This window comes from Thamnophis sirtalis, unplaced genomic scaffold, assembly GCF_051295495.1.
Source record: "Thamnophis sirtalis isolate CommonGarterSnake01/CBP01778 unplaced genomic scaffold, rThaSir2_p1.2 scaffold_3, whole genome shotgun sequence".
Taxonomy (NCBI): Eukaryota; Metazoa; Chordata; class Lepidosauria; order Squamata; family Natricidae; genus Thamnophis; species Thamnophis sirtalis.
Genome location: NW_028261383.1, coordinates 103,844,317 through 104,104,090, shown reverse-complemented (window position 1 = coordinate 104,104,090; position 259,774 = coordinate 103,844,317). Strand labels below are relative to the sequence as shown.

Genomic DNA, 259,774 nt, shown 5'->3' with positions numbered 1-259,774 from the left:
GGGAAAGTAAAGTCCCTGCAGGTAATGTTTCTATACAGTATGCACCCTCCTGCTCCCTGAATACAATGCCTTTCCCCAGTAACTAAATTTCAGAGTCCTGCTGAGCTGACATATTGTGGTTCTTAGGCATGGAATGTGATCAGCAACTCTTCTCAATCAATATATTAGATGAGAACAAGAAAAAGGGAGACAGCACTAAAAAAGAAAAATCTATTTCTTACATGCTGCTTTGGAACCACAAGTATGGATGGGAGGGAGGAAGGGAGGGAAAGAGGAAGGGCCACATAAGCCCCAAATGATATGTAAATATTGCAGCCTCTGGTGAAAGCAAGTATGAAGCAGTATTTGAGATGCTGTACTCTTGAATTCCCAGGTTCAATTAGGAGTGTATCTAGTGTAAGCATATTTATGTATTTATTTATTTATTTACTTATTATTTTGTTTGACTCAAGGCAATTACCCTCTTATTTGCCTCACAACCATCATCCTGGAAGGGCCCTTGGGCTGAGAGTGAGGGACCAATCCAGATGGTTTTCCTGCCTAAAGGTGGTCTAGAACTCATGGTATAGTAATGTGTAGAATCTTGGAATGTTCAGTAGACATGTTCCATGCCATTACATGTGCAACATTGCTTACAGTTCAGGGCAGAGCCAGTCTTTTTTTTTTAATTTATGGTTCATCTCACAGTCAACCAGATGTTCAGACTGGTTTTGACATTTTTGTCTAGCTACTGAGTCCTTGCCAAGTACTTGGGATAGACAAATGTCAATCTTTGATGGTGTTGGAAGTATTGTCACAGGATTTAAGCTGTTCTGAGTAAACTTTCCCTTTGCAGTTAACTGATGATGAATTTATCAATGCCGATAGTGTTCAAGTGGTGCTCCAATTGTTTTGGGATTGTGCTCAACCTGCCTATTGGTACTACCTTGGCTTGCTTTTACAGTCCTTCTATTTGTAGTTCTTTGTATGTTGTTAACTTTTCCAGTTCTTTCTCTTGTATTATGCTGTCTCCAAGTACTACCATGTTCACTATCCAGACTTTATTATCTTTCTTATCAATAATTGTTAAGTAATTACCTTTTTTGTGCACATTATGTGGTTTAATGATTGTTATTGTATTCATCTTGAGCAAAAAACAAGATGGCATCTCCTCTGTATTCCACATGGAGGTGACAGTTGAATTAACCATTGCCACTTTGCAGCAGTTGGACCAGCAAGCTAAAGATCAGGTGGCATAAACACTTTCTTTCTTTCTTTCTTTCTTTCTTTCTTTCTTTCTTTCTTTCTTTCTTTCTTTCTTTCTTTCAGACTACAGTATGCAGAATCTACCACCTGACATTAGACATAATCTCATTTCATGTAATGGAAGAACTAGCCCTTAGTTAAAGTGAGGACTGGTTCTAGAAATAGAAAGGGAACTGTTTTAAGTTGAGTAATGACACTATTTCCTGTAGTGTCTACTGCCCAGTCATCCACTCATAGCACAGTTTCCCCATCCTTTGTTCCCAAGCAATCAAGTTTGACCAACTATTCTCCTAGGCGCTGCTTGGAGTGTCCAAGCACAGGCTAACATTAAACTGAGTTTAATATTTTTGTAGCTGCGCCTCCTACTCTCCTGAGAGGCTCAGTTTCAAAAAAACTCAGTCACCTACGGGACACATTTTGGGGAGATCCAGCCCTTGTGCAGCAATCTGGTTCCCATAGTCAGTGTAGTGTAGCTCCTAGAATTTTTTTTTTACTGTGGTTAGTTAGCTTAGACCTTCTGTTTTCCCCTTTAATTTCTCCTCCGTTCTAATTCGGCTTTTCGTTCACTTTAAAATCAGCCGTTTGGCGCGAGGCAGGCTTCCTGGAGTGAGGCTGCCTTTCTCTAGTGTAAAGGCTCCTGGTTGCCGTGGGGAGGCTCGTTAGCTGCTGCTAACGAGCCCAGGGGATGGATAAGGAGGTAGGGTCCCCAGCACAGAGCATTAAGCTCTCCAGCTTCCCCGGTGTCGCTCCAGGTGTGCGAGCGAGTGACTTGCGACGGCCATTTTGAATCCAATTTGGTGCGCTTTTTCTCTGAGGCTCTGACCATTACCGCACTGCCTGTCCTCACTCACAGATCGTCGCAGAGAGCACTTAATGCAAGGGTCTAGGTTTGTGTTGCCAGGCAGGCTCTCCTCTCCCCTGTTCCAAGCGGCTGCGGGGGGGGGGGGGTTTCCTGGCTTCAATCCGGCCATTCTCCCTTCCTAAAGCTCAGATCTGCAGGCTTCCTGCCTTTCCTCAGCCAGGGCCATTATTCCAGCTCCACCTGCTCAAAGCCTTCAATTACCATCTGGCCTGGCTCGCATCTTCTCTCCAGGAGGTTGCCTTTCTGAGCCATTTCTGCAGCTGTTAATCTTCTGAGACAGACGATGGAGCAACAGGTGGAAGAACAAGCTGGGCCCACCTCTTCCAAATGCAGCAGGCCCAATCCTGCTGCCAAAGGTGATGGGGTGGGGTGTCCAACTAAGGGAAAGCGCCTCAGAGTCAGCAAGGCCTCTAAGATGAGAAACTTGCTGAAAGACGCCAGAAGGCACTTGGAAAGCAATTTCAGAAGGCCCAGGCTGCTCAGCAGCAACAACAGGGAGGCCCCAATTCCAGGGATGTTGAGGCAGGGCCTTCCCTTCTCACTTCCCAGCCCGAGGCCTCCCTCTCCTTGCCACCTGAGGAGGACTTTGGGTTCTCTCCCAATCCTTCTAGGGCCTCCATGGGATCCCCCTAACATTCCTTGGTTGAGGATTCCCTTGATGATGGTGACTCCCTTGCTGGAGAGGAATCCTTGGCTCCCTCTGAAGCTGAGCTAGTTCTGCCTCAGGCCCAGGAGCCCCAGTTGTCCAAGTCCATGCAGGATGTGGTGGCATGTGCAATCTCTCAGGGTATTTCAGATGGGATCCAGCAGTTGGCCACTAAATTACCCTTTGGCACTGCAATTGCCTCCCCTGCTCCCAGGGACCCTGGCAGTTCCAACAAGCCTTGTAGCAATAGCAGTAGACTTATATACCGCTTCATAGGCCTATCAGGCCTCTCTAAGCGGTTTACAGAGAGTCAGCATATTGCCCCCAACAATCTGGGTCCTCATTTTACCCACCTCGGAAGGATGGAAGGCTGAGTCAACCCTGAGCCGGTGAGATTTGAACCGCTGACCTGCTGATCTAGCAGTAGCCTGCAGTGCTGCATTTAACCACTGCGCCACCTTGGCTCTATTGAGTGAGTGTGCCACTCACTCTCAGGAGCCCCCGGTTAGGGAGGCTTCCCCGGCCCCTACTGGGATCAGTGAGGTATCCGATGGGGAGGAGGTGGAGCAAGACGCTCCGGACCTCTCAGGAGATGAGAATTCCACCCCCGAGGCACCTGCCTCTTCGGGTCTTTTCAACCCCTCCATGTTTAGGGCTATCCTAACCAAGGCTAGGGCGGCGGCACCCCAAATGGGTTTGCCGGTGCCAGCTGAGAAGATGCCTTTGGCTCAGGGTACCAAGGACATCATTGGGCCCCAAGACCCAGGTGCAGGGCTTTTCAAGGAGGCTTCCCCTCCTCTGGATCTGGTCCCAGCTCCTCAGCTGTTTTTAGACATCATTCAGCGTCAATGGGCCCAGCCAGGCACCATGGCCAATCCTAGTGGTACGGACAAGAAGCTCTATTACATGGAGGCCCCTCTGGAGGAGTTACTTAAGCTTCCCCAGGTAGATGACCCCATTGTCTCCCTCACATCTAATTCTGCCCTTCCGGCTGATTTACTGGAGGGCTTAAAGATGGAAGACAAGAGGGCAGAGTTGGTCTCCCATAAGACCCACCAGGCCATGGCATGGGCCATGAAGGCTTTGGCGTCCTCCTTATATTTTGGTGGAGTGGCTCTGTTCTGGTTACGTAAGTTGTTGGGCAGCCTCCCTGCGGGGCGATACCAGAGCTAGGTAGGACATTAATAAAATCATAGCGGCCATTGAATATTCTGCCGATGCCTCCCTTGCTGCCACCAGGTTCGCTTCTAGAGCACTGGCCTCCAACGTAACTTCACACTGTCTGCTATGGCTTTGCCATTAGCAGGTGGATGTGAAAGCCAAGTGAAAACTAGCTTCCGCTCCGTTTAAGGAAGGAAAATTGTTCGGAGAGGCCTTGGACCCCTTTCTAATGGAGTCCAAGGACAAGCGCAAGGTTTTGACCCCTGTCACCAAGAAGCCGGACCTCAAGGGGCAGCCCTTTTGCCGCAATTCCTTTCGAAGCCCTGAGCCTTCCACCTCCTGGGGGGGGGGGGAAACAATCGGTCCTACCCTCAGTCCCAGGACCGCTCCCAGGACAAATCATCCTTCAGAGATAGGAGCAGACAGCAGGGCTTCCACAAACCATTCCGCGGGGGGTATTCCAACCATCCCTTCCAGAAGTCGAAGTGACCATCAGCGGGATCTCCCATTGGCGGCCATCTCCAGCTTTACGCCAACCAGTGGGAGGAGACCATGACAGACACCTGGATTCTGAACACGGTCCATCACGGCTTGACCCTGGAATTCCTTTCCTTCCCTCCAAGGACCTTTGTCCGTTGCGCCACTCCCAGGTCAGCTCACAAGTTCCAGCTCATGAGGGCGGAGATAGATCACTTGTTAGAGATAGTGGCTATAGAGAAGGTTCCCGAAGGCCAGGAGGGCAGGGGTTTCTACTCCATCCTGTTTCTGGTTCCCAAATCCTCCGGGGGGGGGGGGGGTAAAGGCAATACTGAACCTCAAGAAACTCAACAAGCATCTGGCATACAAGCACTTCAAGATGCAGTCCCTTCAGACCATCCTGGGCTGCGTCAGACAGGACGACCTTTTGACCTCGATAGATCTGAAGGAGGTGTATCTGCATGTTCCAATCCATCCAGCGCATCGCAAGTTCCTGAGGTTCCAGTTTGCCAACCAGCACTTCCAGTACAGGGCCCTCCCCTTCAGGCTATCATTGGCCCCTCGGACCTTTACCAAGCTGCTAGCCGCCATCACTGCGCATCTATGGTCTATCCCAGTAAGACTGGAGTGCTACCTGGACGACATCCTCATACACTCATCATCCAGGGGGCAGGCCCAGAGAGACCTGGACACCACCATCCGAGTCCTCCAACTACACGGGTTCTCGCCTCTCCAAGAGCCATCTGACCCCCACCTACAGAATTCAACACCTCGGCATGGTGATCGATTCCAGGGACTGTAAGATCTTCATCACACAGGAGAGAATAGACAGCATCAGGTCTCTGGTGAGGTCCATCTGGTCGGCGGGGTCAGCATCGGTAGTTTCCCTCTCCCAGGTTCTGGGGAAACTCGTGTTGTGCATCTCAGTGGTTCCATGTGCATGACTGCATACACAAGAGCTCTAGTGGTTTCTGCTGCCACTCCAGAGGCGCAAGGCCAGCAACTCCAAGAGGAGAGTGCATCTACCTCCAAAGGTTCTAGGATCCCTCAGGTGGTGGCAGATGGACACTCTTCTGAAGGACTGCTGCTTCAAGGAACCAGAGCGCCTGCTCATAATGATGGACGCCAGCCTCTTTGGCTGGGGCACTCACCTCCAGACTCAGGTGGTTCAGGGCCGGTGGTCGCATGCACAGCTCACCCACAACATCAACTGGCTGGAGCTCTGGGCCGCCAGACTAGCCATGTGCCATTTCTGCGATAAGATCGAGGGCCATGATGTGCTGATCCTAACAGACAACATCACCACAAAGGCGCATATCAACCATCAGGAGGGCACACGGTCTTTGGCCCTGATATCAGAAGCAGAGGCACTAGGCTGAGGGCAGAAATGTTCCTGAACTCCCTCCGGACAGACCACATTTCAGGGCAGGACAACGTGAGGGCAGACTGGTTGAGGACCACCATCCAGAGCTCAGAATGGCATCTTCATCCAGCCTTATTCCACCAGCTGGCGCGAAGTTTCGGCCGGCCGCAGGTCGACTTGTTCGTGACTCGAGCCAACACCCAGCTTCCCCGGTACTGCACCAGGTTCCGTTGCCCTGGGGCGGAAGGGACGGACGCTCTTCGGTCACCATGGCCACCAGGACTCTTCTACGTGTTTCCGCCTCTTCCTCTGATTCCCCTCGTGGTCAGGAAGATCCTGTCAGAGAGAGCGGAAGTGCTGCTTGTAATGCCCCACTGGCCCATGAGGTTCTGGTTCGCCAATCTGGTCAGTTTGTCTGTCAGTCCACTTTGGCGCATACCTCAGGATCAGATCTCGCTCAGCCAGGGGTCCGTTCTTCATCCAGAACTCCAGTGGCTGCAGCTGGCCATCTGTCACTTCAGGAGGACATCCTGAGACTCAGTAAGTTCTCCGACAAAGTCATCCGTACTATCCAGGCCTCCAGGTGTTAGAATCTATGAGGCTACTTGGACTTCCTTCTCTCGCTTGTGCGACACTCATCAGATTGTGGCCTCTTCTGCCACCATTCCGCAGATCCTGGACTTCCTGCAGGAGGGTTTGGACAAAGGCCTCGTCCCTAACACCCTCAGGCATCAGACTGTGGCTCTGTCCACCATCCTGTCCACGGACTCAATTGCCATTTACCAGACACCTGCAGGTCCGTGGCTTTCTCAAGGGAGCTACCAATGTCTGTCCTCCTGTCATCCACAGGTACCCAACCTTGGACTTGTCGGTCGTGCTACAAGCTCTGTCCGCACCTCCCTTTGAACCGCTTCGAACCGTTGGTCTCCGACATCTGCCTTAAAACAGCCTTCCTGGTTGCCATCACCTTGGCCCACAGGATATCCGAGATGGCCGCCCTCTCGGTCAGGGGTGACCTTTGCATTGTGCATTCGGACAAAGTAATCCTCAGATTGGACCCGGCCTTTGTGCGTTTTCCATAGGTCACAGGAAATTGTTCTCCCAGACTTTTGTCCAGGCCCCAGACATCCAAGAGAGCAGCAGTGGCATAAGCTTGATGGCCGTCGAGCGGTCTGTATTTACATGAAATGGACAGCTTCCTTCCGCAAATTGGAGGGATTCTTCATATTTTTCCAACCAGTCTCTATGGGCAGGAAAGTCACCTCCTCCACCATAGGACGATGGATACGTGTTTGCATCAAGATAGCCTATGAACAGCAGGTGAGGCTGGTCCCTCCTCTTATCACAGCACACTCAACAAGGAGCTCTGCAACTTCGGCTGCATGGGCTATGCAAGCATCCATTGAGGAGATATGTCAAACCGCTACATGGTCCAGTCCATCTCCATTCATCAAGAATTACAGACTCCATGTCTTTGCCTCCGCTGAAGCATCCTTTGGGAGAAGAATTCTGCAGCAGGTCATTGCGACTCCCGCAGGCTTGGGCAATTCTTCTTCCCTCCCCAGGATGGCATAGCTTTGGCATGTCCTGTGCTTGGACATTCCAAGCAGTGTCTAGGAGAATGACCGTTGGCTTGCCTGAATGGTTGTTGTCTAGTCTCTGCGGGAGTGTCCAACCCCGCCAGAATAAGTGCCTGCGGCGTTCTGTACTCCAGTGGGGGACATTCTGCATCTCCATCTACAACCTTTTTGGACTCTTTTTCGTTTTTTGAAACTGAGCCTCTCAGGAGAGCAGGAGGCGGAGCTACAAAAATATTAAACTCAGTCCTTGGGCAGCAAGCTGATGTTAACCCGTGCTTAGACACTCCCACAGCGCCTAGAGAACGACCATTCAGGTAAGCCAACGGTCATTCTCTTTTTAGAAATATTCAACCTTGCTTGTGGGCCAAACATTTAGATATAGTAATTCAAGAATGGTATTCAAATCTTGTCTTACATTTTTTTAATCATATGCACAAAAGGAAGTAATTATTACAGTAAAAGCAATGTACATTGCTGCTTTCTTCCATATAAAAGCATTCATTTGGATTGTTAAAATATTTACTTTTATTGCAGATATTACATTTTGTTATAGCCTCTCCTCTCCCCTTTTTGCTTTGCTACTCTCTTATTTGGTTTTTCATATTTATTTCTATCATTGCCTGGAAGCTAATTATACAGTGCTTTCATAAGGTATTTAGTGCTGTTAGGGCACAATCAGAATTTTGACTTCTGGCTTAATTTTGCACTGTCTCTCCCTCCCACAGACACTCACACAAGGAACACTTCACTTTGCATGTATTAGCTCTAAGGGACAGATGATTGCACATACCGCTTACTATTGATTGTTCTTTAAAGTTTTCCAAGACATCTCTTTGATTTCTCTGTTTCTCATCATTGAATAGAACTATAAATAAAATGTAGACCCATAAACATAGAGAGAGCTGGTCCTTCTGTAGAGATCAAATTTTCTAGCTGTTGGTATACAGCCAGAAGCTCAAAGCTTGCTGCTTGTTAGCATATAAAAGCACACGGTAATCATACTTTCTCATATGCGTGGAATGCTGTGCCAATAACTGCAGGAAAAATGGCTGTTGAATAGTCTGTAAAGCTGAATATAGGGTATGCAGAGCTAAACTGAAGCAGCAAAGAACAAGGCTTTTACCAACTAGTAGCTGTCTGTCTGTCGGCCAGACAATCCTTTCATCTTTCAGACTCCATTCTTGTGTTTTAATCCATGCAAAGTAGTAAGGTTTTTTTCCTAAAGGAGTTAATGACTGAAATGAAATCATCTTTAATTTGTAGGAATGAAACCACCTTTAATTCGTATTCATTTGCTTATCCCAAGCAAATAAAATTAAGTCAGCACTGACAGTGTAGGCTCCTTAATAATTTAATTTGTCAATATGCAACTGTCCTGAACAATAGCCGATGTAAGCAATTGAAGCTAGCTTGCCCCCCCCTCTCCACCGAGATACTTATCAGACAATATGATACTGATGTACATAAAGGATTATATTATTAAAAAAGATATACTTCTGTATACTGTGCTTGAAGTTCTTTACTGAAATGTTTTATGGTCCTAGTACAATAGTATTCTTTGTCACCAGCCATTTTAAGACTGTCTATGGTTGTTTCTTTGAAGTTTTATGGACTCAGGTTTTTACTCTTTAGCAGTATTTTAAATGACATTTGGTGCCAATAAAGTAACACAGTAATCAAAGGATCTTAGGGGTTCTGTAATTCTACTTCTGTACAATTGTGGTGAACACACATAACTCATATATTAAGACAGTAGGCCTAACCCACATCATTCATGCAATGAACACAGAATAAAAGTGTATGAAGATAGATACCCAGGTTTTAAACAAGCATAGTAAAACAACTCGGAATTTTATTTTTAGAAAGTCTTCATAATAAACAAAAATATGCCCATGTAGTATTTAATGTTTTATGGCCCTTTTTACTTGATGAATTCAGGACAGGTAATAGAATTTCAGATAATCTTCAATTCTGGACATAACCATGGAACCAGTTTTTTTAAGTTGACTAACTTTACTAAACCAAGGTTAGTACCATCATAGTTTCTCTCTGCTTTCTCTCTGCTATTGCAAGATATGCCAGCTATTATCAGTTCAATCTCCTGATAAGCTACAGTCAACTTTAGCTTCCAATTCTTCAGTGACACCAAAGTAGTTCTCAGTAAATTATAAGATTACTGGAAAAAGAATGAGGCACTTTCTAAAATACCCATGATACCCATGAAATTGTTCTTCATTGTATATTATTTGTTGAATGGGCAAAGTGCTGATATGATTCCACAAGGAAGAAATTGAGTTTATTTGGCCCATAGTGAGTTAGTCTGTGAGATCCCCTAGTTATTGCTTTAATGGAGCTTTGACAAATTATTATGGATTTTTTTTTTGGCTAGGTACTGCCCAGTGTGGATGGATTAAGGAAATGTGTGAATATTTTTGAATGAATCAACAGCAGCAGCGTCTCCTGATCTTTTTTGACTTGTAGATGAAGTCTTTACTTGCAATCACTATGTTGTATTCTTGCAATCGTTCCTTGCTGGGTTCATATCTTGCATTAAATCATGATTTAACTTTTGGTTGGATTCATGCAACATGTTAAACCAACATTAAACAAATCCAGTTACTGTTTAGTATAGTATCTAATCTTTGTCCCTCCTGCTTTCCATTTGTAAGTCTGCTGTTTTTAGTCATGGTTCCTTCCATTCTTTGGAATTCTTAAATCCATTAAGGAAGAAAAGATAAAATTCTAGGAGGCTCCTTTTGATTACTAGTGTTCAAGCCCTCCATCTGGAAACTTCAACACAAAAAAACCTTGCTAAAACAGCCTTCTTATAAATATTATCACATTATGAAGATATGTCAGGTCCCTACCCAGTGACCAATCTATTCAAGTTACTAAAAGATATAACAACATTAACATTGCACAAATTTGACAAGGTTTTCATATAGTGTATCTTTCAGTGACCTAAATGTTGTCTTTCTGCCATAGGCAGAAAGTCAGAATGGAAGCAATATATGCATTTAATTATATTGAAATATCTAGAGAAAGCATTCAACAAGTTTCAGTTCCAGCAATGAATAAAGAGCAGCTGCTGATTAGAAATGGACCTTTCGTATTCTGAACAATAGAAAAAAGACCAGAAATGTAATATCACCAACATAATTAATTTATATTAGTTGTAAAGAGTTGTAACCCAGCAAGCAAAACTATCTGGTTGTGTATAACCTCAGAGTTTCATGATTGCTTGGGATAGTAAAGTCAAAAATTTTGTTGATGATGTTGATGAGATGGTGACTAGAAGCAGTTTCTCACCTGGCTTATATATTTGGAAACTATAATAAATGTGAATGTATTCTAAAATCCATCTTGATTCCCCTGAATTTCAGTTACAAAACCCTATTTTGTTAATGCCAATTATGTATATTGGTCAATTATATTAGAGAGATAAACTCTTTTTGAGCCAGGCTCATGTACTGGTTAAAAGCACCAGGCTAGAAACTGGGAAACTGTAAATTGTACTTCTGTCTTAGACCCACAGCCAGCTGCATGATTTTGGACCAGTCATTCTCTCTCAGCCCAAAAATCTTCAAAAAACAACATGTAGAATAAGTCAAGGGCACAAAAAAGCCTTTATTAGCATAACTTGCTGGACAAAGAAATCCATATCACAGATACATTTCATTTCTAGTGTCAAATCCCATTGATGTGCCTTGGGGGTAAGAATTCAAACTTGACAACAAAACAAGTTTTGAAGTCTGGATGTTATCTCACCATGTAGAATATGACCTGTTTTACTGGCTTCCAACTGATTTCTAGGTTCCAGTGTCTCATATTTATCAATACCTTATTTTTTTCTCTTAAAATAGGAAGGAATAATCTGTAGGATTAATAAATCTTATCTCTAAACTCACTTTGATGGTCATAGATACAGAATGATAATGTGGTTTTTTTTAAAAAAAACATATCAGAAAACTTTAGTCACAGTCAAGAGACATTTTTCTAATTCAGAGATCATAGAGTCAGTTCTATGGAGCAAATCCAGATTGCAAACATCAATTACTTTTTGTAACATGTTTAAATAGTCGAGGAAACCTTGTAAACTTGAGGAAAATACTCCCAAAGGAAATGTCCCCAATTATTGAGTTTAATCACTTCAACTTTTACATTAAAGTAAGCATGTGAAAATGTTGCAAAAAAATGATTGTTGGCACGAGTATGTATAGTTTTTTTTAACAGATAAAAACGGGGAGCATTTCCCAGTAATCTAATAAAATAAATGATATTTGACAGTCATTGATGTTTTGGGAGATGTATGAATCCTTCCACAGAGTTGCCACAGGTATCATAGATGAGAAATACACTCCTTGGAAATAAGGACAGCCAATGCTATAAGAACAATGGTAAGACAGCATATAAACATCCTATACTACAACTTTAAATCATCTGTGCCGCAAGACTCAAGGGTTACTACATTGTCCCCTCACCCATTTCGCTTCTGTTTATTATCTGCCTCACCCCTCTTGTCACTTGCCATCCTGCGACAGTAAAACAGCAGGTAGGCAAATCAGAAGAAGAAAATCATTTGAGGCAATAGGAACTTAAATGGGTGTAAATGTCTTCTGACAACACTACTGGCAGAACTGACCGCTGAGATTTCTTACGGCATTTTTTAAATGCCAAGTGCAAAATGGATTCACTAACAGACCTACTTTCTAACTAGACTCTACCTTTCTGGAGCAGATACTCTACACATAGTGTTCAAATCGGTAACAAATTGCCTTCTTTATTTAAAAAATAGCATTACACTGGCATGAACTCAGGCTGGGAAGAAGATAGTACATATCATGAACTTTTTCTTAGTTTAATCTATATACTTACTGCATTCCCCAGACATGCATTAACCATGGCTAAAACCCTCATCCAGTATTATTATTTATTTACTATATAGCATATTGCACAAGGACCAGCAATATATATTAACATTTCACCTAGATTACTAGAACACAATAATATATAAATGTTAAAAAAATGTATGTTCAAACATCAAAGTCTAGGCACAGAATCATATTTTTTTTAAAATCACATACTGGAGTGGTATATACCCTCAGCTTACAGCTGGTCACAATATGATCTACAATTTGACGTGGGACCCCACAGTTACACTGAGGGGAGGATATGCCCCATTTGCACTGTGCAAATCCTCTCCAGAATTGTCCATTGTTGCCGTATTTTTCAGAGTATAACACAAACCTTTTTCCCTCAAAAAAGAGGCTGAAAATCTGGGTGCGTCTTATATACTGAATATAGCAATTTTTGCCCCCTGAAACCCCGTCCCTTCACCCAAATGGCCCTGCATAGCCTTTAGGAGGCTTCCAGAGTGCTCCTGGGGACTGGGGAGGGTCATTTTTTGCACACTGTTGCCCCCCCCTCCAGCCCTCAGGAGCACTCTATAAGCCTCCTAAAGGCTATGCATGCCCTCTTTTTTTGACAAAAAAACGGGCCCATTTTCGCAAAAACACCAGGCCTTTTTAATTCATTTTGGGGGGAGCTCCCCCCAGGAGCCTCCTAAAGGCTATTCATGCCCCATTTCTGTGAGAAACGGGCCGTATTTGGGAGGTCTGCAGAGTACAAAAACTTTTTTTTTAATTGTCTCTTCAAAATCTTGGTGTGTCTTATACTCTGGTGCATCTTATACTCCGAAAAATATGGTAGTTAAAAGCTGGCACCTTTTTTATGGGGCCATTTATATATCTACCTGTGTCTGGGCATTCAGCAACCCATTTGGCTTTCCATTAGAAATTGATTAAAAATATTGGACACGTGCAAATACCAGTAGGGGATTCCTGGATTTGAGTCTTCTGGCTGATAAATGAGAAAGGTCAGCATGCACTGATAGGAGAGAGTTGTTCACAATTTTTCTGTATTTTCTCACCAGCTATATGAAGGCAAGTTGCCTTCATATGGCTCAGAACAGGAAGCCAGCAAGTTGAAAAGGTTTTAATATGCATCCACTTATAATTCTCATGGTGTCCTTGAATCTGGCGTCTAACTTACTAGAGCGATGGTGGCGCAGTGGTTAGAGTGCCACTTTGAGCAGGGTAACTCACTGTTCATTCCCAGAGTTCGATTCTGAACAGCTGAAGGTTGATTCAGCTTTCCATCCTTCCAAGGTCAGTAAAATGAGGGCCCAGATTGTTGGGGGCAATATGCTGACTCACTAAACCACTTAGAGAGAGCTGTACAGAACTATGGTGGTAAAGAACTAAAGAAAGTTGTATATAAGTCTAAGTGCTATTGCTATTGCTAGTATGGCAGATGCTACAGCCACTGTATTCTGCTGCAGAATAGACCAACCCTCAGGCTGATGACCGGAGGGGAGCAGCTAAAACTCCCCATTTAGTTCCACATAATTTATTGAGTTATTCCTAGTATTGATTTTTGCCATTGTATTCTTTAGATATATCTTATAGGAGAGAGTGCAGTCCAATCAGAGATGGTATTCAGCCGGTTCTCTCCAGTTCAGCTGCGAGAGACTCCGCCCACCTGCCCCAACGTAATGTGCGAGCACTGCACATGCACAAAAGGCAGTGGGCAGACGTGGCACATGCAAGCTCAAATTTGCAAACCAGTAGGAAAGGTAAGTGAATCCCACCCAGAGGTGGGTTCCTACCGGTATGGTACAGTCCGGGCAAATAGGTAGTAACTCCAGCAGACATGTGACCATACCGGTACTATCCTCAGTGGCAGAGCCATCTTAGTTTTCTGTTCTGCACATGCGCAGAACAATCTTCATGGAAAAATGTAATTTTTCCCTTTTTTACTCCCCCCTAGTAAAAAAAGAAAAACCTACAGCAAAAACTTCATGCAGTATTAACAAGAATAGAAAAGGGGGCTGCTGTGTATTGCTTAATAGACTGCTAAATTGGCAAAATGGGCTGCATAATTGGCCATGCCCAACCAGTCGCATTCCCACCCGGTCACTGCCAAGCTATGCCAACAAAATAAGCCACGCCCACAGAACCAGTAGTAAAAAAAATTGAAACCCATCACTAATCCCACTGCTGAGTCCAATGTTACTCCAAGGTACTTGGGATGGGGATTATAAGGGAGTAAGTTATTAAGTAGACTTTCCGATTTCTTATGCTAATTTGTTGTTAAGGTGGAAGGATGTACTTACTGTAGTTATACTCATCCAGCAAATATGCACTAGAAAATATGGCCAATCATAGTCGGCCATAATTTGATTTTCTTTCTGCTATTTTTTAATGTTGTTAATAAATCTTTCCTCTGGCAATGCTTCCAACAGTTTTTTTTTTCAACTTCCTCATCTGGCTTAGGCATTTTTTAAAAATCATGTTCATACAGTTGCAAAGTAGAGATGATCTAGTTAGTTTTCAAATTCAGCCAGAGTTCACTCTATGTTGCTGTTAGATACCAGAAACATTGTTAATGGTTTACACCAAGGTCCTCTGTTCCGGCGGAAACAGAGATTCAATCTGATTGGTCGAAAGGTCTGACAGCTCCAGTGGTGGGTTTCAAAAAAATTTGGAACCTCTTCTGTAGGTATGGCCTGCTTTCCGGGTCCACTGGTGAAACCTCTTCTAACTGGTTCAGTAGATTTGACGAACCGCTTCTACCGAATAGGTGCGAACTGGTAGGAACCCACCTCTGGACAGCTCCCTATAAAAGGGCTGCTGTCAGACTGAACCTTTGCTGGATTGTACAATGTTGACTTGTACTAATAAAGAACTGTTTGTTACTCTGAAGCCTGAGTGTGCCTTCGTTCACCCGATATAACACTGGCGACGAAGATGGGATTGGAAGGCAACTAGGCAGACAAAAGAGCATGACAATCCAGCAAGTCAATCCAGCTCAGAGCATGGTGTGGCATTGAGCAACCATCTTTGAGCGGCAAATTCAAAGTTCTCGGGAACACGTACGCCCCACCGACTCCGTACAACGTACGCCCCACCGACTCCGTACAACCCAGACACCGAACACTGGGAATCCTACATGACAGTGACTCTGCGGCAGATGCTCTATGGCGGTCGCTCTATGGCGGTCGCTCTATGGCGGACGCGGCGCTGGAACTTTAAAGTCCTGCTGCTGCGTCCACCATAGAGCGGGATGCGGCAGCAGGGCTTTAAAGTGGCAGCAGGGCCCCGGCGGCAGGGCTTTAAAGTCCCGGGGCCCCATCCCGCTCTATGGCGGACGCGGCGGCAGGGCCTTAAAGCCCTGTCACCAGGGCCTGAGCGGCCATGACTCCGCCCTGCCCAGCCAGCCAGCCCACCCAGACCATTCCTCCCCCGGTGCAGCAAGCTCCAGTGGGCTGGATGCGGGTGCGAGGGGCCTGGCAAAAGAAAGCAAGCACCAGCCCACCCCCGCTGTCTCCAACAGGCCAGGTGTCTTGCGTTTATGGTGGACATAAATGCGAGACGCCTTACCTTTTGGACACAGCAGTGAGAACGTCCCTGCCGCTGCCGTGCTCTTCCGCCTTGCCCCCTCGCCTCCTCTGACCCCACCACTGTGAAGAAAGAAACACACACACACACAAATTCCTCACAATAAAAAATTACAAATTAAATTACAATAATTTTGAATTCCCCCCTCCCTCTGTCTGATCCACATACCTTTTCCAGCTGTGGATTTCAACTCTCCTCTTCTCGCCCGCCATGATGAAAATGTAAAAAATTAAATGAAAAATCAACTTACTTAGGCACAATTTGCTGCTCCCAGTTCAGGAGGCAGGAGAATCACGTGCCTCCTTTACATAAGGATTTTTTTGCCTTTTAACCCTTGCTTAACTCTGAGCAAGGTTTAAAAGGCAAAAAATTCCTTATGCAAAGGAGGCCCATAGTTCTCTTGCCTCCCCCTGCAGTTAGCACTAAGCAGAGTCACTGTGACTCTGGAGTCTGGAAGCAACTACTTTAGCCTTTTTAATTATTTTAATTATTCTTTTCTTTTCCTCATGACACTGGTGAGGCCCCACTTCCCCTGCCTCCCCTGATTGCATGTCCTTGCTATATGATGAGGTTCAATTGCTTCGTTGAAGCCAACAATCTCATGGACCTTTCTGAAGGTAGGAAAAAGAATATGCTCCTGAGCTACTGCGGACCAGAGGTGTTCGAGACGGCGAAGGATTTGTCCAAGCCAACGCCACTCCAATCGGTCACTTGGTTGGTTCTACAACAGACACTGAGGACAAACTATGCTCCCAGACCATCTAAATACGTCCGGAGGCATGAATTCAACATCCGTAACCAAAAAGAAGGGGAATCCATCAACGAATACATTGTGGCGCTCATATAGGTCACAGCATACTGTGAGTTTAGAGATCTTGATGAACTACTACTTGACCACATCATATGCGGTGTTAGGGACATTGGCCTGCAGAGGAGGTTATTAGCAAAAACTAATCTTACTCTCCAAATTGCCCTAGACAAAGCCAGGGCTACTGAGTCTTCATTTAAATCCATGGAAACCCTGCAGCTCCAAAATAGTCCAAAGAGTGCGCGGAAGAGTACAGAGGTGCATCGTGAGGCCACAGAGCCTGAAGGCTCGGAGAGCAAAGATGACAGCTACCGCATGCACAGTGATCACACCAAGTGATCGCATTGCAGTGTAGAAACTGCTGTCAGTGGACATGTTTTTGGTCCAATATAGCCAGACTCTTCCACTTGTCCTAACGTGCGATGTTTCCCAGTTTGGTGTAGGAGCTGTCCTCAACCACCGCATGCCCAATGGAACTGAGGCGCCCACCACCTACTCAAGAACATTGCCTGCTGCCGAGCGGAACTACAGCCAACTGGACTGTGAGGCTCTGGCTGCAGTCGCCGGCGTGAAACAGTTCCATGAGTACATCTACGGCCGTGACTTTGAACTTATCACAGACCACAAACCATTGCTGGGATTTCTGGCTGGAAACTGGCCTACCTCCGCTTCTTTGTCACAGTGAATGACCAGATGGACAATCTTCCTCACGGCCTACAGTTATCGCCCCGTCCATCGACCTGGCTCTACCTTAGGGGCATGCTAACCCCTTGAGTTGATGCCCACTGCCTGAACTGCTTTCAGATCCTACCCCCAAGATGCCAGTCCTCCTCATTGACTGTCTTGAGGCTGGTCCTGTCTCGTCTTGTGATGTTGCCCACCACTCAGCAAGACTCTACATTCCGACAAGTTTTGAACTGGGTGTGGAGGGGGTGGCCCAAGGGGCCTGTGGAGTCTGAATTTAAAATGTTTTACTGCAAATGTGATGAACTGTCAGTAATGAATGGTTGTTTACTGTGGGGGGACCGGGTCATTGTTCCACCCAAACTGCACATTGCAGTATTAGAGGCCTTGCACGTAGGGCATCCTGGAATTGTCAGGATGAAATCTTTGGCCAGGAGTTAACTGTGGTGGCCTAACATGGACAGGGAGATAGAAGAATGGGTGGCTAGCTGCACACCGTGCCAGGAGTCCAGACCAGCTCCCCCAGAGGTGCCCACTAAGGAGTGGGAGCGACCTCAAGCACCATGGTCTAGGGTGCACATGGATTTTGCTGGCCCTGTTCATGGCCAGACCATTATGGTAGTTGTGGACACCTACTCGAAATGGCTAGAAGTAGTCCTCATGACTTCTACCACGGCAGAAGCAGTCATCAAGGCACTACAGAGACTTTTCTCCACTCATGGCCTGCCCGATGTTTTGGTCTCTGACAACGGGCCCCAATTTACAGCCATTCAAGACTTATTTAGCAGAACAGGGAATCAGACATGTCCTGGTCGCTCCATTCCATCCGGCTTCCAATGGTCAGACGGAGAGAATGGTGAGATCTGCAAAAGAAGCCCTATCCAGGATGGGCCCGGGAAATTGGCAAACTCGGGTTGATCAATTCCTCATACAGCACATCATGCCAAGTGCTACCACTGGTAGAAGCCCTTCCAAGCTTTTAATGGGTCGCTGGCTAAGGTCCCACTTACACCAGCTACACCCAAACTACTCTGCCGCATCGCCCCCATATTTGATCGGCAAAATAAGAAACTTTAGCATAGGGGATCAAGTTTATGCCCACAACTATGCTGGGGGAACTCTTTGGATTCCTGCCACAGTAATAGGCATCACCGGGCCTCGCTCTTACCTATTAGAGCTCAAGGATGGTCGAAATTGGAGATGGCACATTAACCAACTCTGTGGCCACATCTCCAACTCCAGTCTTAGGCAACCAGAGGTAACTACTGCATGAGTTAGCCAAAGCCCTACACAAAAGGAGCATGGATTTACTCCTTCCAGAGATAACTCAATCCCTAAGGTACCGGAGCACTTATCTGTAAGTGTTGCAAGCCCACAGCAAGTTCCAAGTGAACCAGCTCCAGAAACTCCAGCCACGGCCTGTGAGAAGTTCCAGGAGCTTCCACCAGGCGAGTCACCAGAAAGCCCGCTTACCTGCGTGACTACGTCACAAGTTGGTTGAGCGCATCTAAGAGGGGAGGTGTGTTAGATACCAGAAACATTAGTAATGGTTTACACCAAGGTCCTCTGTTCCGGCGGGAACAGAGATTCAATCTGATTGGTCAAAGGGTCTGACAGCTCCCTATAAAAGGGCTGCTGTCAGATTGAACCTTCGCTGGATTGTACAATGTTGACTTGTACTAATAAAGAACTGTTTGTTACTCTGAAGCCAGCATATGCCTTCATTCACCTGATCTAACAGTTGATATTTGAACAGGATGGGCAAAAGGGATGGGGACAAGGCTCATCCCTCCTCCAGACCCTTGATTTTTCAAAAGAATTCTTTCAATTTTCTGTAGGAGGTGAAAACAAATTTAAATTTGTAAAGATGCTGCTATGGGTCAACACTAGTTCTACAGAGGACTAATGACTCTATAAACAAACAAATATATCAACAGGATAACTATATTGCAAAGTTTTGATTGCTTAATACCAGTAAGTTAAACCACAATATAGGTTGATGCTTGAATATCAGCATTGATGCTGGAGTTCACTCCTATCCATATAATATGGATCTTATGTTTCCGATCGGTTCTTATAAGGCTGCAGTGTTGTGAGTGATGCAGTCTTTATGTTGTTACCTAAGTATTCATATAGACTGGTCTCACATATTATAGTAAACGACAATGTGGTTTGCTTGGTTTTGACTTAACAAGTTATATCAATCCAATCATTGCCATTTTTAAACCATGTTTTATTTCTTAGTACAATATGCAAATGCATGCTATTGTAATTATTCTAAACACCTTGATCCAATGAACAAAGCATGCTGTGAAAACCAAATCAGATCTGAAACAGCCCGAAGGTGGCTTTTGGATTCCATATACTTATATGTTAAATAAAGTTGGCTTCCATTAATACGTTGTTTTTAATGTTTTAAGTGTGATTATTTAACTTACCAAAATCTATTTATTTATTTGTCTTATTTATGTGGCAGCTCATCTCACAAACAGGTCACTGTGGGCAGATACAGCAAAACTAAAAACATATACAAACAAGTATTAAAGTTAATATTTAAAAATGTAAATTATAAAAGGCACAAAACTAAAAGAAAAGTATTAGGTGAAGAGGAGATATTAATTACATTGGAGCTATCTCAGAATTTAACCAATCCCTTGGGGTTCCCAGACCTCATGCCATAACCAGGTCTCCAGGGAGTTTCAGAAATTTAAAAGATCTGAAGCAAACCTTGCTTCTAGAGGTAAGAATGTTCCAGAAAGTGTGAGTCACCCCAGGAAAAACATACCCACCTAGGAGTCAGCAAGTAAAGCTCTCTTGCCAGTGGGACCTATACAGAGGTGGGTTCCTACCAGTTTGCACCTATTCCGTAGGACCGGTTTGTCAAATCTACCAAACCGGTTAGAAGAGGTTCCACCAGTGGACCCAGAAAGCAGGCCACACCTACAGAAGAGGTTCCAAAAATGTTTGAAACCCACCACTGTTCCTTGGATATGATTATTCTACGCTATCATGCTCATATTTATAAAACTCAGTGTCTCTGTGAAAGGTAAGGATGACTACTGCATTTCTGGTGCAATCAGAACATTGCATGTGTTGAAGTTGTTTTAACACAAACCAGAGATGCCTTTTAAAAAACAAGTTTACATCATATTCTTATGCATGCCAGTGCAGTGTGAGAGGTAATTTAAGGTGATTCTGGCAAGTGTCGTCGGCATCTTTATATGCGGTCACATGGACAGCAAGCTACTCCCATCTGGTCACATGGGCGGCAAGCCACTCCCACAAAGTAGGTTCGAACAATTTTTGAAATCCACCACTGGACCTATAGCATGTCCTGCCTGTGGATCTGGTGGGATGGGCAGATGTAATGTGTAAAACAAAATAAAAAGCCAAACTGTATACAATAGTCCTTGACTTACAACAGTTCATTTAGTGACTGTTCTAAATTGCAATGGCACTGAATAAAGTGACTTATGGCCGTTTTTCATACTTGCGACCTCCCCATGATGATGTCATCAAAATTCAGATGCTTAGCAGATGCATATTTACGATGGTTGCAGAGACCCAGGGTCATGTGATCCCCTTTTACAAACGTCCAACAATCAAAGTCAATAGCAATAGCACTTAGACTTATATACCACTTCATACTTCTTCACAGCCCTCTCTAGCGGGTTTACAGAGTCAGCATATTGCCACCAACAATCTGACTCCTCATTTTATCCATCTCAGAAGGATAGAAGGCTGAGTCAATCTTGACCTTGCTGAAATTCAATCTGCCGAACTGCAGCTAGCAGTCAGCTGAAGTAGCCTGCAGTGGTGTACTCTAACCACTGCGCCACTTGGGCTCAATGGAGAAACAAGCTTCACTTAACAATTGTGTTACTAACTTAAAAACTGCAGTGATTCACTGAACAACTGTGGCAAGGAAGGTTGTAAAATGGGATAAAATTCACTAACAACTGTCTCTTTCAGCAACATAAATTTTAGGCTCAATTGTGGTAATAAGTCAAGGATTGCATGAAATGTTTTTTTAAAGAATCTGGATGAGTAAAATGGAGAAAATTGGGAAAAGGGTTTCATTACTCACCACCCAAAGTTCATGTTACTTCCAAGAGCAAAGATTTCCACTGGCACCAGAGGATCACTGGTGGGATTAAAAAAAAAAATACTACCGGTTCTGTGGACGTAGCTTTGTGGGCGTGATGTGGCTTTGTGGGCACAGCATGGCTTTGGGAGTGTGGCAGGGGAAGGATACTATAAAATCTCCATTCCCTCCCCACTTCAGGGGAAGGTTACTGCAAAATGCCCATTCCCTCCTGATCAGCTGGGACTCGGGAGGCAGAGAGTAGATGCGGCGGGGCCAGTCAGAGGCGGTATTTATCAGTTCTCCGAACTACTCAAAATTTCCACTACCAGATCTCCAGAACTGGTCAGAACCTGCTGAATACCACCTATGCAGAGGATCCCCTTTCTTTTTTTAATCATCTTGTTCTATAGTGAATCACATTTTCTAGAAAATGCAAAGTTTTCACCCTAATTTGAGTTCATCTATCTAAATGTTCCTAGCGCGTGGAAGTTAGAATAGAGATGTCAGTGAAGAGATACAGAAACAGTAGTGATTACTGCATGTAGAATTGTACAATGAACTTTTTAATTAGCTGCTTGCCACATCTCATTGAAATGTGAGCAACAAAAGTACCATGAGATTATTCTTACAGTCGTCTTTTTATAGCTCACAAAAATGTTCAGATTGACTTTAGGGACTTTCTAAAATAGAGAATTTTCATGGCCTTCCATTTTAAATTAACTACCTATCAAAATAATGGTAGGGAATAATTGCAATATCCAGAGAAAGTTCTGCACTTGACTTGAGGCGACAGTGCCAGTTTAAAAAATTAAAGAAGGAAAGTGCTGTAAAGATGTTTATCTCCTGCCTTTGTGAAAACGCCAAGCTGCTTCCAGGCATATCTGAAAATAAAAGGATAATGAATTTTTAACTATGAATACCTTTGACACAGATCTCAGATATTTCTGAGTCCAGTAATCTTTCTTGTGATGAGTGACTCCAGCACCATAATCCTGGGAAGACCATAAGGCATCCTGATTCAGGTGTTGCCTGGCCTTTTGGGTGTTACAGAAAATGTTCAGATCATCTTGCTTGGCTATAATTTTATATGGTTGTGACTCATGGATCATAACTAGACCAATTTTCAAGAGCTTTACAGCCAGCTGTTGTGGTGTGATCTAGGCTCAGGGACACTGGGTATAAAGTTAACAATTTGAAATGTAACAGGGAAAGTCTGCCAGCGTCCTTTCAAAATAATAAAGTTCAGAGACCACCTCATGTCACTAGGCCACTGGTCAGGAGAAATCGGTAGAGTTTATCTCTACCCTTAGCCTACCAAAGCCTGAATGTACAACACAGAAAAAGGAACCAATGAAAACCACTTAAGCAGGAGACACCCCCAAATGCTATGTAAACTCCACAGCTTTGGTTTCAGATTTCAGACATCACTGATACTTGTGAAGTTGATGTTGTAATAACAGATGACATGTGATGAAAGGCAGAAATGTTTAGTGGCCTCTTCAAAATTATAACATCCGTACTTTAAACGTCCATCATAATCCAATTTTTAATTCATTATCATTTTGCTAAAGATTTGATATACTCTGGTTTTGCTAAAACAAAACAAACAAAAGCAAGTTCTTCTTCACATACCTGAAAAACCTCATTAATAAACAATTCCGCTGGTCTAAATTTTATTTATCTCAAGTTTGCTTGCAAGTACTAATTACAGGACTGCCCTACTTTCCTTTGGGGGAAAGGATTAGCCACTGCTGGATACTTATTCATTCTTTATATTATTCCCGGATCTTAAACAGCATGTAACTGGATTTATTAGAATATAAAATAACATGATGGAAATCGGGCAACTGGGCAACTGGGCACATATTGTGGAGCCAGGATAATGATTTTCTGATAATTGATAGATCACTGTAGTTGCAATACAACCCTTCACTTCGGCATAGGGAAGGCAGTGGCCACATCTGAGAACTAGAAATATATCAAATTAAGTTTACTTTAGTATATGAATTTTGCAGTCACTGAGGGTCTGAACATTTTTTTCTCAGCTGCTGAAGTCATTGTAAATGGAAAACTGTAAAAAAAACACAGAAGTCATAGCAGTGCACTCAAAATTTTTGAATTGGAGTGAGTTTGCAGGAAATGAGTGTCCAGATTAAATTTTCAGCACGTTAAGTAGAGTTCCTAAGAAAAAGTCATTCCACGCATTTGTTTCAAACCACGTGAAGGCAAATGAAAGCGAGAGAGAAAAATTGGCTCAGGAAGTTTTATGACTTATCTGTGAAATTAAGAAAATAAATAGCTAAAATTAATCAAATAAATTCATAATTAAAACATTTTGCAGTAAAGCTAGCTATTAACTCTGAGATATGCCTATATGTGCCATATTTGCAATAACACAGCATTAGAACTTTAATTCTGTAATAGCAATTCAGTTCAAACTGGTTTACATAATTGAAATTTAAGAGGAAGAATCAAAATGTTTCTAGAGGTTCTACTTGGATCACAAATAGAGGTCTATCTATGATTTGAAAACTTCTTGCATGGGGTCCTCTTAAAGTAGATATGGTCGTTTAAGAGCCAGTCAGGAAGTTCCAGAAAAACCATTTAGTCTAAACTTCAAGCTCAAAGGGTTTAATATATTTAGACACAACCTTGTCTGCCCTTGGAAACAGACCACGGTCAGGCGCTTGGTACTTGAATAGTAGACTGCCAGGGAATTCTAGGACTGTAGGCTAGATTGAGAAGTAATTGCCAGGTTCCCCTTGGCAGGCTAAAACTTGACTGAAGCTTCCTTGGAAGCTCAACAAAGCTCAGCTGTGAATGAATTTTCACTATAACATCAGAAATGGAGCCATTTCTAGCAGTTGAATGTCTGTGAAGCTATTTTCCCACCTTATTAATCTCTTGGGCATAATTTTGGTGATTTCTCTGTCCTCTTAACCACAGCCAAATGGAGATCCAACTTTATGCCTCCTATGGTCTATGCTAAGAAGTCTTTGCTTATTAACATTCTCCAAATTTCTTGGCTGGCCTTTTTTTTTTATTAGCTTCCATGAGGTATCGTGTTTAATTATTATGAAAATAACCCAGGGCATTGCCTATACCAAAGGGGCCTGGGCTTTCTCTATTAATCCTATGCATAAATGTAGAAGACAGGGATGGGAATCCAATTCCCTATGGGGCTCATAAAGGATTGACACTGATCTTTGAGTTTTTTTACATTTTTGGAAAAGTGTTCATTCCCAGCCAGATCCAAGATAAACAACACAAACATATTTGTGTTATTTTGTTTTTCAGAAGAGTTCATAGAAGGGGATAGTAGAAAGGATTACTAATTGCAGCACAAGAGAAACATGAGTGGGTCCATCGCTACCTTCTTGTAACTTTAGTCCCAAAATGAGACGAATCAAATACTCTTTCCCCAACCCATCCCCATGATTTGTTAGTATAGCTAGATTCCTCTTGTTTTGCTGTGTGCAATATTTTAGGGTTATAAATGTATTTGACTCCATAGCAATAGCAATAGCAGTTAGACTTATATACCGCTTCATAGGGCTTCCAGCCCTCTCTAAGCAGTTTACAGAGTCAGCATATTGCCCCCAACAACAATCCGGGTCCTCATTTTACCCACCTGGGAAGGATGGAAGGCTGAGTCAACCCTGAGCCGGTGAGATTAGAACAGCCGAACTGCAAAACTGCAGTCAGCTGAAATAGCCTGCAGTGCTGCATTTAACCACTGCGCCACCTCGGCTCCATGCTTTGTAGTTTCCCTTATCTCAGATGCAATCAGGAGGTTTATGTTACTTCTAATTAAGGGGAGACTTGCGGCTTCGTCTGGAGAATCTGTAGTGTCCTTGTCTCACTCTGAAAGCACCAATCCTTTTCATTTCTCCTTTCTATCTCTCCCCTAATCCTCCTCTAAAGTGACTTGAAGGAGATCTAGGTAGATAGGGCTGGAAAGCTATTTACTTTTAAGTGACCAAGCATAGCCACATCCCAGAGTATCTTACCCAAACATTCAGTTGGTCAGTCTCTCAACCTTCAAATGAACTCTGATTATTCTGCTGCACGTTACCACCGCAGGCTATTACACTCAGCTTACGTTGCTTGTCATATTGTATTGATGTCATTGTGCTACAGTGTTAAATGTGCTGCCATGCAATATTTGATGCTGCTGCCGTATCTTTTCCTCGCCTAACCCTGGTCCCTTGGCTTCTTAGGCAATCAGTTTACTTAGCCATCTGCTCTTAATGGCTAATACAATTCTCTTCTGGCACTGTGTACATGCTATTTTTACAAATTTTGTTCTTTTACAATAGGTGTGCATTTGACTCTATCACAGAGTTTGTTTTGCTTTGATATATGGTATGTGATTCCAGTGCAAAAGCTTTGGCATGAAGAAAGAACTGGCCGTTTCAATGGTCCCACAAGTATCTATATTATCCTTAAGTTTCAAGAACAATACAGATCAAGCCTGATTAATGCAAAACTTGACCAAAGAAGTGATGTGACTCTTTGAAGTCAGCAAGTCCTAAGACAGATGATTGATACATCTCATACAATATTGTCTACCCTGATTCATATTAGTCCACTGAGATTTCCACACAAAGTTTTTTAGGTAGCATTCATCCACTCTATAAACCATAATATGTTATGTTTGGATTGGAGTTAATGTATTCTGTGAACCTAGCCATATAATGCGCCATAATGTTTTATGATTGAATCCAGAGTACAAAGTGTTTGTGGCTACAGCAAACTGAATTACATTATATGAATCCAGCCTAGAAAAAGGATTTCATAAAGCAATTTTTCAAAAGGAATTTCAGAGGGAAAGGTGGTATACTACTTGGGAAGAAGGGGTCATGAAGTCTGAACAAAAATGAAACCTACAGAGAGACATACTTCTGATCCTTTTCTGGGACAGATGATTGAACAGATTGTTTATTCTAAAGGATGCCCCCCCCCCTACTGTCATTACACTGACCATACCAGAAAGCAACTGTATACTCTAGAGTGGGAATCTAATTGAGACTAAAACTTCTGTTCTTATTTCATTTGGCTGGGCGATGTTCTGTGTCTACTTTCCCATCAGATTGCCTTCCTAGTTTCAGTAAGCTCCCTGATGAGATAGTTGTGCAGTGTTTAAGGTAAGTAACTGGAGCAAACTGATCTGTTTTGGGAAGATTTTGCTTATGCTGTACAAGGTAATTTTGTTTGCATGTAATTAGGACAATTTGGAGTGAAAACCCTAATTGCTATCGGCCAGTTTCAATTTACTGAAGACCTTCAAGATTAGTGCAACATATAGATTGCAATGTTTGAGAGAGAAACACTGAGTCTTTCATATTTAATTTATTCATTCTTCCCATCTGGAGTTTACATTCTCTGTACTTAATATACATGCATGCATGCAATACCCACACACACACACACACACACACACACACACTTTATGAAACAGTTCTGGTAATTCAAAAATGGGGCAAGGGGCACTTGTTTTCTCACGTTATATCTTTGTCCATGGGACAATGAGCCATCATTCTCCTTTTATCTTTGAACATACAAATCCAGAAATCTAAATTCAAATTGCAATGCTCCAGCCCTGGTCCTTGCACAAGGCTACTAATGAGATTTTTTCCCCCCAGTAATTTTATATTGCAGGCTGTTGAACTGATCACATGAGGCCCCAAAACATTTAATGAATTCCAAAGTCAACACAACTCCAAAATACTCAACACTTTATCAGACTTCAAAACTTAATGTTTCCATGCCAGGGTCTTGGCTTCATGACTTATATATTAATTGCTCTGTATCAAGATCCCCACTGAATACTTTATAAACATTAACTAATCAGAGTAATAAAAATATCATCGCTATTCCTTCTTAGTGCATGTTTAGCTTTGCATTCTCAGTGCAGGTGGGCACAGCAGGAGATGGGTCATGCATATATCTATTTGTAGGACACGTTAAGTGTAAGAAAACAACTTTTAGTCATGCTCAACAACAGTGCTTTGGGTCCTGCAGAGATATTATTTGGGTTTTCCCTTGTCCTTTGAATAGAACAAATTAGATTTGTTGCTTTGGATTATCACCTGAGAATGTGATTTAAAGTGAGTGAAAGAAACTAGTTTCTTTCAATCTAAACTCAGCTCTTGGTAACTTTATGAACAAATTTATGTGGCTTTCTTGATAAGAATGTATATGGTTTGCTTTGGGTTTTTCCCCAGTTAACTTTGAGTCCCAGAGGTGCTTTTTCAAGAGGCAACTGGACTTTCTGCTTTTTCTTTGAAGATGTTTTGCTTCTCATCTAAGAAGCTTCTGAAGAAACGTCTTCAAAGAAAAACCAGAAAGTCCAGTTGCCTTTTGAAAAAGCACCTTTGGGACAACCATGACCTGGATGACTGAGAATCTCCATAGATATTTAACTTTGGGTATTATTCCCAAGAGGTTTCCTCTCTACATTTCAACCAGGACCAGTCTAGCTTAAACATCAAGGTCAAAATAGACCAGGTGCTGCCATCTGTTAACACATCTTTTTTATCTTTTCCCCCCACCCTGGATTTAGGTAAGTGAAAGCCAAACCCAATCATCATCAGTCTATTTTGTAAGACATCATTAATTTTCCTTAATGGCAAAGGTGAGGAACAAGAAGCAAATGACATAAACGGCCATAAGCACTTACTCCATTTTCTACTTCTTTCCAGTCTCGGACTTAGTTCCTCCTGGAAGTGATTACAAGCAGATGCTTGCCAGTAAAATGAATTCTCATCATCATTATTTCTTTACATTTCCTATAATTTCTAATAAAGTATGTGTTCTTATTGATTATGTGTAAGCTTATGTGATTTTGTCTAAGACTGGTCTAGAATATTCAATCACTCACAGACTCTAGGCTGTCAAGACTTCTATTGCATCTTCTGTTTGACCTGGAATAGAGATGCAATTGATATTATGGGTGAATGAATAATCTGTTTTCTTTTCTCAAACTATTAAATTTCAACAAAAGCGAAAAAGAAAACTCAGTAGCAAATGCAGACTATATTGGAGAAACATAATTAAAGATGAAAATTTACAGAAAGTACCAATATATTCTACTATTTTATCTCAAATTAAATGTTTACACCAGCAATTATATCAACTGTGAGAGAAATAGCCTAAATTAAAATAAGTAAAGCAGAAAAACTTCAAATTGGCAAATAAATTAGGAAATGGTTGTTATATAAACTGAGAAAGGAAAAAAAGGAAATGATATTTAAGATTGAGGAAGACGATACTGTTTTAACAGATAATGCCAGTATCCAGAAATCCTTCCATGACTTTTTCTCAAATTTATATAAGAGGCAGGAAAAGATCCCCTAGAAAAGATAATGAATATTTAAAATTTACCAAAGCTTTCATAATCTCAGAAACAAACTATGAATAAGCCTATAGCATCTCTTGACATATCAGAGGCCATAAAAATTAAAATAGGAAAGCAACTGGTCTTTGATGTGCAACCAAATTATAAGCATTTTGAAGACCAAAATTTATATCCACTTAAAAGCACAATGAATGCTATTTTGCAAGGATTCGCTATATCAGAAAGAGGCTTAATGTTGCTTTATTACCAAAGGAAGGGCAAGATTTAATTTCAGCTAAGAATTACATACCTATTTCATTGTTGAATAATGATTATAAAATGTTTATCACAATATTGGCTGATAGATAAAAGAAAATTTTACAGGACTTTATTTATTTATTGGACATTGAGAAAACTTTTGATCACATGAATTGATCTTTTATGTTTAAAGTTTTGGAAAATATGCACTTCGAGGAAAATTCTATTCAATGAATCAAACCGATGTATACACCCCAGAAGGCACATATTATTGTCAAGGGAAATTTAAATAAACTATGTGAGATACAGAAGGGAATAAGACAAGGATGTCCTCTGGGCCTAAAAATTTTAAAAAGAGACTTGCAAACTAAGGTTTTTTTTTTTTTTTACTGATGATTTAGTTTTGGTTTTATTGGAGCCATGGAATGGTACTGAAGATTTAATAAAGAAACCTATTAATGCTTTCATGTAGATTTTGAAACATACAGGTGAGATGACCAATTACAGGCTCACCTTGCATTGAAATGTTCAAGGGCTCACACTCTTCAGTTGGTATTGATGGAATTTCCCAATTGGGTATGACAAAAGCTATTGTAAAGCAATTGCTTCAATCACCAATATTTGCGATGATACCATGGTTGATAGTACTGAATGCTGCTGAAAGATCTGCCTCTTTCATGTGATCCCATTGCAAGATAGTCACAAAAGCATGAGTTCAGACAGGAAGGAATCCAAATAATTTGTTTCCTTGAACACACTGCTAACTATCCTGCCTAAAAATGGTAGGTTGAAAACAAGTTGATAATTTATTAAGACAACTAATCACAGGATGGTTTCTTGAGGAGATTGCAAACTACTAGTTCCTCCAAGACTCACTGGCAGAATTAATCCCACAACATACGTCCTGCAACCAGATTGTCTTTCCCTCTCTATCAGCCAAGAGGTGCAAGAAACTAATTTACAAGTGTCCAAATTCATTCCCAAAAGGACCCTATCCACTTCTTCAGATTTGAAGCAGATATTTAGGAGAATTGCTTTCAATCCATGCTCAGCTCAGAATTATTAAAAAGCCGCCAGTGATGGTCCCCCATTCTAATGCATCTCCTAATGTCTGTGTCTATAGCCAAGGTTTAAGATCTCATTGCACAGTTAAAACTGGTAAAGTTCCTGGAGGTGATTTCATCCTTCCAGAGTTGCTAAGAGAAAATAAAAATCAGTGGGCTCCAATGCTGCTCTATTTACCTATATTAAGAGCACAGCACATTTTTCATGTGAGTAGAATGAGACCATAGCAATCCCTTCTCTATAAGAACAAACGTAACCCTTACAATTACAGACCTATTACCTTGCTTAGCACAATAAGCAAGATATATGCAAAATATGTTTATTTAAAACTGTTGGGTTGGGTCCAAAGTGAACATATCCTTCCAGAAGACATTATCAGGGAGGATTTAGAAAGGATCAGTCAGCCTTAGACCACTGTCTGGCCCCGTACCATTTAACTGAAAAATACACTTTTCCACCCAAAGTCACCCTTTCTGCAGTGTTTGTGGACTTCAAATCAGCCTTTGATTTGATTCCAAAAAGGAAGGTATCACAAAAACTGCAGGGCTCCTCAATGGCCATGTTTTAGTCGAGTTTAAGTTATACCATATATTTGTTAGGTGTGTGGAAGACTACACATGAAATTCCAATTAAAGTGATTTATGACTACTCAAGCCTATACACAGGAATCTACTCAACTAACAGTTAACACTATTTTGGTGCTAGAAAAGAGCCAATGGAATTTAAGAAAAGTTGGATTTAGCCCATTTGTGACTAAGAACAATTTTTGACTCGATGCTGATTCCTTTTTTTACTCTAGCTCCAGGTTCTGTCACTCCTCCTACCATACTGGACATATTGTAAGCCATCCAGAATCTTTCTGGAATTGGGCAACATTTTAAAAAATTAATAAAATACAGGCCATTAAACTATTGATATAATCCATGCAATTCTTATGGGAGAAAGAAATCTAATTTCTTGTATATTTCTTGATAATGTTACATCTACCGTAACACTGGATTCTTTCTGCCATTTCTGTGTCAAAATCTTCATTAGGATGGAAAGTGCCCAGGCTAGGTATATTTTTACAGGGAGCTATGTGAGAATGAAAGAGCAGTACTATTTACTGCCTGGGTGTAAAAAGGCCAGTATTCCTATTAAAATATCCTATGGCATTCTTATTATCACATTATCTGAAGGCACATGTTCATATGGATACATTTCTCTCACTGACTCCATTTACTGTACTCTGTATAATTCACAGGGAACAATACAGGATTAGTAGACACCGTCTAGGTAAGTTTCCAGCTTTAAGAACATTAAAGTGTTCAATGTCATTTTTTCCCCAGAAATAGCTACATAAATACAGATCTAAGATGCAAACATCCATACAACCGTTAGATGACATCAAGTATTCAGATTTTTCTGTATCATTTACTGGCATCTAATGCTTATCGGGAGTTTTGCAGTCCAGATTTAGCAGCTTACCACTCTATACATCACCCAACCAGGAACACAAAAAAGCTATTGTTCAGTCTTATCATGCCCTAACTTCATTGTTTTGTCTTTTGTTACAGGGATACCATGCATGTTTAATCAGATGGCAAAATATTTAATTCATATGTTCATATAATCACCCTGAAAAACTTATAAAGTGTCTTAACATTGCAAGTTGTTTCCTTATTATATCTTTTGTTCCTTCTTTCTCTCTGTATGTGTGTGCATATCTAAATCAGCAATACGATACATAATTAGGTATGTTTCCTTAGCACATTTTGAAGATAGGTTAATCCTAATTAGAGGTATTGCATGATTAATATTTTGATTGTTACACAATTCATTTGGAGAACTATATAATTAACATTAATAGCACTAAAGCACCATGGCCATATTATTAGTCCTATTGAACATTTCTGTCATTCAGTTAAAATAGTTTTCAGTTGGAGATGAGCTCCTCTTACATAAAATTATTTCACTAATGGAAGGTTCAAAGAAACCTTGCTTTTTCAAGATTTCTGCAGGATTTGGTTATGGTAATGTTTGTCAACCTTAGTCATTTACAGATGTGTAAATTCTTAGAATATCACTGGCTGGGTGGGGTATCTTGGCAGTTGAAATCAGCACCTCTTAAAATGGCTGGCATTGAGAAGCACTGGTCTAAGATGTGGAAATTGTTTTCAATTTTGGTTCAAATACCTGCTTAGGCAGAACATATCTGAATAATAATACCTTCTATGCCATGCATTCGCTAATTCTTTCCCTCAGTTTTCCATTAGCAGAACAGACATTTAAGTAACCTTGATTATCTCAGTTAAGCAATGGAGAATTTCATGTAGGAATAGATGCTAGTTCTACAAGTACAATTTCAAACTAGTATACACTTTTACTGCATGTTTCTCTGCTTGAGCCACTTGTATGTAGCTACTGGTGTGAACCTAATCTCCCTGTTTTTCTATTTTGCAGGATCTGAACTGGATTTAGTTGAACCAAGTTACCTAAAGAACTGTCTTGTCCCAATTATATTGTCCCATCCCACCTGATCAGGCAGGGAAGATATGTTGCAGATCTCACTTTGCCTTCTCTGCCAGTGCCCCCCCCCATTCTTTGGAATACCTTACCTCCAGAGGTGAAATGACCCCCCCCCCTTCTTTTGGCCTTCAGAAAGAGTGTTAAGACCTGGCATTGGCATGGGAGTTGAAGATTGGTAGGCATCCCTGGGGATGGTTGATGTCATGAGAGTGTTTGCTCCACCTGTTTAACTTTTAAGAGCTGAGGTGGCGCAGTGGTTAGGGTGTAATACTGCAGGCCACTTCAGCTGACTGTTATCTGCAGTTCAACGGTTCTAATCTCACCGGCTCAAGGTTGACTCAGCCTTCCATCCTTCCGAGGTGGGTGAAATGAGGATCCAGACTGTGGGGGCAATATGCTGACTCTGTAAACCGCTTAGAGAGGGCTGAAAGCCCTATGAAGCGGTATATAAGTCTAACTGCTATTGCTATTGCTATTAATACTGTAACCCTATCTTTTAATTCTGCTTTTAATTCTGCTCTTTTTCATACTTTTATCTTTTTTTGACAAGTTTTTATTGTAAACCATCTAAAGACACGTATCACATTCCTACACTTAGGCAGTATAGGAATGTGATAAATAAATAAATAATAATTCACTGGCGTTATGAAATAAAAAATAATATTATTTCAAGAATATATTGAGTTACAGGTAGTCCTCAACAGTTCACTTAGTGACTGTTCAAAGTTGCAACCGCATTGAAAAAAGTGACTTACGATCATCTTTCACACTTACGACCTTTGTAGCAGGCCCATGATCATGTGATCAAAATTCAGATCCTTGGCAATTGGTTCATACTTACGACTGTTGCTGTGCCCCAGGGTCATGTGATCACCTTTTGCAACCTTTTCGCAAGCAAAACTAATAAGGAAGCCAGATTCACTTAACAACCATGTTACTAACTTATCAACTGCAACGGTTCACTTAATAACTGTGACAAGAAAGGTTATAAAATGGGGCAAAACTCACTTAACAAATGTCTCGCTTAAGAACAGAAATGTTGGTCTCAATTGTGGTCATAAGTCAAGAACTACCTGCAGTAGACTACATTCAAAATTGATCGTTGTGGAATGTAGTGGTACAGCTTCCCTTAAGTGTTGAGACAACTATTTTTTTTTCTTTTATTTAAATATAAATGTCTTAGAGAATGGTTTTTTGCCTGCTGGCAGATGAATATGAAAAATGAACAGAATCCAACTTTTATTTTACCTTGAAGCTGATAAGATATTACTACTAAGCACCTGCTTTTTAACTCATTCAAATTGATCAGTGGGAGTTCTCAAAAGGTGTTGTATTAAACTGTAAGGGCTTCATACAAAATGGAGTCTTCAGTTTGGAGAAATATGGTCTGAATTGTGCTTACAATGATATATGAAACACACTGTATGCTGACAAATCAAATAGCTATAGCTCATCACTTTCCATAGGTATCTGCTGCCAAGAGACAACAATGACACTTTTGCATTGTTATGAATAGCTATTTTTTTCTCTTCTCTGAGTATGAGAATTCCTGCCCTCTGGGTGACCAGCAAAAACTGGCCTATCCAGCAGCTCTGTCTATTAAGCCCTTTGCAATCTATCATGCACTCCCAAGAATTCCTTCTCATTTATTTAAAATGAATACATCATGCTTGGATAATTGGTTTCCTGCTTAAAGTGCTTCTTAGCAACAGCAGTTGCTGCAGTTTCCAGGCACAGCTGCAGGAATGTCATTTGAATGCCATGGCTGGCCAGAAGGAGCAATGGCAATACAGATTTGAGGTCCTTTTCCACACTTGCAGTTGAAATCACCACCATGGCAAGACAGTGTGAAAAGAAGGTTGCCTTATTTTGGTGCAGCAATACTAAATTACTTTTGCTGGCTGTTGCCACCTGTGGGCGCATTCTGAGGTGTGGTCAAAGCTTCTTCCCCTTGGTGTTGGTCATCTTCTTTCTGGTGATTATTCTTTCATGTAGGGCCAAGTATCTAGTCTATCCCACTTCCATTTTTCCCATTCATGGGTGTTAAATTGGCATCTCACAGGCCAGCTGTGTCACATGCAGGCCACGGCCACCCCAGGTCTGCGAAGGTGGAAAACAGCATGAAATATCATGTGACGGCAATGTGACCCAGCACGTTTGACATTCGTCATATAGTCTGCTTCATGAACATTGTAAGGGGTTGTAAGGAATCAGGGTGGGTAGAGAGCAGGTGCATTTTTGCAATTTAAAAATAGGATGCAGAGCTGCACAAATCCAGATCGATGACAAAGGAAGGAAGATCACAACTGGTCTAGTGTGATATATTTTCTAATCTGTGGACCAATGAACATTGCCCCTACAACCTTTCTTCCCTGTAGCACATTTGTCTTTTTCAGCGAGCATGATGGAACAATGCTTGATCAGGGCTTCTTAGTTCAGCTTCTGCTTTGGTTGTGGATGGGGTTGCATTGTCCCAGACAGACCCAGTGTGCAATCAGGAGATTCTTCTGGACTTTGACTCATGCTGAAGGAGCAGGTAGTAGTTATGGCTAGGAGGGCCAATGAACAACTGCATATTGTGCCAGTTAGGCTCATTTCTGGATCGACTATTACCCATGTCCTAGTCATTATTCATTTAGACTATTATAATGTACTCTATAATGTATTGTCAAGTGGTCTTGCCTTGAACAGTATCTGGAAGTTTTATTGCTTCAAAACACAGTAGCCCATAGCAAGCCCCAATATGCCCATGTGTCACCTCTGTTGCAGAAGCTGCATTTCGGGGCTGCATTATTTGTAGGACCATCTCTCCACTGTTACATCTTCCCATTTTCTAAGGGAAGGCATGTTACAGGTCCCATCTATTGAGAAAATAAACATTGGTGAGACCAAGGAAAAGGGTCTTCTCTGTAGTGGCTCCCTTCCTATGGAACATCAGTCCCCTGGAATAGCATTGGCCTCCACCATGTTACTTTTCAAAAAGGGCCTTGGAATTATGAAGACATGGTACTGGCATTAGTCTTGGGGATGCAACCAACCAAGTGGCTTCTTGGGTTGTGTTTGTTACTGCTTCAATGGAGAGCAGGTGGGGAAATTTGGAAGTTTTAAATTGTGGCTTTCCATTGCTGTATACTGCTTTGAGTCACTCTGTGTGAGTTGGGTGGCCGTATAAGTTTGTTGAATAGATAATAAATACTTGTCTCCCACCCCCACCCCATTCAATTTTTCTTTACTGCAGAAGAAATTGACAGGGTGAGGGGAGAGTTGAATTGACACCTTATTGTTAGTGATATAACAATGCCAAAAAGAGCCCAAGGACACTGAAGTACTGTAATTATAAAAGCAGTTGAAGTGTACTCTGATTAAAATAAAGGGACAGAACTGGATCATAGGGAAACAAATGTCATATTTGTCAGTAGAGCACAAAATGCTGATTTTAATTAGATGAATCTGGGGCTTTCGGTGTGGGCTTTCTGAGCTCTTGCATAGCAGAATTCATGCACATTTGTTCATAAAACCTGGATTTCCCTATAGATAAAATGAGGTCAATTTGGTGTAGCATTAAGGGCCTGTTCTCTGCCAATGGATGGAAATGAGGTTGAAGTAACATTGCTCAGGCAATCTTTGTGATTACATGATTAGTTGTGTGGTCATGCATGTACTGCTGAGTGCATCCGTAGGTGAAGTTGTTACTAAAGTTATGGTCCAATCAGAACATCTACTTTTGAGTATTGGTCTCAATGCCCCCCCCCCACTATTCAGATCTCCATTGTTGGATGGTAGAACAGAGTAAGTTTTCCAGAAGATAAAATCCTTGTTCCTTTGAATATATGAAAAGAAACAGGGTTCAAGAAGAGCTTTGGTATAACTGATGTTGGGACAAGAAGGAGAAACTCCCTTGCAATGTGGCCATATCTCAGTTGAATTCCAATGAAAAATGAAAAATACTCCACTTTGAGTATCCATAAACAATCTAATTTTGTGTCCCTACTGTAAGCAGTTTCATAGGATCATTATGCTGTCCTCAGAAGATCTTCAAGCAATGCAAACATAGACTCATTATGTTTCTTCTGCCCATCTATGGAATCAACCCAAAGCAGAGATTTAATTGAGGGACTTGAAGATGACTTTTGTAGACAGTGGGTGGGAATTATTCTAAAACAAAGGCATAGACTTAAATTGCTACTGTTGTGCAAATCCTGCAGTTCAGTGGTGGGTTTCTATTATTTTTACTACCGATTTGCTTGTAGACACACTTGTGCGCATGCACGACACTTTTGCGCATGTGCAGAAGCGTCCAGGTGCGTGGGTTGAGCCTCCTGCTGCTGCTACTACCAGTTCACCCAATCCGGGCAGAACCAGCAGCAATCTACCTCTGCTGCAAATGTGCTTTCTCGACTCTCTTGAGCTCTACACAAATTAGGTTTGATTGTTGGTGATCTATTTATGTCTATCAAATAACATACAATGTATGAACTGACTTGCCTTGATGTATATGTACATTTGTGTCATCTGCTTTGCTGCTGGCAGTTGTTTGCCATACATGAAAAAAAAGGCCAGCTACCATTTTGTGTGGTTGCAGTTATGTTTTGAAGAATACCTCAGATGCTCAGATATACTCTTAGCTGCTAAACAAATCAAGTTTAACCTTTTTTAAGGCTACCTTCGTTTGGTTCCTCTAAAGCTGTCACTGTTTGCTGTTGACAGTAGCTATAATATTGCTACCAGCAGCTTATATTTATAATTCTGAAGAGCAAGCCATTCCTTGTAACTCTTGATAAGAGTGTTCCCCACAAAGGAAAGAGTTCAACCAGAGTTGACAGTCTGTTTTTTCCCCCCCTAACCAATGTTTCTATTTTACATTTATTATGTCAGTTCAATTTGTTCCATTGCTCAGTGGTAGCATGAACAAGTTCGTGAAAATAATTGACCACTGATTTTGCTACTTATTATAAGAATTCCTTCCACCACAGAGAATCAATATCTTTCACTTTTCCCCATCTCCATTCCTTGCCAAAGGTTCACAAATGATAATGCTCCCTCCCTACACTTGAATACATATAATAGCATTGGCTCTTTTTGTCATTTCTTTTTCCAATGGATTCTTCAATAACACTGCAAGAGATATCTGGCAACCACACTCAGCTGACCAGGACTCAATACAACAAAGACTTCTGCCACACAAAAGCAAGGACAAAACAACCAACCGATCTCTCTTTTGCTTGCATCATTCTCTTTCGCATGTAATAGACACCATCAGATATGGTGACACATCAGATGTCTTAAAATCAACTTTCCAAGCTAGCAGATTGGGGGGAAAGTATGCAGTGCTTCAGTTGTCAGGGTAAGCCATCAGATTCTAGGCTGTGATTTCACAAAGCCTCCTTACCCACCTCCCAAAATAACAATGCCCACAGCTGCACAGAGGTTTGCTTTAAAAGTGCTGAAATGGGCCACCTTACTATTCAAGAGCCCACAGGATACTATCTCATCTCGGACTACGCATCTTTTGAGTAGATCTAGGTAAAAGTTTCTTCAGAACTTGGAAAGAAATCTTGCTGACCCACATTGTCTTCTTCCTTCTATCCAAAGCCCCACAGAGCAGATCTGGAATCAGAATGCTGAGTTTACGATAGATGGGTGAACTTTCCTCCTATTCCTTTATTAAATGGAAGAACCCAGCTTTCACATACTTGAAAATTGGTCCATTCTAGTCTGGGAGTTTTATGAAGCTTGCTTCTCTAAGCTTTTGAGTTTTACTGTAAATGGACACAGCTAGGAGGGAAGTGCTAAGTCTACATTACAAAAAACAAAACGAAGTCTAGGGTTGCCTCCTCCTTTCTCCTGTATATCCTTGAGCATCCTCCTATTAGAAAAATTAAATTGGGGCTTGACGGCAAGACACATTGTGGTGCTAATGTAGAAGAAACATAACAGCATCTCCATTGCAATTGCAATTACCTCCTCAAATGTGCAGGACCAACTAGCAGATAGAAAAAGCTATGGGAAAACAAATCTAGGGAATCCAAGCTGGATGTCCATCCAATGTAATGACAGAGTGACATATGGGCACTTTCTCCTACCCCTTCCATGAAGCAGAAGCAGCCATCAAACACACTGGGAAGCAACCTTTTAGGTTAGGAAAGAGAACTACTCCGTTAGCTGAGCAGAGAGAAAGTCATCAACTTTTGGCTCCTTTCCTTGAACTGTTTCATTCCAAATGCGTCATTGTAAAATCTTTGTAACTAAGAACTAGTGCCTGCATTTGCTTTTATCATCTTCCTTCCAAGCTTTGGGGGTTGTATCTTATCTTTGATCTTTTTCACTACCTTGAGAACTCTCTTTTTAGCTGAAAAGAGAGAAACCTTTATTATAATAAATAAATAAAGAACACTTGCCGCAGTGTAACACAAAATGAAAGTTCAAAAGGAAATTATAATAATAATGTTAATGCTAATACGTACTGGTTGAAACAAAAGAGTATTCTTTGTTGCTTGCCATTCTGGGGGAGAAAGAATGCAAGAAAGTTCAATTGCACAAGAAAAACTCTGCTTCTGGTCCTATAGATTAATAATAGGGATATTTTTTTTCTTCTTCGATTCAATCATGTCAAATTCTTGCAGGCTGCCTGGAGACGCCCTTGCAGTTTTCTTGGCAAGCTTTTTCAGAAGTGGTTTGCCATCTTCCTAGTGCTGAGAGAGAGAGGGAGGTCAAGGTCACCCAACTGGCTTTGTGCCTAAGCGGAACCAGAACTCATGGTCTTTCAGTATTTAGCCCAGTGCCTTAACCACTACACCAAACTGGCTCTCAGTAATAATATATGCACATATAAATACATATTAATAAATAATTTTGTAGATAATGGACAATAATTTATTTATTGCTCTTTGAGTAGGTTTGCATTATACATCACCCCAAGAAGACCTATGACAATCCTGCTAAGAGAAAGGGCATTTTCAAACTTTGTACCATAGTCTTAATATTTCTAGCATTTGTAGGTTACTGTCAAATGAAGCATTTTCCATAAAGCAGGACAATCCTACGCACATTAATGTAGAAGTGAATCCCAATTCATGAAGACTTTTTGCTATGTATAGGATTGCAGAATTATCTTGGCTGAAGAGAAACTTGACCTGAAAATCTTTTTGTCACAGTATTCTCCTCTTCTTCTTTCTCCTCCTTCTCCCCCTCCTCCTCTTCCTCACTACCATGTTTCCCTGAAAATAAGACAGGGTCTTATTTTCTTTTTAGCCCCAAAATAAGCACTTGGCCTTATTTTCGAGGAGATCTTATTATTTTTGAGGTGCAGGAGGCAGAGAGCGTGGTCACCCATGGCTGCTGTTGTGTTGCAATATTTTTCAGGGAGGGCTTATTTTCAGGAGAGGACTTATTTTATCACATGCGCTCAAAATCCCGATTATTTGGGAGGTCTTGTTTTCGAGAAAACGGGATATTATACAGCATTTATTTCAGTTCAACCCAGTTTATGACATTAATGCACAACTTGGTCCTTTCCAGATGTATTCTGATTACAGGTTCCAAAATTCCCAACCAATTTATCCCAATTTATCCCAATTTATCCCATAAAATCTATCCCAAACCCTGTACATTTAGAAGAGTACTGGTAAGACATGACTGGTATCTGCCATTTTGCATGTGTTTCTTGTCTGCCTGCCTGCATACCTGCCCAGCCTCCCTCGTTTCCCTGAAAGACAAACATGTTTGTGCCTAATCCAGGATCCATTTGGAAAAGTCCATGGCACTCTTGGTATTAGTTACATAATATTATTAGAATTTGTACTTAATAGACTATAATTACCAAATACTCATGTAGTACATTCTGAAATCATCTACAGAACCCTTCCCCATTGTCAAGGAAGGTATTTGGGAGATTGGTTAGGCAATAAACGGAAACAAACTACATGTTCTTATCCAGGATAGTTTAATTGGCTAATACCAAGAGGCAACGCCTCATTTCATGGCAACCATCCAATGCAAGCAGCGTTAAAACTACAGCACAGGTTTGAAAATATGTGACATTTCAACCCAAATGTCTGTTGCACTGATCTTAGGCAGATCTCCTAAGGTTGTACAACTACCTCATGCTGAGTGGAAGTGTTCTGCCTGAATATAAGAAATGACATAAGTTCTCTCCCTAAATAAATTCTACTTTCCTCTCCTGGTAAATGGCTTTTCCAATTGATTTTAGTGATTTTCCTGCCTTTGATATGTGAACTCAGCAGACAATTGAGCTCTTCTGAAGTCACTCTCTGTTGTCTGCTGTTCTCCTGCTGCACATTCTTCATTCAGCTTATTATGGATTTTGGGGTGCAAAGGCAATTCTGATTTTTACAAGTCTGTGTTACATCGAAACAGTCTTGCACAATAGCAAACGCAGCCTCTTATCACTGCAATTTCTAACAGAGTTCTTGAAATGTCTCTTTTCCTCACCACATCAAAAAGTGCTTTTCTACGCTGCGCTTTGATAACATTGTGTTCGGGTCTCACGTGAATATATACATTGCAACATTCACCAAGGCACCTTGTTACCTATAATAAGCCCAGAGTAAACAGCCTTGACCAAAACTTTGCTACTGTAAGGCTTTTTACTGAATCTCTCTTGCTTTGCTATGATTGCTAACAAATGGAGCAGAGGAAGGGGCTGTCAGAGGTCAGTGTTATCCAGGACTTGACAAGGCCTTCAAAATAGTCCTTTAACCCTGACACCTCTTTCTGCTTTTATTGTTGGTCATCGCATCTATATTTGTGCATCTCATCTATATTTGTGCATATGAACAGCAAAGAAAATGATCAGTAGCTTCTACTTAATACCTTTTACCTCCTCAGCACTAAACCAAACAGAGCAGGGGGGAAACATAAAGCAACCGGCATTGATATTGGCAAGAATCATGGAGGATTCATGCTACAGAATCCCCCCAAATGGAATTTATAGTGGCAAATGCAGGTCTTTAGTCTCTACTTGCCTTAACATTAATGGAAGGTTTCCAATTCCTCTTAAACAACTACAGCACTCTTGAACTAGTTGTCTTATTGAAGTGCACAGCATAGGAATCTGCTATTATATTCTTTGAGCATAGGTGGAACGGAACAATTCATTCATCACTGAAAGTGGTTTTTTTCCACACCTCCACACTTAGAAATGTATACCTTGCTAACAAATTGTGTAGGAAAAAAGATTTTGTTATGAAAAAGAACTTGCTAAAATATGTATATTGGAGAAAAAAGTATACATACACATGTCTATGGAGATTCTCAGTTATCCAGGTCCTGGTTGTCCCAAAGGTTCTTTTTCAAGAGGCAACTGGACTTTCTGGTTTTAAAACCAGAAAGTCCAGTTGCCTCTTGAAAAAGAACCTTTGAGATATACATACATAGGAGAACCGTCCCACCTCCCAAACCCCACCCTATCAAAAATAAAACCACAAATCAAAGCAAAACCAGAATGTAGCAAATATTTACAAAGAAAAATGAATATATCCAAGAAAGCACTACACCAATTCATCAAAACTTAATTCTCTGGTTATGCGTACGGAACCACAGAGAAGTGCAACAGATACTTATACTTGTATTCCTTTCCTTCTCTTTCCTTCATATTTTCTGCTCAATGCTGACTATATGATGACTCCCCAGAGCCTTTTGTAAGTCTATTGACTTGCAATGGCAAGAAATCTGTTCTCAGGATGTTGTCTCAGGTATCATTTAAAATGTTGAAGAAGAGCTGCTCCAATAACTTCTCTGTACTTAAAAAAGGTGTACTTGTTGAATTACTGGCTATCAAATAATCTTTTAAGCTATAGGATCCATATCTGAAGACATTCATAATTTCAAGAGGTCAAAATAACAATAGACTTCTAAAATTGCTAGATATGGCTGTTAGTTGGACTTCAGTTGGAGCCCTTATACAACGCTGCTTTTTTGTGTCTTCTTGAGAGGGAAGCATGTTGAAGACTTCTACTGAGTAGTAGCCATCTTTTCAAATAGGTTCCAAAATATTCCAGTGTATTTTTTCCCCCAGTGTGGATATCCTCTCAAAGTAGAGATTTCAGTTCCCAGAATTTTCCGTAAGCTTTGCTGTTGTTGGAAACTTTAGTAGTTGAAGCCAAAACATGTGGCAAATGTCCAGGTTAAGTCAGTCTGTCTGCAAGTACCTTCTTTATATTATCCACTCCCTGTGTTTTAAGGTGCCATGTTGTCTGCCAGAAAACTCTTGAATAAAAGGGTAGAAAAATAATAAAGTATGCCATTCTCAAAGTACTCTTTTCTGATATAAAAATATGCTTATTGTGGAAAATTGGTAAAGTGAACATTAAATAAAGGCAACTTCAATCATTGGAAGCACAATCTAAAGCTAACCTAAGAGACTGAAATGTGAAACCTAGCAACGTTCATGTCTCAGCTTTGGAATCATCTCATTGTAGCTCTAGTTGCAATTCAAATCCATTCGATGGAGGTGGGGTGAGTTGTATTTTGATTTGGATATCACCAATGTCTGTAAACTTCCTATATATATATATATATATATATATATATATATATATATATATATATATATATATATATATATATATATATATATATATATATATATATATATATATATATATATATATATATATATATATATATATATATATATATCTTGAAATAGATCTGTACTAGTCTCCCTTTATTTATTTATCAGCACAAATATAACAAATGTAACAAAAAGGCAACAGTAAAAAATATTGGGTTTCTGTCTGGATGGTCCCTTGTGACGAGCCGAAGGACAGAGAATGGAAGTAGTGATCTTCCTCCCATATTTGGGCATACCAGGGGTTGTGATTTTAAATATATACCTTTCACCCTGGCTTGGCTGATAAGGTGTCGAGCTCTGTAGCTCAGTGGTTAACACATCTGCCTAAGAGGCAATACAGCACAGGCTCGATTCCCAGTAAGGGTATGGCTAGCTGATGAGAGCTAAATAGCTTGAAATAGATCTATACTAGTCTCCCTTTATTTATTTATCAGCACAAATATAATATAACATACATACATACATACATACACACACACACACACACACACACACACACACACACACACATACACATACAGATTTAAAAATCTACTGATTGTCCATAGTTCATGTAATGGCAATACCCCCACCCCCACCCCAGGTCATGTACAGGAAGAGCAAATAAGTCTCTATTTCTAACTCTCTTTCCTTCTCCGGCCTTAGAAAGGACAAATTCCAGGACCACTGAGATTTGGCTATGAGCCAAAAGCTGGCACGTGGTAATCAGTCAATGTTGGGTTCCAAAGCAGCAAAGCACTAGAGATAAGTAAACAGGCAAACTGAGACAGAGGTTAAGATGAAAGCTCAGCCAGAGAAAATGAGCAGTGGGTTTAAACAGTGTCTATATAGCACAGACAAGATCATTACACAGAGCAGGAGGTGGACATGCAATGCCTGTGTATGTCTTGTGACATGGGGATTGATCCTGGGTCCATTGACTGGGTACTTTAGAAATCACCTCTGCAATAAAGGTTGGAGCCATTACAGAGTTTTGGCATACAGAGGAAACCAAAGACTAATGGTGCTAGGTTTCCCCACCACACTCCGTTTGATACTTTTCTGAAAAAGTACTCTCTCCCAGGCAAATGTTATAAACTTTTATCACAAAATCTAGGTTCAATGACTAATATGAGGATGTGGGCATTTTGTCAAAGCAAATGACTGCACTTGTGTGTCGGTGTATGTATGACTAGATGAGAGAGAGGGAGGGGCAGAGTGGGAGGGAGGGAGTTCATAAATTTGTGTTTGGGGTTAAGTCAATTTAAGTAAATAGGTAATTATTAACAGGGTTTATATTTGATAAACTAAATGGCCTCTTTCAATCTTATGATTCTAGATTGATTGATTGATTGCTCTCCATTCTTTCCTCCTAGAGTTCATGATGATGACAATAAAATGCCATTTTTTCCCTCGCAGTTATAATTGTGATATAGGTTGGTCTGGGGTATATTGGGTGGCTCAAAACAGCCATGTGGGTTTCTACCATTGAGAGTGGATTTGAATTTGGCACCCCCTTGTTCTTGCCTAACACTTTAACCATCACTCCATAGTGGAAGCAAGGGCCTTAAAGTTGGTTTTGTCCTTGGCCTGGGGACCATAGGAAATTTTTGGGGGTTAGTTGTGAAGTCGTGTCCAACCCATCACGACTCCATGGACGACGTTCCTCCAGGCCTTCCTGTCCTCTACCATCCTCTGGAGTCCATTTAAGCTCACACCTACTGCTTCAGTGATGCCATCCAGCCCCCTCATTCTTTGTTGTCCCCGTCTTCTTTTGCCCTCAATCTTTCCCAGCATTAGGCTCTCTTCTCCAGGAAGTCCTTCTTTCTCATTAGGTGGCCAAAGTATTTGAGTTTCATCTTCAGGATACTAGAGAGTAGAGAGACTGTGAAATGGTTATACTGCTTTCACATTTTGGAATGTACTATCCTGGGCTTTTGTTTTGTTTATAGTTATTAACTGTTTCCAGTTGTATTTTAATAGTTTTATTTTAATTGTTTGGTTTTTGTTATTTTAGCTATGCACCCAGAATATGTGAAATGAATGGCTTTGGATTCAGTAGTATCTCTATTCTGCTTCTTGATTATCACCATCTGAAAAATTTGCCAGGGATAGATTTACACTTATGTAAACGGAGTTTAGACTGAATAAATAAGGTCTCTTGAGCAAAGCCATCTCCTAAGAGTAGAACTCTGTCATGGCAGAAGGTATTTTCCATTTCATCTAAGTCCGCGTAAGTGATCTCTGCTGAGTTTAAGTTTATTGCCTGTAAGTAGTCCACTAATATAATAGAAAAGGTCTCTCACCAAGTATTTTTTCTTACATACTTTATTAATTTTTCACATTCCATATCTTATTTAGATATTCCCATTCTAACTGTTTGCTCTTCAATCTGGCAACAATCCACACTGATAGAATCCTGGAGTTGCAAGGCTTCTTCTAGGCTATTAAATCCAACTTGTTGCTCAGGGGAAGAATCCAAATTACACTGTACCAGCCTTCCTTGAAAGACTTCCATTGAAGACTACCTCTCTAGGTAATTGGTTCTGATTGGGTACATTTTGGGTCAAATCATCTTCCTGTTGTATATATCTTTTACTCTACATTTAGTTCTCTGGAATGAGGGAAAACGGGTCTTGACTTTCTTGTTTGTAACACCTATTTGAAGATTATTATCATAGTCACACCTTTCCCCTAAAATCATATTCAGGCTTCATGTATCCAGCTCTTCTCTTCATAGGACTCATAGTTCCTAGACCATTGATCATCCTTATTTCCAAATATGTTCACAGTTTGCTGCCTAGAAGTGGAGGTAGGATCTAATCCAAGTAGAATAATATTGAACCAGGGGTGAGTTGCTGCTGGCATTACTGCTGATTCAACGTGCAAAACATTTTCCGGGCACGAGCGCATTTGCACCTAAAAAGGTCTGTGCATACGTACAATGTTAGAAAAGGGGAAAAATTAATTTTTTACAATGAAGATTGTTCTGTGCATGCATTCCACCAATCAAGATGGCGGCCCCACCGATAGAACCAGTTTTAGAAGTGTGGCAGGCCGAGTTACTACCTACTCGGCTGAACTGGTCCAAACCAGTAGGAACCCACCTCTCCATTGAATGATCTTCCTGTAACCTGGAAATTGGCGGTTTGGGGAATTCTGAAAGTTGAAGACTACACATTTTAAAAGCAAAAGTGAAGTATTCTGTAGCTTAGAATGGAAGGAGAGAAAAGAAAAATTATCTAAGAATCTGAAGCAAGAATCATGTTTGTGTTGTCAAATATTAGGTCTTCATTTACCTCCAGTATGATCTGCTATCTTTTGTAAATGCTATAAGCATGCAATGAATATTTAATGTTTTTATCCAAAAGAAAAAAAATCTAAGCATTTAGCAAGCAACCATGGCAAGCCATCACAATCTAGTATGCAAGTTGTCACCACATAAGTGTACCACCTGAGTGGGGCTCCAGCTGCAAGTAAAAAAGAGAGGGGATACCATATCAACAATACAGGTCCTAAAACTTTATGCATGAACACTTTGCTGTTGTATCATGACACAGCAAGTCTTCACATAATTAGAATTATATTTAATAATTTTTGAACATTAAAAAATGTTTGGGAATAGCTAAATGGCATTCTACACAAGGGCACCTTGTGTGTCATTAGTGGCCCTCAAGCATTGAAGTAAATCATTGATAACTAGAATTTGCAGCAGTAGATAACCAATTCAGTATAATACATTTAGTAGAGGGCATTTCCTGCTGAAACACAGTTATTTTAGCACTGTAATGTTTTTGATTGTGAACTTTGCACAATTTTACACATAGTTTATACAATATTCATAGGAAAGAAATTCAATCAGACTGCATTTTTTTTCTGTAACTCTTTGTGGGATTGTCAAATTCCGTTGATTTTTTAAACCAAATACCCACATTTTGAACCTTCAGAAATATTACTAGTGCTGTATAACAGAGAAAATATCAGAAGTTAGCTTCCAAGCAATCTCATTTTGCCATTCAACACAAAACTGCATGAGTGGGTGAGCACAGTGGGTTAGGGTGGAATTGTGGATGACTCATTCAAGTGCAGTGTTTTGTTCCAGAAACAGCATCACTGCAGTATGTGGCCACGTCTGTATAATAATCCATGCTTCTCCTTGTTGATGCTACACCAGGTTATCAAAATGTTAAGATAATTCCACACCTAATTCACATGGAAAATTGCCAGGCACATAGACAAGAACATTTCTACAAGCAAACAAAAGTCCTGACGCAGAAATGTTATGAAGTCATATGTTGAAATGCGAATGTTTCCATAGTTTTGATTTATTACATTACCTTTACAACTGTTTACTATGAAAAAAGCAAAAAGCAAAATAAGATTATTCTTGAATAAAGAAAACTGTGCTCATCCAGAATCTAAAAACAGAAAGTATAATGGGTCTCTCCTTTTTCTTTTTTCTTTTCAGTTTCTCAAAGATGGCAGTGGGAAGGGGATTAGATAAAATATAGGATAAACTGTCATCCTTAATTGAAATATGACCCTAATCCAGAACACCAATTTTTATATAAGATATTTTTTTTTTCATTTTGTAATTATTATTTTTCCTATGGGGTTTGAAAAACAAGAAAATTCAAGGAACACAGATAATTTATACAGAGACATGTGGATTTTTTAATTTAATTCTCCTAAGAATTAAATTCTTGCACAAATCTCTTCAGCTCAAATCAGCAAAACTCAACCTGTTCGCTTTGGACAGATTGTGCCTATCATGAATATTTCATATAGTCAAATATATAACAATTCGGTCATAAGGATTAACACTTCGGGGATCCAAGATCAGCACATTAAGGATCATATACAAAGTATATTTCATGCTGCGATTTCAAGTAATGGAATTCCTCCAGCAAGACACTCCTGTTAGTAAAACACTGACAGAGTTTTAAAAATGTTGATGAAGTGAAAGATGTTGAGCTTCTCCCATATTCTCCCAGCAGCCATGGCTTTCTCTACATGATATTATTTTCCACATCATAACGTTAACCATGTCTTAAGAACAGGATGCAAACACTGAAATGTTGCTGAACTTCAGAACACTGATAAACTAGTGTTAGAAAGAGCTTTAGATAGATAGATAGATAGATAGATAGATAGATAGATAGATAGGTAGGTAGGTAGGTAGGTAGGTAGGTAGGTAGGTAGGTAGGTAGGTAGGTAGATAGATAGATAGATAGATAGATAGATAGATAGATAGATAGATGATATATAGGTAGGTAGGTAGGTAGGTAGGTAGGTAGGTAGGTAGGTAGGTAGGTAGCTGATAGACAGGCAGGCAGGCAGACAGACTTTTTTTAGAATGCATTTGTTTGTTTACAGGAACTTATTCATTCCATTTAAGTAGTTGTGAAAAAAGCAAATGGGATGTCATTGCCTCTAAATTCCTTTATTTTCACCTTCTTAAAGATAACCCAGCAATTATTGGAAGACTGCTTCCTCAGTGCCTTTCCAGCTTCATGCTGCTTGCTTTGTACCAGCTGGAATTTCCAAATTATTTTCAAAGACAACTCCAAATAATGTGTATTCCACTGTTATAATCATAAACAAATGATTTTGGGGGGTAAACTTTGAAGATGAAAAGCCAAGGAGACTTGAACAGTCATTAAGAAAAGGCTATCACTGAAGAATCCAGCAGTACCTGAAAATCTGGAATAATTTTCTTATTTTCAATAAATAAGTTGCTATAGTGCTTAGCTGGAGAACAAAGTAGCTTGTTGGCTCAACAGGATCCATTGTCAAGAACTAGTGGAAGACCTTTGATTTCCTTTGACTCCTCAGGAAAATTATCAAAACCCTTCTCCAGTGCAAAGGTTGTCTAAAATTGTTATCCTGAAGAAGCTGTTAAATCCCATTATAAGAAAAGGCTCAGTTGACATTTTATCCCATTCCAAATGTCCATTCAAAAATAATTCAATGAGTGCACAATGTTCATTGGATATGAAATTGTGTGTGTGAGAGAGAGAGAGAGAGACAGACAGACAGAGGGAGACAGAGAAGACAGAGAGAGAGAAAGAGAGAGAACCTACTAATTAAGAAGTCCATATATAGCAAGTATTGTTCTGCAGTGACTGCAATATTTGAGTCCCCATTTGGCCATGAAGCTCCCCAGATGAGATTCAGATAATTTTTCCCTCACACCAGCCTACTTGTTGCAAATTTAAAATGAGGGCTGATCCTATATGTGTATGCCATTTTGAACTCTTCAAAGAAAAAGTGGAATTTTCACTTTGACACTTTAATCCCCAACACACATTCTGCCTTAAATCCCCAGAGTTTGCAAGAGAAATGACATGTCAAGTAGAAGGTAAAACATGGTAGACATTAGGCAGCTGTTTTCACAATCTTTCCTCTTTCTTCTTCTTGATGATCATCATGTCATCATGATACTTTTTTGTTATGTATCTCCACAATCATATTCAAAATCGATGGAGAATTGTAACATACACTTAGTAACAACAACGTTGCTTCTGAGAGTGAAATTTACCACATTTTTAAAAAAAATACAAAGCAGGACAAATCTCATTCCAATTGTATGAGCAAGTTAAAGCTACTGATGGAACTAATACTGAAAATTTCTGGCAGCCATCAGAAAAGTCAGTACCACGGTCTGACTTGATGAAGTTCTCTTAACAAAGAGCTGTTGGAAGAAATGTCCTTAATGGACCATTGACAAAGGGTGGGGAAAGCTGAGATTCTGCCTCTTTTGAGTTTCTACTTCTCTTTTTAGGGGACATATTCTACCTTTTTAATATTTCCTAGAATATTTCATTCTTCTACGAGAGGGATTGGTGCTAACTTCCTACAAAGCCCTGGTTCCTGTTTAAGACTAAGCCACCATATCATTCCTTCGGTTTAGGCTTAGTGTCACCAAGTCTGTTCAACAAACCATGATTTTAAAATTAAGTATAAATAAAACCAAGAAGTATGATAATAGATTATCTTAATCTGGAACTTTCCTGCCCTCCGTAAATAACCACCAGAGATTTAGGGACATTCAGAAAGTCACTATGTGTTGTTCAAAACATGCAGGAGACTCATGCAAATATGTTTTCAATTTCTTTGTAGAGCCCACAACCAAGGGCAGGCAGAAATCTTTTAGATGTAAGTTAAAGCATTTGTGTTGTTCTTAGTGTGTTTGCACACAGAAAAATAGAGTTTCTTTTACTAGATTGTTCAGGGCTTGCTCGGTTTAATGAAATTTCATTGCCTGCACGCACAGATGTTATTCTTTCAGATGGTAGGTTGGGACCAACCTGAAGCTTGTACATAAGCACAGATGAACATTCTCTTCTCTGCTGAGAAGCTACATGGCTCTTATTATTTATAACAAAGCCTTGGAACCTTGCGATGGCTTCTCATTAGCCTTCTGCTTTTTCCAGATTATTTTACCCCGGAGTCAATGAAGCTATTGCAGATGCATTTTTAAAAAGGCCTGGCAAATAGCAAGTGGGCTAAGAATCAGTTAATATTAAACCTTGCAAAAAGGCTGATTATAAGGCTTGGTTTTTATTTCTTGGTTTTATGTTTGCAGTCCCAATTTTAGCTAGAGAACCCAACAAAGAACTTTAGATATGCTCACTAGCGATGTTCAGCGGACTTGCATGTTGAATGGCACAGCAACTTGACAGATTACTACCTGGTTATGACTCTGCTTAATTTTCAAAAGACATTTGCTTTGTGACAAAGAGAAGGACTGCTGTTATTTCAAAAGTGCCATTTATTAAAGTATAATTTATATTCTGTACTGTACTTCAAATCTGCCACAAATATAGGGCACTCACTGAGGAGTGAGCTGGACCCTTTATTGTGCATGCTACATGTCATGCTGCTTTAGACATTACATGAGAGAAAATCAGAACTGATACTTAGTATCCAAGTTACAAATCTGAACCATTCTTTTTAGCTTAGCAAGGTAATGAGCAGCACGTTACTTCTGATAGCATGCTGCTCTACTTAAGTGTCAAAGCAACCAAATAGAGAAAGGGCCATTACAGGGCTACAAGGTAAGTTTTTACATAAAAATAAGTCCAATATATAATAATACAAAAGCTGAATCCAAGTGTAACTCCACTATGTCTTACCAGTGTTATCCATCTGTGAATTATTTGTGCACTAGGGTGTTAAAATGGAACTCAAACTCATTCCTTCAACACTATCAGACTATTTACTAAGTCTGCACTACTATTAATCTTCTCATTGTTCCTATCACTCATCTCCTCCCACTTATGACTGTACGACTGTAACTTTGTTGCTTGCATCCTTACAGTTTATATTGATTGTTTCCTAATATGATTTGATTGCTTATTTGTACTCTATGACTATCATTAAGAGTTGTACCTTATGATTCTTGACAAATGTATCTTTTCTTTTATGTACACTGAGAGCATATGCACCAAAGACAAATTCCCTGTATGTCTTATCACACTTGGCCAATAAAGAATTCAATTATATTCTATTCTTTCTATTCAATGCAAAATACTGGAAACTTTTATTACAAAATCTTGGATTCCACAATAGAGGAATGTCGATCTTGAACAAAATCAATTTATAAAGGAGAATATTTGTCGCTCAGGATTGAAATGAGGGGTCCTTAGTGCTCTCTGAGCTTGCTTGTATTCTAGTGGATGTTTTACCTATCACTACTAGCACTGATGATGTACCTAGTTTGGTAATGAAAGGTCTGCAGGAAAACAAATAAGCTCACAGAGCATCAAGGACCCCACAAAGTCAACTTATACATGATATACTTGAAGTAGCTTCAATATTATTTGTAGCTAGGAAAAATGAAAACTCGGCTCCTGATTAGGATTGCAGTCTAAATCAACTTTGGATCAGTGCTAGTGCATTGTTTTAACATATTCAGCAAAACATAATCCTTCCATTATTCTTTAATGTTACTTCCTTCCATTGCAATTCCAACAAAAATGAATACACCCATCCATCAAAATGTCAGTTTTGCAATTCAAATTGTTCCACATGACAGCTGTATTAATATGGTACGCCATCTGTGTAGTGTATACTATTTTTCCAGTACTAAAAACATAAGAATTTCACAGATCAATTACTTCAGTGTGGTTTATTTGGGGCTGCCTTTGAAGACTACCTGAAAATGGCAATTCATTTAGAGTGCAACAGCCTGTTTACTGGATGGGGAAAGCCAACAGTGCTATAGAACAGAGGGTGGGTGAGCACTGCATTGGTTACCAATAGGCTTCCAAGGACAATTTCAAGTACCCTGCATATTAGTGGTTAAGGCACCAGCCTTGAAAGCAGGAGATTGTGAGATCCTTAGTCATAAAAGCCAGTCTCTGAGTCTAACTCATCTTGTACTAGGGAATGCTGGGTTTTTGTGTTATGAAAGACTTTGTCTCCAAATGTCTGAATACTTCTCTCCCTTTCCATATTCTTGGAGGTGGTCAAATCCATATGGATGATACTCATTCCTGTGGTGTTCTGTTGTGGAGCTTATTTTATTTTTTCCTGTGTTTTCTATATTTCTAAACCTCTTCAAGTTGGCCGGAGTCAGTAGTTTAGAGATATTTTATTTATTTATTTGCTTATTACTACATTAGTATGCCACTGAATCATTGTGAGTTGTGGCAGCTTCCAACCATAAAAAATACAATAAAGCATCCACAATAGTGTTATAAATATACACACATATGTACGTAAATGAATTTAGCCCACAATCCCTATAATGCCAAAGCGCTAAGGCAGCTCATAAAGCAAAATGCTACAATAATAGTAACAGTTAAAATAAATCATAATAAAACATAATAATCATGATGAACAATCACATCCCCAAATCCTCCATAGGATAGTTCAGCTTTTGTTAGCTTCCAGGAAGGCTGTTACCAAGGGAACCATTTAAGATATACAGGGAAACTTGCTAAAGTATAGACTTCATGGTTGAAAAATATTTTTTAGCTTAGCTACCCTCACTGATAAAAAAGGAGACCGCTACCATTTCTACTCAAAGGGTAGGTTGGAATTTGCACTGTTTCGAGTAAGCAGCTTTGCAAGTACCTTGGTTTTAAGCCACAACAATCAAACCACACATTTTGAATTGCACCTAGAAATCTAATGTGAAGCCACAAAATATGTGTAATGTGATGGTAGCAATCAGTGCCATACAGCAAGGGAGCAGTTGAATTTTGCACTAGCTGCAGTTTTCACTGGCCTTCAAAAGCAAACCCATATAGACCATGGTAATAGAAATCTACCTGTGTGGGAATAAGGGCATGAGTCACTATTGTCTTACTTCAGAAAAACCCATAATTTGTACATTAGTTAAACCCAATCAAAAATTGTGCTATCTGCTGACTTTCTTAACTTAGGGGAGGAAGGTGATGGACCTTGGGGGCCATCAATACTTTCCACTGAAGGCAAAAAAAATCCAGCATAAAGAAATGTGCAAATTAAAAAAATATTGCACCATCAATCTGGCCATCCAAAGGCTTCTGAGAAGTCAAGAAGCAAGATCTGAGCAAGGGCACCATCCCCAGTACATATCCCTACAGCTTATCTCAAGAGCCCTTCTGTGTTGTTGTTGTTTTAAAGTAAAATATAATGCTATAGCTACCAATTATTGACTAACTTACTTAATTTGTCTCATTCCCTTTTAAAATCAGAAACAACAGGTCTCGTTTCTGCCTGCATCCAAAGAGGAACACAGGTTGTTGGGCAGATGGCCCAGTTTTCTAGTGGTTCTGGCTGGCATGCATGTGCCACGTGAGAATTGCTTTGAACAGTTTTGGAACTCCATTACCAGTGAGCTTATATATAGTTTTTGTCATTTTGAGTGATAGTATCCAATAGTATTCATCAAACTGTCTATTAACCTTAATTTGTTTCATAGTTTGTCTACTGGGGAAATACATAAGGTTCTTGAATCTCTTTGTCTTACCTCTTATATTCTGAATCCCTTCCCAGTTTCAGTTATGAGGGTTTCAAAGGACTCCATTTTATTAATAACCATTGTTTCTTTCCTGGAGGCAAGTTTTCTAAATTCCACAATAGAACATGAATGGCAAGGATCTCACTTAGAAGTCATCTATGGAGCTGTCAGCTGATATAGAATATTTCATATTACACCAACTTGGTGAACAAGGTGATGATGCTGTTTAGAATTGAATTTGGTCTCTTTTTACACCTTAGAAAAGGCTAAAAACCTATATTTTCACTCAGGCATTTTGTCTTTATTGGCTCCATTTTATGGTTTTAATATTTCTAATTTTCAACGATGGCCTCATGGTGGTTTTTTATTACATTACAGCAAGTCATGCAGAGCTACCAGAGAATGGGGGGAGTGTAGATACGTTTTTCTAAATAAATGAAAGTTGGCAGCCATCATTGCATCCTGTTTGGTGAATTCTACCAGTTTAGTATGCATCCAGCAAAAAATAGTTCTACATATAAATATACATTTGTATGTAGCACAACGTGGGCAGGGATTTGCTCTTTTTCTTTGCTTGCTATTGTGGAATTTAGATTAAAAGAAAAACAAGCAAACAATTTTAGGGATCCTTATTATAGTCAGAGTGACTAATCACAGGTCTGCAACTAAAAAGCTGTTTGATTATTTTCATCTAATTTCCATGTATTTTGGTGTGCTGAAAACAAATAAAATATTGAAAAAACTCCTAGATGTCATAATTTGCCGCAACATGCAAAATTGTCTTCAAATTTATCATTTTTTAAAATTTTTGGTATTTTTTATATTATGGGTTTTTAACCAAATTTAAAGTCCAAATTACTATTAATTAATTCACATAAGTGCATTTAAGATATAAAATCCCCCCCCCCCAAAAAAACCCTTAAAGGGTTTGTCCGAGTTATGTAAAAAAAATATAGCACTGTAAATCTGATGGTCAGCAATATATACTTAAGCTAAGCAAGTTTTAAGTCTGTGCTTCTAATGGTAGAAGGGGTTAATCTTTCCTGAAGAATCCAGTGGGAGGGAGACATAGGGCAGATAGCAGAATCTCCGGTCAGTGTAGGGGGCGTGGACAGCACTGTGACGTCTCATGTACAAAAATGGAGCTGCTCTCTCCTGCATGCCACACTTGTACACGAATCATCATCAGGTTCTTGGTTCTAGGCTGTTCACACTTTTTCATCGCAATTTATGTTAGCTTGTCATTCTTCAACCATTATTATGGCTCCGCGAAAGTGTATTAATTTGCCAGACAGTTTCTGTTTCATCTGTGTGAATATACAATGTTGAAGCAACAGCAGAATATTACAGACTTTGCGAAAAAAAGTATACTTTGCATACTTTGGACTAAAAATTGGAAATCAAGATAAAGTTTGGGTGCCTCATAAAGTGTGCAAATGATGTGTTGAGGACCTCTGAAACTGGTTCAAGGGTAAGAAAAAATCTTTCCATTATGGGATTTCTATGTTATGGCGAGAGCAAAAGAACCATAGTGATGACTGTTACTTTTGTTCATGTGATGTGAAAGGGTTTAATTCCAAATGGAAGCATTCTATTTCATACCCCAATCTTTACTCAGCAATTCATCCCATCCCCCATGGCACAGATATACCAGTACCCAAGCCCCCTGCTACCTTGGAAGAGATACCTAGCTCCGATGAAGGTGAAGTCATACCTGAACCAGATGACGAATTGCGTTCTGACTTTGAAGATGATACAAGACCAAAATTGTTTTCTCAGACTTGAATCTTCCCAAAGATGCTGCTGAGTTACTCAGACCAAGACTGAAAAGCAGGAGTTTATTGTCGCCAGGAGTGTCATCTTCATGGTTCAGACATCGTGAAAAGGAGTTCGTTCCTTACTTCGCCCAGGAAGACAAGTTGGTTTATTGCATCGATGTCAAAGGTCTGATGGGTCAATTTAAAATCCAATATGATTCAGAGCAATGGCGTCTTTTTATAGATTCTTCAAAAGAAGTCTCAAGGCAGTTTTACTCCACAATGGTTTTTACGCTTCCATACCTGTAGATCATTCCGTACACTTGAAGGAAACCTACAAGAACTTGGAATTGGTTCTTCACTTAAATATGAAGACCATGGTTGGCAAGTGTGTGGGGACTTGAAAGTCTTGTGCATACTGCTCGGGCAACAAGCTGGGTGTACCAAATACCCTTGTTTTCTGTGTCTATGGGACAGTCGAGACCAACAAAATCACCGGACCAAGAAGAGTTGGCAGCCGAGGGTGGTAACAGTCGGTGAAAAAAATTTCCTCCGAGAAACTTTGGTACCTTCTCATAAAGTTATTCTACCACCTCTCCACATAAAATTGGGATTGAAGCAGTTCGTAAAATCACTTCCAAGAGATGGAGAATGCTTCAAATACTTGGTCACCAAGTTTCCAAACCTGTCGGAGGCAAAATTGAAGGAAGGTGAGTTCGTCGGACCAGACATTAGAAGGCTTATAGTTGATCAAGAGTTTGTCACTACCATGACGGATCCTAAAAAAGAAGGGTGGATTGCATTTAAAGAAGTTGTACAGAATTTTTTTAGGCAATAACAAAGATGCTCACTACAAAAAGATTGTCAGAAGAATGCTTAAAGCATTTCAAGCTTTAGGTTGCCTGATGAGTTTGAAAGTGCATTTCCCCCCAGTCCCACCTTGACTACTTTCCTGAAAATTTGGGAGCTGTGCGTGAGGAACAAGGTGAATGATTCCACCAAGACATTAAAGAGATGGAAAGGCGATACCAGGGAAAATGGAGCATTACAATGATGGCAGACTACTGTTGGATGCTTCAGAGAGACATTCCAGATGCTACTCACAAGTGTAAATGTACCAAGAGGAGCCTCACAAGGAAGAAGAATCGAGTTTAGTGTGTGTAGGTGAGCTCATTTCAGTTCAAAAAAGAATTTTCATGAAAATATTGTAATAAAACTTTAATTTTATGTCTATTTCCATTTATTTTGAGGTATTGCCTTATTTAACATAGTTACCTAAATTGTCAGGAAACATGATGACCTCTGACAAAATGGAGGTCATTTTCGGATTCAGTGCCCCAAAAAACATAAAGATTATGTGGAATAATCAAAACAGCTCTTGAAAAAAAATTTTTTGCAGACCTGTGATTAATTCCTAGTTTATTTTTCTATTTCCATGATTCCTTGGCCTAGTAAGAAAAAGCTGCCTTTCCTTTGGCTGGCTTTCCTCAGTTCTTCGATCGTTCTTAAAGTTGGTGTGTGTGGCTTAAAATTTACAGGCTTTTTTCTCCTCCTATTTTTAGGATCTGGAATTAAAACAGCAACTAAAGCTGTCATGTTGTCAATCTCCTGGGAGGCAAAGAAAGGTTGTTTACTACAGGATATTATTCTGGGGCTTTGTCCAGTCCACTTTTAGATGACATAGTTGATGAGGTGTCTATCTTTTCCCTGGTGAGAATGAAGAATTCACTCTAGGCATTTTCAAGTAAAGCTTCCCTTATATTATTTCTGCAGCATCAGCTTTGAAGAGGTATTATTAAAGCCTCCTCTTGTGTTAAAAAGCTATTTTTCTATCAAATCTTCCAAGCGAAGTTTATCTTCCCTACCAGCTGGCCAAAAAAGATGATTTTGGAATTAAGGAAGTGAGGTCCTCCTGCCATTTTTCTTGCTCTTTCGCTTAATTTCCAATTTGGGATGCGTTCTTGGTTCCTGTAATCAAGCCCCAAATGGCATTGCTCAGGAGTTCTTTCCATAACTCAACATGCCTGCTTTTGTCCAGGCCTTGTATATTCTGAAGTTCTAGGAATGTTCAAAGGCTTGGTAGCAATTGGCTTGTTTTGCAGGATTTATGGCATCTGACTGCAAAATGTGATGAGCGCTCTGCAGATAACAAGCCAATATTGAACTGCTGTCCTCCCTCCCCTTCCTCAAGTGGAAAAGGCATCTCTCGCAAATAGAACAATTTGGGCCTACGCAGCAGCTTGCAATGCCTTTATTTCACAATAGAAAATAAGCCTATATAGTAAATCAATCCCAAAAGAAGCAAATATGATCAGCTTTAAAATGGATACAACAATAAGAGAAACCAAGAACACAAAAACCTGGGCCAGGCTTAATTGCCTTCTCCCATGCAGAAGGAACTTGCCCTTGGAATTTGATCATCAGCCAGCAAACCAAGGGTAGTGGGGAGATTTTTAAACCATACTTATTTAGTTATTGATTTGATAGCCTGCATGTCTCAAAACAGTTTGGGCAGGTTGCAAAAAGTTAAAATAGTGTAAACCAACAATAGCACCAGCACTAGCACTAAGATTTATATACTGCTTCACAGTGCTTTTACACCCCTCTCTAAGCAGTTTACAGTGTCAGCATATTGACCCCAACTACCTGGGTCCTCATTTTACCGACCTTTGAAAATGGAAGGCAAAGTCAACCTTGTGAGTGAGATTCGAACTGACGGCAGTCAGCAGAATTATCCTGCAAGTACTGAGTTCTAACCCCTCACCACAGTTCTTGATTAATACTACAAGAGTTTTCAAAATGATAAAAAAACAATAATAAAAGGCAACAGTATTAAATTAACCTCTTTTTATCTGTGATGCCCCAAAACCTTAGAACTGACAGTCTGGTGAAATAACTGTCCTGAAAGATCTTCTAAAAATATGAGAGAGGAAAATTGATAGAGATATGAGGGGGTGGGAGGGATGGTGTTAGAATTTCCCAAGCATGGGGATACAGAGACCTTTACAGTCCCTTCCTTCGGACAAGTACATCATGACTGGGACAGAGTATTCTTGCTCTATCATCAGCCAGAAAAAATATTCACCTATCAGGAAAAAGTGTCAAACGCCATTACAGAAGGTATGTGAAGCAGGGAAGACATCTTGGCTGCACACATGTAGCTGCATGCATGTCTCAGGTTCATTTTGCTACTCCTTGAGACCCCAAAATATTGTTACCAAAAATTAGTAGCAAATTTCACACAGTCTATCTAAAATACTGTATTTTTTTGGAGTATAAGATGCACCAAGATTTTGAAGAGGCAAATTTTTTAAAAAAGTTTTTGCACTCTGCAAACCTCCCCAAAACTGCCCATTTTTCACAAAAATGGGCCTGTTTTTTTTCACAAAAGGGCATGCATAGCCTTTAGGAGGCTTATAGAGTGTTCCTGGGGGCTGGGGGCGGGAGACAAAAATGAGCAAAAAACGACCGGTTTTTCACTCAGTTTTGCCCTCCTCGGCCCCCAGGAGCACTCTGGAAGCCTCCTAAAGGCTATATATGCATGGCTATTTTTGCAAAGGGGCTTGGGGAGGCCAGATTTTCACCCTCTTTTTTGAGGGAAAAAGGTATGTCTTATACTCCAAAAAATACGGTAGTTACAAGCGTGTTTTATGCTTGGAACAACCATCTCATGGTCCACAGATCTCAGGTGGCTTCTTAATTTCTTAGCTCACCACTGAAATCATCTGGGGATATGAGTGGCTATATACATGTGTTTCATCAATAAACAATAAGAAATATGTTTAATATTGATTGATTTATTTGAACAATATATGCAACTGCTGATCTCACAAAACTGACTTTAGATGGTATCCAGAGCATTAAAAAAAAAAAGAAATAACAGCAATATGATATATAAAACAACATTCCAAAACACTGATCCAAAATAGTGGTGGTAATATTTATTTCCTAATTTTCTTTCTTTCCCAAGCAGCTAGCTCTGTCTGATTTGCTTCTATGCTGGTTATATGTTTAATCTTAACTGTAGATATCCCCAATCCTGATTTCCTCTTACTTTTGGCCATTGCTCTTCAATTTGGGGTGGGGAGAATGACTCCATACATTTAGAGAAATTAGAGATGAAGGGATTCCCAAGAAGGGAGAGGGAAGAACTCAAGGGCAGCTTTTCCCACCTGCAGTGGGTTCTTTCAAAGACCCATGGATCAATTTGGACTTTCAAGTCAAACACAATAGCATCCTTTATTTTTTAAGGCCAAGACTGGAAACCTAAAGAGGATTCGGTCTCTTTACCCTAAAGAGGATATTCATGGCTCAGTTTGGTTTGATGAATTATAAACTGACTACAGTGAGATCATTGGAGATCAGATGGAACGGATAGTGTAAGAGAAGACAAGCATTTCCTGAAGTATCAGCAGAAGCCACTGGTTTGTTCTGTCATCTTATGTAATAGGATGCCATCCTGCAACAGCAGCAGTTCAAATTATCCCATGCAGGAAGTCAAACCCTAAGAATGTAATGCTTTATTGCTAGAAAAAGAAAAAGAAAAAAGAAAGAAAAGAAAGCAGGGGAGGAAAGAGATAATGTATTACCTTTCAAAAGGAAGTACAGTTAGAGTGCATGTTAGAGCCATAACTGCTAGCTATGAAATACTGGCCGGGTTGTAATAGCAGAAAAGAAACTCTAGCAAGGAAATTTTCACTCAGCTGGGAGAATTAACTGGCATTTATTCCAGGATAATTCTCTATTGCCTTGTCTTAGATACTGGATTGTTGTTTATCATGCATTCAGATGTTTATTGGTGGCTAGACATGTGCTAGTTTCTAAAGCATTTTAAATAAAAAAGAACATTAAGGGCTCCATATGAAGGCTATAACAAGACAGACTTACTTGAAAACCATAATCTATTTCCCCAGAACAAGATTTTATTTCTCTCCCCTGACTCAAACCCCTGATTTTTAATTATCTATTATAGGTAGCCCTCATTAAGCGACCACAACTGAAACCAGCAACTTGGTTGTTAAGTAAAGAGGTTGCTAAATGGAACTGTCTTTGTGCTTATGGTTTTATTTCAGCTTTCTTTTGCATTATAGATCTGCAAAGGTCATAAAAGCGAAGACTGGCTTTAAAAAGTTTCTTTTTTATCATTGCTGTAAATCCAAACATTCATTAAGCGAAGACCATCTGTGCTTAAATTACAAGGGAAACCATGGCTCTAGCCAAATTGAACTACTTGCAAATGCATAAACTCAATAATAATTTCAGAGTATTCATTTGTACTTAATCTAAGACATATTCGTGCAGAGCTTTGAAAATACTCAGCTGATTTCTTTTTTTAAAAAAAATGAGCTGCATCAATTTGTATCCACTGAATCTATACATTAGGAAAAGCCATTCTGCTGAAATGTGAGAAAGTGATTCACTCCCCCATTTATGGATTCTCTTCCGCACCCTCAGCATCTTTGGAAAATCTGCAACAGTGTAAGAATTCCCCCAAAACAATGTCTTTCAAATACTTTGGAATTGCAACTCGTTGCTTACTGGGAAAGAGGAGAGTTAGAGAGGAGCCATGGTGGAGCAGTGGTTAGAAAGCAGCATTGCTGGCTTATTCTGCCAACTGCCAGCAGTTCGTTTCTCACTGGCTCAAGGTTGACTCACCCTTCCATTCTTCCAAGGTCAGTAAAATAGGAGCCAGTTTGTTAGGGGCAATATGCTGACTCTGCCAACCACTTTGAAAGGGCTGTAAAGCACTATGAAGTGGTATATAAATCTGAGTGCTATTGCTATGCTGACTGTGTACGCTGCCATAAAATATTATGAAGCGGTATGTAAATCTAAGTGCTATTGCTATAGCCCAGGAACTTAGAGGACTCCAACCTGGGGAATATTGTTCTAGAACCAGTTTCCTAATACAAATTTGGACTGATAGGTTTGGGAGACTCAAGCAGAAAGTTTATTTATTTAGTTATTACTCAAATTCATATACCTCACATCTCACCAAAAGTTACTCTAGGTGGCACAGAACAATAGATACAAAGCCAAGATATAAAAACAGCAAATGGAAAATATGAAGGTGCCAAATTGAGAAAGGCTATTCTAAGGCCAACTTGCCCTAGACTGCAATGAAAGTCTTTTGTATTTTAAAAAAAATGTATCAAGGATTTTTCTTTTAAAAAAACAAAGCTTAAAAATCAATACAAACTAATATAAAGTAAGAAAATGAAAAGAAAAAGAAAGAACTCAGAGAAAACTAAATGCAAAAAGAAAAAGGAGAAAAATAGAAAAGAAAAAAAACAGAGAGAAGCATTCAATATTCTTTTCAGCAGTTAATAGTATAATTATAAGTTAAGCTCTTATTCTATAGTTATAACATAGCTCACTTTTTTATCTAATCGTGTCTATAAAAATAATAAATCGTAGTTTAATTTTTTCTGGTGCATTTGAAATATGGAGCCAGAAAAACGGCTATTCAAGAGAATATACCTACTTTTCAGAAAGACATAGATCCTTTTCAAAAACAGACATCATTTGGACTTCAAAGAACATTGCTACTAAGGTTTCTAAGGTAGAGATATTAACAAAGACATTTTTGGATCATAATCCTGTAAATTTGGATTATAAAAGAAAATCTAATTCTGTTAGATGGAGTCTAAATGAAATGTTGCTATAGAAAGAAGCAATTGTGGAGAATTGTAAAAAGAAATAAAAGATTTTTTTAAAAAAATAATTTAGTTAAGGAACTTATTTAGGAGTGATTTGGGATACAACTAAAGCTTTTAGTAGAATTATTTTATATAATATGATAGTGATCTTACAAAGAAGAGAAAGTACAAGTATTTGAATGAAATAAGGAGAAAAGAAAAACTAAAGAATTTTTCTAAGATTATAAAAAAAATATTTACACAACAATTACAATGATGTTTATTAATGCCAATAATTAGACAAAGGGAAATAAAATAAAAATGAATTATGTAAAGCAAAAAAATGAGTTTGCAAATAAAGGAGAGAAGTGCCTAGATATAAATTACAAAAAGAAAAAGAAAATAACATGATATTGGAATTACAAGGGGATATATTGTATTAATGGATAATACAGCCATACAAAAGCATTTCATCAATAGTATTCCATTTAAATAATTGATATTTATATAAATTAAATGATATTTCTCTACAGAAAATAGTTGAATATTTAAAGATACAAAATTTATTGAAGGTTACAGAGGAACAGAGAAAGATTATGAATAAACTTAAAACAAGGGATGTTTCTGAAGCTATAAAAAGATTAAATAGAAAAGAGGTCTGGACTGAGGATTATCAGATTGTTAATGTAAATATTTTGAGGATAAATTTTTACAACCTTTACAAAAAATGATGAATTATGTACTACAGGGAGGAAAGATGCTGGAGAATTGACAAAAGGGCAATATAATATTAACACCCAATAATGAACAAGATTTAACTTTGCCTAATAAGAAGCTATTATAGGCCAACATCATTATTAAATACCACAACTTATTCACTGCAATTCTATCTGATATTGAAAATAATTCTGCAAGAATTTATTCATGAGGAACAAGATGGGTTTTTATTTAAAGGACAATATTAGAGAAGTGTTGGACACTTTGGATTATTTGGAGCAACAAAATGAAAAACAACCCATGTTGATTTTCTTAGAAGCAGAGAAAGCCTTTGACAATTTGAATGGACTTTCTTGTTCAAGGTTTTAGAAGGCATGAATTTTGGAGAAAATTTATAAAATGGGTAACATTAATCTACATCTCACAGAAAGCACAAAGAATTGTTAATGAAGCTCTCATAAAATTAAATACAAAAAACAACAACATAGGCATGCCCACTGTCCTTCCTCTTGTTTATGTTGGTTCTTGAAATACTGAATAGAGATATTAGATAAGATGAGACAATTGTGGCAATAAAGATTACAAGAGAGACATAAATTAAGTTTGAGTTGACTTGAGGTTGGTTCTGGAAGATCCTTTAAAGGGAATTGAATTATTAATGGACATATTAAAAATGTGGTGATTATTAGGTTTCAAGATTAATAAAAAGAAGATGAAGGTGTTAACAAAATATGTGAAAATAGAAGATCAAAAAGAATTGATGGATAAAACAGGATTTAAGATTTGAGAAACAGGTAAAATATGTTGGCATCAATGTGACATCAATATGAATTTAAAATAACATTTGATAAGTCATGGAATAAAGTTAAAAGGCACATTAAGATTTGAAAAATTATAATTGTCTTTGTTGAGAAAAATTTCTGTGATAAAAGTGAATCTCTTGCCTAGAATGATAGTGGGGTGATTTTTTGTTTGTTTCACACAATACCTGTTTTGACAACTGAACCACTATTTAAATATTGACAAAAGGATATATCTAAATTTGTATGGCAGGGGGGAAAACACAATTTAAATATAAGAGTCAAGGGAAAGAAGAGCATTAGGTTTACCTGAAATTGTTTTTTGCAGCTTGCTGCTTAGTTTGGAAGAAAAAGTGACTGTTGCTGAAAAGGCTTTTTTCATTTGTCAGGTAATTTAGCATGACCTGGGATTTGGGTGACGTGAATATTTATGGTACGATAGAGTCAAAGTTAATGTGGATTTTTAAAAATGTTATGTTAGACATGCTATGGTGAGAACATGAATAGATACAAATCCAGGTTGTTCCCCAAAATATCTTTGTTGATTTAGGCACAAGAAGCATTTTATAAAGGAGAAATATTAGACAAATGCAAAGGGTTAACTTATCGCAAGATACTAGAATTTTGTCAAGAGGAATGTAAAATAAAATCAAGAAAAGAGCTGGTGTCAGAGGGATATACTTGCCAATTGTTCATCTACAATTATTAGAAAGTAGATAAAATAATTTATGGTTTTGAACATTGTGAAACTAAATTTGAAATAGATTGTGTAAAAAATGATGAACATATGTATAATTGCTGTGATCAGGCATGGAATCCTATTTTCTTCACTACCGGTTCGGTAGCGGAAGCACACACTTCTGGGCATGCGCAGGACCTTCTGCGCATGTGTGATGATGTCACCTTGGCTGCCACTACCGGTTTGGCCGAAACAGTGCAAACTGGCAGAATACCACCTCTGGCCATGATGTATAAACTTTTACTAAAATCTGAAACAGAAGAAGTGAAAGAGCCACCAACAGAGTGGCTAAAAACTTTGGTTATAATATAAGCACCCAAAGACCTGAAAATAGAAAGAACGACCATGACAAAAGAAGGCAAAGGCAATGCCAAAGGTAACAGTAATCACAAAAGAACTGGAGCATCAGCATTGACAAAATCACTATCAGTCAATTGCAAAAGGCAACTTTACTGAGAACAGCTTACATCCTATGACGATACTTCTAATACCATCAAACATCAATATCTGCCTATTCCAGGTCCTTGGGAAGGACTCTATAGATGGATAAAAATGCCAAATCCAGTCTAAACATCTGGCTGATTGTGCAATAAACAACAACAATAATAACAATATGCTTAATTTACTTGTGTGGCTGTGTGCAACCATTGGGCTACCTCCTTTTCATATGTGGAGATGCTTTCTATAATGAGCAAGTTAACATATCTGAAGCAGATTTAATATTATCCGCAGAGAGAAGTTTCATTATTTCCTTTAATTACACTCAGATTTGCATTATTTTCAGCTGTTACTAAAAAAAGCTTATGTTCGTGATATTGATTGTTTGAATAAATCCATATCAAATGAATAATAAATAAATTATAACGCAGAATTAGTTTCTCAAAGACTGTAAATAAAGGAAGATTGTTTAATCAAACAATGATCTAAGATTTTAATACTCCAGCTTTCTTTCCCTAGCAGATGTAAGAACAGCAACAAAAACTTAATTCAATGGACAATCCAACAATTCATACAGCTGTTTCAGTAACATAAACAGTATCATTTTTAAAATTAGTAACTTTAACAAAACTCCATACTATTATAGTGTTCAAATGGTAAAGTTGTGTAAACAACAAATTGATTAGGCGAAAGGAAGAAGCGAAAGAGAGTGTCTTATTCTTATGCTCAAACTTCAAGTGGTATTTTCACATGTGACGCTAAAAATGTATTCCATTCTTCTACATGTAACTTTTAACTGTGATTGATGTAATAACAGAGATAGTGGGTTTTGAACAGATGCACATTCTAGCCAGAATGGGATTTTTTAAAATCAAATTTAAATCTTTGCCAATAAATAATAAAGAGGTAAATAAAGCAAATATTCTTCACACATATACTCTGCAGCTAGAGGCAGAAAGGATTTAATTCTGGGCATTCTGCTAGTTTGTGCATAATTGGGTCTAGATGTATAGTTGGTGAGCTGTCATATCTGAATATATGGCTGTAGAGTTATGATTACAGAGAAGTTATTGACTTAGAGAAGTTATTGACTTAAGAGGTGGAAAACCCAATTTATAAATCATGTGACTATGGAACATGACATTTGACTACACATGCTGACACTCAAACAGAGATAAGATAGCAAGTGATGTTCTCCTTTCCAACATTATTTTACTACTTTAAAACCTTGTTCCTTTTTCTGTTGCAGAAGGCCTTAAATAAAATGTGGCTAATACAAAGAATATACCATAGATTGTGTTAAAATTACCCCAAAGATGCACTATCATAAGTAATGCATGGTCCTGCAAATTTTGTTTGTAACAATGGCCCTCTCTGGACTTGATTGGCACTTTTACTTGTTCTTTTTTTATTAATTTAAATAATTTATAACTTGTTCAGGCTTAGGTTTTTCCAGACAATGATTTCTTGCTTTCATTTATTGTTTAATAAAGCCCAATATTGTCTCATTGATTCTGCATAAAGTTGAACTCTCTTTTACTCCAACTCTAACTCTAGGCTTATGCCCACATTCTCCTAATTGTGACACAAATAGATCCTTGCAAATGGTTTTATACAACATCTCTTGGTCACTGCCTTTTTCACATTCTCAGTCCATACCAGAGCCAATTTAAACTTTTCTTTAGCTACTCTAAGGGTTAAAGTATAGGTATCTTCCCTCTTCTCCTCAGGTTTGGCTGTGAATCTGATCTATCATGCTTCCATCAACAATACAGTTGATAACACAATAGGGAGTTGGAATCTGCATGGTCCCTATTGGCCACTTGAGGCTATTGGAGGCAGGTGTTTCTTCTCCAGGAGTTGTTCAGTCTTCTCCGGCCATTTTGATTTTAGGTGCACAAAAGACAGGAAGTGGGAAAATCATGATGAAGCTCTTTCAGGGCATTTTGGGGGAGATCTTTCTTAGTTGGAGATAAGGGGATTGAAAGCAGTATTCTCCTTATCTCATTGTGTGCTGAATCCCAGTGTGGAATTCCAAGCAATCACCAACATATCTGATCACTGAGAGTGAGGGAAGGATTGTTTAGGATGTTTGCTTAAGTTGTGCAGGCTTCTTTTTCTAGCAAGCCATTCCTCTACCTTGCCTTCCTCCTGCTTGAATTTTTGTAGCGTCCCTGATGTGCAAAATCCTCTTGATGCCTTGTCTGAAAGTGGATCTTTATTCAGGGGAATCATATCAGAATGCTACTCTTTTGCTGTGACTTTCTCTTCATATCTGCTCTTTGGCTTTTGTATTCTCCTTGTGAGATTCTTGCATACACAGTCTTTCCAGTTGGCCTTTCCTGGTTTTCCATTTTCCACAGATGACACTCCTGATAAATAGTCCCTTCTTTTCTTTCAAAAGCGCCCCAGACTTTTGTTCAGAAATAACCTAACAGGTTGCCTATGTGAAGCACCCCTGTGTTTTCAACCTCTTATACAGGTAGCTTGCTAGGTAAGTAAGCACATGATTCAAAATGCCCACTCACATTCCCCCTGTCTCTTACCCAGGCATTTCTCCTTTTCTTGCTATCTTTCAAAGCAAAGTGCTATGTAACCAAAGCCTCTTTCACGTGGGCCTTCCCAAATTCTCTGGTTAAGATTGGGTGGGACCTCATTCAGTTCTGGAGATGTGATTTTCCATCAACATTAGGCAGAGTAGGAAAGGACGTGTGTGTTAACAGTTAACCAACCTATCAATATTGAGAATAATTCCCCCAATTTTCCAAAACAAAGCCTCCAACCCCACCCATTCCAAGAATGCTGACATGTCACCACCCCACTGCTATGACCCATGCTTTACTCCCTAAAATTAATTTGTCAATTAAACATTCAACTTGGCAGATAAAAAATAAACTGTTCCTGATTTAAAATAGGATAGTTTTAAGACACTTCAGCTTTCAAGTACTTCTACTGGATAATCAGCAGCTTGCCAAACTATTCTCTTTTCTTTCTTCAGGGCAAGCTATCATGCATACCTGCCTTTCTTAGGCTAAATGGAATCTTAGGCCTGTATGAAGAAATGCAAAAAGAATGTTTAAACACTCTGCTTGCACACACTCACTCACTCACACACACACACACACACAAGCACTGACACCCTTTTCATTCCTGTGAGATTCATCTCTTCCTGGTGTCAATACAATCTCTTGCAACCTGAGGCAAAAGGCGCCTTATTGAATCAAGCCACCCACAGTCTTTTTTCCAATAGTGCATCAAGCTGTTTTAAAACACACACTCTCTCTTTCTCTCTCTTTTTAATATTGTGCTTCACACATCAAGCTTTTGAATCTCCACAATGAGTCTATATCTGGGCAACAGCTAAAGGGAAGAGAACTAATGAATTGGCATCAATCAGAGCTTCCAGCTGCAGTATCTAAGTTGCCACAGAAATTATTCACTTCTTGCCGAGTTGAGAAATAATTTCCCATTAATAGCCAAAACTTAGCCACTGAATCTAAATGACTTCTATGAAATAAGGCTGGGAAACAGCTGATCAATTTTGGACTCAGGGCACAAACTAATTATGTAGTCAAACCAAGCCCAAATAACCATTTGGTAGGGTTCTCCCGCCCCCCACCTCAAGGTAGCTTGGAAGCCACTGTTCAAAACCAGAGATGCAGCCTCCAATTTTATCTAATGGGTTCAAAGTAAGATTATGGCAGATAATCATGCTGCTTCTCTGTCTCATGCACACATGCATGCATGCGCTCTTGTTCCTGAGCATGTTCCCAAAAAGAGAAGAGTTGATTTTCATTCCAATACGTAGAAGGGACAAAATCTGGCTAACAAAGCTTGAAGCCTCTGAATCCCAGGCAAGGTCTCCCTGCAAGCAAGAAGTCCTAACTTGCCTTTAACAAGCTTTTGCTGGATACACATATGGGAAAAGTAATAAACATATATAAATAAAATACAAACTCTTTACCAGGAGTTTGCTATTAAGCTTGCATTAATTAGCTCCTGTGCCAGTCTCAGTCTTTAAATTGAGACTAGAATTTGAGGAGTGTTGATGTATTTAGTATGGGCAACATTATGGATGCTCTTCATGCTGATTATTATGTCTGAGCAAAGAAACTTAAACGAAAAATATCTTACTTGTGGCAAGAGAGTATTGTACTTCTATCTCTGTCAGAGTAGGGTCTATTTTCATGCTTGCCATCCTGGCCCAACTCTGAACTGTCAGTGGATGCACACAAGCCAGTTGGGCCACTGGTTTTCCGAGAAGCTGGTGTGGGCCAAGTGCTCAAGGTCAGATCTGGATCTGCATTATGCCAATACAAATTTGCAGTCAGCAGATTTCCACTGCAGGGGTTGGGGGGAAGAGAGGAGGGAATGCATGGAGAAACAAGCCTTTGGTCTTGTTTTGCCTGATGGAGGAAGATAAACAAGAAAAGTGAACACATAGGTCATTTATCTGTTTGTACTTTTCCGTAAGGACTCTGGAAACACAAAAACCCTTTCAAGTTGCCAGCAAAAAAGCATGCAGGAGAAGCAGAGGCAGCAGCAGTGAGAGAAACGGTCAGCATTTTCCAAGTAGAAACCGACAGCTGCTGTGACGAGCAGAAGGATGAGCACTCGGTGAAACCTTATGACAGCAGAAATTGAGGTCAAAAAGGAGCTGGCTGGCTTCGCTTTGATTCCCTGTTTGCTACCATAAAAAGAAAGAAAGGAAAAGAAAAAAAAAGAAACCACAGCACAGATTGTTGCCATTTAGTCACAGGAAGCAAGGACGGTTGGGAGTGGATGATTAGGACATACGCATGAAGAAATGTATTCACTGCGCATCTTGACGGAGGGGGGTGGAAACACTGTAGTTCCATGGTAGAAACTGAGTTGAATGGCAGAAGCAGAACAAGCAAGAAGTGGTTAAGCTGGGTGGGGAAACTTTCATCAGAAAGTCCACTTTTTTACTTTCTGACTTTTTAACATGATGGGCTAGATTTTTTTTTAATTGTGCTTTTGAAAAAGATTCATAAACAGGGCTTGAATGTCAAATACTTATTAAGGATGAAAGGCAAAGCCTCATCTGAAGCCACAGGCCTAAAGTGGCTACCTTCGTCAGGTGCATCTAAGTACGGCCACCTGGGTAGCAAAAATCTGGGTGACCACTAGATGGCAACAAAGAGCTGCAGATTTGGCAGCCTTACATCTAAGAAGGAATTAAGATGGAATAATCAACAATCCTGGTTTCGGGTAAAGACTTTGGATTGTTCACAAGTGTGACGTGTGATTTGATACTCTCTGATTACTCAGGCATGGCAGAGGAAGGCAAAAAAAGAATTAGAAAGCCTGCTGGTGGGAGGGAGCAGCATTCCAAGCTTCATTTTGCTGTCAGCAACCAGAACCCTTCCAAAGATTTCAGAATTGGTCATAGATGGAAGAGCAGAAATGTTGATGGCCTGATAAATATGTTCAGATTCTGCTGCTGCCAGGATTTCTTGCATTTGAAGAAAGCCCCAATATCTTTGTCCAGCTTCTGTTTAGCCCCAATAGCAAAGCAATAGCAGTTAGACTTATATACTGTTTCATAGGGCTTTCAGCCCTCTCTAAGCGGTTTACAGAGTCAGCATATCACCCCCACAGTCTGGGTCCTCATTTCACCCAGCTCGGAAGGATGGAAGGCTGAGTCAACCTTGAGCCGATGAGATTAGAACCGCTGAACTGCAGATAACAGTCAGCTGAAGTGGCCTGCAGTACTGCACCCTAACCACTGCGCCACCTCGGCCCCAGTCTCAGTCTCAATCTAACTATGTTAACTATTTTTTCCCTGACCCTAGCTCCCTTGCAGAGGTGGTATTCAGGAGGTTCTGACCAGTTCTGGAGAACCGGTAGCAGAAATTTTAAGTAGTTCAGAGAACCGGTAAATACCACCTCTGACTGGCCCCACCTCCATCTATTCTCTGCCTCCCGAGTCCCAGCTGATCGGGAGGAAATGGGGATTTTGCAGTAACCTTCCCCTGCCATGTCTACCAAGCCATGCTCACAGAACCAGTAGTAAAAAGTTTTGAATCCCACCACTGCTCCCATGTCTCTTGAAGCATCTTTTTGCCCAAAGTATCACAACAGGATATTATTTTTATTTTCTAGATGTCCTGGGAAAGCATCTCTCTGTTAATGCACATGCATACACAACTTATCAGTTTGCATCAGATGATTCAATGCTTTGTACTTACATCAGATGTTGGAACGCAAAGATGGAAAGATGAAGCTTGCTTTGTGATGTCACCACACATGCTATACATCATTACACTGATGGCATCTCACATTGCTGCAGATGTCTGTGTGCCTAGTCAGTTCTTCAAGTCTGGACAGATCTCACAGGCTCGACTGATCATTGGATCTGCTTGCCTCTAACATGGATTCCCAATCTAGTTAATTTTTTTTTTGGGGGGGGGGGGAAATCTATAAGGTTTTCCTGGTTTCTAATATACCCCTGTAATTTTTAGTAGCAATTTTAATAGTTGATTCCTGTTTGTTCTCTTTTCTGTTTTTTGGAGGGAGGGGTCCTTGATGCTCTCTGAGCATGCTTGTTTTCTTGTAGACGTTTCATTACCCTAACTAGGTAACATCATCAATGCTAGTGCATAGGTGCGATGATGTTAACTAGTTAGGGTAATGAAACATTTGCAAAAAAAGAAAGAAAAAAAACAGCAAGCTTAGAGCGTACCAAGGATCCCTCATTTCAATACTGAGCTATAAATATTCTCCTTTATTGCTTCCCCCCCCCTGCCCCATGAAGCTGCAATATGGCTATAATTCTGATACATAGTCTTTTATTGCCCTAGATGGTTTGATCTGGTACAAGAGTCCTTCATATCTTCACAGAACAGTGAAATATAAAAGGAAACTTGATTCCCACCCCACCTCCCATTCCAGGAATGTCTGTAGCTTCCTTCAGTGATTTAGGGAGAAGGTCCTAGGGCAATTCTTTCAGTAGCCCAAAGCACTTGTCTCTCATGCTGATACTGGCTGGAATTGCAAGTTTGGCTTAAGAAATTGTTATCCAGATTTCAAGCTTTAACAATGATACTTCTAAGATGCTCCATCCAGATAGCAATTACAGCATTCCCCAATTGATGGATCCCGTGATTGTTTATTTCTCTCACCAATCTCTTTCCTTTTGTTGAATAAATTTGTGAAGAGAACGGAGGTGCAGGCAGTACTTGCTCGTGATGGGAATTCTACCAGATCATGGGGTGGAGTAGGAGAAAATTCACTATTTTTCTTATCACTTAAGCCAGAAAGTTGACATTAAGTATTGGTCAATTTCACCCCAGCCTTTGCTGCCAGTCTATAGGAATGTCTTTGGAACCCTTGTTAGGAGAGCTACCACAAGTCAAGCTGTTATTGGATTCTACTGGAAGGCAGATTCATACTTAGAAAAAAAAGTAGAATTATTTTGTTCTGTCTCTTTATGATTGTGAGAGTTCGCTTGCTTTCTTGCTGCACAGTACTGACCTGCACAAACATATTCTCACCCTCACACAAGCGTGCACATACATATGCACACGGAGAATCCTTTCCTTTCCAACCCCTTCTTCTTGCAGTCCCTACCCAACCCCCGCAACCAGCTACCCAATCTTCCTGCCCCTTTATTGTTTCCCTGCTTTTAAGTTACATCCAGGCAATTTTAAAAGTAAAGGGGTTACGGGGGAGAGGAAGGAAAATGCATTGTTTCACTGGCTCATCAGTTGACTGGTTAAAAATAACCAAAACAGAAACTCCATCGTTTCATTGGTTCACCAATTGCATGATGCAAAGTAGAGGAGAACATTATGTGTTCCTGTCTTCAGAACTGCTAAGGAGACTGTCATCCTGGGGCAAGTACTCTGCTTCACCTTTTAAAACTAACATAGAAACTTATCCGACGCATCTATGAAAAGTCATTTTGCAAAAATTGTTTGATATTTTCTGTACTTATTTGGATGGGGGAAAAAAAACCTGATTCAACAAGGAAAAACAAAAATATTTGAATTCACCTAAGAAGCATATATTCAAGGAACTTGGAAGCTATGAGACCGCACATGCTCTTACTGTTTTCTTGCTTGCGAGAACCAATAAGAATGCTCTGCAGGCCTTCAGATTAGAACTAGGACTACGTGAGGAAAATAACAGGACACTGCTTTATTAGGGCCAGATACACTATTACTTAGAAGTGAGTAAGCCTGCAACATTGTCAAGCTGGATGTTGAACAAAGGAGGAAGTGGGAAGGATATGGAAAGAGAGAAATGGACATTGCCAGACATGATGGAAAACCCCAAGTCTGCAATTAAAAATAACTGTACGATGAAATGGAAGACTTTTGACAGACTTGCTTAGGATGATCGTTCCTGGCATCCAAAAACCTTAAGTTGTGAGTTGTTCTGCTAAAAACATACGCCTCCACCTCTAAATACAGCCATTGAGTGCCAAAAGCTTTACTCCCTTCATTTGCTCTTTCCATTCCAGTTATTTCCTTTCCACCCCAATCCCACTTTATTTATGTATTTATTTGATTTATATAGCCACCCATATCACATATGTGACTCTAAGCGGCTTACAATAAAATAGATAATACAGATAAAATACACAACATAAAAAAAAAATACGGAGCAGCCAAGTATCCTAAAAACAGCCATTGCCAAAGCCATTGATTGGACTCCATTACACACCTGGGGGCTGAAGCACAAAATAAAGTTTTGAGGGAGGTCTTACAAAAGGCCAGCACAATTGGGGCCAATCTGATCTCATGAAATAATGTTCTACAGAGCAGGTGCCATGGCAGAAAGCCTCTTCTTTTGGGCCCCATCAGGTGACATTCCTTAGCCAATGGGACCCAAAGCATGGCCCTCCTGCCAGACTACAGATAGGATGAGTAGAAACAACTGAGGAGAGTGTCGATGGAGATTCTCAGTCATCCAGGTCATGACTGTCCCAAATGTGCTTTTTCAAGAGGCAACTGGATTTTCTGGTTTTTCCTTGAAGACATTTTGCTTCTCATCCAAGAAGCTTCTTCAGCTTCTCCAGAGAAGCAAAACACCTTCAAAAAAACCCAGAAAGTCCAGTTGCCTCTTGAAAAAAGCACCTTTGAGATAACTGAAATTACAACAGAAGAAATTACAATAACAAACAAAGAATGCTGTTCTGCTCATCAAACTTTAGGAATTTAGGAAAGCATGTAGCTATATTCAGGTGAGGAGATGTAGTTGTGTCCAGGCACTTGATTGTTCAGTCAAGGATCCCAAGTGAGGGTAGTGTGGAGGACACCTTGCCCACAGGGGCTACCTAAATGGTAGGAACTCACCTTAGCCCTACATCTGAGACAGGTTTGGATTTGTAAAATAATCTGCCCCTTTCTATGCATGTATTTGCCGCTCTCTTCCCATGTACATCACTTTTGAGTGGGGTCTATGACAATTCACAACAGCCAACTCACCACAGCCAACTTGCTGGACCAACTCACCGCAGGACAACTCATCATAGCCAACTCACTGCAGGACAAGGATTACACTAAAATCAAATAAATAGTGGAATAGAATCACGAAAGAAATGTTGCAAAAGAAGGGTCAAAATGAAAAGTGAATGGCAAAAGTTAAAATAATTTTTATTTACTTTAAATTATTAAATAGAATTGTTAAAATTGTCCCGTGGCAACTTGTCCCATGGCGAGTTGGCCACGGCAAGTTGGCCACAGCAAGTTGTCCCATTCCGTTTGGAATTATCCCTTAGTGTCTGGCTTCTTGCTTCAGTTCCACCTCATCATTTGCATCAATGCATAGGCAAGCCTAGCAAAGGTGTATGCAGAACAGAAGCAGCAGGTGCAGAAGGAAAGCAGCTGGTAGAGCAGCCGGAAATGGGAGCTGGCAGAGGAAAAAGGTAGATAACTGAGGCTAGGTGCCCAGAAGCTCTACCTCCATACTCTTGAGGGAACAGATCTGAACTCTTGTACAAGGTTCTAACAAGGGTAAGTAGCATGATAAATGTATTGGTTCTACTCAAGGCAGCACTTTTCAGTGACTATGGCAATAAATGCCTGCAACTACCTTTTCAAGAAGTGAAATCTATCTCTTCTTCTTTAAAGACAAAACCATGCAAATATCAATGGCTTTTTAAAACTGTCTCCTAGCTATATAGTTTCCAGCAGTGGGGGGTTCCTACCATTTTGGACTGGTTTGGCAGAACCGGTAGCAGTTTGGCAGCCTGGGTTGCTGGAACCAGCAGTGACCCAGGCCTGCCACGCCCCCAAACCAGTTCTCTGGGCAGTGCTGTAGACGCTGCCATCTTGTCTTTCGCTTCTGCGCATGCGCAGAACAATTTTTTGCACTGTGCATGTGCACACTCACAATGCGCCCACAAGGAAACCAACAGTAGTGCCTGCCGGAACCCACCCCTGGTTTCCAGGCTAATAGAGCAGGTTACTCCAACCTGATACCTTCAAGATGAATAAACATCAGCACCTGAGTTTATAGTTAGGAAATGGGAATTAAATGGGAATCCAATCTTTCTTAAGGATGTCATATTGAGGGGGGGAAAGGTTGGTTGATACTGAATTAGAAAATGAAGATCCACTATTGCAGCCTCTGATATAGTTCCTCTCTATTTCATTTTTTTCTCTCCAGAAGGAAGCTAGTCTAGTGTAGTGTGATTCAGAGCAAGGGTGATCAGTTAAAGCAAGCAGTGATTCATCAGAGGGAATACCAAAAGTCTGAGTTAATCGATCACAGAACTGTTCGATCCTTGATACACAAGGAGCAAAATGATACTGTCAATATAAATCATATGGATTGCAGAGAGGACTTTTTTTTTTCCAAAAAATATTCTGAATGTCACAAGAAAAAGAAAACTACTTCTGATTTTTTTTAATCATCTTTCCATTCACACACTGTGCAACCCACTCAGACTGGCTTTGCACCTACCAGTCCCCTGGCAACCACCTGTCTTAAAGACTCAGTCAGTTATTTTTCTGGCTCTGAGCCATTTCATCAGAAAGCAAAGCAAAGCTGGACATTTTATTTCACAGCATTGGGCTTGTTCCTGTTGGATTTATTCTCGCATCATCGTGCCTCCCAAATTGTGGGCACAAGCAAATCCTTGCTCAGCTTTCATTATAGCACAAGGCATTTCAGGCCATCTGATCTTAATCCTTTTAATCAGTAGTTAGTTGGTTTCACAATGTAGTTCAAGAGGAAAAAAGACAGGCTGCCTTGATTTTCTCTACTTGCAGAAACAGCATCTATCCGGCTCTTATCTCACTCTACTGCCCAGCTTCTGGACTCATGCAGCCATTGCAATTCCTCCCACACCCATCCCGAGGCTCTGTGTTGCAATCTACAACCATGGTCGGAACTGCTGTAAAAAGCACCTGGCCCCAGAACATCCCCAATCCTCCAGCATCCCAGCTAGCAGAAGTTTTTCAGGCTTAAATCTGTAGGAAGCTTTAGAATCAGGGGACAGAATCAATCTTTCTTTCTTTCTTCTCACTTTCTCTTTTCCTTCCTTCCTTCTTCCTTCCTTCTGTTGGAAGAAATGTCCATATGGGTTCAGTTTAGAGGTGGTATTCAGCTGTTTTGGACCAGTTATTGCGTACCAGTAGTGGAAATTTGGTGTAGTTTGGAGAACCGGCAAATAACATCTCTGGCTGGCCCTGCCCTCCTGCCACCATCATTCCCTGTCCTATATTCCCTTGTTTTTTAGCTTTATTCCCTGGTTCATGCAGCTGAGCAGATTGCTGCACCTCAGCAGAGCTTTAAAAAAGCAGCTCAGCTCACTAGCGCTAACACCAACAGCGGTCTTTGAGTGCTGTGTGCATGCACAAAGCACTCTCTCATAGAACCTGTAGGAAAATATTTGGAATCCCACCACTGGTTCAATTTCGAGTGAAGAGAAAGGCACTGGAAACATGGAGACTTCTTGAAAGGATGGTTTAATGGAGCAGAACCAGTAAGCACATGGTTCTGGTGCAGTTGAACACATGGAGTGGAGAGGGAGATATATTTAAACCCTCTCTTGGCCCTTGCAAGGAATGTATCCTATTGCTTGTCAGACTCCCAGGGCGCTATGCAGGGGTCCAGTTAACCTTGTAGGCTGTCTGTATCTCAGGCTTGGTTGAATCTTGCTGGGTGATGATGTAATGAAGAGGCTTGTGTTCTAAAAGTGTGTTGGGCAATTCCTATTATGGCTTAATGGATTTGTCTTAGTTTGGATCTTGAGTGAGGGCTAATCCTGTCACCCTGGAGCTGAAGGCCTTTTTGTCTTGTAGATAGGATGGCCCAGTCTTTCTGGGGCTATTAATAAAGGTGGGAGGCTCCTTTCCAAGAGCATGTTTCTCCTTTTCTCATCCAGGGAGGTATAATATTCTTCCTTTTTAATATTTCCTAGAATATTTCATTCTTCTAGGAGAGGGGTGGGTGCTAACTTTCTACACTTCCTTCCTAACAATACAAAACAATATAAAAAGAGCAAACAAATGCAATGAATAAAAACAGGACAGTACAAACCTATATAAAATCATAAAACAAAATACATAGCTTATGGTTGAAGACAGGTTTCAAATTGCCTTGTGAGAGATTGGGAAAAGGAAACAGAGTAAAAGTTGTGTCATGTGGAAGCAGCCTTATTCCCTCTACAGACGAATTCAGTGCACCTCAAAAGATTACTATGGGAGGACCATAAATGGACTCCTATTAGTGAGCAGCCAAATAACAACAAACAAACCTGGTTCTAAATATTGAGTGGTTAAGTATAGCTGGATATTAATAGAGGCTTCCTGATTTTTCTGTCACTCAGCTCTTCCATCAAATCTGGAACTGTTGTGGTAATGAATTGACTCAGAGGCACCGGACACCCCAACAGCTGCAGAATGGTGAGCTCATTGCTAGAAACAAATGGCTTTGCATAAACATTAGACACGTTTAGAGAAAACCTTTTAAGAATTGAATTGTAGATGCATATATCTAATTTTACACTCCTAGGGAAACACACTGATGCTTGAAGTGTTGTTGGCTATTTGCTGCTGCAACAGAATACACCTTTTGCTAAAAAGATTGTGGGGTGGAACCATCCAAGGAACTTCCATGACTGATTCATTGATGTCTTCAAAGATATAGACAAAACCCTGCAATAGCTAGATCTGAAGTGTATCACTATTCAAGGATAGCAAAGGCTAAAAGGGACATGAATGGACTCTGCAATAGCAATATCGCAAATAGTTTACCAATGTGGTGTATCCTCCAAGCTAGATTGGGTGGTGCGGTCCCTATACATACAGAGGACACCAAGTTAAGCCAGAAGTAAATGCTATTCCACACTGACAAATCAGCCATCAATAGATACATAGACATTAATATCTATAGACTGTGCAAAAGAGACCAGCCTAAAAGAGAACAAAAGGACTCCAGCACCTCTCCACCAGTAATCAATACCCAGATCAGCACAGGTTAACTCCAAGGTTAACTTCAGACCAACAATCAAGAAAGCAATACTCCAATCAAGAAACTGCGAAAGAGCCATCAGTAAACAGCCCAACCAAAGGATCTCTAAGATCACCTCCACCCAGACAGACAGGCAAGACACCAGGAAATAAACTGACAGCAAACAGCACTCCTTACTAGCACTGATGAGGTTACCTAGTTAGGATAATTTGATTTGATTTGATTTGATTGCACTTATATGCCGCCCTATTCCCAGAGGGACTCCGGGCAGCTCACAATCCAAAGGTAGGGGATACAGACAAGAGGAAAAACAACAAACAAGCAACGACAGAAAGAATTTAAAAACAATCAACAGCCACACAATTCGAGCAGGGACGGGAACTCGTCAGCCCCAGGCCTGACGGAACAGCCAGGTTTTAAGGCTTTGCGGAAAGCCTGAAGGGTGGTGAGGGTCCGAATCTCCATGGGGAGCTCATTCCAGAGAGCCGGAGCAGCCACAGAGAAGGCCCTCCTCTGGGTGGTAGCCAATCGGCATTGGCCGGTAGATGGAATTCGGAGGAGGCCTAGTCGGTGGGATCTAATAGGTCTGTTGGAGGTAATTGGCATAATGAAACGTCTGCAAGAAAAACAAGCAAATTCAGAGAGCACCAAAGATCCCTCATTCCAGAAGATGCCTGGCATCCATTCTCTTGGGCTTCTGGATGAGTTTAACATTTCTCCTGTAATAACAGTAGGTACATTTTTCAGTCCCAGGGGTCATATTTTATCTACATGGCTCCAACGCTTTAAACTTTTAAACAATGCTATCTTCTTGCATTTCTCCCTGCAGTGTACAGAACAGAGGTGAAAGAAAGGTGAATAGAGGAGGTGTTATGCGTTTGGTACAGTAGTTGCTCAGTTAGATAGATTTATTCCACTTGCTTCAAGATGCCATTTGCTGGCACTAGCTTAGAGTGAGGCACAAACAATGTCCTGGAGGGAGGGTGGGGAGGCCACAACTGAAAAAACGCCCTCAGGCTGACATGCCAACAAGTCAAAACTGGATGGGCTACTAGCTTATTGTACTCCTTCCCAACTTCTGGGAATGCCTTTCATTTCAGCTCCACCTCTTCATTCTTTCTCTTGCTTTTTATTTCAGGGAGTTTTCCAAGATCAACAGAGTCTGCATGACCTATGCAGTCCATACAGATGTCCAAATATCTGATCAAGAAGTACTGTGCCTACATTTTGACCATTTAATGAACATTTGCTCAAAAGGCTTGTGGCAGAGAGAACCTGCAGCTATCCAAAACCTTACGAATGACAGTCGTTTAGTTTGGGGGATGGGAACAGACTCAAAAAAGAGACACGGTTACTTCTGTAACCAAGCTTTTTATTACAAACTTTCTACAAAAGCGTTAACCTAAACTTGAGGTTCCAGATGTATTTGTTCTTAGACAAGTCTTCATGCATTTAAAATGTCCAGAGCTCTATTTTCTTACCCTTAATTGCACTAATTTTTTTAAAATAATAATTGTGTTTAAGATTATATTATTCTAATAAAAATACTACAAAGTGTAAAAAATAAAATTAAAAAGTATAAAGAAAAACCCAAAATGTGAAAAAGGTTCCCATTCATTCCAGCAAGTATAAAGAACTCAAACACCTTATTACCAAATACAATAAATAATGTATTCATTCCATATCTCAACTCATTCTCTGTAAACAAATCTTTAAAACGTTAATTGTTGTCGTCAACATCATCATCATTTTAGCCATTGTCTATCCACTACAGAATGAAGGCCTCTTCCACATGTTTCCAACTAATACGGTCTTGAGCTTTCTTTTGCCAATTGGCCCTGCAATACTTGCTGATGCAGCTGATCCATCTTTCATCAAGTGGGATCCATTCTATGATTCCTTGATTCAGCTGCCCTCATTTTTTCTTGCTATGTGACCTGCCATTTCCATTTCAAGTCTTCACTCTTTGATGATATAGTATACTTTTGGTTGTTCTCTAATCCATGTGCAGGTCTTTCTATCTTGTCTTCTAATGCTGAACATGTATCTTTCCATAGCTCTTTGTGCCACTCGTAGCTTTTGTATCAATAGTGAGGTTAGCATCCATGTTTCACTGGCATCTGTTAGATCAGTTAGCAGACACTAATCAAAAACTTTTCTTTTCGGGCATAGGGAGAGATTGTTGTTGAAAATTACATTCAATTTGCCAGATGTCGGCCAACCACATTTAACATACCGTTCAATTTCCTTTATTGTATTGAATTTTATTGTATATTCCATTGAGATCCATTGGCCAAGGTATATGTAGTGGTCTACTAGGTATAGTTCTTCTTCAGATATGCAAAAGTCCATTAAAGGTTACTAGAAATAATATATCTATCGTAAATTTGATCTAATAAACCCATGTTTTTATAACTCCATTTAGTCTATTATTAACAGCAGAGATCTTTATTATTAACTTCCGATGAGATGAGATGAGATGAGATGAAAAGAGAAGAGAAGAGAACTTTTATTCTCATTTTTTTACACACTGGCCCACATTAAAAATGAAATTTAGTTGCCAGGTCTCAAGTGAAAGTGTATAACTACACAAACACATACATACACACCCATGCTATATACATACATAAATATACATCTGCACCATACACATACATACATATAATCACTATCCATTTTGAATATATAGTGGAAAGAAGAAACTTGAGAATTCATAAGGTTGATGCTATATGGAACAAAACTGTTATTAAGTTCAGATGTTCTGCTTTAGATACCATGAAATTTCCTCCCAGAAGATATCAAGGAAAACAGGTTGTGAAGAGAATGTGTAGTGTCCCAGACAATCCGGCAAACTTTGCTCAAGCATTGCTTATGTGCAATGTCCTGGATAGAAGGAAGTGAATTACCAATGCTCTTTTCTGTCATCCTCACCACTCTTTGCACCACATTTCTGTCTGAAGCAGTAATGCTTCCAAACCAGACAATAATGCACATGACAGGATGCTCTTGATCGCCCCTCTATAGAAAATGGCAAAGACGGGGAAGGAACTTTTCTCAAGCAACACCGAAAAATGCAGGGGTTGCTGTGCCCACTTTCCCAATGTCTTACTGTTGAAGGACCAAGCTAGCCTACTTGTTAGCTGTACACCCAGAAATTTGATACTGCTAACCACCTCCACAGGTAAATTATTAATACATAGAGGTGTGTGGCTGTGCCTGTGCCATTTTCTGAGTCCATTCTTCATAAATATCGCTAAATGCATCATTGTTACCATATTTTTCCGAGTATAAGACACACCTTTTTCCCTCAAAAAAGAGGCTGAAAATCTGGGTGCATCTTATACACCGAATACAGCATTTTCTGCCTCCTGAAGCCCCACCCCTTCACCAAAGTGGCATACCCTTATGGACGCTTTCAGAGAGCTCCTGCGGGCTGAGGAGGGCAGAAATGAGCAAAAAACAGGCTGTTTTTTGCCCCCCCCCCCCCTCCAACCCTCAGCAGCACTCTATAAGCCTCCATAAGGCTAAGCGTGCAATTTTTTTGACAAAAAACAGCCCCATTTTTGCGGAAAATGGGGCTTTTTTGCTCATTTTTGCCCCCTTATCCCCCCAGCAGCACTCTGCAAGCCCCCACACTCCTGAGGCTATTTATGCCCTTTTTTTAAAAAAATGGGCCCGTTTTCACAAAAAACTGTTTTGGGAAGATTTGCAGAGTGCAAAAACTTTTTTTTCCTTTTCGAAAGCTTTTTAACTGATTGATGTGAATTACATTAATTAAGTGCTGTGCCAGCAGAAACAAAGTTTTAGGTGTTGCAGATTGTCAGTGATTTCCTTCTCCAGCACATGGATAAATACACCTGGGAACATCTACCTATCTACCTACTCTCTCTCTCACTCTCCCACTACCTATCTACTGTATTTTTATCTCTCTCTCCCCACACCTCTATCTACCTATGTACCTAACTAGTCTCTCTCTCCCTACCTATCTACTGTAACTCTCTCTCTCTCCCTATCCCTCTATCCCTCTACCTACCTACTTACCTATGCTCTCTCTCCCTACCTACCTACTGTATTTCTCTATCTCGCTATCTCTCTCTATTTCTCTCCTTCCCTCTCCCTTTACCTACCTACCTACCTACCTACCTACCTACCTACCTACATAACTACTCTCTCTCTATCTCCCTACCTACCTACTGTATTTCTATCTCTTTCTCTCCCTCTCCATCCCTCTATCTACCTACCTACTTTTTAAAAAAAATTGCCTCTTCAAAACCTTGGTGCGTCTTATACCCCGGTGCATCTTATACTCCGAAAAATACGGTAAATGTTTTTCTCCATTCTGCATTATCAAATTGAGTTTAAATATTCTTCCCCTTAAATGTAATCTTTCTTCTTTCTGATGCCCTCTAGTGTCCAACCTCCAAAGTCCTATCTTATTATGTTTTTTTAATATGCAAGAAAGCATGAAGAGTTTCTCACAGAAAGGTTCTTATATTTAATTTGAGAATGTTATTAAAACAATATGGATCCTTAATCCATTTATAACTTTCTAAAATGCTTTGATTGTTAATTCCCCCCTCAAAAAAAATCCCTGAAACTTTATTTAAAACTTCTTTTGTAAAGGGCTTGAAGGAAACTCAAGTGGGTACCATTAAACTCGCCATTCCAGAGGTCCTCAATATTTAAAAAGCAATAAAATATTAATGCCAAAGTGATTAAGAAATGAGGATTGGCTGACCTTTTATCCTTAGATTAGAGAACAATTACGATTATGATCTTTGAAATAATCCCTCGACTCCCAGCCATTCAACTCATAAGCAGAGAGCAAAAATATTGGTTTTTCCAATCAACTCACAAGTAACTGCTTTATGTGTGGGCAATCTTACAATCTATCCTTTCTTTGGAAGATTTCACCGGCCTGAATCTTACATTCAACTGTGTAATATACTCTCTACTTCTTCAGTGATATCTTCCGTTTGTCATGTCCTCATCAAAAGTTTCTTTTCTCTTAACTTCTTAATGATATGGTTTATTTTCTTATAGTTCTTTAATTTTTATGTCAAAGTTTGGTCTTATCCTTTACATTGTCTTAGCCTGAAGCTTCTATTGTCAGTTTTCCAATTCTCCAAAATTAAGAAACAGAAATAAAAGGTTCGATTAACTGCTTTTAATTCTTGCAGGCCTGGAAACATCGGCACATAGCAACCAAAACAAAGGCAGCAATAACTGTTGCTGCTTTCCCACCAATTTAACCCTGCCACCTGCACATGCCTACCCCATCCATGTGGCTGTTGCATTTCTTGAGAGGTCTGGAATCTTTCTGTTGGGCCTAGTTCTTTCTTCTGATGCCAGCCTTCTCTCCAGCTGATTGTCAGCCGGCTGCTTCTTTGTCTTCAACCTCCCATGCTCTGAGTCTACTGTTTTTCATTATCGCTGTAAGCCTCCCCCTCCCCAAATGGCAACTGTGAGATGGTCTGCCGGAGGCTTACCGTTTCGAGGGTTGACATCTATTTTCAGCAATAGTCTTACTTTACTGCTTATCCATCTATCGTTTCATTCTGTTTATTTCCTGTCCACTAAAGTCCCAGGTCCCTTGCATGTATAGTCCACCACAGGAGTCTATTACTGGATGACACTCTGGGAAAATTGTGACAATACCAATTTCCCAGCACTCGAGGCCTTTCTAAACATTTGGCTCCCTTTTCTGAATGGCAACACTCTGGGTCACAGTCCTTGAGAGTTAGCATTTTGAGCCATCCAGAAAATTGGTATTGTGCATCTGCTGATATTCCTCAACACACACACACACACACACACACACACACAAACATACACACACGCACACACAGCCTCATTCTGAACACCATATTCTTTGACTGTATCCTCCTTTTGCTCCACATACTCACCTGCCTGCAATCCTCCCTGTGCCAATTCAGACTGTACTGCAGCCAACACCCCCTTTTTAAAATGAATAATCGTAATCTTCAAGGGTGGGGTCCTCGAAAGTGAAATTGGGAAGGAGGGACATGGACATTTCTGCTTTTTTCTTTCACATATCTTTCTGGGCATCCTTCACTATTGTCCATATTGCCTAGTAAAGGGATCAGCAACCTTAAACACTCAAAGAGCCACAAAGGTCCTTACAGAAAGCCCCCCCCCCCAGTTCAATTCTGGAGCCGATTTCCCCACCATAGAGTCTCCTCCTAGCACGACATCCTTTTTCCTCTACGTGTCCTAACCAAAAGCCCTAACCCTATCAATTGTGGAGCTGACCAGAGACAGGGAGCCACAGCAGAGGGATGAAAGAGCCACATGCGGCTCCAGAGCCACTAAATGCTGACCTCTGGCCTAGGGCTTTTGAAATGTGATGCTTATCCACATCTGGTTTTTTTTAGCCTCTTCATTATACGCTACATTCAGTAGCAACATCTGCATCAGGTGTTGATGGAGCTAAGCATATAGATATTTAGATAACAGTGAAATATTTAATCCAGCAAGTAGATTCTCTGTTCTTATCAACAAGATGCAGGAGTGAGACTCAGTTGGATTCTTGATGGCTGAATTTTATAATAGTGAAATGCTGAGCAAGCATGTTGTTTTCAGTCAGAGTGATACTATTGCAAACATTAAAAATAAATACACAATAATGCAATTTTTCTTAATCTACGCCAATCCTGATACCAGTAAAATCAACAAATAGATTTGGGTTATAAAATGTATCTTTTCTTCTATCTCCCACTCTGAGTCACAAGATATCTATCTGGTTGCCTTTTCTAGAGGAAGCAAAAAAAAAATATCACTCCACAGATTCCATTCACGTCGTTAAAATTAACTCTCAAGGTCCTTGTTACAATGCACTTCTCCTTTTACACAGTTCAAACAAGAGGTTGGTTTGCTTACAATGTAAACAAGCAGGGGAAGCATGCTCTTCAACGGCCCTGTGAGCCTTATTCATAAGATTTCGTTTACACCCTACTCTGTACACAGACTAGGAGCCACAACCTTTCATGTGAATATGGGAAAGCTACAAAAATCACTCCCAAGGCAAGCTGCCTTTTAAGAATAATTATTCTTCTTAGAATAATTAGGGCTATGCACATTTTGAAAGTGATTTGGAAGAATGGCTTTGTACCTCCAGTAAGCCCAGTTTCTTTCTACTATTCGTTATAACAGACCTGCCTGTTTTCAAACTTCTGCCCTTTCTCCCGAAAAGAAGATGTTGCTATTTTAATGAACCAAATAGCAGCAAGTCTGCTGTTATAGTGCAACTTGCAAAGCACAGAGGCAGTGACGTGCGGTGAGGTTTATGGCTGGTGGGGTACTGACACTCTACTTTTGCTGGGGTAGGATGGATTTAAAGTGACAGCATTTCCCCCCCCTTGCAAAATACGTTTTCCCATTCTTTTTCTTCTCCCTCCCCCTCCTTCCTCCCTCTCTCCCTCCCTCTCCCCTCTCAAACACACACACACACACACACACAGAAGGTGGATTGGACTATCTCTCCTACCCCCTTCCCTCTCTCACTCAAACAAACTCTCTCTCAAACAAGTACACACACACACACACACACACACACACACACAAAGTTGGATTGGAGGGAGTCAGGGAGACCACAGGAGGAGGCAGGAAGCCAGTCAAAGAGCCATACTGGAGCACACACACTTTCCCCCAGCCCCGGAAGGATCCAGACCAGCTTCACTGATTACAAGTTTGAAAAGACAATGTGGCTCTGCCTGCAATCAAACTACACTTGGGGAGGGAGAGCACTTCCCTCCAGCCTTTGCCCAAAGCCCCGCACCAGGAGGATGAAATTGAATTCCTCCCCCTCCCTCCGACCCACACGTACCTTTTCCAGCTCTTTCAGAGAGGATTTCAACTCTGCTCTTGCCTGTCATCATGAAAAGAAAAAAATGTAAAAGGAAAAAGGTGAGAGCTGAGGTCAGGCTGAGCTCGTTGCTGCCAGAGACACCATGGATGACTCTGCTTAGTGCTTAACTGTTTAAAAAAAAGCTTCTTGCCTTTTTCCTTTTACATTTTTTTTCTTTTCATGATGACAGTGGTGAGGCTCTGCCTCCCCTGCCTCCCCTCTGCACGTCACTGCACCTAGATTCCTTTTTAAACTGATAAAAATCATTCAACAAACAGCAGGAAAATGCTGCGCTTGTGCATAATCCAAATATCTCTTCAAAATTATTTTTGAAATGGCCCAGCCCTAGTAGACCTTTCTGGAGAACTAGAATCGTGTGGCTATGTGTGCATGTGATTTTGTTTCCACTGTTACTATAGTGCTAACCAAAATCCAGAGTCCAAATAATAGTTTGACCATAGCCTAGGAAGATTTAAGTTCAAATCTCAACTTGATCATTAAATGGGTAGGGACTATTCACTACAGGTGAAAAAAGTGACAAGGCCATTTTTCACAATTACAACCTTTGCAGCATCCCCATGATCATGTGATCAACCAGTGACGTGCGGTCAGCTTTACCCCCGGTGAGGCTGTTTTTAGACTTGTGGACTTCAACTCCCAGAATTCCACAGCCAGGCATGCTCAGTTCCGATTTAAAGTGACAGCATTTTTCCCCCTTGCAAAATAAGTTTTCCCGTTCTTTTTCTTCTCCCTCCCCCTCCTTCCTCCCTCTCTCCCTCCCTCCCCCTCTCTCAAACGGACACATGCACACAGAGAACTTTGATCCTTCTCTCATTCACTCACTCTCAAACACAAACACAGAAGTTGGATTGGATATATTTTCCAAAAGCTTGAAAGCAGCTCCTTTGCCATACCCCCCCCCTTTCCCTGTTGCCTTCCGATCAAACTTTTTGAATTCCTCCCCCCTCCCCACACACGTACCTTTTCCAGATGTTTCAGAGACAATTTCAACTCTGCTTTTCCCTGCCCCGCCCTTTCCTCTTGAAAAGCCAGAGCTCTGAAGTCAGACTGAGCTAGTTGCTCCCAGAAAACTCTAAAAAGCCTCTAAAAATGCCCTCTACATGAGGTGAGAGAATACTTGCCTCATTTGCATAATAAATTCTTCACTTGTTAACCCTTGCTTAACTCTTAAAAGGCGAAAAAATCCTTATGCAAAAGAGGCCCCTAGTTCTCTGGCCTTCTCCTAGTTAATACTGAGAGCAGACACCAAGCCACTGTGACTTGAAATCTGGTAGCAACTACCCTGGCTTTAATTATTTTAAGAAAATTATTTAAAATTCCTTCCTTTCCCTGAGGAGACTGGTGAGGCCCCGCCTCCCTTGCCTCTAGTGACTGCACGTCCCTGTGATCAACATTCAGACGCAATTAAACAATTAAAATTGTTCTGCACATGCACGGAAGCAGAAAACAAGATGGCTAGTTTCAGATGAAAAAATATCTTCTATGGACTAGAGAGGGATGGTTTTGCATGCAACCTAGCTCCTGCACATGAGCAAATGAAGTATCACTCACTCACCTGCCACTTGCATGGCCCAATACCTAACAGGCCGCAGCCTGGAACAGGTCTGCAGTCCATGATTGGAAACCCCTGCTCTACATCATAAGACTATTAAGACACTTTGTGCTTTACAAATTCTTTAAAACATGAAAGCAAGATCTTAAATATGACAAGAAAGAGAAAGAAGGGTCGGGATGGCAGAATAACCAGGGGTGAGTGGATTCACCCAGGTTTGGGAGATCCCGTAGCTAATGTTATGGTTGGTTTGGAGTACCTCCAAATCCCATCCCTGGCTGGCGACACCCACACTGACCCACATCTCCAACCCCACCCCTCCTCTCCCATGAGTCTCCACAGGGCCCATTTTGGATGTGAGGTAAGTGCAGGGCCCACGTGGAGGCTTGGGGAGGGGGAAAATGGGCTCTGGGAAGGCCTCTGGAGCCTGAGGGAGGCAGTTTTCGCCCTCCCAAAAGCTTGACGAAAGCCTCTGGAGCCAGGGGAAGGTGAAAATGGTCCCCCTGCCATGGTGCAGGAGGTGACTAAGCCATGTCCACCATGGCCATGCCCACCCAGCAACTGGGCAGAGAACCCGTTGCTGAAATTTTTGAAGCCTACCCTTGGGAATAGCCAATAAAAGAAAGTATTCTGGGTAAAATGTGGCTGCAGTCATCCCCACCAAAGCCTTGGGTGAAGAACCAGGTCTCCAAGACTCTTTGAAATACCAGTAGGGTTGGGACTGTTCAGACCTCCTAAAAAAAGAAAATCATTGATCAGCTACCAAAATGTGTTGCTTCAGAAAGACAAGGACATTTCTAAACCACTACAAGGCCTTCCTCATTTCTGTATTACAAATTGTGGAAATCCCATTTCTTATTCACATATTATCAAGTTCCCAATTTGCAAGTTTTGCTTTAAGAGTTTTTTCCCCCTCCCCAGGAAACTCTTCAACTTCAAGTGACTTCCTAGAGCCCTTTATTGCCAAATGTCAGCCTAGATGCCACTAGACGCAGTGGTGAAATTCATTTTTTTTTACTACAAGTTCTGTGAGCGTGGCTTAGTGCGCATGGCAGGGGAAGGGTACTGCAAAATCCCCATTCCCTCTTTACTCTGGGGTCTCTTATATGCCGGTTGTCCGAACTACTCAAAATTTCACTACCGGTTCTCCGGAACCTGCTGAATTTCACCCAGGCCCAAAGTTTTTTCTCTCTCTTTCTCTATTCATCTGCCTCTTCAATAAATGAGAAAAGTGATGAATAATGTGGCTGCAAGGAACAAAGTTTTCCAGGGAAGGGAGAAACAGAAACATGCAGATGTTTCAATGCCTGAAGGTGTGAAAAACAATTTAGTGAGCGTCAATAGTCCTTGAAACTGGTTCTGCAAGCCCAGATGTAACCAATGCAAATCAGGAAGGGGAAAATAGCCAAGAATGGTGCCAATGCTAAAGGGAAGTTGCAGATACATACCATTTTTTTTTTGTTTTTAAAATCTGGTTTGTTTTGTTTGTATTAAACCAGTGACCTAGACACATAATAAGATGGAAACGCAGCCATACAGTACATGCAAATCTGTGAGACTCAAAATAAGATGAAAGACTTCCTGAATCAAGCTTGGTTCTTGGTAACTATCCTTGTCGTTCTTTCGGCAACAATTTGATAATTTACCCCTGTCTCTTTTCAAGATTTTTTTCTTTAATTTTCCTGGTTTAAACTACAGCTCTTGGTTTTCCTACTGATCACTTCTCTGAGTAATTATCAGCTCTGACCCTGCTTGATAGAGTCACTTAGACAATGAGATGGGTAGTGTATACATTTGATGAATAAATAAATGGGCAACCTTTTTGTACATTCCCATAAAACCCTACCATCAGCTAGGGTCCTACATTTGGTGGGTCCCAAAAGATGTGGATTATTTTTTATGGCACATGAGCATCTTTCTCCCTGAAATTAGGCTAGTTGCATCCCTTTTGCTATCCCCAAAGGCCCCCCAAAACCTGGTTCTGTTAGCAGGCTTGGTGTTCCCAGGGAACTGGAGACTTGCTTAGATGGCTCCATTATTAAGGAGGCTATTCTCATCTTCCCTCTGTCTATGGTTTGTATCTTTGGTTTTTATGATATTTATTATAGTAACGTGAATTGTTATATTTTATATCTGTTATTTTAAAATTTCTTGTCTTGATTGTTGTGCAACTTCCCAGCATAGCTTTTGGTGAGATGAGTGGTATATAAACTGGATCAATTAATATATAAAATAAATAAATAGCATTTTGTGCACACAGGACATCTGGTGGGGGTAGGCGTCTCCATCAGTGGTGGGTTGCCAAATTTTTTGCTACTGGTTTGGGCATGCTCCTGTGCATGCTCTTGCCTGTATTCCTACCTGCACTCCTGCCCATTCGTAATGCTTCTGTCCACCCGCTATTGCTACTACCAGTTCGCCCAATCCGGGCTGAACCAGGAGCAACCCACCTCTGGTCTCCATGCAGAAATACATGTATTTTGGATGGTTGGGTGGGTAGAATACAACAGTGCTGTGTTCTGAATCCAAAGGTCCCAGGCCAAAATGTTTTAGGAAAGTGCCAAGGACATTAGTGGCAGGATGTAAGTTGTTTTTACCACTTGAAATCACTCTAGAATGTCTTACTGATTTTCCAGATTTAGTTTCATAGAAAAACAAGTTGTGTTATTTTTGTTGTTGTTGTTCTTCCCTGCCTACTTACAGCCCATCTACAACAGTTCAGCAGAACTTTTCACATGCAATGGCTTGATCCGGATTCAAACGTGAGCCTGTTTTCCCCTGTATACACACATACACACAGCACTTCTGCTTAGCTTGTGAAGACCAGCCTAGTTACTTACATGCTGCCCCCTGCAGTAGACTGCAATCATATATTTGGAAGTAGCACAAAACAGTGTGCAACCATATGGCATTCTTGGCACGTGAGCCGGGTCTGTGTATGTGGGCTTTGGAGCCATTATGTTCTTTTATGGTGGTATTTTTTTTCTTCCACAGAGACGACGTATGTACAAGAGAAAATGGCATGCATGTTCAGGAAGCAACTTCAACAGAAGGATTTGGGAGTTTTGAGTGGGTTATAACCAGGGAATCTCAGAATAAAATGCTGTTTTAGAATATCTCCTGGGCAGTGTTCTACAGCAACTATGCTCCCTTTTAGAGTATTCCAATATTGCCATCCCTGTTTTCTGTTTTCTTTTCTAACATTGAATAGTCCACTGCTAGCATAGAGTAATTCCTACTTTCCTTCTTGCAAATCATGGAGTTTCCCCAGCTATGCTATGTAGTTCCTCAGGTTAGTTGGGGAGTGACTTGCTTTAATTTCATGTCTATTTGCATTCAGTGATTCAATGTTCTGTTAACAAAGAATTGGTGTTAGATCTCAATGACTAATATAGCACTCAAGCAAGATTATATTTATTATTACTATTATTATTACAACAACAATAACAACAACAACAACAATAAATGTATGACACTCACAGACACCAGAGTTGGATTTGGATACTAGCGGAAGCAGCTTTTTAAAAGGCTTAAGCAAAAGTTCATCCCGTTCCACGGGAAGGTGATATTGGTGCTCTCAAATCCATTTGAAAACAATTGAGCCAATCAAAGGCCCCTTTGATATGTGTACACACTCTGTAGTTGTTCATATTTGATCAAGCTGAGTGACAGATAAATTAGTACAGCTCTGAATGCCAGATGCAGGTGAAAATCAAAGTCACTGTGGCTATTCAAGGTCACAGTAGAATAACGTTAATGGTGACTCTTGTGGCCTTTTGAACAGCCGCAGCGCAGAATGAGATGCAGCAATTCAGCCTAATCTCCACCACTTCCCCTGATGGATGGGAGGCTCCTTAACACCAGAGGAAGGTTATTGGCATTTGCTTACCATGCTTAGATGCTTTTAGCTATGGCCAGCTGGCAATAAAACCATTATTTTAACAACAAGGTTAACCGTTGTTAAAATAATGCTGGATGAGATGGATCCCCGGATTCAGCAAGGCTTTTTTTATGCTGTAATTGCAACAAAGAAGAACAATAACTGAGTTCGTTTCAAGTCTCCCAAGTAGCCCATAATAGATAAAAAGGCCAGGACAAAGCAAGAGTCCATCATACCTCTTTGCTGCAAAGGCTCAACTTATTTCGTAGGAGCTTTTTGTAAGCACATAACTTGTCATCATAAAGCAAAGAGTACGTCCAGAACTCCCCGTTTTGTTAGAAAATGGTTTGCAAAGATAACTGTTAATAGAGCCGAGTCACTGTAATGTTCTTATGGAACCATCAGTGAAAGCAATAGCATTTATATCGATTCTTTCAAGCATTAAATGGTTTTGAGTAAAATGCTGGCACTTTTCAAAAGCACATATGAAATATAAAGAAAAGCTTTTTAAAAAATATAAATCAATGCATCCCTAACAAAGATATGTTATATTATGATTCCATAATTCCCAAGCACCGTTGGACTGGTTGCATTCCAATATATTTAGAGGTCATCATATTGAAGAAGGTGGGTCAATAGGATCTACTGCCTTTTACTCAAAGAATAACCACCGCCACCCCAACCAAAACAGTCGCACAATCGTTTGAACCAGTATAACTGGACCACTTTTGGGGTAGAAATATGAGCAAGATTCATTTCAGCTTGCTTCAGCCAGGTCCAGTCTGGGGTTTTGGGGGGATCTAGGAATACATGTTATTTTGAATTTTGAAGGTGGTGACCATTTGACTGGCAGACGAGCTGGTGCCCAGCCGTCTTGAAAGAGGCTGTAGTATACTCCCTACCAAAAACACCTTCCCTGAATGTGGTCATTTGGACAAATACCAGCCTCCAAAGAAAGTAGTGGAGAGGAAAATTCGGGATATTTTAAAAGCATTAGATTATCTGAATGCCTTTGATACAGAAATAGCTCTGCTTGATCAATGGCAGAACCTGAATACGGAGAGTGTGCTCTTTCATGTAATATGTCTGTATTACTACCCTGTTTCCCCCCAAATAAGACCTCCCTGGATAATAAGCCCAATCAGGCTTTTGAGCGCATGTGCTAAAATAAGACCTCTCCTGAAAATCAGCCCTCCCCGAAAATATTACTTTGTTGTTTGACAACTTATGCACTGGAGACCAATTCCCTGTGTGTCCCATCACACTTGACCAATAAAGTATTCTATTCTGTTCTGTTTTGTTGTTCTGTTCTACTCTAACTACCTTTTGATAGTGCTGATTGTAGTATGCTTCTGGACCACTTATAAAGGTTAGGCTTAGAGGCACTGGTTTAAAGTAGATCTACTCTTTCAGTGCATGTGCTGTAGAAAACAGAGGTGGGAGAGGATAAAAGAATGACTCATTGTGGCTTCCCTGTGGAGTAGCTCTCTCTTCCTTTTCAATATCTACATGAAGCCAGTGGGAGAGGCTTCACCAGGCAGTTCAAGGTGAGCTGTTATCAATATGTTATACATACATACATACATACATACATACATACATACATACATACATACATCCGAAGTGAGTTGCAATTCCCGGCACTACTGGTTTGCTTGAGCACGTGCGCGTGCGACACTTATATGCAGAAGCACCCGGGCGGGCAAGCAAAGCCTCCTGCCGTCTCCACTACCGGTTCATCTGATCCAGCTGAACCTGGAGCAACCCACCTCTGACATACATTTACAACCCATGTTTAAAATGGAGACATGCAGCAGTATCTGGTATCTAAAGGTAGGATGGTATGAAATTGAATCCATGCAAAATGGTGGTGCTATTTGTCCAGAAGCAATCCAGCTTCCTGACTGCTCCACTATAACTCTGGATGAAGCATTTTCTTGAAGTAGTACATCCATAATTTGGGGGATTCTCTTAAACATAAGGCTATTTCTGGATTGGGAGTAAATTCTGTGGCTAGGATTTGCTCACCTTCAGTTAGTAAGACAATTGTGGCCCTGCCAAATTCCTTGACAGTGGCTTTATCAACTCCAAGATAGACTCCTGCAATACAGTCTTGGCTCTGAAGACTACCCAGAAGCTGCAATTGGTACAAAACGCAGAACTCCAGCAATGATAGGCAAGAATTGTCATAATTATCGAACCCTGGTGATATATGTAGGCTCTGTAGAGTTCTAATGGATTTTGGATTACAATTGAAGCTGTTGGTTAATACGTATGAAATCCTGCACAACTTGATACACAAGGAAATTTAAAAAATCTGTCCAGTATATGCATCACAAATCTAATTGTGGAGGTTGTGAAATGTAAAATTCAGAGTGAAAGGACCAGGAGACAATGTTGTTGCTGTTTTTTTGTCTCTGCTCCATCAGTATGGACAGCCAGCCTCTTCCCAAGGATCTGGGTGGCACCCTCCCTGAGTGGTTTTTAGGCAAGCAGTAAATGAAATGTTTTGCAAAGGTTTTGATTTATAATCTTAATTATAATTTACAATGCAACTGGGATTTGGTCATCAGGAAGAGTGGTTTATTAAATGATTATTTTGTGTTATGTTAACTCATTTTATGATCTATGGATGTAATGTATATTGCTGGGTGTCCATATGGAGTCATATATAAAAATCATAATTGAAATAAATAAAAATAAAATGTAGCTGAAGGGGCATTGCACATGAGTCCAACATCTGTTTCCTACCATCCCAGAAGACAGGATACAATGGGTTTAAGTTACATAAAGAGAGATAAAGAGAGATTCCAGCTGAATGTCAGGAAAAATGAAACAGCAAGACCATTTTCACAGTGGAATTGTCTGTCTGTGGAATGCTTTCATTTGCTTTCTTACACAAAACATGAGGGATTAAGTGATTCTTCTGATTCCACAGTACATCGATTCCATCATTCAAGAAATGTACATGTCAAAGAGGAGAGTAGGTGGGATAATTTCTAGTGAGCCTAAGAAATAATACAGTCCAACTGTATTCTAGCTGAAGGCCACAACAGCATCTGGGAGCAGGTGGAAATGAATGCTGGATGAATATTAATATGGATGGCTGAAGATTGGAGATAGATATAGGCTGTAGTTGAGCCAAGATTTTATATTTTTATATACATATAAAGTACACACACACAAACACACACAGAGACATTATTTCGTTTCGATGATTTACAGGCTCTATGCTTTAAATATCTCCCTGACCATTCTCTTTTTTTTTATTTGTTTATAATATAAAATACAAAAAATATGAAAACATATAATAGCTAAAATATGGAAGGGGAAGGGAAGAGGGCAGTAAAGAAGGGAAAAAGAAAGAAAAGGCATTGACTTCTTTTATGTTCCCATTTCACTCATGCAAAAGACACCGGCTGAATGCTAAACAGTTTTTATTAACAGACCAACTAGGCACAACAACAAGAACAACTCCCCGTCTGACAGCTATTTATACAGGAGCTGTCAGATGGGAACCAATCGGAGGGCTGTGATTGGCCAACCAGCCGGCAGGCGCATCACAGCCAATCAGAACACTTCCTGAAGATCTTGACAGGCGCTGGTCGTAACTCTAAGGATTGTGCACTCGTTCCCCCTGGACTGTGCACGCGTAATCCTGCAAGTATGCAGGCTGATGACACATGTGCAACGAGCGTCTCATTCTGGGTGTGTCCATTGAAGGAGTAGGAGTGTCGTCTTCAGCTGGAGTATGAACAGATGGTTTGGTGTCTACAGGGAACTCCGTACTCACAGCCAGGCCTGGTTCTCCAGGTAAGTTTTCCACCGAGATCGCAACGTAAACTGCTCTCTCGGGATCGATTGGTGATAAACAGTCCCGCCGGTAGTTGGCGCCAAGGGTTTCGGTGGAAGCTAGGCCAGACTGCAGGCCTGGGGCATCCTCCAACAGGCGGCAGCACAGTTGATTCACATGTCGCTGCCACTGTTGTCCATCACTCAGGTGGACCCTGTAGGAACAGGGCCTGGTTACTTGAGTTATGCAACCTGGCAGAAAATTCTGTGCATAAACCCCCTCCTCCACAGTAAAAATCCTGGGGAGGTCAGTTTGCAGCAGAATGGTGACCTCGTAGGATTGGTAAAGCCTATCAAGTGTTGTACAAAGACGGCGACCCATCAGAACTTCAGCAGGGTTTTTCCTGGTGATGGACATGATGTTGTATGTTGTGCTAAGAGGTATGTGGCTACTCTGGTGGGCCAGGGAGTGTCTCCTATCTGGCTTAAGGCCTCTTTAGCTGATCGGACTGCCCATTCAGCTAGGATGTTAGTAACTGGGTGGTACGATGCTACCAGCGCATGCCTGATGCCCAAACTGGCTAGGCACGATTGGAACGTAGCAGAGGAGAACTGAGGCCCATTGTCAGACACCAATGTGTCCAGCAGGCCATGTGTAGAGAATAACCAGTTAAGCATTTTTATTGTTCAGTCAGATGTGATGCTATGGATGGAAAAAAGTTCACCCATTTGGAGAGTGCGTCCACAATTACTAGAATGGTTTGGCCAGCAATAGGACCCATGAAATCAACATGGATCCAGCTCCAAGGGGCAATAGGGATGTCCCAATCTCTGACAGGAGTGGTGGGGGGTGCCAGGCGGAATTGCTGACAAGACTGACATCGTTGTACCCAGTGTGTTATGTCCGCATCCATGTTAGGCCACCAGGCATAGCTATGGCCTAATGATTTGATGTGCACTATGCCTGGATGGCTGTCATGGAGATGGGCTAGAACAGAGAGCCGTAGCCCAATGGGAACGACAACTCTGCATCCCCATAAAAGGCAGCCCTGCATCACGGACAGTTCTTCTCGCTGGCGGAAGTAGGGGAGGAACTCTGGAGCTGACACATTAGGTGGCCAACCCCTTCTAACCCAATCCAGTACACGTCCTCCAGCATGAGGACGGCATCCTTCAATGAGTACTGGGCAATGTCAGTAGCTGATACCAGCAGGTCCAGGTCCTCAATCAAGAGGACAGGATGAGAGGGAGCTGGATCTGTAACGAAAATGGGCAGAGGGCAGCGGCTCAAAGCATCCACGTGGCCCATGTTTTTCCCTGAGTGATGGACTAGGGAATATGTGTAGGCTGACAGGAATTCTGCCCAGCGAGACATTCGTGGGGCGTAGGCCGATCCCCAGCAAGGATCTCTAACAGTCTGCTTTATGGTCCATCACTAAACAGAAGGTGTGGCCATATAAACAGATTGTGAAAACGTTTTACTCCCGCAATGGCTGCTAGTGCCTCTTTATCAAGTTGACTGTAATTACGTTCAGTCTTTGATAAAGTGCGGGAGTAATATGCAATAGGAGCTTCTAGGCCATTGGGGTAGGCATGGCTAAGCACTGCCCCAATGCTGAAAGAAGCATCACAGGCTAGAAGCAGGGGAAGTCGCTCTTCATACTGGACGAGCACGGCGGATGACGTCAGTAATTTTTTGACTGCCGCGAATGCATGCACTTCGTGGCCAGTCCATTTCCAATGGGCTGAGCTGTCTAATAAACGATGAAAGGGTTCAGCCACTGAAGCCTTATGAGGGATAAAACTAGAGTAAAAGTTAAGAAGGCTAGGAAGGCTTGAAGTTCAACCTTATTGGTCGGCGTAGGGGCTGAGTTAATGGCCTCTACTTTTGCTGGGGTAGGATAGATGCCAGATTGGTCTATCAGATAGCCTAGGAATTCTACAGAGGAAACCCCCAGCCGGCACTTTGAACGCTTCAGCTTGAGTCCTGCATCACGGAACCTTTTGAAAACTGCCCTCAGTTTTCCGATGAGTCCTGATTGATGGTGGCAGAGATCAGGATATCATCAAAATAAGGGATTACTCCTGGAAGTCCATGGAGCAATTGCTCCATGAGACTCTGGAACAAACCGGGGCTACACTGACTCCAAACTGGAGTCGGTGGCATTTAAAAGCGCCCCGGTGTGTCACAATAGTTTGCACAGCCGCAGCTTCGTCATCCACAGGCAATTGTTGGTAGGCCTGTGCCAAGTCTAACATGGCGAAGACCTTGCCCTGCCCCAATGAATGTAGCATATGTTGGACAACTGGCACTGGGGAGGGATGAGACTGTAAGGCCCTATTCAATGTTGACTTGTAGTTGGCACAAATTCTTATAGAGCCATCTGCTTTAAGAGGAATTACAAAGGGCGTCTCCCACTTTGCATTATCCACTGGCTCAAGGATCCCTTGGGCTAACAATTTGTCTGTTTCTGCATCTACTTTTCCCCTCAATGCAAAGGGAACCCTGCGCACCTTAAGCTGAATGGGAGTTACGCTGAGGTCTAGTTTGAGAGAAATTGGTGTGCCCCTATACTTACCCAGTGAGTTGTTGAACACATTGGCGAACTCCTGGGTTAGTACTTCGAACTCATTTCACTGGGAGGTGGAATGAATACCAGAGATGCTTGGGACCACTCAAGGCCCAGTAGCAACACCAGAGACTTGGCCACTACAATGAGTGGCAAATGGTCTTGGAACTGGCCATAACGGACAGCGAAGCAGCTGCAACCCACAACAGGAATAGGGTTGCCTTGATATCCCTCAAATGGTACAGGCATGATGACAGCTGGTTGCATTTTAGGCCAGGAAGGATTTTCCGTAACGTGTCCCAAGACACAATATACTTCACAGATCCAGTGTCCAGTTCCATAATACAGGGTTGCCCCTCAATAAAGATCTTGAGACCAAGAGGAGGAGCCAACGTCGCTATGAGATAGACATGTGATCTCAATGCTCTGAGATTGCTGCCAAAACTTTTATCTCTGGGTGGTCCAATCGGACCTAAACCGTCCCGTAGAGACAGCAAATGGGAAGAATATGTTCTGCTGATTGTAGGTACACCGCAAAGTCCCTGATCGACCCAGGAGAACCTCTTCTAGCTGGTGATGAAAGCACAGCCCCTAGGCTGATGAAGTTGGGATGGCTCCGAATGGAAGGAAATGGAAAGAGAAAGTGTTTACAGCTGGTGAGGAATTTTTTACCGTTTTAAAAGAGACTGCCTACAAAAAACTTAAAATTAATTTAAATCTGAGAACAGAAGAAATAAGCGGTGGAATTAAGCTTTGAATGGTTTTGGTCAGTGTGTTATCTTAAATGCTATTTTTATGGATGGAATTTATGCAAGCCTTTTAAAATGAATGAAGTTTTCTTCTTCTATCTTTTTTTTAATTATTATTTTTGCAACCTAAGGACTAAAACTCTCCTTCCTCATTACTACGTGTGTTTTCCTCTTTTTCTCCTCTATTTTACTCAAGAATTTGATTTTTATTTTTTTAACTTGGAATATAAAGAAAAAAAGAAAAGAAGGAAACAAAAAGAATTCTAACAACAAAGTTAGTGCTGCTACTTGGAGGCTGGAGGCTTGTGTATTGGAAACAAAGCACTTTCACTTTCCTCACTGAACAGTCTGGCTTGGCAATTCAAAGTCTCAGTTTGTTTATAGAGAGTAATAAGAACCAACGGACAAATTGTTTATACAGGTGTCCTTTTGAACTATATCTCTAACCAGAGAAAGTGAAAAGAAGATTTTACTGTGAATTTATGTTTAACTTTGTTAAAATCCTTCAAGCCAGAGCAGCAGTATTTGCCAGCTGGAAATTATCGCACAATTTCAACAGCAGAAAGAAGTTTTAAGTTTGCATAATGTTTGAAATTCAAAAATTGTCAAACATATTTGAGAGGACAGAGAAGAAGTTGGAAAATCTAGAGCATCTAACAGTAAAATATGATGAAGAAGTTGGAGATGTTTATCAAGTGGAAAAAGTGGAGGTTAGAGTCCTAAAAACCGAAGAGAAAAATGACCACAAAGAAATCAAATCCACTGATATCTATGGTGATGGGTTGGTGTCTGGAAGTGGAAAGAGTGGAATATGGAAAAAGGAATTAAATGGAGGGGAACTCTACCCCAGATGGTAAGATATAGAAGAAGAAAAAACAAAATAATTTATGGATTTAAAGAAAGAAATTTTATTAGCATCATCATTGATAACACCATTGACAATTAAAGATAAGCTGATCAGGGAAACAGAAGAAGGGCACCAAAATTACATGAGAGACTCAAAAAGCAATGAGTTGCAAAGAGGAGTCCATATAAATTTGATTAAGGAGATAATTAGAGGACTGATACCACAAATGGCAGAAGACATGAGATTGTTTTGCTACTGGAAAGACACAGGTTGATAGATGAAAGTATATAATCAAAAACTACTTAAATTTAGTAAAATTTAGTGACAATAGTTATGGTTCATAAACAACTGATAATGATAATAATGTATGCATATGTATTGGTATGAAAAGTGGTAATTGGATATGAATATTGAATGGTACTTATGAAGGGAAGATTAGAAATTATTTGGTGATATATAAAACTTAATAAAAAAGAACTAAGTTGAATTTAACTAAGTTTTGATTATTGTGGGGGGAAATGCTATGATAATGGATAGAGTTAAATGAAGGAGGGATAATGATAACAATGTATATATATGTATGGGTACAACATAAGGAAATTGGATGTAAATTGTAAACAGTGATTTGGAAAGGAGGATTGGAAATTTTTGTTACTAAATATTATTGATGTTAATAATAGGATAGGCCATAAGGATACAGTGTTATTGGAGGATATTAGAAATAACAAATGAAATGCCAGTATGTGGTCAGGTTTTAAATCTTGGTACATTTTATGATGAAGGACATTTAAACAATTATAGTCAAATGAAAATGGAGGTATGATGATGGTAACATGTATAAAAATATCTGATTTAAAATACTTAATACGAATTTTGTGATGACAGTGGAAGAGATGCACGAAAGCCTTTTGTAACCAACTGATACATCTTCTACAGTATATAAAGAAGTAGGATTCTTTGTATTGTGTTTGTTTGAAAATTTAAAATAAAAAAAATAAAAAAATAAAGATCTTGAAGTAAATCTTGGTGCGACCCCCTTTGTTAACTGAAGCGGAACTAACAGCCCATTCATCAGGAGAGGTAGCGTTGTCTAAGACAGCAAAGCAATCATCGCGGTATCGGGGGCCCTTAGTGATATAGCAGTGGAATAATGTGTTGTCACCTGAGGACTGATTATCGGGCAACCTCGCTCGGCACATGGATGCTAAATGTCTCTACTTGCCACATTAGTGGCATACTGCGGATTTAAATTTGAAATTGGAATGGAGGTGCTTGCCTCCGCAGCTTAAGCAGCCTTTCCAGCCCCGTGTCGCATTGAAACCCCTCTTTTCGGCATGCCTGAGGCAATCGACATCATCGTCCTCCTCATCTCCCTTCTGATGGTGAACTGAGGAGGCATTAACGGGAGGTGCCATGGCTTGCTGAAAACGTTGAATCTCAGAAATAGATTTTTCAGCCATCTCACTGGCATGAGCTTCATCCACAGCAAGCTTTAAAGTGAGTTCTGATCTGGCTAGAAGTCTGTGCTGAAGGCGCAAATCACGGACACTGGCAATAAATGCTCAAGTAGTGCCTCATCCAAATCTACGAACTCACAGTGGATGGCAGTGGCTCGTAGTGGGGCAATGTATTGGCTAACAGACTCACCATCAGCTGGCAAAAAGTATGCCGGTGGGCAAAGCTTGACAGCATAGGGGCATAATGCCCTTTCAGTTTGGACAGTAACATGTCCCAGGGAATGGCATGGACAGACGTCGGGGCAGCCAAAGCATGAGCAGTGGCAAACATTTCTGGTCCGCAGTAACTGAGAAACAAGCCCCTTTTTCTGTCAGGAAGAAGCTCTGAGAGATCATTTGCCTGAAGGAAGCAGTTGAAACGCTCAAGAAAAGCTTCCCACAATTCTTTTTTCTAGGTGAAATTCAGTAAACGCATTAACGGCAGCCATGGCTGGTCTCCGCAGTGGGTTCGGGAACACACTCTTTGTTGCCAGTTTTATGTTCCCATTTCACTCATGCACAGGATACCGGCTGAATGCTAAACAGTTTTTATTAACGGACCAACTAGGCACAACAACAAGAACAACTCCCTGTCTGACAGCTACTGTATTTATACAGGAGCTGTTAGACAGGGAACCAATTGGAGGGCTGTGATTCTCCCACCAGCCAGCAGGCGCATCGCAGCCAATCAGAACACTTCACGAATATCTTGACAGACGCCGGTCATAATTCCAAGGACTCTGCACCTTCCAACTCCCTTTGGTGCAGCAAAATAAGATAGTAACATCCAACCTCACCTTTTAATTTCACATAGTAGTATGAACTAGCCATTTCTATATCAGCAAGTGTATCTAATCCCAAAATCCAAGTTTCATTTTTATCATTCTCAATCTATATTAATGGAAATTATAAATGCTTTTGCCTTTTAAAAGCAAACTTCTCTCATGAGGTTTTGTACATATTCTAGTTGTGCTGGCCAACACAACACATGTGAATGGGACTTCATAACTTATGATTCAATGTGGAATCATCTATTCAATAATCTACATAGGTCAAGAATGAATATATGCGCTAAATTTGTCATTGCTGCATATTCTCCAAGTTTATGTTCTCAGTCTGATGTTATCGCTAATGTATCTCTTTTCCAGTGTTGTGCTAAATTTATCCTTGTCTCCATGAACGTGTGTCTGAATAAATTGCGATGGTTTTTATTAATATGTCAAATTAGTTCAGATATTATTGAATGGTGGTGTGCATTTTCTTTTTTGTACTTTTAAGGTTTTTTTTTTACATGTCCATCACATATGATAGAATATTGCATCTGTCTCAAGGCATTTCCAGCATTAATTAATATATTAGTTGCCTATCCTAGCAATTAACAATGGAATAGAGCAATTATAAAACATTTCATATCATTTTTTCTGAAGTTATAGCTTGGGATATAGGTTTGTTTCTTCATATCGTTGTGATGTGTTGTCTTTCCTCAACATTTTGCATCTATTTTATCATACAGTTTTTGATTTGTTCTGTTTCTATATCATATCTAAATAACAGTTTATGCACACACCCTAAAGAATTATCTTGGTTCAGTATGGACATTTCAAATCTTCATATTTCATAGCAGCTTTTTTTTCATTTTTGAGGTTGTTAGTTTTTATTCTTCCAAAAATCTGCAGGTACATTAAATCATGGAACATTTCAGTCTTTGCCAATTTATTCTTGCTTTGTCTTCTGTCTAATCATGGCATTGAGTGCATCATATCTGTATATATAATTTATTTTGTCTTACTATAGTTATCTTCAGCATAAAAAGCATTTAAAAGAGAGACTAGTGAAATTGTCAGACTGATTATTTTTATTGCAAGTTTTCATAATTTTACAGAGTTTTGTCTTTAATAAGTATGTTTACGTTTTTGTCTTCTTTCATGTCCTTGTGCCATAAATGTCTATGAAGACGATTAGGTAGGCCACTTTCTTCCATTGTTGACATTCTATTATTTAGAGACCTTATCCATTCTGTTAGCCATAGCAGACAGCATCTTCTACAACATAGTTTGATGTTTGGAACAGTGGTGGGATTCAAAAAATTTTTAATACTGGTTCTGTGGGCGTGGCTTGATGGGCATGGCAGGGGAAGGATACTGTAAAATCTCCATTCACTCCCCATTACAGAAGGTTACTGCAAAATCTCCATTTTCTCCTGGGACTTAGGAGGCAAAGAATAGATGGGGGCAGGGCCAATCAAAGGTGGTATTTATCGGTTCTCCGAACTACTCAAAATTTCCGTTACCGGTTCTCCAGAACTGGTCAGAACCTGCTGAATACCACTTCTGGTTTGGAAGGGTAAGATCATACCCACCTTGTAAAATTCTTGTAAAATTTTGAATCTGATTATAAGTTTCTTTCACGCCAAATAAATTTATTAAAAGTTTTTTTGCCATTCTTATAAGTCTATTTTCAGAATTGGTGCCATTCAAAACAAGGAGTTTATTCTACATCTACAACATTCATGCTAATCACACATTATCCTAATCAAGAAAACCTTTACGTTTTTCTGCCTCTCAAGTTTTTTTAAAATTTCTTTCCATAGTTTGATATAATTATTTTTGATATGTTTCTTGATTGTTTCATGTCGAACATAAAGCAAAGTATTTCACTAAATGTGCTATTTGGCAGGAATTCCTTCTTGCGTTATGAATACTGTAGTTATTTTTGTTTTTTTTTAACATTGATTTTGTATCCAGAGGGTTCTCTGAAGCCTTGGATCTTTTTCCTTGACACTCTTATTGCACATCATGTTTGTATGATGAGTAATAGAAGTAGCCCTTGAGTTAGGTTCATAATTGAGCCCAAAATTGCTAAGTAAGACAATTGTTAAGTGAATTTTGCTCCTATTTTACAACCTTTCTTGTCACAGTTGTTAAGTGAATCACTGCAGTTGTTAACTTAGTAACATGGTTGTTAAGTGACTCTGGCTTCCCACTGACTTGTCAGAAGTTCACAAAAGGTGATCACATGACCCTGGGATCCTGCAGCTGTCATAAATATTAGCCATTTGCCAATTTTGATCACATGACCCTGGGGAAGCAGCAATGGTCATAAGTGTGAAAAAATGGTTTTAAGTCACGTTTTTTTCAGTATTTTTGTAACCTTGAATGATCACTAAATGAATTGCTGTTAAGAACTACCTGTACCGTGTCATCTCCATAATATTTAACTTGTATTGTTCTCCAGGGACTTTGAAGGCAGTTATTCATTGGTCACCTCACACTTTTTTTTGCCAGTATTTCTGTGGCCAAAATAATAGTAGGGGTGAGAATGGGTACCTTTGCCTAGAAAATCTACAAAAAAGTGCCCCATTGGCTACAATCCTATCCAATTCATAACAGAAGCTTGACCAAATTTAATCTTATTTGCTGCTGAATTTTAAGAGAAGAGATATCCAAACAATTACCTTCCTTTTTCTGCCCCTTTTCTTTCCACAAAAAGAAATCCTATGCAGAAGAAAAAAAAATAGGGTAGTTACATAATATTTTTGGCTCAGTGTCTCGTCGCTCGGGATTCTTCCAGGAGAGGCAAGAAATGGGAACAAGCAGACTAGGTCACAAGATTGGATGTCCAGGGATTGGATTTCATTTTATAGTAGATCACAGGCTTTTTAGAGATCCAGCTGACATCTCCTAGTCCAATTTGCAGACTCCTAAGGAAACATGTGAGCAACATCCCTCCTGGTTCTGTAAATTATAAATGCAGATGGGGAAACATGTTCCCCAATATTTTTAAAAAAATTATCTAAAGAACTTTTCAACAGAAAGTTAAAGTCAATGATGGTACCTAATCTTCTTACTTTGATGTACCAGACACCTAAATGAAAAAGTAGTTATCTTCACATATTTGCCATGTTTAACTGGGGTCACTGATGCTTGTACAAAGAACAGTAACAGATGCAAGATCTTGAGCCTGGGAATATCCAGTGCTGTAGCTTTTTTAGATGATACAAAAATATCTAGAACAATGCACAAGTACTTTTAAAATATTTATTTAGAGCTAATGTCTTTTTTAAACCAGCTCTGAGATGCTTTTTTTAAAAAAATATGGGGGTACATTTTTAAAAGGAGGAAATGTATAAATATTCAAACATGTTCAGTCATTATAATTCATATAATTATAGACACAGTCAACTATAAAATGCAATCAGATTATTAGCAAAAAGGCAGATGTTTATTTAGAATATACATTAACCACACCTCATCAATAATGTATTATAAAGTCATTCTAGGTGTGTGTATTAGAATCATAGAACTGGAAGGGAGTCATCTAGGACAGGGGTGGGGAAAGATGCCCCTTTTATGACTTGTGGTCTTCAACTCCCAGAATTCCTGAGCCAGCCATGCTTTTTTGGCTGGCTCAGGAATTGTGGGAGTTGAAGTCTACAAGTCATAAAGGGACCATTGTTCTCCACCTCTGATAGGTCATCCCCTCTTCTATACAGGATCTCCAACAGGCTATTTAACATGTGACCATCCAGTCTCTGTCTAAAGACCTCTATCAACAGAAAAATGGATATTTCATGTGTCAGGTTATTTGGGAATGGAAGAAGATGATGGGCTTTTGCAAAAGCATGTAGTAATGAAAACTAAGTGCTTAGATTTATCTCCAGTGAGCCAGCCCATCTAGAAATTTTCTTATATAGTCCCCAAAGCAAAGATATACCATTGGCCAACATCTTACCATTTTTATAGTTCAGGAATGTTGAAATAATTTCAAATAAAATAAATGAAATAAGTTTTTGTTTATGTATCAAACTTATTTTATTACTGAGTACTGGGAGTTGTAAAGTTATACTGTAAGTATCTATACTGTTCTTCCCACTCTGTTCCCCTCTCTCATTTTTATGTTCATTTGCTTATTTGAAGAAGCAAAATATACAACTGTGACTACCTTCTAAAGGGACATCATGTTCTCTTTCAGAGTAATACTTTGAAGGACGTCTTGAAGAGAAGTATTTAAGTGCAAAATTTTCCTCAGCAATGAGCCTTGAGCTGGAGATCATGCTATCCTGCTCATAGATCCTTCCTTAAAAGGCCACATCATTTTTATTTTATTCAGGTAGAACTCCTCGCCCCCAATACTTGGAGAACCATAAGTGGACTGTCTACCCATTTTATAGCAGGTGGACCTTGAGGCAGAAAGCACCAAAATTCAAGAATAAAAGAAAAGAGTCATGGTGGCACAGTGGTTAGAGTGCAGTATTGCAAGCTATCTCTGGTCATTGCCAGGAGTTTGATCCTGAGGGACTCAAGGTTGACTCAGCTTTCCAGCCTTCCAAGCTCGGTAAAATGAGGACCCAAATTGTTGGGGACAAAATGTTGACACTGTAAACAGCCCAGAGAGTTCTGTAAAGCACTAAAGAGTAGTATATAAGTGTTATTGCTATTGCTATAAAAAGTGGTGAGAAAAGAACTTTGCGCAGATTTGGAAAGTGTATTCCTACATTAAAGATGGATGAATGGACAAACAGGCAGCTATGATAGATTGAAAAAATGCACACACTCACCCCAATGTTTGGGAGAGAAGCCATTAAGTTTCTGGAAGCTATCTGTTTATCCGTGGGGGAAAAAATCACAATTGTTCTAGAAGAAACTAGAAATCTCTCTTCTCTACCTCCCTGCCACCTCTTAACTGATAACTAGAGCTCAAATAAGTGGCCATGTCGGTGGAGTTTGCTGATGGCCAGATTACTAAATGGCTGCTGCTGCTGCTGCTGCTGAAGTCTACAATGTGCTAGAGAAGGAGCTGGCATATTTGAGACTAGACCTTAATCAGTTTTCTAAACAACACAAAAGACATAAATTTGGGACGAGAACAATGTGAGACAGACAGTAGGAGAATAGAATTGTTTGGGAACTGACAGAAAAAAAACAAAGTTAGCTGAGAGATAAAGATGGAGTTTACTTCCAGTGACTCAACCATCTGGAATCTTCAAGAGAGAACACAAGGGATCTTAGACAGAGTGATCAAGAAGGCTAAGAAAAGATTGCATCAAGAGACCATGAAAGTGAAAGAAGTAAGTATGTATGTATGTATGTATGTATGTATGTATGTATGTATGTATGTATGTATGTATGTTTGTGTTCGTGTCTGTCTGCCTGCCTGCCCGCCCGCCCGCCCGCCCGCCGGCCTGCCTGCCTACCTACCTACCTACCTACCTACCTACCTACCTACCTACCTACCTACCTACAGCATTTAAAGGAGCAGAGGCAGAAATAAAAGTGGAGGCTACATGTTATTTGGACTCTGTCTACCAAGGTAAGAGAAAACCTACAAACTCTGTAAATAAATACAGGCATTTAGGAAACTAGGGGATAGATTGTTAAGTATAAAAGCGGCATTAAGACTTAAATGCGACACGTATCTCTAAAGCAACCATTACAATTCTACAAGAGTGAGACCTATTACTACTTGCCTCTTGTCCCTGGCTGAACCCAGAAAAACTCTGCCCTTTGTACTGCCAAGGGAAAACTAACACACCCAGAAGAAGAAAAAGTGGGTTCTAAAACAGCCTTCTCTCTGATATAGCAGTTTCTATGTGTGGTGAATTTGCTACCACTTCAGTGCTGCTACTATTAAACATGATCCATGCCAGCATTTGTCCTGGGAAATGTCACAATCAAGAAACAGGCTTTAAAGCTTCATGTCTTGGTTGTAGGAACTCAGAAAAGGGACACTTTTTGTCATAAAATCAGCTGTGGGTGCCTTCACACTGAAACAAGGGAAGTTTGTGTGGTTATTTAACTCATTATTCTCCAGGGTTTTTTTTTTTGTCTACTTATCATCACTTTCTCTCACTACTGCAAAGTTAATTGGTTTGCTTTTATATCTCACACAGAAAAGCAGTTATGTGTGATTGGAAGCAGGCTATAATACAGTGATGGCTAACCTTTTTGCCATCGAGTGCCAAAAGTGGGAGTTGCGCAGATGGTGGTGGTCATACACGCATGTGCCCACATCCATAATTCTATGTGTACGCCCCTGCGCATGCACGCAATCCCTTTGCTCCCCTCACGTCTGGCACGTGATGGCATAGTGGACCCATTTTTGCCCTCCCCAGGTTCCAGACTCTTTCTAGGAACCTTGGGGGAGTGAAAAAGGCCTTCCTCACTCCCTGGAGACCCATCGGAGGCCAAAAACAGCCTGTTTTCTGACTTCTGGTGGAGCCAGAGGGCCTGAAAATCAGCTGGCCGACATGCGCGTGCATGCCAGAGCTGAGCTCATGTGCCCACCGATATGGCTCCATGTGCCACCTGGGGCACGCATGCCATAGGTTCACCATCATGGCTATAATAACTGAGAAGACACCACTGGACGGGTTCTTACTATTCAGTTCAGTGGTGGGTTTCCAATTTTTTTACTACCAGTTCGCTCATGCGTGTGTGCATGTGTGTGTGTATGTGTGTGTGTGTGCATGCACAGAAGCTTCTGCACATGCGCAGGAGTGTTTGGGCAGGTGGGTGGAGCCTCCCGCTGCCGGACTGCCGGTTTGCGCGATCCAAAAGCAACCCATTTCTGATTCAGTTTTTACTTCAATCTTTGCTTTCTTTCTTGGGAGAAAGAAAGGCAGGAGGAAGAAAAAATTAGGGAACAAAATTCAGGGAAAGAAATAATTGTATTCTAAGCCAGGGGTAAGGTGAGAAGTTGGCCAAGGCAATAGTTTCATCAAATGGACTAGACTGGAAAGGAAGTTATGAACTTGGAGGGTTGCCCCATTCAGATTTAAATACACATTTTCGATCTATCCATTGATCAGCTGCAGGTCGTCCCATTTGTTTTTTAACACTTTGGCACCACAATTGAGCAGTGTGACTTCTGAGGACTCCGAAGTTCACAGCATGGGAGCCTGCAAGTTTTGCTTAGCCTTGCTCTGTGCTTTGAATCTTTGTGCTCCCAAAAGCTGGTGGAGATAAGGAAGAACAGTTTTTTGTGTTCCTTCAAGTGTTGCATAGTTAAAAGAAACTAGGCCCAGGCCTACTACTTAGGGGAGAGTGCTGGAGAAGAGTTTAAATGGGACAGATACTCAAGGTAGCAGGGAGAATAGTGCTAGAGCCCATGTGTTTAGTCATTCTGATACCTGCTTGCCTTCCCATCCTTAATCCCTGGGAGAAGACCTGGCAATTCCCCCAAAGAATTTCTATCTGGGACCATCTGATCTGATGGAAATGGAGGCTTCCCGTCTTCTGTGTCTTTCTGGAGACAGCCTGATCAAGAGGTAGTATTAGCCAGCAGCTTCTGCCTACGCAAATGTGCTCAATTATGCAGCACTAACAGCTTTGTCATTCTAACCCCTCCAAAGCTCTGTGAACTTTTTTCTTTTAATATTAACTGTGTGTTGGTGTGCAGCCTGATACACAATCTCTGTGGCCTCTCGGGGCATAATAAGAACAACGAAAGGGGAGCTCTTCCTTCCTAAGCATTTGTGCAAATGGGAGAGGATTTAATGGTCGATTTTTAGCCTTTAACCAGATCAAAGGTTTAATGTGCAGAAGAGCTGGAAAAACACAAAGCCACTCCCTGAGAGCAAAGGGTATTTAATAAGCCACTTTGATTCTTCCAATGCCTTACAAAGCCAAATCCAGCACTAGCCATGCCCTAAACATAAATGTAAAGGTTCCCCTCTCACATGTGTGCTAGTTGTTCCCAACTCTAGGGGGCTGTACTCATCTCCATTTCAAAGCCAAAGAGCCAGCATTATCCAAAGTTGTCTCCATGATCATGTGGCCGGCATGACTAAATGCCAAAGGCGCACAGAATACTGTTACTGTCCCACCAAAGGTGGTTCCTTTTTTCCCCCTTGCATTTTTACATACTTTCAAACTGCTAGGTTGGCAGAAGCTGGGACAAGTAACAGGAGCTCACTCCATTACGCGGTGCTAGGGATTTGAACCACCAAACTGCCAACCTTTCTGATCGACAAGCTCAGCATCTTAGCCTCTGGGCCACCGCACCATAGACCAAGATATATATATAAGAAGTACAAATAAGAATTCACTATTTTGTTGCATATCAACCAAGGTGGCGCAGTGGTTAAAAGCAGCACTGCAGGCTACTGCTAGATCAGCAGGTCAGCGGTTCAAATCTCACCGGCTCAGGGTTGACTCAGCCTTCCATCCTTCCGAGGTGGGTAAAATGAGGACCCAGATTGTTGTTGGGGGCAATATGCTGACTCTCTGTAAACCGCTTAGAGAGGCCTGAAAGGCCTATGAAGCGGTATATAAGTCTACTGCTATTGCTATTGCTATTGCTAGCCTAATTTATCTCTGTCCCACCACCCACTACAATGTATTTTGTTGCAGTTCTCCATTTCCCCCTCCCCATGCAGTGTGGATATCTGAAATAGCATATTTTTGGCTAGTTAAGGACTTCCGAGCTGAACATTTAATATTAAGTCACCTGAAAGGAGAAGCCTTTTCAAATCTCTGGGATAAGATGGCCAACAAAAAATGTATGTTTCAAAATGTTTCTTGGAGTGGTAAGGCCCTCTGGGAAGCTTCAAGATGAATGAAACAAACACAGTAGATGGATTGCCAGGCCCATAAAGCATGACTATGCCGTGGTTCAAAATTTGAGATGTCCAACCAGGTGGTGCTTGAAATACCTGCCATCCAAACTATATTCCAAAAGTTCGTGGAACTGAGTCCATGGAAGCCACTGGAAAAATACTTGCTTTGTTTTCTGGTCCCCTTGAGAAGCCTTGAGCCACCAGTCCAATCCATAATTTAGCTGAGGATTATGGAATGGTAGATAAGCAATGCATCGCCACACAGAAACAGGATTGAGCCAATCCATACTCTTTATAGGAAAGAACAGTTTTATATGAATGAACAGCTGCATCAGCCTCACAGGAGATGCTTAGCAGCTAGCTTGCTTATACCACTGCATGTCTCAGTTTTAACTTCTAAGCTCTGCCATAGCTTGGATCTCAGAACCAGCTAATCACTTTCCTTTTTTTTTTTTAACCCTGCTTATTACTCAAGTTGCCCTGGAATGAATGTGTTGCCTGATCCTTGCCCAAGATATAGCAGTGAAGCCAAGCGAGGAACGGAAGATCCTCAGATGGCCTGTCTGCTCGAAGTTACTTTTGGCTACCTTTCAACACTGTGCTTTGGCTTCAGATAAATGTTGTTATCATGAAGTCCATTGCACTATGCTACACTCTGAAAAATCAAAACAACCAAATTGATTCAGGAGCATTTGTTTCAGATCCAAAGTTCAAATGCATGGTTGGAACTAACCTAAAAAAAACACCCAGCCATTGGGGGATTCTAGTAGAATTGGATTTGCTGATTGATGCTTCTGACTGTGCAGTCTGCAAATAGTGGCATAAAATTGGCCACCTAAGCTACTCAGGTAGCTTAAAGAATAAAGTGACAGGCTAAGAACCAAGCTAAGAGAGTGGGGCTTTCTGTTCTGTTGCAATCTCCATGTAAACCTTGGGACGAGTTGTGTCCCTCTTATTATAGGTCTCTGCTTTCCTGACATTTAAGACTGTTTCCAAATATAGGATTTGGGGATGGGGGCAGTGTTGAGCTGCTGCCAGTTTGCACTGGTTTGGGTGAGCTGGTAGTTTTGATGATCAGCTGGCCCTGCTCACCTGTGACCACCCTATCCTGTCCTTTCTGTCTCAGCTGATTTGTGTGGCACAGCTGATTTCCACACCTCCGCTGTTTTACTTACCGGGCCTGTCTTAGAAGGTGTGCAGCTGAACTTCAAATTGCTGTATTTTGAACACTGCGGGCAAGCCTATTAGGTGTGCAAGCACATAAAGCGCACAATCACCAAACTGGTTGTTAAACTGGTTGCAACCCACCACTGGATGGGAGTCAACAGTACCAGTGCTTTGGGGTCCTGGGGAATTATAACCCTCATGGGCCATCAATAGAGTCTTCCCTCGTCTTTTCTCTTTGGATCCTCTCTGCCCCACAATCATCTATTTCATCTATTCATAGGTGATTAGAAAAGACAGATGAAGAAAGAAGTGAGGGATGAAGAGGATATGGCCATGAGCTTCCCAATGGGATATGGACCTCAGCAAGAATTTTGTTCTAGCAAATTCTGATCCTGTTTCTTGAGATCATCTTTGGAAGATCATTTACAGGCCTACTTTGACATGGCTGAAGATTAGAAAAAGATTTAGGGAATATTTCTTTCTTTTTGGTAACTTGATGAAATAATTGTACAGGCCATTGTATTGTTTTAACATGTGAGTTTTATATTGTATCTTGAGTTTTGCATTTTACACTCCCTCATCCGTGAAATATTCTAACAAACAAAACAAAGGAATGCAATCTCAACCGAGCTGCCACAAATAAAAAATCGCTTACGGGTGCCTCTTCCTTGAGAAATTTGCCTCTCTAATTTTATACTCTAATACTAATTCCAACTATGGAAGAAATTGTAACATAAGAATATCTAGATCAGGCATGTCCGACCCCCAACCCATGGGCCACATACCATCCTGCACAGCTAATTATATGGTGCTATAAGATAATAAAAATTATTTCAAAAATAAGGAAAGTTTGTTATTTATCTACATTAACTTTATAAGCTTTACATGTTGTCGAAGACAATTCCTCTTCATTCAATGTGGCCCAGGCAAGCCAAAATTTTGGACACCCATGATCCAGATCAGTGTTTCTCAACCTTGGCAATTTTAAGATGTGTGGACTTCAACTCCCAGAATTCCGCAGCTAGCACAGGAATTCAAAGTCCCCACACATCTTAAAGTTGCCAAGGTTGAAAAACGCTGATCTAGAGCATTGCTGCTAACCACCTTCTTTGGGGAAACTCTTGAAGTCTTTTGAAAGCACGAGATGATTGAACTGTACTATTGCTGCTAATCACTATTGTGTTGACTATCATGTTAAAATGGCTGCCTCATTTTTTTAGGATGTTTATTTCTCATTTGATTACTATCCCTGGGAATCTTGCATGTGGAGTTTAGTGGCTTAAAGTTCAAGAAGGATCTAAATGCTTCTTTCTGCAGAATTGTTACGAAAGCAAAAGGAATATCTTTATTTGATATAGATATATATTATGATTCACTCCTATTAGAAAATGTCTTATAATGGTTATTATATGGTTTTATTGCAATATTAGTTTACAATATGTTCCTTTTTATTGCTTTGCCTGTAGTGCATTTACAGTATGTATCAGCTGACACGATTATGATTACTACAGTTAATAATAAATAGCTGACGAGAATGGGCAGCCTCTCAGATTGCCCTCTGATCAACTGGGTTCTCCTAAGATTGAAGAAGGAAATGATAAGAATAAAAGTTAATTTTGATTATGAATTGTAAGAAGAAGCCCATGATCAAAGTACTGCTGTGCCCTCCTGTCCTCAGTTCCATGGAGCCTAACAGATTAATATAGCTGGAGTGGTGAAAATTATTGTCCTGGGAGTCAGTTGTGCATGAAGCGCTCCTCAGAATCCTCTTCCAGCAAGAGAGAAGGTTTTGAAAATGTTGCTAGAAGTGAGCCTGGATAGGATATGTACCCACCATAGGCATATGCAGAGCTCCCACCTATCTCTTCAAAATAAATTGAGCCCCATAGGGGTGAAAAGACCTCTCCTGGACAAGGCCCCACCTTGTCCATATCTCTAAACAGAAGCTCTGAAGTACATGGCATTGCCTCCTGCACATTGTAACTGCTACATGGAATTCTAAGCCAAAGTGGGGCATTATATAGAGCCGAGGTGGCGCAATGGTTAGGGTGCAGTACTGCCGGCCACTTCAGCTGACTGTTATCTGCAGTTCAGTGGTTCTAATCTCACCGGCTCAAGGTTGACTCAGCCTTCCATCCTTCCAAGGTGGTAAAATGAGGACCCAGACTGTGTGGGTGATATGCTGACTCTGTAAACCGCTTAGAGAGGGCTGAAAGCCCTATGAAGCGGTAGATAAGTCTAACTGCTATTGCTATTGCTATATATGCAGGAAACTGGTGCTACATTCTGGATGGTTGAGCTTCTGGGTGTGTCTGCCTGTCTCCTTCTCTCTCATACAAACACACACATGTACAGTTAGACACAAATATTCTACTATTGCCAATGTGATTTTCTGGACCACTGTGGAACCAAGGGTTGAACAAGTTCAATATACGGACTACTGTTAAAGGTAGGAAACGTAGTTTTTCTTCTTAAAACTGTTTTCCATGCTGAAGTCTGATTTCTATTTCTATTTGGCAATGCAACCAGGTAGTTTTAGGTTGGTTTGGTTTGCTTTGCTTTGTATAACCACCCATCTAACACGCAGGCCTTCTTCAATGGTGAATTGCCTAGCAAACCTTTCTCTCCTCTCTCATAGTCCCTTCTATATGTTTCTGTATTCCAGAGGCAATTCAGAAAACAAAAAACTATTTGCCAATCCTAATGAAGCCCCAATAATTGAAAACTATTCTGAGCATGTGCCACTTTGTCTTTTAAAACTCTCATAAATCACGGAACCATCTAGATTGCAGGAATAAAAAAAGAATTTGCTTCCACAGCCTTGCGGCTAAACATGCTTACTTTTGTTGTAGAAAAAGATCTCCTCCTTTGAAAGCAAAGCTAATAACATGAGCAAGCTGGGACTGTGGGAATTGAGACCAATCTATCTGAAAGGCACCACTTGGGGAAGGCTGATTTGTCAAATATGCCTGGGAACTCCAGCCTGCATCAGACAAGAAATAGTAATGATGTATAATTTTGTTGGGGGAAACTATTTGTAAGGTGAAGATATAAATCTCTTTTAAAAAAAAACCAAACACTAAATATGCATATATTGGATCAGAGCCAGACAAAAAGGTACACGTAAAAGTGAAATGATACGAAAAAAAGAAAAAAGCCATGAACCTGAAAAAGAATTGTAATCACAAATAAGAACTTCTCTTGCCTTTTGTGAATTGGATATGCTGTCTGCATTCAGCTTAATGGATGTGAACCAGTGGTGAAATTCATTTTTTTTTACTACCGGTTCTGTGGGCGTGGCTTGGTGGGAGTGGCAGGGGAAGGATACTGCAAAATCTCCATTCCCACCCCACTCTGGGGTCAGCCACAGGCGGTATTTGCCTGTTTTCCAAACTACTCAAAATTTCGCTAACGGTTCTCCAGAATCTGTCAGAACCTGCCGAATTTCACCCCTGATGTGAATATCAAACTTCCTGTAAGAAGCTGGGTACTGGGTCTTTCCAAAGGGGAGTTCTAGGCATTCTGTTGGCTCTTTTAACCTAATTGCAAGAAACTTCAAATTTTGAATTAAATAGCTAAAAAAAGAAGCCATTTTCCCACTTACATGTTTCCTGATCTTCCTTGAAAAGTTCAGAGATTTCAGAGTCCAGGAGACAAATTGCACCATGGGGAATTAGTCTTTATTAAAAGCAAAGGACTTAAGAAAGAGTCACATGCAGCTTGCATCCACTAAATCTAAAAATTGAACGTTTCTTGCTTCCACCATATTTTAAGAAGACCAATGTTGTTGTTATAATTAGTTGCCACTGTATTTCTAACATTATCTCCACTTGTATCTCATCCATTCACCCAGGAAATCAATATTCTTTGCAGATTCAATATATGGAAATATGCTGCTTCAAGAAAGAACCTGTCACACAGTTGTGCCATGATGTACTTGACCCTCGAGCTCATTTATAAAGGCATTAGGGGAAAAATCCCAGCTGTTGACCTAACTATTCCTCTGTATCTCTCAAGAAAACATCTGCTGAAGGAATATTCCTATGTGACACCACCAAGGTCAGGATTTCCGCTCTTACTCAAGCTGTAACTAGTGAACAGGGATGGCAAGACAGAAGGGAGGACATCAGATAAAAAGGTCTATTCCCCCCCCCCCACTATTATTGTGAAGTGGTATAATAAGCCTTAGTTCTACAAATAGTCCCAAACTTATGATCACAACTGGAATCAGAATTTCCACTGCTAAGCAAACAAGATAGCAGTTAATGAGTCACAACCAATTTTATGAACTTTTTGCCATGGTTGTTGAGCAAGTCACTGCAATTAAGTGAGTCATGCCATCATTAAGTGAATCCAGCTTTGCCCATTGGCTTTGCTTGTCTGACACGAACTGGGAAGGTCCCAAATGGTTATCACATGACCCCAGGATGCTACAACCAGCATAGAAGATTGGTTATACAATACAACATAAACACATGCACAGTTGCCACGTGTCCAAATTTTGATTACATGACACCATGGAGATGCTACAATGCTCGTAAGTGTGAGGTCTGGTTGGAGTCACTTTTTCAGTGGCATTGTAACTTCAAGCAGTCACTAAACAAATTGTTGTAAGTTGAGGACTCCCTGCATTAGGGTTAGATTTTTATGCAAGACACACAACTAAATAGATTGGCTCCCCTGATTCAGTAATCTTAGGCATCTGTGATAATAACAAAATGATGACATGTGCAACATCATACAACGCCCCCCCTTTCATACCTGCATTGCAATATTGCACACAGGCATGTAAGGGGCAAAATTGCAATCCTGCAGCACACATATTGCCACTTGTCCATCTGTCCTGTCTCCCCCCGCCACCATCTTCATGGTGATAGTACTGCTTTCAACAGAAATGATATCTGGTGGTTTCATATCACCTATTAACCCAAAAGATAATGTGATTGATTTGGATTTAGCCTTGCAAAATGTATGAACCAAGGACTGATGCTTTCCACAGCATGATTTAGGATTTGACATAATGTATGAGTCCAGCTGTCTGTCCCTCAGTCAGTCAGTATAGTTTATTTGCAGCAATCATGATGTGTGACTCCAATCTGTACAGGTAGTCCTCGACTTACAACAATTCATTTAGTGGCCGTTCAACATTACAAGAGCAGTAAAAAAAAGTGACTTGTGATCATTTTTCACACTTAAGATCATAGCAGCATCCTCAAAATTTGGATGCTTGGCAACTGACTCACATTGATGATGCTTGCAATGTCCTGCGGTCATGTCATCACTTTTTGTAACCTCCTTCTGGCAAGCAAAATCAGCGGGGAAGCCTAACTTAACTTAAGAGTCATGGTGGCGCAGTGGTTAGAGTGCAGTAGAGTGCAGTACTGCAGGCTACTTCACTTAACTGCTAGCTGCAGTTCAGCAGTTCAAAGCTCACCGGCTCAAGGTTGACTCAGCCTTCCATCCTTCTGAGGTGGGTGAAATGAGGACCCAGATTGCTGGGGAAAATATGTTCAGAGGGCTGTAAACCACTGTGAAGCAGTATATAAGTCTAAGTGCTATTGCTATTAACAACTGTAGTGATTCACGTAACAACTGTGGCAAGAAAGTTTGGGTGAAACTCACTCAATTAATGTCTCACGTAACAGAAACTTTGGGCTCAATTGCGGTCATAAGTTGAGGACTACCTATATAACTTTTTATTTGCTCCTAGACTGGTCTCTCAGACTGCACTCTGAGAGCCGAGGTGGCGCAGTGGTTAAATGCAGCACTGCAGGCTACTTCAGCTGACTGCAGTTCTGCAGTTCGGCTGTTCAAATCTCACCGGCTCAGGGTTGACTCAGCCTTCCATCCTTCCGAGGTGGGTAAAATGAGAACCCGGATTGTTGTTGGGGGCAATAGGCTGACTCTGTAAACCGCTTAGAGAGGGCTGAAAGCCCTATGAAGTGGTATATAAGTCTAACTGCTATTCTTTACTTATTGTTGTCTTCTGAATTAATTCAATTAAAGCAATAACGTTGGGTATGAGCAGCAAAACTGACATATGTTGGAAAGAGAGAATCGCTACAAGCGAGGGTTTGTCCTCTTTTGCCCAGCCAGCTACCAGCTGCCTCATTCAGTATGAGGTGTAGCCATCCATACAGTTTTCAGGGAGAGTTTAAAATATGCAAAGTCTTGTTCAAATGACGAATGTCCTGCTCTAGCAGTTGGAGTCTGGGAAGACACTGAAGGTCATTCCAAATACCTTAAAAGAACTACCTGCCTTTTCATGTGCTTCTACTCTGACTCAGCCACCATCTGCCGCTCTGCTTCAGGGCACACAATGTCTTGGGGCAGCTCTGCCTTCCAAAGCAAGCAGAGAAGGCATCGTCTTGAGTCCAGTAGAAATAAAGGGGAACTTGAAGAATTATTGCAAAAAAAAAAGAAAAGAAATAAAAATCCCTTCCTTTACGAGAGAATAATTAGGATGGAGTACAAGCAATAACATGCAGACTGCTGCAATCTCTACCTCATTTCTTTTTTTTATATAAAGAAAAAAAATCCAACCTGATTATATTTTCAAAGGGGTGCAGAATAACAAAGTCATTTTACATTCTAATATTGTATCTTTTCCTTCATGGATCAGATGGCACTCTTTTTTCTGGTAAATTAACACTTCGAACATATGTTTAATAAGTTGCTTATTTCCCTTTATCAACAACACAGTGATTTTTTTTTTAAAAAAGGGAGAAGAAAAATGGGGACAGTTATAACCTGACTGCTTGCTCTGCCATCTATTACAGTCCAAAATACGGATGGGCTGCAATGTGCCAGCTTTTGCCCTCATTCCTCGGAAGCTAAACCTGCATGTTTCTGTAGATATGTCAGCATTAACACTTCCTGATAATAATAATCCACAATCATTATCACCTCAAGCTCAACATCTGCTTGAAAAGAGAGACCCCCTACTGATAATAGCTAATATGGGTAGAAATGAATAAAAAAAATGGAAGACACCTTTTTACAATTATTTTTTTATGAATCATCATATTCCTGCCTTGTTTGCAGTGAAAAAAAATCAGTGATTGGACACAATGTTTTGTTATTTTGCCCAAAAAGGCTCCTCCATGTTGAGATGCTCCATATGTGGTGGACCTCCCCCGACCAGCAATTTCTTAACAGTAATCATTCTCTGAAACCCTGAAAGTTGAAGTCTACCCATCTGAACAACAACACAGCTTAAGGGAAAAAATGTTTTAATTATGTTGCTCTAAATGTATAATGTATACATTTGTATAAAGAGGGACGTGGTGGATCAATGGCTAAGACACTGAGCTTGTCAATCAGAAAGGTTGGCCGTTTGGTGATTTGAATCCGTAGCGCTGCGTAACAGAATGAGCTTCCGTTACTTGTCCCAGCTTCTGCCAACCTAGCAGTTCGAAAGCATGTAAAAAGGCAAGTAGAAAAATAGAGACCACTTTGGTGGGAAGCTAACAGCGTCCGTGTACCTTCGGCGTTTAGTCATGCTGGCCACATACCACAGAGACTTCTTCGGATAGCGCTGGCTCTTCAGCTTTGAAACGGAGATGAGTACTGCCCCCTAGAGTCGGGAACAACTAGCATATATGTGTGAGGGGAATCTTTACCTTTACCTTAAATGTATAATAGCAATAGTAATAGCACTTAGACTTACATACATACCGCTTTACAGTGCTTCACAACCCTCTCTGAGGGATGTGGTGAATCAGTGGCTAAGATGCTAAGCTTGTCAATCAAAAGCTCGGCAGTTAAGCTGTTCAAATCCCTAGCACCACATAATGGAGTGAGCTCCTGTTACTTGTCCCAGCTTGTAGAAAAACTTTAGTGGGAAGATAACAGAGCTCCATGCACCTTCGGCGTTTAGTCATGCCTGCCACATGACCATGGATACATCTTCGGACAGCACTGGCTCTTTGGCTTAGAAACAGAGATGAACACCACCCCTAGAGCCAGAAAGGACTAGCACATATGTGTGGGAGGAAATTTTACCTTTACCTTACAGCCCTCTCTAAGTGGTTTTACAGAATCAGCATACTGTTCCCAACAATCTGTCTCCTCATTTTACGTACCTCAGAAGAATGGAAAGCTGAGTCAGCCTTGAAGCTGGTGTGGCTTGAACTGACAAATTGCAGTCAGCCAGCAGTCAGCAGAAGTAGCCTGCAGTACTGCACTCTAACCACTGCGCCACTGTGACTCATAAAAGCCAGTTCCTGTAGGATTCATGTGTCTGAATCCTTTGCCTTTGCTATAGGAGCATTCCGTTTGACAATGCTGATATTATCCCCAGTCAAACGCGATATGTTGGCAGGAGCATTCTCCTTTTGGAGATCTACATAGAAACCTCAGCAATCACATGAGCTCTGGAAAATGCCACAGCAAGGTGACCTCCCATGCCCAGAATTCTTCTCTTATCTATCCTGTAATGCCAGCTTGATAAATGAGTTTTTTTTAAAAAAAAAAAAATAATAATCTCACTCTGCTTTTCCTTCAGTCTGGACCTTGAAATTCTTTAATATTGTATTTTAATGCTTGGTTGATTATTGTCTTCAAAATAATCCTTTTTGCACAAAATGTCTTTGCAATGGTTTATTTTCCATGTTTCCTAGAAAAATCAAGCATATCTATTTGGAAACAAATGAATGACTGCTGGGAGAGATCCTACTCACCTCCTGGCATGTTTTTTTTTTTTTAAAGCAGCCCAGAAGACAAAAATCAACTGACCTATTCATCTGGCAAGATTTAATAGTAAGAAAGATCTGGGAAGCATCTGGATCACCCTAGGAGAGATGGGGGAGCATTATTATGGCAGCATGTCTCCAGGAGGGTAGCAGAGCATAAAACCAATTTCACACTTTATTAACCAATTCAGGTGCCAATTGCTCAAATCCTGAAAACAGTAATATCTTCCTTCCATCCCACATCTTTCCTCATTGTGGTCAGCTTTTAAAAGAACCTTTCTCTGAGTAACATCACTATGCACATGTTCTCAGATCATCACACAAGCTTGGTCACAAGGATCCCTCTCGCCAACTGGCAGCCCATTATGGCCCTCATATCTCACCCAACTTTTAAGAGATAAGACTGACAAATGAGGGAAAGTATCATTATATTGTCTTTTTTCTTCTTCTTACCTATATATAGTTTAGGTGGTCCAAATACTGTCCTGACTCCAATTCCCATTTTTAAAGGTAGTACCCAGAATTTAGTTTTTAGTGGAATGAAATGCTGAAATTTGTTTTATCTCCCAGTACAAAAGTAAAAAAAAAAAGTATTAAGAGAAGTTGTTTTCTGAAAGAAATGTCTTAATGCGTATGAAATTAGATCTGCTTTACATCCATTCTTGTCAGTCGCAAAGAATCAGTACATATGTTAAGTTACAGTACAAAAGATTTATTCAAGCCTATATATTTCTATATCTATACCTATATCTATATCTATATCAATATCTAAAGGGACATGGTGGCTCAGTGGCTAAGACCCTGAACTTGTCGATCAGAAAGGTTGGCAGTTCGGCAATTCGAATCTCTAGTGCTATGTAATGGAGTGAGCTCCCATTACTTGTCCCAGCTTCTGCCAACCTAGCAGTTCGAAAGCATGTAAACATGCAAGTAGAAAAATAGGGACCAATTTTGGTGGGAAGGTAATAGTGTTCCATGTGCCTTCAATGGTTAGTCCTACTGGCCACATGACCCCAAAGACATCTTCAAACAGCGCCAGCTTTTTGGCTTAGAAACAGAGATGAGCACCACCCCCTTGAGTCGGAAACAACTAGCACATATGTGCGATGGGAACCTTTACCTTTTCCTTTTTATATCTAGTCAACTAATGGTCAACATGAAATCGGTACTAGATAAAGAAATTCAAGGAGGGCTGGACTTGGATCATTTGTGACAACAAAAGGATTCTAAACTGATGTCATGTTTAACTCCACACACAGACAGAGCTCTGCCTGCTCTTCTCGTACCCCTTAGTAATATTGCCTCCAATTTAAATGAAGACATCATTGGCTTCATTATGGTTCAGAAACTATTCCTTTGACAATCTTCCACTGGCATTTCTGAAGAAGCAATGCCTGAAGCTGGAGCAGCTCAGTGATGTAGCCTGAAGCTTTGCACAGAGTCTCTGAGACAACACTCTTCATTCCTTGGAATTAAGGTGCTTCTTTGAATTAGTCACCCTTTTACCTGATTCAAAGGAGTTCTCTGAAAATAAGAGGTGCTATTTGTACAGGGCTTCAATTGGCCATTTCATGTGTCACAAAAAAATAACATATTAGTAAAAAAAAAAAAACTCACAGCATTTTATTCTCCATAAAATGTCAGGGCAAGTAGAGTGAGGAAGAGATAAACAGTTCCCCAGGGGTTCCCCAGCCATGGAAGGCTTTTTTGGGGAAGAGATGTTACATTATCCTTATACTTTTCCTTCCTCAAGGGCATGAAAACATGGTTTTGACAATGGAGTTGGGGACCTGCCAGAGCCAGTGCAATGGCTCTGCTGAGTTTTTACATTGGTTCGTCCTTGTTTTCAAATTGTTGTACTGGATTTTTTTTCTTGTTTTTATTTGCATTTTAACTGTTTGTAAGATGTTTAAAGTTGTATTTGTGTAATAAATAAATGTGAAAAAGTGATCTTATTTCGTCCAAACCTATTACTCCTCCTACTCCTCCTCCTCCTCCTTCTCCTCCTCCTCCTCCTCCTCCTCCTCCTCATCATCATCATCATCATCATCATCATCATCATCATCATCATCATCGTAATTCCTTTAAAAATCAATAAGTGCTTATCTTCACCCTCTTAGACCATAATGCTGAGATTGGACAGACTACTTACCAATGATAGTTCTATATCATCTCTAATTTTCACAATATTGTCTATTTTCCCCAGGTATTTGACCAGGATTTTATAGTGAGGCTGTTTTTAGGAGATCATATGTGTTGATATTTCTGTTGCCCCCTCCTATGACATGTTCTTTTGGGGGATATGTCAGTGTTTTTAGTTTTAACTTGTACTTGTTTATCATCAAGAGTCACACATTGAATGGATGGCTGTCTAATTCAAAATAAACAAAAAAGTTACCATGGAATAGATAAAATGAATGTACAATTTTCTACCATCTCCAAAGCCTGTAAAGGCTTTCTATATCACAAATCTCTCAAATATACCATTTTTATATTGTATAGTTTTGATCCTAGCAGAAAAAACAATTGAGCCTGAGATTCCCACCTACTCCTGTCCCTGAACAAAGCAACCTCCACTTCATACTGTTCCTTCCTACACAATGAAATATTGGAAAGAAATTGTAATGGCTGTCCATCAGCATAACTATAGTAACTGTTAATACAACAAAATGGAGCCAAAATTGCTATGGTTCAGAAGTCAGTCTATGAAAGGTAATAGTTAGAAAGGAGGCTGAATCTGGCAAGGAACTAGGGACAAGAAAAACTATAATCTCCCATATCCTAAAGGGAGAGATAGCGGGCAGCTGCTTGTAATGTCTCAGTCTAAGTCAGCATTTCTCAACCTTGGCGGTTTTCAGCCACTGCTGACTGGGGAATTCTGGGAATTGAAGTTTACACATTTGAAAGCAGCCAAATGTGCTTTGACAAATGTGATCTAAACCTGCAAAATTATAGAGCAGTAGCCTCCAACCTTTTGGGCACCAGGGACTGGTTCCAGGAAGACAGGTTTTTCTGCAGACCAGAGGGGGCATTGTTTTGCATGCTGGTTGCATCCCACAAATGGTGCTTCACTTGTTTGACCAGCCAGTTTCTGGTCTGTGCTGGTCCGTGGACCAGAGGTTGGGGATCTTGCTATAGAGAGATATAATAGGAAGGCCAGCAGAAACCAGACAGCACTCATAGGCACCTGCCAGAGGTGATATTCAGCAGGTTCTGACCAGTTCTGGACAGTCGGTAGTGGAAATTTTGAGTAGTTAGGAGAATCGGTAAATACCACCTCTGACTGGCCCCACCCACATCTATTATCTGCCTCCTGAGTCTCAGCTGATCAGGAGGAAATGGGGATTTTCCCGTATCCATCCCCTGCCATGCTCACCAAGCCACACCCACCAAACCATGCCATGCCTACAGAACCGGTAGTAAAAAAAATTGAATCCCACCATTGGCACCCATCCTTTCCTGCCCCAAAGTTACCTCTCACCCACACCCATAGATATAGAAGCAACATACAGAGTACAGGTATGCAAATATCCAGATTAATCCCTCAAAAGAAACAGGAATAGACCCAAACCGTCATAACATATTATTCTGCTACATCGAAGAAAACAGGGATGCCTGCTATGACCATAGCTGGTGAGAGGTTGGGAAGCCATGCCCTGTGCACTTTTTCTACTTCATTTTAAAACCATAATTCAGAGTTCTCTTACATTGGGAAGGCTTCATCTAGCCAGACTGCCTCCCAGCTATTAGCCGTGTTTTATTCTGATTACCTCAGCTCTGCTTCCCAATGCTATAAATCATGGAAAACAGATGTGAAAACCTAGTGTATACATCAGCAATGCCTAGAAATAGAGTCTGGAGAATAAACCACTTTTTATTTGGAAAAAAAAAATCAGGGAGAGCCTGGTGGCGGTTTTCTGCCTAACAAATTTTTATTAAAAGGCTTAAGTTTTTATGACCTGCGGCAACCAAAATCCTTCTGATGTTTTGCTACCTTAGACTAACAGGTCTATTCTACCAGGTCTATTCAAAAGATCCCCTGACTTAGATCAAAGCTTCAGTGATATTTCCCTTTCATGTGGGTCTATAAAATAGTTGCCTGCTTCTAGGTGTTTGGTACGGAAGATACAGATGCAGAGGGCATTTCCATCAGGCAAAGTGTCTGGCCAGAGACAGTGGCCTAGCTTGACACTGAGGCCAAGTGTGTTTCGTTTTCATATCAAGGCATTGCTTTGAAGCAAAGAATGTTCCAGTGATTGGAGATCAGGTGCAGGGGTGGGTTTCTCACCCCGTTCCAACCGGTTCGGTTGGAACGGGGCCGGCGGTGTCCTCGTGCATGCACGCGGTGCACGCACGCAGTGCGATGCTCCAGCTGCTCCTGGAGGATCACGCAGGCGCTGTATGCGTCCTGCGCATGCGTGGAAGCGCAGAACTCATCAAAGCCGGGTAAGGACCACGGGCGGGCACGCCCTTCGCCATTCCCGGAAGTTACTTACTTCCGGGTTCGCTGACCAACCGGTTTGCAGGGACTGCCGCGAACCGGTTGAAACCCACTAGGGGCTCCGGGAAGCTATGGACAGATGTAACTAAGCAATCTTAACGCAGACACCAGAAATCTTCCTTGTGGGATGGCCTGTTTTCTCATCTCCCCTCAGTCCAAATCACTCCAAATCTCATTAAATTAACAATACTCGCAGAATTTGTATGCTTTCATTCCTAAACCATCTAAGCATTTAATAAAAATACCCAATGTGTTTTATTAATTGGGGAGCATAGAGAAAGTACAGAGATGTCACTTTATAATCTTAGAAAATCCATTGACCAACCTTCTTCCTATGGATTGTGTTTGTTTGTGTGTATCTATATCTATCATCTACCAGAAGAAGGGGGAGGACAGGGAGAAGGAGAAGATGGAGAAAAAGAAGGAAAGGAAAAAGGAGAAGGTGGGGGGAGAAGGAGGAGGAGGAGGAAAAAGAGAAGAACAGTGGCAATATGGGCAATTCATAGTAGCTTTGCTTATATGTTGTAAAAGAATATTTTGGACTGGGTCCTATTGGAGACTTCCAGGCTGACACCACCCTTATGCTTAGCATGAAATTAAGGAGTTTTCTTTCTGGCCTGAGAAAACAAAACAGTACATATCACCTTGGAAAAAAGATACGGTCCAGTAGATATTACCAATGGTTTCTGCTTTCTTGAATATACTTGAAATTTCTACTTGTTGACTGAATTACGTAGGACAATGTTCTTTCTCCTTCCCCCAGTGATTCTACAAACTGAGCCTTCTTACAATCGAGCTGCTGTGCAAATAGGCACAAACAATTCAATGGAAAAAAAGAGAGAGGTTTGCTCAGCATGGTGATATTTAATGTTTGAAGTCACATCTGTGTACATATGTTTATAGAAGATATGTTTGCTATGGCTCTTGAAAAAGGTAAAGTTTTACAGTTCCCACTTTCCAAGTCCCCTCTTTCTGATTCTCATTACTTCCTTAATTTTTGTCAGCATGGAAATGTGTCCCCACCATGCGTTTCATTGATGGATGCCCTGTCACCCAACTAAGCCGGCCCTGATTATTTATTCATCAGATGCCTTACAGTCCACCTGAGAACCTGTTTGTTCACTTTTCTGATGATCACCCGAGAGTTAGATAGTTAAATCCAAGTGGTGTCATTGGCCTTTTCTTATTTCTCTTCTAAAGGTTACATTTATCTATACTTTCAAGCTTTCTACATAATTTAGAAAAAGTTCTTCATTTTGCTTGGATCATACATTCAGTGTATTTGAATTTTCCCAAAGTGCTTTTCTATTCACCACCAAGAGGACTCAATTACTTTTACACACCCTAGTCCTTTTCTTAGTCTATAATATAATGAGCCTGGAGGAAAATTCGCATGTATAGATGTAAATGTGTGATCATCTTCTGGACCAGAGCAAAGACGTTAGCACAGATATGTGAACGTGTCCGGCTTCAATATATCATTGGCACAAAGTATTGCTACTGTTAAAATTCTGCATTAAATGCTACTTGAGAATTTATCTCTAGGGAGTAACTTCCAAATAGAATACAAAGATAAATTGGCTACAGCATATAAAGTGATTGAAAGCAGAGGAGGAAAAGTTCTTGGTAAATGTATCAGCCTACTTAGAAGGTTTATCAAAAATAAATTGGACTACGTTCCTTCTAAAGGGCATTCTTCAGTGCCAAATTAGACCTCCTTACTTTTGTTGGTTTCAATAGCTGAAAGTACATTTCCCTCTGTGGTGCCAATGCATTTCCATGTTACATGGATTGATGGGTCTCCAAAGGTTCGTGTGAAAGGGAAAATCACAGTATATCTCCCTTTATAGAAGTAACTTTTTAAATGCCTGAGCGGGTGGCAAAACAATTTGTACACCCTCCATCCATCCATTCACATTTATTACTTGAGGATTATATCAGATAGCATCTCACCCATACACAGATATATCCATACACAAATACATTCTCAAATATTGTGACATTCATTTTTTTTCTGCCCAAGGACTTGGAACAACATGGAGGAAGTATTATCAATTTTTAATTTACAATAACCCTTCAGAACTGGTTATAGGAAGAGATATCCTATATTCTCCTGGTACAAATCCTGTTGCTCAATCTAGCACAGCAATAATCAAGAGTGATAAAAGCTGGAGTCCAACAACATAAAAGCCTGTGATAAGATGAGTGATCTAAAGTCACCTAGAAAGATACATGTTGAACAAGGATCATTTTTGGATGGACACACATAAAATGTAAGGTCGACTTGTTCAAGAAGATAAGAATAGAATATGTGCTTCCATTAACCTTTCATGTAGGGAATTTCCCTGTCAAGACTTGAACCCAGTCTCCGCTGTCACTTCTGCAACCTAATTACTGCGCCAGACTGACTCTGCTACTTGCTGTTCTGATCTTCAGGAGAGATGACTGTGGCTGGACCTACACCCAATCATAAGCAGAGGAAGGAGAAGGAAAAGGGAAGTGGTTTACAAACCAGTGAGCAATGCTGAATTAATGTGTTGCCTGGCCAAGGGCCAGAACACCAGTATTTGTTGTCTGTAGTCAGTGTGCAGGGCTTCTCTTGCATCCCAAATGTCATTTTTAGGGCAGCCTGCATGAACAGAAAGCACTTCATTGCAGTATTTTCTATGACCTGATCTAGCATGGGAATGGAGTTGCCAGATCATCCAACTATCGCTATGTTGGAATGTCCTGACGATCCTAGAAAGCCCATCTGCCTCCAACCTTTCTCTCTTCACTGCTCTCATATCTTGCTGGGCAAGCTTGATGTCTTGCTTGCCAGAGAGAAGGGGGTAAAGGGGTTGATGGATTAACTGGGAGGAGAGGGGAAAAGGAGCAAAGGTCTTGGGATCTAGACAATTCTCCCTTTATGGACAATCAGAAGGGCTGACGGGGGTCTCCAGGATAAATCCTTGCTTGGTACATAATTATCATGATTACCTTAATTTTCAGTTACATATCCTGTTTATCGGTCATTTATCCCATCCATCCCAAATGTTTATGTCTGTCTTCGGATTTAAATTAAGTTTTTAAACAACACTTTTGTCCCTGTTCATACAGCCCTTCTCATTGATGTGGGACCATTTTGAAAAGGCAGCAACAGTGTTCTTTCTTCTTTTTTTCTTTAATCTTGTGTGCCACCCAGAAGCTTGAAATTCAGCTTTCTGGGATTTCCCAGGCCTCTATCATCAAGTGAAGCAATGACATTTCCCCCAGCCAGTCTCTTGACCTTTCCTCTCTCTTGAAGGACAAGTCTATTGCTCCCCATAGCCTACCCCATAACCTCCAATCAAGTCTACTCTTTACAGATGGAGGTGGATATCCACGTTGCCACCAGGGTCACTCAATTGTCCCTACAAAGCATTTTGAGGTCCAGCAGCTATCATCTTTGCATTTGTTAGCTTTGAAACTCTGGGAAGCACTGAGAACATTGAACCATTCCTTCTGAAATGGTATGTGGGAATAACCTTGAGGGAGAAAGGGGAAAGATGCTGCTCAGGGAATGATCAGATAAAAGAGGGGAAAGGCCACAAAAGTTCAATGAGCAAAAAAAGAGAGGCAAAACTATAAAAGGATCTGCCTTATATAAGACTGTCAAATGTGAGGGCAACGGATTTGTATTTTCAGACTGGCAAAGTTCTATTTATGTAGCCTTACAATAAAGTAGACTTAGCTCATCTAACAGTTGTATTTCCTGTCAGGTTTACCTGGAAGGGTTGACATGCTTTAAAGGAGCAATATGTTCTTAAAAGGCAATCGATTTCTGGCCTGCCTTGAATTATCATCCACCGGCCATTTGGTGCTCTTCATGAAACAGGACAGATGCTGAAAGAAGGGCCATCAAGGTTGCCAATGCACTATCCCTCTTTTGCACCTAAAAGAAATAGAAACATTTCAGGATGATGCCTCAGCAGTTGAACCTCTCTAGGGATGGGGGAAGAGGCTGACTTGAGATCAGGAATACAGAGTGAACATTAATCAAGGGTACTCACCAAAGAGAAAATGGACCTCCCACAAGAATGAGACATAGCATTGCAAAGTAAACACCAGCTTTGCTTCTGTTTCAGATAAACTGCAGCGAGAACTGAAGGAGGAAATAATCTTCATCCTTCAAAACCAGCCAGCATTTTAAGGCTGTGCTGCCATCAGTGCTGATGTAAACTCCCCAGTTTGTATCTATAGAATAGAAAAGATCTTGCTTTATTTTTTCTACCTATGCAAGGGTCCTCTTTGTAGACTTCAGCTCGGCATTCAATACCTTCATTCCAAATATTCTTCTAACTAAGCTAAATCAGCTAGCTGAACCTAATCACAGTTGTAAATGAATCATAAGCTTCCTAACAGACAAGAAGCAGCAGGTGAAGCTAGGCAAAATCACATCAGATACCTGTACAATTAGCATAGGGCCCCCCACAGGGCTGTGTACTTTCTCCACTTCTCTCTATACACCAATGACTGCATATCAAAAACTTCCTCAATTAAAATACTGAAGTTTTCAGATGATATAACAGTGATTGGTTTCATTTGAGACAACAATGAATCTGCAAACAGACGGGAGGTTGAACAACTAGCCTTGTGGTGCAACTGGAACAATCTTGAGCAAAAAACACTCAAAACTATAGAAATGGTGGTAGATTTTAGGAGAAACCCTACTACCACCTCTTATAATACTAGACAACACAGTATCAACAATACAGGCCTTTAAGTTTCTTGGTTCTGTCATATCTCAAGACTTAAAATGGACACCTAACATCAAAAATGTCATCAAAAAAGCACAACCAAAAATGTTCTTTCTGCGCCAACTCAGAAAGTTCAAACTGCCCAAAGAGCTGCTGATTCAGTCCTACAGAGGAATAATTGAGTCTTATCATCTGCACCTCTGTAACTGTCTGGTTTGGCTCTGCAACCAAACAAGACAGACACAGACTTCAATGGATAATTAGAACTGCAGAAAAAAACAATTACTACCAATTTGCCTTCCATTGATGACCTGTATACTGCACGAGTCAAAAAGAGGGCTGTGAAAATATCTACAGACCCCTCACATCCTGGACATAAATTGTTTCAACTTCTACCCTCAAAATGACGCTATAGGGCATTGCACACCAGAACAATTAGACACAAGGATAACTTTTCTCCCATGCCATCACTCTGCTATACAACTAATTCCCACAACACTGTTAAACTATTTTAGTAAGGGTGTATTACTATTATTCTTCTCATCTTTTTCTATTTCCTACCTTCTTTTATACTTATGACTATAATCTTGTTGCTTGTATCTTTATGATTTATATTGTTTTATTTAGTTTCCTAGCGTGATTTATGTTGATTGCTTATTTAGTATCCTATAACTATCACTAAGTGTTGTATCTTATGATTTATGATTTATGATGAATGTATTTTTATGATGACTATGATCATGAGTTATTACTTATAGTTTTTATGTACACTGAGAGCTTATGCACCGAAGACAAATTCCTTGTATGTCCAATCACACTCGGTCAATAAGAATTCTATTCTATTCTATATAACAAAATCTTTTATTCAGTCCTAAAGTTTTAGTTTATCTTCCTACTTTACATTATAGGGCCAGACAGGCTCAGTTACACTGTCAGAGTGACTGCTTTCCCTTCTCTGTGCAATTTCTTCCAGCCATCGGTACAAGTCAAAATATGAATGCTGTGTAGTAGACATAAGAGTTACTGTTAAGACAGCAAGTTCCAGCTCATATCTCTGCTTCAGCAGGTGTGGGATTTAGTGCTTCCCTCTGCTGGTGGACATTGGGTATAGCATAGTGCATAATGGGAAGGAAAGAGTAAGAAATAACTGCAAGTATCAAGTATAACTTAGATATGGATAATAGTTTCAAGAGCAGACATACAGTTGGGGTTATTGCTATTTCTGTTTCTTGGGAAGGACTTTGATTGTAGATGGTCAGAAGGAATCCCACAGCACTTTTTCCAACTACCCAGTTTATTAAAAAGCAGTTTTTCTGAGCTGCAGTTCACTTCATCAGAGGCATCCACAGTATACTATTCATGGCTCTCCTGCAACAATGATTTGTAGTTGGTATAAAATGTGGCAGGTGATTCTTTGGTGTGAAATGGGCATGGAGTGGGCCCAGCAGGAGGATTACACCCAGCTTATTATTGATAGCAAAACTGAGTAAATATTTAACACCTTCTTTGTTTTTTTAATTAATACTGTTTGATGGCAGACATGAACTTTCCCATAATTGTTTAAACTAAAACAAAATAGCTTAGAGCTCATCACATTAATGATAGAATTAAAATTATTCAACTGAGGCCTAAAATAGAGTTGTTTTTTAAAAAAAAAAACAGTTTAATGGACCTTGAAGCCATCTTTTGCAAAAGCTGCTGACGGTTTTGAAAATTTCCATAGGCATCCTGTCCAAAACATTCCAAATTCTTATAATTTTGGAAGAAGGACTCAAAGAGCTGAACAAAATCTCTCGTCTCCATAAGCATCACATATTTACTCCTTGCAGAATTAACTCAAGTGTATAGGACGAGAGACAAAGGAAGAGATGCAACCGTAGGTGATATTCACTTACCTTCCCTATCGGTTCACAAATGTGAGCGCACATGCTTTTGGCAAAAAAAAAAAAAAAAAGGCCTAAATAAGATGCTGTAGAGCCAGGGCAGGTAGGCGGGGCCACCTGTGATTTTGGGAGAACAGTTGGAACCGGTAAAATGCAACCTCTGGATGCAACATAATATGGCCTGGATGTGGATTCTATGGCCCCCATATGGCATGCGAACAAAACACTGAAAATACAGAAGGGAGAAAAGAAGAGTTGGTTTTATTCTGATACTGCTTATGCCTTTTCAAGTTTCCAGTGAGAAAGTGCTGCATTATAACAATCATGACAAGCCCATTCAGTTTGCATAGCCTGGAGAAGCAGTGGCATTAACCTCTGAATTAATCTCTCCTTCGTCTCATTAACTTTAACTAAACATGGCCACCCCAGCTCAGTAAAGAAAATCCACCGGGGAAAGCAGGCATCTGCTGAGACTAGTGTATTCAGGAGGATGCAAACACACAGGCACTCTGGAAGGTCTTCACATTTTGAATTCTGAATACACGCAGGGTTCTGATTATGGACTACAAGAGAACATGCACACCAGTGCTATTTAACCCACCCGGCTTCCTGCCTCTATAGTATTGCTCCAGCAGGCATGGATTGAACTCAACTGTGTGTAGGAGAAAAGCATTTGTACTGTATATGCATGCTGGCTTTCATGTGAGTTAATAGTACAGGAGAAAAACATTGTTGAACAATGTTGGGAGAAGTGAGGCATATCCAGAGATGCTGTGGGGTTAGTACGCTTGATATTATAATGCCAGAATATGACATAATGAGCATCAGTAGCATCATGCAAAGATTAATCCTTGTAGCATAACAAACAGCCAGAGCAAATCATTCCTTTAAAGGCTGCGGTATCTGGATATATTTAGCTGCATTGATTTGAGCCCACCATACCTGAGGTTATTACCCAGATCACTAGTTGGCTAAGCAATATCTAGTCAGACTTGACTCCTGATAATTGGATGGACAAACACTATCTCAACCTATCTCCGACAGGAACCAATAAGCCTAAAAAGGCCAGTCTATAATTTCTTTGACTACCCCAACTTCTCATCTGCTTCTATCACCTACTGAAAATATGTGAATTTATACTTGATGAAGGTTTCCTGTAATCAGGGGTGGGATTGGAAAATTTTAGCAACCAGCTCTCTGCCTAGTTGCTGGGTGGACGTGGCCATGGGGGCATGGCCAACTCAGCCTCCTCAGGAGGAATTGTCACCCTCCCTAGGCTCTGGAGGCTTTCATGAGGGTGAAAAGGCCTCCCCCAGGCTCCGGAGGCCCTCCGGTAACTGGACTTCCGGACCTTCCAGTAGGCCTGTTTCTCACCCTCCCAGAGCCTCTGTGTGGGCCCTGTACTTACCTGGCATGATGAACAGGCTACGTGGAGACTCCTGGGAAGGGAGGGGCAAGGAGGGCTGGGAGGGAAGGGGAAGGAGGGCTGGGCCAGCTGGTCCTTGCAACAACCGGTTTGGTGAACTGGATGCAAAATTAGCATCCGGTTCGCCCGAACCAGTCCGGACTGGCTGAATCTCACCCCTGCCTGTAATCATTATTTATTTGGCCCAGGATTAATTGCTTGGATCTTGCAGTCTATAATACATTTAGTAACTGCCCCCAGATCTACAGTGCAAAGTTTTCTGCTTCCTTTCTTCATTTTAGTTTTTAGCTTTTAGTTCTCACATTGAAAGACCAGCAAGGTCAAGAAATAGAAATAGTTGGGATTTCAGAATTTGTTCAATAATACTATAATCTTGAAAGTCTGTTTCTGTTTACCACACTTATACCAAATGAAATAAGAATGTGGGAGATAGTTTAAATATATTTCTCATGTTTTCTTCATTTCTAGGGCTGAGTAACCTTTCTTGAAACTGCTTCTGAACAATTCATTCATCTATTCCCCCTTTCCAGGGCCAGGATTAATCTGCATCACCATGGTTTCTGCTTCTGTGATGAAGCTATTGCTTTTGAAATACCATAGTCTTCATCATTTTCTCTAAATCTGATTTAAAATGATCACTTCCCCTTTCCTCAGAGTTAGCTAATTGATTTTATTAACTATTTGTTATCAAACTTATACCCTGCCTTGATGGTTCAGCAGCAGAGGTGGGTTCCTACCAGTTCACACCTATTCGGTAGAACCGGTTCGTCAAATCTACCGAACCGGTTAGAAGAGGTTCCACCAGTGGACCCGGAAAGCAGGCCACACCTACAGAAGAGGTTCCAAAAAATTTTGAAACCCACCACTGTTCAGCAGTTAAAGGTGCTGAGCTTGTGAGCTGGAAAGTTGACGGCCTAGGTTTAAGACCTGAGCACTGCGCGATGGGGTGAGCTCCCATTCCTTGCTCCAGCTCCTGCCAACCTAGCAGTTCTAAAACATGCAAATGTGAGTACATGAATTGGAAGGTTACTGTGTTCTGTGCTCCTTGGTATATAATCATGATGGCCACATGACTATAGAAAGAGTCTTCAGACAATGGTGGCTGCCTTGGCTAAGAAATGGAGATGAGCACTGCCCCCTAGACAGGGGAAGCCTTTACCGCTATGTTTACCACTAGAGCCAAGGTGGTGCAGTGGTTAGAGTGCAGTAGAGTGCCATACTGCAGTCTACTTCACTTAACTGCTAGCTGCAGTTCAGCAGTTCAAAGCTCACTGGCTCAAGGTTGACTCAGTCTTCCATCCTTCCGAGGTGGGTAAAATGAGGAGACAGATTGTTGGGGGCAATAGGCTGACTCTGTAAAACCATTTAGAGAGGGCTGTAAAGCACTGTGAAGCGGTATATAAGTTTAAGTACTATTACCTTTTTGTATCCACCAAGGATTCCAATTTGTTTCCAATCTTTATCTAGTCTATTGTTTTTAGCTTTTCTGTGTTGCCTGTAAGTTCATTGAGAATTGTTTCATGACACTATCTTTGACCTCATAATACATAATATTAACCCAGTGTGCATTTTCCATTTTTATAATATGCTTTTCTAATTTTTCTGATTTTGTCTAACAAAATGACATTTTCTCCATATCTCAAGCTCTTAATATTTTAGCCTTCTGTTTTGATTCCAGCTGTGACTGCCATTTTGATAATATAGTCATGGTATAAGTCATGGATAGTCAACCTTTTTATACCTACCGCCCACTTTTGTATCTCTGTTAGTAGTAAAATTTTCTAACCACCCACCGGTTCCACAGTAATGGTGATTTATAAAGTGGGGAAGTAAATTTACTTTATAAAATTTATAAAGCAGAGTTATTGCAAACTCTTACCACCCCCCATGAAAGCTGGAAGGCTCAGTAGTGGGTGGTAGGGACCAGGTTGACTACCACTGGTATAAGTTAACAATATGACAATAAATCAACAGTAATTGCCTTTGTTTCACTCTGGGTTCTATTCTGAATCAATCTGTTTCTCCAAATTACTTATGTACTTACAATAGCTTCTTCTCCATTGTCAAAGATCCTCAGTAGAATAGTCAAATGTTTTGGAACATCCATTAGCTTAACAAATTCCATGTTCTGCCTTTGCTATAATCCATAAATGACATTCTCTTGCTCTTTCCATCTTATGTTAGCTATCTGATCTTATGTTCCTTTGCCTCTGTCTGTTTCTTTGGCATTTCTTTCTCAATCCGAAGCTGTTCTTGTTTGTAAAATCTTAAGCAACATTGGCTTGTATGGAGAATTAGTGGGACGGGCCTATAATTTTGTGTTCTCTCTTGTTTAGTAATGTATTCTTTACAGATTTGTTTCCCCCTATCTCTCAGTTAATCTTGTTCCTTATTTGTTCAGTTAGAATTGTTGCTACTTTTGCTGCCTCTTTTCCCACAACTTTCAGCGAATATTTCATCTCTACGTGGTACTTAATTTTTTTGAAAGCTGATCTATTGCCTTTTATATTTCACTTCCTAATGGAATCATTTTTAGAACATATTCTGTCTCAGCAAACCCTTCTGTTTTCTCAAATTTGCCTTGCAAAAGGTTTCAGTATATTCAGTTGAATTTTCTTGTAATCTTATTTGCCTCACTAGATTGTTCCTATGATTACCCTTAAATATGTCTATCTTAGCTGAAAATTTTCCTATTATATTTCTGATCTTATATAAATGCCTTTCATTTTTCCCTCTATTTTCAGTCATTCTTTCCTTGTCTGAAATCAGAAGTCTGCATTTAGTCTTCTTCATGTCCAAGAATTTCAACTTCTGACTGTCAGAATTTCTGAGCTTACTGCATGAGCCTGACAAAAAGATGTTAGTGATTTAAGAGTCAAATTACAAACTCACTGCTTTAATTATTCAATATGTTAAGGCAGCAACATCTTTTTTTCCAGGACAAAAGACAGAAGCCTGGGGGGGGGGGGGATGTGTGCTATGAAGAACAAAAGAGGTTTGGCTCATCCAAGGTCTTGAGAACTTATTCTGAATCATTTTCATTGTATTCTCAGTTCTAATAATTAGTCTTGACCTCTGGTTTTGTTTTTTTAAGGCGCTTTTCCTTTCTACATTTTCCAATTCTCATTGATTCCATCCCTGACCTGAAATAGAATACATTTAGAGGCAGTCCACTGAGAAGGGCATTCAAGCAGACTCCTCAAAATAGATAAAAGCAAAGATGAACCGAAGGCCAGAACATATATTGTTATTTGCTATAGGACAGGTGAAGAAAATGGCTTCCTCGTAATTTCCCTTCATTCTGTACGGTACCTCAGGTTGAACTAAGAAGCATTTCTCAGCAATTTGCCCACCGTGACGGTTGCTTTTATTATTGAAAATGTTTGTGGGGGGGGGGCAAACATATTATTGGTAGAAAGAGAAATGGAACCGCCATTACCGTGCTCTTGCCCCCAACAACCTACTACGAAATTCTTGTATGTAGGAAAATTCAGAATGGCTGCCACTGTTACAGTTACTATGGGGCAGAAAAGGCCTTGCCATTGGAGAAGTCTAATAGCAATAGCAGTAGACTTATATACCGCTTCATAGGCCTTTCAGGCCTCTCTAAGCGGTTTACAGAGAGTCAGCATATTGCCCCCAACAATCTGGGTCCTCATTTTACCCACCTCGGAAGGATGGAAGGCTGAGTCAACCCTGAGCCGGTGAGATTTGAACTGCTGACCTGCTGATCTAGCAGTAGCCTGCAGTGCTGCATTTAACCACTGCGCCACCTTGCAGCAAGCGAAGCGCCAGAAGACTTTGCTAGGAACAAAGTGTTCCCTCAGAACTACATTTTGGGGGGGAAAACAGAGAAAAGATACAAAAAGCATCTTCTACTGTCTTATTTGGGGTGGAATCAGGCTTTACACTACAAACCTATTACATGTCTAGTCGTGTGAATTGTTGATGATTGAGCAATGGGATTTACTTCCAAGGAACCAAGCTGAAGAAATCACAGCAATGAGTCAGAGCAGCAGCAGCAGCAGCAGCACAGAAGGAAGGAGCAGTGCAGCCATTTTATGAAACCGTTTCTATTCAAACTGCCTGAGTCTTCCTGGCTCTTCAGAGTTACTATTGTACGCCTTGCTAGCTTTTGTCCTTCCCCTCACTCAGCAACAGAGCATGAGTTCCGGCAATCAGAGAAGAGCAATATGGGCCAGCATTATTGTCATATCCGTAGCAGCAGTTTCCTTGTCCGTTGCTTGCAGTGTAGTGAAGGATCAGATGCCGAAGGACCCATTCAACCATGAAATGCTGCTTGCCTTCCCTTAAGAGGCTGCAGAGGCCTGGCATTTGCTGCAGAGCCGTGAGGGAAGACTGAGAATCTCTCTTGGAGGGCATGTGGCTTTCACCCCCTCAGCCTTTTTTTCCCCTTACAAAAGTGTTCCTGAAAAAAATATTCATGTTCCTGAAAAAAATATTCCACCATGAAGCACCTCTACTGGATTGTACGTGAAAGCTTTTGGCTCGGGGCTATTTTCTCCTCATACCTGATCAAGGCAAAGATTTGAATTCCTTTTAGCACATCATACTCCATCACGGTCCAACGTTCCAGCTATGATTTGGGAAATTTGCCAGAGGTGGGATTCACTTACCTTCCCTACTGGTTTGCAAATGTGAGCATGCTTGCATCGCTTGCATGTACCTCTTCTGTGCATGAGCACCATCTTCTGCGCATGCACAATGCTCATGCATTATGTCAGGGCGGATGGGCGGAGCCTCCTGCAGCCGCTGCTACCGGATCGCCCAAACCGGAGAGAACCGGCTGAATACCACCTCTGGAATCTGCCTAAAAGCCCAGTTGGATGGAACTTACTGGTAGAACACCAGAACAACTCTGTGGTTGTTTATTTCATATTGTTTAAACCAGCAGAAATTAGAAACCCCTAAAGTATGTGTCAGAAACGAATCTCTTCCCACATACTTGTCTCTAATGAACCTCGTGGCCTGTATTGTTGTGCGTTGCTCTGAGCAACAGTTCAGCTCATCAGGAAGCCCCTTCCCCTCCCCGCTTGCCAGAGGTGTTATTGCTCACAAATCCTCTGTCTTATTTTGCCTTACCAAATTCACAAGTGTCCCTAAACATGTGCAGGAAAAATCAAGAAATAAAATGGCATGCATGTGTTCGGCAATGCATAGCTGGCATCCCAGTGAAGGCTGTGAGAAGCAGTTAAATTGGTTGGCCTTGCCGTTGTCAGTTTCCATATGCACAAACCACCCCTCTGTTGTCTTTGCTACAATAAACTAATTAACTTCTAAGGTGCCAGGGTATTCTCTGTCCTCTAAAGGCACACACTCAAAGTGAATTCTTGACAACTAAATCTTGGTGTTTGGGTTGGAAAGAAAACAGCTATGACCAAAGCTTCAAGAAAAGCATCCAAAAGCAGCTTTTAAAACAAAGTAGCTCAGATGAATAAATCAAAGGTGCTTCATGAGTTCATTTCTGGGACTTCTTGAATGTCAAGCAGTAGGAAGGGCCTTGAGACTATGCAGAGGTGTATTTCCTAGACTAGATTCCCTGAAAACACCAGAAAGGGTTTTTGCAACCTGTGTAGAAGCCTTTTCTGGTTCCCAGCTTACCAGAGAAAGCTCCAGAAACAATACAATAACCTCAACACAAAGACTGACAAAAGAGTTCAGGACATCTAATATAACTACAAGGGATTCAGTGGTGGGATTCAAATTGTTTTTACTATTGGTTCTGTGGGCGTGGCTTGGCGGGCATGGTGTGGCTTAGTGAGCATGGCTTGGTGGGCATTGGCAGGGGAAGGATACTGTAAAATCCCCATTTCCTCCTGATCAGTTGGGATTCAGGAGGCAGAGAATAGATGGGGGCGGGGCCAGTCAGAGATGGTATTTACCAGTTCTCTAAACTACTCAAAATTTCTGCTACCAGTTCTCCAGAACTGGTCAGAACCTCCTGAATACCACCTCTGAAGGGATTCCTGAAGCAAAATAAAAAAGGTTGGGAAGCTGCAGAACTTAGTGTAGTTTTTATGTTGTGGATTCTTCCAGTTAAGAAAGGTTTGCTACTAGCATCCTTATAAACGAAAAGACATTATTCAGGATAGAAAAGACAAACTCTGAGAAACATGGCACAATTACTTTAAAAAAAAAAATCCATCAACCATTCTTTTGTCATGATCTAATTTGAGGATTTCTATATATAAAGGATTCTCCCTCTCTTCCTTTTTAAATATATTAGTAAAACTAATGCAAACTAAACCAGAAGAAAAAAATAATAATTGAATAACAGTTCTGAAAGTGCAGAAAAATATACAAGGGAAATAAAATGGTAATAATGACAATAATAAAAGGCTTCCAACTTTCATCACAGCCAGCGTAAGCTAATCTAATACTTATAATTATACAATAACATAATATTTTTTGTCCAACTCTTCTCCCTATAGCCTAACTTTTATCCTAGGTCAACAGGAAGTCCATTAGGAGTCACCAAAAATCTCAAACAAATAATTTATCCCTGGTCAAATAGACCAACTTTATATTCCTTCTTTTTACAATAGTGCATCTTTATTTTGATTTGATTTTGATTTGATTTGATTTGATTTTTTTCCTCTTTCCCATCAAACTCACATTAAAAAACATTTTGCCACAAAAGATACATTTTTGTATAGAATTCATCTAAAATGTGAGACTTCGTTCATTTTCTTTAAAGGTGAAAACAGCATTACAAACATTTACAGATACACACATCAGAGGAACAGCTTGATCTGATCAGAATTGTAGTTCAGAAAAAGAGGAATTTGAATCAATCTGCTTAACAATGTTCCTTGGGCAGAATTGTTCCCTATCTTTTGCATCTCTTTAGCTGACTGTCTTGTTTTTCACTAGGCCTATGGAAACATCTCTCAATTAGTATCAAGTTCAAATAAATTCCCTGGCTGTTTCTTTGAAGGAAATAAGAGTTCCCAGCTGACTAACAGAGAGAACTGCTGACGACTGTGAATATCTATGGAGCATTTCTAGCCTGAAATAAGTCTAGAGTGCTGGAAACAGAGCAATTAGAGTGTACCTGTCTTAGCTCTGACCTTGGACCCTAATAGGAGGGAACGGGACAGGAGGAAGGTTCCCTGTAATGAAAGCCACACCAGATTCTAAGTGTGAAGCCAGAGATTTTCATCCTTGTCCTAGCATCCATGACTTACATGAACCAGCTGGTTCAGGCTCTGTCCAAGCACTGTTCATTAGCTCCAAATTACAAATACAACATGTTCCATTAAGACCGCCAGAGCATTCCTGACTGAAGGGTATGTCCTTGCCATGCTATTTAAAGGCATGCATACTACCCTTTATTTGTCCATATATGTTGGTTGAAAGAGACTTGAGCCTTGCACTTAGCTCAGAGAAGACAAGAATTGGCCACTCAGAAGGGGAAACCTCTATCCTTGACCCTATCTTTATCCTCCTTCCTATCACCGTTTCCAAACTGTTGAGAAATATATAGCATTGCATAGCTGAATTAGCATCGTATTCAAAGATGAAGCCACCAAAATGTATGGACTGCCACACTTTTGAGTCCCAGTGCCATGCCACTTAAAATACTGTGGAGCCTACTGCTGCTCTCCTAAATTATCTTCAAACCATTCCCAACTGCCGCGATGTCTTTTCTCGGTCTCCCAGGTTGGAGTCAAGACAGCTGCTAGCTGATGAAGTAGCTTGAACTTTTCCAGATGGCTTTATCTCTCTTTCAGCAGCCTTCTTCCAGTTGGTGCATCACTTGCCGCTCAATACTGAAGAAGGGAAATCAGACCTAACCTGACTGAGGAGTGACATTTTTCAAAGTAAAGATTGGCAGTCCCCTGCCCGAGAAAATAGTTTTTGAAAGAGTGGGTTAGATTAGATGATTGCTAGCTTGTTCCCTGGTTTCTCATCAAAAGGTTCCCCGTCAGTTCCCCTCTCAGTGTGACTTATGCTTTCAAAAGCATCCATATTTTTCCTAGCATGTAGCCTCTGATTGATCTGGTTTCCCATAACTATCTTGAGACCTGGTGGTTAGTGGAATAATAAATCTCTGCTCGGTCTATATCACTTCGGTCCAGAGGATGATATTTACATGGCTGCATGAGTCTCGCACAAAAACGAATAATCTTGTAATAGAAAAATGCAATCAAGCAGGAATAAAATCAGGCTGTGCAACCATTTTCTTCCTAACATGCTGGCTTCCTGGTGTAACTGCTTTGTTTTTTAGGGTGGAATATTCTGCCACCTGCCTTCCCACTTGCAACGTAAAATAGTATGGGATAGACACAAATGACACCCCCCCCCCCAGTGTGAGCATCTTTATGGCTTACACAGATTCAAGTCATGGGTATTTATCATTTTGATCATTCTAGTTACTTTGTCCTTAATATTGGTGCTCAGAAAGTATTAAATTCCCAAAGTGTTGGCTAGACATTCTTGAATCTGTGGTTCAAAGCTTCTGGAGGACACTAGCTTGGGGATGACTGCTTATGTAGCCCTAAGCCAACGTCAACTGAAACATGTAACGTGATGTGATAGTAGAAAAAGCAGCTGTGTGTGTGTGTGTGTGTGTACGTGCATATGCGTGCGTGCAGGTGCATGCAAGAGATCTGGATGTAAATGGTCTGTAATGACAAATGGACACAATAACTTAAACCCTTTCTTAGCTGCCTCTATATTGAAACAAATATGAGATTCTGGTGTCACTTACACTTTGGCAGGCCTACCGTTGACTGCTGCAGGCCTCAAAATTGCACATGCCTATCAAACCAGGGCCCAAGTATCTTTTTGACATTGGGAGCAGTAGACTTATCCTTGAAACTGGCGTATAATATCAAGTATGTCACAAATGACAACTCATCATTCAGGCTGGCAGTTGAAATGGCCAGGGTGTCCTGATTTGAATCTTGCTATGGTATAAAGCCTCCTCGATTGGCATTTGCATCTCAAAAGGGAACTGGACCCTTCCTTGTTATGATACTGTCTAAAGGCAGCTCAGGACAATCCATTTCTTATATGTAGATTCAGCATGGTCAACGCGGTGATACACAACTTTGGCAGATATTTTCGGTGATGAGAATTCCCTACGCATGGAAGAGAACGGGGCATGCAACCAATTCTACACTCACCCATGCCTAGTCATCTTTACATGAAAATATCTACCCTGTAGCGCCTCATATGCACTTCCTGTGTTTCATAACCCTCCCACCTCATCCCTCCGAAAGTACTAGTTCCTCTGCCACTATCCTGAAACTTGGGACTACAACTCCCAGAATCATGCTGTCTGAGGATGATGGGAACTAGATAAGATGGTAAGATGATATGAGAAAAGAAAAAGAGAGAAGATGAGATGAAGGGAAGAGTTTATTGTCACTTTTCTCTGTGCATAATGGAACACATTAAAATAAAATTCTGATGCCCACTCTCAAAGGAACACACACATACACATCCATACATGTGCATACACACATACATATACTAGATATGCATGTGTGTGTGTGTGTGTGTGTATATATATATATATATATATATATATATATATGTATGTATGTATGTATGTATGTATGTATGTATGTATGCATGCATGCACGCACGCACACACACACACACACATACGCACACACATACATATATACTCTGTGTGTGTGTATGTATGAATATGTGTGTGTAGATGGATGGAGAGAGAGACAGAGAGAGAGATATGTACACACACACACACACACAGACACACACACACACACGAACTGTAGTCCAATCCATGTAGAGGGCATAAAATCATGAAAGGTATGATTGTATCTTCAGTCTTCCAATGTAAACAAATAAGATACCATTGTAAACTGTTCAAACTATTCTGAAAAGCAATGTACTAGAACGATTAGTCATGAAGGCCAGCAATGGGAAACAAGGCAGTAAATATTAACTGTTGCTTTTAATGCCAACAATCTAGTCCTTTCTCTTCGAAACATAAAGGGATAGATTGCCAGCTCCAATGTTGCCTGGTATGCTTAAGAGACAAATGGGGGAAGTAAGCCATCTGGTGGTAAAAGAGCTGCGTAACAACAGAAAGTAAGAAGAGACATAATCAGACAAGAAACATGCGCTGACACCAGAACAGTTTGAAAAGCATCTTTAAGCAGAGAATCAATACTGTTTATTTCTTTCACAGTTAATGTAATGCAAATATACCATTGTTATAAATATAAAGAACCTAAAATTTCTGGTCTCATTCTTTTTAGTGTTCAATTTTTGGACCTTAAGACAATGTTCACAACAGTTCAGACAGTTAGTTTTGATGGTAAATGATTCTAACACTACCATAGGAAGTTTCCACAGATTACAAGATCTATACAAGGCCATTTCTCGGCCATTTCTCACCCATGTAAGCACATCAACTATAATGTACAAGTTATATTGTCACAACAGGTTATTAACTCTAAAGTTGAGAATTGGCCCAAACAACGTTACTTGTTGCATAGTTGACAAACAAAGCAGCAGCTATTTAGAAGATTTAAATACTACAATATTTAAAGGAAAAGAGGAAAGGGGCTTCTTGACCTTTATACCAAAACCTCTCACATTATGAAGACTCTACTGCAACTGCATTGGGATGTACAACGACAAAATCAAGATACAGATGAGTTGTGTTACGATTCAGTTAAAACATAATGTTGCCCATTCATTTTATTCTCCATCTCACGTAAAATGTTGTATATCAAAGAGTAAACCCATGCATTTTTCAGGAGCCACACTTGAAGCGATCTAGTTGCATTTTTAAACACCGCAAACTGTCTTATCACTTGCACCCAGAAGCATTAAAACTTTAATATTTCACATCATCCTGAGCCTTCAGATCAGTTTATGCATTCGTTTTCTATGCTGATTCCAAAAGTAATTTGATGTGATTACAGGTGTACGTGGATGTGGGAAGATAAGCACAGTCTCTGATGGAGGGCAGTGAAAAATTGCATTATGCCTCATGTTAATCTCACAGGCGCAAGTCCCCTTTATTGTACATTCTGATTTCACTGGAAATCGATCTCTGGAGCTACATTTCTTCTCCTTATTTTTAGAGCGTCATTTTTGAAGGGAAAGAGAGTATTTTAATAAGGAAGTATTCCTTGCAAATAAGTTTCTGTATAGTAATTAGGGCATGTCAAATTTTTCAACTTTCATGGATGTCGCATGCATGGATGTGCGCGCACTCAAATTTGCAAACCAGTAGGAGAGTAAGGGAATACCACCCCTGACCACAATGGCCCTTTCATGCTCAATCAATAGAGAGATGTATGAAGCTGGTCACAGAGGCAGCAAGAGAGTGTATACACATGAGAAATGTGAGGGTTATATCAGAGGCCAAGAAACATGGAGGCTGATGCCAAAGAAGAAATCCACACAAGACTTGATGAAACTCGCTTAAACATTTTTGTAACTCAGATAACCACTTTCTGCTGTTAGTTTATGATTGTATGGATTATTTTTTGCTTAGCTAGATAAGATTCATGCAGAAAAAAAAACCTTTAATTTTTGTAGCACAAGGAGTAATTTTGAGAAAATAAAAGTAACAGTATTTTGGGGGTATTTGATCAGACATGCATTTACCATATCAAGCTAAATGTTGTACAATTGCAAAAATAGCAGCATATTTGAATTCTTGGAGTAAAAACACATATTTTTTAGAACCCCTAATTTAAAAAATGCAAAAAATAATTTTCACATTATTAAGACTGATTATATTACTGAAGAGAACAACTGGGTTTACAGCAGTACTCTGGGAGTTCTACTATAGGTCATTGGGAAATGCTGAGCTGGTTTCTTTAGCTGTTTCTTCACTATTATAAAACCAAAAGGACATTATAACAGTGAAAGAAGAATGGGGCTTCAACTGACCTATGGCTCACAGCAGTGGTTGGTTTCAATTTTTTTTTAGAACCTCTTCTGTAAGTGTGGCCTGCTTTGTGGGAGTGGCTTGCCAGCCATGTGTCCAGGTGGGAGTGGCTTGGCAGTCATGTGACCGAGTGGGAGTGGCTTGGCAGTCATGTGACTGGGTGGGCATGGCCAACTTGTAAAATGTGGTGAAACTCACTTAACAACGCTCTTGCTTAGCAACCAAAATGTTGGCTCAGAAACTCTGGCATTTGAAGCATGCAAGCCTTAAAGCTGTCAAGTTACAAGACCCTTGCACCCCTAATCCTTTAGAAAAAAAAACCCAGGGGTGTTCAAACTTGTCAGCTTTAAGACTTGTGGACTTCAACTCCCAGAATTCCTCCTCTCACTCCTCATCTTGATGATGTGCGGACGGGCGGGAGGAGGGAGCTGGAACTAGTTCTAAACAGCACTGTAGATTTGTGGAACCTCTTCTATAGAAGAGGCTAGAACTGGCAGGAACCCACCCCTGGCTCACAGCTTCTTTGTCACGATGGGTTGCTAACTGATTGAGATGGGTATTCTGGAATTAGTTAGGAAGAGACACATTCCCCTTCTAAGCCCTTGTTGCACTAAGCACAATTACACGTATGTGTCCTTCGGAAATCTTTGGTTTGAGACCATGTATTGATCAAATACATCAAATCTCATTTAGCAACAATTCATAGTTATGATGGTACTGTAAAAGTAGCTTTCCGACATTTACAGGTTTGTAAAGCAAAGGAAAGCTGAATTAAGATTGTAAGCACAGTTGTGGGTTCACTTAGCAAACACTTCACATAATACTGAGTTGTGGGTCCCAAATGAGATCACTGAATGAGGACTATTTGTAATGCTGAAGGTGCAGTAATTATCCTAGATTACCACAGGAACCCTTCTTTTCCAATATTTGGAAGATTCCTTGTCAGCTTTAGATCAAGAAATACCATCACAATTATAAGTAGCTTATGTACCTACATTCCTTCATATATATATATTTTCAATAAATATGGCACAGATTCATTCTGATTTTCTGAAACTGAAACTCACAATATTCCAGAGGACTCCTAGCCTCATTGTCAGCCTCTTTGCCCATTGAATGTCATGAAAGAAAAAGGAAAAAAGAGGCAATGAAAACATAGCTGACTTCTAAACCAAGCATCTCTTAACAGTTGCATTTACTGAGCTGGAAATGGCCAAACCCATCCAGGTGGTCGCGGGGGTAACATGGCCAGGTGGTTGGAAGGCACGTAGCCCTTCTGTCCATTCACTTCCACTAAGAACCATTCGTTGCTTCCCTTTTTATCATGGGGTTCCAGCACAGTCACTGATTGGCCTGCTTGCAGACTGACTTCCTGGTTGCTCCTGGCTGTGAAGGGATAAGCAGCACTTACCTAAGAAAAACACAGAAACACAGAAACAAAAACACAGTTTTAATACTGGATATGATATGATTTTGATCATTACATTACAGGATAAGATACCAAAAAATTACAGAAACATGGACAGCTCAGTCCTATCCAGATAGCCAAAGCAACTTTTTGGGGGTGCCTTTCTGCAAACATCCTGAAGAAGTAGAAATTTATTCTGAAATTTATGACAAGTAGCCACGCCCAGAACAGGTATCTAAATTTGTGGCGTTATACAGGACACAAATGAGCTACTAGTCCAAAGACACAAGAACATCTGATTGTCAATTGTCAGCCTGCAGACAATGGTACGTTTGAAGCTGGTGAGGCAGAAATCTCTCATTTTTAGAACCAGAAAAAACCATACTGTAAATAAGAGAGAAGAAGCAGAATCTTTCAAAGCCAAGAGAAAGAGAGAAAGAGCCAGAATTTAAACCTTGAGACTTAACATATATAAAGAGCCCAGTTCCTCCAGAGCGTTGTTAGATGAATTTTCTTGCCTGTATGGCTTCCTAATGTTCTGCAGAATGTGGACTTACAGTATGTAACCTGGTTGAATTTGTGTGGTGAATGCTGAGCAGTAAGAGGCATGAATGAAAAGAAAACAAGTGGAAGTAGTGATAGGCATATAGAATTGTGAATTATTCAACTCAGTTCTGGATACTAGGCAAGCTCACAGCAAACCTAAAATAAATGTCCAGACTGTTTGAGCCTTGGAATGCAGTTTGTGTCAGCCCCGGAGACATTTTTCTCCTGGCATCTTCAGGGCTGCCACAGCGGAGGCTGGTTGAGCTGTGGGAACAGGAGGGGGGGAGTAGAGATAGCAAAGGGATTGTAACCAAAATAAAATTCCTTCCTCCGAGAACCAGGACGTTCCCACCAGGTGCAAGAAGGCAGGATGTGAGGCCAGATGAACTTTGGACTGCGACCCAATTGGGCCATGTAATGGACTACATGGGCAGGGGGAGGAAAAATGTACTTTTAACTCAGGGGTAACCCAAAAGAGTCGGGTTTCCCCAGATGTGCCAGTATGATTTGTTGGATTTTGGATTCAGCAGCATTGGGTGATGATATTATGTATGCCCAGACCAAGCTCCCTTGCATGCTTATATGGCTGCATACTAACACTATCTTGGTGCTGCCAATCACAAAATTAGAGCTGGATTTCTTGCTCATGAATGGCCCTTATTGCTGCTCATTCTCCTGCTTCACCTCATACTCCTCTTCTGAGCCTCTTACCTTTTAAATGAGCTATTGTAACTATGGACCTAGTCCTTTCTCAGCCCCTGGACTGAAATTCAAAAGCAGTTCATCTGAGTCCAGAGGACAGACATTCATAAAATGGGAGTGAGCTTCTCCCAATACAATAGGATTAACTTTTAGGAAAAGAACCTTATTGCATTCTGATTTGGTGGCACTGGGTGATGACTCATTACTGTTACAAAATTGTACGATAGTTTCCTTCACTGCTCAATGTTCCCAGAACCAGTCTCTTGAAGATGCAGTTCCTATAACAGTCTCTGCAATGCACTGCGATTATTTATGTTGTTTGGGGGAGTGCCAATTTGCCTACAACACTATAGCCTTAACAGCACTAGCTGCCAGGATGACTACAATTGCTCTATACTCATATGGATGGACCAATTACAGTGATGGCAAAGTCCACTGTAGTAAGTGTGTTCACCATAAAGGTTGCTGGTATACTAGTTGCTGAGCTGCTCTGCAAGTTCTTGGATTTCATCTTGATGTCTTGTGGCAGTTGCTGGAATTCTCGAGCTTTTTATTCTTGGATGACTTTGACCTTCATATCTTGGGAGATGAGTCTTTGGTTTATTTGGGTGGGTTTTTTTTAAGCTTTATAATTAGTTTATCAAAATATAAATTCAAAAAAGTAAGGAAAAATTAGGAGGGGTGGGAGAACAATATGGTATAAAGAGGGAAAGGAAAAGAGAAAGGCACTGACTTCCGATTCTTTTTAGCACAGTGGAAGATAACAACATTAAACCACAACTTTTTACTTTTACACAACAGCATGCACAAGCCATTTCTATAACAATACACCATCTAATTAGAAAAAACGAAATCATTTATTCCCCCCCCACCACTGCAAGCATAAAATCTGGAAGCAATTTCAAAATAGAAACAAGGTTAGATATATTCTCTTCTTGGGATAAAAGAATCAATTTGACCGTGTCTGTTTCTCTTTGCTATGGGGAATAATATATGCTCTTGTTAACTCATTAATCTTTATTGTAATTCATATTAAGAGAATTCTCTATATTATTTCAAAAAAAATTTAACCCTAAAGGGACAAAATTCAAATCCCACAAGGTATCCAGATGGCATTTAGGGGTAGTATTCAGTCGGTTCTCTCCGGTTCGGGCAAACCGTTAGTGGCAGCTGTGAGAGGCTCCGCCCACCTACCCCAACATAATGCACAAGCACTGTGCATGCGCTCACATTTGCGAACTGGTAGGGAAGGTAAATGAATCCCACCGCTGGGTGTGCCCCACAATTTGGCAGACTGTTACAATCCTGCAGTCAATCCTTAGAACACAGAGGTGGCAAGAGATGATGGGATTACTCCCTGGAGGCTTTCCCCCAATTATTGATTCAAGTTCCTTAGTTTACTAGAGAACTAATATAAGTGGAGTGATGGAAAAGAGATCTAAAGCAATAAAGGTATAAAACCAGAAGCAGATAACACCAAACATTAATGAAAGTTCATTTTTCAGCCTACACAATAGTGATAAGAACTGCAATGTGGCAGTTCTCTCTGCACTTATTTCATCTTGTGCTAAAGATTCATGCTTGTGTTAAATTACAACCTTTTAGAGAAAGGTGAACAGGACAAAGTCACTGCACACATACTGGATGAATTTGCATATTTTTGGAAAGCGGTGTCACTTGATAGGGTTTTCAATACTTTTAGTGTTGCCAGTTGTGATTTGAATTCAGGCCTCTGGTGGGTTTTTACCAAGCTGCTTTTTGCAATGCAGAAGTTCAATTTTTACTAAACTGCGCATTCGCGCATAGTGCGCATGAAGTGAACCGATTGCTCAGCCGGTAGGAACCCACCCCTGATTCAGGCCCTTCTCTGCCCTTTCAAATAGCTAGGCAGGACATGGATAGCTGGATCCAGGAAGTATTCCATGTTTCTCCAAGGAAGGAAGTAATGCCACCTTACTTTGAAAGTAGTTGACATTCCTGGGCATGGCTATGTTTAATTAATTTTCCCCGGGGTTCAACGTCCCTGTTTTAAATAATATAGTTGAAAGATGGTGGGGAAATCATAGGGCCATCATACAAAAGATCTTAGAGGAAAGAAGCTTTCTAGATCTTTTCCAGTTCAATTCTAGTTATGAAACAGAAATGGTAAAATATTAGTCATGGTGATGAATAGTTTTCATTCGGAATTCATGCAGACTAAACTTTTCAGGGCCCTATTAAAACTTTGACTTCCAGCTCCTACACAAGCAGCAAGTGAATGCCCAAGTCTATCTGATGCCTCTTATGATCTTATGTATTGTTAGACATAATCATATAAACTAATCCTTCATATGGCTGCTATATCTTATCAATCTTTGTTTTGGTTTTCATTGCTCACTACATGTGCCGTATTTTTCGGAGTATAAGACGCACCTTTTTCCCCAAAAAAGAGAGGGTAAAAATCTGGGTGCGTCTTATACATTGAATACAGCATTTTTGGCTTCCTGAAACCCCGCCCCCTTCATAAAAATGGACATACAGAGGGTTTGGGAGACCTGCAAAGTTCTCCTGGAGGCTGGGGAAGACAAAAATGAGCGAAAAATGGATGGTTTTTTGCTCATTTTTGCCCCTCCCCCAGCCCCCAAGAGCACTCTACAAGCCTCCTAAAGGGTATGCATGCTCTTTTGGGGGGCAAAAAATGGGCTTGTTTTCATGAAAAAAGGGCCATTTTTGGCTCATTTTTGCCCCCCCCCAACCCCAGGAGCACTTTGCAGGCCTCTTAAACTCTCTGCATGCCCCATTTTTCACAAAAAATGAGGCATGCAAGGGGTTTGGGAAGTCTGCAGAGTGCAAAAACGTTTTTTAAATTTTACCTCTTCAAAATCTTGATGCGTCTTATACTCTGGTGCATCTTATACTCCGAAAAATACAGTATATTTCTTAATTTGACCAACACCTTGCCAGTTCCCAAATCTGACCCACACTCATGTTTCACTTTATAAATGTCTCAAGGATGAGTCAACATATCTGGGCTATTCCATATTTAAATCCATTGGAGATCCTATTTCTAACAAGCTACCTGGGGGTGGGGAATTACTTTAGAGGTATGCCCAATTTTGCATCCTGAAATGGCCCTGATAAAATATAAATCAGCATAACAGGATAGCAAATGCCATCATCTGCCAGTCTCCAGCCATAAATTCACTGCCTGTACACAATCGGTACTATTGTCCTTGAAAATCAAAGCAACAAGAAAGACTAAGAAAGGAGTGGCTGAAAAACTTGTACTTTACTCACCTGTAAAACTGGAGTGCTGAAGTACGCTGGGGGATTGGGAGTTTGGGGTAAGTTGTAAGGAGGAGGCATTTTCCCAGCAGTATTGCCCTGGGGCACCGTTGTTGTTCTGGGCTTTGAGCTGGGGGCGTAATGGTACCGTTGTAGCTTTCCAGGTGAAATGTAGCCCCTTGGACCTGCATAGTACATAAGACAGGTAGGGTCAGGCTGAAGGCTAGACTGCTGACAAGAAGCAGGATGTTCCCTTGTTGTTTATCAGCTAGTAGCAGATGGCTGTACTGCAACGCCAATGAAAGTGGCATGAACTTGACATAATTGGAAAATAATGGTGTAGAAATAACAATTGATATAAAAAAGAATGGACAAAAAGGCAGCAATTATTGTAGGAAAGAAGAGAGGATGTGTGGGATGTACTAATGAAAGGATGTGATTTTTACAAGAGTTTTTGGCAGGATGTAATCTGTCCTATTTTAAAATCAAGGCCAGGAGGAGATATTTTTGAATGCATTAAAATTTTACGTTCATATAAAAATCCTAATGATACAGCGACAATGCCTAACCTTTTAACTATGGCTATAGAAGTAAGGTTTTTATTGATGTATTAATGTATGTGTTTTAAAATGTTTAATATAATATCTATCTACTTATTTATCTCAAACTGTTTTATTTTATACTAACCCTTTTTATTGTACTGTATCTGTACTTTCTTATTTGTGTCTTTCAACTTAATAATAGCACTTAGCAATAATACTTAGACTTATGTGCTGCTTCACAGTGCTTTGCAGCCCTCTCTAAGTGATTTACATAGTCAGCACATTGCCCCCAACAATTTGGGTCCTCATTTTACCAACCTCTGAAGGATGGATGCCTGAACCAACCTTGAGCCGCTCAGAATCGAACTGCTGGCAGTTGGAAGAATTAATCTGCAGTACTGCATTCTAACCACTGTACACCGCAGCTCTTGAACTATAATATTTTGATATTATGTTATGTTATGTTACGTTACGTTATGTTACATTATGATGTTATGCTATGCTATGCCATACCATGCTATATTATTATTACATTATATTATTATTATTATTATATTATATTGTTATTACATTATATTATTATGTTGTTGTTGTTGTTATAGAAAGGCAACAAGATGAGTGGGAAAGATGACCAAAACTAGCACAAATATGATGAATGGAGACAAGAAGGGGAGATATAGAGCTATAGGGTTAGAATGAGTCCTGGAAAAAATTACACTGTAGGGAAAATATAGAGGAAGAGGTGTTTAATATAGGAAAAGAAAGGACAAGAAAAAAAAGAGGAAAGGAACTGGTTGCAATATGAAGGCAGAGAGAGAGGTAGAAAAGTCAATGTAAAAGAATGGTAGAGAAGAAAGAAAGGGCAATTTGGACTTTTGCTCCAACTTTAGGCAAAGTTCAACCATGGGACAGACAACCTTTAGTTCAGTTAGTGATCTTCTAGATGCTGAAAATATTTCTCTTCCTTCACCTCTCTGTGTAGTTACTCCCCAGCCCTGCAATTTGAACAAAAGCTGTCTCATTTTCTGCCTAACAGGACAATGGTACAATTGTTGAGGCATCTCTCCTGTTTTTTTTTTTTGTAATTACCTAATACATGCAAAATCTGGTAAGGGAATTTACAACAACTCTTGGGATACTTGAGTCCAGCTATCCTACCATCACTCTAGTTTTCCTCCTGACATTTGATTTTCACTATTCAGAGAGCAAGCAACTCTCTCTTTCATTATAACCATTTAGCAAGTATACAAAGATATATTTTTCCCCTATCACCTAGTTGTTCAGACAAATCAGCACACAGCCAGAACCTCAGCTACACAGGATGATACGAAACAGCCGACCAATCTACAAACATCAACTCCATCTACCAATCAGGATGCAACTACACAGCCAATCAACCTACTTACAGCAACAAAAGCAGCACTCCACCCCCCACCCCAAGATTTATAGAAAGATGGCAGCTCCGACCACACTTTACTCGCACAAGCACAAAGCCGAAAACACCAACCTGAAGATGGCGAGTGGGACCTCGCCGAAATGTTGTCAAGACAATCTCAATCTTACATGGGAAAAGACCCAAATACAACAAGACCAGCATACCTACACCCGTGAAAATCTACGAAAGCACACACACACATACACACACACACTATATATATATATATATATATATATATATATATATATATATATATATATATATATATATATATATATATATATATATATATATATATATATATATATATATATATATATATTTGCCAAAGGAAGAACTGCAAATTCCGTTTTTTCCCTCCTACATTAGCTAATCAGACTATCAGATCACATGTTACATGAGCAATAGCACTCTATAATAATCTTCCCCAAATTGCTGAACTCCAGATCTGATGGACTAATAATTCCCCTGATAACCAGCCAGAGATTTGGGAGTTGTAATCCAACACATCTGGAGCTCACCAGATTAGGCTCAATGAAATCTTCTGTGGTTATGGTTTAAGCTTCTTATCTGATGCAGTAGGGATGTAAGAGATATCAGACGCAGATTCATTTTACATCAAAAGGCTGCACTTCATCAAAGACTGTTCTGCAGCCAGATCAATTCACTCACCCCTTCTTTTCCTTCTAAAAAAGTTCTAAATGCCAATGTGTATTTTGTAAAATAGTCCTTTTGTACCATTTGAATTTATAGGTGCATCTTTCCACAAGCCTCCATCGCTTAAGGACTCATTGCAATTAATGCATGTATAATTCAAAAATATAAACCATATAAACCAGGTAGGTGGACCAGATTCTATACGAAACAGCATATATTGCAATACAGCTATACAACTCAGCCATCATGGGATTTTGATGCATAAGCCAAATACAAAAATATTTTGATTATAAACAACTGCCTTCAGTTGAGTTCCACTTTTATTTATTTCAGGGTATATCCACATACAGTCATGTGAAGAAGAAAATACATCCCCTTGTATTCTATGGTTTTACATATCAGGACATAGTATAAACCACCTGATCCTTAGCATTTTTTAAAAGTAGGCAAATCCAGATGAACAACAACACATGACGTATACCATGCCATCATTATATTTTACAAGCCCCGGGGGATTCCTGGTAATCTCCCATTCAAATATTGTACAGATCTGAACCTACTTAGATTTTTGAGATAGATATTTCAAAGAACCATGGAATTAAAAAAAAAAAACGCAAGTACAAAGAAAAAAGAAAACATTGCTTTTCAAATTTCACAAAACAGAATAATGTGTGCCATTCATTCAGACTGGGTTTAGACTGATCAGACCATCCCAATTTACCACTTTTGGTAACAAGAAAATAGGTCCTTGGTGCTCCTTGAGCTTGCTTATTTTCATGCAGAGTTGATGATGATTACCTACTTTGGGTAATGAAACATCTTCAAGGAAACCACCAAGCTCAGCAGTGGTGGGTTCTGGATCCCAGTATGGTTGCAACGGGGCCCAACATCCACCACATGAATGCGCGCAGTGCGCACAAACACACATGGATCCTTACCTCTTGCGACGCCTCCACGATGCCCCAGCTGCTCGGCGGAGCGTTGCGCAGGCACTGTGCCCTTTGTGCATGTGCGCGGAAGCGCCAAAGAGCTCAAATACAGGTAAGGAGTTCAGGTAGGCAGGCAGGTGGGCCCTTCAGAGCACCATACTAGAATGGTACCTTGTGCTCCGGGCAGGCACCGGTATGCCCATACCAGGGAGTACCACCTGCAACCCACCACTGAAGCTCAGGGAACACCAAGGATGCCTCATTTCAATCCCGAGCTACATACATTCTCCTTTATTGGTACAAAGAAAAGGGTTCTGGGTGGTTGCAACACTAACAATACCTCCTGAATCAACCAGCCATCGGTTTGTGTTGCCCTTGGAGTCCATGCCATGCAAAAAAGCCACTATCTGCCCTCTCTGCAGAGTCAAGTCCATGTCTTTGCAGCCACCGGTGTCGCTTGTCACCTGGTACAACTTATCTGGGCCATGTTTGTTCAGAAGCAAAAGGACCTTCTTCTCCTCTGCAGAGCTAAGAGGCTATTGAAAAGGTAGAAGGAGAAATGAGTCAGAAATATATCCCCTGTGGAAGAAATAGGCTGCTGTGTTTTATGCACTTATGCATGAATCATAATGAACAAGGTGCTAATGCATCTAACCAAAAATATCCTAGAACAAGGTGTGATAAATGATAGTCAAAACGTATTTTGCACGCTAAGCTTCAGAAAACAGAGAAAAAACAGGAATTCTGCAAATGAAGCAGAGTAGGACTGCAAGAAATCGGGCACTGGGAAAAGGAGAGGGAATATTATTTCTATCTGCTTCTAATACTACCAGTTCTATTTCTTCTACAGGGCCAAGAGCAATACATTTGCTTGAGACAGCTGCTGCTGAATCTCAGTGCTACAGCCTTTCAAGCAATCATACTAAACTAAGGTCAACTTCTCTGAAAATTGTCAGTAGGCTAAAATAAAACATGCCTAAATTACATTTTAAAAAACGCAAAGCATAATAACTGTCTAACTTGTTACCCTTCCATTGCTGGGGATGCAAATATCTAGAATCTATCCGGATGTTTTATGTGTACAATTCTCAAATTATAAAGTTTAAGCAATATGGCCAGTAATTTCTTTAATGGCAAGTCATTTAAATCTACTGCAGTACAAAATCAACTGACTAAGATTATCTGCTTTATCCTTCCTAATGCTTCTATTGGCCCTGAGATTGTTTTGGAATTACTAGTAACTAATTTTGTTTAGTCAGAAGTCATTACAAAACCATCCATTGGCCTACAATTTATACTAAAACCATCATCCGCTGCAGAAATCATTTCTATATACACTGCAGCATATATGGGTCAATGACTCAAAAAAAAGATCTTAAAAGCGTTCGTACGCTTTTCTCCTAAAATGCATACAATGCACAAATAGGTTGTCTAGTAAAGATGTCTGAGTGCCTTAATGAAAAATGTGACAGCATAAACTAAGACTCATCTTGAGTTCTTCACAAAAGGGTAAAGCAAACTCTCCAAAGACAAGCAAGCCAGCCTTTGAATTATTCACTTCCCTCACACTTAAATTCCAAGTTTATACACAATCCAAGAGTCTAAATATCACAGAACATCACTAGATAAGACTTAGAAATCACCTGGAATTACCACCTGCTTCTTCCATCCCCATGCCAGATATTTATGAGTCAACTAGCCATCAGTCAACTGAGGAAATTGTGCACGAGTAAACACCCCCCCCCTTTCTTGGTTTTCCAGTAGCATCATACCTGCACAGTGGGGTTTGGCAAAAGAGTATCAAACTTCTCCTGGAGAAAGTACAGCTGATCTTCTGCCTGTTTTAAAGTATCCATTACCATTTTCCAAAATTCAGTTGCAGAGAGATGTCTATGGGGCAGCTATAAGAGTAAGCCTAGAATTAGATGACTGAAAAAGAGTATGTGTAAAACAGTTGCAATTTTCTTAAACTTTGTAGTGGGTCCCCTGCTTTTTATACTCTCCATAACAGGCTGCACAGCAGCACAAAAATATTTTTAGGAATGGAGTGGGATTTCTGTGTCTACATGGAAATGCTACATTTCTTTTCTTCAAGAATATGCCTATTAGTTACATGCAGGGAGAAGCAATCGAATAGAAATCTCTGCTTACCTGGAGAATCTCCCCTTCTGCCTCTTGGAGGACTTGCTTGGCCAGATCCCTCTGAAGAGTCACGAAAGAACACAGGATGCAGGTCAGCCACTTCAGGGCCACCTGGTTGAATGTAGGAAGCTCAGATACAAGCAAGGAGTTAATGCCAAGATAGGTATTCATCATAGCCTCCTCCTCATAGGTCACACTGCCCGTCTCATTCCTCTTCTCCTCATATTCCTCATAGTCGAGCAGCTTATCCGATCGCTTCTTGATCAGATTCTGGGGTCCCCTCAGAGTCTCTGACAAGTTGCACAGCGGCTTATATACCAGGTGCTCCAGCCTCTGCTTCTGTAAAGGAAGAGATGCAGACTTTGTCTCAAATCTTGACCTCCTTCTTTGCTCTGTTCCGACGTGGAAGATCAGAAGCCTTTGGGCTGAGAGTCTCTGGTCCTTCTCCTTGCTTATGTGCCTAATATTTAGAGAAATCTTAGATAATCTAAAACAATCTCAAAGAACTTGCTTTGAAATTTTGGAATATATATGACATTAGGTTCCATTTCTCAGAAATTGGCTCATTGGGTAAGATGAAGATTTTTTTTTCTTTGATAAATCATTGTATCTCACTACAACTCACAAAATCCCAGTTTGCCTTCAAATGTGAGAAAGCAAAGCTATAATCAATCCATCCGATCCTTCCCTCTTCCCAAATTTGCTAAACTAGAAATGAAATAATACTTACATAGACAGGAAAGATGGTGCTGTGAAGCTTTTTTGCAAGGGAACAATATGGTTGGGTAATGTATGTTTCTATATCCAATTCATCTTCATGTGGTTTGAAACTAAGAAACATCTAAAAGATAAAGAAGTTAAACTGATAACCTAAAAACATGATTTTATCGGGAACATATCCAGTGATTCACATGAAATCAGTCTCTAAAATGCCATTATTATTTATTGAAAAGCAATATTTTTCAGGTTAAACATGCATGAGTTATGGAAATAATATACAATTCAATTAGAAGGGGGATATATGGAAGAAAGGCTTGAAAACCAAGCTAAATTTTAATTTTAAAGAATTTTTATAAAATGATGTATCATTGATACATGACACCAGATAACTTGTCCAAAATGTATAAAAGCAAATTTCAAACATTTGTTGGAAATTTAATCAAATAGTGTACATTTTTTCATCTTCAGTGGACCTGCAACAAAAATATTGGGATCAAATATGTATTTTGATGCAAGTGGTTTTAAAAGTATACAACTGAGACTTTTCTTTTGGGCTTAATGGACAAACAAATGGAAACCTCTTCTGGAACGTTGTTTTTACATATGATAAAGAAAATGAGAACGTTATATACTCAAAGGTGGAAAGGCTTACAAATACCTGCAATGGAAAAATGGATGATGAAGTTGGTAGACTTGGTGGAGATGGCAAAACTGGCAGCCTCGGCTTAAAAAAAAAGACTTTAACAAATTTTATTTCTACTTGGAAACTACTTTGGATTTTTTGTGGGACAGAAATGAAAAACTGATTTGGAGATTTAATGATTCAAATTTTGTGGGACCATCAAAATAATGCAGCAAATATTAATCTTAGAATAAGAGTGTGATGCATGTTAAATATATATGTTTGTTCCAAAGAAAGTCGAAATTCATTCTTTTTGTAATTTTTGATTTTTTTCTTTTCTCATGTCCCCTTTCTTTTCTGATTTTTTTTTCAAATCTTTTTTCTGTTTTATAGTTTACGTTTGTATTTTTAAAAAAATTAATAAAGTTATATACTTTTTAAATGCATGAGTTATAGCACACTATTTAAAATAGGCAAAGGAAAAAAAGAATGCAGGAAAGAGATTGGAAAGAAGGGGAAAAGAAAGCTTTGGCTGGTTCCATAAAAGTTGGAAAGTGGTGAATTGTGATCACAGGTTAATATTTGCCACTGTCCACCTTTTATTATAGAAATAATAAAGGCAGGACACCAATCAAATAAATAAACATAGAGTCCGGTTATGAATTTTTGAAGTATTTCTACATCAAAATTGCAACTTACACAAAGAGTCAGTGAAAAAGCTATACACAAATATTATTAATTGGTGGTGGCACTTATGTTACGGATATTACTGTGAAGTGTCATTCTGGGAGAGTCCTGGTCTCTGTGTACTGAGGTTGGAGTAAAAGTTTTGGTTTGGTATGACCATAAATTAATGCAAATGTTTCATGAATCTCCTCCCAAACTTTGCCTTAGTGAATCATTTTACAAATTCATCAGCAGATTTACATAGATGTTTCCATTGATCAGAGTCTACTTCCAATTAAATATTCATAAACATGGTAGTTTTCTGTTGAAGAATGTAGCTCTGTCTACAGAGAAGGCCTTGAGAAGGAGGTGGGAAATGGTTACTCAGCCTTGGAAAAGTAAAAAGCATAAGAATCTGAATGAGATAACCTCTCCCTTGACTTTATCCTTGAGAAAGGAGAAGGTTCTCAATAGGCTTTCAAGATTCTGTTAATAACATTGCAATAGCATAGCATTTAGACTTATATATCGCTTCTTTACAGCCTTTTCTAAGGCATTTACAGAGTCAGCATATTGTCCTCATTTTACCGACCTCAGGAGGATGGAAGGCTGAGTCAACCTTGAGCATGGTGAGACTCGAACTTCCAAATGGCAGGCAGGCGGCAGTCAGCAGAAGTAGCTTGCAGTACTACATTCTAACCACTGTGCCACCACGGCTCTTAATGAACCCTAACAAGGAATTCTAACAAGTAGCATTGCTAGAATTCCTGCAGTGTCAGTTTCTTGGCCTGACCTACCTTGAACAGCTAACATCTCTCCATCATCTCAAAAAAAAAAATGAAAAAAGAAATTCACTTCAGATGTCTTTTAAGATCTACTTAAACTGTATGTTAAAAAAACAAAATGTAAGTCTTTAAAATGTGCCTCGTGCAGGGCCGGATTTTCCTATAGGCTAACTAGGCTTCAGCCTAGGGCCTCAAGATCAAGAGGGGCCTACATTCAAATTGTTAGCAAAATTAAAATTACACTATTCTAAAAACAGTGAACACTAAAACACTGAACTGAAAATAAGGAGAAATTCTACGCATATGACTAATAAACAAACATAAAAATGTATTGGTTAAGATCGTTCCAGCGCCGCAGCAGTTGGGGAGCCTGCCTACGTTCCCAGCACCGGCGGTCGGGCGAGAGGCGCGGCCGCTCCCAGTAGCCGCCCCGTCAACGCAGAGCCCACCAGCGGCCAGGCAGGTGAGGGCGAGGGAGCCGAGCCTGGCAGCTGAACGCAGCAAGGGAGGTGGCTGGCCTTGCTGCCTTTGCCGCAAAGCAGAGCCGCCCTCCGTCGGGAGGCCAGCTATATATATTGATATATATTGATATATCACAGTAATGATGTATTTTATTGTCTCTCATGTAATTTACAAACTTAAAAATGGGAGGTGAAAGGGCCTCATAAGTGGAGTAGCCTAGGGCCTCTTTTCATCTAAATCCAGCCCTGGCCTCGTGGTTAAACATTTTGAAGAAGGGTTGTCTAAGACGAATTTGCAATATTGTTGCATCAGATTTGAAATCTCTTGTAGATTCCTGATGAGGAAATGCTCTCTATGGGAAAACTTTCTTACCAATTGAGTCTGACAACCTATTCTGAGGAGCAACTGTGATTGGTAAACGTATATTTTCTTTACTTTGGTGGATACCTTGATTTCAGAGAAGACATCATGTGTGGTGCCACCTGTTGTGGCCCACCAGCGGCCAGCGGAGCTGATGGCAGACTGAGACAGTGAAGAGGTTGGGAAGAAACATGGGCCAGTCCTGGAGTCTGGGGAAGGCTCTGATGAGTGCTCTGTATCATAGGCAGAGATGGGGCCAGGGCCATCTGACAGTTATCAACTGCCTTCAAAGTTAGATATCAGTGGGGCAGAAGAACAGCTGAGCCTGTTCCCAATGTGCGCATGCACAGAACTGCCAGGAAAAGGGAACAGCTAAGGAATAAGGGCATAACTCCGGAATAAAGTCACAGGTGGGCGGTGAATGGCTTAATTCCCATAGGGAATAAAGAGGAGAAGAAGGGGAGGGGAGTTTGCAGGAGACAATTATTTCAATTCTGACCTGATCTGTTTCTGACTGCTTGCCAAGTAATTGCTGCTACAGTGTGGCGTTTGGAAGATATTGGCAACTCTCCAAGCCTGATAAAAGGTCTGTAGTTGTGAAATCTCATGAAAGACTGTTTGCTGGGACTTTGCTGGAGAGAAATTCCCTTTAACCTAAATAAAAGAGGTTTTATCGGGATGAGGAGCCTGCTTCATGATCTTGGGAAGCCTATGTCCGAACACCACCACCTGTTCCTTTTCCTCTTTCCCCTCCTCATATTTTTAATGTTGCTCCTGGGTTCCCCACATTTAATGGCCTATGTTAGAGGCTTGGTCACTGAACAATCATTTCTTCCAATTCAGAACACAGAGGATATTTATACTATATTCCCAATATCCTACCTGCCATGTGGTATGCTAGAAGTTTTAGATTTTTTTCTTCCTTTTGTCTTCTTACATAATTCGATTGTTGGAACTATGAGTGTTCCTGGACATTTAATTTAAATGTTCCCCAAATACTAAACTGGGGCACGTTCAGCATTATTAATTTCAACAGAAAATTCTATTAACAATTTTGAACACATTATTTCCAGTTTTGGTTCTGGAGAGTCAGACAACAAAATACTCTATTCTTCTGATTGGTTGGTTCTACTGTTTTGGACATAAAATGAAAGCAATAGACAGTCTGGTGTTCAGGAATAGTTGAATACATGTTAATATGTCCCCTTTCTAAGATTTGCTCCCGTATTAAAAATCTTAATGGACGAGGCTTGCTGAATTCTTGCAAAAAATGTATTGCTTTTCCTCTCTTTCTATGCTGATTCTCTATCTACCAAGTCATGGTTATCCTAAGGGTGCTTTTTGTCAAAAGGCAACTGGACTTTCTAGGGTTTTTTTCTCTTTGAAACTTCTTCAAATAAAAGGTTTCGCTTCTCATCCAAGAAACAAAATGTTTTGAAAAAAAGAAAAAACAAGAAATTCTGGTTGCCTTGGGGGGGGGGGGAAGCACCTTTGGTTTACTTCTCCCTCACAAGAATATTTCCCCATTCTGATTTAGATGAGAAGCCCATAAACAGATGTAAATTTAAATTTGAAAATGGCAAGCAAGATTAAAATCTTGGCTAAACATCTCCCAGGCCCTCCTTTCAAAACTGTGGTGCTATAAAAATCTGCCTCTGTTGCCATATTCTATGCCATTTCACTATGTGTACTTATAACATTGAGCATCAAACAAGAATCAGTTCTAAAGTTAATTCACACATGTGCTGCTGCTACTAAAACCCACTACTTGTGCCCATGGCATAGATTACCATCCATTAAAGTCCACTCCAATCCACTTCATAATTTGAAGAATTGTTTGACTTTACAGCCTCATAGTATTAGAGGAACAGCAGTTATCTCCAAGAGTTAACCTTCCTTGCATTGATTAAGTCCTTTTATATCTTAAGGTTCGGATAATTTTGTGATGATTCAGAATGAATTCTCGCTGTATTTTAGGGAAGTAGTTTATGTCTTACCAACCAGCCAGTAATTTCTCTTCCTCTAAATTCACTATAGTTTGGGGTTTTGTTTTTTCAAAATCTCCTTCGCCTACAATGAAATGATTTCGGCAGGAGATTAGCCCTGACAGCAGCATGTATTTATTCAGCAAATGGCTCCTGATGGACATTGCAGTTGACAACAAATTCTCCCATTTTAAAAGGGAAATCCTCAAATTCATAGCAGAAACGTATATCAGTGGTTGTTAATCTCCCTGAACTACTGTAGAGAAAGATCCGGAAAAGGTTAATGTTGTAATGTCTTACTTGTGGTCTCTACTGAGAAAGCTGCTTGGACTCTTTGGGAACCGAAACCTGAACTAGACGGGAATTGGTCTTTTTATAATTGCACTGTAGGGCAGAGGAGAGTGACAAGATACATTACGACTGCATGTGTTGCTGAAAATCTCGTGTGTGGTGTTGGCATCAAATTGCAATTCCAAACAGGTTTCTAAATAGAGAAATCTTATTTTAATGGACTATGTGGGGAAAGGGTGTCTGTTATTCACAAACGTCCAGTAAATTGGAGGGTACCTCATCAGATTAATTAATGTAATTTGTGTGATCGGACAAACGGAATAAAAGATCATATTTTTGTCTATGTATTATGAAATAACTTCATTACGTCAATAGACTAAATTGCATTAGCGTTTGGTCCCTTGCATGTAAAGTCCCTAACATCTGGTAAACTGAAATTTCACAGTAATGCCAGTCCAGTCATTTGTGGAAGTCATTATTTCACATGAAAGAAGAAGGTGAATTACTGCAGGAGTCACATTAACATGGTTTATAAGCGACTGATGCTCTGTTTTTCTTTAAAAATGCTCACACTTAGACTTAAAGTAGTGTAAGGACTCCCCTTCTATCTTCTATTTACAATGATTACCTGACCAAAGCATTGTAAAAATACTGAAACACAAGAAAAAAGAAGGGGGAAATTGTAGCAACAAAATCAAGCAACATCTCCCCTTTCCCCAGTTCTGTTTGCTCTGCTTCTATATCCCCTTCACAAAAATGGTACAATAATGTTAAAGCAGGGGGGAGTATTTGGCATAGCACTAAGTTTTTAATGTGACAGATGGATGCAGTAATTAAATACATCATTGGAAAGTAATCACATTACTTATATTTAATTACATGTAAGTGACATCAAATTTAGTTTTTGTTCTGGCAAACTCAATATTTTTTGGAATGCAGCTCTTGGCTGACCATGGCTATCAGCCCGGAAAATATTGTGCAGCCCTTCTGGAAGGATCTGTTGGGTTTCCCCCACCCCTCCTCTTCCACTTGCTTTTCTTATTATGCTCCATAAAAGAGGGGTGCTTTTTTCAGGGTGGGGCCACTTGTCTTTTTTAGCTAACTGTTGATGCACATCTAATCTCATAATTCTATAGACATTATTGGAGCTCTCTATTTTTTTAAAGTATTTTTTTTCCAAACTTTTTGCCTGCATTACCATATCTTGACATGCTTCCAGGGTTCTGTTCAAACGTTTATAAAACCCCTGGTATTTTCCACCTGAATGTTCACTGGAATCCTTAGAAGCCCAACTTAGCTACTGTTCCTTCTTTTTTGTCTACTGCCTCTTTCCAAGTTCTCCAAGGTCAATTCCCTGAAGAAAGAGGAATGATAGTAACAGGTGACAGAAGGCTAAAGTTACTCGGTTTTCTGAACCTCATATTATTTGCAGCTGGGAATCATGAAAGCTTGGTTGTGAGCCCACTTAACTTTAAAGAAAGTTTTGCTAGGTTCTCTCATTAGGACGGGGAAAGTTTGCATTTTGAGCTGCTTCTTCATGAATACATATACCAGCCCACACTTTCAGAATGTATTGATGGAAAAAGAATGCATGTATACAGATGGAAAATCATATAGATTGCTTCCAAGACAAGAGTTAAATGAGATATACATCAGTGTAATTACTGCCTGAAGTTCAAGCAGGAGTAAAAACTAGCAGATACATACTGGTTGGGTGGCTACTTGTTTTACCACATCTTCTGCACAGACTTTCTTAAATAGACTTTGTAGCTTCCCATCTTGCAAAAATAGGCGCATTGGATCAAGGTAACTATATTCTTATCAACAGCTTTAAAATCTAATACTGTGGGCTTCTCTTTGGTCATGATTCAAAGCAATCTCAGAAACATTAATAGAGACAACATTGGATTGTCAACCACAAAAAGACACCTCTAATCAAGTTTCTAACTGTGTGCTCTAATTCCATAAGCTCGGTTGAACATTAGATACAAAAACGTTACCTCTGTGTTGTCTAGAAAGCAGGCCACATTCTCTTTCAGATCAATTATAGTTGATGCCAATGACTGAAACTTTTCTTCCAGTTTATCAAACTCTTTATCCTCTGTCTAAAGATCAAAGAAAAGAAATTACATTTTGTCAAAAGGCAACTTACAGGTAATAAAAGATCAGTATAGAGCAATGATGCAAAAGAAAATAGAATGCTGCTGGTGAATACAGACTTCTTCTGTGAATGTCAGTCATACTGTTGGAAGAATTTTCCTCGGTTCCTTTCTCCCAAGCTGGGAAAAGAGACCATTAGCAGTCTCCCTGGGGAAGCGCAAGCATCCCTAAAATCAAGACACTGAGGCTATCAACGTTCCATCTGACAAACCCAACCAAAGCAAGCACGGACGAGATGATCCAATCTCTTCATGCAAAACTTTATTGAGTACATCACTTCGGCAAAGATGAAGACAAAACTAAATCTAACTACCGGTACTTCCTGAGCAAACCCACATAGTTAAAATTTAGATTCTCCTCCCCCCCCCCCCCCCGTTAGATCAGGGGTCCAATTGTCTAATTCAGACTCATGGTATTGTTATGAGAAAGTCTTTTGGCTCTGGTAAACACCTGCCAAAGTGTCCTTGGTCCTCACACCTTGTTTTCTTGATGTCTGGAGCCTACATTCCATCTCCCCTTTCTCTCCCCACATAGTTTGTTGGCAAGCTCAGAAGCAAAAATAGTTGCAACAACAATAGCCCCTTTTTGAAGCTTGGTAGAGGCTGGCTGCTTGAAGAGGAGGTCTCTCTTTATTGGGCAGCTGGCCATCGACTGACCCATCAGTAATATTTTTACATCATTTTGAGCCCTTTGTGAAAGGCATGCAAGTGAGATATATGGTTTTATGACCAGAACAGGAAATACAAATGTGATGCATGGCTTTTATGGTTTACATGGTGTAAAGAACATGGGCATTAATGTTAAAATTTCCACACCATTTAAATGTTGATTGATTTCAAGCTTCCTAACAGCATTCTACTATATTTAAGGAAAACATCATATTTTATGAATGAAAATAGGGTTTCTCTGACTCCAGATTAGAAGGCGTTAAAAGAAAATGGATGATTTCAGGATAATGTAATAAAATGTTATACTATAAATTTACTTCAAATTTAATATGCTTTATGTTGAAAGAATGTAATAATAGCTGGGCTTAATGGATGTTTAATAAGTATAACAATTTTTATACATGTATATTAGATTGATGATACCAATAATGGGGGAAAACATGGAATTGGAAACTGTTAGAGAATGTTATCAATGCTAAAATGATTGAATGACTTAGAATAGGATGAAGCATAATAACAATGTATACGAAGATTTCTTGATTGTCAATATGTGAATTTTGATACAATTCAAGTGAGGACCACAGAAAGGACACAGAAAGACTTTGTAACCAATCGACACACTGTGTGTAGTTGAAGAGGCTTTTATGTTATATGTGTTGTGTGTTTGTGTTTGTCTGAAAATAAAAAAATATATTTAAAAAAAGACATAAATATACAGTTTAAAAGATGAAAAGAAGAAGAAGGTGGGGTGGTGGTGGTGGAGAGATCAGAAGCTTTTTAACTTCTATCAATACTTATAAATGTATGTTGCAAACGAATAGGCGAGAATGGTATGCAAAGCAAATATCTGCCATTTCTGGAGTTCCCAGAACTTATATTATTTCTGATAAATCCATACTTTGGGTCAACAGGAAAGCATGCAAGCATAGACCCGTCTACTGGCTCTTGGAAGAGGCAAGAGACAAATTGCTGGAAAATGACTATGCAAAGAGAAGAGAGATGATTGAAAGAAATTTATTTCAGTAGGAAAAGCTGATTTCACTAAATTTGCTTCAGTTCTTGAATTTTTTTTTCCACTGCCCTAAAGCAACTAAGTTGAGAGTTAAGGAATATTACTCCAATAGATATTTCCACACAGGCTTTCCGATAAGCTAATTTTAAGCAGGGTCATAATACTTTATCTTCTACAAACAGGAACTAGTGCTAAGCCCAATATCTCAATTAGGAATGTAATGAGGAGTGGAAAATGCTCGGCATGCTTGCAGCACTACATAAATTACTACTCCTGTCATTACATGTGAAGGAATCATCCTCAGCCAGGTCACAAGCAGAAGTTGTTATGTGATCCTCTCCCAAAATATGTCATGCTCCATAAATGAAGCACATGAACTCTTAAAGACTGCAGTACTGCTATCCACGAAGCAACTTGAGGGCATTTTGAGGCCGTCGGGGTGAATTCAGTTGAATGGAATGGAAACTGTGGACGAGATGGAGGGTCCTGGAGTCTACATTTCCTAGAATACTCAATCTCTATAACTGTACCGTTTAAAGCAACAGCACTTAGACTTATATACCGCTTCACAGAGCTTTATAGCTCTCTCCAAACTGTTTACAGAATCAGCATATTGCCCCCAACAATCTGGGTCCTCATTTTACCAACCTCGGAATTTTTAGAAACCTTTCAACATTCTTCTTTGTCATTCCAGACCACTGCAGGGCATTCAGTACCAAGACATACGGCAGAATGACATATACTTACCTTGGTCACAATCCCAGTTTCGTGCATGAAGAGGCGGCTCAACCGTGCAGTCTTCTTGGCGATGGAGTGGGTATTGATACGGGCCAGACGTTCTCGCAGAGTCAGATACCCAGCTTTGTTATATTTATCTGCTGTTCTCAGACCAAAAGAGGAGAAGGTGAGAAATGTAACAGAACAAGTTATATAAAGCAGGAGGAAAAAAATTCCTGGTATTTAAGGATTCTTCAGTAAATGTAAGAAAAAGAATGCCACGGGAAAACGTAACTGATATCCCAAAGGTGATTTTTCAAGAGGCAACTGGACTTTCTGCGTTTTTTTTCTTTTGAAGACGTTTCGCTTCTCATCCAAGAAACTTCTTCAGCTCTTACTGAATGGTGGGGAATGGAAGGATTTATACCCTTAGGCAATGATACTTCGCTGCATTAACAGACATTTGGTTGAGATGAGACCATCCATTGAGAAGGGCTGGGTTCACAAGCAAATGAACTCCAAAATGACAAATCCCCGAAACATAACCGCGTCTGAAAGTAAAAGTGGCAGAATTCTTTCAGACACGGTTACATTTTAGGGAGTTGTCATTTTCTAATTCGAACCCTTCTCATCGGATGGCCTTGACTCAATGTCCATTTAATGCAGCAAACTATCATTGGCTAGGAATATAAATCCTTCCATTCCCCATCATTCAGTCAGAGCTGAAGAAGCTTCTTGGATGAGAAAACCCAGAAAGTCCAGTTGCCTCTTGAAAAAGCACCCTCCGACCTGGATGACGGAGAATCTCGATAGCTACTGTAACTTTGATACAGTTGGATACACTGATTAACAACAAGCTAAAGAAGCAATCAAATATAGGATCAAGAGGCTGCTTTGTAGCCATTGTCTCTTCAGCTAAAGAAGAGTATATAATAGATTTTCCTTGCTTAGGAATCCCCAAATTTAGTGAACCATAACTTTGGGGTCCTTGGTGCTCTCTGAGCTTAGTTATTTTCTTGCGGACATTTCATTACCCAACTAATTAACATCATCAGTGCTAGGCTGATGCTAGCACTGATGCCTAACACTGATGGTGCTACCTATCAGATAATGAAATGTCTGCAAGAAAACAACCAAGGCCACAGAGCATCAAGGGCCCCAAAGTTTAGCCCTGAGCTACAAATATTCTCTTCTATCAGAACCATAACTTCTGTCATTTCCAGGACAGCACCCTGATTCAAAACGATGGGAACTCTTGTCCAACACATCTACTGTACTGGGGGAGGCTCTGCTATGTTTATGCAAACAATTCTGACAAGACAAACCTACAGACTGCTACATTATGACCATCTTCAAAGATGATCTGTTTCCTATCCCTTAGTTTTAGTTCAGCTTTGAAGCTAAGTTCATTAATGGCTGGTTCCAATTCAGTAAGGCATATTCCTCAGGCATGACTGGTCCCAACTCTCCCAAAGAAGAATTATGCCTTCCAATGTATTTTTTCTTTCCAAAGTGACTTCTCCATTGTTTGCATGTTTGGAAGCGCAGCAGGAAAAAAAAATGTGTGTATGAATAATGTTGCCCATTGTGCTTTAGACCCAGAGTTATAAGTGAGTTGTAGCTGATTAATTTCCTACATTGCAAATGCTGACTCAGGAAACCGCTTGCTGTGCCAAGGTAGAAATGATGTTAGAATCACATTTTTAAAATGTGCTTTCCCTTTTTTCAATATCCCTAGGTAAACTCAAGGAAATTAGATCACAAAGTCCTGAAAAAATACATCAAACATTCCATATAGCCGTGATGGCGATACACAGGTGACACACACAGCCCTCTAGGTGGGCATATGAGCCGTCAGCCTAGCTCAGCTCCACTACTCATGTATGCGTGCCTCCCGCCAGCCAGCTGATTTTCAGATCTCTGCCGCGCATGCACATGGGTGGGGCACATGCAGCAGGCGCGTGTGCATGCACAGAGTGATGCGTGCATGCACAGGGGGCCCACACATGCATGCATAAGGGGCGAGCACGGGGGTTGCTCCCCCCACAGCCCGTTTTTGGTCCCAGGAGGCTGCAATGAGGCCTACTGGACCGAAAACGGTTTGCAGGGGGGAGATCCCCCTCATGGGCCATTTTTGCTCCCAGGAGGCTGCAGGGAGGCCTGCATGGAATGTTTGAGGTTCACATGCATGGGGGGTGGGGGGTTGCAGGGGGTGGGTTGCGTGTGCATGCACAGGGGGGAGCATGGGGGTGTCACATGCACATTGCATTATGGATGCTTTTGGCACACAACAAAAAGGTTAGCCATCACTTCCATATAGCCTGCTTCACTTGACCCACTCCAGATATACCGGATTTCAATTTTCCAACAAATTGTTGTAGGGGTTTGAGTGCTATTGAAGGTTCCTGGCATTCTGCAGTAGACCTAGCCAGAGAAGAGCAATCTCTCTTACCTATTTCCTTCCGCCTTTTATATTCATTGATATTGGCATTGACATCTGTCATAGCAGTGGCTGCAGCCTGCAGGGCTCCATAGCCACTGTCAGAGTCTGAAGTGTTTTCCACAATCTTCTGCAACAACAGTGGGTATTTTGTGATTCGTTGCACTGGCATCACCAGGAAGAAACTCAGGTTCGAAGCACCAGTGTGAGGCCTGACCAAGAAATGCATAAGGATATATTAGTAAGGGTCCCCTCAAGCAAACAGCGCCATCTATTGTTACCCAGAAAGCGTATTTTCTCTGCCATGGAGCTTGTTCTCTGGAATAACATCCATCCCCTTCCCTGTCCAGAAATCCGTATCAACCCCTTATCCTGGTGATGTTTCAGAAAGCCTTCAAAATCTGGATTTCCCCCCCACCCCAGCCTTGTAGTGGAGTGTTTATGGAGCCCTGTAGGCGATATTTTTGTTAGAGGTAGTGGGTTTGTGTAGACGCAGGGATTTTCTTACTGGTTTTCCTCGTTTCATTTCTTGTAAGCTACCCAGAGTCATTTCACAATGGGTGTCTCCTAAATAAATAAATATCAGGAGTAAAGTGACTTTAAAATGTTTCAGGCGTCCCAAGCGGGAAACTGTACATTTCATATGTATTTAACAGAGAGGCAGCATTTGCATTTTACATCTCCATTTATTTATTTGATGTAGATTTCATTTTTCTTTTGTACATCTCAAGACAGTATACATAATAATTCTTTTCCCCAATCCAATGAGATGGAATGGGGTGAGAAAGGGTGGCCAATCCAGCCATTCAATTGGTTCCCTTGCCTAAAAGAAAACTAGAAATCCCATTTCCCAATTTCTAGTCCACTACTTTACCCACTATGTCAAACTGGGTTTTGTTTTTTAATTCGAGCCTGCAAAACAAAAACAACCCAACCAAAAACAAAACAAAATCCATGAACCAAATACAATAGCCATCCTCCCTTTATAATATTCTAAAGCAGTGTTTCTCAACCTTGTCAACTTGAAGATGTCTGGACTTCAACTCCCAGAATTCCCCAGCCAGCAAATGCTGGCTGGGGAATTCTGGGAGTTGAAGTCCAGACATCTTCAAGTTGACAAGGTTGAGAAACACTGTTCTAAAGTATCTTCTATATATCCACTTGATAATCCACTTCCAATTGTTATGCTTGATTTCCAGCAAAGTTAAGATGTTTAATCTTTAAAGCCCCATGGTAAGCTATAACCATGCCATTGCCTGGAACATGGGCAAGTCACCAGTGTGTGAGAGGATTACACATTAGCCTTGATTAACAATGCAGGCCTGATGGAAGGATTCTTGCTGCTGCTAATGCTACTTCTCTGTTAAGTTTGAAGGGGTTTTCTGCAGCTGGGCTCTAGTTGGTAGTAGTGGCAGAAAGAAATGTGTAAGCTGAGCTCCTATGTATGAGCATCTTGTTTCAAAGAAGGCCAACAAGGCCTCTAAAAGCTTATCAACAGATGAGAGCTCAGCAATTGATATTCTGTTATTGTTGTGATCATATGGTGTTGTTACATTAGTCAGGAGACCACAATGCTATTGTAAAGTAGTAGTTTGGTTGGCAATTTACCAGTTCTGTTGTAGGACAGGCTCACACACTTCCCAGGGTGAGCCACAGGAGGCGAGGTGGCTGTGCACCAGAAAGAAAGGCAAACGGCTCTTTCGGCAGCACCATCCCTTCCCTGGAGCCACCTTGCAAATGGGCACCACAACCAGGAAGGTTCAGAGCCCGCAGGTATCTGACTGCCTGTATGGAGTACCAACTCATTTCTCCACCAAAGTGATATCTGTTTATCTACTTGCGTAGAACATGCTTTCAAACTATTAAGTGGGCAGAAGTTGAGGCAACTGATGGGCGCTCACTCTTCCCTGCAGAGCTACAACTCAAACCGCTGGAGCAGAGACCATCTCCACCGCTATTAAGCAACTGAGCTTTATAAGTGTGCCCCTGGTACTCTGTGATACACTTTCTCTGGACATAATGATTCAGTGTCAAGGCAAATGTTTCTCTAATAGCTTTTGGAGAATGTTTTGTTTTAATATTCAGTAGCTTTGCTATGCTCACAGAGCATTACTAGATACCATTTTTTTCATGGCACCTTCCATGAAAAATAATATCCACTAAAGAAGGAAACATGGTGTAGTCTGCACAATGCCTTTTTATTAGTACTCCAACCAAACATGCTAAACAGCACAGTTTTATTTAATCCCATTAAAAACTCATTTGGCCCAATGGCCACCTTATCTGATGGCACTGAATTCTGTAAAGGACAAGGATAAGCTTTGAATCTTGCCATAAATTAATTGAACATCACAATTGCAGAAAATTAGTACAATCCAATAAAAATCCAGTGGAAAGTTGATGTATAGCTCATATTTGCACATCTACTTGTTCCTCTGCTTTTAAACTTGATTCCTATTTAGCAAAAGGCCTCTATGTTCAAAATGAAATACAAATGGCATTAGTAGACTTACTTCACATCCTACTGTGTGGACCATGGTAGATTTACACCCTCTGGTTTGGATGTGAATAGTGGTTGATTTGGAAAAAGAGCTGCAATCTCTCACAGCTATACTCCCCTAATCTGTTTCAGCAAGCTGAAGGGATGAAGTAACCAAAGGGCACAGATGCTGCCTACCACTGACTGAGGTAACTGCCTCATTAAACCCAGGGCTGTGTTTCTTGAAAAGTAAAAAGGTTCACATACTAAAAATCTGGGTTGTGTGATGCCACCATCATAAAGTATACTTACACAGTGGTAGTCAAAGTTTCCATGATTTCTTTTTTCAATCTTGGCTCCTTACTATAAATATCCAACAGTAAAAGAGCTTGGTCATAGTCTCCACAATAAATTTTATAGACATTCTCCATTTCTTCTTTGAGCTCTTGAAATAAAGTGCCTACCACAACAAAATTATAAAACCATCAGAATGAAGACTCCCAAGACATATACTGTATCTTGAAAAGCCTTAATGCATCAAACTGTTCTTAAATCTCATTAATTAATCTCACTTTTATGCATATATATACATACATACATATATATGCGCGAACCAATAGTAGCGGTGGCGCGAGGCTCTGCCCACCCACCCAGATGTCATCACGGAGCTTCTGTGCATGCCCAGATGGGCTGCGGGCAAGTGAAGCAAAAGCGCATGTGCGCTCCCGCTACCAAACCAGTAGTGAAGATAATAGGATACCATTACTGCTCAGTACTCATTGTTAACTGGTTTTGAGAGGCTTGATAAGTACCAAACAAAATTTTCCCATAAGGAATAAATCAAGATAGCCAGCACTGACAAGTTCTAGCTTATGCATTGAGTACCAAACAAACAATGAGTACTGGGGCAAAATTTTTATGACAACAAGCATTAAGTACCAAATTTGATGAGTTTCAAAGCAATTGAGTAACAAGGTACCACTGTATAGTTGGCTAATTATGAAATTAAGGAGCTATCCCTTCATTATCACCCCCTGCCCAAGTCCTTGAATGTGCCACACCTCTCAAGGATATTCAAAAGTGACAATTGAATTCAGTAGGCAAATTTTTCAAAGAATGGGATTACAACCCTTGGATTCATCCTTTGCCTGCTTCTTACTTACCCATCACAGTGCAAAACTCTTCTTATCATTAGGTCACATATGAAAGATTATATTAGCCTCACTTTACACTGTCTCCTCCTTTATCTACTGTCTCTCACTGCCCATTGTTTCTTTAAACTTTAAGATCCTCTGCTTATTTTACCCCTTAGCCACCCTATCTTTTCATCAGGTTCCAGCATTCTTCTCTTTCTTTATCCACAGTATTCTCTGGAGTGCTTTGAAGATGCTTCACAGATGGCTTCCTAAATGTCCCCTTTTATGACTCATACTGTGCTGTCCCCAGAATTTGAACTCAAAAAATTAAAAATATCTAAGGAAAAAAAACATATTGACTTCCATTTACTTAGCAAGCACAACAGCTCTTTACTGTTTTGGAGGTTAAATCAGCTCTCTTTAGTCCATAATTTCATGTACAATTTTGAAATAACTACACTTTTCAGAATAACTATTTTGTTCTGATACAAATAATAAAAGTAACTCTGGAATCACAGAAATAGCTAATTAACATCAGGCTAAGTAACCCTTAGATCTTTCAACTCTTGAAAAAGTGATATTGAATCCAGCTTTTAAGGCATTAAGCAATCTGACACTGCTTCATAGCACTTGTATCAAAGTTATCAAAGTACTCCTGTTATTATAATAGAAAGTACAGGGTGGGGCATAACCTTTTCCTAGGGGGTCACAGCAACACTTGTAATAACAACACAAATAATTCATACACCATTCGAAAGCCCATCAAAAACTGAGTTTATTGACACGATTTAATAGTCAGTATGACCACGATTAGCCCTTCGAACAGCATTCAAACGAGGTGGATAAGAACACAACAAATCTTCAAACAGTTCCGTTCGATTTTCCAGATTTTTCAACACAGTTTCCAAATTCATTCTCAAAGTTTCAACCGAAACAAATTTAACATTTAATAGCTCATTCAATTCAGTTTTTTATGGGCTTTAAAATGAGGTGTCGATATTCGGTTGAAACTTTGAGAATGAATTTGGAAACTGTGTTGAAAAATCTGGAAAATCGAACGGAACTGTTTGAAGATTTGTTGTGTTCTTATCCACCTCGTTTGAATGCTGTTTGAAGGGCTAATGGTGGTCATACTGACTATTAAATCGTGTCAATAAACTCAGTTTTTGATGGGCTTTCGAATGGTGTATGAATTATTTGTGTTGTTATTACAAGTGTTGCTGTGACCCCCTAGGAAAAGGTTATGCCCCGCCCTGTATACTATTTCTTTAATAACAACAGTATTTTAAAAATATGCAGTAGATACATCATTGTAGATACTACCTACTGATATGAAAAAGTTGTTCCTGCCCCTGGTTCACAGAAGTTTCAAGTCCTTTCAACAAACGTTTCGAAACCTGCAGGACATCGTCTATATTAGAGAACAATCCTTCCAGGTCAATTTCAGGCAGCTGAAATAGAGAAGTACAAATGTTTCAGTTTCCTTTCCTATTCTACAAGACAAAGATAGTTACTACCTTTTTACAGTGACATTTCTATCCCAACATTGCTTCTAAAACTGTAAACATATATACTTTGTGCATCCTGACAAACCCCTTTGTATTTCTGTAAGCAGCTGTATCATGCTGCTTTATTGATTTATGGATTCTTCAGGTGCAGAAGTTGAGAGCACATTGTTGAAGAATGACTCTGCAGAACACAACAGCTGTGCATCTGGAAGAAACTTTCTCACCACAGGATCCAGTGGTCATTTCAAGCCATATCTCCAATCAGTGAAGCCATATCTCCAATCAATCATCCTTACTTGATAAGGAATACATTAACAACTAATATACTCTTTTTTCTCTTGCCTTAAACATAATTTCCATAGTATCTCCAGTTGCAGACTTTTCTCCCTATACCCTATGTTTTACCATTAATTTAATGGCTTAGTCTACTTTAAGGTCTCAAGTTTGAGACAAGCCACTGATGCTTAGCTTCCTTAATGCCTTAAGACAAAACAGGATTCCCTCTTGTAGATAATAATTTTTTTTAATCATAACTCAAGTGCTGATGATTACAGACCATCTCTCTCATTCTCACCTGTTTTTTCTGGAGGTGATCACGGATGTCAAAAATGCAGAGCTGAAGGCTGTGCACATAGTTAGCCTCTGTAGTGATGAGCTCATCCATGGCCATTTGGTGATTCTGCTGTGGTTTGTCAGAAGACACCAGAGTTTCATAAATATGTTCATAGATATGTTCCTCATCCTCTGACGTCACCTTGGATGGCGGTTCTTCAGTGTAGTCATTTGCCATACTAGGAGCTACAAAGGCCAAATGAGAAGTTTCAATCATTGTTCATATGAGCAATAGTCAGATCAATTCTTAGGCTGTATTTTAATAGGGATTTCTCCTTTTGTTTACTATTACATTTTGAAAATATAAGAAGTTAGATAACATATACTGGCAACATCTTCTCAATTGTAAATTTTCTTTATCATTCATAAAGGGATTATCAGCACGGGGTAAAGTACCATCAATATGCGAATGATACTCAACTGTATCTTTCTGCCCCGTGCCAGCTCAGTGTAGCGGTGGACGTGATGTGCCAATGCCTGGAGGCTGTTAGGATCTGGATGGGGGTGAACAAACTTGTGCTCAATCCCGATAAGACTGGGTGGCTTTGGATGCTGCCCCCAAAGGACTGCTTAGACAGTCCATCCTTAACCCTGGGGGGTGAAAATTTACACCCCTCAGAGAGGGTCCGCAATTTGGGGGTCCTCCTGGATTCGCAGCTGAAACTGGAACATCATCTATCTGCTGTGACCAGGGGGGCCTTTGCCCAAGTACGTCTGGTGCACCAATTGCAGCCCTTTTTGGATCGGGAGGCACTTCAAACGGTCACTCACGCCCTTGTCACCTCAAGGCTGGATTATTGCAACGTGCTCTACATGGGGCTACCCTTGAAAAGTGTTCGGAGACTGCAGTTAGTCCAGAATGCAGCCGCACGAGCGATATTGGGTGCACCGAGGTACACCCACGTTACACTTGTCCTCCGCGAGCTGCACTGGCTACCAATTGATCTCCGGACGCAATTCAAGGTGTTGGTTATCACCTTTAAAGCCCTACATGACTTAGGGCCAGAGTACCTTCGAGACCACCTACTGCCACATACCTCCCAGCGGCCAGTAAGATCCCACAGATTGGGCCTCCTTCAGATGCTGTCAGCCAGTCAGTGTCGGCTGGCGGGCCCTCGGAGGAGAGCCTTCTCTGTCACTGCTCTGACTCTTTGGAACCAACTACCCCCAAAGATCCAGACCATACCCACTCTCTTCAGGAAAGCTGTAAAAACTTGGCTATTCCAGCAGGCCTGGGGCTGTTGACCTCACTGTTGAGGTCCAGCCCCGATTAGAATGAATGTATGAGGTGTTGCTGTTTTAAACCATTTCTTTCGTTATGTATTTCATTATGTGTTTTTTTTTTCTCTTTATTTTTGGAAACCGCCCGGAGTCCTTCGGGATTGGGCGGCATATAAATGTGGTTAATAAATCAATCAATCAATCAATTGTAAATATTATTTAACATTCATAAAGGAATTTTCCAAAAGCAACAATTCTATTGGCTAGCATTTATACTCTGTTGAGAGTAAGCCACTTTGTAGGAAGCAATGTTCAAAACCAATTAATCAGATGTAATAAACTATTACATCAAAATAATACAAGCTTTTAACTACATCAGTTCCCACTGAATCCAAGTTCTTCACTGAGTAATAGATTCCCAATTTTCGTTACACACTTCAATATTTTGTTATAGCTACAAATAATAATAAATAATTCAAATAATTCCCTCACTACTGTCAAACCATTCACTAAGGCTGCATTACTATTACTATTAGTCTTCTCATCGTTCCTATCACCCATCTCCTCCCACTTATTACTACAGGACACAAGTAACTTTGTTGCTTGTATCCTTACGATTTATATTGATATTGATTGATTCCTGACTGCTTATGGCTATCATTACGATTCTTGATAAATGTAACTTGTCTTTTTATGTACACTGAGAGCATAGGCACCAAAGACTAATTCCTCGTGTGTCCAAACAAACTAGGCCAATAAAGAATTCTATTCTATTCTATTGTGGTGCAGAATGAGATCACCCTTCTCCAAGAGATCCTTGTATTAATAAAACTGTTCTCATGGTCTGCCTGACACTTTCAGCCACATTAAATTTATTATTGCACCAATGGGAGGACAGTAACTGTTGAGCAACAATATGATTTGATGAGAAAAGACCAAGCCACTCCTTGTGACTTTCTTTCATGACCCCCAACTTCATTCAAAGTGAAGTTCCTTTCACAGATTGATGGGAAAGGGGCTTTCAACTTTTGAGAAAAGTTCATTGACTCTTCTTGCCATGACATCATATATAATTCTACATAGTGGCTATCATCATACATATAAAAGTTAAGCCTGGAATTAAAAGTGATAAAACTGCCTATTAAAATATGGGAAAGCTGACCATGGTTGAGGGCACATAACATTTATCAGTGATGTTTCTAAAGCAACTTGAACCACGCAAATCACAGTTCTGTGACCTTGGATGAAATCAACATTTTAAAATCAATATGGAAGAAAGGATATTGCTGCTTGCCTGGAATAGTGAGATAACCTTTCAAACTATTTAACTGATGGATTATTTTTTTAAATCTCAGCAATATTAAATTGAATGGTAAAAATGCTTTATTTTCAAGGCATAATTCCATACTTATCATTTTATACAGCATTATCAAACTATTACTACCTTTTTTTTAAAAAATGTAGCTGTTAATTCACTGAAGTACATTTAAATAAAAAAGGTGAGGAAAACTATTCAATGATTTACACACGGACTAGACAAACAATAGTTGTCATTTGCTTGACATAGTTTTATCGTCTTAGAAATGATGATGTGTAAAACTTAACAAATTCAGTTCTTTGTACTTTCATCATCTAAGGTTACATTCTGACCCTTAGTTTATTATTTATTATTGCATCAATGAACGACAGAAATTCTCATCCCAATTACCATCATAATACAAAGACATCAGAGGTGGTATTCAGCAGGTTCTGACCAGTTCTAGAGAACCAGTAGTGGAATTTTTGAGTAGTTCAGAGAACTGGCAACAACCACCTCTGACTGTCCCTGCCCCCATCTATTCTCTGCCTCCCGAGTCCCAGCTGATCAGGAGGAAATGGGGATTTTGCAGTAACCTTGCCCTGGAGTGGGGAGTGAATGGAGATTTTACAGTATTCTTTCCCTGCCACACCCACCAAGCCACGCCCACGGAACTGGTAGTAAAAAAAAATTGAATCCCACCACTGAAAGACACCCTGTAGTATACCTACATTTTTAAAAAGTTAAAAGTTGACTAATAGAAAAGATTAAAATACAAAATAAAACAATAATTAAAAAGACAAGCATATCTCAGCAATCACAAATAAAAATTTTAGAACGCTAATTATGCAATGTTTGTTTTAAATGGCATCAATTTAAGAGGATTAAATAATAATAAAAACGTATCCTTGTCTAACTGTACAGACTTTCATTGTATAAGAAACAAAAAATGGGGGTAAAGCCACAGTTTCTTTTTATGAGTAAAACAACAAAAAAGTTTTGACTTGCTTTCAGGACTGATTTATGATGGCATTTATTTTCATGGACACGAGTCTACTTCATCAAATAAATACATGACCTGTTATTGTCAGATGACAAGCATAGAAGGAGGAAGAAGTGATATATGTTCACTTATATAGAGTCTTTACAGCAAGGTTGGATGTAGAATACTTTTTTTACATTAATATCTATCAAGAAGTAAAACACAAGATTGTTCCACGCCCCTCTCTGTTGTCCTTCAGATTGCTCTGTCTCCCATTTCAGTTTCAACACAAGTGGACATCTTGCCAAAATACTGAGTCATGGTTATCCAAAATTTATTTTTTAATGGAACATCTCAAGGCTTTATCTCCAATTCCCTGAAGTGTGATCTGCAACCCAGTAGTTGTCCACATGGTTAGGATCAGTTATTTAAATGATGAGGTAGCACTATTACAGAAAAGGTTCTTGAGTCAAAGTGATGAGAAAGGGACTCATGCCTAAGGTGACCAGATTTTAACATTGGTAAAGAGGGACACCATTGACCGGGGGGGGGGGGGGTCCCTTGATTAATATATTTTTTTAAATCGGGACTTTTTAGTTAATGCTACCTTCAATCCTCATGAAGGAATAATCCAATTGAATTGATTAGGAATAAGATGTTCTGATAAAATAAATGGTCTATGGTTCATTTATTTTTATTTTTATTATTTATTAGATTTTTATTCCACCTGTCTTATTTTTACAAATAACTGAAAGGCGGAAAACATACCTAATCTTCCTTTTAATATTTTCCACATAACAACAACCCTGTGAGGTGGGTTGGGCTGAGAGAGAACGACTGGCCCAAAAGCAGGACTTGAACTCATCTTCCCTTGGTGTGTAGGCCAGCCCTTTCACCACTATACCAAAAGGCTCTTATTTAGTAGGAAGACACGGAAGAGGTTTTTTTTAGTGTAATGAGGGAAATGGGGGGAAATTCGGCTTGAAGCAAGATTTCTGGGATAGGATCTTTCTTTTTTGGGTTGGCTTTAATGCCCATCTCTTGGCATTCTGGGAGTTCTCCCCTGGGAAGGAAGCTTTGGCAGAAATATTATTTTTGCTCCACTAGAAAAGGCCAAAGTGAGAGGGAAAGGCACTGATGGTGAAGAAAGATGAAAAGTGAACTTTAATCACATTTACTTTTCATCTTTCTCGCCTGCTTAATTATTTTTATTAGTTTATCAGAATATAAAAGACAAAAAAATGAAAATAAGGGGAAATTAAGAGTGGAAAAAGGGAAAAAGGAGAAAGTGTGTTGTAGAAGGGGAAAAGTGGGGGAGAGGCATTGACTTCTGACTCTTTTTTAGCACAGTAGAAGATAGTAACATTACAACCTCAACTTTTTACTTTTACACAATAATATATACTACCCATTTTCTATAACAACAAACTATCTAATCAGGAAAACCAAAATCACAATTTCATTTTTTCCACTGCAAGGACAAAATTTAAAAGTGGTTTCCACATGGAAACTAAAATAGATATGTTCTTTTCTTTGAATAAAGCAATCAGTTTAACTATCCCTACTTTTCATCTTGCTGTGATAAATAACATATAATTCTGTTCACACCTATTAATCTTTATAGATTATCATCATTTATATTAAAAAGGGAAAAACCTTTTTTTACATCCATTTTAAAACTCTAAACTTTTATTTAAAAATATTTAGCAAGAGGGAAAAGCAGAAGGAAAATGCCCCCTTTTTCTGATCTTTAAAATGATACATTTCAGTGACTCTTCTCTGTGCTTGCCTTTAAAAAGCACTCCAAGTCAATCCAGAATGATGTAGATGTTAATACAAAGAACTGAGCAAATTAAAATGGTGAAATTAGTCCCAGGGAAATATTTTTCAAAGAAACCTTGATAGTGATGAGGAGCTCCTCGCGCGCCACCATTTTTCCCACACGAACCGACCTCCAACCTCCGTGCCCCTCCCTTCTGGAAAATCCAGGAAGGAACAGTCGCTACTTCTCTAGCCAAAGTATTTCCTGGAGCTCTATGGTACTGGGTCATCTTTTCTTATAAAAGGAAGTAAAAGGGGCGGGGGGTTCCGTTTTCTTGCTTTAACGTTTTAATATCTTCAATGAAAGTACTGAGAAATAGAGAGGGGTGAGACAAAGTGTCTTTTGTCTTGCCCCGGTTAGGATTTCTTAAGCAAATCCACTGCGCTTTCAATATGAAGCCAAAATCAGGACTTTTTAAAAACGCCGTGGGACGCGGGACAAATTGTTAGGAATCGTGACTGTCCCGCTAAAAGCGGGACGTCTGGTCACCTTACTCATGCCTTAAATACAAGATATACTTTGTACAAGAGAATTGTTTTGATAAGCTTTCAAGATTCTGTGACATTATGTTATAACAAGAAAGAAACCTAGAAAAATCTCCAGAATCCCAATGTTTCTTGCCAACCTCACAGGACTTGACAGTTCTCAAAAGGAATATACTGATCCAGATGGAATCATTGCACAAACTGGGGTTCTCCTAAATTCTTAACTCAAGCTTAAAGGATAACCATGGTTAGAAGGGTATTTGTACAATTACATTTTGTGTACCAATTGTGCACTTTCCTCAATCAGGAGGTTTTGCTCCCAGTTATTTCCCTTCTGAATTACTGCCTATATATCCTAAGCCACATAGAAATTGCAGCTAGTCCAACTAGTTCAAAATGTGATTTATTTATTGTTATGGTATGTCTTAGCAATAGGAATAGCATTTAGCATTATATACCATGCTGTAGTGCTTAACAGTCCTCTCTGAGCGGTTTACAGAGTCAGCAAATTGCCCCAACAATCTCGGTCCTTGGAAAAATAGAAAACCAAAACAAGCCTGAACCAGTCAGGATTGAACTTCTGGCAGTGGCCAGAGTTTGCCTGCAATACTGCATTCTAGCCACTGTGTGTTACCACGGCTCCTTGGTCTTGCTTCATCCCTTGCAATAAAGCCAGCTTATAAACTACCGTGGCTCCCAGTAGGTTTCTGAGTAAATTCAAGGTGCTGGTTGCCTTCCATAATGCCTTTAATGGCACAGAATTGGGTTATCCATCTCTCTCCTATTACTTTTGCCTGCAGAAATCCAACAAAGTTGGCATGCTTCTGGTCCCCTCAATTAAGCTATGTTATTTGATGGAACCAAAGAAAAAGGCCTTTTCTATTGCCATGCCTACTCTGTGGCTTTCTGTAGCCCTGATGACTTTCCATAAGGCTTTTAAAAGTTGATTCTTTTCATGGGCATTGGGCCAGGATGTTTATGAATCCATTTTTAGGGGGTATGGATATGTGCATTGTCTCTGGTATGATGTTTCTTTGGGAGGGGTTTGTTGATGTTTTTATTCTTATTTTAACTGTTGTTTGCAAGTTGGAGTGATATTTCAAGTTGGAGAGCACAAAAATCAAATTAAATAAATCAATAAAATCACTGTAATGACTCTTTAAAAATAAAATCACAACCAAGGGAGCAATATTCCTTTAGAGATTTTCCATGACTAAAATGGGCTTCTGTTTGCTTTTGTATTTCCTCCTGGGTCTCAGCAGAAGCTACTACTGGCTAAGAATGTCTGTCGCAAATAGCAATGTATTCCACCTACATGATGTCAACTCATTTGTGCCTAAAGAGGGAGAAGGGAGACTTGAACAGCTAAGGCAGGATGTGAAGAGCACAAGCATCAGCTACCTAATTAGGTTATTATGGAAAAAGAGTTGGTATTTCAATTATTCTGTGCCTTTTAAAATACTATGGCTCTATTTATTCGTTGCCCAATGTCCTTTAGCTGAATATCCAACTCAATATATGCGAAAGGACTACAATGAAAATGATTCCTCATATTTGAAGGCCATCTGTAGAGCCAGCAGAACAGTATGGCAAAACGCCACTTTATTTCCTCCTTTCCTGAGCATTGATTAGGGAATGGAGGAAGTGAAATCCCCATTCTGGAGTAAATCCTAACCTAGATAAGGACTGAGTTTCAGCAGCACTGTGAGAAGATAAGACACCTATGTAATCCTTGTCACCCAAACCACTCACTAACTATGACCCGGCAGTGAACCCCAAGCAATAGAACAAAAAACCACTTACTTTTCTGCCCATATTGACACTTAGGCTGAAACTCGCTGGGGTTTCCTTTAGGAAATTGGCAAATATCCACAACTCAATCAAAACCATATAGTAGATAATCCCCTCAAAATTTGGAAACACAGTGTCAGTACCAGCTGCTCTTTAACTGCGACATGCTACGTTTAATGCAGGCATATGGTATGTCAATAACAAAGAATGGGAACAAAAGAGGGGATGACAAATGAAATCAGAAGAAAAAGTCGATTGCAATTCAGTCACAAGCAGTTCCTACAATGAGGCTTAGGAATGCCAGACTGGTGTAGTTGTTTAGTGTGCCGGCCTAGAAGCCAGGAAACTGAGTTCTAGTTTAAGCATGAAAAATCAGCCGGATGATTTTGAATCATTTAGTTTCTCTTAGCCCAATTCACCTCACAGAATTGTTGTTGTGGGGAAAATTGAAGGAATAGGTCGCTGCCTTAAGTTACTTATAAAAGTAACAAAGAAAGCAGGATAAAAAATATCTACCATCAATCCTCAAATCCATAGACCAATCACAAGAGTAATTATTAAGAGCTATGAGAAAGATAAATGCTTCACCAACACAGATTCCCCTCTTCTATAAGTTCTCAGTAGTATTGCAATACCAGTGAACAGTATCAGTCTGTGATGAAAAATAATGAAATAAGGCTGCAAATTCTCCCCATGTCCTGTTTCCCTCACCCCCTGCCTCTGTTTTCTCCTGTTACAAACTCTTTTCCCCTGTTCTCCTCTGCCGTTTCCTGCTTCCCCCACATTTAAAGAAAGCTCTCACCTGTCCATCAAAAGGGTCATCTAAGCACAGAGTCCCTCATAATCAAACAAGGGTTTCTAGTTCTCTTAACATTCCACTTCGTCACAGAGGTGTGGCTCTCGTTTGGAATAGGAAAAAGATTACCCCTGTTTAACATGTCACTTCCTGGGGAAAAAAACTTCACCAGGGAATCAGATCACTCAGATTTCCTGCCTCTCAGTCCCAGAGTGTATACGAATCTCTACCTTGTTATTGTTTGGTATCCCTCTTTCTTGGAAAGCAGCAAGTGATCATTGCCAAAAATATGGTCCTTGGACTCCTTTCTTCTACAGATAAATAGTCCCTGATAGTCACAAATTTCTGACTCAAGGCTTAAAAACAGCCAAGAACGCTCTATCTGTTGAAAATTGGAAACCTTTTAATCTTCTTTTTCATTTGTCATCCCTGAAGGAGTCTCGCTGGAAGATTATTTTGAAGGACGTACATGTTGTTTGCTACAGAAAGTAGTGAATAATGCTCATTGAAAAGATATATACGTCCTTCTATTGTTCTATTTCCAGCTGGCAGAAAATTAGAGGAACTTAAGTCAGATAAAGAAAATTGTTCCTGAATTCTGTTTAATTGTTTCAAATGAAAAGAAAACACTCTGACTAAAATGTTCAACCAGAATCATATCATCAAGATCAGGCTTTTGAAACAAGATCAAGTGTTTTTGATTTGGGATAAATCAGATTGAGGAGTTGTTTATTTAAATGTTAAATATGTGACAAATAATATTATTGATCATTCAAAATGTAGAAGTTTTAGAGTACGGTACAAGCTTTTTTTAAAATGTTAATAGGTAGACTAACATTCTCTAGTTTCTTCAAAAAAGGTCAAAACTATTCATGGCACATATATTTCTGCTTTCATCAGAATTTTTTTCATTATCCCAAATGTGCTGTTGATTCTTCTAAACCAGGGTTTTGTTACAGATAAACTAGCAAGCTCAATACAGAAGTGTTTTCTTGTTTAATGAAAGTATGTGGAAAGGCGTTCACACTAAAGACTTTGGAAAATGCAAAGATTTTCTTCAAATGTAAACTACAGCTTTAACAGATGAAAATGTGCAGGGTTTTCTGGACAGAGGCCAAATTTCTGGACAATACAAATTCTACCCTATACAATAGGAAAGTGTTCTAGAGAAAACAGGAATTTTCATCTATTTGCTGGTTGCTAACTAAACGTCAGGATGGATTGCTAGTGTTTGGGGTGTATTAAAAAAAGGAGTTGGCATATTTGAGCGTAGAGCATATTGGTTCATCAAAAAACAGAAGACACCACCCAGAAAGAAAACAATGTGTAACAGCCAGGAGATGAATGTTTGTGGGAGCAACGGAAAGATGCATAGTCAGCTAAGAGCTATGTGCAAGCAAAGGAAAAGCAGTCTATAGTCGGAGATAAAGGCTGTTTACTTCCAAATGATTCACCAATTTGGAATCTCCAAGAAAGAAAGACAGTGAGAGAAACAAATCTACAATATGAGTCAGTGGGCTAAAAAAAAAAAATTCTGTCCACAGATTGGGAAAAGAGAATTGAAAGTGAAAGCAGTTTAAGGAAAGAGGGGAAAATTATCTACAGCACTTAAAACAGCAGTGCCAGAAATAAAAGTAGAGGTTTTAATTCATTTATTTATTATATGGTCACCAATTTTATGTATCAGGACTCTGGGTAGCTCACAATGGCAATAAAAATGAAAAAGAAACATTTTAAAAAATAGCATCCACATTCTCCAAAAACAACAGCATAACAAGGTCATTTGACCTCAAGCCACAAAATTAAGGGAAATTATGGAAAACTATAAGTAAACAGGTTTATATGAAGACTGCAGGAAATTAGTATAAGATAGGGTTGTTTATGTTAGTAAAATTGACATATTGCCTGTGCATCTTTGAAACAATACATAGGATACTTCAAGGGGGAAATCTATACAACTTGTCTGTCCTGCCTTTCCAGATATCTGAACAGGATATGCTAACTTTTTAATATTTGTATATATGGTACATTTGTTGGAAAGGAAAGGATCATAAATCAGTAAACACACAAAGAGAGATTGGGAGGTATATGCTAGCACCTGCTATTTGCCTAGGATGCTTGCTGTGGAGAGCAGTTAGGAGGCAAAAGACTTCAGGGTATAATTGATTAAAGTCTTGTCAATTGTTAATTTGCTGTTAGCACTGTTGCTGTTAGGACACTGTTTTTCAACCTCAGCAACTTTATGATATGTGGACTTCAGTTTCCAGAATTCCCCAGCCAGTTGCTGGGGAAGCCTGAGAGTTGAAGCCACACATTTTAAAGTTGCTGAAGTTGAGAAATACTGTATTAGGAAAGCACTGCATAGAAAAAGGTTCATTTAGATGTTCAAAGCGCCAGACAATATTTGATTTTTAAGCCTATGCCTCTTGGGTGGAGGACATAAGGACAAAATGAGGACATGTCCTCATTTTGCCAGATGTTTAGTAACGATATTGAACCAACTCAAACTGAACCCACAATAAAGCAATTATTAGAGCTCTTATGAAGTAACTAGAGAATGGCAATTGTATACTGCCCCATGCCTGGCCATGCATTGTTAAAGTGGTAAAGAAGATAGTAGCTTCTCACCTGCAGACAGTTCTGTAGTAAGGAGATTGCCTTCACCAATTTCAAACTGACTTCAGAGCAGAATAGGGATTGGGAATACTTTGGACATAGTAATGGATAAAGTTTGGAATTTGACAAAGGGAAAGTGACCAGGTTGATTTTTATAATCTCACCATCAATTTTCAAAATCAATAATAATATTCCTTTGGATCATTTGACTGACTTGGGAATAGAAGTATTGTTGCAATGGTTCTGCTCCCAACTCTCAGATAGATTTCATATGGAGTCTTCTGGAAATGGTCTGTGAAATGGCAACTAGTACAGTACTGTATATATCACAAGGCTCCATTCAATCTCCAATACTTTTCAGTATCCACAATAGCCAATGGTTGGTATGTACCACTTCATTTGCATCTTCTCATTCTAAGATCACACAACTCCACACAAAATCTGTCAATTATCAGCAATAATTTTCTTCAGCAGCCACTTTTTGTTTTTTTCTTTCCAAATTAAAAGTGAGAAATAAGAGACCTGCTTTCATTATCATTTTAACATTCCCACACCCAAACAAAATGAAATAATTTGCTTTCCAGAAACCTCCATTTTAATTCCTGTCCACTGAGGAATCAAAACAAAAGGAGATAAATACAGGCTTCATCTATTCCATTGATGTCATCATGGCTTTTGGTGGAACTGCAAATGAAGGCAAATACATGTGTCCCAGGATAATGTTGCAGGATCCAATCTGAGTCAGTCGCCTGGACCAGAGGTTTATTCTTCCAAGCTGTCAGACTCATGCTGGAGCCTATCCTCAGGCACCTTCAGAACAGCAATAGCACTTAGACTTATATACCGCTTCACTGTGCTTTTACGGCCTTCTCTAAAAAGTTTAAAGAGTCAGCCTATTGCCCCCAACAATCTGGATCCTCATTTTACCGACCTCGGAAGGATGGAAGGCTGAGTCAACCTTGAGCCTGTGAGATTTGGACTGCCAAATTGCAGGCAGCCAGCAGAAGTAGCCTGCAGTACTACATTCTAACCACTACACCACCACAGCTCAGAAGCAAAATGTATGCATTGTTCTATATGTAATATTTATGTGATCCCTGACTATGTGTAACTTATAATTGCTAATTGGGGTGTTAGTGGTCAGCTATTAAGTCGTCGCATTCCTGAAAATTGGGAGTCAGAGTTTCAGACTTTGATTCATCAAAGATTGCCTACTTCTAGTCTACTGGTAGCATCTGGGGAAGCTATTCGTTGAGTACAAGGATATAATTGTTGTGATAGCAGATTTCTGTAAAATTTATCAATTAATGGAGTAACTTTTCTGAATGCTTGCCTGCATTCAACAATGGGCTGAAAGAGGGATTTAAAAAGGAGTCTGAATCCAGGAAAGATCAGGGTGCTTAGCAGAATGTCAAAAATGCTAACATACTAATTTAGATTGCTAATAATAATCACAATATAAAATAAGTATATAAGATAATACTTAATATTTAAGATAAAAAGAGATAAAAAAGGATGCGGATATTTTTTAAATGATGACTTGAGGATTAGAAAAAAGAGATATAAAGATATTAGAGTCTACATTAAAATTCAAAGTGTAACTTTGCTGTAACTTTCTTACATCAGATGAATTCTGCAAGTTGTACTGTTTAATCTTAGTACATCAGTGTGACTCTAGAAAGCAAGGAGTATGAAGGTTCTTACCCTGAATGCTAGGTGGAGATAAAAGGGCTTTACCTTGGTAGAATTCAACCTTGGAATTGAATCAGAAAACTTGAATGTGGATGTCATATTGCTCGACAATACACATATGATTTACACACACACATACACACACACACACACACACACACGTGTCAAGCATCTGAATTTTGATCACATGACCATGGGGATGTTGCAAAGGTGGTAACTGTGAAAAATGGGCATAAGTCACTTTTTCAGTGCCGTTGTAACTTTGAATGCTCACTAAGTGAACTGTTGTAAATTAAGGATTACCTGTACTCACACGCATGTATACACATATATAAAAGTGTGTGCATATTTATGTACAACTGAAGAATTAATTTTGGGCCAATCACTGGCTATGTAGCTACAAACCAACTGTCTACAGTACAGCTAGCATCCAGATATTTAAAACACTAAGTCCTGTTGCAAGCACAAAACAGTAAATAATGAAGAAAAGCTGGTATTTTGCCAGGAATCACATGGAAGTACAATACAGATCAGCATACAGAGGGGGGAAAGGTAGCACAACTTCAGTGGGATTGTAACACTTCAGAGTGTCCATGGAGAACTTACTGACATTAACAACATGGCCAAAATCTTTGCCTGCAAATATTTATGACCTGTAAGAATAACAAAAATCTCCTCACAAACACCCTCTGCTTTTTTCAAATATCTATATTCTGACTGTTCTTCATAATGGAGAGCCCTCGAAATAGGCCTTCAGTAATGAACTGTCAAATCCCAGCAGCAGCACTCTAAAACATGCTCCTTCTAAACATGTAAATACCACAACCCAGGAAAAATAGCATCCCGACATGTTTGGGTTCCTTTATTTCCACCCCTCCCCCTTGTGCCTTATGTTATTAATAGTGGCAAGAAAACAAACTTTAGCCAATGCCAGTTGGCATAACATCATGTCTCAACTTGAACCTGCTTAATTTCTACTTAGTATGCAGTGCCCTTGTCAGAAAGCTAATGGTGGAAAACTTAATAGATTGGTGAAGATCATAGAAAGAGTAGCTTTCCCCCTAAATTCTTCCTGGCCTTGTCTTCTCCCGAAGATGGTGGAATGTGAAGAATCTAGAATGTGTTTATGTAACCTTTCCATTCACCCAGGCAAGAATAGAAACCTACCTGGTGTTGATGAATGGCTATCCTGTAGATTTTGCTAAGTATACATCTGAATTGACCTGCTGTGTTGGAAAATATTTTCACTACCGGCAAAACACTTTTCTCTTCTGGCTTATGAATTCTTACCTGCGAATTAGCCCAGAGCTTCAAGCTTGTTCGAGCTGCTGTGTTGCTCTTTAAAAGAATTAATGATAAACCCCTGAGCTCCAGTTGTTACGTAGGCTGATAGCCCAGCCTCCTCGGCTGAGAGCATGTGGGCTGTTTACTGCAGAAGTAGGCTGTGTCAGCTGAGAGTTTCTGTTCTGTACAGTACCCTCCCTATGCAGTTAAACGCAGCCAAGGCAACCAATTCAGTGGCAGCTGGCCAGCTCTGGAGCTTGCTGGATGAAAATGGAAGGTGGCCTGCCAGGGAATCAATAACCAGGGACAATTAGAGACAGAGGGAACAGGGTAAGGTCAAAGAACTTTGAAAGCGCAAAAAACTTTCATTTCAAAGCCCAAAGAACTTTCATTGCCTCTTTGCTAACAAGCAGCCTTCAGCTTGCTCCAGGCACAACATCCGCGGACAGCATTCTTTGCTTTTATGGACAAAGGGGGTTTGTGACAGCTGCAAGCAAGCAAACTGTGTGGCATAAATCTCCTTACAAATATAAATGGGTTGTATTATTCGTTCCATATCTAACTGGGGGGGAGGGACACATAAGCTATCACCTAGGACTGCCTTCTGAGCATTTAGTGATTACTCATTTTTTGTGTGCCCTAATAGCCCTAAATCAAGAGAGTTTTGATTGAGAAAGTACACAAATTATTCCAGTAGGTAAGTAGAAAAAGTAAGCTTTACGCTTATTACATTTTCATACCTTTATAATCTTGCTCCAAGGCACAGGAGCAAGAAGCAAACAGACCGGTTTCTCAGCTTGATGATACAATTCCCTCCCCCCCCCTCTCTCCCCCCACCACCACGCGTGCATGAGGATGCCCAAAGCATTGCAATTCCTACCATATCATATCCTTAAGATGACCCAGCAGGATTGAGAAACTTCCAGAAATTATCAACAATAGTTTATTATACATGCCACAATCTTAGCAGCATTTCAATTTAAATGGATCTCAGGACATTTGCTCCACTTTTGTATCTGACGGACAGTCCCCCACCACCACCACCACCACTATTCTGTCTCTTTTAGGTTATCACTAACCACTTCCCTGACTAAATCCCTTTAGATCTCCTGGGACTTCACCACCAGGAATGTTTGGCCAGTTGGGTCTATAGTCCTAAAATTCCTTATTTGCCGAAATCATACTTCCCAGTCTGATACTGCTGGGTTTCATTGTACTAAACGGTGGGGGAATGACAGAAACTATATAATACAGTACATTTGGGCTGCTTGTTGTTATTAGTATACCAGCTGCCAGCTAAATAATTTGCAGCTAATTAAGCCTTAAATTAAGTAATTGATTATAAAATGTTTAAATTTTTAATATTTAAATTGAGCACAATTGCCTAAATAAATTAGCATTAGTTTGCACAACAGCTTTACTGCAGTTCAGTGAAATAATTACCTAGGTAACACTATTTAGTTTTAAATGGATGAGTTATTTTATTCCCATCGATCCAGGAGCATCCTATACCACTTCATATTGTTAACCCAACCCTCTTGATTGTATGGCCATTTTCATCATGAAAGAAAAAGAGGAAGGAAGTAGCTATAAGGGCAAGAGAATGCAGGTATTAAATATCAATGTTTTAACTTCAAGTTATCTATTTATAGTTGGCAAAGGAGGAATAGGTTCTATTGTTCTGATGACTGCACATATGACCTGCATTCAGCAGAACATTATCTTTCAGGATTTAAATCTAATTTCACCACCAACCAGGCTGATCTCACGTAAATGTTTGCTGAGGGTTGTTTATTTCAGATCAATTTCTTCTCTGCATTTCCATTAGCTCCCTCTGCCAATCCAATGCCTTCCTTCTATTTTATTCTGTCATTTTTTTTCTGCCACAGGCCTTGGCCTGCAATTTCTTGAAGTTCATTATAGGAAATAGCACATCTAGAAGGATGGTGGGAGGTCTGAAAGGCACAGAGAAATGCTGCCATGCTGGCCACTGTAGTTGGGAATGCTGACATTAAAGCATTAGAACAGCAAAGTGTCATTCTAACGCTAGCAACAAAGTAAGAGAAAATCACTGTAAAAATAAGAAAACTCTGGCAACACTATTCACCATTTAACAAATTCCCTGCTGTGACAATGCAAAGAAGACAGAATCAATAAAGAGGATCGTAGATGTGGGGGTGGGAGGGAAAATGAACACAACCTTAATTTTTTGCATAGGGCTGCAGGTATGTTGGAATAGAAATGGATAAGGAAGAAAGTGATATTTAAATAATAAGAAACCCATTCTATAAAACAGTAGTTAGATCTGAATGTGGAATCCAGTTAATCTGCATCACAGAGAATGGTCCTTGTTCCTGGAATAAGAAAGATTCCCGCAGTGATTTTTTAAAATGCTCTGCACAGTTGTCTCTGTATCAGAAAACACATTTTGTAAGAGAAAGTGGGGACACAATGTTTTAGGACATTTAGGGATCCTATCTTTATTGAGATTATTATTATTAAATAATAACCAAAATAGTATTACAACTGAGAATAAAAAAGACCCAAGTGAGATGACGATACAAGAGGCTGCACGTATATAAGCTCCATGTGATAATTTTAAATTTTGTACTATAAATACTGGTATTGGGTAGGAACTTTTTTATTTGAAGCACACAGCATCAGTATCAGCTGTGGTTTGACTGCAATAAGCTAAGTTTACTGCAGAAGTGTGGTATGCCAATAATAAAGAATATAAACTAAAGGTGAAATTCCATGCACTTTATCCCACATTTATTTAGTTCTCCCAATTACAATACAGACACATGGTTAGTAAAACTCAGAGTATTTACTGCAGAACAGTGGAAGAATATTTGAGAACATACTAAGTAGGAGAGCTGTTACTATTATTATTATTTAAATACTTAAAATAGTCCTCACAAGAGATAGCTATTGTGAACTCTGATTAGAGCCAGAGATCGGTGTGGTACAAGATTATAAAGAGGGAGGAAGCCAAACCGAGATCACAGATATTTTTCCCCCTCCAACAAGACCCAGATGTAACTCTTCTTGGACAATGGCTTCAGTTTCCAAATGAAGGGCATCTACAGTGGAGCCATCTCGTGACTGATCAACAGGGCTTTACTCTATGTTTCTTGGTTGAAATTGGAATAAACCTAGCCAAAGAATTGGTCTTCACGTAGCAACAAATCTATGTATGGACAACAAATAATACTTCTTTTGAGAGAAACTGGTCTATGTTGCGAGATGACTGAGGATGTCAATGACCTATCAACTCCAGGCTAAAAACACTGGTAAGAGAGAAATTTTAAGCCACAGGCCAGATGCATCACATTGCAGGCCATGCCCAGTGCAACTCCAGGAAGGGGGGGGGACATTGCAAAACATCACATGACAGCAACGTGATGCGGTGAGTTTGACACCCATGTATAGTTGAGAGTTGCAATTTAAAAATGGCAAAAAAAATCAATATAATTTGGAAATGCAACTTTCCACATAATCTAGATTTTAGTGAAAACTTTACTAGAAGTAATGCAGATTTTTTCCATTATCTAATTATAATAAAAACCAAAATAACCTAAGGAACTTAATTACAGTTTTGCATTTAATTAACAATAAGATAGCATGGATAACTGAAATAACATCAAGCTGAGTTTAATGTAGAAGGAAACTAAGAAGTATGGTGGATTCAGCTATACAAAGGAAATACATGTTTTTCCACTTCTTCCTTGAGTTAATGTATTTATGGTTCATTCCACCGTTTTAAAGAAGAGTACTAATTTTTAGAAACTGCAGCCAAGTTTCAGCACCTGCTTAGTTGTATTTTTACATTTTCGGAACTGCTAAATAATGCAGGTTTAAATAAAACAGACCTTCTTCCTCTTAAGATGCAGGTGTCTGCTTTTGTTGAAGAGGATTCTTCTCATTAGTGTTTTAGATCTCCATGTGATATATTATAAATTGTAGACTCAAAGCCAAAATGCATAGTTTGGGTCCTGCTGTCGAAGCAGTGATAAGATGATATGGAAATGTTCTTCAACAACACAATTTTAAATTGAAAACATGCTCAATGGAAGACATTGCTTTTGAAGTTACTTCTTATTAAATTCAAAATGGAATTGATATCTCAGCTGAGAATAATGTATCTTGCCTTCAAAGATTTATGCATCATGTGTATTCAGTAGCATGTCAGAATTTACGCAACCTGCTATCTTCATTCTCTTCTCTGCCATGCCCTTTTATCTTTTTGTCATGTTTCTCTTTCCTGCTCTATGTTTCTTTATACAGAGATTTTTCATCTAAGTTACATTCATTGTTATTTTGGAGAACTGCTAATAGAAGACAGCTTAGGTGTATGCTACTAACTACAGTGATGAAAAAAAAATAGTGAGAAGTACTTTGTGATGTTATGACAAATTCTGCTTGCTTGTGCTTCTGGCCCAACATTGGATACAAATATATAAATTGCAGGGCTTACATTGTGATGTCACAATACACATCTCATCACCTGGAATCATATATGATCTCCTGCTTGAGCCGGGGCTGGACTAGAAGACTCCCAAGGTCTCTTTCAACTCTGTTATTCTGCTCTGTTCTGAATGACATCATGCATCATGTGCCATCACATTCCCAAGACCAGAAGCCCTCAAATTGTAAATCTGAGGTGCAGAAGCAAAACTGAGGAAGGAGTTCTTCAGTGTGGAAATGGGAGCCTTTGTTGACTGTTGACACTAGGCTAGGCTCTGCATAGGATCTAAATACCAGAATTCTTTTTCAACAGTTTTTGCACTCTTCAGAACAGTTCCTGGGACAATTCCAAGCTACTTGTAAGCACTGCCTAAGGTGATCCAAAGAGGACCCGGGTGTTCACCTTCTCCCTTTTCCAACAATCACTCTTCCTGGAGCCGCCTCTGGGGGAGTTTTATGCTGGATTCCGGTGCACCCAATCCTGGACAATGCAACACTTCTTCCCTTGCATCTCTCAGAAGATTCCCTTGCATCTCTTTGATTGTCAGATTTCACTTAGAAGCAGGACTATTAGCCATTAGAAAAGCTCATAAGAATTCAAGTACTCCTGATAAGTCATTCTTTACTGAAGAAAATTTAGGAAGCCATAATTAAAATATTCTAGTTAATGCTGTGTTTCAACAGCAAGCCCTTTGCAGAGAAACAATATTCAAACTCTTTTTTTGCCTCTTTCTCAGTCCCGCCCTATGAAAAGAGTCCTCACTCCCTCTTTTTTGTGCAAAAGGGCCATTCAGCATCTCTTCCTTACTGTATTTAGCAATGACCAGATTTTTTTTTCACGGACCCTTTCACAGGTAGGATCCAATGAGTTTGGGTTTCTTAGGGTAGATCTGCAACACACTCAGCATCAGGGACTCAGGGTGACCTTCCCCACTGGAAGAAGCCTTGAAAGGCAAGGAAGGTGAGACAGAAAAGGGTGCCTTGGCCTTGCTTGGGTAGCTCTGGGGTGTGTCAAATGTGTGTTGCAGGAGTTGTAACTGTGAGCACAAAGGTTACAGAAGGAGAGCCCAGGTGCCAGGTGTGACTTCTGGAAATGATCAGTTTCCATGTGCGGAACAGGCTCTGAACAAAGTATAATAAGATGAGGGGGAGGAGGTCACATAAACTCATTAATTATTTTAAGGGATCATGATACCACAAAGGTTGAGAAACCCTGCTCTAGATTACTTCTGACTTAAACTTCACTTTACCAAATAAAACATTGCTGTGTTTCATAGATTTATTTATTTTTTGCATTATCCAGTGCAGCATTTGGTCATGGCCCCCTTTCTCTGTTCACATCCATCACCACTGAAAGGAATGTAATTAGTTTTGAGCATAATACTCCTTTCCTTTTTCCTAAATAAAAAGGAATGAAACTCTCCCCTGCCTCAGACACAACAACAATAATTTCTACAACCAATACTTACAAACAGTAGGCTGCAAGTGCAGGAGTTAAAAGAACTCTTCTCTAATCATAGTGCAAGGTATAAAAAGCTCATATATGAAATAAAGCTTTAATGTAATTTACTGAAAAGCAAGAGACAGCAAAAACAGGCAGGAAATTGATGTTAGAGATATTGGTAAACTGTTCTGACCCCCCCTGGCTTGTGAATAAACCAGAACACAGGCTTGGCTGTTTGCCACTATTTACTGAGATAACGAATCCTTTGGTGAGGGCCCAGACAACTCACATTCAATAGAATAGCTTGGCAGCAACCCAGATAGTTAAAATGAAGCAACGCAGATAATCCAAACGAACAGACACAGCTAGAATACAGACAGATTTTCTTCACTCCTAATTCGAATGGTTGTTTCCTGCAAATGTCCCCTCCCAATGCCTCACTTATAAACTCTCTTGGGAGGGCCAATCTACAACCACCTGTGCTTAATTATCTTCTGTGAGTCTGCCCACGGAATTGCTGCTTCCGTTTCTCAGCCTTTCTCAATCTAGCATCAAGGACAAACTGCCTTTGATCTTCTCCACTGCTCCATGCCTCAGGCGCTTCCTGGTGGCCAACCAGCCTCTCTGGTCCTTGCTCTGAATCTGAACCCTGAACAGGATCCTTCACATCTTCCATGGCAGACTCATATGGTTCCTCACTATCCGAGTCCCTCAGCAGCTCAACCGGATCCTGCTGGGCCACAACAGTAAACCATTGTCAGATCATCTAGATGTGGCTCAGGGTAATGAATATGGGTTCCTTTCTTATGCATTGTGGAAATCTAGTTATCTGAAACGCTAACAATAGCTATGTCATGAAGTAGGAACTTCTACTGCAGATCATGTTTATATATTCCTGCATTAAAATCTTATAACTGGTAAATTGCTCTCACCTAGTCAGTGTGTAAATTATAACACAGCTTGAAACATACGGGCTAAGTTAATGCACTTAACACTAGTTTGATAATAAGTGTCACCACATATAGATAGGCTTCAATTTATGACTGTAATGGAGCCTAGAATTTTCATCATAAGTTATGAAAGTCATAAGTCAAGGCAATCACATGACCAGATCCAAGTTTATAACTTTTTTGCAGCAGTTGTTAAGTGAATGCTATGGTCATTAAGTGAACACAGCAGTCATTTAGTGAATGCAAATCAATTTATTACTAGGGGAGTCGGGGGTTTGCTGAAAACCAGCTGCAAAGGCGGGAAAGTAGCAAAAAACCGTGACCCGTCAAAAGCATGAACGTCATAAGCGCGCCGACAACACCGTGGCGCTAAAACCGCGATTTCAAAAGCACGCCGACAACAGCGCACCGACAACACCGCGCCGACAGAAGCGCGATTTCATTTAAGGCAAGATTTACAGTTAGGTTTAGGGTTAGGTTTAGGGTTAGGTTGAGGGTTAGGTTGAGGGTTAGGTTGAGGGTTAGGTTGAGGGTTAGGTTTAGGGTTAGGTTTAGGGGGTTCCACCACAAAAGCGCGTAGGACAAAATTGCGCTCGACAAAAGCGCGCTGTGACGTCATCACAGCGCGACGAAAAAGATCGAAAAATGTAAAAATAAAGCAAAAACCTTACCCTAAGCCCCCCAAACCTAACCCTAAACCTAACCCTAAACCTAACTCTTAACCTAACCCTAAACCTAACCCTAAACCTAACCGTTAAAGTAACGAAAAACCTAACGCTAACCCTTATCCTAACCCTAACGCTAACGCTAACGCTCTAAAGCTAACCCTAACCCTTAACCTAACCCTAACCCTAACCCTAACCCTAACCCTTACCTTTATGTGAATCGGCTTGCTTTAATTTAATTTTTATTAATTTTTATTTGAATTTTTCGATCTTTTTCGTCGCGCTGTGATGACGTCAAAGGCGCGATTTTGTCGATCGCGCTTTTGCCGGGTCACGGGTTTAGGGTTAGGTTGAGGGTTATGTTACAGTGCGCTTCTGTCGGCGCGCTTTTGTCGGCGCGCTTTAGGGCTAATTAGTCGCTCATTCGTCGCACGGTTTTGTCACCGCGCTTTAGACACCGCGGTTTAGTCAGGCGCACTTTTGTTGTGCGTGCATGTGTGGTGGAACCACAAAAAACATCACAAATTGCAGTCATGTGACTATGGAAAACTACAATTGGTCATAAAGGTGACCTGATTGCCAAGCAAATGAAATGCAGTCATGTAACCACTAGGAAAGAGGTCAGAATTCTTGAACAAGGAGGTCCATTGTAACTTTGATCAGTTGCTAAGAGATAGGTCATTAAGTGAGGATGAGCAGTGCCTATCCCAGAGGGAAATGATCCATTGTCAGATAATTACTAGATGATAATGCAAAGTTTTAGAGCTGCATTTAACCATCTGACCAAGAGAACCAAATCTGCAAAATCTGCAAAATGAACCAAAAAAAAGGGCTAGACTCATGAATATGTTCCTGATTTCTATGGGTATGCAAGAACATGCTTTGGGATGATCTTATTGTGATTAATCAATCTTCTGGATGAGGCACGCTGGGACAATTAGAAAATCACTGGAAGGGCTATCCTGAAGTGTTCAGTACTTCCATCTAAAATTTTTACATTCCCTTGAACTGCTACCAATACTGATAAGACAGTCCCCAGTGCCTCTTTGCTTCTTTCCATGTTGGACACTCCAGTTACAGTTGATAGGCAACAGGAAGGGGAGAAACAATTTCCAAGTCTATCTAGCTCTTTCCTTTCACACTTGTCGATTAACCTTGGTGAGATGCTGGGTCATTTGCAACTGAGGAAGGGGAGTGATTCTGATGGGAGAGGTGGTGTGAAATCAGGCCTTGAGAAAGAAATGATGGACCATTAAATGGAGGGGCAGATGCAGAAAAGATTAGTAATTCCTAAGAAAAATGAAAGCAAAAGGAAAAAACACAAAATACCCCCCACCCCCATGATTTAGCTCTGTGTAAAATGGAACAGACAATAATTCTGACAGATTTTTAACATTCTGTTATTTTACCCTACCGCAATAAAGAATATTCTAATACAGGGGCATCAAACTCAAGGCCTGCAGGCCACATCAGGCCCATGGGGTGCTTAAATCTGGCCTGCATGGCCGGCCAGATTATCAAAGGACCAGCTTGTGATACCTCTGCTCGCCAAAACAGGCCACGGCCTCTTGCAGCACACTGCCGGCCAAAAATGGGCCACACAGAACCCTACGAGGCCCCCGCATGGCCCGTTTTTGGCCTCCCTGGCCTCCAGCATCACTTTGTCAACCAAAAATGGCCCATGCAGGAGCCTTGCTGGATCTCTGCATGACCCATTTTCGGCTAGCAGAGTGCTACTGGAGGCCAGGGAGGCAGAAAGTGGGCCACAGGGGCCTCCATGTGGCCTGTTTTCGGTTGACAAAGTCCTGCAGGAGGTGTCCGTCCCGTCTTCCCCCTACTCCCCGTGCTGCCCCCCCACACACCAGCTCGCAGAGGCAAACTATAATGTTGATCTGGCCCTTGAAGAAATCCAGTTTGACACCCCATTCTAAGACAATCTTCCGGGATTGGGTGGCCTATAAATCTAATAAATACAATACAATACAATACAATACAATACAATGGTTCTCAGCCTTTTCTTTATCATGGATCCCATTTAAATTCTTGTGCTGTTTTGTGTGACTATGGCCACAAACTCCCAAAACTCAACTCAACTCAACTCAACTCAACATTTAAATCATAACATTTCTTCAAGCCATCACAGACCCCCTGTGACAACATCACAATCCCACAGGGGTATGCAGACCACAGGTTGAGAACCACTATTTTAAGACACACAACCATGCTTGTTTCTTGATCTTGCTTCCCTCAAAGGCTGATAAAGACAGCTTGTTTGAAAGAGATGTTTAAACAATAGTCTTTGAAAGCAATAAACCTAGTTGTTGTGTCATATAGGAGTGCAAATCCCCACATAATCTATAAAAATAATAAACACACACTCATATATATTATTTATAAAGTGCCAATGACAGAAAGGCTACATTCTTCTCCTTCAACCATGTTGATTTTGCGAATGTTCTTACTTGTTTAGGCAATATTTGAGAAGCTCTACAAGTGTTTCATGATACCATCTAGTGCTCAAACAAGTAAATTCTCTACCAATCTTCTCATCTCTTAGTTTCAAAATTGAAACACATATCTGCACTTGCAGAAATATACAAGGTAATAGGTAGTTCCTTTCTGACAGAAAAATCTCTCCCAGACATAACATTTGCATGGTACACTTCAGATATATGGAACAAACTGTTCTAGAATAATTCCACAGTGTAAATTATGGTTGGGCAAGGTTCAACTATGACAATATGATTTTCTAAAATTCAGATTAATCATCCCCAGTCTCAGTTTATACCCATGATTTGCCTTCATTTGTCACCAATATATGTCACAAATCTGAAGTATTTATGGCCAAAGATTTGAAGAACACAAGATTATGCTTACCCTAGTGTGTGCCTTCTTTCTGGTATCTTTAGGAAACCCAAGTATATCCGGATAGTATGTTGGCTTGCTAACCCTAAGGATTTTGCATCAGATTTGTTAAAGAGGCCAGCCTCCTGAGCTGCTCATAATATGTAATTTCATCTCTGCTTGTCTTGATTGGCTAAAATGCCTAGAATGGAAAGATTACAAAGTAAACATTACAAGGAAAGAAACAAATGTTGTTGAGCCTGTTTGATCACAAGTGGCACAACATAGAAATTATTGGTTCTTATTGAGAAATGTGTTCATTATGTTTCTTGTATAAACCGGTTTACTTTGGCTGCAAAGCTACAGTATATATGTTTACCTTGAAGTATCACTTCTGACATTTGGAAGATTGTATCACATAAGTCTAAAAGCATCCCAGCAACAAACTGCAATACAAAAACATTAAATTACTCAATGTGGGACGGAATATTACAGCATGGTGTATCTAGATATAGCCAAAATATGGAAGTCATTCCCACAAACATTTAAAGACTGCAAATTTACCTTGACAGAGAAATTAATTCAGTTCTTATTAGTATGCATTGATCACATGCATCTCTAAATTCCAGTACATCCATGAATATCTACAGTTTGTCTTTTTGTTTCAATAACAAAATAACAAGAAGAAAAACCCAGAAAAGGCTTTCTAATCCAATTGCACAGATTAAAAAGGTCTAATATAGCAAATCCTAAATGGCTGAATGGCATCTCCCTGAGTTGACATGACATTGCCTGCATCTGTCCTGAATGGAGCCTGGAAGACAACGGTGAGCATTTTGCAACTTCCACTGGATTCAGTGCATTGGAAATTATCATCATACTCAGCTTTGGCTAATTTTGTGCGAACATTTTGGACTCTTATCTCCCTAATCTGTTATAACACAGAACTGTGCATCCTCTTTGCTCTTCGCATTATCTGCTCTTTTACGCCTTTGGAGGCAGCTCGGAATGATTTCAATTTGTAGAATGTTAGTTCATGCTGGAGGATTAAGCCATGAAATAGACAGAAATTGTGACTTACTGTTTGCAATGGCTGCTTAGAATATATATTTTACACAAGAGTTAGAGTCACCATGGGTTTATTAAGGGCGGAAGAAAAGGCCTAGCTATAAACAGATAAAAGCAGGACCAATTGGTGCATCCATCCATCCATCCATCCATTCAAAATATCAATACTTTTATATTCCATATGTAAGATGTATTTTAACATATATAAAACATTTTCTAGTTAGCAATATGGCCAAATCATTGGCATAGTAGTGGGCAGGCTTCCCCAAGCTGACTCAGATACATTGCATCTGCAGCTTCAAGAATTCTTTACCCTCATGGGAAATTGACAGTCTACATGTCTCGTTATTATTGAGAAATCACTGTTTTCTCCTTTATTCTGTCTCATTTCCTGTTGCCTTGCAAAATAGCAACACAGGAACCACAAGGACAAAACTCTCCAACTAAAATAATATTCTTTACTCAGTTACCATGATGTCCTCTTGCCCTGTCAAGCGCTTTCTGACGGAGCAGGAGGAGATATGGTTGTTCTTGTTACTCCTAGTTTTTCCAATGACTTTCTCTGTGCCAGTTCTGCTAGAATCTTTATGCAAAACAAGGAGTGTTCTGCACCTTTCACAACTAAGATTTAGTGTATCCCTGGTTCTTTTACCAGATTATTTTTTAAAAAATCCTTCCTATTGTTGGAATGTTGGCCTTCAATGTTTCAATAGGATCTGAGGAGTCTGCCACCTTAATAAAAATACCTTCTAGCAGTTTAAAATATAAATTAAAAGCATATAATAAATATTCAAAAAAGTAATAATAAGCAAATATATGTGCCTAGTCACAATCTCAAGAGTAGCAACTAAGTAATTTTATAAATTCTAAGTTACTTATAAAAATCCTATTTCACAGCTTTATAAAACGCATCGTGGTAAATGCCTGTTCTATGGGGAGGGCGGGGGGGTTGCTGCCAGTTTTACCACCAGTTCGCAACCCACACACAACACACATTCACTGTTCAATGGAAATTTACAGTAAATAGCGCACGCGAAGTCACTAAAATCCAACATGGCGGCGACATCAGCGGCAGCAAGGGGACTGGTTTGGGGTCGTGTCAGGCCTGGGTCACTGCCGGTTCTGCAACCCAGGCCTGAATTCCACTACCAAACTGGGCTGAACCAGCAGCAACCCACCTCTGGGGGGAGAGGGAGAACTTAGTCTCCAGGTTCCCACCCACCCCCACCAAACAAATGTAGCAGACTTTGAGCTTCCCCATCTGACATAAGAATTGTTCTAGATGGAAAAGGCAGTCCCGAAAATACTTTGTAGCTCAACCATGTATGATAACAATATGACTGCCACTCACTCCACTTTGGCCAGCTTACAAAATCCCAAATGCAGTATGTACAATTAACAACAATACAGACTAAAACAATAACAATAAGCAATAACAATAAACCATAACAGGCCTTCCAAAAATATATCCCCTCCAGGCCTAGGGCCAAAGTCCAATCTTAAGACCCCCAATGAGAGTAGGTGTCATCCATTTGGGGATAATGTTTCAAATGCCAATGACTGTGACAGAGAAGCCATGCTTCTTCAGATTTCATAGAGGGGGACCTGGAGTGCACATACTCTACCAGAGCATACCAGAGCATGGTATGGAGATAGGCTATAAAGATATGCCATAAAGAGCTTTAGGGGTAACAACCAGCACCTTGAATTGCACCTGGAAGCCAACCCATGCAGTTGGCATAGCAGAAGTGACACATGGGCCTACTGAAAACTGCTGCAGCATGTTAAACCAGCTGTAGCTTCTGAATGGTCTTCAAAAGCAGACCCATGGAGAACACATTACAACAATCCGGTTGTGAGATGAACCAGAGCATCAATAAATGTCTGAAGGACTTTTCAATTCAGGAAAAGGTACAAAGGGTTCACAAGATAAACCCGTACAAAGATCATCGTGGCCTCAGCTGCCACTTGCTCTTTGAGCAACAGCTGAGAGTGCAGAAGTAACTAGTGTCTCCGACTCCCAATTCCACAGCCATCCAGGAGGATTTTGTGGACAATGCTATCAAAAGCCACTGAGAGATCAAGGAGCACAAACTGCTGTGCTGCATTATCTCAGCACCACCAAACATCATCAACAAGAGCAATAAATGCTCTCTCCACACTATATCCCAATCTGAAGCATGCCTGAAACACATGCAAGTGTAGAGCTTAGATCAATCCCAGCACTTTGAAATAGAAACATATCAGAACTAGTATAGCATCTGCAATGTTGGTTTTATAGCCTGTAGTGGTTGCACCAAATGTATTTTCTAGGTAGTTTTTTTTTTCTTCAAAGGCTGGCTGTAGTGCATGGCTATAGTCTAATCCTGTAGTAATGATGACATGTGTTACCATTGTCAGGTAATTCTGTTCCATACAAGACCATTAATTGGTGCACCAACTAAAGATGGATCAAGATTCTATTAGTCATAGTCTCCATAATCTCCCACAGTATCAGTGAGTCCAAGAAAATCCCGTATTTGTAGAATTCTTTTTGTGGAATTCTGGCATCCCATCTAGCATTAAAAACACAGTAGAAAGATGTTTATGAACAAACAGTAATTCTGTCTTGCCAGATTTCATCTTCAGTCTATTTTAACCCATCCAGACTTATCCAGCCTCCATATATTAGGTCAAGGTTTTCATGGCAAAGATACATTACCGTATATAACTAATAACACCTTGTCAAAATTGAATCTGCCCACACAGTGCAGAGACATCTGGTGAGAGCTTGTTGGCCACACACCCTTGTAAAGGACATTGGCTAATGATCAGGTGACAGATCTTCTCAGTGGTGGCCTTTAATGAATAGGACATATTGTTTCCAGAAGAATGAGTGATTCCAATCTTTATTACATTCCAGAAGCAAGTGAAATTATATACTTCTATTAGGCTTTCAGGGACTCGGTGGCTCAGTGGCTAAGATGATGAGCTTGTGGATCAGAAAGATTGGCAGTTCGATGGTACGAATCCCTAGCGCCACGTAATGGAATGAGCTCCCATTACTTGTCCCAGCTTCTGCCAACCTAGCAGAAAGCATGTAAAAATACAAGTAGAAAAATAGGAACCACTTTGGTGGGAAGGTAACAGCGTTCTGTGCGCCTTCAGCATTTAGTCATGCTGGCCATATGACCACAGAGATCTTTTCAGACCGAGCTGGCTCTTTGGCTTTGAAATGGAGATGAGCACCGCTCCCTAGAATCGGTAACGACTAGCATATATGTGCGAGGGGAACTTTTATCTTTTCCTTATTAGGCTTTCAGCCTCTAGTTGTATTTGAGTGGCCATCACAGATAGTTTCTTATTATTACTATTGATTGCTTTAATTATATACTGGAACTGTTGCCGCCGTCCTGAGTCCATATAGATCGAGCTGCCTTTAAATACTTTTAGTAAATAAATGATGGTGCCTGAAATGACCTCTCCTAGTTATTTCATGTGGTTGTTAAGAAAACAGACTCTGGACTCTGCAGTACTGCCCTCTTATTAATTCTAGTAGGCAGTAAGTAAACAATATAGAATGGTACCGTGAAGTTAAATAAGACCAAAGAGTGTTCCACCCCTCCCATCCACCCCTCCCATCCAGGTCCAAAAATCAATCATAAGAATAATCAATCCCTCAGTGACGTCTGAACCCTGACTGAATGGGCTCCAGGTAACCTGCTTCTATTATGGCATTAGTTAGCTGACACTTCTCAAAGCCTATTAACTTTGTAATTAGGGCCTTAAGAAGCACCTTCATCTTATCTGGTTCAGTTTTTATTTATGATCTCCATCCAGTCCTTCACTGGCTGCAGGCAAATATTCAGGGAGACATGTTTCCGCATAGAAAAATAGATCTGGGTATCATTAGCATACTAAAAGCTGCCAGTCCCCAAATCTCCTGATCCCTCTCAGTGGTTTCATGCAGATGATGAAACGCTTTAGGCAGAGAATAATTGTTTTCATTTTCAAAAGAAAAACTGTTTCCAAGTAATATCATTGGAATTCTACCAGACAGATAAGAATGGAACTCCTGTAAAGTTGTAGCCCTATATCTGAATCTCTGTGTTGTCCAGAACTGTATTCTGCTCAAGAGTATCAAAAGTCACAGAGAGATCAGGAACCAATAGTGCCATATTGCCTCCGTCAATGTTTAGGATGGTTAAGGCAATCTCAGCCCTCTAACTTATCCTGAAATCCAGCTCAGATTGTTCAGATTAATCCTTTTCCAGGATTTCCTCCTTCCAAGCATCACTCTCTCAGTCATTTCACCTAATCATGATAGGTCACAAGCTGGCCATCTCTGTGAGATTCAGGGCAAGCATATTAAGAAGCAGCCTAATACTTGTCATATTTCAACAAGGAATCATCCTGTATTTCCTCAAGAAAGTTCATTAACTATTTGGTCAAAAAATAATATGGTAATTGTATTATCAAATAATGAAAATATAAGAAAGAAAGAAAGAAAGAAAGAAAGAAAGAAAGAAAGAAAGAAAGAAAGAAAGAAAGAAAGAAAGAAAGACTTTTTTTACAGATAGTTACATGAATTTCCAATCAAAGCCACTCTAAATTTCTACATACTTGCTAAACCAAACCCAGAACATATAGAAATTAAATTGCAAATTCATATCCACCAGTTTTGCTTCCTTTTTCTCTGATAAATACAAGGAAGGCAAAATAAGAAAATGTCATGCTCAAAAAAAGAAGTCCAAATTTTATTCTTGATGTTCCTCATCCAGGACATTCCTCTTGTTACACAATCAAGCTACAAATATTTCACACCCGTAACAACCATTTCAGACTCTCAAATTCACAGAGCTGTAAAAACTGTCTAGAATATGTTTTTTCAGACAGTTCTATCAATGTGGCTTTTTGTGTTTAATCAAGATCAAACAGTAACTTCTTACACATTCAACAAGTGTGAGATCCATAATGCCTTTGGGAACAAAACAAAAGTTCTATGCTACAATCAGAAATTGTTAAAAGTTCCAACCTATCTACCAACTAAACTTGTGTTTTTGGATTTATCTCAGAACAGTATCCCAAGTCTGGAGAAGAATGACTTCAAGAACTTCAGCCATTTGCAAGCTCTCAACATTTCCCAAAATAAAATAAGTAAAATTGAAGATGGTGCTTTCATTCATACAAGCCACTTGGAATTTTTGAATCTTAGTGCAAATCATCTGCAGCTTCTCTCTAGTTCTATGTTTGATGGACTTATGAATCTTACCACCTTACTACTTGCCAGCAATAAAATATACAGGATCAACCCTTCTGCCTTTGCCAACTTGGAGAATTTAAAGGTAATTGATTTATCTTCAAATAAACTGTATACCCTGAGTGCTATGCATGCTGTCTTTAATATGAGATCTTTAAGAGAGTTGCACATCAAAGACAATGGCTTGCAGAACTTCTCAACCAAAGAAATTATTAGTGCACCTCCATTGCTTGAGCTAGATGTATCCCATAATCCAATTTCCCTTGTTAATATTACAACTCCAGTTCTACAAAGACTTTTGTCACTTGATTTATCTTTTGCCATTGCCAACAACTCTATTTTATGGGAAATAGAAGATTCTTGCTTTCTGGAAGGCTTAAAGGCATTATATTTAGGAGGGATAGCAATGAAGCCATCTGAAATCTCAAAAGTGATCCAAATGCTGAATTGTTCCCAGTTAGAGATTATTCACTTAAACCAGTTAAATATAAACGAATCAGATAATCTTATAGAAAAGGTATGCCAATTGCACCAGCAAGTTCAAAATCTTAACTTTCAAGGCAATAAGTTCACAAGCATCAAGGCAGGGGCTTTTGAAAATTGCACACATTTAAAGCTTTTGAATATGTCATTTAACATGTTGACAAGGCTACCAATGGCATCTTTTCAATCACTGAATTCGCTGCATTTCATTTCTTGGACAAACAACATATCCACTCTTGTTCCAATTATTACCCCTAATGTATCATTATTAGAAAGCCTAGATCTTAGCTTTAATGAAATCAAAAAAATTACTTCTGATGACTTCAGATATTTAAATAATTTAAAGGCCTTCTACATCAATGGAAACAAGATTGATTTTGTCTCTTCACATAATTTTGATAATCTAAACAATTTGCAAGAACTAAATCTAGGGCAAAATTCTTTAACAACAATCACACAACCTTTCTCAGGAAGCCTAAATAAACTGGAAGTGTTGGTGCTCAGGCGCAATAATTTGGAAACTATAGAGAAGGGAATTTTTAAGAATCTTTCTTCTCTTCGGTTTCTTAATCTGGCAGACAATAGGATTGACACAATAGTACCAGGAGCTTTTGAAGGCCTGAACAACCTACAGATTCTTATTCTTGGACATAACAGTATAGGTGCAAAACCTTTTCGGGGAGACTTTTTTCAAGGGGCAAGCTCTTTAGCAGACCTTGATCTTTTTAATAATTATATCAGCTATGAATCCACAAAACCGCTTGCCAATCCACCCTTTAGACTTTTGAGATCTTTAAAGAAACTAAAGATAAACAGCCAGGGTGGCCAAGGACTTAAGTATTTTCCAGTGAATTTTTTTGAAGGTTTGGAATCCATTGTGCAGCTCCATGCAGGCAATTTACCCATCTCTTCTTTAGAGCCAGAGACATTCACCTTTACTCCTACTCTTCAAGAGCTTGATTTGAGCAACAATAACTTTATTTCACTGAGCAATACTTTATTCCACCCCATATCAAAGCTGAAAGAACTGCACCTGAATAGAAATAAGCTGAATTCTCTCAATTTTTTTCTCAATGCCAACCTTTCAAGACTGACTCTCTTCAGAGCAACTGGAAATGTTATAGACGTTATCACAGACGAGCAATTAAGCTCTTTACCTTCCCTTCTTTTCCTAGATCTCAGGCAAAACAATTTCATCTGTAAATGTATCAACCAAATGTTTATTCAGTGGTCCCTGCAGAATCCTAAAACTCAGGTGCTCCATTTCTATAAGTACACTTGCGCTTTCCCTCCAGCATATAAAGGAAATCTGCTATGGACTTTTAACACATCTTCTTGCTTTATTGATTATGAATTTATCCTGTTTATTGCAAACGCAACAGCAGTTTTTTCACTTATGCTTGCCTGTTTCTTTTATCAATGGAAATTGCACATGGTCTACATGTTTCACCTGTTGCTTGCTTATTATGTTGACAAGAAACAAAAAAGGAAGGGGCAAGGTACGGGATACGATTATGATGCCTTCCTTTCCTACAACACCCATGATGAGAAATGGGTAGAGGATGACCTACTTCCAGTGCTGGAAAACCAATATGGCTGGAAAGTTTGTTTGCATCACCGGGACTTCGAGCCAGGACGGTCCATCCTTGAAAACATTGTAGATAATATCTATGCAAGCAGGAAGACAATTTGTATAATAAGTCGTCACTATCTGGAGAGCGAGTGGTGTTCCAAGGAGATACAAGTAGCAAGCTTTCGCATCTTTGATGACCATAAGGATGTCCTGGTTCTTATCTTCCTGGAAGACATTCCTACAGAATACCTTTCCCCCTATCACAGAATGAGGAAATTGCTAAAGACAAAAACTTACCTCAAATGGCCGGAAGATGAGCAGGAAATTCCATTGTTTTGGCACAAGCTCAATATGGCTATGAAAACAGGAGATGGAAAAGAGGATGAAAATCCTGTTTTGGCTGGATTTGTTCCCGATGAAATTCCATAAAGACTCCATTCTTCATAAAGAATAGCTACAGGATGCTTAATCAACGTATGTCTTTACAAATTATCATTATAGGTAGTCCTCAACTTCTGACCACAATTCAGCCTAAAATCTCGGTTGCTAAGTGGAACATTTGTTAAGTGAATCGTCTTTTATGACCCTTCTTGTCACAGTTATTCAGTGAGTCACTGCAGTTGTTAAGTTAGTCACACGGTTGTTAAGGGAATCTGGCTTTCCCATTGATTTTGCTTGTCAGAAGGTCGCTAAAGGGGATCTTGTGACCCTGAGCCACTGCAACCATCATAAATATGAATCAATTGCCAAATGTATGGATTGTTTTTGACAATTTTTTTTATTATTTTTTCCCTTCTACAACACCTTACAGTCATTATATCAACATTGTTATGTCATCATACCTGTACATGTATATAATATTTTGCTTCTATATTTACACCCTTTATACACAGTTCTATATATATATTATATATATTGTTTTTTGGCTTAATTAATTTTGTTCCTGTTTTGCAGCCATTTGTACCAATTGTTCCAAATTTCATAATATTCCAACTCTTCTTTACATTTTAATTTCAGTGTTAATTTGTCCATCTCTGCACAATCCAAAGTTTTTTTTATCACTAATTCGTCCGAGGGGGTATTATTTTGTTTCCAGCATTGGGCAAATGCTATTCTAGCTGTAGTTAGCAGATGTGTTAATATGTACTTAATTTTCTTTGTATATTTCCCTTTGATTATTCCCAGTAGAAAGATTTCAGGTTTGTATTTTATCTGTTCTCCTGTAATTTCTTGCACCCATTTCCAAATCTTTGTCCAATATTTTTGTGTTTCCGGGCAGGTCCACCATATGTGATAATAGGTCCCTTGTAAACGTACGAAATTTGATCACATGACTGTGGAGATGCTGCAACGGTCATAAATGTGAAAAGTGAAAAACAGTCATAAACCACTTTTTTCAGTGGTGTTGTAACTTCGAATGGTCACTAAATGAACTGCAATAAGTTGAGAATTACCTGTACAAATATTCATATCGGTTATTTGCCTTTTTTTCTTATGCAGTTTTTTTTTATTTCATTGAGAAATAGTAAAAAAACAGAATTTTAAAAAACACTTGTTTTTTTCATGTTTTCATTTTGAGCTTTCTACGCTGATCTGTTGCTTTACTATATATATTTGTGAACAGGAAATGTTATATCTAAAAACTAAACTTACAACCTATTTCTAGCATTTTTATCTAGAAGTGACGGCAACTATATTCATGGAATGTTAAATAGACTTGGACTTCTCCAGTTTTCAGCAAACTTACTGGGCTTACATTTTATTAAAGTCAGTGGTGTTTACTTCCATATCAAATGATTTTACTGAACATCTACAAGAAAGAGAGTAAAGAAACGATGCCTGTATTTCACTGATTATATGATTATGTGTGGCAATCCGATTTTTATCTTGACGAAAATATAATTCTACAGCTAAAGACAATTCAATCCTATATTCATCAGAACTGGGTGGGATTGCACTGCAGCCAGAGAGAGGCACAACAGCAAATAACAGAGCTGAAATGGGAATAACTATGATTGATTAGATACAATATTGAGAATTCAAGTATAAAATTATCATTCTTTCCATCCCAAAATTTATTGATAATAGACAACATAGATTTAAGCTTGTAAACAGTACAACTTGCTTTTTTTTTAAAAAAAAAAAAAAGTATATTGAAAAGCCAATAGAAACCATTAATGTTGATTTGGAGAAATTATTTAGGCGTTTTGAATTTAATGATAATTATTGAGACCCAATAATAATAATATAATAATATTCAATTTATTACCCAATAATAATAATATAATAATATTCAATTTATTAAATCAATAGAAAATATTTTCAGATGATTTATTATCTGCAATGCATATCTGCCATCTTTATTTATGATTACATTCTTTAGAGAACAAAGCTATCTGTAATGATTAGAAAGATGTTAAATTTCGGTAAAATAATTTTAAAGCATACCTTTTAAAACAAAACATGATGAAAAATTAGGTAAACTTCTCCAGCATCTTATTTATTCATATGTTTTATATTTCTATAAACTTCATAATGTGTGTTGTTTTGAAATGATAGAAACGTGGTCAAGTGGAATCTTGTATAAATCTTATGTAAATCATTTTGAGTATACTTTTTGGATGATTCTAAGAGCAATGTGAATCTTATTCTAATGCTGTATATATAGTAAAAGTGTTGTGTTGTTTCCTTTTGCATGTTTGATTTTGTTTTCTTGTGTGGAAAGTTATCACCCAGCCCTCTCCCAGAAAAATGAAATATCCTAGGAAATATTGAAAAGGCAGAATATTATATTTCCCTGGATGTGAAAAGGAGAAACGTTTTAAAGAGAAACTTCCTGCAGCTTCCTGCCCCCCCCCCGCCTTTTGTCAATGGGCCATTAAGAAGGCCAAGCTAGTCCCTTTACATAATAAAGAGTTCTCCACTTCAGCTCCAGGGAGATGGGCTTAAGGCATAATAATATTGGCACTTTACCCAACTCACCACATGGCATCTGAGAACTCAACCAAACCTGGATTCAAAACGCAGCCTAGAGAGTTGCCCCTACATGGCCCCATGAGATTCTGACAACCAATCAGAATACAAGATCAAGATCAAAGGCCAGAGAGGGCATAAAACCAGGGACTCAGCATCTCAGTCCTGCCTTCTGTTTTCCTCCACCAACATTGAAGCATGTGATCACCTTTTCTGTTCAGGACTCAAGCCAAGTAGTCCTGTCCACCAATAAACCATCTTTCCAAGCAGCCTCCATGTCTCCAGTGTCTTTTTCCCCACTTGGAGCCAAAACCAGAAGGACATTTCTTTCAACACTTGCTTTTCTCTAGCCATACATTTGTTTAATACAAGTATTCCTATAGTTCAGAACTATAATTTGGATTTTCATTCTGAAACTCTCAAGAACAATTTAGCTCTCCTCCTGACTAATTTTCTTGTAAACATGTACACACCTAGACTTAGTTGCATCTAAGGAAAGTGGCTGGAAGTAATATGATTGTTTCTTACTTAGAATAATTAATTATCTTGTGGCTCCTACTACAAGAAGAGAAGGGTAACATATAACCAATTATTGATTTCTATGCCTGGTATTACTCACAAGGAAGCTGGAGAACAGATGAAAACCATTCTCCTATTACTGTATTAGTGTATAATTAAATGCAACTCAGTATTTTGCTTGAAACTATGCCCACCACTCCAGATAATAAGGATAAGTTAAGCTAGAGTGGCAAATAGCATCAGACGGAGATTCAGGGGGGCATTACATGGGATGTTGAAGGGCAAGTTTGCCAGTTTTATCTGTAACCAATTCTAAAATTTATATTTCTATTACATTAAATCTTTAATTCCTCAGAAATTACTATACTTCAAAGTTTCACTGTATGATTTCTACTGTTATTAATACTGTTCATATTCAGATATTAGATTTTAACATTTGTAGTTTTAAAAACAATATAGTATATTCAGTTACTTTAAAAATCAATGAAAGATTGAACATTTTAGCCTAATTTCATGTTTGCAAATTTCTTATTTGTACTCTATTTTCCCCTTTTCCTCTCTTGTTCCCTTTTTTCCACTTTTCCTTAAAAATTGAATAAAAACATTATGAAAAAGCAATAACTTTTGAGAGGAATATGATCCGGAAGTCAAAGCCTCAATATATGTAAAGGTTGGAAATTTTTAGCTTATTTAGAAATGCGACCTCATTTTGAATTAAAACACGCTTCCAACTCTGAAATAATATTGTCTGAAGAAATAAGCAAAGCTATGCAATTTTTTTTCTTTGAGGTTTTAGCAGCTTTGTAGCAGGGATAGAAAGGTCTATCACTGGACATTTTTAAGAAGGGACTGGACAGCTATTTGTCTGCAATGGTATAAGGTCTCCTACTTGAGCAGAAGGTTGGACTAGAAAACCTGCAAAGTCCCTTCCATCTCTGTCATTCTGTAAGTATATGTTTTGTTTTGTTTTTCTTTTTATTTGTAATAGCAACTATCAACCAACATTAAGATTTAAACAATAATGCAGGTATCCATTAGGTGGCAGTATTATTATATAACATTGTAAATTTAAAACTAGAATGTGGGCCTTTGCTCTTCCACACCATATATGGTGTACCTACAACCCAAGAGATGGAGACCAGTTTTTCTTGATTCTGCAAGCAGATATGAATCAAGTTAAAACAGCTCCCAAATAGCCCAAATGTTATAAAGAGCATTCATAAAGAGAGATAGGAAGTGCTTTGTTTGCTTTTTTTAGTTTTTGAAGACATGTAGATAATGATCCAAGGAATAAACAAACTAATACAAAATGACTTAATCATGACTCTCTCTCTCTTTTTAAATTAGAAACATCAACTATTCCTGAAACCTTTTTCAGATAGCTCTTCACAGATATAATTGATTCTTGTGTCAGCAGTATTTTGCAACTTAAGGGAAATTTAGTAGAGGTGTGAAGCAAAAGGAGGCTCAAACATTCAGGGGAAAAAGAACCTAAAAGCAGGCAATTTTCTGAACGCTGCAAGAAAACAGCTTTGGAAAAATAACAGAAATCTTTTCAAAAAAAAATATAAGCAACATGGTGTGAACACATCAGGTTCACAAAGCACTGGTAAATTAGAGCGGCTTACAGTCCAATGGGAGTGCATAAAAAAAACATCTCCAGGAGGGAAAATGCTGCATACATATTGTAAGGGAAATTTAAAACAGTCAGGAGTTCATCAAGAAGAGGAAGGGGATTTAATTACACTGGCCTGGATGGGCCCAAATGTTTAATGCTATTTTAATACTAAGTGCTAAGAAAACCAAGAGGGGAAAATATCACTCACAGAGTTCAAAAATAGTAGTGAATTAGAGGTGCTAAATGTAACTTGATGTGGGTGGGTTTTAAGAGCAACTTCAGGTAGACCTCGACTTACAACAATTCATTTAGTGACTGATAAAAGTTACGTCACTGAAAAAAGTGTCTTATGTCCGTTTTTCACACTTACAACCATTGCAGCATCTACACTGTCACGTGATCATCTTTTGCGACCCCCCCCACAGACAAACAAAGTCAATGGGGAAGCCAGATTCATTTAACAACAGTGTTACTAACTTAACAACTGCAGTGATTCACTTAACTATGGCAGGAAAAGGCAAATGTCTTAACAAATGTCTTGCTTAGCAACACCAAAGTTTCTGATTTACTATTATTTTAGAGAGATATTATTTTGAAAACCTTTTCATAAGCTATTCCCTGGGAAGTATAAGATGGGATAAAGATGTCAATCTAGAGATCTGCATATATAACCATCTTTCCAAGAAGCTTTTAGAGATTTCAAAGTTTTAGTAACTATCCAGTATAGAGAGTTATATCTGGATGTCTTTGGGGAGATCCCAGGGTAGGTTATCAAATCTTGGTTTAGTGGGATAAAATATGGACTTGGCACCAGAGATCATATACTGTATACTGGGTTTTTGGTGTTTTTTTTTTAAAGTCCTGCAATATTAGCATGTATATTTTTTTAACCCAAAACATCAAAGAAAAAAATAGAAAATTTCAGATAATGAACTTCTTCGCCCTAGTGTTATTCCTGCGCTATGGCAGGATCCAGTTGTCGACAAAGCCATCTCCACTTGGGTCGCTGCAGGACCTCTTCGGGGTAACACCCATGTATTTCATGTCCTCTTCATCCACCTTTTGGGGGGGGCTGCCATAGGGTCACTGGCCATCAGGGTCCAGATGCATGGCTGTCTTTGCCACCAAGTCTTCAGATAATAATGACCTTCAGATCAAAAACTTCAGATAATGATCATTACAACAAAAACAAAAGACTTCAGAAGAAAAGATTAAATAGATTCCTTGTTTTACTATTCCTCAGATAAAATTTACTATGCATAGTACCAACCTTTTGCTTTCTAAATGTCAGGAGATTTTAATTTTACTTAAAACTGAGTAGGGCACTTTTGATGCAAGTAAAAAACTAGATTGAAGCCAGTCACTTTTAAAAACATGCAGTTGGTGCAAATTGTTTTTGTATGTATATTGTTCAATTATGGACTGCTTTGTTAACCAGATGCTTCCTGTTTCTTGAGTTATGAGAGACAGAGAAAAGCAGAAGGACAAGAAAAGAAAACCAGGAGCTCTTTTTTTTAGTCTGGAAACACAATAAATGTGAGAAAAAATGCAGACTGCAATGAACTGAATACAATTTTCTTTACTTACAATACAAAAAAGCTGAGGGTACAAATAGATAAATCATGAGTTAGTAAAGTAAAACAAAATATACAGTATATTTTGCTGATGCATTTGTTACTATAAAATATGTGAACTCAAAAACCGCTTCACTCAGCCCCATTCATAAACTTGCATTATTACATTGATTTCATGTTATTTACTTAGCTAAAGAAGGTTGCTAAAAACAACTGCAGATGTTTAATTTATCTAGGTTGTTGGTATAAATGTCAGCATGGACACAAAGAAATAAAGATGTCACATTATTTCAAAGTTTATGAGTAGGAAAGAACAATGTGTATATTTCCCAGCTCTATTTCTGATAAGGAAGTCTGTTTGCATATTTACATTTCTATAATTCAAATCAATGTGTTTAAATGTGGTTATTTTTCAGTATTCATTTGGAGGAAAAAAGCTGTGAGAATGTTTTCAGGATTAGATTTCTAAATTTACCCAACTGGAGAAGTTGCATTGCCCTTTTCTCTGAGATAAAACAATTGCCACTTTGAGATAGTAGGATCAATTCCTATATAAGATGTTTGTCCCTTTGAGACAAGGGTGTTAAACTCGTGGCCCGCAGGGCTGAATGCGTCGTGCACTGGCCACTCCCACCCCTGGTTTAGCGAAGGGGGGAAAAGTTGTGATACGTCACATGACAACATGACAACATGAGTTTGATCTCCCTGCTTTGAGAGATCTTTAGGATGTTATCCCACTAAATATTAGTTAATATTTTTTTCTGTCTGCTGGGATACTCTGTTCCACAGCCGGTCGAGTTTGGTAGTCTCTGGTTTATAGGAATTCCATCTGTATCTGACTGGCCAGAAGCTTAGTCTAAAATCTGCCAATGCAGAGTGCTTCTTGCTGTATTTTGGTGGCCAGAACATATATATGGATTATGTTAGTGTACTGTCACCTTACTCAACAAACACTATTCCTTAGCTAGCCATAATCCCTTACAAATTGTAATGTCTCACAATTTACAGCTTTTGTCCTAGAAAATTTCATTTTCCATACCACAGTTACTGAATCAGGAGTGGCTCAGAAGTTCATCTGCTATGATGGTCATAGAGCTATTACAATCTGTATTTGGCTCCATGCATGCAACACGACATCTGCTGAATTTGGTATTCTGTCTGATGATGGTATTTTGAGATAGCAAAGCTCCATGTTGTCATTGCCAGATTGCTTTCTGGGCAGTTTTAGACTGCAATCGCAATTGCAGAAATGATGAGTTAGTTAACCTAGGTATCTGATGGATCTGGACATGTTTTTTAATGCATTTGGAAAGATTCAGCAGTTGATCATGCTGAAGCTCTGGTTAATCTGTAGAATATTGAAACGGACTGATCGCTTGGCACAATTGGATAGAATAAAATAACAAAGTTGGAAGTGACATTGGAAGTCTTCTAGTCCAACCCTCTGCTTAGGCAGGAACCGCTACACTACTTCAGATAAATGGTTATCCAACATCTTCTTAAAAACTTCCAGTGTTGGAGCATTCACGACTTCTGGAGGCAAGTTGTCATTTCTAAGTACCCTCTTCCTTTCAGTAGAGCTCAATCATTAGCTTACCAAGCAAACAAGAGCAATTAAATGCATGAGTAGGTTGAAATGCAAATGGAAGAACTTTCACAATGAATTGGTTTGAACATGGAATACGTTCCTTCTTCAGGCTGGCTTGAGAACACATTTTGTGATAGTGAGTATAGCCAAGAGACTTACATTTCTTCTTCCTCTGCATCTATACACAATAGGCCAGTGATGCTATGCCACATTAGTCTGTTTTCTGTCAAGAGATTGCGAGAAGAAACTGATGGTAACTATGAGAATTTTCTGGTATTCTTTGTGCACAAAGTTGATCTGATTCACCTTAATTTGGACTCCTGTACTGAGGCAACCTTTAGGGAAGTAAAGTGCTTGTCAGGATCAAGTGGTTTCCTTTCAACTTGTAGAGCTTGAGGTAGGCAGAATGTAGACAGGTGGAGAAATAAGAGCCATTACTTATTTATTTGATCCTTGCCTTATTGGATGATTAAATCAGCCCAGCTGAGACTGGCCCATAGTTAAGGAAGCACAGGGTGTATTCCTATAAACCACTAGTCATAAACAAATTTCAACATCCTTTATTTTAAAAGCCATTTTGAGCCAGAAAATCTAATTATGGTTCAATCTCAAATATTCTGTTTTGAGGCGAGGTGATTGAGAATGCAGTGGCCTCACAGCTATAGACTGTAATTGGATTAAACTGATTTTTCTGGAGACATGATTGACCTGGGATATGGTATTGAGGCTGATTTGGTCTGCCATATTCTGGAAATTGGAAGAGGGAATGCAATCCCACCAGTTCTCGTGGACCACTCAGTACCTTTCAGTACCATCAATCATGGTATCCTTGGAGGCCCTGTTTTGATGTGGTTCTAATCCTTCCAGTAAGGTCATATTCAAAAAGTCATGCTAGAGAATTACAATTTCTATGTCAGTGACTTGTGCTTTCCCTGGGTCTCTATTTTATCTCTACAGTTTTTAACATATAAATGAAAATGCATGGGAGAGGCCATCGGGAGCTTAAGAGTTAGGTACCATTAGTAAACTGGTGGCATTCAGTGCTACTGATCCTTACCCTCTAACTCCAAGGAAGCAATCAGTACAGTACAAAGCAGAGGCAGGTTCCTACCAGTTCGCACCAGTTAGGTAGAACCGGTTTGTCAAATCTACCGAACCGGTTAGAAGAGGTTCCACCAGTGGACCTGGAAAGCAGGCCACATCTACAGAAGAGGTTCCAAAAAAATTTGAAACCCACCACTGGTACAAAGCTGCCTAATCTCAATAATGGGCTGGATCAGAGAGCATAAATTAAATCAATATAAAATGGAGGCGATCTTAATAAGGAAAAACCTGGACTCAGAGGCTGAGTTGAAAATTTAGCAGTTTAGTTTTCTGATACCTAACTTCACTTGGGAATGCCACTGTGAGAAAGGAGCACATTTGTACAATCATAACTCAGTAATAGTTACCTATACTTTGGTTACAACCCACCTGAACTATTGCAATCTGCTTATATGGGGACATAACTGAAAGTGCCCATAATTTGAAAATAATGCAAACTGCAGCAGCTAGGCTGGTGGTGCAGGCAACAGGTATTGTATGGTTCCTTTCCTGAAATATTTCCACTGGTTATCAATTGACTATTCAATTGGTTATTGTTCAAAATGTTGTTATTGATCTAAAAAGTCCTAAACAAGTTCTTACAAGCGTCTACTTGTAAGACTGCTGTTCCCACTATGAACCCAACTACTCATATCAGCAGGAGCAGCCCTTCCAAGAATATATGAAAAGACCTGGTATCCATACTGTGGACGAATGGCTCCTACTCTTCAAGTCTTTAGGTTGTCCACCCAATACATCTTTCTGTCAAGCTTTTAATTGTTAATTATTAGGATTTTAATTGCTTTATTCCCATTCTGTACTTTTTTAACAGTCATGTTGCTCTGATTGTTAGTTTATTTATTTTATTAAATTTATATGCTGCCAACTTCAGGAAATTAACAATAACATTCTACATAAAAGCAATCCTGCATATTATTTTTCCTTAATATCCTACATAACTGTCATCCTTCTATATTGTACCACATTTTCTCATCTCTATTCGTCCCAGGCATCCTTGGAAGTCCAATCTCAAAAATTAAATTGGAATTGATTGATACAAGCAATTCAAAGTTATGTTGTGGTACAGGAGTATATTGATAGCAACTCTTTATACAAAATATTTATTCATCTCTACTTTGATTATGAAATGAAAGTGGTTTCACCAGTCGTGGGATTCAATTTTTTTACTACTGGTTATGTGGGTGCGGCATGACTTTGTGGGTGTGGCTTTGTGGGCATGGCAGGAGAAGAATACTGCAAAATCCCCATTCCCTCCCCACCTCACTAACCTACTTTCCAGCTTCATTCTCCTGTTCAGGGCAACATAAGAAGATCAGCTTGGAGGCAGTGGGGGCGGGCCAGCCTATTTTCCGGTTTTCCGAACTACTCAAAATTTCCGTACTGGTTCTCCATAACTGGTCAGAACCAGCTGAATACTACCTCTGGGTTTCACCTCATAATCCTCAAAATCACTATGATAGTCTTCACTATTAAGAAAATAAAATCAGCATCCTGTCCCAAGTTGTCACAGGCACACGTATCTATTCGTTGCTAAAAGAAAGAAAAACAAATTAATTAGGCCATACAGACTCTTTCTTTATATTGCCTACCTCTATGCATAATACTCTGATCAATTTTTATGAAGAGTTGTCAAACCATATTTCATCTTGCAATTTTGGTTAATGTGGCTTTAGTAGGATGTGGGGTAAGCAAAAGTAGGGAAACACCAGTTGCAAAAACAAATGACCTTCCCAGCAGTTTCAATAATTGACTGAATTGTAGAAGAGGAAATGACGTTACAGTATGAAATCACAGCCAATCCTGGAGCAATGAAGACATTTGGGAAGTGACTTCAGCCTCAAGAATGAATCTTCTTCTAGAAAAAGAACGATAATTTCCCGTTTTATTTTTCAAGGTGATAAACATCATCTTTCTTGAGCTACCCAATCAGAGTTGTAAAAAACTAAGATTTTTCATTATTTCTTTGGTGACCTTAAAAGGACGACAGATTTTTGCAGCTATACATACAGTAGCTCTATTTTTTTTCCAAAGTTTTCAAAATATGCTTACTATTCATTGGTTACCAAAATATTAGGAAGTAAATAAATTGAAAAAGGAATAAGATGCACATTTAGAAAGTAAGATTTGGTTTTAATGAGAAGAAAAACAAAACAAAATGAAACAAAACATAAAATGTATTTCAGCCATTTTGTCATGTATGCATCTTGACAACATGGATAGGTTAAGAAAAAAATTAAATGTACATTGATATGTCCACATCAATAAGCTCTGCAAAGAAAATAAATGTAAAATAATAAAATACCTTCACTTTGAAGTAGTGTCACAGAAATACTAATGACTTAATAAATGTATTAGAATTAAGATGTCCTTAATTTTGTTGTTGATTAGCTTTACTCTGTAGAACCGCTTTGAAAATCTTTTGCTCAGTAGTAGTGCAATTTTGCTGAATATACTGGGGAGTATATTACTCCTATACAGCTGAATTCCAGAGGTCAGAAATTCCACGTTCTAGAAAGGACAAATGGCAGCCAAACTGGATTGAGACAATATGGTAAGTTATAAGGCTTGGTTAAAGCATGTTATGTGACAAGAAACACATACATGTTGAGTTTCTTTAGAATCATAGGGTTAGTACCGTGCTTTTCCGAAAATAAGATAGGTTCTTATTTTCTTTTGACCTCCGAAATAAGCACTTGGCCTTATTTTCGGGGAGGTCTTATTATTTTTGATGTGCAGGAGGCGGCAAGCATGGTCACATCATGGCTGCTGCTGTGTTGCAATATTTTCAGGGAGGGCTTATTTTTGGAGGAGGGCTTATTTTAGTGCATGTGCTCAAAAGCCCAATTGGGCTTATTATCTGGAGAGGTCTTATTTTCATGGAAACAGGGTAGGACAACCAATTTAAAGGCATAAACCCTCAGACCATTGAAACCAACATTTTCAACCTTCGTTTGAAAACCTCCAGGAATGGAGCACCTGCAAATCTAGGAAGCAGGAAATTTCTCTTCATTTTGAATCTCTCGATAATGCTTGCACCTATTACTTCTTGTCCTACCCATAAGCACTGCAGCCCTAAAGTACTGGAAGACCACTATCATGTCTCTCCTTAGCCTTCTCTTTCTTAAGCTAAATTTATTCAGGCATTTTAATTATTCTTCATAGGATTTTGCGTCATGCTTGTTGCTCTTCTTTGCATTCTTTCCTCAGTAATTCTTTGCATTCTTTCAGTAATTCTCAGTATAGCATGCCTTGCTTGCGGCATGCTATATGCATAATAAAGTCTTCTTGGAATGGTCATGGGTATTTATGTTACAGTACTTATAACCTACCCTCTCCCAAAGGGTTTGGGTGGCATAAACCAGCTATTATGCAAACTGTGGTGTATGTTGTCTAAGCCCAGCCATGCATGGCTCATTCTATAAGTTAAACAATCCATGGCTTTGTCACAGACTCATTTCCAGTCCCAGTTACTGCAAACCCACAGTGATGTGGCTTTTTCACACATCTTCCTCACTTGACTAGCTTCTAGTATGCCTAAAGTTTGATTTAGACTTGTCCACAACTGTGTGACCTACGCATAGGGTCACATACCCACATACGTATGCTGTGAAGGGTTGATAAGTAAACATAGGTTGCAAATAGTTGCAGATGGGGTGATGTGTACAACCCCCAAATCTCAACTACCTGTATGCATTGTGCGGAGGTGCATGTCCTGAATGCTGATTGGTTCTTCCAACATTGTGTTGGTGCTTTGCTGTTTGAGCGCCCCCTAGCCAGAACGTTAACATTTGCAGAAATATAAACGCAACAGCTGTGCAAACATCTCTGAACAACAGACGCATGCATACCTTCCCTGATATGCAGTGACACAAAAGTCTAACACAATCTTTACCCAGAACGAAAACTTTGGAAACATGGTCTGTATTTCCACTCTATGCAGGCTAAAAATCCTGTCCTGAAAGATGTTAAGGGGAAAAGAATCAGTTCCTTTATTTTGGAACACTTTGTTTTCTTTTCTGGGTAAAAAAGATAAAAGTGTTTTTATGTATACTTTAGCCCAAAAAGTACAATTTAATTGGGAGTGGCTGACCCAGGGACTATTTTCCTTCAGAGACTACCTACAGGCAGTCCTTGACTTGCAACAGTTCATTTAGTAACCTTCAAGCGGCACTGGGAAAAGTGACTTATGGCCATTTTTCATACTTGCAACCACTTCAGCATCCCCATGGTCCCGTGATGAAACTTCAGATACTTGGCAACGTGACGGTTGTAGTTTCCTGATGTCACGTGATCACTTCTTGCCACCTTCTGACAAGCAAAGTAATTGGGGAAGTCAGATTCACTTAACAACTGTGTCACTAACTTAATAACTGCAGCGATTCACTTAACAACTGTGGTGAGGAAGGTTGTAAAATGGGGCACGATTCATTTAACAAATCTTTCACTCAGCAACAGAAATTTGGGTCTCAATTGCAATCTTAAGCTGAGGACTACTTGTATGTTTTATCCCGTCCATTTTCAATGTTTTATTGTTTGCGGTTTTATTTTGTTAGCCATATAAAATCTTAGGGGTAATTATATATACATGTATAAATAGTGGTTGCATTGTTCCACGAATCATAAGGGATGTATCCAAACAGCACTATAAATATCCCTTTTGAAAATTTCTGAAGGGCTTTCGCTTCATTATTCATTTATTGTCTCATTTTGGAGAGAGAAAAAAATGATCACATCGTGTACCTCAGGGAAGGAACATTAATCTTTCTTGAATTAATACACAAGATTAATACTAAGTTTCCTTTCCTTTCTGTATGAAATAGCAGAGTTCTCCGGTTTCTGGGTTTGGTTTTGCCTCTTATCAGAGAAAAAGTGTTAATGAATTTATGAGGGCAGTATATATGTATGTATCTATGTCTATATATGTATATGTGTATGTATATACATATATATGTATGTATATGTGTGTGTGTGTGTATGGACGTACATATACACACACAAACAATATGACTGATAGAAATAATAGGTACAAGCGGGCTTAATCTAGTTTACCAGAATATTAGTCACACGATTCTCACGATATGTTCCTAAAGCACCTTTGCTTCAGAAAGCGCATGCGCATGACCAGCCCTTCTTTTTTTTTTTTGTACTTGAAAGGTACAGTAACAAACCTCTTTTGCATGTGTGGAACGATGGTAACTGCGTAATTCTAATTCCACCCCCCCCCGCCCGTAAAGGAGGGCGGGGTTTCTACGCTTCAAAGAACAAGCCCGCCGCCTTTTTGCGCATGCGCATGTTTTGAACCGGCCTCGCCCTGCCAAAGCGTTAAGATCACAGATACTTCCTGCTTGTCCTCTTTTCCTCCCTTTGGGAGACGCATGCGCAAGGCTGGTATGCTCTCCAGTTTCCCAGAGTACTCAGCGCGGTGAAGAAGCGGCGGTCGCGGGCTGGAGGCATTTTGTGTCCTGGATATCGGCAGCGAGAGAGGAAACGAGCGAGCGAGAGAGCGACAGACAGACAAGATGGCGGCGGCCGAGTGAAGCGCCAGTTAGTGGCGGCGGACGGACGGACTCGCTTGGGCTTTTCTTTTCCCTCTTTCCCCCCCTTCCCCCCCTCCGCGACTCCCTTCTGTTCCTCAGAAGGGGAAAAGCCGCGCTGTCAGCCGGGAAAGTGCGTGGGACGTCTACTCTCCAGAGAGGCCTAGCGCCGTCCAAGCCGCCGAGACCGAAGCCCCTTCTCCTCCTTCAGTCCTCCCCTGCCCCATCCCTGGCAGTGGTCGAGCAAGAGCTCCCCGTGGAAATTTCCGCGGGCTCTCGAAAGCGTGGGAAACAACCCCTATCCCCCCCATCCCCTCCGTCGCCATGGCGAGCAGCAGCGGCTCCAAGGCCGAGTTCATTGTCGGGAACAAATACAAGCTGGTGCGGAAGATTGGCTCGGGCTCCTTCGGGGACATTTACTTGGCCATCAATATCACCAACGGGGAGGTAAGCGCCGAGCGGTGCCTGGGCCTTTCCTTTCGCCTTCTTTCCTTCGGATGTCCTATGCTTCGCCAGTGAGGGTAGAGGTCGCCTTCCAGTCAAGCGGGGGGGTTCACGTGCCGGGCTCCGGATCCGGCCCCGGGTGTCCGTTGTGTGGGAAGAGTGGCGGCGCGGTTAGGAAGAGAGGAAGCTGTTTCTCTTGAAGTGAGAAGCTTCTTTCGTGGTTGCACTTTTATTTTTGAGGTCTGGCCGTCTTCCTCTGTCTGTAATTCGGCTTTGGAGAACCTGCCGTTTGGGCTTTCATTCCCCTGCTTTAATTTTTGGCATTTTGGTAAACGTTTAAAGCAAAATACCGGATATTTTTCTGCCAAATAGGAATTTAAAATTATGTGGGCAGAGGATTTTTAAAAACAACAACCCCAAAATATTGTGGGATTGCAGTGTTTTAATTCGAAGGCTTGGGAAGTGCCCCTTTTCACACGTTTTGTGGTAGGGTAGTTGATGTATGAAGTAAATATATAACGCATAGGCGCTCTGGTTATTTTCTGTGAACCAGTAAAAACTCTTGTGGAAAGATTTGCGCTTGTTTTTTTCATGTTGTCATCCTGATCTTGTCCCCCCCCCAAAAAAAGGACACGATTTTAACATATTCCAGAATAACTTTAGGTGCCCAGTATCATTCTTTTTGAGAATGGCTTTCTGTACAAGTATTGTATAGAATATATTTGCAGAGATTCCTAATCCTGGGGGTGATACAAATCATTTCACCTATTCTCAGTTTTTGTGAAGCAGTGAGATATATTCCTCCTGATTAGTAGGACTTTGACCCCCATGTCTCCTTTTCCACTGTAGGAAGTAGCTGTGAAGTTAGAATCACAGAAGGCCAGGCATCCCCAGCTGTTATATGAAAGCAAACTATACAAGATTCTGCAAGGGGGAGTTGGCATCCCTCATATAAGGTAAGAACTATAGCTTTAGGCAGGTGGAATATTTACTACTTTTCTCTTAAAGGATCAGTTTACTTTGTTCTGCATTAGAGGAAGTGTTTATATGTTACCTAGTGTTATGATAAACTGCATGTATAAAAGATATTGAGAGCTTTTCGTTTGGCTGCTTCATACTTCCCCTCCCCACAGCCTTCATAACACCCCCCCCCCAACTAAATTCTCTGATCATTTTCTGAAATACAGGGGGGGTAGCTGGCAACTCCTGGGATGTACCAATAGAAATGGCTGCTCTCTTTTGTGTTTTTGTTCCAACATGTCTTCCTCCTTTGCTGAGAAAATGGCGGATGTCAGTACTTTAACATTCCTGAGAAGTAGGGCATGTTATTTCTTTCTATTCCCTTTTAATAATAATAATGAGATATTCAGAAAAATGGGCTTGTGAAGATGAGGGAGAGGAGATACGTGGAAGCCCCTTTCTGTTACTGAGAAGACCATACATCACTGAACTATTATATACTCTTGTTAAAGCAGCTGTTTTCTTTTTTGCTCTTTGAAGATCAATACTTTTCTAGAATCTTATTGTGAGATATAGTTGAATGCTTGATTTTGGAAATGGAAAGAATTTAATATAGAGATAAGGAAATTGCATTGAAGGTTTAAGGAATATTTTCATTAAAATACTTTATAGTGTCTGAAACTTTTACATCTGTTGATCTGTGCCATAGATATCTGAAGAGATGTATTTGGGGTTTAATGTTGAATATTGCTAGTATATTAGAACAAGGAAATATGCAGATTGCTAAAGAAACTGCATTTTTTTCTAAAATCTTGGTGGAAGAGCTTTTATTTCTTGTACATGACACTGTGTTTTATGTGTCATTTATACCTAAGCTTGTGTCTGTGTGTGTGTGTGTGTGTGTGTGTGCACGCGTGTGTGCAAATCTTGACTTTAAAAAGTTGCTACTTAGATTTATTCTGAATTTTCTGTGTATAAATAACCTTTGTCATTTTAAACTACAATAGGAAATGTTGATATCTTTGCCTTTAGAGGAGGCTGTATAGTTGTGAAATTCATAAACTGCAAGGAAGTATTATGACATAAAGCTCTGTCTTTTACAGAATGAATATGCGATTATTTGATGACACATTCATATGAAGCAACTACTCCCTCCTTTAACTCAGCTGTAATTACACTATTTAATTGTGATGATAAAATTTTGTGCATTGTGTAACAGATTTTTATGTTCTGTCTTTTGTTATTAACTTTGATAAAATGCTCTGTTCAGGCCCGGCCTATGTTAAATATAATTATAATCATTCTGTAGCTAGATGATTTCGCTTAAAACTTTGGCTTTGCAGTACAGTTTGCAAGAAAAATTGCAGAGGCATTTAGCTGCCTTTAATTTTTTTCTGGTGTACACTTTAAGGAAATTGATATTGAAATGCTTAAAAGATATACACAAGATATGATTTGATAAATGTATTTATTAACAAAGACTTCATCCCAGTGTTTGTTAGTAGATACATTTGGAATGGAACAAAACATTACTTTTGGAAAAGAAGGAATAAAACAGGTTTATACTCACAATAAAACACATTTCTTCACTAAATTTTGGTTCAAATACAAAACAAAATATGGCTGTTTTGAATGGAACAGTGTTTTGTCTTTCAGCATGGAATGTTATACTTTGAATTTTCCTTTCTAGCTTGGTAGAGCTGGAAGTACCTGTTGTGCCCCTATTGCTATTGACTTAGATTGGGTAGGGTGATCTAGAGGTGAAGTTGTGGGACAAAGCAGGAAGCATTTTAAGGAAATTATTTCCTTAACTGTCAAGAAAGTTGGGGGGGGGGGTCTTTTGATTAAAGATTCCCATAGGATGTTGGAGTTCATGTACCTTTGTTTTATGTATAACTTTCTTAGAAAAACAAGATGAAATGTAAATGTAAAAAGTATCCGTATAATACAGGTTTGATTGGGGCACTGATTTGCTTGGTTGTTTGAACATAGGCTGAAAAACATAGTTTTTGATTATGTGATCATTTTGAAAGGCCAAAATGGAAGTTCTGATTGACTTGCTGATCTGATATCTTATTTGCACTCACTAGTCTCTTGTGCGTCTTTGTGTTGTCTTCAGATATACTTAAAATTCAAAATACTATGCTAATTAGCTTGTTAGGCAGATTGACATGTGTATTCTGTTTATATTTTTGTATATTGATTTAGTAAGTGCTTTTTGCTGTAAAGGGATGTTCAAACTTGTGAATTTTGCTTTTTGCTGTTATTCTGTCCTCTTTAGCCCTTCAAATGTAAAAACAATAATTATTTATTCAACAGTATGTGAATATGAGTTTATGATTATTTATATATTTTATTGCTACTGATGTAAAATGCAGTTCACTTGTAAGGAGCAGTTTTCTTGTATGTGTTTCTCTCAGGATGGGGCCTTTCCGGACCAACAGTTCCTTCCTCCCTGCCTTTAATAATCTACTAGGGAGAAATTGAATTTTTCTTCTTCTTTACTTTTATCATCTTGCCAGGTGCTAGGAAGTAAAAGGAGGTAATCTGTCGGTAAACCTTTAAATATTGGATCCTGGAAGAATGTTGCTGACTTTGGGGCATGAGTAGATTTAGGCATACACAATTTAGATTAAGAAGGGGTTTATTTTGAAACAAATCCAATTTGAGTTCTTGGAGTGGCCTTCATTTTCCGCATGAATTATCTCATGCCTTGGTGGTGATAATTGATTTGAAAAGGGATATATGGGAGATTGCAGTCTATGATAATGGTGGGTGCTTTACCATTTGTCTTGCTTGATTGTTGGGTCTGCTTGGTTGCTTTGTGTATGTTCCCACAACAAAGCCATCAGTGCATGAGTTGATGAACGGTTTGCTTTTAAGCCAGTTTGTCACAGAGCTGATGCTCTTTGGGGACTAGGAGAAAGTGATTGGCCAAGGTCATCCGGTAGCTTTTGTGCCTAAGGGAAGACTATAATTTGGATCTCCATGCCTAATCCAGATCTTAACCACTATAAGTACTGGCTCTTAGAGTAAGGTTTGTGGTGCTTTTACTTTTAAAGAGAGAATCTGATGATTTCTTTTACAATCCTTTCTTTAAGCATCTTCCAAAGAGAAAAGAAAAGGATGCACTGTACTAAAATTACTGGAAGGCAGTATAGGAGGAGGAAAAAAAACTTCCATAAAGGGAGTTTTATAAAAACTCTTGAATACTTTCTCTGGGTTTGGTTTTTTCTTTTCGTCTGGCTTGTTTGTAGTACTCAACATATAGAATTATTATTTTTCCTGGTTTTGCAATTATGAGGTGAAAAGAGTGCTGGAAACTCTTTTCTTTGTTTCTATTTTATGTGGCTGAAACAATCAGAATAACATATGGGAGGCTTTGATGAAGTGTGGTATTTAACCTAGTCATTGTTTAATTTTGTCAGATCAATTGATCTGTAAAGATGAGATATTGCCTTAAGTATGTCTAATCTTGCTAAATGCAGGTGAGATGCCTTAATGTTTATATCATGATAACTAAAGAATATCCAGTTGCTTAGAGAAATACTTAGCATTGAATTACCCAAGACTAAATTTGAATATTGTATAATTTTGTCTATGTTCCAAATGTTAAATAAATATCATTAATTATATTTATTGAGTGGATTTACACTTATGTACACAAAGATAAAACATTTTTGTCAGTTTTATAGTTTATTTTAATATAAAATTGTGGTTTATAAAACTTGGTTTGTGGCATAGCATGATGTTAGGAGTCACTCTAGCTTATTTAATAAACTTTGTCTTAAGAAATCTTACTTTTTTTTAGATATGTGAATCATGTTTGTTAGAGCTGGTTATTCAGTTCAGGAATAAAGAAATTATTATGATTTGGTTTAAATTGACAGTGCATTGTTTCAGTTTTCTAACATAGTTAGCGTCTGATGTGTTTTCAGTTCTTTGATTAGCATTTGAGTTTATACTGACAATATTTGTTATTCTTCCAAAAATTAATTTGGTAAGATGAAGTTTCAGAAGAAGGAAAACAAAAGCATGCTTGGAAACTCAAGATTGTGTTTTTTGCCTTGTGTACCCTATATAACATTTTCTTGAGATTCTCAGCTTATAGATGTTGACATCTTAAACAATAATTATAATTCATAGTTATGAAGATAATTATTGGATGAATACACATAAATCATTGTTATACAGTTATTAAATTCTTAAAATATTTAACTTATTGGTTAGTTTTTAATTCTGTCCGATATTTCTGTGTTTTGACTATTGTTTGCATTTTTGTAAGATGATTTGGAGGGCTTTATGTAATCAGCTGTAATTAAATACAGATAGGTAAGCATTTATTTTTGGTTGTTGATAATGTTATCAAAGAGAATATACTTAACAGAGAATAGCAAAACTTTGCTTCTTCAGTGATGCTAATATTTTTGCATTGTCAGTTACTTGAAATGAAACAGCAGATCTGTTTTATTTCACTGACAGTTTTTCCAGAATGTTATGCACCATAATTTGGAAATTGCAAACTTGTTTATGAGCAATACAAAGTATATTATCTAAGCCTATATTCCAGTGACCTGAAAATAACATTTTCAGTCCCAAATTGTATCACACATGATTCCTTCCATATATAAATTGTGAATAAAGGGGTTCACTAAACTGCAGTTATTGAAATTGTGTGGCAATATAGTATCAGGATAAAACTGCATTGTCATTGCTTTTTAAGCACCAACATTTTCTATTACTTGTCTTTTACGTTAATGAGAACTGAACAGTTTTAGTGACCACAGGATGTTAGAGTTGGCACATAGAAAATATAAAATAGAATGAATGTGATATAAACTGGAACAACCTGGAATGGCTAGCTGGAATTCTCAATACAACCTCTCCATGATGCAACTTTTTTTGTCCCTGTTCTTGAAATATCATTCTGATACCCTGAACATTGTTTATATCCTAATTCAGGAACTAGCATTTTGGCAAGAGGAAATACTAGTGCTGTAGGCTAAAATAGAGAAGTAACCCCCCCCCCCACTACCACAAAAGATGACATTGGCATTTTCATGTTGCCAAAAAGATTAAGTTGACATGTTAATATTAGGAGTTAATTAACCAAGATAGTTGAGAATGCAAACATAATAAGGATTAGAAAGCTACAATCTAAGCTAATAAGAGAAATATCAAAATTAAATCTAAAAACAAAATTGTAACATGGTAATTTTGGCAAGAAGTAAGAGAGAACCAGCCAGTTCTACTGACTAATACTTTTGTAATACAATGACATGTTTTATACCTAAATAAAAATGAAATGTAGTGTCTACCTTTGTTTTGGTTGCCATTATAAAATGTAGTGTACTAGAATTGTTTATTTGTCAATATAGATTAATAAAATTTATAACTATTGTCTGATGATCATTTTGATTACGTATTTGGGATGTAAAGTTTTAAATTAAAAAATGCTGAAATACAATTATCATAAGTGACAATCTCTAAGCAAATTTGATTGAATATTGGAAGGCTTCCAGAAATTTTTCCCCTCTGTATTTCTATTATAGGGATATTGAGTGAGGACTGCATACCAAAAATGTCTAGAAAGGTTGTTGCAATGTCTAGAGCAGTTGGTACTGTGTACATAGAACAAAATCAGCCATATTATTAAACAAATCCATTCTCCATTGTGCTAGACACATCCAAGGTATGGGTTTCTCTGCTCTTCTGATCGTCGGCTGAGTCAGAAGAGCAGAGAAGCCCATACCTTGGATTCTCTTCCCAGCACAACGAGAAGGAGCGTATCAGGTAAGACCAACGCCCCTTACCACCAAATCTTTGCACTTCTGGTATATCAGTAATATAATTCAGGAATCTGTGGTCCTGCAAACAAGTGGAGTGGTTGAAACTAACCGGTCAGTTTAGCAGTAGGGTTCTATTTATGTATTATTTAGTAAATTTATATGCGGCTGATTTTGCCTAGAGAGCTACCTACCTGTGTCTGCCTGTATGTTGCCTGTGTATCGTCTATCAATCAAATTTACATAGCTGTCCATCCCAATAAAGATTTATTTTAAAAATATGAAACGGTAAAACAATACATCAATTGAAGCCATACAAATCCAAATAACAACATACATATATAATCACATCTCTACCTAACAGTCTATATAGTCACTGCACTGACCCTAATTCATGTTTTTTACTTTTCTAAGACTCAGATATTTTTTTCTGCAACAACCCAACTTCTTTGTCCCTTTTCTTTTGAGTCAAATCCACACTTCATAGAACAGGATTTATTTCATTTATTTTCAGGGATTTTTCAGTGACAATCCAGAACAATTCCGCCAAACCATCAGTAAATCCTGTTAGTATCATAAGATATAATTCAACCAATCAAAGTAACAGTGTATTGTGTCCACATTTTTAACAATCTTCTGCTTCAGTCCAGCTTGCTTCTTCTGGTTTTCAGAGCTGACAGGTGGAACACTCCTCATAGCTTGTATAATTAAAGAATCTAGAATTTAATCTCTTTATCTCTAAAATCCCTTTAACTAATTAATCCATTTTTGTAGATGCATGTATAATAATGCATAGTTGAAGGAAGAGGATTATATAGTAAATTAATTGGAAAAGAACATTACTTATGTTACATTTTTAGGAATCACTTGGTAAAATTTGACCTTACAAAATCTGACAATAACAGAGTTATAACAACTGTAAAATTGCATTTATAACTTAAAACTTCTGAATTATGGGGTTTATTTAAAAGACATACATGGCTGTCCATTTCATGTGCCAAATCAACAATAAAATACTCGAAACCTCTAAAAAACAAAAACTTATTTTTCCATATATCAACATTCACTTTTGCTGTGCTCCAGCCATATTTTACCCCACAGGTTGTATGCTCTTAAATACTAGAAGAGGGCTAGGTGATGGGAGCCTGCCAGGCTTCACAGGACATGATCAGAATATTCTGCTTTGTTCTCCACTTTAAATCCCATTCTCTAAACGAGCAAAATACTGCTGTATTTCTGTAAGCAAGAATTTTCATGAAACACATTGTATGTTACCATTTGGTTAAGTAAGTACTAATGCTGAAAAAGTCCAGTTTTGAGTCTTTTGATCAAAAAGTTATATTTCTGTTCAGATATTCTGTTATTCTGTTGCATTCTTCATTTTTATGGTCTTGGGGCATATTTAGATAGTGACGAGAGAAAACTCTGCTGATTTTTATTCTGGGAATGTCTCATATAACTCTAAATCTTGGGAATTTCTAAGCCTGTTGGTCTAAATATTTAGTCATTCATTTTATATCCTGTTTTCTATTCCAATTTTTTTTCATAATAGTAATCATATATATAGGTTGGTCTGAAAGATTTATTGGCCTGAAATCATCCTGACTCTCCTGAGTATCTGTGGCTGAGGATAGAGTTGAAGCTATATGTCCCCAGTGTTTTTATATCTTAGCCATATTTTTAAAAAGCAATCCAGAGCAAACAACAGAAGCAATAATTAACCAAAAATTACAGCCTTCATGCACAGTTTTTATTCATCAACACAAAATGTTATCAGTTTTTCTATATAGATTTTCCTTAAGTTACAACTACTTGTTAAACAACAGTTCAAAGATATGGCACTGAACAAAGGGACTGGTCTTCAAAGTTCCAGCTATTGCAGCATCCCTGGGATCGTGTGAACAAAATTTGGCAAGCAGTTCACACTAAATCTTTTAACTCTTAAAGCCCTGTTTTAGGTGGTTTTTGCAGTTCCTGGAAGCCTTCAGCACATCATCTACTTAAGGAAAGCTACTATTTGCCATTGTTAATAATGAAGGCGGGACAAGAAGCAATGAATGAAAGCTGAATCAAGGAGAATCAAGGCTTAATGGGGGGGCGGGGAGCTAGGATATTTCAAGTGGATCACAAGTGAAATACATGTAATGGAGACAATACTGAGGTGGCCACAGAGAAGTAAAGTCAGGTGTATAAGTGGCGATCTTTTCTACTGATATGACCTGAGCAAGTAAGCCATAGGTGAAAAACAAAGTCATGGATGAAAAAAGATTGAGAAATACTTCATTAAACAATCAGCATTGAACCATTTGCTAAGCATTCCATAGTGAGCCGGTTTTTATACTGTTCAAAAGCCAACCTTCAATCACATGTTTGCACAAAGATTACATATTCATTTTACTGTATTTCTTCTCTAAACCCACAAATGTACAAACTCTCAATTTATATATTTCTCAGTGATCTGCTGAAGAGCAAATATATGCTTGATACGAAGGCTTACTGCATTTCACAACTTGTGTTCATCACTACTTCTTAATACTTTTCAATTAAAATGCTGCCCAAATATTTTCCCAAGTATACTAAATAAGTTAATCTCATTCAATGTTTTCTACTTTTGTAGAAATTTTCTACTTTGGAACAACATCCCTTTCTTTTATCAGACATAGATGCACATATATTGAATAAACTGCACAGGTCTTGTATTCTAAAAGCAAATCACATCCATGCTATAATATTTTTCTAGTTATACTAGAAATTGCACTTTACATTTTCAGCATTTTCATACCATTGATTAATTTTGCATCCATTCTTTTTGAGGATACCATTTGTGGGATTCAGTTCTGTTCAACAGTATTGTACAGAGTATATAGATTTTTGTGATGTTTCTCTTTACAGTCCAAATTACAATTGCCTAATACTGTTCATTCATGGGATTATTTGAAAACATTTGGGGGAGGCAAAAACTATATATAAAGTAGTACTTAAAATAACAGGTTCATTCTAAATGAGAAAACATTTTAATTTTTAAAATTTATTATATTTCCACAAATTTGCATTTTTTCCCATTAGAGGCAAGTTCCATTGGGAGAACTTTTCCACATTTTTTTTAAATCATCACATTTTTCCTCCATTATTCCATTCAATCGCAGTAGCATGCCATTTTTTTAAGAATCCGTTTTTACTTCTATGAAATGATAGACCACTATATGGTAGCAAGAATAATTGGTAAGGTTTGAAAAGTATGGAAAAGTATAGTGAATTAAGTTGGTTTTAGTTATGTCCCCTTTTCTTTTTTATTTCATGCCTCTGATTGATTTGACTTTTCTGCATAAAGCTTCTTAACCTAAAGATGAATATGTATATACATTCCCCTATATTCATCGCAATGAATGGTTATTTCTCTCCAGGATAATCTATCTCCAACTTGATTCTTCAGATCTTCCAATCGTGTATATATTGCCACTGACTCTAAATCCATCCACTTTGCTGCTGGGCATCCTCTTTTCTCTTCCATCTTTCCTAGCACTATAGACTTCAATAAAGTGAGGTCTTTGTATAACATGTCCAAAATACAATGATTTGAGCCTGATCATTTTTGGCTAAATCTTTTTCATATTCAGAAGAAGTTTGGGTTGAGTCCTGATGTTGCATGGGCTGGGTAATGAAATGTCCGCAAGAAAACAACTAGGTTCATAGAGCATCAACATCTCCTCAAAGAATTTTTGATAATCAAATCATACAGTCCAATTATTGCTTTTATGCTATCTTGATAGTATAGTATTTAATGATGGACTTGAGCTAAGAAACCTTGTTTTATTTCCTGCTAGACCATTTAAGGGCTTGGGGTGGTTACTTTGCACCGCCTAATTTAAAATAATTCTATTTCTAAAAATATTTCACTTTTGATCATTAACCAACCGCTTATTACTTATTGTGCAGATTCTACCATTACTACTATTTGCCTTTTTTCAGAATTTATTTTAAATAAATAAATTTTATATAAATCTAATAGGACCTCTGCTGTCCTATAGTAATGGACAGTTGTAGTTGTAATCCTCCAGTATATACAGCACCATATATTGTCTATGCTTTTGTAGCAGAGTGGAGCAGTATGGACCTTACTTTTGAAGATTTATTGTTTCCCAACTTGAAAATACAAACATAAATGGAAAATGATTTTGGAGACATATAATCAGGTTTTATACTCGGTATGAGATTTGCAGTGCAGGATGAGGAATTATTCAAGTCATTATACATACATTGTTGCTTTTCATGATAATGAAATAAACTAGCCTCCTGACTACAAAATACCTTTTTGCCTATTTTGACGTTGCTTTTGAAGTAATTTAATCTAATTCAAAATTAGATTATCTATAAACTAATTGAATCATCCAGATGATTGAGACTATAACATTGATGCAAGTTGCAATATCGTCATGCTACTGTCTCTCTCTCTGTGTGTGTGTGTGTGTGTGTGTGTGTGTGTGTGTGTGTGTGTGTGTGTGTGTAAATAAATAAATCTTGACTTTTTCACTGCTTATAGAGGCAAATGCAGAGGAAGAACCAAACAAGCAATAAGGAAAAATATTAGACATGGTGTATTAATCATTAAATGCTAGACAGGGTGTAAAGTTAATACTGGTGTGTTGAATATGGGAACTATATTCTACACTATAAATTTGCAGCATGGTTTTAAATGGGTTTTGAAAAATTGGATTCTACAAAATTTTAAGAAAACTACACTATATTTTATTATTGAAGTCACCTTTAACAAATTAATGCCATTCAATTGTATCCAGGTTAACACTAATACTGATTTCTGTCTCTTTGCAGGTGGTATGGTCAAGAAAAAGATTACAATGTTCTAGTCATGGATCTTCTTGGACCTAGTCTTGAAGATCTCTTCAACTTCTGTTCTCGTAGGTTCACAATGAAAACAGTACTTATGTTAGCAGACCAGGTATGTGCAAATATTCTGTTTGGATAAGGAGTACTAGAAGTTCCCTGAAATGTAGTTTGCTCTGTGTTTTTAAATACATACAAAGTTTACTGACTTTATAATATCTGTAGTCCAATGAGTAGTTGAGTCAGATAGACTGAAAAAATAATATTATGAATGGGAGATTATTTACTGAATAGCACAAGATTTGTAGACCAAATCATGAAATACAGAGTATATTATTTCATATTTAACATATTTGTTGTATTAAATCTTAAATTCAAAATAGCTGAATTTAATAGTTGCAATAATTTTTGCTATATCTCTTGTGTTTATAAAAGTTTTAAGAGTTTTGAAAAGAAAATGTTATAAGAATGAATATAAATTAAAGGAAAAGAGACACATGCAAAAATAATAAAAAAATAGTAGCTTCTGATTTTCCTTACAGCAAATATAAGTACAATTACAAAATTACCTCTTACTCAGTGGTTACAATAAAGCTGTTTTTTTCTATTGTCTATTTTTTCTAATGTCAAAGCCATAAATCATGTTCAATTTTTTCTGTTTTGTGCAAATGAATATGTGGTTTCCAGTCAGCAATAAACATAGATACACAGAGAAGGATAACCTTCCTTTGTCCTTTTTGTAGTTCACTTGGTTTGTTAGAACTCCATTAACTTATATTGAATACCATGCTGTGCCAAAATGCTTTTATGACTCTAACTGCCAAATAAAAGATGGTGAATTGAAGCAATGTTAAAGAAGAAAAATTAACCATTTTCATTCAGTCCTTCAATGAAACATATTTGTATAAAGATTCAACTATGAGAGTATAATGCAAATCTTTTAAAGCTACGTCTTCTTGCAATTACAGAAGAATACCTGTTGAACAGCAGTTTACTTCTGCTGTTATTATTTCTTTCTGGATCAAATACTCCAATCAGCGGTGTTCTTTTTTTTTTTAAAAAAAAGCTCATTTTCTATGGGAAAACAAGATTGCTACTATGCTACCAAGTTTTAACCACATTATTTTGAGGATGAGAGTTGGAAGTATAGTTGCAGAGTTGAGACTGGGAGGGTGTATGCAGGCTACAGATGCCCCTATTTAAAAAAATTCTCCAATAGGCCTATGGAAATGTATTAATCATTTAACATGACACGGTTAATAACAGAAATTTAAGTTCTTTTAATATAGAGCAATACGTAGACTAGACATGAATAACAATAACTTGTTTTTCTATGGTCAATAATATGAATTCATGTTGTATATAATAAAAGCTCAAAGTGATTAAAGATTTTATGGAGAGAAACAATATTTTTTAGTTCTATAGAATAAACAGAATAGCTCTGTTTTATATTCTGCCTTTCTACTCGAGCAGATATCCAAGAATGCTGACAAGAATCAAATTTTGTAAGCCAGAAAGTTAAAACATATGAAAATTAATAAATTAACCTCAAAACCTAGCAAAATGTTTCTCTGGATCTTTTAAATGTAGGCCATGAAGCAATATAGAAGACTGTCTTTCACGCGTCAAATAGTTAGATATTTAAGAGCTTCTTCAGAAGAGCCTATTCAGCATATTTCATTGGAAGGCAGGATAATCATCAGCTCTTTCAGGACTTTAAAGATTAATGTCAAGAATGTGAATAATAGACATCTTTGGAGAGAACTCTGGAATTTTTCTCTTTCTTTGGATTGCACTAAATCTAGATATAGTCCAACCTTAGTTGTTGAGAAAAGCCTAAACTACTTCCAGTTCACCAGTTTTACTTAAGGAAAACTGTTGCACTAAATTGAGATTGGTGTGATCCAGAGGAACAGCAGAGATCAGAGCTTCTTGAGTATTCCATTAGAGTAGGTTTTGTACATATCTGATTAATAATAATAGCTTAAATTACAAAAAACCGGCCCTGCGGGCAAACCGGAAATTCGGGAACGGAGCCTTCCAGAGGCTTCCCTGAAAACTCTGGAGAACGAAAAACACCCCAACAGACAAACCGGAAGTCATTTCCGGTTTGCTCGTAGGGCCATTTTTAATCCCTATGAGCCTTTGTTCCGGAGGACTAAAAACAGCCCTACGAGCAAACCGGAAGTCACTTCTGGTTTGTCCATTGGGTTGTTTTTCATCCTCTGGAGCCTTCAGGGAAGCCTTAAACTTAAATCGGCCCTACGAGCAAACAGGAAGTCTGTCCCTGAATTTCCAGTTTGCCCGTAGGGCTGGTTTTTTGTGCTCCAGAGGCTTCAGGGAAGCTCCTGAAGCCTCCAAAGGGAATCCGGGGGGGGGGGGTGTTTTCGCCCTCCCCAAGCTCCTATAAAGCCTCTGGAGCCTGGGGAAGGCGAAAAATGGCTTTAAAAAAAGCTGAACTCAGCATGCGTGCGCTGGCCAGCTGACAGAGCAATGCCTTGCGTGCCCTGACAAATGGCTCAGCGTGCCACCTGTGGCACACGTGCCATAGGTTCGCCATCTTGTACATGCTTGACAAATAAATAAATGAATCGTCATGTAAAAAATGTCTTAGCCCATAGAAGGAAAGATTGAAATTGGAAATCATACGTGAAATGCTTTTAAATTTGACCAATTTTCTTCTTGTTTACAGATGATCAGTAGAATTGAATATGTGCATACAAAGAATTTTATACACAGAGACATTAAACCAGATAACTTTCTAATGGGTATCGGACGTCACTGTAATAAGGTCAGTCTAACACCCTTTTTTGCATGAAGAGTTATCATAAAATACAGTTTATTGAAAAGTTGTGCTGCTTGAGTTAGCTATTGGTTAATAGTATTCATCAAGAGATGAGATTTTCAGTCATACTACTACAAGCAAATCATATGATCTCAGCCTTTGTTCAGACCTTAATTAAGCAAATCAGTATGTTATATAACCTATATTTCTTTCCATACTTAAGTTCTTTCTATATAAATATCCTTTTATTCAAAATCAATGAATTACAGTAGCACAGCTTGCCATAAACTGCGATTTTGTATTGTTTGCTTTATTTTCTAGCATGGTGGATTCTTGACTTCCAGTTACCTAGATTTTAATTGAGTAGAATCAACCTATAAAGAAATATTGGTTTGTAATACTACAGAGCTTTGTTTATGAAACTGCATTCTGTGCAATCACAAGCCTGTGGAAGTTCAGAATGCAGTTAATGGGTAGGTATAGGTTAACATTTGCTTACTGAATTTTAATATTTCATTGGATTTTAAGTGGGGGTAGAGCGGGATGATAGAAATTGAGCTGGAAATGCATGTTTTTTGAAACTTTTGGTTGGAAATATTCTTGGCTAGCTTGTGAGAGTAAACTGTGATACTTTACATTGAGCTCGAGCAGACAGGCAGCATTGGCAATGCATTTAAAGCATGCTGTTAAATAGAAATTCTGAAGTTTGGGGAAATGTATGTGAACTGAATCTATATTGGCAGCAACATTCCCATACAGATTGGATCTTCATAAGCCATCAGCGTTTACCTTTTTGATATTTTTAGCCATAAAATGTTACCTTTGTTTGCCTGTATGAATGCCAACTTGGAGCCATTACTTGAGAGTAAAATCAAACCAACAACCACCTGTTGAATTCTGCTTTAAAGGCGTTCAGTGAAGCATTAAACAACTTTGGGGAGTTGGGGTGAGAAGAAATTGCAATAGTAAAATTTAAAAGACACTGTCAGTTCTATTTCTATTGAACCTTATCTCTAAATTTCACATTCTTGTTTCTTTAATGCAGTCTTTTAATTTTCTGACAAGAACTGGAAGTATAACTAGAAAAAAATTAAACCAGTCTTGATTTGATATTTCCTCTCTTTTTGGGCCATTTCTCCATATACGTTGACAGTTATAGTGAGCTGGCATTGCAACACTTTGTTTTCTTATGATGTGGAAATGTTTTCTGGAAAATGTTGTGCTTTGTTAGGTGACTTTATTAGAGTCACGTTGGATGATGAAAAAAGGACCACATTTTTCAGTCCTAGCACTAATTTAGATAAAGAGTGACAAGCATTAAATTTTAGATGCTCATTCAATGTTACAAATAATCCTCTACATAAGATAACTCCCTTTGTTTAATCCACACAGAATTTAAAGCTTTAAAAGTGTGAAATCAGCAGTTTCTTTAAACATTGATATGGTTTTCATCCTTTTTCCAAAAATACAGATGGATTTTGTATCACATGTCCATTGTTTTAAGACATGGTATGGTTGGTGAGGCTGTTTTGTTAATCATGTTCCAATAAATTAAGTTCATAATAAACTAAATATAGGTAATAAAATTGGAATGCTTTCTTTCTAAAATTTATTTTTAAATGTTATGTGTTAGGAATTGTCTTATTCCTAATATATGATCTTCTTTGAGCCTCTCCTACAATAAGCCCTGCATGCTTACGAAAGTGAACTTAAGGTGACTAAATGCCTTCTACCTCTTCCTTACTGAAGATTTATTTTCCCACGTGTTGTTTGGGGGAAGGGCAGTACATATGTAAAAGCCAAAATTACCTTTTATTAAGCCAAATATTGCCATTGCTATCCCTGTTCAAGGCAGTGTCATTTTAAAGTGGCACGCTCAAATTTATCTTGCCACATCTAAATTTTTTCTCTATCTACGATTCTCCTTTGGAAAACTGTAGTGCTTGGTGGAAGAAGGATGGCATTTGGCTACCCTATTCTTTCTCTAATGCCTCGGTGTTGCCTGTCTGCGCCAGCCATTGTTGCAATGTAAGCAATACTGTTTGATGCACTGCCACCCTCTGTTTGTTCAGTGTTTAGAATCTCCAGTGGGGAAGAGGAAAAGAAGCATGACTGTTAGTACTTCTCAGGACCCATCTTTCTCAGGATTAAACCAGGTCTGAAACTGTCTCTATTCCAACCTCAATCCCAACTCATATGCATTTTATTTTATTTCGGAAAACATGTAGATTTGCAAAAAGCACCTTATGTTGGCATTATTCAGACATACTTGGCAAACATGTAACATTACTAAGCGCTTGTTGTAAGATAAAAGGTTCTTCTTTTATCCATGTTAATATGATTAAGGATAACGGCCAAAACATTGTATTAACCCTAGAAGAGTAGTTCTGTTCTGAAATATGACAAGGAGGATATAGAATGTATTGTGAAGAATTAGAGATGCCTGTGAGTGCATGGTCTGTTAGTAGGTCTTGATGAGATTTGCCTCCCTCTTCATTAATGCGATCAGTGTGTTTGGGAAAAATGCATTTTTGATGGGGAGAATCGAGATCTACTATACTTTTTCCCAAAAAAACATGCTTAAAATAATTGTATCGTATTAGATTTTTACCAAATTTTAGTTAGTGGTTTCTTAGCTCCTTAAATAGCTATTTATTAAACATTAATTTTATTATGATACTTTAGGCCCATGAATTTAGAAATGTGGCAATTGGAATAGTTTTCATTTTATGCAGCGTCCTTTTATGCTGTATTGTGGATCAAATTACAGTACCTATCTAATTTATAACATTGGACTTGTTCAAACTTCAATATAGCCCCAGGCTGGGTTTTAGGATTTTATAATATATCTTTTTGCAGGGGAGGAGAATGTTAGGATACTGATCTCAATTGTCATAGGAGTTGGCTACATACAGAAGAACAAGAGATTAACAAATCAGCTGTTTAAACTGAATTGCTTAATCATGGTTTATTTCCATGCACGATCATCTGTTTGTATTTAATAAAACCTTTTTTAAAAACAAACCTGAAGTGAAAAAAACCTTTTAGAAATAAAGTTGGCTGAAATCCTTTTCTTTATTTTATAGGGGTAAGGTAGAAGGGCAAACATGGAGACTCATTGAGTTATTAAGAACCATTTGGCTTGATCTGGTCATGCCAAAAATGTTTTAGTACCACATAATAATTGAGCCAGTGTGAAGGCAGTATCCTATGCTAATTAACAAGGAAGTGATACTTCTTGTTCTAAACTTGATTTAGCTAAGTATAAAATAGATATATTTTGCACTATAACAATAACAATATTCTTTTTGTGTTAAAATGTGCTATCTTGGGGAATAGAATAGTACAAATAAGAGCCCTATGTCAGAGTAAATAGCAAAAGCACTTTGCCAGTTTCAGATTGGAACCTTTGAGTTTCCCTTCTCTGTCCATCATTCCAGTTCTGACTGGGTTTCCTTATTTACTCTGAAACTAAATCAGCAAGATTTGTGCAGACATTCATGTCGGGGAGAGTAAATTAGGAAGATGTGAAAGCAGCAGCTTGGAGAAGTGTGGTATATTGGATGGAATAGTATATGTAATCTCAAAAGTACTATCCTCACTTGTCAACCAAAGCAATTTAAGAGGGAGTGTTATTATGTTGCTAAGTAACTTTGCTTCCTAGCATCTTTCCCAATAATGAAGCATGGCTTTGGTGTTGTCAGATTGTAAGAATATATTATCATGGAAAAGTTACACAGCAGAGTTATTTCCTTGCCATAATGTATCCTTAGCATTAAATCAAATACTTAACGCAATTGAAATCTGATAAATTCATCTTTAAAATACTTGTTGCCATAGAACTCCAAAATGGCTTTTATATAATGTTTTAAAATACTCTGTTAATGAAGGTGTATCGCAGATGATCTGAAACATCTCAAAACTCCTAAAAGAAAATAGCCATTCTGGTTCATGTGAAGTAATTGTTTTGCCAAGTGCTTTTTAAGAGCATGGTCTTTCTATGCCTTGTATTCATCCAAATCAGAGACTAAGAAAAAGAAAATAAATCTCTGAAAATTATATTGTCAATTTCTTTTATAATACCTTTTTAAAAATCCTAATGTCTTTCCTGCTTTGTGCTAATAAAGAGAAGGAGCTCATAAAATACTAATTGGCCTACCAATATTTCAACATTATAAGGTGTACTTATTTGAATCACTTAAGTTATTCTGTGTTTTGTACTGTTTTCAGGTCCTCTATCATAAATGGTTAAGTGTCATCCATCCACATTCACCTATAACATAAATACAAGTGTTCAGTTAACTTTAAATCAGGAGTCAACATTATTATGCCTGCGATGCACTAGGAGAGCACTCGTTGATCTTCAAAATTAATACTTTTAAGATTTAGCAAAATCTCATGAGATATCCAAGTCAGTTTTCGTGCTTGAGATGTCAGTAAATGTTAATCAGTTTTTTAACTTTTAAGATGTATTTTTAAAAATAAGTTCTATTAGAGAAATGCTGGTGTGTGATGATGCCTGTTGACCCTGCTTTAAATACTGTCTTTCTTCCTCATATTGTATCTAAACTTCTTCACTTTGGCAAATTGTAAAGGCTCAACAACTATTTATTTACTTGCTTCCTTATTAAACAAACTTATAATAAAATGTTCCTTAAAGACACTAGTAACATGAAGATCTGTTAAATTATTGTTTTCAGTTGTTTTCTAAATTTTAGTTATGTCAATTATTTGGTGCTTTTACTTTAGGAAACACTTTTTCTCCTTTTTAAAAAATTTCTTTTTCTGTATTAGGTTTAGATTTTTTACAAAAAAATGTTCAGAAGTTGTAGTACACTTCCTAAAATGGACTAGACTTTAGACCAGTGATGGTAAACCTTTTCGGCACCAAGTGCCCAAACCAGACCATGTGTGTATGCTTGTACGCATGTGCGCCGGAGCCTCAGAAACTCAAACATCAGCTGACAGTGCTCATGCGCTTGACTGCCACCTGGTCTTCTGGTTTCTGGTGTGCCCATTTGTGCTGGCCAGCTGGTTTTCACGGGTGCCGGAAATCCAAAGACCAGGTGCCTGGCATGCGCACCAGCCAGCTAGTCGTCAGGTTTCCAAGGCTTCGGCACATGTGAAGGTCAGCTGGCAAGCATGCATCATAAACCAGTAGGCCAGCTGGCAACAGTGCATGTGCCCACAGAGAGGACTCTGCGTACCACCTTTGGCACACGTGCCATAGGTTTGCCATCATGGCTCTAGACTAAACTCTTAAAAATTGTCTTATACCATTAGTCTAGTCTTAGTTTTCTATAGAACAAAATAATGTATTTTTCGGAGTATAAGACGCACCCTTTTCCCTCAAAAAAGAGGATGAAAATCTGGGTGTGTCTTATACACTGAATACCGCATTTTTGGCCTCCCGAAATCCCGCCCCCTTTGCAAAATGGCCGTGCATAACCTTTAGGAGGCTTCCAGAGTGCTCCTAGGGAGGGCAAAAATATGCAAAAAAAAGGTCGTTTTTGCAAAAAAAAGGTCGTTTTTGCAAAAAAAGGTCATTGCAAAACAACGGGCCGTTTTAGGGAGGTCTGCAAAGTACAAAAACTTTTTTTTAATTTGCCTCTTCAAAATCTTGGTGCATCTTATACTCCGGTGCATTTTATACTCTGAAAAATATGCTATTTATTATACTTTTAATTTGTCACATCTAACAACTTCCAGATTATTTGTAACTGAACATTTTAGTTAAATTTAATTACTTTAATTAGTAAAATATAAAATAAATTATTCTGTGACACTTTGGTCTTGAATTAACATATTCAGATATTTTTTGATAATATGAAAGAATGCTTCAGTGTAGTAGAAACAAATTATAGCAGTAAGTGGCAGAAAAGCAAAATTAATTGAGAAATTAACTGAAAACAGTTCATAAAACAGTTTCACTTTAAATATTTTTGTTTTTTCCAAGTAGATGAGAAAGTTAGGTCCGTTTTATATTTTATTTTTCAAGTAAGAGTTTGGTTTTGTTTCCATTGTCTTTAAATTATAATTGAATTGAATTTTGTTGGTCTGAATTATCTATTAGGCATATACTTAAAAGTTCTGATATTTCCAAATGCCATCTGGAAATTTGAATCTATTTTATCTATTTTAAAGTTATTCCTTATTGACTTTGGGTTGGCCAAAAAGTACCGGGACAACAGAACAAGGCAACACATACCTTATAGAGAAGACAAAAATCTCACTGGTACAGCTAGATATGCAAGCATTAATGCACATCTTGGCATTGAACAGAGGTAAGTATCCAAGCAATTTCTGTAATTAGATTAGGAACTGTAAAAAGTTAAACTCTAGAAATTTCTGAATTGTTTCTAATGGCCCTTATCAATTGTCAGATAAAGAGACTGAGATAATAATTTAGTAATATTGGGAAGACCACACATTTCCTACCAGTGCCATAATATTTGGGATCTTGGAGAGTTATTTTAACACACAAAAAAAGGAAAATTAATTTAAATCTTCTTACAGTAGAGCAAATATTTGCATTGTGTACCTTATAGACACCAAAATATCCATGGAAGATACATTTTTATCTATCCATCTTATACCTACATGTTGCCTTAACAAGTAAAATCATTTGATACAACTAATTAACAGCAGAGCGAATATCCAAAACGCCAATATTAAATAAAAATGGAAAAACTGCATCAGAAATAGCCTATGTTTTCAAGTTAAAATTATTTCTTAAAGACCTTAAAACTTAAGATTTCTTTGTTCTTATCTGCTGAAGAGATTTCTGTTTTTAAAATAACTTTGGGGGGGAATAATTTGGTATTAATTTATATCTAATAAGATTCTCAGCCCTGAAATACAGTACTTCAGATGAAGTTAACTTTTTCCTTAACAGACCAAGAGTTTTCATATACATTTCATAATATGTAAATCAATACCTTTCCCTTCATTTTGGTGATAGTTTTGTAATTTTTTAATTGTGCTCAACTTCCTTTAAATAGTACTTTTGGACAGCATGTTTTCCGATGCCTTTGTTGACATTATAGTATCAGTCATCAAACATAAACATTTGATTATTTCTGGAATCAGTATTTTTATCATACATTTTCAAAATTCATATGGTTAAATTTAGCTTTTGAATGTTTTCAATTATATTTCATGTAGAATACGAACCAGAATGGTTCATAATGGTTTTGCTGTTATGTGCTTTGCTATTATGCCTACACAATTTTCATTATTTCATGATCTCACTGTTGTACTCTTATCATGATAGATATGGGGCTGAATGGAGCTCATCGAGCTTGTTTTACACATAGTTGTTGACTAAAGTAGAAAATGATTGGAAAATAAGGGAAAATAATTTCAGCAAGTTTAGTCTAAAGTTAATAGTTACTTTTGCATAAAATATGTACATTAAAAATTGCTTGATTATTATTTTATTCTCTCAGTACGCCACTCCAAGATAAGCCAAAATTTAGAAGTTAGCATTTGATAAGGAGAAAAATAGCAAAATAAAAACTTGGATATGCTAGGAAAACTGGCATGCGATTTTCTGTAATAGTTAAGCAGTTTGTTAAAATTTGAAGTGTATTGCTACATCATCTCTAAGAAAAACAAGAATTAGAAGAATAGGATATGCATAATTTCACAGTTCTCCAGATAAGTTTGATAAATCTTATTTATTACTGTTGCAACACACACATATCAGTGTGTTGCACATTTTACCTACAGCTCATTTTCATAACTTGTTGAAACCTGAGAAGTATTATGCAATTTATGAATAAGCACATAAAACTTTTTTCCTCAGTCGTCGTGATGATATGGAGTCATTAGGATATGTATTGATGTACTTTAACAGAACCAGCCTGCCGTGGCAAGGATTAAAGGTATGTTAAAAACTTCATACAGACTTGTAAAAGACCATACTAAAATATTGTATGAACGAGCACAATATTGTATATTTGTAATTCAGATACAATGGAATAGATATACTTTCTGGCATGATAAACATACCTACACATAGGTATAAATCAAGTATGCTCAAGGCTACTTCTTTTATTTGCTTATTTCTGACAAATACTTTAATACCCTAAAAATGTGGGGGAAACTGTTCCAGTCCTTTGGTGAATAGCAGCTGGGCTGTGGCGGTGGGGCCTTTAACACTGCTGAACCCCGCCTCTTCTGTCTTTTTCATTGCCTGCCTCTTCTAGTTCTTTTCTGCAGCGCAGGCATTAATAGGCAGAACTGGCATATGAGAGGATACCTATCTGGTCCTCTCTGGCTCCACCTGATTTTTTTTTTTCTTGTTTTCCTCCTCTAAATCTTGGTGTGTCTTACAGTGCAAAAATACGGTAGTATTGCTCCATTTACATATATATATACACATATATCCATATTTTCTGCAGGCTGCAACAAAAAAGCAAAAATATGAAAAGATTAGTGAAAAGAAGATGTCTACTCCCGTTGAAGTTTTGTGTAAGGTACAAACTTTTAAAAAATTTAAGCCTTTGATAATGAATCATATTTTCTTTTGTAAATAAGCCAATAATTTTGGAAAGTATACTTAATATTATATAGATGTTTAATTGCACGCACTAGTAGAATTTTTTTTAGTTATAACTGATCTATCTTTAATGTTAGTGTCACTTTTTCTTTTGTCCATTACTTACAATTTCCTAAAAAGAAATGATATAGAACTGAATTTCTGAGTATAAAAATTGTGGGGATTCTGCCTCCAACTCTTGCTTTGATTTCTTCTGTTTACAGGGATTTCCTGCAGAATTTGCAATGTACCTGAACTACTGCCGTGGCCTGCGCTTTGAAGAAGCTCCTGATTATATGTATCTGAGGCAGCTATTCCGTATCCTTTTCAGGTTGGTTTTGTAGGGTATTTCTTGAATATTCAAATAGAACAATTTTAACAACAATCGTTGTTCACATGGTTAGCCTGGCTAGATAACACTCTATCATTATAGAGGTTTGGCTGAAAATATAAAAATATTTAAAATAAATTTGGACATACTAGAAATAGACTTCATTGGGAAGGGGTCCTTTACTGATACTGTATCAAAATGATTTTGTGATTGGGTAGCCCAGTCACATGTCTGTTTTATGATTGGCTATGTTGATCAGATCAGCCATTTTGGAACTAAACAAGCTGTACTCTGCAACAACCATTTTAGGAAGTATTTTCTTTGTCTACAAAGGTTGGTTATATGATAATTTAGTCAATTCAACATAAACTACACTTGAAATTAGTACTGTGCTGTAACTGTTAGTGAATCTATTTTTTTTTGCAGTGCTGAATTTGCTCAAAATTAATGTTGACTGCAGAGGAGGTTAAAGTGAGTGATCAAGATCGCAATAGTCATACGTGGTCATTTGCAGAAGTTTATCTGTGTACTTAGTGCAGGGGTCTACTAAAAAAATAATAATGGGGATGAAGATTAGTATTTCCCCTTCCTCTATTAACTAATTTGAAGGGTTTTATACACTATGCATGGGACTCTTTCTACTCAAGCCAAAGTTTCTGTGCGTTTTTTTAGAAGTACAAAGGACTTTGAAAGTTGCTGCAAGCATATTTTAATTATTAACCACCACTCTGCCTAATGTTCAATGTTTTACAAAATGGTACGTTTTGAATGCCAGTTAAACCTGCTTATGCAACAGCAATTCAAGTATTATATTTCAGTGATGGTTTTCTTACTTTTTAAATTGTACCCTCTGTAGGACTCTGAATCATCAATACGACTACACATTTGACTGGACAATGTTAAAGCAGAAAGCCGCACAGCAGGCAGCCTCTTCCAGTGGGCAGGGGCAACAAACCCAAACCCCCACAGGCAAGCAAACTGACAAATCCAAGAATAACATGAAAGGTTAGTAGCCAAGAACCAAGTGACGTTACAGACCAAAAATGATAAACACTAATTTGGATCCTGTTGGTGATACGTGTTAGCTCAAGGAGGTCATTAAAAACACTTATTTGGCTATTTAGTATTTAAAAAATGGACGTCCTTGGAAAATTTGACTACTAACTTTAAACCAAGTGTCCTTGTTTTCATATCATTTCTTTGGGTATGTTGGGTCATTTTAACCACTGCATCTTCTGCTCCCTCATTAACCCCTCTTCAAAATAAGCTGGCTTGGTGTTGGGAACATAGTATGAACCAAAATCCTGGACCTAACATTTTAAGGAAGAAATTTTCTATTACTTTTTGTATTGGGCCGATATAGATGCGGCTTTGGTATGGGTTTCTTTGGTGGGAAACACTCCCCCCCCCCCCTCCAAGAGGTAAATGTTTTCTTTGAATATATTTCTCCTCCCCACCCCGGTAAATGACATCAATTTTACTACAGACAATCTTAAGAGGCAGCATGTACATTATAAATAAGTAAAATTAGGGTACTTCTTTAAAAAGAATTAGGACATAGACAGTTTCAGCATGATGACATACATGATGTAATCTCTGAATAGCGTAGCTAACAATGTTACAGGGAGATGAGAGTTCCCATGTTCATTCACAAACGTAGTAAAATCTTTCTCACCCACTCCCTCAGTAAAAGACAAGAAAGGTAACGATCAGACAATTTAGGAGGATGGGTTAAATTTAGGCAGAATCAATCAAATATGTATATATAAGGGATGGGGGAGAGAAACATAGTAAACAAATTCAACTGAAAGTAGTTCTACGTTCTTGGGGGCTCTGTAATTTTAATTATAGATCTATATGAGATTTATTGACAAAATAATAAAAGAAGCAACTTTCTGTGGCAGCAGGCAGTAAATGGATCACATTTGGGAATATTTTAATTATGTTTCTATATCTGTAAATAAGATGGGCAAGCACACAAAATGCAAACAGTGTAACAAAGAAATGCAAGCCCTGAGTATCCAAATGAAACGCCACAAGGCTTGGTCCTCTCTGAAGATAACTGGAAAGCAAAACGAGTCAAGTCTGCACATTCAAGATCTTCAGGTCAGTAAATACTGTTGTCATAATTTTTTCAAAATTGGGAGTTTACTTTTCTCTGTTTTGAGGTTGGTTTAAATTTTTGAATTGTGTATAAATAAAACAAATCAGTACTTCCATTTTTATTCAATTGAAATAAAAAGATGCACATTCCTTTTATAAGTACACATATAACAAAGAATATGATTTAAAAAAAACACAGTACTAATGATGATTTTTTTTATTTAGGAGGCTCTATACAGGACTCTGATAACTGACTGTACACACCATTTTCAATCATATCATCAATGTCTACCATTTTAGAATTACCTGATTAAAAATATTTCAATTACATCAAATATGTCATAAAATATTGGAAAGAAGAAAAAACATTTAGCTGGAAAAAGAAGAATAGAAACCTACTATCCACAAATAGGCATAGATAAATTTATGATAACGGATTACAGCAAGAGGTAATTGATGAAAACAGTGTGTCTCTGCAGCAGTCCCTTTTTCTTACGGATGAGAACACATCGTTGATACAATATACTCTCTTTGCCAGGATGCAGTCCATCAGAGCAAAACAAAGATCATAAGGAAATTATTGGATAAAACATATAAGAAGATAATAGAAAAGTGTGCAAATCTAGAAGAAACCACTTTTGGTTGAACTATGTAATCATATTCACAATAATCCAATCGTATATGTTTTGAATCAACAGAAAAAGGATTGTTTCCTTATTTAAATTATTGAGACATAAATGTATGTATTATTGAATGCTAGCAAGATTCCAAACTGTAAAAATATTTTATTAAAAGGCTAATATGCATTTTTGTCATAATGATGCGAAGATATCAGGATGAAGATACAGAAATCAAGAAAACCAAAACCAATAAATACCACTTTGTGGAATATCCTTCAAGCTATTCCAGAAGTAAGGATAATAATGCTGAAATTGCAAAACATATCTGCTATACAATTATAATTTGGCAACAGCTGTTCTGAAAGCAAGAGGACTTGATTTTACCACAAGCCATTCAGTAATTCTAATTAGTAAATATTGAACAGTGTACAAAAGTAGAGATTGAAAAATTGTAGCCGGTATTTTAAAAAGATGGGGCTAAAGCAAACCTACAAACATATGCAGTCTCCTTGAGCCTATCCCCTTAGCTCTTTGAACTAAGAGCAAGAAAATATTGTTTCATTTCGGCTGGTTTGTTGAAGTGCGAAAGGAATTGACCAATATTTTAAATTAAGTTAAATGCAGACATTAACATGAAGTATTAATTATAGGAGAATCTATACTTATTTTCTTGTCATTGTTTTCAGTATTCAATATAGAAGAAATATTTTAAGGAAGAATTGCTTATGACGGGGATAGCCAGCAATTAACCCATCAAAATGGCTGTATAGTATTGTGATATATAAGTGGTAGATAAGTCTAAGTGCTATTGATATTGCTAAAATATACCAATTATACTTAATTTCATGCCTAGTCAGATCTATTTAAGGAACATTTTTTCTTTAAAAGTTCTAAAAGCAATATTCCTGCATTCGATTTCAGACTACTGAAATGATAATCCTTTTATCTAACAACAATGTCTTCTATCTGAACTTTTAAAGAAAAGTCTTTTCTTTCTTTGCATTCATTTTAAATTCGGAAGTAATTTGCGATTTGAAAAGAGGAAATGTTTTTTTCCAATTTACAAATCATGAGATTCGTTCTACCTGTTCTACTTGTTTAAAACAGCATTTTATGTGTATAACTAACCGTTCAGAGATATATTAGTTAAATATTGTTTGAATTTATTGAAAACCAGAATAAAACAAGTTAATTAATTTCACCTAAATTGTAAATAGTAGTGATAGTAAATATTTTCCTAGTGATTACGCCAAAAAATCCTTTCAAATGGCACAGATTTGAAAGAAACATCTATCTTGTAGTAATGAGTATAAAATGGGGAAAGAGATGGCTTAATTGGAAAGAGGTGAAGAGAAGGAAGAAAGATGTTTCCACCAGTGGAGTTGCAAGTGGAAGGATTATATTGGAGAAGGAGGACAAGGGCTGAAGTTGGTGACTGATTGAGATCGTGTTAGCAGGAGAAAGTGTTACATAAAACAAATACTAAAATATTTAGATCTTGGGGAGGGAGGTGATGGTAGAAAGGGTGAAAGTGCATTTAATCCTTGACTTACGGCCACAATTGACCTTTGGATTTCAGTCATAAATCACTGCAGTCATTTAAGCAAGGCAGCCATGTGTTTGCCTTGCTCTGAGCTCTTGTCATTGTGGTACTGGTTCTGGGAATGCCCCCTGTATGCAGAAACTTCCATAAGACCAGAAGCATCAATCGGCTAGGCCCAGCAGAATGCAGACCCTTCTCCCTGTGCAATTTGGAGAAGGAGTCTTCCAAGCTAAGAATGATGGCAATTACTAGTGTTTTACCTTCCTAAGAGGAAAATGCTAGCGAGGCTGGCATTCTGAAAGGCTCTGAACCTCAGCATTTTGGAACTTAATATATTAAGTTACATGTTATACAACTCAAGTTGTATCAATCCAGCTTTCATATATATCCCAGCTCATAATCTGGAATGTCTCAGTGGGGCTTTTTTAATTCCATTTTTGGTTGGCTTTTTGTTTTGGTGAACAGAATGCCAGGAATACATCAGAAAATATGGTGCTGCAGTAGATCATCTTGCTTGATATCTGTATGTTAAAAGGAAAGACAAATTATGTTTCTTATTCTATAATATGCTCACAGCTAGACTTCTGTTATGGCAGAGGCACGAAGGCTATAGAAAAACCCATTGGAATTTTGAATTAGGGCAGATTAATATGACAGTGCAATATAAAGGAATTCGGATGATAGGAACAATAGAACAGAGTTATATTGAAAGCTTTTTAAATGCAAAGTATTAATTTACAGTTGCTACTTCAGTGGGTAATTCAGACTTTTGCTCATTTACAAATTGTTCATCCAAGAGTGAAAAATCAGAAGGAAGCTGAAAAAGGCTGTTTGTACACTATATGAGTAAAAATTGCTAACTAAAAAAGTTGGAACAACACTAATATTATAATCCACTTGAAATAATTAATTTAAAAGACTTAATTTTCTTTACAGTATCTCTTTACATATGGTATGATACAGGTAGTCCTCAAGTTAGGATCACAACTGAGCCCAAAATTTCTGTTGGTAACCGAGACAATTGTTAAGTGAATTTTGCCTCATTTTACGACCTGTCTTGCAACAATTGTTAGGTGAATCACCACAGTTAAGTTAGTAACACAATTGTTAAGTGAATCTGGCTTCCCCATTGACTCTGCTTGTCAGGAGGTCACAAAATGATCACATGACATCAGGACACTGCTGCTGTCATTAGTCAGTTGCCAAGCATCTGAATTCTGATCACGTGACTGTGGAAATGCTGTAATGGTTGTAAGTGTGAAAAATGGTCAGAAGCCACTTTTTTAGTGGTTGTAATTTTAAACAGGCTTTGAATGAACTGTTGTAAATTGAAAACTACCTGTACTATATTGGATGCAGATTTACCTATTAAATAGTGTGTCCAGAAAAAGAGGTTTAGAGGTTTAGAGGTTTATTTGCATTTGTAGGCCGCCCTTTTCCCTGAGGGGACTCAGGGCGGCTCACAGAAAACCAGGGAAGGGGGAAATACAACATTGAGACAGCAACACATAATAAAATAATGAACAACATGCATACAACATTCGGGCGGGGTAGGAATCCTTATCCCCAGGCCTGACGGGCGAGCCAGTTCTTCAAGGCTGTGCGGAAGGCTTGGACGGTGGAGAGGGTACGAATCTCTACGGGGAGCTCGTTCCAAAGGGTCGGGGCCACTGCTGAGAAGGCCCTCCTCCTTGTGGTTGCCAGCCGACACTGGCTGGCCGATGGAATGCGGAGGAGGCCTAATCTATGGGATCTTATAGGTCGTAGGGAGGTAATTGGCAGAAGGCGGTCTCTCAAGTATCCAGATCCACTGCCATGTAGGGCTTTATGGGTGATCAATAGCACCTTGAAGCGCATCCGGAGATCGACAGGTAGCCAGCGCAGCTCGCGGAGGATAGGTGTAATGCGGGTGAATCGGGGTGCACCCGCAATCACTCGCGCGGCTGCGTTCTGTACTAGCTGAAGTCGCCGGATGCTCCTCAAGGGCAGCCCCATGTAGAGCACGTTGCAGTATTCCAGCCTAGAGGTCACAAGGGCCCGAGTGACTGTTGTGAGGGCCTCCCGATTCAGGTAGGGTCGCAACTGGCGCACCAGGCGTACCTGGGCGAATGCCCCCCTGGTCACAGCCGCTATATGATGGTCGAATGACAGCTGTGGGTCCAGGAGGACTCCCAAGTTGCGGACCCTCTCTGAGGGGTGTAAAATTTGACCCCCCAGCCTGAGTGTTGGATTATTGGCCAAATCTTTGGGAGGAAAACACAACAGCCACTCGGTCTTTTCTGGGTTGAGCACAAGCTTGTTAATCCTCATCCAGTCCATGACGGCTTCAAGCCCCCGGTCCATCACGTCAACCGCTTCATTGATTTGGCACGGGGCGGACAGATACAATTGAGTATCGTCCGCATATTGATGGTATCTTATCCCGTGCCTGCGGATGATCTCTCCCAGCGGTTTCATGTAGATGTTAAATAGTAGGGGGGATAAGACCGAACCCTGCGGCACCCCATATTTTAGGGGCCTTGGGGACGATCTCTGCCCTCCCACTAACACCGACTGCGACCTGTCCGAGAGGTAGGAGGAGAACCACCGTAACACGGTGCCTCCCACTCCCACCTCCCGCAGTCGTCGCAGAAGGATACCGTGGTCGATGGTATCGAAAGCCGCTGAGAGGTCAAGGAGGACCAGGATGGAGGGATGTCCTTCATCTCTGGCTCTCCAAAGATCATCCATCAATGCGACCAAAGCGGTTTCTGTGCTGTAACCGGGTCTGAAGCCTGACTGGAAGGGGTCTAGATAGTCTGCTTCCTCCAAGGACCGTTGGAGCTGGAAGGCCACCACCTTCTCAACAACCTTCCCCAGAAAGGGGAGGTTGGAGACCGGGCGATAGTTGTTAAGGACAGCTGGATCCAAGGATGGTTTCTTCAGGAGGGGTCTCACCACCGCCGCTTTCAGTGCGGCGGGGAAGTTCCCCTCCCGAAGGGAGGCGGTTACAACCGCCTGGATCCAGCCTCGTGTCACCTCACTGCAGTTAGAAACCAGCCATGAGGGACACGGATCCAGAACACAGGTGGAGGAACTTACAGCTCTCATGGCCTTGTCCACATCCCCGGGGGTAACCTCCTGAAACTCAACCCAGAGCTGTTCTACTTGGTCCCCCTGTGCCTCGGCTGGAACTGCAGGTGTGGAGTCCAAGTCCGTCCGAAACCGAGCAATTTTGTCCGCTAAGAATTGGGCATATTCTTCAGCTCTGCCCTGCAAGGGTTCCCCCGTCTCCCTTTTGTTCAGTAGGGAGCGGGTTATCCTAAACAGGGCGGCTGGACGGGACTCAGCGGATGCGACCAGGGAGGCTATGTGTGATCTTTTAGCTGCCCTAAGTGCCCTAGTATATTCCCTGGTGCAGGCGGTAACCATTGCTCGGTTCGATGCGGACTTATCGGACCTCCAACGGTGCTCTAGGCATCTCCTCCGGCGCTTCATCTCCCGGAGCTCCTCGGTAAACCAAGGGGGTCTCCGGGATCCGCCGCCTCGGAGGAGCCGCAGTGGCGCAATCCGGTCAAGGGCCTCTGACGCTGCCAAGTGCCACGCAGCAGCCAGAGTCTCTGCCGGACTGTGGGCGAAAGTGTCAGGAATAACCCCAAGCTCTGTCTGGAACCTTGCTGGCTCCATAAGACGCCTGGGGCGGAACCACCTGGTCGGTTCCTCCTCCCTACAGTGGGGGTTTGGCCTCCGGAAGTCGAGCCTCAGTAGGCAATGGTCTGACCACGACAGGGGTATGATGTCACTCCCCCTCAGACCAAGATCACACATCCACTGCTCCGAGAGAAATACGAGGTCAAGCATGTGTCCCGCTGGATGGGTTGGGCTCAAACTCCAAAGGCTGAAGTCTGATAACTACTTTAATGTAAGCTAATTTTGTCAGTCTGCAAAACGTCATTCTTTTTTACAGGACTGCATTCAGATGGGAATTGATATGCACATAGTAGCTAGAATAATCAAAATGTTAAGTTTATTCTTATTTGAGTATTTCATAAGGCATTACCAGTCATAGCATGATTGTGTATACCTTTCCAGACTTGTGTATTCTGTAGTGCTTTGCAACTTTGCTTTAAACAACTGGACTATTTATCTATAAGGAATGGTTAAGTAAGACTTTCATCACCCTTTATTGAACTTAATAATTGTTCTGACCACAGTATTATTTTCTCTAAAATACCAGTGCAATGGGTACTGAATGTACTAGGTGCAGCCTCATGTATAGTTTTGGAGGAGGTATCGTTTTTGTTTGTTTTTTATTGCTCTAGTATTTATTTTGGTTCAGTATACAATATAGCTGCCTGAGTGTAGTTGGGCAAGATGGTCATGGAAACATCCATATCTGATTTTCCAAACAAATGATTGGGGGGGAGGGGGGCTAGGACATTAGTATCCTAGAGACAGTGCTTATGTTTATTTTTTTTTCTATCTGTGATAACCAGCTTAAGTGTCTAACTCATATCTGAAAAGATAGAATTTAATGAAGACTGTAACCTTCATTTAAGGTACAGTCAAGAGTGGAAAGTGAGTCAGTATGGTTAAGTTGCAGCTTATTTAACTGCCCTTAAATGCCCATATGGGCAGAGAATCCTGGACTGGTATGAAGTCTCTAGACCAAATACTTCTTAGTCAATGTGGTTAGATGGGTGAAATGTTCAAAAATTTGCTTTGAGGCCACTAATTTTTTATTTCTCTTTTTTATACTTTTCCTACTTTTTATGCTATGAGTCCCCCAGAGTTAAATTGTATAGATAAATTAAATCCTTCAATTATAAAGAAGATTCTACTTGAGGTAAAAACTGATAAAAATTACCATTTTTAGAGACCTAGACTCAACGGAAAAAGACTAGAGACAGTCAAGTATCTTATTTCTGCATGAGTCTGGAAAAAAATGAGCTTCTTGTCTTTTTCAAAGCCTTCACAGCCTTGATATTATAAAGCAGAACATTCTTTAGAATCATTCTTAAAAGTATCATCTAACATTTCTTTAGTAAACACTTTCTGCTAGGCAGGTCAATATTCCATTTAACAGACAGCAAAAAAGAGATGTCAGTTTTAATTGAATGTCTGTTAGTGATACATAGAAAAGGATAACTATACAATTTTGAATAGATGGGAAAATGTATTGTAATGAATTTTCCAGACATATCATCCAAGACAGCATTGTAGAGTATAATATATATAAGGATAATGACTTGCTCCAAAAATTCTAGTGAATGATCAGAAGATATTTTCGTCCTGTCTGCTACTTTAGCTATGGCAATTGCAGCTTTTGAACAAAAGATAGTACAGGCATTTTACACCATAATTTGGAGCCAGAAGTAACCATTTTTCCATTTAATTTTCTTAACCTATCCTAGCTTTCCATTTCTTTCTTTCATTATTCAGATTTTAAGATTTCTCCTTCAATAGTAGAAATGAAAGATTTTCTGTAATTTCACAGCAGTGCAGTTCAGTGTTGATTGGAGCCTTTTGGGTGGAAAGTAACAAACTGTACACTTACAGAGAATGTAGTTATTAGATGTCAACTGTTTTAGGTAGTTTTCATCTAGATATTACTCTTGGCAGTCTTAACAGAATTGATTTTCCATAGCCATTGATATTTTGAAAGACTACATTCTTTTTTAGAAATTTGAAACAATTATAATACAATTTGTCTAATTTTATGTTCATTTGTTTGATACAGTGCCTTGAACCACATAACAGTAACTTTCTTGTAATTTTTAAGCAACAGCATTAAATGGCGATAGGATTTGTTTCAAAGATTAAGGCTGTTTATTAAGCAGGTGAAGTAACTCAACTCAGTTATATACAACTTGAAATGTAACTGGATCATGTAGTAGATGATGAATTGTGTTCCAGTAAAATGGGTTGTTATTCGAACAAGCTAGAACTTCTGTAAGTAACAATATTGTCATCCTTATCAATCTTCTTTCTAGGAATAGCTGCATAATGCTGTAGATCTCCTATATGTGCCATTTTGGAATGACAAGATCTATGCTTTTACAATTTCGGATATATAGAAGATGTATTTCTATGTACAGACTGTATATTGAAAATAAACATATATACAAACAAACAGCCTATGTGGCAACGTTGTACTGTTATCTGTGAATCTTACTGCCAATCTTATAGTATCAACTTACATATATTTGATTTTGGGCTGTAAATGTTAATTAAATGAGGGCAACTTCAAATGATGGAACTAATACGCAGTGTAAACTGCTTTAGTTTATCACTTTTCAGCTGTACATTATCTATATAGTGTATCTGAAGTTGTTCATCAAAAGATATGCCCTTTAGTAAACTATATTAGGAGTACGATTCTCTTCTGTATACATAGGAGACATGTGAAAAGTCTGTTTTAAATATTTAAACCATGACTTGATCAACTTGTGATGAAGTATTTGAAACTGGCAAGATGCAAAATTGTTTTAAGTATACTTAATTAATTCAAAAGGATCCTCAACTAAAAATACTTTTTGATTGGCAGCCTGAGTATAATTGATCTTCCATGGAATTTGATACGGTTGCCAAATTAACAGTGTTGACCTGTCAAAAAAGCTGGTGGCTGGGTGTGGTTTTCCTTGAAAAGTAGGGTTCTTGCATGTTTTTCTCTTGGTGTATAAATGGGACACTCAACCCCGGGGGCACTACTGTCAGTTACTGAATAAAGCACTTACCAAGTGGAAGATCAGTCTAATTTCAAATGGATTTCTTTCCTATTAAAATCACAATCTCTTAAGATTTTCCACTCAGTTGCTTGACTCTTTCCAAATATCAAAGTGTTTTGTTTGTTTTCCAGGTTTTTGAGCATGAAGAAGAGAACAGATGAGGCAGAGCTGAATGGAGCAGGATGTATCACCTCCCAAATCCTAGAAATCTTAGTTCATAAATACACATACCAGTGGTTGTGGGCAACCATCTACTTGATGTAAAGAACTTGCTTTCAGTATAAACTGGCTCTGGGCAGCACCATTGATGCTGCATCTCTGAGTTGTAGCAGCTGTAATTGTGAATATTACTGAGATAGTTGAACATGGTGTCCAGTTTTCTATTGCATTTTTTCAAGTGGAAAAATTAACCGAGTGGTTGACACACAAGTGGTGGAGAGAATTGTGCATATGCCAATTTTTGTAACCTTTTTACTTTGAACTACACTGCTTATGAGATCTCATTATTTTGGAAGAATGGCATGAACAAGTCTTCAGAACAGTTGCGATAATTGTAAATGCTCACAATTGTGCACTCCTTCTGGGTATTCCTCCCTGGTTCTGAAAGTTGTACACTTAAAACATTCATTAAATTGCTGGTAACTTGAGTGATGTAACAAGCCAGCTATTGTGGTAGTAACCAAAGATTCCAGTTTTAAGCATATGAAAGACTCTGCCTGCTTACCTGTGCATAGAAATAACAGCATCTAAGTGAAGACTTAAGAGAAATTTAGCGACTACTAGATTATCTTTAGGACTTTGCATTAACTATAATGTTATTGGTATAAAAGGAGAAACAGCATATTTGTCACAAATTTAGTTAACATCCTCCAATTGAAACTGTATGTAAAAGTTGCTTTGATAAATGTAATCACTGTAAACACCTAGAAGATCTGGGATTTTGTTTTTATTTTGAAATGGGAGCATTTTTGTTTACAAGTTCATTAAAACTAAACTGTTCCTATTAGGAATCTTTTTTTAATTTGCCTTGATAATTTGCAACTAAATTAGACACCACCTTTTTTTAAAATGGCAGTTACAATACCATTTGTTACAGCAACAGTCCTGTTTCTTAATCATTTTAGACTAGTGTTGTAACTCTTCCTCACTTTTGTTTTTAAATAAATTTTGTATTTGTTTTCCTGATGGGGAGGAACACTCTTGCATTTTTATAATCTGTTGCATTGATACCCAGTCTTCTGTAACAAGAGATCAGATGAAAATAAAGGAATCTTTTCAGACCCATTGCAACAGCTTACAAATCCTGCCATAACTGCATTGGCTAGACTGTTTATTTTTCGCAGATTTAAAATGGTATGAAAAAGGAAGAATGTTCTTTTGTGTTCTTGTGACACAAATATGACAGGTTTACTCTTGGTCTCAGGCAGCCTCTCACATTGGTTACTGGTTACTACCTTAGGCTATCTTTTCACTCCAATCCAGCTGAAAAATATTCTTACTGCTGGTGATTCATATAACAGTGTAACTTACTCCTTTATAGCATGTCAGAATAAATTTTAAAAGTTGTCTGAAAATGCTGCCAGATGCCTATTGTGTACATGGTTTTTTTTATGACTTGCACATCTCTTCTGTGTTTTATCAGATTATGTCCCATTTCCTATTTCAGTATGAGACATTCAAGCTCTGTTAAACAACTCCTTTTTCACAAAGTGAATACTTATATTTTATACTATTGTTATTTGAGCATGGATACTTGGAGGACAACATTAAGATATAGAGAGTGCAAATTTTTGGATGTGCTTTTTACAGTTTTGCTCAGGTGGATTTTTTTTTCTTGAAAACAAACTTAGAAATTTCCCAAAACTCATTCAGGTTTTATAATTCTTATGAATGTAAGTTTCATTTTCTTTAACAATTGAAACTGTACGAATGATGAAGGATGGAAATAATAACTTGCTTATATGTGTAGTTGAATCCTACTAATGGAAGATAAGGCAC

The 259,774-nt window shown here is 39.3% G+C and overlaps 3 protein-coding genes and 1 long non-coding RNA gene across 12 annotated transcripts; 2 read left to right on the top strand and 2 right to left on the bottom strand.

Moving 5' to 3' along the window:
* Nucleotides 1-21,918: 21,918 nt before the first annotated feature.
* Nucleotides 21,919-138,314, bottom strand: LOC148048088 (uncharacterized). Its single transcript, XR_015695790.1, has 3 exons — nt 137,963-138,314; nt 129,045-129,211; nt 21,919-22,253 (listed from the first exon to the last, which is right to left on the bottom strand). It is a non-coding gene; the product is annotated as an uncharacterized LOC148048088 (long non-coding RNA).
* Nucleotides 138,315-145,063: 6,749 nt separating this feature from the next.
* Nucleotides 145,064-199,960, bottom strand: ARHGEF37 (Rho guanine nucleotide exchange factor 37). 5 transcript variants are annotated; one of them, XM_087709638.1, is made up of 13 exons: nt 199,874-199,960; nt 175,447-175,670; nt 174,692-174,815; nt 172,541-172,688; nt 169,762-169,961; nt 167,340-167,470; nt 164,753-164,857; nt 157,592-157,702; nt 156,871-157,200; nt 156,492-156,620; nt 155,060-155,255; nt 151,166-151,338; nt 145,064-146,644 (listed from the first exon to the last, which is right to left on the bottom strand). In XM_087709638.1, the coding sequence occupies exons 2-13, from the start codon at nt 175,660-175,662 to the stop codon at nt 146,429-146,431; spliced, it is 2,079 nt and encodes a 692-aa protein (XP_087565764.1). In that variant the 5' UTR covers nt 175,663-175,670; nt 199,874-199,960; the 3' UTR covers nt 145,064-146,428. The 5 variants fall into 5 exon arrangements, with proteins under 5 accessions (XP_087565764.1, XP_087565765.1, XP_013911257.2 ...); XM_087709639.1 differs by lacking the exon at nt 199,874-199,960 and adding an exon at nt 189,477-189,566; XM_014055782.2 differs by lacking the exon at nt 199,874-199,960 and adding an exon at nt 189,354-189,522.
* A 5,807-nt stretch (nt 199,961-205,767) lies between these two features.
* LOC106540596 (uncharacterized) lies at nt 205,768-208,632 on the top strand. The gene has a single exon (XM_014055770.2). It carries the CDS (start codon nt 205,768-205,770, stop codon nt 208,630-208,632), a length of 2,865 nt encoding a protein of 954 aa, XP_013911245.2.
* A 14,289-nt stretch (nt 208,633-222,921) lies between these two features.
* CSNK1A1 (casein kinase 1 alpha 1) lies at nt 222,922-259,350 on the top strand. 5 transcript variants are annotated; one of them, XM_014064881.2, is made up of 12 exons: nt 222,922-223,560; nt 224,407-224,513; nt 235,134-235,260; nt 237,838-237,936; nt 240,003-240,086; nt 244,075-244,214; nt 245,738-245,816; nt 246,336-246,410; nt 246,697-246,803; nt 247,660-247,808; nt 249,132-249,817; nt 257,042-257,181. In XM_014064881.2, the coding sequence occupies exons 1-11, from the start codon at nt 223,438-223,440 to the stop codon at nt 249,158-249,160; spliced, it is 1,119 nt and encodes a 372-aa protein (XP_013920356.1). In that variant the 5' UTR covers nt 222,922-223,437; the 3' UTR covers nt 249,161-249,817; nt 257,042-257,181. The 5 variants fall into 5 exon arrangements, with proteins under 5 accessions (XP_013920356.1, XP_013920359.1, XP_013920360.1 ...); XM_014064884.2 differs by lacking the exon at nt 257,042-257,181 and having other exon boundaries at nt 247,660-247,772; nt 249,132-249,710; XM_014064885.2 differs by lacking the exons at nt 249,132-249,817; nt 257,042-257,181 and adding an exon at nt 257,908-259,350 and having other exon boundaries at nt 222,923-223,560; nt 247,660-247,772.
* The last annotated feature ends 424 nt before the right edge of the window (nt 259,351-259,774 follow it).

Coding starts and splice junctions, on each gene's coding strand:
- LOC106540596 (XM_014055770.2), top strand. CDS start 205,768: ATGTTTTTTCAGACAGTTCTATCAATGTGGCTTTTTGTGTTTAATCAA.
- ARHGEF37 (XM_087709638.1), bottom strand. CDS start 175,662: ATGGCAAATGACTACACTGAAGAACCGCCATCCAAGGTGACGTCAGAG. Junction 169,962..172,540: donor GAAACTTTGACTACCACTGT/GTAAGTATACTT, acceptor TTTCTTGGTCAG/GCCTCACACTGGTGCTTCGA. Junction 155,256..156,491: donor TGCCAAACCCCACTGTGCAG/GTATGATGCTAC, acceptor CCTTTTCAATAG/CCTCTTAGCTCTGCAGAGGA.
- CSNK1A1 (XM_014064881.2), top strand. CDS start 223,438: ATGGCGAGCAGCAGCGGCTCCAAGGCCGAGTTCATTGTCGGGAACAAA. Junction 240,087..244,074: donor CTTTCTCAGGATTAAACCAG/GTCTGAAACTGT, acceptor TCTATTTTAAAG/TTATTCCTTATTGACTTTGG. Junction 246,411..246,696: donor CCGTTGAAGTTTTGTGTAAG/GTACAAACTTTT, acceptor TTCTGTTTACAG/GGATTTCCTGCAGAATTTGC.